This window comes from Falco biarmicus, chromosome 7 (assembly GCF_023638135.1).
Source record: "Falco biarmicus isolate bFalBia1 chromosome 7, bFalBia1.pri, whole genome shotgun sequence".
NCBI classification, from domain to species: domain Eukaryota; kingdom Metazoa; phylum Chordata; class Aves; order Falconiformes; family Falconidae; genus Falco; species Falco biarmicus.
Window position 1 is genome coordinate 49,611,971 of NC_079294.1, and position 243,263 is coordinate 49,855,233.

The following is a 243,263-nucleotide window of genomic DNA, read 5'->3' on the forward strand; positions in this document are numbered from 1 at the left end:
ATAAACGCACCGGGGGAAATTAGGGACCGTGCTACAGCCCTACACCATGGGGAACAGCCAAGAACACAGAATGGTATCAGTAATGTGCCAGGAGGTGCATTTCGGGAGGTCAGCCACACAGAAAGCTGGGAGGAAGAAAATCCTGCCAGGGATCATATCTATATTTCAAAAGTTAGATATAGATTAATCTGTACCTATCCTTCCTACCAAGTAAGTCTCTTCTTCAGGCAAGCAGCACAGCATAACAAGCTGTCACAGAACCACTTTACATGACTGTTTTTCACCACAACTACAGAAAGCTGAAAGTACGCACACATTCAGCGGACACTGCTGCCCCAAAATTCTAAGGCTTCTCCATCCATTTGGCAGCTTCCTACACAGCTCCCTCGACCAGTTCCCACCTGGCACACTCCAGCTTCCCAAAGCTTGACCACAAAGGCCTTCCTACCCGTCTTTAAGTCCTTCTGGTAACACAGAAATGGTTAAAAAAAAAAAAAAAAAAAAGATAAAAAGAAAATATGTGTTCTTAATGCAGGCTGACTAATCCAAGTTAGTTAACTCAGATTAAAGCAGGAGTGAAGACAAGGTAGCTTGCCCTGCAAGCTCAAGTAGAACACAACATAGTAATTCACATTTTAAGTCAGCTTGTCTTCTGTGATACTGAATCTGAGTGCAATGCCTTTAGCATGTGCAGGTAGACAGGTAGGTTCATACTGAGTATGTAAGGCAATAATAATGATACATAGGCAGACTAAATATCTAGATCTGATAGGAAAGCCTCCTGATCAACTGTACCTATCTAAAATACCCCTGCAGTTTCCTATGTCAGTTGATCTGACCATTAACTAAAGACGTAACTAGTTTCCATGGGTCACCTGTGGAGATGCTTCAGTTCAAGTTTCACTTTGCATACTAATGACTCTCAGCCTATGAACATGCTTTTGGGTGCTGCTTCCGTTATCATATACAAGCTCAGGTTGAACAAACCCTGCATAGCCTAGTTTATACAAGCAGGTGCACTGAAACTGAGCAAGAGAGAAAAATGTGTCAGCTGGAATACAGAGAGGAGCAGTGGAGAAAGGCATTAAAGAAACAACCACCACCTGCTTCACGCCCATAGTCTCCTACAGACACAAGAGCTGCAAGTTCTGTGAAAAGCTTCCGCAGTGATCAAGATGATAACTTCAAGGTCTGGTCTCCACTGGAATCCTTTATCCAGCTACAGAGAAGTTGTTTGGGATCCCATAGTTCTTCTAAGCCCATCTGTCCATCACCTGTTTGTATGCAGCCTCATTTACAGCTTTTCTTCATGCAGTAACAGCTCAGGATCTCAGAAAATTTACTACTTATAGCACTGATAGATAATAATAAAAACAATGTGGAAGAGCATTTGGGCTAGAAAGAAACCTCAGCTTTCTATATTCTTTTTCAGGATCATTTTAGTTTTGATCAGTCAGCTGTACTTGTGGAAGCCAGGAAAGAGGTGACTCAGTGAACACACTGAGTGGTAATTACACGCAATAATCTAATGATGGCAATGATAATTCTGCGGTAACTTGTGCACCACTGCTGAACATCATTGAAAAGACAGAAGAATAAGGAAGAGCCCTGTGATATGTTGCTGCGCTCCCTACCAGACCAGTAGAAATCCTGCTCTGTTGGAGGGCGGCAGAAAAGGGCAGGATAACTATAAGAGCACAGCTCTTTCAAAATGCTTTTCAGCTGAGTTCTCTAAGCTCTTTGCAAAGGTGAGTCAGACCATTATCCTTGTTTTGCACATCTCCATGTGATTTACCTGAAGCGACTTACCAAAAATGAGCCCATCATACCTCAAGATGTCCAGCCCATCTCTTTCCAATTCACAGCTTGTCCATTCATCAAGCTACAATAGATCCTCAAGAAGGCAGCAGGCCCTGACCACCGAAATGGCAGTGAGCAAACCCCAGGAAGAGCATGGGACCTGGAATGATTTTCCTGCTGCTGATTGTTACCTGAGTAAATTCTAGGAAGGCTATTCTCACAAACAGCTGTCCAGAAGCAAAAGCACAGAGCAGCCCACGTGTGTCAGCATCCCTGCTGGGACACGAAAGTAGTGGTGCTGCTGCAGGGCCAGAACATATCCACTGCACGGGTGGGCTGATCCCACTGCCAGCCACAGCAAAGAGACTAATTACACAGAAGTAACTCCTACAGGAGCAAGAAAATTATCTGTGCATTTGCTAGCAAGGCAGGTGAGGGTATTACAGAATCAGGTCAGCTAAAGGTATTGACCAAATTCAGTTACACTTAGATGCTGGGCTGGTGGGGAGCAAGGGAGAAGAGGTAGCCAGTGCGGCTGGATGGGAGCACAAGAGCAGGTGAAATAGATTTACAAGGAGATGTGAAGTAGTAACTCCTCAGAATAAGGCAGCAATTTCAATGAAATACACCAATGTATGGCAATCAATATGGATTGAAAATGTGTCAGTTTTACAAAACACCACCCCATTTCAAAGTAGGTCACTAAGAAACAAGCAAAAAGTGAAACGACTCACTGCAGTTGACACACTTCAAACAGAAGCTTTTTTATTTCTAGAGTTACATGACTTCATGTCTGAAATGAACAAATGGAAAAGAAAACAAATCATTCACCCAGTGCTGAATTCAGCACCACTGTTTTTCTCGGGGTGGCTGCTAAGGGTCGCTCTTGCTTAATATGGGCCACAGCAGAGATTTTTCTCCCTCAGTCATGATGTTGTGTCATCCAAATCCATCCCTTCCCCCACCTATGCTACCTAACCACCCCGCAGTACCCCAGAACACCAAACCACTAGGTAACACCTCACGTTACCTCCTCTCATCAGTCTCAAACCAAGTGGTTAATGCTGCAGCTTTCTGGGCTTTTATGTGCATGCAATCCCACACGCAACCTTTCCTGGGTAAACAAGAACACAGATGGAGCCACAGCAATGAACACTGTCCATGATCTGTCTGCACGGACATGACATCTGTACCTCCCTGAGACATAAGCACATGGCCAAACATGCCTCATTCTAGAGACAAACACACCGTTCCTTCTTGGAGGCTGCAAGCATCGGTGCAATATCAGATTTCATTGTATGGATTCTAGCTTCACATGTCTGGATGCACGGACTGCAAATGAGAATGCCAGTAGTTATAAAACATGAACTACAAGATACCAGTAGGTAATTATGGAGGGATGTGTCTGTGTGGCTCAGCTCCAAGATCAACAGAGGAAAGAGCTCTGCCTATTGAGTCATCAGCAGCATTTCCTTCCAGCCCTTGGGTTTTCCCAGCAGGTCTCCCCTGTGAGTTACTGCCCAGATCCACAGTGGCTGAGCTCATAAAAGCTGCTGAGCTCACACCCCCAGGGAACAGGGCTCCGGTCCCCCACAGCCAAGAGAAGTTTCCGGGCCACGACCCTGCTCCATAGACATGGTGCCTCACCAGCTTCTTTATTACAGCAACTGAACTGATTACTAGCAACATCCCACTCCCAGCCATATCACAGAAGCTTCAGAGACACCATGCCATAACAAAACAAGGGCTGAAGTCACACAAAAGTTTTATGTTACCCCATCCCTTTGGGCATCCATGAGTCCCAAAGTGTCCATAGCCTGAGTGCCCCCATGTAGGAATTAAGTCATCAGCTACTCTGCAGGACAAGAATTTGGCTAACAAGAGATTGCTAAATGACAGGAAAATGTTTCTTAATCAGAGACCAGATACCATCTAAAACCAGCAGAAGTATGCTAGACTCTAGCATTATCACAAGGTGAATGAATGAATACACAGCTGGGCATCTTCTATTGTGCCTCTTCAGTAGGGCAAGGCTATCTGCATTCGTCCATACTTATTTCATTTCTGCCATCTGCTATACAAAGAGACTGACTTTTCGTTTACTTAGCTGTTTGTCCTACTCCTCCCTTATTTCTGTTTTCCTTCTTTTTCTATTCCTTTCCCAGTCCCTTGCTCTGTTTCTACTACAGTCCCTGTCCCTTCCAACAAAGCTAAAGAGTGAACACATGCTGATCTGTTTATTCTGTATAATTCCCCACTATAATTTTCTCTCAACAGATTTGTTAGCCCCATAAAATAGTCACAAGGTGTCCAATGACAACCAGGGCTTGGGTCCCTGAAAACCACCTTACTGGATCAGGTGCCAGATCACATGAACAAGTTAAAGCATCTGGTTTGGTGGTGAACGGAGGGTATTTGCCAGTGCTCTGCAGTAAAGCATCTGCTCAGCTGGTCATAGGGATTTCTGTACTACTGCAGCAGCATCTTTAAATCCCTAAGAGAGCTAGAGCACCAGCACAGTAATTCCCCAGGTCTGCAGGAGATCTGAAGACATTTCTGAAGACCAGAAAAGAAGCTGAAAAGTTCAGCTTCAGAACTGCGTGTGTTTCTGGAACAATAAATGTTTTGAGTGATCAGCATTTCTAGGCAATGAAACAAATGAGTGTTTCCATTCCTGGGGGAAGTAGGAAGCAAGCAAGCTCCACTCCTCTATTCCGTAGCATACAGGAAATCTGAGTGATTGATAGCAGTAGAGCAGGGAAATGCATATGCAGTTTATATTTCCAATGTAAATTACTTTCCAGCTCACCCCTCTGCTTCCTCTTCCTTCACACACTCCTCACACTCAGGTTGATATTTGCAGTATGTGTGAATCAGGGAGGAAGAAAGGAAAAAGAACAATCTTAGTTAGACTGCCTCCCCCCATCCCAATTTCAATGAGCAAAGATAACGTGCAAAAATACAGGTCAAACACCTGTTCAGGACTGGGCTCTTTCTGCCCACAGACCCAGCATGGTGACAAAGAGATGGACTAAGGAATCCTGCAGCTCTGCTCCCAGACCCCGCTAAAAGCCTGTGTCAGGTGCGGAAGGCTAGCCCCTGCTCTTACAGAATTTAGCCTTCTATTACAGAGGTCAAAAAGTAAGCAAAGAGGCTTTTTAAAATGCTGCACACTGTTTGGGGGATCTGTCTGGTTCACAGGGACACCGAGACACAGCGATTGCCAAGGCAAGAGAACAAACCCAGAGGAACGCAAGGAACATCCGCTTGCAGCAGGCCGGCCCCTGCTCTTTCCCAGGCAGCTCAGTGAGAGGTGCTTATTTTTACAAAGCAGGCTCTGAGATCTTAAAGAACCAATGTTGTCGTGGTGCCCTAAACCAATAAGTATGTGACCTACTCGTTCCCAGTCTGTCCCCTGACCTTTTCCCATAGCATTCTCCAAAAGCATCACATGAAAAATAGCCCTTCTCAGCTCTCCTGAGGCTTTGGAGACAGCATCAAAGCTCTGTGCTTATAAACAGTTCCAGCTAGGCCAAAATGCCATTCCAGCATCAGGGGTCCCGGGATTTGTAAGCCTGTCACAAGGAGCTGGAGGGAGAGGGGGCAGGGGAGAGGCAGCATGTGTTGCCAAGGGAAGCGGGAAGCAAAGGCCAGGCAGCTGAGATGCGAGCTGAGCTCCGTGTAAACCCTGTAGGCTGAGACAGGGTGCACCCATACACCTCAGAGACTACACAGGATCTCTTTTTGCCTCTTTCCTTATTACAGAGCAAGTTGCTCCAAGTGTGAAAGTAATCTAATGCATTGATCCTTCAGCCTAATCCTCCTGTTCTCTTCCTCCTTCTCTCACCTTGCACATCCACTAACACACCAGCATCCATCCTGAAGGTGAATTTACAGTCCAGATGGAGGCAGGGAACTCAGACTGCAGAGGGACAGTCCTTGAGCCTTGGTTCTAGTTGTTGACCTTTCAGGATCTGAAGACAAAATAGCAGCTGACTAACAAATACCTACAGAAATCCCTGTCAGCTCCCTCTGGTGTCTCACACCATCCCTGCCACACTCCTGCCTTTTGCTAAAAGGCTGAGAAAGCTTCACCTGTTCCCATTTTTTATGTTTCCTCATCTCTCCAGATCTAGTTTCCCTTGGCAATGGCTGCACACACTCCTTGAACACCTACTAAAAAGCAAGCACTGCAGAAGGCACTCCACAACTGAGACTTTTCTGCAACCATCACTTTATTCCTCTGACTTCAACCCATTTTCATTGTTCCTGTTATTTGTTCCTTTGTCCTCCTGGCTCTGTTCTCCTATTCCTACCACAGGCTACAGGCAAGGCCTTCAGCTGGGCAACCCATAGCATAAGTTGTCTGAGGACTGATTACAGTTCAGGGATTATATTCCCTCATTTCAGTGTACTACTGTTACTATTAAAAGAGACACATGCAGAAAAAAGGAGGTAAGCCACATGCAACCATCTCCTAGCAATCTACTAGCACGCCACTGCATCCCCGCGACTGCATAGAGCTTCTCTGTAGCTCAGGTTGGTGCGCTGACCCTGCAGGCTGGAGACATCCCCAAGCCTGGTCTGACACTCCGCTCCAGCCAGCCCAGCGAGGCACTCACAAGTGCAATGGCCCATCCAAGTCCTTCACAGTCCCCTGTTCCCAAAGCTGTGCTGTGTCCCTCCTACCCTTATCTTTAGGGCATTGTCCTATCGTTCTTTCAGCACTGCATGCCTCCTGCCATCCCCACTCTCTGCCTGTTTCCTTTCACTGTGCTCCTTCTCTCTCCTTTTCCCAGCGTCGCCAAAGCATGCTGCCCCTCCAGCCACATCCAACCTTCCCTCCAGCTCCACCACTCTAGTCTGGGTCATGTACTTCATGGTAAAGCCCGGTAGCCAAGGAAAATAATTTTTATGTCTGAATATGTGGAATGGTGCTAGCTGCAGCCAGGCAGCTTTGTGTTTGGCTAGCTCTTAAGTGGTAATAGGGACATCGCACTCTTGCAGGGCAATAATTTCAGTCCCAACAAGGAAACTGGGTAATTACAGAGAAAAGTAGCAGGCGCTTCAATCATTCCTACTCTATGTCTGGTCTTTTAAAACATCATTGAAAAGAAGTGGTGGGATAATGAAGGCCTTGACTCACTTTCAAAGCACCTGACAGGACAGCCAAGAGGAAGCAACAAGGTTAGGAGGGCTACATTATCCTTCCTGGTTTCTGGGGACTGACCCTAGCAGCTGTGAGATCTGGGACAGGATGGCATGATTATAGGATGGCATAATATAGAAATATAGTCATGTGAATTCTTTTGCTGTAGATGTGTCCAATTTAAAAACAAACTTCCTGAATTTACCTTGGTTGATCTTGTTCACTTTGTATTTTACTTGGGGCTCTTCAACATTCTCTCTTTTATATAGCATCAGAAAAGCATTAAGTCATGACTTTGTTCCACTCCACTGACATAACTGCTTAAATATCCTTCCTGATGTCTTGACATGTATCACTTGGTCAAACACTTTAGAATTTGAAACCATGGAAGCTGGAGACATTTTTAAGAAGAAGAAAATACATGGATAATTTATGTTATTTTAACAATATGAAGACTCAATACTTCTGTAATTTAACCAGCAAATGCAGGAAAATATGTGCTTACACTGCACACATATAAAACTAAGCACACTGATTTTTAGACATAAAACACACTTTTACTACACACTGTGCACACAAGCCATAAACCCCACCCTCACAAGCACAGATATACAGCACTTGAGGCAGGCACAGGATCTTTTCAGTGCAAAGCACCTCTTGTTTCTATAGACAAGAGCATGTGTACTGAGGGAGTATACATACATCGAGCACGCAAAGAACACATCCATTCATTCTATGCAACAAAGATCTATGTCTACCAAATCAAGAATTGCACCTGTATATCCATTTAGAACAAATGTGATGTTAGCAAATGTACGATTGCCGTGGAAGAAAATAATGTATCCGATGCACTCAAAACCCACCCTTAATTGTTCAGTCCAGAAAACAGGAAAACAGATCAAATAAAATGACACACATATCCACTGTACGTGTACAAAATGTACACTGGCGAAAGCATAACACCATAAACCCCCACAGTATTCCCAAAAGACTTATCCATACATTAATGCAGTGCTTAAATGCACACAGGCAGATCCTTAACCATATGTTCACCTGCACAAATATGTATCAGAAGAACAAAAGCCCACTGCACATAAGGAGCCCAAAATGCACCCTTTAGAAATGAGAAACATACTAGGCAAATAACCAAATATACAACTCATGCATAAAAGTTTTATACGCACTCCATAGACAATAATTAATACAGCTTAAATTAAGGCCGCATTTTATAAGCCTAATGCACTGGGGGTTGCACGTTACCCTGTAGTTCAGAGCACACCACAGCACATAGAACAGAGAGTCTGAAGTTGTAGCTGGCCCCATGTAGGTTCAATACCTACAGTTCATAAACTATGAATATAATTTAATATTCTCCCAGAGTAAGCATCTGCATTGCTGGATGTAATTCCTTAGAGCTAGCCTGTAACTATATAAGCTCCCATGTCAGGACTGCCATGCTGCTGCACCAGCCAAGAGACCTTGGAGGTTCATCTGCAATTCTCCCGCTCTTTCCTCTGACTCAGGGACTGAGGATTTCAGCTTATGAGAGGATAAACTACTGCAACCTTCACACAGGCATCTTAATCACCCCTGTGCCCTCTAACCTTACTACCTAACAACTACAGTGGAGGGCATCAGTCACAAGTTCCGCTGTAGCTTGAGTCACAATCTGAGCAATGAAGCAATTGCAGGAAGTAGAGGATAAAGGCATTTTACTCCCCTGTACTGTCCAGATAAGGCCTCTGATAATTATACAGTCAGATGATAAAGCATCTAAACAGAAACAAATGCACCTAATGAAACCCATCAGTGGGCAATGCCAGACAGGCATAACTCCAATATTAATCAAAAGCATGAGGCAGAATACACTGCTGCATGCCTGGGCCCCATAGGGCCTAGAGACAGTCTTCCACTTCAGAAAAATTTGCATACAATTTTGCAAGGAAGCACCTTATTCATGTCACCCCTGCTCCATGGTTTCTGTCCGCTATGGGCAAACCACGAAATCCCAGATTCCAGCCTGTAGCTCTAGCACCAGACTCAGCTTCAACTGCTTCACGTTCCAGACCCACTTCAGCTATGCACATACGCTGGAATCCTGTGGCCGGTGACTGTCTCCATCTACAGCAGACTGCTTCAAAGTGCCTGACCTGAACTCATCACAGAGGCTTACAAACAGGGAAGCACAAGCTCCTGCTTCCAGAAACACACATTTATCTCTGCTGTGATGAAATTTAGACTTGCTTAGATAAAACTGTCCAAGTGACATGAAATGCCATCCAGATCTCTCCCTTGGTCCTTCATCATGGAAATGTGAATCAGCCCTGCTCCCTTCGCTCCACTCTGCCAGAAGCTACAGTATCTTTATGACAGGCTCTATAAATCTATAAACTTGCATGGTACCACATATGGAGAAGAACCTCTTCCTACTACGACAGCCCAGCCTAGTGGTAGAGCACAGGGGGAGACAGCACCCTGGTTCTGCCTTGTCTCCTCCCATGTGCTTCTGACCAAACAAAGACTGTGGAGATCCAGAAAAATGGGGAGCATCTCTTTTCCCCAGGTGCCCTACATGGTGAGCAGAGCTAACCAAAAGAAAAACCAAAACAAATCATGAGAGACTAAGGAATAAAAACAACAGACTCTCCACTTTTTTCCTTATAATTTCCCCACCCCAGACAGCTGTAATATGGAAAGTATTGAAATTTAAATCACACCTCAGCCTAACCTCAGCTGACAGGCTGCTGATGCAATAACCTCAGCCTGGCTATCTTCAATCAGGCAGAACAACAAAGCATCTAAAGGAAGGTGATACATTTTCAATTTTATTTTAAAATATGCCAAATGTGAGATTTTATTGGAGTCATAAATATGTCAAAAGCCATGTTGACTTATGATTGAAGATTGCCCCCACCAAGAGGAGCAGCTTGTTTAGAAGTGCCATCAGATTCTTAGTAAGAGGCTTCACTCAGACTGCAGAAAAAGTCTGTATATTAAACCAACTGAATTTCTGTTTACCAGACATCTTTTTCTCTCCTCCATCCCTGCACCACTACCCCACTCCCACCATTCCAGAACACAGAAGAAATGAGGGTATTGAGGCCAGACCTAAGAATCACCAGTTTAGGTTCCTGTTGTGTTATTGGAACATGACTCAAATTATTTGGTTTCTCATCAGTATTTGAAAACAGTTTCATGTCAGTCAATGAAGCTTCCTTTGATTACCTAGTATCTCAACCAGCAGATGTCAATTAAGTTCAGTCTCAGATTTAAACTAAATTAAATTCAAGCCCTTCAATCCTAGCCACAGGTCAACCTCAAATTCCAGAAATAGTGCTGGGCCTCAGTCCCAAAATTTCATGTGAGCTAAAGCCAGTTCTAAATCCCACCAGCCATTTCCAGAAATATAAGTTGCCTTTTGTAGCCTCTGCGCCTCTCCTTCCACCACTGGTGCTGTGACAGATGACAGCAGTCTGACAGGAAGAAGCCTGATATTTATGCCTTTTCATCATTTCAAAGGTTTTACAGACTGACTCTACCAACTATGTCTTTGAGCATGTTTCCAGCTTTCCACTTTATACAAGAAATTCTCATATTCTCATAGTATTAAATTCAAATAGATCAACTCTACCACCATTGATTCCCATCACCACAGAACCTGGCTCATTGCATCTTTGACACTGAAAATTGAATGCAGGGCAGGTGAAAAATAACACTAATTGTTATTTTATAGTTTTTTGTATAAATGCTTTGCAGATTTAATCATATTGCCACAAACCTGTAAAAAGTGTAACAGAATTGATTACAGATCCTATACATAACATTTTACATAATGATATTCTACAGTTATAGCCAATCTAACACAGTAACAGCACAGCAGAGGGGAAGGCAAGAAAGAGGCATAAAAACACAGTGACTTTGCATATATTAGAGGTCTACAGCCTTTTTAGACTATTTGTTCCTCACAGTCAAAGCAGTGCTAGATGCTATTCCAGCAATCTTTCTAACAGATTGATCATTTACTGTAGAAGACTTTTGAAAAACCTTTTGAACATAAAACACCATCAGATGCATTTATCACAAAGTATCAACCTCCTACCCACGGCCTCCAGTCCTGGACATGCTACTTACTGGTCATGGAGCAGCAGATGCACCAGGATAAGCCAAAGCTTTTAGCAGCTTTTTATTCTAAAGGAGCAGACTGAAATAGAAGAATCATACTCAACAGTCTTAAGCTTAAAATATTTTGATTTAATGTACTACAAAGTAAGGATGGCATTCCTTTGGCTTCTGTGGTGTGTTCAACGGTGACTTGAACAATTCATCGATTGATGCAAGGTCAAGGGAATCTGTCGAAGTACAAATAAGCTGGGAAAGAATTCAGCTCGCAGTAAAATGCATTTGACAAAACAGAAACCCAAGCTGCTGATATGAAAGAGGATGGTCTGGTTCTAATCTTCAACCCTCAGGAGAAGTCACTGAGAAAGCAGAGGTGGCCAGTTTGAAGCACATTTGAAATTATAATTTTGTAAAATTCTGTCCAACAAGCTTCAGCACTGATAATGCTGGAAGAATATGGACAAAGGTGAATTCAGGAACATTGCTGCCTCCACAGGTTAAAAGGTCTGCTAGGCCGTTTCCACCACAGAACTATTTTGGGCACTAATGTCTGTAAGGGTGCTACAATGGCCTGGTGCATTACAATACAGTAAATCCGTAAACCTCTCCAGGACAGGTTGCAGCTTACTGTATGTCTGTACAATAGCTAGCACAAGAGAGCTCCAGTTCTAACAGCAGCCTGCAAGTGTTATTGCACTACAACAGTGGGCAGTGATAACTTCATGAAAGTAACATGCACCAGGAATATCTATGGCATAATTACACAGCTTTTTCAGCAGCTTAACATAAACACAGAGGCAGATTCTTCTAGAATAAGAAGCAAGTTATGATCAGTGCAGGTATAATCGCCTTGGAAACTCCCCACATTTTCAGTCAGGTCAAGGACTGACTAGTAACATGTTCACAACATGTTCCGGCAAGCACGTGCTTCTCCTTATGAAAGATAAGCCCCAAACACTTGATCAAGAACAATCTGAAAACACAGGAATTCACGAGCACTGCATCTTTGATCCCAGGAGAAACTGACCTCAGGCAGCTTGGTAAGCTTCAGACTTATGCTAAGATGTCCTATGGCATTCTCCAGTTAATATGCTACACTAATAAAGTCTATTTAATTATCTGAATAAATCTTACTATTTAATAAATCACTTAAAGGAATGAACTCATTTAGGTATTGACAAGTTAACCTAGCTGGCAAACAAGTAATATCCAGGCAAGTAAGAGTGCTACTTCTCCATGTTCCTCAGTTCCCAACCCCTCCAGTACTGGGTAAACCTGCTGTCTCACGAGAAAGCTGTTTCATTACATCATTGCAGCACACATTAACTACAAAGGCCTCAGAAAGCTATACTATGTTCATATTTGGTAGCCATATGCCATCAGCCCACAGAGAAGACCCGACTATAACCTCAAGTGCCTATAATGCTGCCATCCAACATTACAGTATCCCATTCAGCACAGGATGACCTCCTTTCCAGCACACTACTGAACACTCCTCCAGTGCTGTCAGATGTCACGCACACTCACTTGTGCCTTTGGCATGTGTCTGCCAGGCTTCAGGAAAAATTCAAGCATCAATTCAGATGTAGAGCTGGAGACCCGAAACACACATCCACCTTTTCATGAATTAGCAGCACCAGGAACAATGCACGGGGGTGGGGAACCAGCAAAAAATGGTCTGCAACCAGGTGAGCTCCCGTAGTCCTGCTAGGACCCCTCCTTTTTGTTTCTCTGATCTTCTCTTCCCTCCCTGCACAAAGCCAGGACCCGGACACATGAGCAGAAACACACTTCCGTCTGATGCAGCAGCTACCTTATAAATCATACAGCAAATTAAAATTACTTTATCACAGTGATAACACCATCATCTGCAGTGTTTATGGGTTAAAAAATTGTGTCCATGAATGAATATGTACTGACTCATTAACTAAGCTGCAAGTGAGAGCTATTCATCTCTTCTGTAATTCCCTGGCAGAGGGGACACACTGGTTTTCAGGGTAATAATTTTCATTTTGCCTGCTTTGGAGAGGGGAGAAGGAGGAAATTATTTCCTCTTGCTCACTTCCTGCATTAGTAAAGCCCTAGAGGTAATTTAAATGGTAACTTCAAAGGAGATATAAGATCACTCTTTTTAGTGCTGTAGGAGTCTCATTTTACAGTCAGATTTAAAAGCCTCTCTGACTCAGAGGCAAACAGCATCACTTACAGACTTAGGAGCTTCACAGATACAGCCAGCTCAGGTGCAAGGGAACAGGAGGAAAGGGAGCGACAGAAAAAGGATTTTTTTTTTTTTTTTGTTAAACTACAGAATTTGGACAGGAAGGATTTTCAGGGATATAACTTATTGGGCTCTGTAGGGAGTGCAAGGGAATGGTGCCCCATGAACAGACAGTCTAAATGCTCCAAGCAGGGAGTAAGAGGCTAGTGTTTAGCAGTAAGGGAAAGTAACTACAAACCAGGCTGTTCTGAAGCACAGGGACAGTTATAAAGGGGAAAAAAGAAATAATCAGAGATTCTCATGTTTCAAGCCTCCTGCATGCTTATCCACCATGTCATTTCACCAAATCTTGAAGCTATTATGTATTAGCTGCAAATCATTCATTCAGTCCCCCTGTCTTCCTGGGGATGGCTGTGGGTCAGGCAATGAATTACCTTGGTAAGGCTTGTTAAGTAGATTGGCTAATACAGAATAAGTTTATTAAAAAAAAATGATCCTGGCACTTGGAGTGGAAGCTGCATTTGCGATGACTCTTTGTTCTCCTAAGCACTGATTTCTCAGTCTGACATTACAGGTGGATTTGGAAGGGAGATGACGTTTAGAGATAATTCCCATCACCACCACCACCAGATAGACCCAGCCAGTACAATGAGCAGTCCATGTCGCATCATGGCAGTACCGCTCTGTAACTACAGCCTAGATGCCTTCCCAACTGTTTTCATGGCTGCACCTAGCTTTGGTCACTGAGAACCTACCACATAAGTTAAATTTAATTGGTTAGTTTTGATAATAGTTTTTTATAGGTGTGGTATGGCTTTTTTCCTAGAAGCAGAGCTCTGCTAGGAAAAGCTCCCCTCCTCCATCTCTGCTTAGGCAACTAAGCACATGGAAGAAGCAGGCAAGATCAAAGAAACCATCTTCCTGGAGAACCTGAGGGCAGGAATTCTAAATGCAAGTGCCTCTGCAATTGGGCATGTGGACTTGCCCCTAAAACTCAAACAGGTCAAACCCAAGAATATGAATTTTCAACCAAATCTATGCATTTTTTTCCCATGGGCATAACTAAAATGGAATCTTCTGACAGAAAGCCATTTTGACAATTTGTCTGATACGTTATCCCTAATATATATACACTAATATGTACTCCCTAATACTGCCTACAGCAGGAAACAACAAGATTACATGGTAAAAATACCACCTTGTGGGAGAAATAAGCTCCAGGTAGTGCCAGCGCTTACATATGGTTGAATATAACTGCTCCAAGCATATTTCAACTTCTGTATCCATCAGGCTGGCAAATTATTGCATATATATTCATCTGATACAAATAAAGTGGGCTCTTTGAAGGTTTTTTTTTCCCCTCCTCTGAAGGAAAAAAAAAAAGGTTGCTTTAATTACAATCTACTAGCTGAAAGCCTTTTTTGGAGCAATTGCATCTATTCTGTTCCATTAGCCAACATATGAAGCTGGATTTGGAAAAAACTTGATACATGGCTGGAGAAGAAAGTAAATGAGAATGGTGTAACAAAACCCTCTGCCTAGAAACAATCAAGCAACCAAGAGTACTGTGAGGGAGGCTGTGGAGAATGCATACCCTTATTTATGTATTTCATTCTTTTCCAGATGACTGCAGTACATATGAAAGCAAAGGACTGACAGCAATAGCTACTGCTCTCAGAAGAGGTCAGGAACCATGGTGAGCACATTAGATAGAGAAGGCAGGTATCTCTGTAAGCTCTAGTGATAACCCTCCATCCTAAAGATATGGTCTTCCCTGTAGTTCCAAAGCATCCACTCCAGACGCCTAACACGCATGTGACAGATGTATTTGCTCTCTCCCAAGTTCATCAAGAACTCTCTGTATTGTAAACAGCTACCCAAATAACCTCAGCTTCTCAAGGCAAATACTGTATTATCAGTTCCACCTGCACCTCCACCACTGCAGTCAACACATTCAGGGGTGCACAGGAGATCAAAATTCTGATTAAGTCCTAGATTATTAGAGCTTGCATATGACAAAGGCTGGGTCTTCAAAGTGTTCTGAAAGAAACTAACTGCCGGGTACAGACATTATTAAACAACAACATACTGTTTTTGCAAAATCTTTCCATCAGAGAGTTCATTCAGACAGATGGAAAGGTGTGCTTTGTGTAAGGCTCTGTTCTAGAAGCTCAGAGATGAAAAACAAAATGGAAATCCAACCAGTGAATATTCATAAGATGGAAACTTCACAAGACTATTTTATATTTAGAAGCCTTTGCTTCAGAACATACCTCCCAAACCCAGACATTTAAACTAATGAACCATCCAGACTGACACTAGCTCTGAACCTGCTCATCACAGAAGCTCAAACATCTCTTGGGAGATGTGGAGCTGACACAAACCTTTCCCTCACACACAGCAACTGAACCAGCTCTAGATCTACCACTGAAGACCAAATCTGATCTGTTTTATCCTGTTGTCTCTTCTTCTCCCAACTTCAGACCCAGTTAATAAAACAAGATTTCTCACCTGTGACTTCCCCCTTGTGTGGAAAAGTGGGAAAAGGACATTTTGACCGACTAGTTTTATTCTGTACACAGCTTCATCCTCCCAGCATGAGGATGAGCTTCTAATCACAATGCAAGTTTCCTGGCAATGCCACTCTCTCCTTAGCTGAAACTACTCGGTATTCATCCCTCCTCAGTTAAAGCCCTTGTAGCAGCCTGTCATTTGCTCTGAATCTCCACAAAAAGCTGTGGAAAACATACTTCAACCTGATCTCAGTGAGGAGCAAGACTGAATTTCAGAAGACTTGAGTAGTCCAGTGAAGAGAAGATCTAGATTGTGGACTGTGGTGAATTTAGGATCTTAAGAAACAATTTTTTTGTAATGATACCATATACTATGCAGTCTCAATGTTAATAAACTCAGACAGGGCTCATTAGCACGCTAAAAATCAGTTTCTAAGCTGATACAATTAAATTACATAAGACTGTATGGAAATTGATTTAATATCGGATCATTTTATTAATACATCCATACCAAAATTAAGTATTTTAACATAAATATATGTCCAGGTAGACTACACCTTTAGACTTAAAGATGGTTAGAAACCACACTTTCAATTATATTGATAATTTCTGGCTAGGTGAACAATCCCAGACAGAAGGTTATTTCTGGCTCCCACAGTCATGTCATGTCATTCATTCTTTTTTATGCACTATACCTTCCTGATGCATCTTCTGACTACAGTGCTATGCAAACAAAAAAAACTGATTGTTTTCAGAAGACTACACAAGACCTTTGCCACCACCTTGCATAGATATCACTTCTGCTTGTGTTCTTAAAGGCCAGAGCCTGAGAAAGAATAATGAAGATAAGAATTAACTGCAATATTTGTACTATTTTAGGCAGAACATCTCAGAAAAAGAGGATATCACAACTCTACCTTAATAGAAAAGCCAACAAGAAATTACTATTTCCAATCCCTAATCCTCTTAACCATATCCAAAACTGTCACTGGAGGCAAATTATTTAAGAGAACAATGCCTACAGATTCCTATTGAGATCACAGTAATATTTCCTGGACACAGCTGACACATAGGCTAAGACACAGCCCCTTTTTCAGGCAACTCTCAGTCTGAATGGATGATGCTTACTCTTTTCATTTGCACAATGAAGAACTGAAGCAGAGAAAAACAAATGACCTGCTCAAGAGTTTGGTCTACATCTGTTCTTTTATCAACCTCATCACTGATGTGGTCCTTTCACTAGGATGTTGACCAGACCACAAGACTGAAATAGTATCTGTCACACAGAGAAAGTCTATCTTGGAGCCTGGAAACTGAACCTAGATTATCCAGACCCAGGCTCAGTCCTCCCACTTCATCCTGAGGACACCTTCCTCCCAACAGATATCCTGATGTGAAAAAGCACTGGGCTCTGGATAGGGAAATACTGGATTCAGGAAACTTACTACTAGAGAGCTTCAGAATTGAATTGAAATTTTCCATCATTAAAAAAAATAGCAGCAGTGATAGAAAACAACAGAAGTGTTCCTTTAAGTGACAGGACTGACATTTTTGTGATCTGAAATGCTCTCATTGCTAGGATTTTAAAGTTCTGGTGTTTTATACTCGAATTGGAACCCAGCTAGTAAGTATCAGTAATATGCGACAATCAGCAGAGAAACAATAATATGTGAAAAAGCATTGATATTTTAGCTAGAGAAACATATGCTTCTTTTCAGTCCTGTAATGCATTGTAGGAGTTCCTCTTTGATTCTTCTTCAAAGAAGCACTATGCAGATTTGTCTGTGAAGCTGTATTGCAGAATTGGAGATACTGGATGAATCTAGGAAAAGCTGCAGAGACTGTTTCAGCTTCCCTACAGATTGATAATCCATAACCACATGTATAATTGCTGAAGACTGCAGATGAAATCCTGGCTCCAGCAAATTCAGTGACTAAATTTTCATTAATTTCAAGGGGGCCAAAACTTTCCTCTGAAGCTTTGGCTCTACCAAACATTTGATCTAGTTGTTAAGTATCTACTACTAGATCAAAAACGTCAAAGCCATATGACAACTGAACTGAGACAAACCAACCCGATACTTCTTGATAGTTCAGGGAATAGATGTGCTCCAGAAGAGTTCCTGATGAAGTCAGTGCTGTCTGTCCTCTATAACCAACATAAACACCACATAACGTATTCAGGCTAGTTCAACAGAAGTGACTTTGTGTGTCTCATTCATATTAAACACATACTTCCTAGTAATTTAGCAATATCCAAATGATTTTTAATGTTCACAAAACTGTTGTCTGTGCTCTTACCATGAAATTGTAAGACCACCTACGTAAGAGGACTAAACAATTCAGCTTTGTGTCCTACTGCATGGATGCTGATCTACGCCATTCTCCCTTGCAGAACAGCTACATCCAAGAAAAGTCTTTATAAAAGTTTGTCACACTGCAGTCAGTCAACTTTAACTTGATTTTTGTTGTCTTTAATTTTTCCCCGTCTTTGTTTCACTGGTGCTTCAGCATTAGAGGAACCCATTTCTTTAACATTACCATTGTCTTGGGCTTGCAATTCACTGTAGGTTCTGCTACACCACCACTGAACTCAACTACCAAATAAACTTATCAGTAAAAACAGACTTCAGAATCCGCCATTACTCTTATGCTTGCCTGAACTACCAAGAATATTTCGTGCATCTTTTCTTGTTGTGTGGGACTGAATCAGGACAAAACATGATAGGAAAAACTGAGTGTGGTAAGTGTTGGTAGACAATAGCCTACCGCACAGTTTATTTAAAAACTGAATGCCTAGACAACTGTCCATGAAATACCATGTAACACTGACTATTGCTGGTTGGTACCAAAGCAAAATTGCATCTGTGTAACACTCGCTTCCTAAAGAGGATCTTGGAAATCCTTCTGCAGTCACTGATGTGAAAAAAGGAAGTTTATATAACATCAAAAGATTCAGAGAGATGGAAAAAGCACCAAATGAATGACTCCATACAAGCCAAAGAGCAAACTCCAGCAGTGAAGAGTTACACAGGAGGCCAGGACTGAAGGTGAGAAGGAACAAAGATTAAGTCAGAGTTGGGATATATTAAGAAAGATGTAGAGGGGAGAGAACCCTCAAACTCAAAGCAGGACTACCAGAAAAAGAGATGCAAAAAGTGTGATGAGAAAAATACATAGAATAAGGCAAGCATGTCCAGGCGTTGTTGCCAAGCTCAGCAGCTATGTAACAGAGTATACCTACACTTCATCTGGCTTCAAAGTGCTTCTTTTGCAGGCAATAAAATTACTGCACAAATCCCAGAGAATAAACTGGGTTAACACCCCATTAAATACAAAACACCCCATTAAATACAACAGACTTTCAATTCAAGTCAATGCCCAAATTAAGCTATCCCTGTACAAACTGGCCCATGGGTAACATACATCAGTTCTACTGACTTAGGGGAAAGGGAAGAGAAGAACCTGAGATGCTTGGCAGTGAATTCCACTAGGAGAAATTTCTACAAGGTAAGAAAGGATATGTTCTTTGAAGCATGCTTAAACAGCACAACATATTCTTCCATGAACATTCTTTCTACAGTTAAATGAACACATACCCCAAGGTAGAAAGCCAGGAATTTGCTATTTTGTGTATTTTCTTTTATCAGTAACATGATCTTGCCCCTTTTACCCCCCCACCCCTCAGTGAGGCACCCTTCATTTTATACCTTCAGTTTGTTTTGTCAGTATCTAGCTTGGAAACTGGTGCCAGAGGGAATGGCACTGTTGCTGTGTTGACTTGTTGCCCTCATTTCACAGAAGACAAGATAATTTAAAACACTTACTTCCATAGTTCTACCTTTCCTAAACACTTCAATTGCAGTAGTTGTGGGCCCCTTCCAAATTCACTACTCCCCCACAGTGAAATTTGTTGAGGAAAAAACTTTCTCTACAGGAAAAATCTGTGTTGGCAGAGGCACTCAGTCAACTGTAACTGCTTGTAAGCTGAAACAGCTTAGCACAAAGGAAGAGGGCAAGAGAAGGAAAGAAAACCAAGACAGGAAAACATACAGATAAGGGCAACAGCATGAAGTTTAGGAGTTGGATTTAGATTGTCATGTATTTACTGACAACTTTAAATGCAGAAAGGGGGATGACTCTCTATAGTCTGTTCCCACATCATTTCAGTGTATGGTTTCATGAAACAGTGAACCAGAATGCAACCAAGATACCTCCAGAAAGCAGTTCCTGCTCCTCCCTTCTCTCCTCTCTGATCCTCTGCTTACTTTGCATAAACCCTAGTCCTTGCCAGACCTCTACATGAGCTCAGCCAATTCACAAAATTCAGAAAACTTTGAGCAAGAAAAAAGCTGGGCGATTTCCTACTATTTTGATGAGTTAGTGAAGGCTCAGTTAGGCTGGGATGTGCTAGGCTGGAGTAAGATCATCGTGAAGCAGCTACCACCAGGCTGTATACACTCTAGCTCCAGACAGCTGGCAGTGCTGTTCAAGTGTGATGCTGTTGCAGGCTCCCAAAATAAAAACCAGCACTGCAGACACAGTACTATGCGAACTATGTAACTGTACCAACAAAGCTTCCATTACATGGATTTATGTATTCACAGCTCCCACTAGTTAGGAAGCTAGAAAAGAAGTCAGCTGTGCTGATTTTACATATCACCAACACACAGAATCAGCTTTAGCCAACTAGAAACCTTTATCACAGCCATTCCTTACTGTCAGAAGGACAACTTCAAAGACACATAAACTAAATTCATGTTTTCTTTGCTGTACAAGCATTTCCTTGTAATAAAAGAATGCTTGCTATACCACTTCCACCCTGACCAGCCCTCAAAGCATGGTAGGAAAAGGATGATGTATCTGCATGAAGCAAAGAAATAAAATAATTCTTAAAAAACCCAGAAAAAGCACAGAAATCCAAGAAATTACCATCTGCTTTGAACAAAACCAGGGAAATTGCTTACATTTCCACATGCAGAAGCACTACAGATCTGGTTCCCACTAACAAGCTTTTTCTCATTTTGAGATACCAAGATTTATCATTAGAGGGCATGGGTTCCCCCAGTAGAACATGGGTTCTCCTTATGTGGATAGACACTTCAGACACCTGGAAATGCACATTTACCACAAAACTGTGAAGTCCCAAAACCAGGGTGCAGCTGGAATTCCGTTTTCACATTTCTTATTCTTTCTGCTCAAAAGCACTTCAAGAATGTATGGAATCCACAGGTCTGAATCCAAGCTTACTAAGGCTAAAAACCATTTCTGCATTGGCAGCAGGTGATCATTTACCGCAAGAATAAACGCAAGTTGTATTCCTGTATCCTCCTATCCCTGCTGTCCTTATCCGACAAACCCCCCTAGTAGATTTTTAATAAGGTGAGGGTAAAAGGTAATTATTACTCACTTTTTTTCAGAAAATAACGGGTTGTAAACAGGATTTGCCTCTGTATATTTTATTTACATATGCCAGGGCCACTCATTACTAATGCTAGTAAGCAGAAGAAAAATGACACCCTTCTTTCCTGCAATCAGATTCGTAGCATGTGCTTGAAAGTCACAGGCTGGCATACAGTTATATTTCTTCTACATGAACAGATGCTCTCCTTCTGTAGAAGTGTTTAAGAGAACTGAAATCTTTTGAGGACAATATCAACACCCTCTATAATCTATACTTACAGACAAGGAAAACAGCATCTGTACTGCTGTTTCAGAGCATATACAACATTCATGCTATAAAAGCCACAGCCCTTTCTGGGAAAGCTGTTAGATTAACTTTCCCGAGCTTCTCACTCTCCTGACTTGGCCATGCTGCTGGCTTGCACTTCCGATAAATTTGCTGCATCTCCTCCTCCAGTCCAAGCAGTTTACCTCTCTTCCTCCAATATTAAAGAAACAAAAACAATTTGGGCAGGAATTTGAACTGTTATAGCGGAAAAGAAACTTCCTCTGAGATGAATTACAATACTAATACAGTTGTTAACATCCATTTTGAAGGGTGAGGGGTTGAAACAGTGTTTATAGGCCTAACCTTTCAGCTTGGGATTTCTCTGCAAGTGTCCTGGACTTAAGCAGTATTATTTTACATAAATTAGATAAGGGAATTCTCTCTTGACTAACACTGGAACAGGTTTAATAAAACTAAAACTGCCAATGTGAGACAAAGAGAAATCCCATGGTACTATTACTCCAGGATGAAAACTAGATCTCTTTTTGATTCCCAGACAGCCAGACAGGTATTCAGTTGCTGTGGGTATCAATTCTTCTATTCAATTCAGGGAAGCCTGATATCTAGCAACCAAGAATTTGGATAGCCAGAACTCTTTATACCGTGTATTTAGAATTAAATTTATAAACAAAAAGATCAGATGGACTTCAATGCACAGACACACTTTTAGTGAAAAGTGAGAATGCCTTTCACTTTCCAGAGCATGAATGACCAAAGCTACAAACCTGTAAATAGTAGTATTTAACAACTGTAGGACACGAACCATTTCATCAACAAGAAAAGAGAAACCACAGGATCTTAAAGTCCTCTTATATCTCAAAATAACTTCCATCAATTCAGTAACATAGACCCATTATGATGTAATATCAACAAGACCAGATTTTTAAACCATACTGAATTAGCATAAGCACAGGGGACAGCTATGGGGCCAGGGTAAAGCAGCACCAGAACCCTGTTCCAAGGCCTGAGCAGATATGCACACAAGAAATGAATTCTAACAAATTGCTTAAATATTTATGCTTACCATATTCAAGTCAAACATACATATGTTACTAAGTCTGGAAGAATATCCTGCTTATGTTATTCATAATACCCTTTAATTACTTTTTCTAAAGCTTATATTATATAGGCAGTAGCACTTGTGACTAGCTGAAATCTTTTCCACTTACCAGCAGAAGAATCAAAGTTTTCTTTTTATTAAAGCCAGAGAGCTTCTCAACTCTTTAATCAAAACTTTCCTTTCCACATGCCACAAGCAACTTGCCTAACATTAGCAAAATGTACTGATACCTACACTTTCTTGGAGAACCTTGTATTTCCACAGTCTCTAATGTAAAACAACTTTCCTTTTAGTATTGCAAAAATAATTTGTCCCATGTTACTATTATGAACTGCTGGAGCCCCCAACAGGCCCCTTCAGAATCCCACTGTACTATTTATCATGTTAAAAAGGCAGTATGTTCTCTTCCCCTAAAACATGCAAGCTAGGGCACAAGTTTTACTACATAAAACAGTTTCTGGTATCAGTGAATTACTTATATGTACTTACAGAGAAGGATGGAGGCTTGATTTCTTATGACCCAAACCTGGATATAAAGACACAGCATGAAGGCATTAAAGGAAAAAGAGCAATTCTAAATAGAACAATATACCTAGTCAGCAACATGCAATGGCCTCAAATCCCATAAACTGGTTATCCGGATACACTGTTTTCGGTACTTTTTAAAACGCATCCCCATTGAATAAGGATTTCTAGATATTTTTTTGGAATACATGCTTCCTCAGGGTTTTTGTTCTAAGATGTGCTTCATTATTTTTTCTTTCTGTTTCTGATCTACAGCACTGATGTGGCAAGTAATTTTGAGAGTTAATTTCTGTGAGTGTAAGTCTATTCAACTCAGTGGAACTATTCACCAGTAGAAAGTTGACCTCATGGTTAAGCACTTCAAGATCAGGACCTAAAACCTTGCTTAACTATTTTCACATGACTCAGTTCTCCACTCAACTCACCAAGCTTCTACATTGTTTCTCTACTTCTCCATCTCTGTGCAGGTCTTTTCAAGTATTACTTGAGCACTTCATGAATTATCAGAACTGATGAAATTTCAGTACTGATTTCCCTTATTAGAAGATGCATGCAAATAAAATCCGGATAGTTTAAAATAAACATTGATTTTTAAAGCTACAGAGCTGTCTGAACACTGTGTTGTAGCTACAAACGCACAAAACCACATTAAACATGTGTTGCCTTTGTCCTCATATGAGGGCAAAATGTAAGTCAAAGATGGAAAATGAAAGAATAGTAGTTCATCCATCCTATCACCCTCCTGACATAACTCTGAAATAGAGATCACACAGTAGCCATAGCTCAGTGCTATCTCCCACCAGCATCACATCTCTTTTCTTTACGGTTTTCTCTAAGTTATAACTAGATGTGTTTTCACATCTAATATCATTTGTATAGCCAGCTTTTCCTCTTGCTGCCCTCCAAAACTGTACTTGCAAATATTCTAGCTGCATTTGCTTGTCATTGCTTTGGTACAAATATTCAAAAACTTACATTGCACAGATGTCCACACACCAATAATACACTGAAGCGTCAAACCTTCATAAACTCCAATTTTTATATCTTCAGATAAACAAACCATCAGTGTCTACACATTAAATGATAAAACCCCAAACCCACAGCATGAAAATTACAGGTTTATTAATGTAACCCATACATCAATTCCTATAAATGCTATTCCTTCTGTTACATAATGGATGTGGATACTTGCGCACACACCAAAATGGTAAAATACATACAAAATCCATAGATTTCGCAATTAGAATGGCAAAACATGAAGTTTAAGTTTAAAAACCCTCAATACTTTCAGCAATGAAGAAGAAAGAAGCAATAAAACTATTCCCAGTTCACAAGCAGAAAAATTCTATGTAGGAGTAGAGGATAGACGAGTATATTCCTGACTCAAGGACAGAACTGAACTGAAGCAAAAAGATTAAAAAAGACCTGATTCCAGATTCCAAACACATTATCAACAGGAACGTGCCTGAGGAAAGAGGAAGTGATGTCTTCCTCTAAAAAGAGCCCAAAGCCCTCAAATCCCCCTAATTTCCCTTAAATGATTATTAATCATTGGTACAACTGACCATCAGCAGACTAAACAGGGGTAAAACAGGAAAAAACAGTGGAAATATTACACTATACTACATTGTCTTAAGCTGAGCATGATTGACTACCATCTGCTCCTGGTACAATGTACAGCACCACAGGCTGGAAAAGAACTAGATCTTTGTCTTGTAATGAACTCATTGCTGCTTTTGCTTATTTTTTTCCTCCAAGTGTACACCTGTTATAATATTACCTTCTCCAGCTCTGCACTAGCCAGTGTCACATGGCAGCTATTGTCCTATAAATTTCCCTATGTTCCTTGTATTTTTTAATATTTTCACAATTTCATAATTTGTGTTTTAAAAAAAAATCTCCAAAGCATTGTAAAATCTAAACATGCAGTCTGTTCCAGATAGCAGAGAGTATCTGAACCAAGCCTGTTGGCATACAGAAAGAGCAGGCATTAATTTGGCAATCCAAGTAACGATGTGACCACAAAGGTAACAAAGACATGGCTGCTTACAGCACTGTGACCTCAGAAAGAGCACCAGTGCAGGCAGAAGTCATCCAAACTCCTCCATAGAGGATTTACACCCAAAGTACAAATTTCATGAGGCTACAGTTTGGCTCCGTACTCAGCATGCATAAGAAAAGATACATAATAAAAATCTAGTGGGGGTAAAGGAAACTAAAGGGGGGGGGGGATAGCTATGATACACAAGGTTCTTATAGGAAGAGAAAATAAATGTGGCGGTGGGAGATTAGGGAAGACAAAGAAAGGCAAGGACGTCAAAAAAGGGCTGAGGGAGAGACTCATGACATTTTCATAGTTGAGTTGTGAAACAAAGATGACGGGAAGTGCACTGATAACAATTAGCTATAACCAAAGATCTCTGAAGTTTGAAGTTTTCATCACTATAAATAATAACTACTTCCTTTAGCTTATTCAGAAGGAGACAAACTTAGGATGGACAGGGGGAAGGGGCACATTATTTCCTTTCAAAGGTTAGTGTGGAGTTGCCAAAATCTCTCAGTCAAGACAGCAGTGCTAGTAATAGTTCTTTCATGAAAATGCACTTAAAATTGAATCAAAATGAATTCAATGTGGAATCATTTTAATGAAGCAAGTGTCAAACAAGCACATCAAATTCTTAAAAACAAAGGAACTTCAAAGTTTAATTACAAAAACATCGTACAGAAAACTTGGCATCTCAACAATTCCAAACACATCAATCCAGCACATGGCTTCTGTTTTCATATATTTCTCAACACTTCTTTAAGCAACAAAAGTATTCTATCTCGCTCTTCTTCTTGACACCCACTTATTTTTTACTTTTTTTTTTTATTCAACCAACACTGAAAAATGTAAACTGAAGTGACACTCTGAAAACAATGGAAAGACAAAAAACATTTTTACAGGGTTAATCAATGTAAATAAAACTTCTTACTGAGGCAAAACATTATCTGTCACATCATTAGCGGGCAAGAACTTAGTCTTCCCCCAGATGCTTTAAGACAGGTATACCATCTCCCTGCCTCCCTTGTTGGAAAAAGCAAAAGATTTGTCAGCTCTCAGCTAATAATATCACATTAAATTTCTTATCCCATAACACTGGCATGCTGCTCAACAGACTGATGTATTAGCAGTACGTCACAAACTGATAGCTCCACTGAATTTATGTAAGCAGGGGCAGCCTGCAGCCAGCCCCATACCTTATTTACATTATGTGTACGTCACAGCCTGGAACTGCATCCTTCCATTATATGACATAGCAATTTCTGGAGTCTTCATGGGATACAACTCCAGGGATTAGGTAAGATGCCAGAAACTAACTCTAGACTTCTATAAATCAACTTTTGGCTATGCAGTGCATTTTGGCCACTTCAATATAACTCAAATATCACTAGTTCTAAAAGACAAGATACACACAGGTGATGAAGTTATCGCTGCTTCTTCTGGAGACATTATTAACCTTTAGGAATCCTCCACCCCCCCAGCCCCAAGTAACTGTTATAGAATGTACTAAAAAAGTTCATGCCAACATCAGCTGGTCTCATCCATGATAAGGAAAACGAAGGTCAATGCAGCAAACTGAGATTCTTTTTTGTGAAGTCTTGAAAATGAGACCGAAGACAAGAGAAAGGAGTTTCCTCCCTGAAGGAAGACTTGCATTTACATGGAAATCCTTGCTGCTCAGCTACAGCAATAACCCCATGACTAAGTGGAGACCTGACATACAACATGTTGACCTCGAGATGGCTTCAGGCAAGAACAAAGTCCATGTGTATAGCGTGGGAAAAGAAGAAACTGCTTTTTAGTCTTCAAATACTTGTGTCACAGATACATTAAAGTGATGCTGACTGCAATGCACTCCAGTAATAAAAGCAATCTCCAATTCTTAACAGGGAAATTGTAAAGATTTCTTACGTAGGAGCAAGGAGATTGTCATGTGGAAGAGCATTTCAACCACTACCATAAAGCACAGAGATGTCCAACAAGTGCTCAACCAAAGTCTGAATTAACAGTTTGACAGGAACCAAAGGGCAGCAAATGATTTGCATAAGTTAGTGCAGTCAGTAGATGCCTTCACCTTTGATAGGAGGTGCAGTGTAGCTCAGCAAGATCAAAGTCTAGCGTGCAAAGTCCTACCTGATTAAGTGAAAGGCCATTTAGGTCACACTGGAACATAATACGCTGAATGCTATAGGCTCCACAAGCTGTACTTTAACTGTATAAAAGGTAAAAGCACTTACAGGCTGTAACGTAGAATTCTGTGGACTGCTATGTGGACCTAACTGCTAATAGCTTTCTCTGCTCTAATAATAATTCATGCAAAAATACATGTGCTGCTTCCAGGCATATTGGTTCCCAGCACTGTGATTTCAGGAGGGCAGACAAAAAAATGCAATCCCCCTGCCCGCTTCTGTTTTTATAGAGTAATGTTCTCACCATGAGATCATTCTCTTAAAAACAAGGCAGTACCATTAAATGAGACTGAGCAACATATCAGATGAAGGGGAAGCTCTGTGGTTTAAAAATGGAGATTCCTATTTTCCCTGCTGAGAATGACTAACATTTCTCTTTCTTTCTTTCTTACCATTAACTGTGTTCTAGTAAAATGCTCCACCAAACATTTTCAAGAGATAACAGGAGCCCTTCACAGAAGAGCAGGACACTATGTGCAAGAGAGGTGCTTGAAGAGACAGAGGAGAGAAGAAGTCTGTCTCGTAGCAGAATCAAGTCACAAAGCATCAACCACAGCCAGTCTCTAGCAGGGAGCAAACTCACATTGCTGAAGTTGCGGGCTAACACAAAAAAAACCAGGATTCTGCTTAAGAAAAGCTTATATAAACATAGCAGGGAGGGTAGGACAAGACAGTGCACCAACGAAGACTGCCTATTATAGCAGAGAACACAAGCACTGCTGTCCAGTACTGCAAGTATCAGATAACAAGATCAAAAGAAGAAAACTAAAGCAGAGGAAGGTAATCCCGCAAGATAAACATGAAAGCAAAATAAAAACCACTAGAAGACGTTAGGCAATATAACAGATCAAAATTATTACTACAACACACAGGCTGACCATTCATTTCACAAACTGCGAGATTTCATCTCCATAGTCAGCCAGTCCACAGAACATATGCACCCTCACACTCCGCAAAATTAATAAGAAACTGAAGATTGCACAAAAGTTGCATGCTTTTAAATGTTTACACAGAGGACAGTTCCAAATGTTTAGTGGGTGGTATCTGTGGCTTCTTAAGACCTTTTAATGCATCGATCTGTTTGTCTCACTGACAAACCACAAAGGCAGGGACCAGGACAAACCTGTGATTCTGCCTCCCACCCCTAGTCTTTCCCTCATGGCTTCTTATTCCACACTGGCCAAAAAAATTTTGTAAAGCATCCCTGGGTCACAAGACCTGCAGATGAAACAGAAAAATAAGTGTTAGTCCTGGAAGACTGTAATCGTCTAAATCGGCACCGCAACATTATTTTTTGCATGATTTATCTGAAAACATAATATTAGTAACTATAGCAAAGAAGCCTACAGAGACAGAACTGTAACTGAATTCCTGTTTTCATCCAAAGAACAGAGCGCTAAATAACAAAACCCTTCCTCTTCTCCCCCACATACTGCTTGCACAAAGAAGTTCTTTACCATGCAGTAAAAAAACACCAAAACACAAAACCCAGTAGAGTCAAATAGTCACTAAATACAATGTACTAAGCCACTAAAAAACCCCCTCAGTTCTATGAAATAGTGGCTTTCAAGAGCATCATAATAAATAGATTTTTCAATGAAATTATTTGTAATGTGGCTCAACCTCAAACAGACCATTTGTTTGATAAGAGATAACATTTAGGAGAATTAATATACTTCATACACATGTTAAAAAAGGGATAATGATGACAACAGTTCGCTGGTACAGTTTATTAGATGTCAGCTGAACCTTTTTATGCAAAGCTTCCCTCTTTTCTAGGGAAGCTCTACGTTTTTCAAGGTTTGCATCCAATAAAGTCCCACTTTATCCCTTCTAAGATTTTTCCACAAAATATAATCACTGCCAAGTGAATGTCAGTGTAATTAACAGCCCTATGAAATACCTGATTATATCTAGTTACATACATGTCTTTATATAATGAAACTAGGTGATCATTAATCACATTTTTAATTGTTTCACACTGTTTTGCTCCTGGAACGAGGGAAGATATTGGTGGGAGGGGAAAGAAAGGAATGAAGTCCTATTTTTGCACTGTAAAATAGAAGGAAGAATTCTAAAGGAAGAATTATTTTTTCCAAACCAATGACAGCTGAATCTAGTTTACCCAAGAAAAAGTTACCTGCATTTTTAGGAACATATAAATTGTTCATCACTTAGGAAATATGAATCCACCTGACATGAGAACTGAAGTCTAGATTTTAGCAGCCTTGATATAATGATTTTTCTGGCAAGGTCCTTAAAGGACAAATATCTGTTTCAGGGCCTTGCATATCCTTCTAATAAGTGATTGATGAGAAACTCTTTTCCTTCTTATGCATTCTGTGAAACCTCCATCCCCCAATTCTCTTTCTGAGCCTGAATGCCAACTGAAAACAGTACACAAAAATGAGGACGTTGATGAGCTACTGAAAAATCTGAGACCTGGATATACAAGCTGTTCCCTTCATAAATAGCAGCAGTAAAGGCACTTCTTCATTCTGCTCGGAGCTCACTAATCTCTTAGAACTATAGTCTGTTCCATCTGGCTACCCTCTAGAAGGACAATGATCTTTTAGCTTAAGCCACACTTTAATGGGGAACATGTAATTAACTGTTCTACACAGTATCATGAAAGGTCAGAATCAGAAAGGGTAAAAAGCCCTGTCTTCGTATTTGCAGACAGCAACAATCATAGCTTTACTTGCATTTCTAAACACTGTTCAAGACATATACATGATCTCTACATAATCAATGCCTAAAGAATGGAGGTATGCACACAGTACATCTTTGTTGATTTTTCTACTCAATTCCCCCATTACAGTTTTCTAAGCTGTTGAACAGAAGCAAAACCACAGAATCATTAGCTCAGTAATAATTTACGCATAAGCCATATGATCATTAGACTCTCAGCAAATGCTATATATAGTCTGAACCACACATCAGTACTTCATTTACATGTAAACCTTTGTAACCAGAACAGTTTTGCTACAGGTGCTACAGAGCAAGTAGCTGTAAGGTATTTTCAGTTTAACAGAGTTGAGTTCACCTGTAACCTCCTGAGACAAAAAAAATATCTCTGTGACCACTGGAATCTATAATTGATGCAGATTTTTCAGATTTACTTTACTCAGGAAAAAAGGAACCTTCTTCTAAATTAGTCACTCTGTATGTAAGGGTTTTGGTTTGTTTTTTGTTTGGTTGGGTTTTTTACACTATTCCATCAGTATTTTCATTCAACTTGCACACACACAATGAATAATAATAGGACAAACAGCTAATTATGTCTTTATACAAGAGATCTTGGGGCTAAAGTGAATTTCAGAATCCTTTAATGTTGTTGGATATTTTTAAGCCCCTTTGACTTTCATTAAGTCAAACTGCTCCTGTGGCTTTGAAGAATAAAACTTTTTGATTGTACAATACAATGATCAGCACAAGAATCAGTCAGAACAAGTGCCAGAGGTACAAAGTAGACACCAAACAAAAGCAGCCTAAGAGCAAACACTTACCCAGTCACTAGCGTTCAAGTCTGTTTACTACATCTCGGACTGTGGCTATGAGGTTCTCATTCTCCTGTGGGTTAGCCATAATAATACTGTGCAGCCTATTCATGTAGGAATCAATAGTTTCCATCGTGGGTGTTTCCCCGCTACCTATAGTTAACGTAGTAAAATGAGCACAGAATATTTAGACGACAGCAGCAATTACAAAAAGTTAAGACGATGCTAAAGGCAATTTGTGCGTACATGCAAACTGCTATAGGAGGTGATTTTGCCATGCACCACCTCTTGTGACAGATTCTGTAAAGTGATGTCCTCCTAACTCCACAAAGTGAGTAGTTCCAAGGATATCAGGACTAATGAAGCATGGTTCTCTTTGATTTGGGTCTCAGTTGATTATAACAACTGGGACTGCATTCATAGTATCTCAGTGGATTCCCTGGCATCTGACAATACAGATGCAGACTTTCTTTAAATCAAGGAACTTGCAAGTTCTGTCTTTTCTATTTAGTAACATTTTCACAAAACAAGTGAAGGAGAGCAAGGACTGAACATGTGTCTCACTTTATTAGGAAAAGTAAGAGTAGGAAGAAAATAAAAAGCCATGTTGAAATAAAGCACTGACACTAAACCTTTCTCTGCATGCATTTTAAGATTTCATTATCAAATACAAAAAAGCTCAGAAACAGCCAAGACCACAGAACTACAACAGTAGGACACGCCTTGTAAATACACAACATTTATATAAACATAAGAAGATAAACTTAACATATCAGACATCCATAAGGGGGGAAAAAAAAAAAAAAAAAGTCTCACCTGGTAGCGGGACTCCAGCAAAGCTGGTTGTGAGTGCTTGGCGTAAAGTCTCTAGATGCTGTTGCAGCACTGTGTTACGGCTCCGCTCTTGTATTACATCAACCTCCAATTTCTCCACTGCAGTCCGCATACTCTCAACATGTTTCTGCAGAGCAGCATTCCTCTCCTCAAACTCCATGTTGGATTTACGCAGCTGCCGCAGCTCAGCTTCACGTGCTGTGAATATCAACCCATCCCCATGTAGTCAAAAAACTATAAAAAACCATATCTATGATTGGTAGGCAATAAATCAGAATTTTCTAGAGTGCTCAACTGATTATTACAAATGGTGCATTTTTGGTTTATAGATGAAAATGCATCATGTCGTGGAGTGCCAACAGTAGTACTTAAATAGACTTGGGGGGCAGGGGGAGAGTAAAGAGAGAGAGAAATTAGAAGATATTCAAAGCATCAGAATGGAAGTGAATAGCAGAATTGATTAGGAAGGAATACTGCAAGACTGACTTCAAATGCATTCAGTATGACCTAGCTTAGCAGCAGTGGTAAGAGGCCTACAGAGAAGACACCCATTACAAAAATACATTTCTTTTCATCATCAGGAAAAGTATCTGAGTCTGAAGTCTGTTCAGTCAAGAAAGTGTACGGGAAATCTGGCAAAAAAATCCTAAACTCTTGGGACATGCAGCTACAAAACCCAAACAGAGTAACAGAAAAATCTATCAGTGTAATCTTCCAAATATCCAGAGGGAAAAAAATAAAATACTGTTATAAGTAGCCTCAATCATCATCATGGTACATCTTAGGTATTTCTTAATCCTACAGAACAGCAGATCCAACTTGGAATGGCTAGAATAACAGCAAGCGGAGTTTAACATTAGAAATATTCTCCAAAAAGAACAGTTTTGGAAGACAAAGCCAAGAAAAACTGCTGTTGCAGCCACTGTGTTCATACAGAGGTAAGGTAATAACAAACACTAATAACTCTATCCAAGATATTACCTGAGCTGCGATGGGACAGTACAAGGACTCTTCAGCTGGGCAGCATGTAGCAAAAACTTTGGAAAAGCAAAGAAGGGGCCCTCTAAAGTTTAATTTACCTTTACTATGATTCAGGAACTCTTCCGTGAAGATTGGAATATCAAAAACAGATCTCTCCTTTGTATCTGCTTCTTTCTACAAAAGAGAGTAATATATAGCTAAATACTGCTCGTTTTCAGGAATTCATGAAATTGTTTTGATCAAGAAAATGGAAAGAGAAGGGAGACCAAAAACTGAGACAGATGAAGAGCTGGGCGGACGGAAGACAATTCCAGCTACTACCAAGAAAGGCCAAAGGGTAGGTCTTAGCTTTTTAATATATAGGTTTAATAAAGGTCAAATACCATTATAAAGAAATACCATATAATGTACTAAAATACACACTTTCACCCTAATGACATTACACATCAGGATAATTTGGTTTTAAAACTATCAGAATTCATCTATATTTTCCACTGGAAAGCATTCCACCATCAGCCAACTGACACATCCTGAAATAGTCTATACAGGAATATCAACAGGAGATAAAGCGACCAAAATGCACCGGAAGTTTCCTGATTTTTTGTCTCGCGCTTCCAAAGCAAAAGAGAAAACAGCCAGGAAAATCAACAGCTAAAGGAAAAATAAGCAACTCTTCCACAGTGCACCAATTCCGCATGTCTGTTTCCCAACTGGAAGAGATGTGCATTTTGACTCTGAAAGAGATGGGAGCTGCACAGTGGTTCAAGCAAGCCACACCTTTTTTAAATGATGTTGATGGATGCTGCCACTATTGAGAAGGAAGTCTATAAACACGATTTGCAAGAGTCTATGGAGAAAATCTGCTTACAGAGTACGTAGTATCTTGGAAGGCTAAAGGTGAATATGTATAGGTATATTTTGCTCTTAGAAAGCAGTCGTTCACTGTGGCTATGGCAATAGCCAATGTATGGTTTGTGACTATAGTAGGCTTTTTTTCTTTCCTTTTTTTTTTTTTAAAAAAAACACTTTTAAATCAGGAAATGCTCTATAACTTAGTCCAAAAGCATAAAAACCTTTATTTCACTGAGGGAAAAAGCCTACCACAATATACCTTAGTCACCATTTCTGCATGTCAAAAATCAACAGGAATTAATGCTTGCTTTAAAATCTGCATCGGTATTGACAAAGCCAATGCAAATTTGGTTTGATAAACTGCAGCAACTACAATCAACCTGTTACTTAATACAGAAAACAAAGTAAAGCATAAGAGAATGCCTGTGGAGAACAAACGCTTTTCAAACCTCTCAAATGCCATAGTTGATAACACAACACAAACTGATCCTCCAAAATTATGCAGTGTCAAACATCATTTGGTGCCCAGAAGAAAACGTAGATGCTTAACAGCTGCTAAGGAAATTCTGGCACCCAGAATACCACATTTGTGTCTTGCCACAAAGGGCACTTTGGGTGATCTGGCAGTCACTTGGCAGTCAACCAAGGCAAGACCAGATGGAACTTCAGTACCTTGGTCTCTACCTCAGGAGACTGTCAATTGATTGGGGTTTTTTTAAGTAAAAGAGAAGGTGAATATTATTGTCTGGTATAATTACAGCTAGGAAACTCTGTATGTGCTGTGAGAATTTACAAGCTCACTTGGCTTTAATCAGCTGAAGATATGCTAGAAACAGGTGGGACTAGAGGGACGGGAAACAAACCTTCCCAGCTCTGTGAGATATAGTAGGGTGTTGCTAGAGGATCATGACCACACATTCTTCACTGAAGTTTTGATACTTGATAGGGAAAAAGTCTCAAGAGTATGTATTTAGAAATGAGAAGTCATGTACAGAAGTGTGCACAACACATTCATTTTGTCTGAACACTCCCTAGGTGGCTAGGGATTAATTTCACCCCATAATCTAGGATCTCAACATTAATGTGCACTAAGAAATGTTGGCAGTTATGAAGTTCAGTTAAAACACTAATGGGACATCCATCTTAGATATTCCAATTCACGCTTACTATTGCTACTTGCATGCAAAGAGGCACTGGCTCTAGTCATCACTGGCTCCTAGACAACAGATGGTGGAGAAGAGGGTACTGTGAAGAGGAGAGGTTATTCTGTTTACAGCTCTAGGATACAGGTTTTTCAGGTAAAACAAAAAAATTATTAAAGCAGTTAGATGAAACTGATCAGCTTCTGAAAGGCAACCAAGAAATTCAACTAAACAGAAGAGTAATAATGAATACCATCCGTGCTCTACCATTGCAGAATACATTACCCAGCACATAAAAGATACTCTTGAGAGCTCTGAAGCTTAAGGCATTCTGAGGTTCACTCAGCGTTAAAATCATAAGGTTTTGATCATCTCCTACTAAATAGGCCCAGTCTGTTCAGGTTACATACCATTTTGTCATCCCTCAAATCAAAATAGAAACAAAATTATTGTTTCTCCCATTTGCCTTAAATAAGATTGAGATGCTACCAGAGTGTCAACTATATAATACCATTCTCATCTGGTTATTAAAACTGATGCTGATCTTTGGAGGTTCTGGAACAAATCAGACTTGAAGTTCTTAGAGACATAGTAAAGTATGGTACAGAGAAAGCTGAGATGTTGGGTGGGGGCGTTTAGGCTCATCCTTCCTTGTATGGTCAGGTGCAGGCAACGTAAGGAACAGATATAATAAATATACTACTCCATGAAAAAAATGTTCTCAGAGTAGATTGTTTTCTTCTTGTGCACTTACACCATGGCAGCCATTTCCCTGTCTTCAAAGGCTGTACATACTAGCAGGCAATGCCTAATCTCCCTGACACGGTGTATAAATCTTTGAAATCTTGCCAGCAAGATGTTGTGTAATTGACTGCATGAAGCTAGACCTACTCTGATTCTAACAGTTTGAGGAAAGAAGCAATAACAGAACAATGGAGAACAATCAACAATGGTTTGGCCACTGATGATGACAATTACTAGTTCTAGTGTATATTGCAATATGTCATATTTATGAAGCTAGGATTTGGAGGAAGAAAAATGTTCTATTTTATGCCCACAGATGAGCTCATTAAGACAGCATCTCCATGTTTTTAATGGCTATATCCGCCTACTAAAAGTTTCCTCTCTCCTTCCCAAGATTCATCCTTTTTTTTGTTGGTTTTTTTTTTTTAATTATACTTAGTATTTGAACTGTACATTGCAATACTTTTTGGAATTCATCTCTATATACAATATTTAAAATTAGTTCAACGCTGATTCACTGAAACTAAATCATGAACACCTAAGTGGAGTGAGGGGAAAAGGAAAGGTTTCTTTGACCATATGTTCTTATATTCTCTCAATAAATAATTTAATTGGCTCATATCTGGTAATCACAAACACAATAATAATAGTCAATGTGGATAAGTGAAAGCAGCAAGACAACAAAAAGCTTTAGTCCTGCTTCCAGTACTAACCTGAGTGTATTATTTGTAAAAGCAATCTAAAACTTTTCTGCTTGTTCTTTGCCTGTACAGGATTATAATACTTCTCCCTTGCAGAGAAGATGTGAAAGCCTATCGGGGATAAGCATGTGGAATTTTACAATATAAAGGTGAAAAATGCTGAGCAAACATGCAGCCTTTCAGAACAGGATGCCTGCCTAATGTGTTGCTAGTTCAACTATGTAGTAACTACCTGATGAGGCTTAAAAACCCCACAGGGTATGGAGGATTCCTTTATAATGGCATTTATGACATCAGATTTCAGCAACCTGTAGTTTGCCACCTCTATAATTTAAAGGTTATGTAAACATGGCAATTAACCTAGAACTTGAAGCCTTCAGTATTCTGGTTTTTGTACAAATAAAGACAAACTTAGACTGAGTGATTAAAGAATAAGAAATTCTGGGGACCACATACTTCTTCAAATTAATCTCACTGCAAGTACTTCCTTTGAGAGTTAATAAAAAGGTGTATCAAAAACATGAAACCAAAGCATCTTCCTGGAAGTGAAATTTATTTTCCTTAGACAAGACCAGTAGCTGTCTCTCAGCAGTGCACAGCCTTGTCAGTTCATTAAATTTTCTGCTTTGAAAAATTTCAAAGTAAAAATTTTGCAAGTTGAACGTCTAACATACTAGATACAGCTCAATTATACTGACTTACATCCATTTATTTAACATTACAAAACAGATCTGTTTTAAGTATAACCTACACTCTCACTCTATCCTAGATCATTTGTGCCTGCCCAAGACTTAGTAAATTTAGTTTTCACCTTACTAGTGTGAGCCTAAGAGTACTCGGTTGTTCCTTTTGATCAGAAACTGCATAAGCAGAATTCATACTCTAAACCTCTAATTAGGGTCTTCAACTGGCATAAACTGGTTTTTATTGACTGCACTAGAAACTTTTGTCATCTGAAAATCTACCCACTGATGTAAAGGGTAGAATGAAGAGGTTTACCTCATGATCATGGGCTGGCTGTCTTGCTCCATCTGAAAAAGAAAAAACAAACAAGAGATTCCCCCAAACCCGTAAGACTTGAGAAAACAAAAACCAAATTAAAGCAGCTACACAAACATAATCACAGAACAGTTATAGACCAAAAACTTGTGCAGCTTTCCTAGTAAGTCACATAGAAGCTGTGTCTAACTTTGGTGCTTTTAATGCAAATCCTCCAATAAATTTATATAGTTAAATTTACATAAATTAATCACTTTACACACAGCTGATACAAATGCCATAGAAAGAGCAAATCCACTTTTTAACAAGCCTTTAAATCAAAGGCTTTAAATGAGTGTCAGTTTACACAACTAGTTGTGAATCTTCTGTTGTTCCAGGCACATATTTTTGTCCCATTCAATACCTTGTCTGTGTGATTTGCCTTTTTGTCTGTCCTGTGCTTTCCTGCTAAAGACTTTGTAGGCTTCAGTCTTCTGATACTGCTCCAGCTCCCGCATATAACGCTCCTTATCTCTATCTGCTTCATCAAGGTATCGCTGAAACAAAAAAGTCCAAGAGTTTCAGGGAGTTTCCTCCCCTTCAGGAGGAAGGGAAGAAAAACAACTTGTCAGATGAAGTGCTGATCCATTTCACCTATGCAAACAGGAAAGGAGTGAAGAAACAATGAGAATGTACGTGAGATGCAAAGATATAAGACTTCTGGATAATATTACTGCATTCTGGTGTCCTTTTTTTTTTTTTTTTTTTTTTTTGTAATTCAAGTCACTATTCTGTTCACTCTTTTTTGTTAGATCTAGAAGTAACCTGCTACTAAGCTACTCAATTGAACTGAATATCACCTACGTAGGGACTTCAGAATTGCCTTTCTGTGGCCAGGATTAAATGCTGCCAAGCAGGAATGCCTGAACAGATCAAGCTTTAACGTTCAGATCTGTCACAGCAGGGTTCCAATACGCCCTTGTTTTCATGCTCCACAGAAAAAAAGCACTACCACTCTACTACCACACACTTTGCCTGTCTAAGAAGCAAACAAAACATCATGGCTATTGGAAAGAATAGCATAAAGATAAAAGAGCCCAAGTGATATCAATTTAAGCTATCAATGATTAGGTTAAAAGAAAACTTCAGGCCAGAAAAAAAAAAAATAAAAAAATCACACGTGCATAACAGAATGAGCTTAACTGGAGAATTCTTCAGGGGAATCGATGAACTGAAAACAATTTAAGGAGTGGTCACAACACTTACTAAAGGGATTATTTCAAGAAAAAAGTAATTTCCCCAATTTTTCCCCGCAACAAGTTTAAAATTCAATGGAAATAAGTATTCAATCTGAGTGAACATTAGTCACTGGGTATGCCTTTTATTTTCATTAAGTCATCACACCAATACATGTAATAGTTATAAATTTCATGCATTTGCAAAACTCTTGTGACCCTGCTGCGGACACTGTTAACCTTCTGGACTGGGGTGCAAATTTAGTGATGCTGGGTTTGCGTTTCTTTTGGATATTGTATTCTTCCAGAAGACATTAATTCTTCTCTTCTATCTCCAGCAATATGCTGCTAAAAGAGTACAGTAACCGAGTCAAAAACAACACAAGTTTTTCCTGCTTAACTTGCGTTTTGGATGGATTTTCTTACAGAAAGATTTCTGATGCACTACCTGTAAGTAGACGTCCTAGGTTTTCTAGCACAAATCTATACAGTTCTTTAAATATTTCCCCATACAAGGGAACAAGAAGAAGAATGATTTTTAGGGTGTTTGCTCTATGACTATAGTAATGGTCTTTTTGGAGTGGAGACTCACTATTTGGTCCGTCCAGTCAGCTCAACGGTCCTTGTGCTCACCAAATAGCAAAGGAAATAGCAGGACTGCAGGGCTGGAACAGGGGAAACGCGAGACTTGCCCTTCAGCTGTTATATTGGACAACTAGTTTGCTGTTGCTGGAGCTCAGATGCAAGAGCAGGATTTCAGACACACTTTTCCCCTGGATTACAGGACACTATCCCACACACAGCAGTATATATACTATGACTCCACTGCTTGTTTCAGAACAACTTCATAGTTGTTAGCTAGCCAAAACCAACTTACTCAGCTTCAACAAGAAATTTTGGCTGTTGTATTAGAGATAGGGGTTCCCAAGCAGCAGTGGCCTTCACTGCCTTAGTAAAAAAGGGCAGGAGAAACTGAAGGGAAGGAAGTGCTCAGCAGCCTTTCCCTGACCTGCTATAGACTAGAAACTCACAGCTTTACTCAAAGTACAGATTCCCTGGGGCTTCAAAAAGCAGCACACAGAATAGAGATTTGAACTCAATCTCCTTCTTCCTAGTTTAAAAAAGGTAAAATAAAAATCTGTCTTGGATACGATAAGAATATGTTAAGGGCAAAGGGTAGAGGGGCAGAATGTCTTACTCTCTTCCCTCCCTCTCCCAGCAGACAGCAACATTATTCTCACTACAGATGGGTTACCAAATCAACTGCTTTACTGTTACACAAATTTTCCATTATGATTTACACAGTATGCCGATGCACCATTTTGTAATATCTCTGTATAACTTACATTCTACAAGCCTAGTAAAAAGTGACAAAAGGAACTCTTGTTTTTTGCTTCATCCAGCCAACATAAAAACTTAAGCGTTTTGTCCTTAAAGTATCTTCAAAAGCTTAAATGTCCTGATAAATTCATGTGATAACATCAAGTTGCACTGTGACTGAACTACTGCTTTCCTGTAATCTCCCATTGGCAATGAGGTGCAGATGGCCACACACCCATTAGCAATTACAAAGTGCTCTCTGGAAGGAGTTAAAAGAACCAGACCCGACACTGCCCTGGTCTTCATTCACCTATCAGACCCTGCAGAAGGCCACAGCAGTCCCAATTAGAAGACATCACGTTCTGACTGAAAGGTGGGAAAAACCCTTTTCCTGAGTTAATGTGTGTAGAAAATAGAATAAGTAACTCACTGTCCCATCCATCATACGGATCTCAACTTTGTTTCTAGGGCTAACAATACTTTAAAACATTGTCTAGAAGTTCATTCATGTTAACCATCTCCTTCAGTAACTTGTCCTTTCAGGTCTGCTTGTCTTAGATTAAGACACCAGATGTTTATATACATTGAGGAGTTTATAAAATAAACAGAACTGCAAAATCCTTCAAGGAGTTCTGAAATTCTGCTAAGTTCTCCTCAGCCACAGTGAATAAATGCCTGCCTCATCCTTCTAGTGACTTTGGCTTTGGAAACCAGTAGGTCTCAGCTGTAGAGGAGTTAGGTACAACAGAGTTACACCCAGATGAATCACACAAACCCTGCGATGTCTCAGCAGAGCAATCCCACCTGTTCTGCATATATCCTGGCACTGTCTAGAGGACACAGTTCTCCTCAAGTCACACCTGGATGAGATGCTACAGACCTACCGGCGTTCATTATTTGAACTCTGGAGGATCCGCACCCCTTATTTTGAAATATATTCCTAACCACAACTTTAATCAAAAGCCTATGTTAACTTCCTCACTAAACAGCAATATTCCCATTTAACAGTAATCATAATCCAACAAGGAAAAGGGAGTTTAATGGTACCCGTTTCTCCTCAGGAGGCAGTTTACTCCATTCATTGCCCAGCATCCTGGTGATCTCTGGGAAAGGGACTTCAGGCCTCTTCGCTCGAAGCTGCTCCCTACGCTCATTCATGAATCGCACATACCCTGTGAGGGGGGATTTGGGGGCATTGGTGTCCCTAAGGGGTTTCTTCCTCTTTCTCCCTTTGGCCCAGCCTCCTCGTTTAGTTCTTTGCTGCTGCAAAATGAAAATGGAAGAAAATTCAGATTGAAGGAAAAGAATTACCACCTCTGGAAGGAATAAATACTCATGTCTTAAGCATTTTAATCAGGAGTACACTGCTGCAATACATCTTTTTATGGACATAAGTTTCAAACCTTACTTTAGAGCAATCCCGACTTCAAGAAAAGCCAAAGAAGTCTCATTGTGAAAAGCTGTTTGCAGTATCTCCTGATCCACAGGGACAATAAAATAACATTTGCATCAACTACTGACTGTAAAACCACGAGGACTGATAACCCATGAAATTATCATCCTAGCTAATGCAACAGAATTTTTTTTTCTTAGTTGTTTAAACTTACTCTTACCCTCATATACCCTCCCCCCCAAGTCATTTGCCTCAGTATCATGTTTGGAGAGATTCTGTGTATTAGTTAACAATTGGTAACTAGCTACTTTGCCCCTTCCAAATCTTTCATCTTTGTGCATTATGTGCCCAAAATGTGGGTGAAAGGACAGGATACAGGCTTTTCTATTCTATTTTATAGGGGTTTTTTCCCACTAATCACCACCAATAGAGAGATGAACAAACTCCAAAGCAGGGAATATCTTGAGATTTGCCTGTGGCACACTGTGAGCTCACAGAAATAACATAATTACCACTCATCCTCTTGGCTTCATACTACTACTATAGCAATCTCTGGACAACACTGTTTTCTTATAGTACATACGCACAACTGTTCCACTACTTCTCATCTCTCCCCAGATCAACATGTCCCTGACATCAAGCTAGCTTCAGTTTCCCTTCTGGAATTTGACTACTAGTTCAATTAAAGAAGGACCTCACAGAAGAAGACAAACTACAAGGAGGAATGTTAAATGCATCTATCAAAAAAACCCTCAAGCCACTTTCTTGTCAAACTTCAGTACCTTCGTGTTTTAGTCACCAGGAATCAGTGCGGGATGGCACACAACATACAGTCTAAAGCAGCAAGCATAATGCTTTCAGAAACATCATTTACTCCTGAAAGAGTACAATGTCACCTTCCTGACTCACAAGAGAGAAAATAAATTGTGGCAGCTGAACATCCAGCCTTCAGAAAAAGACAGAATGCAGCACCAGCCTGTGGACGGGGCTGGCTCAGCTGGAGGGATGCATGCTGCTCTCTGTACACGAGGCCAGCCAGCTCTCCCCAGCCAGCTGCGTGCAGCTGTGCAACACAGGAGAAAACCAGAGAGAATCAAAAGATGAAAATGGCAAATGGATGAAAATTTGTGATCCTATCCAAAAAAATCTGAGTAGGTAAAGGCAAGCTATGACAAAACTCCATGCTTTTGCTTCATTGAGAATTCACTATTATTTCATCTCACCTCCTCCTCAGGCTTCTGCTCAGTGTTTTCAGCAGTATTAGAGGACTCATTCTGCAGCTGCTGAACCTGTGACAAATCCTCCACCAAATCTGGGTTATTCACTGACTGTGAAGCTCCACCACTGAATGAACTCTCAGAATGAGCTACTCTGAAAAAGCACATAATAGCAAAAGAAAACCCTTTAATCATCATATTGCTAAATAATTTCCTCCCTAAAACATGCAAAAATGTTGCAAATATATTCAGTTTTTATACTAGCCAGAAAAAAATATATATTTTAGAGTCATTTTTTATGAACTGGCTGTTCTATCCAAGGAACTGCTATAACTACCATAATTACTATGGACTTGCAAAGATAGTTTGATTTTCAAAGTGGTATTCTGTTTAATTTCTAGTGAAGCTTTTGATTATACAAACAACTGTCAAGCAAGTAAATGTCTGGATCAGAAATCAGAAAGCATGAACATACGCTTCTTCAAAAATACCGTAAGGATTTTGAAATTAATGGTTTCATCTTCAACCAATATACACCTTTCTGGATGCATTCACTGTATTTCTCCACAAATACGCTTAAAGGTTTGTGGTTGTGTACGATTTTGGATTGAACTCCATTCAACAATTTCCTGTTGATAAGCGTGGGTACTTAAAGCACCAACTTGACTGGGTCCTTACAGGCTCCTGAATGGCCACTAATTTTATTGCAAGAGCTGTATCAATCAACCTTACTTCAAGGGCAAGCTGTTTGGAGGTAAAACCAAAAAAAGCACGTACACAGAAATATTTCTGAAGGTAGGGAGACAAAGATAAGCACGTATTTTGGGGCAACAACCCCACAGTCATTGTCACGACTTTGTTCTGTTGTGACAAATTAATATAAAATTTTGGGACTCATATCAGATTCTAATCCCTTTTTGAACCAGGCTAAAGATTACTTGGCCTTGCCCAGTTACATTCATGAAAATTACTACAACAGCAGTGTATGCTTCAAATCTTTCTTAATTTACTCAGATCTACAGCTGCTTACATGCACACCAGATTTTAAATATTTAAAATAATTGTTCCTGTTAACGTAGAATACAGCTATATAAAAATCAGAATATATTAACAGAATTGTTAGCTGAATGCCTACGGAAAAAGTTGTCTTTAAATAGAGAGAACAGTTTATTTTTATTACTCACTAATCAGCTATTGTGACATAATTACTAGTAAAGATACAAGGGCTGGAGAGATCTGTTCCTGACTTTCAGATACCAGATTGAGTTCATATTACTAACAGTTAGAGAAGAACAAAAGGAACAAAGCATACACATTTCTGTAAGTTAATTATATTTGGTACGTGTCAAAAAGAAAAATGGAATAATACAGTTTCTTAGAATCACTGTTACAGTTCTGTCCTGAAAGACAACTTATTTCTCAATTGTGATTTTAAAAGAAGCCACTGTTTCAGTCTGTAAAAGCAGAGTCAGTCTGACAAAAATGACAGACATCAGTTTCTCAGCGATTTTCAGAAATCAGTGATGAACAGTGTATTTTTAATAGAAATAATTTATGTAGCATGGACGACTGTAACACCCTTACTCTCTGCCCCCATCACGCTGTCTGTCTTTAAAATCCCAGTGAAGCAAACTTAAAAAGATAAGAAACATTCAACAAAAGTTTGTGATCATTTCCATCAGTTCAGAAGAGTCCTGGTTTCTTCTAAATACAGTCCTGTGACGTTCTATCAAGGCCAAGGGAGTGTTGTAGGATTTATTTTTGTTGGGTTTGTTTGTTTGTTTTAAATCTCTTTAAATGCCCTCTTCCCACTGAAACAGTTTCCCTGGCAAGTCCAGAGATTGTATCTATCAGCTACAGGTTAAAAAGAAGTAGTTGCTTACCCAGTTACAGTAATTTCACTACCTTCCTTAGATCCATCTTCATCAGTAAAAAGTGGAGGAAGGTTGGAGCCAACCACCAAGTTCTCCATACCTCTGGTTTAAAAAAAAAATATGTTAATAATCTTATTGTTTCCCTTCAGCAGCACTTCAGTTTAAACATCACAACATTTTAAACCTATAAACGAATCAGCCTGTCATACCAGACTGGCCTGAGGACCAACCCTATAGGCAGCTGTGCTCAAGGTCAGAGAACAAAGATCATAAATGATGCTTCAGTTCAGAGTTTCCCTCTTAACTGAGCCCTATGCCAGTGCCACAGTGATGCTGGAAATCATGCTGTAGCATTCTATTTTATCCCTTGAGAGAGAAATTTTCATTCTCATACTCAGCACACAGGTACATAAATGCCACTCTTCCAATCCATGTTCCTGTTCATCCTTCACCATGCACCCTTCACCACAGAGGTTTCTTTGTTGATCCCAAAAGAAAATGGAAACTAAGTCTCAAATTAAGTTTCAAATTAAGATTGTATTTTATATTCCTTGTCCGTATTTTCACAATTTATCTATGTACATAGTTGAGTATTACAGCCAAGTACAGAAAACAGCAGTGTTAGATATTATTTTAAGCTTCAACTCACATACAACAGTTACAGAAGCAAGCAGTTTGAGGCACAACATACTTCTCATTCAATACGAACTGTTCCCAAGTTAGAATTGCTTTCTTTTGTATCCTTGTAGGCTGCCATAGGAATTTGATGTGAGATAAGAAATCCAAAGAAGAATTAAATTAATTCATCCCATTTCTTACTAAGATACTGGACTGTTTTGTTGTAGGGGAAAAAAATTTCCCCAAACAAAAAGAAACTCACCCTATGATTATGAGTTGCAGTTTCAGCCCATTTTGAAGGGCCATACCAGTTAATTTTCTATTCCTTCAGTTTAAAAGTCACCTTTGATGAGGTACCAGATATTCAACCTCAGTATTGCTATCCCTTGCAGCTAGTGTTTGGAGGGACTGATGTGAGTTATAAACTTGTGCTGCTTTCTCCTGGATTGGTATGCCTTCTGCTCAGCAGTGAAATCAAAATGATTCGAGACACAAAATCCTACTTCTTGTTTTTAACATCGTATGTGTTTTCCCACACCCCACCCCAGTTCCATAAGTAAAGGTTTTATACAAACAAAAGTAATAACACCATTTCTTGCATCTTATATCACCTGCAGATCCCTACTACAAGTACTACATCTGATACGATGTGAAACTTGTGCAAACAAACCAGTGAATACAGCAGACCACCCAAACAGGTGAGCACTCTGCTCCTACTCAAAGGACTTTGGGTGTGTGAGACATTTATCCCACAGCTGTATTTGGTTAGAACTGGTCAAAGGACTCAAAAGGCTATTCTCAGGAACCAAGAGTGTAATCTACCTGACATTCTGTTTTGAGATCATGAGCTCTGCTCTATTCATTTCGTGCCTCCCTTTGAAAACATAAGAATATCTACACCCTTTAGCAACAGCTCCATACCTTCATAAGGTGCTACAGATGTTAGCTGATAAATTAATCTCTGGCAAGTCTCCAATTTGTTCAGTTAATGCTCACAGCAGATCAGTTGAAGATCTCCATGAAACAGGCATTGTGTTGATCTAATTTCCACCACGATGTTACATTCAGTTTCCAAAGACGACTATCTTTCCTATACAGACAGGAAGTCCAAGAAAGTAGTTACCTTCTCTCACTTTTCAGATGACATTCACCCTTTTCTCTTATGCTTTTCCAGCTGTAGAGATACTTAGATCACCCTGAAGAATCATTCTGATTCCTTATCTAGAAAATAGAGCTAGGCAGACTGCTTCTAGGTGGTACAGACATTGACCTCTAGCAAACAGCCTTTATCATATATAGGAGAGTCTCAACCAGGAATGAAGAAATCTAATTCCTACTCTATCATTATAAACCACAAACTGAGTATAGTTTAGGGGGCTCAGCCTCAACAGAGATGTGGCAAAGCTGGAGACTGTCCAGCAAGGGCTGTCAAGATGGTCAGGGACCTAAAGCACCTGACCTGATAAAGAGATGTTGAGGAAACTGGGCTTGATCAGTCTGGCAAAGAAGGCTAAGGGCAAATCCAACAGGTGCCTCAAGCTACCTGATGGAAGTAGCAAAGATGACAGAACCAAACTCTCAGTAGTTATGTAGGCATTTGCACGTTCATATGGGACACCAAGAGGTTACCAGGGAAGTGGTGGTGGCGGCATCTATCCTTGCAGATCTTAAATGCTCAGTTACACAAAGCTGTAACTGACCTAACCTAGTGTTGGCAACAGTCCTCCTTTAAGTGGGAGTCTAGACTAAGATGACCTCCAAAGGTCACTTCCAAGCAACATCGGCAGTTCCCTGAACCGCAACTCTATGTTATGCTTTCTTTCAAATACTAGAATCTCTGACATAAAAAAGAAGAAAGCTCAAATAATACAATGCTTTTAGGAAAAGCAATGAGATAGTATGATGGAACATACAGGATTTTAACTCTTCAATAAGGAAGTGCGAACAATACACACAGAAAAGAATCTACATCAAGCTTGGGGCATCATGTATTACAAGGAAACATGAAAATTCAACTGATTTGAAGAACGTGCTCTTCAATGATGCCCAGAAAGCTGTTTAAGCACAGCTACTAAATATACAACAAATTGCTTCATGCAGTTGTCAGGTGAAAGAATAAGGAAGTTTGCTTTATGTTGCACAATCTTTTAGTTTTGTCAGTCAAAATCTTTAAATTAATATCTTCAAAAAAGGAAGCTTCAGCAATCAGACTAAACCCTTGCAAATTATTTATTTATTCATATATATGAAAAGCTTTATGCATGTCTGAAAAAATAAAATAGCTTGCTTTGTTATCCAGGCACCTCCAGCAGCCTTCCTGGGGTCAAGGACCTCTCCTCAGCCTCACCACACCAGTATACTTGCACTCAGCATTCCCACACATGCCTTAAAAGAATACATATCCTCTGCATCTGAACATACCATTACCAAGTCTGTCCCTCATGCCCACTGTGACCTTTTCACCAGGTCCCCATATGTCTGTTCACATCTGGACCTAGTCAGCAGCAACAGAGTCTAAGCTTACTTTCAAACTGTGGGGAGGCAGCCGGACATCAACCTTAACAACATACAAACAGAACACAAACACAGGAAGCTGGGAGAACACACACTTCATTCTTTAATTTTATTTTTTCTTATTTAACCCATATGCTTTAGATACTAACTCTTTCAGTTGATACTGAGCCACACCCTAAAGAAAATTTAACATCAATGAATTTATTATGCCTTCTAATCTATTCCAGAAAGCAAGAAAATAAGACAGTTCCCTCAAAAGCTCAATGAGTACAGATGGGAACCCACCCAAGTCTCAGTCACATTTCTCATGGATAACTGTCCCATGTCTTTGTTCTAAAGTTGCTATCTACTAGTTTCAACCCCACTGTGGAGCTACATGTTCATTTCAGGACCATAACAAAATGAACAAACCAAAAATCTGAGGAAGAGAACAGTAATGGGGAAGGAACAGAATTGCTGCTTTTCAAACTTGAGCCTTTACAGAATTCACAGGAATTGAAAAGGACAGTTGGCAAGTCCCATCCAGATTAATATTTGTGCAGTGTTGTCAATTTAAGCTCTGGCTAAAGCATTTAGTAAGACACATTTGATTAAATTCAAGGCACAAAAACCAATGTACACTTAGTTTTTCAATGGCTAACAGATATATCCTATTTTCATTTTTTAACTATTACTACCAAAATAAAAGTGAAAGTGCTGTTAAACTCTAAACCTTTACAAGCACTACAATGCAACGTAAGGAAGCATCATGTTCAAATAAAACCAATTCAAACTAAAGCAGCTCTGAGTTCACTGTACTACACAACTAGTTGTACTTGTTCAAGAAAGCAACCAGCTAAGCAGGTTTTTTTATTATCAGCAGCATTTGATAAAGTGCTTGAGGAACTGTGATTTACTTTGGGATAGATCAGTCCGGGAAGATCCTGCATGGACTCAATTATACTCCCTTTATAACTTCTGTAAGGTGAGGCAAAGATTACAGCCAAACCGAAGTGTAACGCTCAATCTTAACACCACTTCGAGTTTCCATAATGATTCTGCTTCAATTTTAAGCACAATACTGCTCCACCAGAAACACTGTTCTAAGAATGCCAGCAGCAGACATACACCTCTCACTACTAGAGACAAGCCAATACAGTCAGCAACACATTTTTCTGACTTAACCTTATTTGCAAATACTCCAGGCTTTCCTGTGCACTGCTTTTACTCCCAAGGGCAGACTCCACAGGAACTTGAGATTTAGGTTTGGGTTTTTTTTCCCTTGTATTTCCTACATCCAGCATAACAGTGGTCAGTTGTGGAACAGCAGTAACAACCTGATGTACAGAGGCTGGAACAGTTTTTGGATGTCTGGTTTGGGGTGCACTACCAACCAGTATTTAAAAAGGATAAACAAACAACAGCAAAAACCCCCAAGTATAAGGATCAAGGAGGACGAGTGCAAGCTGGAGCTTCAGAGAACAAAGCAGCATTATGTGTGCAAAAGTCCAAGGCCAAGAAAAACACCAGTGAAGAACATGTTTCCTACCGTTCCATGCTGTCAGTGTTTAAACATTGGTAAGATTTCCAAAGAGCCATTAGGCACATATACTAACATAACCTCTTCATGAGCCTAAAGAAGATTCTATATTACCCTAAGCCACCCAAAATTTGGCTTAATATATGCTTCTCTTTCTCTGCCTTCCCTCATCTCTCAGGGAAAACAAAAGCTTCATAGAGCAGGAAATCTACAACAGTATTCTGTAACTTTCAGTTTAAATCTTCTAGTTGGATGCTTCAGCTGCATTCATTGAGAAATCATACTTAATACTACAGAGTGTGCCAACACAGTTTTACAGTATGATTTGGGAAATGAAAAAAAAAACTTATACAGCATAAAGATCTAAGTACTACTACTACACACAAAGGGAAGAATCAAACAGTAATCAAATACCTTTCAAAACCAGGAGTATAGTTTAAATAAACTTTCTTAATTTCTTTTCAAATTAACTTTTGTGGGCAGTGCCATGCAATTGTAACATTATTCTAGTGGGAAAGATGAAGTAGCTGACTTGTATTTTGGGTAGGCTGAAAGACACCATGACCCAACTTCTAGTCACATCTGTACAGTAGAACGAAAAGGTTAAAAGAAGGTAGTTGTAAAACGAGGGTGAGAACAAACCCGTGATAGGAGCTAAACAGAACGACTGACTTTTCTGTAATATCATTCCTATGTTTGCAATGTTACTGCTGCTATTATAGGGCAGCAAGACCTATACACATGGGTGATGTGTAATTGAAAGCCCAAGTTTTAAGAGCCTTTTATGCATGTAATAGGTGGAGGGTAAAATTTGTCACAGTCAACCTTTTCTTCAAATAATCAGATAATTTACAATGTGCAATGACACAATTTCATCTAGCAGACCACCTCAATGTAGCACATTTGCATTGTTATTTTTCAGAGACTAGTAGAGTCAAGAGTAGAACATGTTCATGGCCAAACTGTTACAACAACGCAAGCTACAAACAGCAATTCTTCTCTTAACACTGTACACTGTTGTCTCATGGCTCACAGATCAAGAAAGAGCCTCTTCCAGACCCAAAGCAATTACTGGACATTCTCCAAAAAGTTCATTGTTTCCACAAAATGTAACTTGGTTTGCTTGTGTGAAGTGATTCACAACATATTGAAATGAGGCTGGACTCTACAGTGTCTGCACAGGTCTGGTCATGCAGGAAGTCACTGCTAAATGCAGACTGACTTCTTACTCATCCATCCCAAGGCCACATGAAATCTTAAGATGGGCCTGAACACTGAAAAAAAAGGTGAAAAGAGTCCTTAGCAACACTGCCTTTTCTATAACTACATCATATCAGATGATCTTAAGAAAAAAAAAATAATCAAGAACTACTAAACTATTTATCCATCCAATTAAAAGGTAAGGTTATAAATACATATCTATTACAGTTAAGCATATTTAAATATGAAGTCAGCATCAGAAATCTGACTTACAGCCTGACTATAAAACACCACAGGAATTTCAGCTGCCTCATTGCTAACTCTAGTTTCAGAAATGTTAGTGCTGAGTGGAAGATTTTTCTCCCATACTTCCTACTCCTGAAGTCTCTCATCCTTCTTTGCCAGAATAGCTCCAAACTTTACCATTCAGAGGTTAACAGATTAAAAATAAATGATCTTCTGCTACGTCACAGAAGAACCACAGTACTCCTTATCTAAGCACCAGAATCCAAGATCTTCATAGTGTAAGTAATTTAAACTCAGAAGACTTACTGAGAAAAAAACCCCATAGGATCATCATTTCCTCCGTCTGTCCACATGTAGCCAGAATATCAGAAAGATAACTGAAGCAAGAACATCTCCAATTAAAACCACAATGCTTTTGGAGCTGTCAGAAGTTCAGATTCTCTCCACAGCAGCATTTTCTTCCATCAAGCCAGAGGAGAAACATATGATTGAACAACATTGACTGCAAAAATCAGATTTTACTTTTTCCCTACAGGCAACTCATTAGACAAAGGTCTTTGTGACTATAAAAATTGAAAGCCAAACTTAATGGGATGAAGGTTTTTCTGTCAGACCAGTAAGTATATACCAGAGAACAGCCCAATGCTTTTGTTTTTACTTCTTGCCAGTAAAAACAAAGAAACACTAGTGACCAGATAAAAAGCTGCAAGAAAAAAATTCCAGAGTTCCACTGCATTTCCAAACAACTTAAGGAAAGAAGGGAAAGATGTAAAGCTTAGTTTTATGCTTAGTTTGTCTGGATCCTTGTGGCAAATGCCAACAAAGCTATTAATACTTAAACAACAGTAACAGCTGCCAAAAATCTGCAAAAAACCTATTTTTTAAAAACACAAGTGTTCAACCCTATATTCTACTCTTATTTATATAAATGCATTAGGATGGAGCACATACAAGATATCTCATGTATATAAAATCCTCCTGTTTTCTGAAATTTAAGCCCTTATTCACACAGGAAAGGTATACACTCAACTCTGCAGACAAGAGTAAGAATAGCTCCACAGTGAATTCCCTCTCCATTCAAATACATGAAAGAAAATTTTGCATCAGCAATAAACAAGCTTTTTAGCTCACTCAAAGGAAAACAAAAGCCCACAATGAGGTGACTGTACAATGAGTTGTGCTACCCACCTCCAAGTACTAAAATCAGTAACTGTGGTACAGGTACCCATAGAGAAGGCTTTGTTATCCAGCCCTTCATGGCAGTTATTAAGCATCTATGGATTAGGTTGGTTCATTTTATTCTAACTTTCTAAATGACAGTACCAGTTGCCATTTAAAATAATACCACTAACATACACAACTCTGCAAAATTAATTTAATCCTTGTGTTAACAGGTCTCACATGAGAAGATACAAACCATCCAGATGACAAAAATAAGTATTGCAATAAATCTTGAGAACTTTTTATTTTAATTATCACTCCACCTAATGTAAGCCCAGTGTTTGATTACCAGGGATGGCACTTGCTTTTGTAATTTGCCCATAAACCACCCCTCTGAATTTCCAGTTACTATAGGCAATTTAGTCTACCTCTTCAAGTGCTCTGTCATTTGAACATTTCTCTAGCATATGAAGACCTCATATTTCACAGGACAAAGTTTTCCAATAGCTACTTCTACACTAACAAGGCAAAAAGGACACCTCATTAAAAAAACAAAAACCATCAACTATGTAACAGACACAAACCATGCCTGGAGCACAGACACTTCTCTGAAACCACAGTAACCATGTATCATCCAAGACTTCACCAGATCCTGTTAGCTTCCCCATCAGGAAGTAAATGGTTACTTTCCTTCAAAATTGAAGTTCGGTTCCTCTGATCATTTATGTCATAAGACTTCACCATTTCACTCTTTGTGGAATGCAAAAATGAAAATGCCATAAGCAAAGCAGTTCATTAAATAATATAAATGAACAGAAGTTTTTTATTGTGTTTGCCCAGCTCTAACATTTACCAGCATCATGCAAATGAAATAAGAAACAGTAGTAATTAACACTTGAGGACTACTTTGATTTAAAATACCAAACAAGTATTCTGAACTAGACATAACTCAGTGTCAGGGAATCCTGATAGTGACTGGCCAGTGAAATGAGAAGTTACATATTTGAAGCAAATAGTTGAAAAGTAGATATACCTGCTGAGACCTAAAAGTTGTTTTAAAGCCATTTTAGCACTTTTGCTCTCTAAGCCTTGCTCATCACAAAAGTTGCCAGGAAAGCAGAGCATATACTCCTAGCTCACTTAACTCTGGGAGAGGAAACTAGCTGCTGCCACAGAAGAATAGAGACTGGAATTTCTCTTGCACACATCCAGTAAAACAAGTTATTACTATTTTACAGAATGAGGTTGAATGCTTTAGATGTGAGAATACACTGAAAAGGGCATCAAGTATATACTTGAAAGAATGACTCACCACAGGCTTCATGACCCAACACAAAAGCATCTACTTTGACCTCAAGAGCCACAAAGACAGCATGGAACTGGATATTTTACATGCACTGGTATGGGTACAGGGACAAAGGTTAAAGGAAATGAAGTGTGGGAAGCATCTCACACAAAACAGGCAACTAATTCTGCTTCTGCAAACTTCTGTTTGCAGAAAAGACCCATCTTTAGAAAAAATATGGCATGCCAGCTTCCATATATTTTTGGTCTCATTATCTTGCTGTTGCCTTGCACTATTCCAACACAAAACAAATGAGTTTGAGCAATCAAAAAATCTGGCATTTAAAAGAAATCACAATTTTTAGCTAGTCTTCATTGTGCAAAGTAACAGGTATATAAACAGTCACTCTGTTCTGCTATTTTTTTTCCCCTTTAAAGATCATCAGAACCGATACTAGCAAATACTTTCTAATAGCAAAAGTAGTGGTGATCTGAGTTGGACTGTTCGCTTCTAACTTGTTCTTAAAGCTCTCCAGTAATGGATTAATACCTATCAGAAATGAAAGTTTGGATGTATATTGGATGAAGTGCACCAAAACCCCTTTTCAGCCAAGGCTCTTCTAACAGTCTTTGATTTGGGATCATTTCACATGCATATCATTGGCATCAAAGGATAAAAATTGTATAGACCTCAGACTGATGGAAAAACAAATAAGGAAAACAAGCACAAAAGAACAGACATGAGGTTCAAGCAAGTATCACGGTATCAGTGAACACGGCCTACAAAACCTTGTCTGAATTCATGAAAAAAACCAGAAATGACAGCACAATCCTGCCAAAGCTCCTGGAACAGCAGACAGCTCCTCTGACCAGTGCTACCAAGATTTTAAAGTTGTCTGAGGCCACAGATGAAATGTGCCAAGATAAATGCTACAGGGAAAGACTATACCCAAAATACAAATGAAAAAATTTCGGGAAATTTGAAAAGACTGAAACTATATGCTCTTACTAGACACATACCAAGACTCCCCTCTCACCACCAAAAGGGAAAGCACACAGAAATTTTAAAATCATACAATAACCCAAATACTTCTACAGCTCCGTAGAAGAACTTATATCAGCATGAATGTAGACAAGCTAGAGCAAAGCTTTACCTATCCTCATTTTCAGCCACCAAAGGCAACAGGAAATTATACTATTTATAGCATCATGAATGGAAAACAAGGTAAAAAAAACCAGTGGCATAGCCTACTGCAGTGGCCTGACTGCTCCCCAATTTTAAGCACTAAGTCAGACATCCAGAGATGTGAGACATATGGGAAGGGGCAGGCAGAGAGCACATTTCTGGAACATCTGTGGCATATATTATGAAAATAATTTTTCAGCTGAAATAGGATTAAGAAGAAAGAACTCATGCCAGGAGCATGCCTAAACACCCTAGGCTGAGTGCTCAAAACAATACATAAACATTTGCAGTATCTCATCTGATCCCCACACCACTTGAACAAATTGCTGTTGAGGACAGTGGTTAACCTCTTCCCACCGTCTTCCTTACCGATGCTGCAATCTCTCCTTTGTGCCTATCCTGTCATATCATAGGGAAAAAGTCAAAAGAATCCAGGGGAAAATAGTGACTAGGAGTAAAGCATCATGCCTAGAGCTTGGAGCCAAACAGCAAACAAGAACCTGGGAAGAATGTGGCTAAGACCTATAATCCTGCTCCTCCAACTTCCCTCTTCCACAGCTGCTTCTCACATGCTGGAAACAAGGAACTGCAGATGGAAACGTGCACAAGCTCTGCAAAACAGAGGTGACCTACATACACAATAAATTTAGTCCTAAAGAGAATGTAAATCTTTTCAGATAGACTGAACACTGACCAGACACAAGGATCGAGGTCTTGCACATAACTCAAGCACCTACATATGAAATGATTCCTAATTCATGTTTAGTTATAAATGTTCTCAAAGACATTTGGCATTCAGGTTTGAGTATTTACCGTATTTAGCAAACATTTATACTGCTTTTACATTTCCTTTTGATTATTTCATTTAATATATATATTCATTAAGTAAATATGGTTGCTCTGAGCTAAAGCATAAATATTATCCCAACACCCCTATATATGGGTAAAGATGCATAGCTGCTTTAAAGAAGGTCATATAGGAAGTCACTAAGATTACAACCAAACTTTAGAAACAGTCTTTAAAATTCTACCAATCTTAACCCTTTTATTTTGGACAGCTCAACTAACTTAGTCATTGCTTGGTTTCTGACATCTAGAAGTCATCGCAAGAATCTGACTTGAATACACATTGCACAATTCTTACTGCAAAGAGAAGTAAGAGCTAAAGTCTTCATGATCCTTGACAACAGGTCAGTAACACTCTGGTTTACACAGCATTAAATAGTGGGAAAACACAAAAATATTTGTATTTTCAGAAGGGCTACAACACAGGTTTCACTTCAGTATAAACTCATAATCCAAAAGTAATTGCCTTGATCAGAAACAGACAAAGCAAACTGGTAGAAAACAAGAGTTTAGGCAATACTCTGCCTTTTTTCATTTGTGGAGCCTAAACATATTATAACAGAAGTGCAATCACAGTGCTGCAAATTCAGCATACTTGCTTTCCTTGGTTACCTTTTGCAGCCTGTTAGAGGTATGTGCATGGATTACTTTTACGTTTAATCCTAAAAGTTAAATCAGGGGCTTTTCAATCAAGACCACTGCCTTTTCAGTCATCAGCACTCCTTTTTATTTTAAAAAAGGTTCCTCTGAAAAAGCACTCAATCGGTATTTTGCTCCTCCCCACATCTCCCAGAACAAGGGCAAAAAAGTATGGACATTGCTTTTTAAACACTGCATTTTTAAAAGCATAAAGTATTCAGCTTTTATGAAAACTTTAACAATCATATTTGAGCATACAGACTTCCTGAGATAGAACATTTATTAGATCAATGAAAGGTTGGCTTTCCTGGTCTTCAACAGTTTCCCAAAACAGCTAATTCCCACCATGGAACTGTTTCCTGACCTCTAGGAAAGGGTCACCTATGTGTAACTGTAGGCAAAATACGCCCTTGGCATTCCAAAGCTCCATGGTAAACTCACTAAAAAGAATCCAGCAGGTCCAGTTCACACCTCAATTGAGTTTTGTTTGTATCGTGACAGAATACCCACTCCAGAAGAAACCCTTAAGTAAACCCTTACCTCACTGCCCTAAGTAACACACACTGATTCTTCAGCAATGCCTACAGTTTTCAAAACCAGCTAGTCACCTCCTATTGCTTCCTTTTGCAATGAGCAAACCTCGAAGAACAGGTTGCAACATGAAAATAGCCCTGAAAGACCAGAGCACTACTGCACCAGACGCTACTTATTATCACTAGCATTATATGCATAGCTCTTCAAGTTTAGCATGTAAAAGACAACTGAAAGAAGCAGCCTATTATATGAAACTATATCAATTAATCAAGCTGATTAAGAAAAACTGTTTGTAATTTCAGCTTGTAAAATTTGTATTTTTTAGACAACTGAGGTATGTTTCATTTACCACTAGTCATTAAATTAAGAAGCAGAAACATTCACCCACTTCACACTGAAATTTTCCTCTACTCAAATACCCATGTATTAATCGCCATGAATTTGTTTGTATTCCTATTTAAAATTACTTTCTCATAACATTTCCTAATGTCACCTGATAATCACACATTTTATATGTAAATATCTTCCAACCATATAAAACCACTACAGATTCCAACCAGTTTTGTGGGCTAAGATACACCCAGCAAAGCATTAATGAGAAAGGCACATGTCTAGTTACCACATTTTCTTCATTGGCTATTCCTGCCCAGTTGTGAAGAAAAAGAAGCCAACATGATGGAAGCCTGCATTTTCTTCTATACTGAATTAATCACACTTCCATAAATCAAGAAATACATCTCTTGTATCATTCACATTAATGACTCAAAGACCGATTTAGACTAGAAGGGACTGCTGGAGGTCATCTCATTCCAACACCTACTGAAAACCAAACTGAAGGTCACCTTTATGGCAGACACGACCACGGTAGACTATCTGGCTCAAAGCATCTGGTCAACGAAGAATTAAACCAGTAAACACCCTCACTGCTTTTTTTTGTTTTGTTTTTTGTTAGGAAGGCTACCAACAGCTGAAGAAATAAGCACTGTTTATTCTCAGGACAGAGACATGATGAATAGAAGGCAGGACATAAAAGCAGTTGAAAAAAATCCCTTAAAAAGGCCACAGGACGAGATGTGTATTTAGACGTCACCTCTCCCAGTCCTAACAAGGCTTGAGGAACAGAAGAATTAAAAGACAATTCTTTGCTTTACCACCAGAACAGGGATGGAGAGTTTTCACTTTTTTCATCTATTAACCAGAAAAAACTATTGAGAGCAACTTTAGCAAGGAATCCAGGATCTTCTCTCCAATTACTGAGGCTAGAAATGTACTTCCAGTATTACGCTGCCCCTACACAGATTCACTCTCAACTCTCAGTACAAGCAGTATTTACCCCAATTCAAACCACTTAAATAAACTCCGAAAAACAGCAGTTGTCATTTCAGAGAGGGCTTAATGTGTTACGCTCACTACACAGAACCCAACTTTCACTGATTTCAAGTAGGTTTAATTCAGTAGCAGTTTTAAGCAGGTTTTTTTCCTTTTTTTTTTCCAAATTAAAAGCTTAGCTTTGGGCTGCTGTGCTTGCCACTCCACTAACCAGTCCACTTGTTCAATATATTCTGTCCTTCAAGTAGAGGATACAGCAAAATGAACTGCATACACTTTCACAAGATTATAGGAACAGACAACTGAGGGACCAAGAAAATACTGTAACATTAAGCTCTTCATTGCATATAAGCAAAAGACAAGTTCTCATTTCTAGTCTCACAGAGGATATATTATTTGCACAACAACAGGGGTTTAAATTTGAAAAGAAATAGTTTCTCCACTATACCAAAAACTGAAGAGACATTCTGTGCCAAAGCTAGATTAAGGTTCATGAACTAACACTAACGCTGCTAGTATCATGCAACCATCTTCACAGTGACATGCAACTACCTGAATAACCAAGTACTTCCTCCTTACCACAGCAGTTCAGACTTAAGAGTGACTGTTGCCACAAGTGAGGTTGGGAGCCATTACGTTTGACGGTACCTCTATCTGCATGAGAGAATGGTCACAAATATCAGAGGCAGAGGCAAATGAAAAAGTTGCCAGCGAACTCACTGGAAGAAAGAACACAGGGAATATTCAGGTCTCTTTATTCCTTCAACAATCAGCTGCTTGACCATACTGTAACGTTAAAGTGGTCACGTAATTGTAAATTGAAGTCTAGAGGCATGTTAGCTTCAGCTAGTGATTATAGAGACATCACTTACAGAGACAAATTCAGTTTTACAATGCATACTGACACCTGATGCCTTAATTTCTCACTATGGCTTTAAAAATTAAATCTTAGCAAACTCTTCACATCCTCTCACTGATACAGTATCTTCCAACTCCATCATCTTCTTCCCACATGGCACCATGTCCTTACAAGTTTCAACAAGCTTCTCTTAAGTCTTTGAGTTTTTCAAAGGCAGTTACAAATCATGGTTTGTCACTGCAGGATTTAACACAATACACTTGCAACCCTTCCAATATGTTCAACATCCAAAAATCAATTGATTTGTCAACTATTTTACCTATATAATTTTTTCCCTATTCCTTCAAATAAACTGCCATTCTACTTCCTTGTCTGTTTTTGCTGATGTACTGCCTAGCTTCTTTGGGGTGATTACTTTGCATTTCATTTACCTTTTAAGCACTAAGTTATTTAGCAGTAGAAAGTCACAGCAAATGTCATGAAACTAGTTTCTCTGATCTGCAAAACCTCCAATCGCTCAAACGTCTGTATCTTTAATTACAGTGGTACACAAATACACTGCCGGCAGTGAGATGCTACCGAACAAGTTCAGAACCAGAGACACAAGTGTCAAAAGTAGAGGTATGATAGAAACATTGCCTATTGTAAACTCACAACTCATTTGAGTAAAATTTATCTGCATGTGACAGACTAGCGTACCTTTTTCATGGTAACTTTTGGTTAATGTATTACTGCAAGTCTGCATTATCATAATGCTGCCTCATCACTTGCCCAGTCTTCTGTTTGTTGGCCAGTCACTGATCCACATTCACACCAGCTTGAAGGAAAAACACCCAACCATGTAAGACAGCTACAGACCAGTAAGTTCCTACATTTATATAGCATTATTTAAATGTCTCCATAAAAAGTCAATTAAAGTAGACACTTACCTGACAAACATTACCGATCTCAGAACTAAGAATAAAGAATTGTGTATCAATAAAGAACAAAAGTTTTTCTAAACATAATTACCAGAAGTCTATAATACAGAGACACTGAGGTAAAAGCTAGATTTTATTTTTCTAAGCTTCTAGCCTTTACTATGCATTTGAAATCTGCTGTCTTCCCACTTTTCCTCACTATAAAAATTTAAACTCTTTGTGTGTGTGTGTGTGTGAATATTTACAACACTCTTCCACATAACAGCAATGCAGGATCATGCTGGAAATTTTCTTGATTTTTTTTTTTCATGTTTTGAAAACCTATCTGATAAACGTCTTTTCTGTAATTCCCTTGAGAAATACATTGTTTAAATGGCATTGGGACAGAATACATGTTTTTACAAGTTGAAATAAAATTATGCAAGTAATTTACCTAAAACAAACCCAAAACATTTAAAGCATTTTACTATAGAGAAAATGCAAGTAAGCCATCTATAATGGAATTCACATTTTTTCGTATTGTAATGAATTTTAAGTTTTTATAAGGTCAAGACGATATTAACAGAAAAGTTTTTTTTCAAGTAAGGAAAATATCTTTGATATTAGGATGATTTCCGTATCAGTACTCATTCAAAACAACTCATATAAAGTCTCCCAGTCTAAATTTAAAATGCAGTTATTAATTCTATAGATTTTTATATCCAAATGTAAACAGATGAACAATCAAATCTTATGTCAAAACAAGGACTGCTTTGGCTAATCCAATAAAAATACTTGCAAGATTTCTGTACTTTCTAAAGAAAGTTTCCTGGGCTAGAACTAAAAAAACTTCTCTGTAAAACCACTGTATACCCACATGCACAGGCTAGAGGGGATGACCGTGATCACCCAGACTGCCCCATTTTAGCATCAGCCAACTATCTTCTGTTAAAAAAAGAAACACAAAATGGAATTCAAAGCTATATAATGGTTACCCAGTCTTGTTTTAAAGACAGTAAGAGAAGTGTAACTGCATCAGCTGTCCCACATGGTAGTTACACACACAGTACATTTGTACAACTCTCTGTTGTTCAGTAGATTTTGTTATGCTTTTACAGACTAGACCCTATAAGCCTACATCGATGAACTCCAATCAAGTTATTTGATAAACATATCCCTTCAAGAAGTTAAAAAAAATGCAGCACCCACATTCATTTTTAGGACTGAAAAAAATGTTCTTAACTCATTTTCAGAGTCTGGTCTTTCTCCAGTGTGCTAGCAACCCTTTCCGAATTCCAAAAGTAGCTGTGGCAGTGCCAGCTGCAGAAGACATGCATTAGTACTTTGCCTGTTAGATTCTGTTCTTATACCTAAGTTTTAGCTGGCTCCGAGCTTCACTAAATGCTAATGTTCACAGCTGGATTATCCAGTCACCTCCAACCCCTCTTCATGTCAGTGCTTGCAAGGAGGCCTTTCCCAGCCTACACCTGTCCTGAGGTATACTAGTTTAAATGGGAACTTTAAAAACAAAAACATAAGCCAGGTTAGTAAACTACAACTATTGAAAAAGCAGTTGTCACATTACCTCTCCCTCAGTAATCAAAAATTTTTAAACTGATGCGATTCTGTTCAAAGACATCAAAGTTCAGAAAGCAGGATGAATCAGGCACTATTTGTGACTTTAAGTTGACGTTTAAAAAGCCAAGGATCAAACTAGTATGATTCAGAAGCTTTTTCTGCCTTTCTTTTTCCTATACCCTGAGTTTAAAAAAAAAAAATTACTTTCACTTCCACGTTCCAGTTAAGTGCCTGGTGCTAGTTAACAGTTTACAGAATCCTGATGTCACAAAATGATTTATGTGGTATTGTCAACTGATGAAGCAGAATGGGAAACTGGCAAAATACTGGTGGCTAAGTCAAGCATTAGATGAATGCAATTTTCAGGCCTCTCTCAAGCTCTGCATATTTTAATACTACCTAGATTTAAGGATAGGTTACAGAGTAGTAGCTTGCTGCCACAGAGAGGAGGTGGTCTTGGTCCCTTCACCTTTCTCCAGTTTACTGGATTTTTCACAGAGCTGCTCTAACACTCCCCTTAGGGAGAATGGCAGGGAAAAGGGGAAGCTGGGTAACTCACACCAGCTCAGATACATAATTGAAATTACTCGGAGGGCTCAAATAAATACCAGAGCTTATTAAAAAAGAATGCACATGGAAACTCCTGCTTCCACACATGGTAAATGGTTGTATTAAGCTATATGCGCCACTCGAAATCATAAAAGATAACTTTTTGGACTCATTCCACTATAATTTTAACATGACATCAAGAAAAGCATTCAGAAAGGTCATCGGCCCTCAAGAAGATAAACCAGGTGCTAGAAGGTGCAGACAATAGCTCTCCACTGCCTAAGGCTATAGTTTTATGGCAGTCTAAGCCTATTTAACTACTAACTACTCATACAGCATCATCTGCAGCCTGGCACTTCTGTTCACTGGACAAGTCATGTGTTTCAGCATGCTAAAGAAACAGAAGAGCTTTTGGTTCATTTATCAAATTAGTTTATGCCAGATTAAAGGGTGAAATGGCTCAGCAAACGATCCAGCAAACATTGCAGCTGGCAGAAGAAAAAGAGACACAAGCTGCACAGCCAACAGATAGCAACTTACATTCCTATAACCTGAGATTCAGCTCTCTCACTAAAATTCTAGTGGTGTCAGAAATTAAGAAGGTTTGAAACTCTTCCAGTAACTGAAGGCCCCAAAACAGTCATAAGTGGGATGAAATATGATTACCAGAAAAAAATTAGGATTCACTCATAAGCTGACTTGACATTTCGGGGCTTTTTTTCTTTCAAATCTAAAGCTAAACATTTTGCCTCCTGATAAAACCTGAGATTCTTTCCCATAAGTCTGGAAACAGAAATTGAATTCCACAAATTCCAATTCATTTGTTCTAACAAGGGATACTTATTACACTGGGTCATCCTATCTTATATGAATTGCAGCAAATACACATTCTTATCTTAACTCAGCAGAAGAGTAGTTGAAATCTATTCTGTCATGCTTCCCACATCCCGAAACAGTAAGGATTTAGTCAAATATTGGTTATCTCTATTTCATTTAAGTGTTAGCATGAGTCATGTGCAATACCAGCTAAAGCATACTGTGGTAAATGCATCCCAAGCCAGAAATCTGATCCTAAAGACTTGAGTATGGTTACCTGCAACAGTAATGGACTAGATGTCAGGTTTGAAAAAACCTGCTGTGTCATATTTTTTACATAACTACATCTTTTTTTCTGCGGTCATTATTTGATTTTGCATTGGCAAAGTTTAAACTCAAACAACAAATCTTCCAGTGTCACACTGCCTTCACTAAGTCTTCCAAATTTCTCCCAGTTCATCACTGTTTTGGTACTCTGTTTTGAATCATGAACCTCCAGCTCCTGCTTTAGAGCCCTCCTTTGTTGAGACAATCACAAACATCCAAATCCAAGCAGCAAGAACTAATGTAAAACCTGCTCATTAAGAAATACATTCTGAAGGAGAAACAAAAGCATATATATATATAATATATTTATATATGTATATATAAATATATATAAAATATTTTTATATACATATACATGTTTATATATATATAATGCCTATATAGTTCAGGACTTTTGGAGACTCATCTGCTCTAGAAATTGTATAGATTTTGTGATTCATGAGATATTCCAACAAGATGCTTGTGTATTTGAAGATAGAGTAGATTTACATGGAATACCTTTCTTCAGTGAGTCTTAAGTTTTTTATTCTTAGCTATCAGAAGATGTCTTTGTCTATGCACTGGGTAAGTGAAAACACAATCAAGGAAGATTATGCTTATTCTTTAAGTAAGCTGTGGAGTAGTGGGACATGAGAGGAGCACTATATGAAGGCAAAAGGTTTAGAATGTCAGTTTAAATAAAAAAATCCCAACAGAACAACTTAAAACTAAAACATACACCAAGCCTTCCCTTACCTTTGTCTGCTATTTATCCGGTACTGGAAACATCCCCCCTTGCCCCCCAGACTTCTTGGCTGAAACATGATGTTAGCAAACTCCAGTTAGAAGTGTGAAAGAAGATTCACAGTTTACTGTTTACAGTACTTGGCTTGGCATTGATCTGTTTTCCCTGTTGTACACTCTCACACTATTACCAGAACTTGTTTTGCCACAGCTCTGCACTGCTTTTCCAATTATGGAGACCGATGCTTTCTCTTTCTACATACCATCAGCGACAGCGTATTTTGAACACTAGCATGGGACACTAACCATATTACACCAGAAAAATCAACCTTTGATCAACATATAACTATGCCCCTGGAGTCATAAGGTTAAGATTATTACTTAGCCTATTCTTACACAAATGACAGACAGTCCTCTCCCCCCCCCCAAGTTCATTTGTATTACTGATGCTTTGTCAATTACTAGTTTTCAGCGAACTACTCCAAAGTTAGACATAGGATGGTGTGGTGTTGTCTAAGACTTTGGAACAACAGCCTAGGGAATTTCAGGAGAAACAAATTGCTTCTTTCTTAAGTAACAACAACAAATATTCACAGAAAGACCTAATTCATGTCATACCACTTACCTGAAATAAAAGGAACTATGGAACAGACACAGCTAAGTCAGATCTGCTTAACCATCATTTGGTTAAGACCGTCTGAGAACTCATCCAACCACAGCAAACAACCGTACTGCAGGCTTAGGTTCACATTTAGATCCCACAAAATAATAAAAAAATATTCCTTAGTCATCCATTAAGCCTACTTTTAAAAAAAAATCAACCATGTCTTTTCTCTCATTCCCTGCACTTGCTGGGAGATCCACCCCATCAAGAGGCCAAACAAGGCAGCAGTTGTGCCATCTGGGTAACTAGCTACCCAGTGCAGGTCAGCTGCACATCACAGCTAGTGGCACCAGGGGATTGCCCTATTCCTCCCACAAACCGCATGTCTGTTTCTCCTGAGCCAGAAGTGGTGCACACAAAAGCAGCAAGCTGGTTTAGTGGGCTAAAGTGGAACCAAAGCAATGCCCCTTCCTGACAGTAACATCCTCTCTCAACTGCTGCATAATCAGATAAGCATCAGGATGAAGAAAAGGAACAGAATTGGCCTTTCAGGAACTGTTTATCATTATCAGTGTGGATCCAGAGCACCTAAGGTTGGGTACCCCCTCGATATCTTACAGTTCTATGTTACAGTTAAACCATGGGCCTTACCACTTCCCCATCTTTGTCTTCTTGACAACCAGCCACACTCTCCTCCCCTACACATACACTAGCGTTCATGCAGACTGGTTTTCAACTTGTCAAAGTCCCTGAACTAATTTACCAGCTAGACAAAAGAGTTCTAATCTCATAAGCTCTTTGAAACAGTTTGCCAAAAACATGCATGAGTAGCTAGCATCAGCAGACAACAGCAGCAAAGATTCACTGGCTCAAGCTCCTTCAGAATTACGCCCCCAAGCAGAAAGCACAAATCATATACACTACCACTTCAGAGTCCTAGCAAGTTCTAGAAATGACATATTTTGAAAAGCAATTAAGAACACTGTTGAGAGTTTCTTTTGGCTGCAAACAATCCCTCAGACACCACTGTATAATTAAAGCTATGAATTTATCTTTTCATATTTGGACACAACAATAAAACAAAAGTAGACTTTCCCCTGGTATCCACTAAATTGCCAAGAAATCCTCTGTGTTCTGCACTATTTAGCAGAAGAAAAAAAATGAAGAAGCATTGAGAAATAAGATCTGTCGATCTTAAGTCTCTTGAACTCAATTAACAAATGACACTTTCACTATCCTCATTTTCTGATGTTCCTGATGATAAAACTGTGTGAAAGTTTATGCCACTCAAGTCTTTTGACTAAAACAACTCTTCCCATTTTCATGCTATCACAGCATTTTCTGAACTACAGGCTAAGGGTGTTGGCTGCTCAACTCATTACTTATCCCAGCCATAATGCCCAAAAGACATATTCCAAAGTCTTACAGATTCCTTTTTACCTGAAGAAATAGCACAAACAATACAAGTCCTAAGAATTTCAGAAACAGTGACGTGTAAGATAAATGTTATTCGTTGTATCCCATCTAGGAGGTATGGTCCAAAAGACTGAAATCAGTCAGCCCAAGTCAGATATTGCCCTAGTCTCCTGCAAAGGGGAATGGGATCATAATCATTAACAAGCCTTTTTGAAGACAACTTTGCACAGCTTCCATTTAACATATTTACGACTAAAAAAATAAATATATCTAGTCAGTAACGTTCTTAATGTAATTTCTGACAGGCAAGTTTTCTTTGAAGTGCATCAGCATTTGCAAGAGTATGGTCATGGAACAAGGAAGATATCCTAATAAATTTATACCTTAGAAGTATTCAGTTATTCCACTGTAATTGGTTTTGTTCTCCTGTAACACAGAATGGAGATTTCTCCCAGATAAACAGTGTCATTCAAAACCAGCTGTAGCTGCAATTCACCAAAAGCTGTCCTTATCAAACTGTTATTAAGCAGGCCTTCAGAAATAGAAGGTCAATCTCAGGTTTGTCCCTAATAGATAGGTATGAACAATGCAAGCTACTCCTTTAATAAGAACTAAACCTCTGTGGGTTTAACTTGCATACAAAAAACTTTAACAGACCTCCCAACAAGCCCATTATAGAAGAAATTATTACAAGACTCGTTTGTTTTCAATTGCTTATCACCTGACCTGTCCCACTGGGAGTAACACTGGCAGTGTATGTACAAACTCAAATCTAGAGTATTGAGGCAAAACAACTAGACTAGTATCAGACCACACCTAGCTCAGATGGCAGCCATTAGTTTTTACTAACACTGCACTACTGATGCCACTGGTGCAGGAACAAGCCAGTTGTGCAGTCAGACAACAATACAAGACAGTAAACATTGCAGATCTTGCAATGGAGGCTGACCTACATAAGTAATAAAGGTTTCAGTTACCACTTGCACCACGTATTTTAAATAGACAGCAACTAGCCTTAACTCCTCTCATGAACAAACCCACTGGGGAAAATAATAGTGGTTTCTGAAAACAGACTGTCCCTAGTAAATTCATACCTAGAACACTTACTGTCAAAGTGTTTTTATCTACCACTATTCACATCTTAGAAGAAACTGAAGTTTAACAGTTCCTGTGTACGGAAGAAATATTCCCTTCCTCTTTCTAAGGGAAATCATTTGAGTAAAAACATTTGAAAAGCTTAATGGAAAACAAGAAGCAACATAGTTTTGGCAAATTGCCAAAGGCAATCAAGTTATAGATAGAAAGGGCATTTTATTAGGGCACATGAACAACTAACAAATCAGAAGACAACTGTTCTTCATTCACCTGCTGTCCTCAAAACAGTACATGCATGTTCCCTTGAGTTACCCTTCTCCTCCACAGACCATCATCAGAACAGTATCCCCATTATAAGTGCAGGCTCTTGACCTGTGCTCTAATATCTAACAGTTTCTCACAGCACATGCCACAAGACTTAAAAAAAATCTCATCAAAGAACTGGCCCCCAAACAAATCCTATTTAATCAACGAGAAGCACTTCCCATGGAAAGCTGAGTTTGCTTTGGCATGTGAGAAGATACACCTAGCTAACTCGGCACACTTTGATACTGACCCTTTATTTAAATACAGTGAACAGATATGCATTCACAAAGAAAGCTTACAAAGTTAACTTGAACACACCAGTTTACAATTTTCCCAACTCCTGTGCTCTGATACCAAGTATAACTTCATGATGGGAGTACAAAGCAAAAATATAGTTCACAGTCACTGCTCTCATTAAGAAATCTAGCAGCGCCAGGGAGATCAGCACATCTTCTCAGTTCTCTGCACGGTCCCTGTCCAGCAGACACAGAAAGCCTGGGCTTGTCAAGGGAAGATGTACTACAAGAACAAACACTGGAAGACAGTAAGAATCTCTCTCCTCTTGATTTCTTTATGGCAAAGCAGAATTTGTTAGTCACCTCCTAACAGGTACATATAAAAGAGCTGAACCCTAACCTCAGGTGCTAAAGAAAACATTATTGTAAGAAACATGATTCTCTTCTCCCTTTTCCGAGCCATAAAGGTACCCTCCATGCCCCACCATGAGCAACCACAGGAAAAACACATTCAATTTACAATCAAGATGGTGGGGTCAGATCACATATCTTCAGGTTTTCTATTTTGAAAACTGCTAGTATCCTATACAAGAGCTAACTGAGAATTTCAAGACTAATCTGGATATTCTGCTTTAGCCATTTCTAAGTCTAGATCTCCTCAGAATTAGTAATCTCAACTTCTGTTTTGAGACATGCGCCAGATTTCTAAGGACAGAAAAAAATATTTTCTCAACTTCCTGGACTCTAAAGTTACAGTATTTACTAGCAACTGGTACAGTTTTAGAAATGCCAAGTACTTCATCACTTCTAACAAACATATAACATAGGTATGTAAGAAAACAAAAAAAGATAGAACATCATTTAACTAGTATCTTCAAATATCAGTTTGTGTCCCTACACATATGGCCTGGATTTTTTTAAAAAAACAACAAGCCACAAAAAACCCACAAACCCAACAGGTCACGAAAACAAATTCCCTGTTTTCAACAGCCAGTTATGTACATATTCTTATGAAATTAAGAATAATTCCTTCACCGTAATATACATAAACTTGTTAGAGTACGGTTCCCCCAAACTACTGTGCCCATCAGACACCAAGTGGCCTTACTCAAGCTTAGTCCACCTAGAGAACTTACTTTCCACAGAAAAGAACAACGCTTTCAAAAATCTAACAAGACTTTACCTGCTAAAAAAGGCAATAATTGTGAACCAATTAAAAAGTTTTCCTTTAAGCGGCACTGGCACCGACATAACTCCCAGCTTCTACTTGCTTAGAAGAGAGTAGTCCTGACAAATTATGAACCCTAAGTGCTCTGGAGCAGCAGCTGCTGAAGTGGGTCACACATGCAAGATAATCCACTGAGGTGTGGGAGGAAAATATTTTTCTTAACACTGATACATAATATTTTTAAATAATGCTTATTTCATCTTTTTCTGATCCCTTCTTAATTTCTGGGTTTGAGTATGTTGTATATTCAAAGTATGTTTTTGATCATATAACGTACGATACACAGTAGTACCTGTATATAACTGATAAATCAATAAACATACTGGGGATGCATGCTGAAAAGGTGTTCTTTTTGCAGATAGCCATATGCAGCCAAAAAAATTGGGAGGCCACAATTCCATAGCAGAAGCTCCCTTTCCCTGTTAACAGGACTTCCCTGTTTTTCTACAGGGAAAAAGAGGATTTATATTTGTCCTGCCTTCCCTCGTTTTCCTAGATTGCAGTAAATTAACAGAAAGGTACACGGATCTTTCCCACTCACACAATGATTTGGGGGTTCTTTTATTAGAACGCCTCCAACAGCCAGCTCGACGTCTAGTCCTACATCTCTTCAAAGGTCCAGCACCATAACTATACTAATCGGTTCCACTTTGCTTCTGGAAGGGAGGATGAGCTCAGTTTCACTCCAGTGTTGGGATTTCAGAGGGTCTGAATGAATGGCGCCTCAAAAGGCACATGGCTTCAGTGTCTCAATTGTAGGGCTAAGGCTTTTTTTTTTGCCACCTCAACCATACGAAACTTAAGGTTTCCTCAGGAACAGGCAACTTAATGTGAAAGCCTATTACTGGAAAGGTGTATCAGAAAACCATACAGCGATAAACGACCTGCTTGGCAAGGGAACATTAAGCGGACACGATAAAACAACAAATACACAGAATTAAAGACCATCAAATATCATTAACTCTTATCGCTTTGCGAGAACCGAGAGAAAAGATAAGGGTTACAAAGAAGAACATGGGAAGTCAAGTGCCTAGACCCTTACCCAGCTCTTCCCTCTCACCCAACACGAGCTCTGGTGGGCCTCCCCAGTCCCCCTCACCGGCGGGCTGCCAGCAAACAGGCAGCCGGCCGGCAAGCCCGGGGCGCAGGGAAGGCGGGAGGCCGGCAGCGAAGCTTGCCAGGCCTGGCCACCGAGGAAGGCCGGCGTCAGGCCGCCAGCAATGCCGCGAGGGGGACCGCTCCCCGTTGCCCACCGCGGCAGGAGCGAAACACCCACCAACCCCCTTTCCCCACCCCGGGCAAGAAGAAGGGGGAGAAAAGGGCCCGTCGCCCTCCCTACTGACCTGCCGAAGGCAGCTCTGCTGCAGGACCGAGGGTGGCCCGGCAGAGCCCGCTCCCCTCAGCCCGCGCAGCCACTGCCACCACCCTCACGCGTACGGCCGCCTTACCGCTCACCTAGCCCGCCCGGATCTCTCCGCTCACGCCTCAGCGCGGCCCTCTCACCTCTACCGGAGACACACGTCAGGAGAACGCCCAAGCCAGGCCAGAAACACTCTCCGCCGCGCCGCGCCACGCCACGCCACGCCCCCCCGCCTCCCCCTACCCAGCAGCCCAACACGGAACGGGAATTCAAACAACACACCGGGACTACTTTCTCTCTGCAGGCGGAAGCACACGGTCTGCGCGCGCTGCACCCCGAGACCATTTTAAAGCGCCGAGCGGCGCGCAGGTCAGGAGGCATGCTGGGAGTTGTAGTCTTCCCGTGTCAGCCTCGCTCGCCTGGCAGCGCCCCTGCGCTGCTCCCCAGCCAATAGGCGGCCTCGCCGCACAACCGGGCGGGAGGGGGCGCGGCCGGCGGCGGCCGGAGTTAGTTGTTGCGCGCGGGCGTGGCGGTCGCAGCCCCGTCCCGGGAGTCGGCCCCTCTCCGGGGCCCGCCGGTCGTGGGAGCCGCTCCTGACAAAGCCTCTTCGGCGCAGCCGCCGCCTGCCCGCGGGAGGCACCGCGGGGCTGGGGAGCCCCTGCCAGGTGAGGGGCCGGGGCGAGTCCGGGGACGAGAGGGGGGTGATGGCCCCTCTCGCTGTGAGGGGCGGCCGGGCGGCGGCTCGGGTTTCCTCAGGGCGGCCCCGGGTCGGGGCACTGAGAAGAGGGCCCGGCGGGGTGTGAGGGGAGCGGCCAGGCGCAGCTGCCGCCTGGCTGCTCGTCCCTCCTAAGAGGGTCCTGCCGGTGCCCTTCCTGCCCCGCCGCCCCGGCCTGCTGCGGCCCCGGTGCCGCCGAGCCCGGCCAGCGCTGGCAGCCGCTGCGGGGCCGCGCGACGCCCTGGCCCCCGGCTGCGGGCTGGGCCCCCGGGTCTCCGCCCCGACACCGCGGGGCCCGCGGCGGCCGGGACGTTCCGTGGCGTGGTCCTGCGCCCTGCGGGGGAGCGCTGCGCGACTCGGAGCTGACACCTTCTAGGAATTTCACGATGATAAAGCTGCTGTAGGTGTTGGGTGGATGCTGTCCCTATCGGGGCTCTGTCCTCACTCTGTTATTACCGCGGATTCCTGACTTAGAAGGCTTTGCCTGTCAGCGTATACGTGCGTAGCTACATTCCATGCTCCTTTCAGGCTTTCGGTGCTTCCTGTTTTGGACTCTCAGATGAGTCGTTTTGTTTGCCTGTTCTTATTGCGGGTGAAGTTGAGACTAGGCTGGAAAGGCTGGGATTTGAATCGGAGCAGCAAGTGGAACGGTGTAAATGCATTGCAGTGATTATTTGCTTATCGGGCAGCTGGTATGTAACACAGAATGGCCAGGCTGCTCTTAGGTGAGCACAAGGAGGAGGAGCATTGCCTGGTGGATCTCTGACCTCGAATTTAATAGGGGTCCCTTCTCAGGGAACATAACTTCTGTTGGCTTTAGGTCTCTGATGTTTTATTTCGCAGAGCTTGTTTTTCATTCTTCTTTAATCACTTCCTAAGAGGCTCCAAAGATTTTCCCCTTACTTGTGGCCCTAAGTCTGTCCGGTGTCTGCTAAAGCGCTTTATTCTCGGATATTCAGGGGGAAAATAATACACAAGTTATGTGGGCAGGAAGGAAAGAACACACTGTTGTTCTAGGGTCCAAGACTTTATGGGATTCCAATAATTAGGTTCTATACTTAGAAAGTTAAACTGGTACAAAATTGCCAGCTGAACAGCTACCTTTGCTAAGCTTTAGGTGCATTTAATTCTTTGTGACTTTTGACTTGCAACCTCATCTAGACAGTTTGATTACAGTGGTGTAGCAGAGCAGGAAATACTTGTAGATATTTTATGTTGTCATTTTGGCTAGTTAGAGCTCTTAATCTGGTTTCACACTGGATGAAAAGGTTTTGTCTGTAAAGTAGCTAAGATGATTTATCCAGACAAAGTATATTCCTGGAAGAGCTACTGTTCCAGTGTGGTTTCAGGGAAACCTCATTTCGTCCTCTAAAATGTGGAAGTATGCAAGAAGTGAATTACCAATTTTGCCATGAGTAACTTTCCATGGTTAATCTTATCTATTCATTTCATGATGGATTTACCTTTTATTAGCATATCTCACATAGATAACTTAATTTACAGATGCCCTAAATTACTTCCTTGGAGTGTTCCATTTGGCCTGAATGCCTCTTGCTCACCTGAACAGCAGTAGCAGGCAGGGCATGGTTCCCTAGCGGGGCAGGAGGTACCAGCTGCTGAGCAAGGAGCCAGCAGCCTTTCCTGTCTGGCCTTTCTGCTAGTAGGCACTTTCACCCAGCTGCACGCGTGTGGAAACAAGCAACTGATAAGAGAGCAAGCTTTACTCATGGATGCAATCTTTGTATTTCCTTCTATTTTAGAGCATACATTAACCATGTGAATAAATATCTAGTCATTTTGAAAAAACAGCATACCTGATGTATTGCTAAGTCTTATAGCTCCTTCAGTGAAAGGGAGAACAAAGAGGCAAAACACCATTTCAGCTTCTTTGGTAATTTGTGTTTCTGACTTTTCAGCTCTTTAGAAAATCTACTTGCAAACATATTTACCAAAATATGTGTTCTTTGCTATTTACTTTCTAAATAAAGGAATTGGTTGGAATCAATCATTTAAAGAAAAACAAGGGTGTGCGTGTACTGTTTGGCTAAATGGCTTCTAAATGTTTTCTTGCCTAAACAGGGTAATAAAACATTTAGATAACTATTATAAGTCATTGATTAGGCTCACAGACATTGCTAATCGCTGTTAACCTTCTGTATCATGCTAGGAAAAATATGAGAAAAGCTGCTATAAGTTAACGAGTTGCAACGTGTTTTTTCCTCTGCCTTGTTGCTGAATTTATGCTCCAGTGTCTCTGCTTCCCTTTTCCTTCTGCATGTTTAGTCTTTGCTCTTAGGTTTCCCCTTTTCCTAGAGCTGCCCCTTATTCCAGTATAGAATCAAGACTCTCCCATCCCTGCTAGTTGCCCATGTTTTCTTTCCCCTTTTCTCTGAAGGGATCCAACTGTTTTACTCCTTGGCACTGCTTTCCTTGTTCTAGTTGCTTTCTGATGAGATCAGATTTCAGGTGGTGGTAAGTAAATAATCCTTTCTCTTTATTATTTTTTTTAATGTATGGCTGTTAGACCCTCTTCTCCCCAGCCATTGAAAAGAGAGCACCAAAGGTCTAAATGGGTTTGCTACGTAGGGATCAGAGATGAGGTCTTTCTCCTGCCAGCTTCCACAGTGTTCCCACTTCCTGTGCGGCTGCAGCTCCCGAGAAATCCTGCCCAGCTGCTCCCTCCCGTGTAGTCGGTGTGTCATAGCTGACATTCAGGTATAGGCAGAACATGGAAATGTGAATGACATGGGTGTAATGAGGAGATAGCACTGCACTTGTGAAAACTGTGAACACTGTGTGATGTGAGAAGAGATCTTAAAGAAAACACCTGACATGGGGAAACATAAAATAAGTCTTATTTTCATATCTTTCTGGTATTAATATGTGATAACTCCAGATATTTTTAACCTACTTGCAATACAAAAATCAGAATCTGTAAAGCATGTTTTGGTTTATTAGTTGAAGCAGTTTTTAAAGAAACAATGTCAAGTTATTTGCAAGCCATATGTAGTGTTTACTGGCTGTTACTGCCAGCCAAAAATCACCAGTGAGGCAAAATCCACTCTATGTAACATGGATCTTGGAGATGCATGGCCTCGGTCTACACCCAAGGGAAAGAGGCTTCAGGTTCTCCATGCTAATACCAGAAAGGGTTGATGGAGCATGGTGCTGCTTTCTATGATTGCAATACTTGTGAGAGTCTCATACAGAGACCTTGTGTGTAGAGTTTTTGTTGGTATTACCAGTTCTCCCACTCTTCTGTGCTCCTGCACATAACCACTGTTTAAGGACTAAGCATTGCACTGGGGATTTATGTTGACCTAAGCCTGAAATGCTTTTGTTTCATTTGTATCAGCACAATAATGTGGACTTTCCATTACTGTAGAGTTTTAAATTTAGGGTGGAAAAATACAGACTGCAAACTGGAATAAAGCTTGCTAGTTAACTTTCCACTATTGTAAAGCAGGGTGAAGTGGAACAAGTAAGTGAACAGTATATACTGAGCTGAATGAGAGCTTTAGTATTTCAGCAGTGCCAGTGACAAGGATAAATGAGTTGGGTTTTACTTGGTAATAATTCTAATTAGTTGTCCAATATTTGAGCTGCAATTTCAATAAATAATGTGGTTTAGTATCTGTAGGCTCTGTTTCCTTTTGGGTTTTCCCAGTCATAAGCAGAAATTATGTGAGAAGAAATGTGACAAATTTTCAGCCTTCCTTTTTCCGTGGATAGATAAGTGGCTGAGTCACTAAAGCAGTTTCTTTCCTCCTATCTCTTTTAAGTGGACCAAGTTGATTTGAGATTGCCTGATCGTTGAAAATGTGAATGGAGGATAACTATGCAGTGAATGTAGCTGAGAGGTCACTTTATTTTTCATGTGGGACCCCATCAGCTATTACAAAAGATACCATGTTAACTTGCTGAGTTACAAAACAGCTTTACCACAGATGTATTTGGGTTTGTCTGTTCAGGTGACACCAAGAAGCATAGAATTTCACAACTCCACTGGAGCCTAGTTTACCATTTCTCTCCTCCCTGTAATCACATATTACTGTGAAGGTTGATTATAAAATCAGTTTCAAACCATACCACTTGGAGAAGTATTTTGTAATCAATCTGTAATTGATTTTTTCCTAGGTCTTTCATTCTGGGGAAAACTGTCACCCTGACTAGATTCCTTTATGTGTGAGTGGAAGAATCCCCAAATAGTAGGTCTGTTAGCAAGTTTGCTACCCATACCTGCTGTATATGGGCCTAGCTTTAACTGAACTGGCTTTTTCATGAAGTATTAGTAGCAGTAACTAAGATTAGTGATGTTTATTGAACATTTTTACTTTGATCATCAAATACTTATGTGTAAATATGGTGTGTAAAAAGTATTTAACAGCATAACTTGTTGTCTGTACCTCAAAATGCCTTCTGAATGCATGGTTCTTCTTGCTTAGGAGTGTTATTCTTAGTTGTCAGCTTTTAGAGCAGGTGATGCTTAATTTCCAGATAAAATTAAATGCTCAGCTTGGGGGGCGGAGGGTTATTTTATCCTTTTAAAGTGCAAAAAATAAATATTACCTTGGAAAGATTTAAAAATGTCTTTCCCTTTGTAAGCTTTATCTCACTTTTTACTTGAGTGATATTTCTGTTAAAAAAACCTCACATGCACTTAAACATCAGTGTTGAAAAATGCTCACATATCTTATTAATGCAGTCACTGTTGACTGCTGGAGGCATTCTTAGCAAACTTTTTAAATAATGGTAAACAAATAAATTTATTTTTATCAACAAATTAAGTATAAAAATAAAAACACTATCAATAAAATAAAATCAGGCTAAATATTGTGGGCTTCTAGAAATACTTGCTTTAGTAACATCTTGTCTGAGACACCAGTTCAGTGTGCTGCTAAAAAGTAAGATCACTGACTTAATAAAGTTAGTGCTATGTCAGAAAATATTGGCTACTAGCCCGTAATTTGCCACATACAGACTTACTGGTGTTTAAGCAGATTTGGATTATTTGATGTAGATTCTATAGGAGACTCTTTACTTGTACATTCACAGTTTGACCTTACATGTTTTGTTTTAAAACCATTAAATAAGTGCAGATCTCAATCCTCAAATGTTTTTTCTTGGATGCATCCTGTATTTATACAGGCCCCTCTACAAAGCTCACCAGAGGAGGAAGACTGTATAATACAAAAGATACAAATTCTGAATGGATATATTTATATCCAGTCTCCCAGCTCTGAGGCTCTGGCTGTCAGAAAAACCTTCATACACATTTAAAAGATGCTTAAATGTACACTATAAACATGAAAAAATATAGGCATCCTTCTACATCGACTTAATGTGTACGGTCTCCTACAGTAAGTCTCTGTACATATCACAGATGCTCTTGTTGTTTTCTCAGCTGTCAAATAGTGTCTTAGTGAATGTCATTGTTTTGTGTTCATACATGTTGGTGTCCTTTCTGTGGGCTTTTTATTAATAATGCAGCAAGAGGAAGGAAGAACAGTTTAGAAAATACATAATTTTCCCCAAAATTGGCTGGTAAATTCAGAAACATGCATGTCTGAAGGTGAGAGTCACTTAAAAATTGTATAGCTCTTGAACCAAAATGGTTTTTTGGTAACTATTAGTCTTTTAGCTCCTTCTTTCTTCAGAGTTTTTCATTTCTACCTTGTATTAGCTCCTAATAGTCTTCTGCAGAGTAACCCCTGGGCTTGTTTGTAATCACATAAAAATCACTGATGCTCTCTGTAAAGGCTCAGAATTACATCAATATTGCTTTAATAAACTTTGAAGTTTAATGAAAACATATACAAGCTCAGAGGAATAAATAATAGTATAGGAGTTTTCCATGGGGGAGTAAGTCATACTGTATAATTGTTTTCCCATTTGCTTTAAGCCTTGCTAATTATTGTGCTCAGCCTCCCCCATTTAGATGCGATAGTTTTGCTTAAAAACAGGTTGCATCATATTCTGCAATCTCAGGCTTCAAGTCTGTAACTATATGGTTAAGGAGTGTGACTCCTACTCTTTGGAATGATCTTTGGAGAAGATAGTTTACAGTGCAAAAGTCATTAAATAAACTGTAGACATTGTGAGTTTTTAGAAGCACGGAGATAGCTCATAGTAAAGATGTGGAGAATGTGGGGCACGTGAAAACTCTCAATGTGATCAGTTACATATGCTTTGATTGTCCAACAGTTTGTAGTTTCTTGTAGTCAGGGGAACAACTCACTGAACCTGGTGTTAAATTTGCATCGAGGGCATAAATATTTACTATTTTAGAACTTTATATCTGCAAAATTGAATTTTCATACTATGGTATGTTTTTTAAATTTTGTTTAAAGGAATGGAATATCAGATTATTAGCAAAACAGCCTCAAACCTGCTCTGCTACTAATGAAACTATCAGTAATGTATCTTTCGAGTGTAACAGCAAAATATTGAAAGTATTGTGGCAGGCCTGTTTAAAATGAGGCAGACTTATATTTAAAGGTTGCTGTCTCTATCTAGAAAAGATTGCTTGGGAAGTGCAGAAAACGAAGGTGTGTTAGGACAGAGCTTGCTGAAGCTTGAAGGGCTCCTGCGCCTATGAATTTTGCCTAGTAGGTATTTCTTGTACAGCAAAGGCAGTATCCCTGTTAGAAAATGTCAGTACAAGCAGAGTATAATGTACATTTCATTTACCCTGTAATCTATGTTGGTTCTGGCAGCGGTATCATAATTGTCATCTTGCTCCATGAACCTGTTGGCAGGTAGGGTGCTGGTTCATGGTTCCTTACAAGTTAACCCACTTACCATCTTCAAGTGGGAGCAAATCTCTTCCAAAGGTAGCTCTTTCAGGAGAGTTGTTCAGAAGGAATGATGCACTCTGGTATATAAAGTACCCGGTTTTAGCAGTAGAGAGAGATACTGTTAGTAACAGTTGCCATGAAAAACCTCCTGCAACAGCTTGCAGGTTTAAGGTGAGATTGCAAAGCAGTTAGACTGAGATTCCTCAGCTGCACTGAAGCTTTAGGCAGGGTGAGTTCTCCTGTGTTCTGTGTAATTACATCTCTTTCTGGTGGTTGGAATGTGAGAAGTGTTTTGCTTGCTTGTGTGGTTGCTTTCAAAGAGAGAAGCTGAAGCAGGTTGCTTTCTGATTGATATTGCCACTCAGCATCAGTATGATATTCAATAAATACAATGTTGCAAATCATACTAGGTTGCATAATAATGTAAATGGCAAGAAGTGGCGCATTAAAAAAGTGCCTAGTTTTCACACCCACACCCTCTTTTTTTTTTTACAAGGTTATATCTTTTTCTTTGTAGTGTGTAATGATGATAACATTGCAGGCTTTTTTCCTACTCTGCCTTTTGCAGATTGACTTCATTGCTTATGGTTGTGCATTATCGTTGTGTATCAGTGTAAATCAACAGTGCTATTCCTGAACAATGGAGATAACTGACAGACCTTTTGAAGCCATATCTGTAGACTGAGAGACAGTGCTGTGTATCAGCATGTTGAAAAAGATAACTGGCATGGGTTATCAGGGGGTTCTGCTCACCCCCCCTACAGAGGAGAGTATGGAAAAGGCTGTGTAATAATATTTTCTAAAACATTTATGTGCAGCTGCCAGGGCAGTTGATGGAAGGTTCATGCATACACTAATAATTCTTACAAGAAATAACAGTAAACAGGTGAAATCCCAAAGCAACAGCATTTAAATGTAACAGGGAATTAGATTTATTAAGATTTCAAATGTTACATAGTTGAGTCTGTCCGTCCCCCCTGACCGCCCCTCCAGAGTACCTGCAGTTCTTTGCATATTAAGTCATGGTATGTCTACATGGAAAGCTGTCTTTGGGTGCCTTCATATAAAAGTTAATAAACGTCCAAACAAAGTGAAATCTGTAGAAAGCAGAAGGGAATATTAATTCATATAATAAGTAATATTGTCTTCGGAGGCAAGACTGGTGAAAGGGGGTTGTAACTTCAGCTGGCAGTCCCTGAAATTCTTACATGGATAAGATGCTGAAATTGTTTTTATGTTGCGCTGGCTAAAAGTGTTGGTGCATTTTTTTCATCAAATAAGCCACAAAAAAAGGTTGAAAATATATTGGAAAAATAAGAAACTAGTATTGATTCATATAGTTGCAGTGATTGTGCTGCATGCAGATAGTTGAGTTGTGGATTAAAAAAATCATTGAACTAGTGAAATAACCGAAAATCAATATCGGCTTCTAAACAAGTGTACGCTGAAAGACATAGTATTGCTATGTTTTTAGTGTATACATTATAGAGGAGCATTCATCATCATAGTCTTGTATCGAAGTGAGTCTACAGCAGATGGTTGTGGCTTCTTGGATTTCTCTTGCTTGTTATGAGATGCTTGTCCATTCAAAATTGTATTTTAAGTGATGTGGCAACTATTTTGATTGTAATTTAAAACCTTTATTTCTTTCACATTCATAAAAGGGAGACAATAGAAGGTTTCTTGTTACTTTTATTTGACTTTCTCCTGCCAGTTTATGAAATGTAACTTAGGTATTTTAAAGATGTAGATCCCAGCTACTTTTAACTCGGTTGATGTTGCCACATGGTTCAAGGTTTCTTTTCCATCAGTTTTTCCATGAGCTCTCCCAGAAGTTTCAGGGGTAACTGTTCTGCAGGGAAGGTAATTGTGTATTGGATAGATGTGTGTTCATTGGATGATGCACTGTAAAAATCTGCCCTGCTTGTATAATCTGATTAAAGTTCTGAAAAATGATTTCCAGTGGACATTTAAAGGCCTGGGCAACTTCTGTATCCTAGCAGTAATCAGTGTGGGACTTGCTGTCTCATAGGTGCATTTGCAGTCATCAGTCTAACAGTTTTTCTTGAACATGCTTGAGTTTTTTTTTTTCTTGGCAGTGGGTTTACGATCTGGTTTAGAAGAGAGAGCTGTCACACTACAAAGAAGAAACTGTTACTTTGAGAGACGAACTAAAGCTGAATTTGTATTCTGACAGCTTAAAAAGTACAAGGAAGAATGGACGGACATTCATATCTTCACAAGATGCCTTTCTTGGGCTGATAAGGAACATGCTTTATACATTCCATTAACTGAACTTTTTTGAATCTTTTGGTGTATGTGACAGTGTCATTTAAGAATAGAAAATATGCAGAGAACAAAAGGGATAGAATTCTAGAAATTGAGCAGTGCCTGAAAAATCAGAAATCTAGCCTTTAGTATAAGGAAAAAAATTGAAATCTAACACTGCCACTTCTTTCCTGAGAGAAAAATGATGGTTTCTTATTATTAAGATAACTATTTTTCTAAATACTGCTTTGCTAATTGGGGCAACCCATATGCATCTGCACTGTTTTACAGGGTAACCTGTGATAAGCGTTCCCTTTTTGAAAAACTGTACACAATATGTAAATAGAGGGAACATAATCTCTTCTGCCACTTTAAGATCTGTTGGAATATATTTCTTTTGAAAGTTTTTTGCATGTTTTTCAGATGAGTGACTCTCTCGAGCTTTTTATTACGTAATGTTTATGTTTTTAAAGTTTTGAGCATGACCTCAGGTTTTTATTTGGGTTTTAGTAAAGTATTTGCTGCTTGTAGCCCTGTAAAACCTGAGAGATTTTCCTGTCTTCTAGCTCTGAGACCTATAGTCTCCCACAGTTCATATGGGAGGCTTAAACATGCAGTCTTTTGAGTAGAAAATATTCTCTTTAGTACTTTTATAATTCAAAATCATTGGAATTTGCTCTGTATAAAATTATAACTTCCTGAGAAGATACTGGCACACAGTGTGGAAGCTGTTGAGTAATTTAAACAAAAGTTCCAAAAACTGTTTTCTATGCTTTATTTCTTCTGTCACCTCATAGTTAGAGGCTAGTGGACAAACCAGATTTGGGGCTGAAGGGCCTGCTTTGCATCTGGCAAAAAGGCAATGACTTAGAAAAAAGAATGTCTTTTGCGGGGAGAATCAAAAATCATTCTTGAACTGAAGAAACAATTTTTGGAGTCTTATTTTGTTGTTTGGCTCTGCAAGCTAGTCAATTCTGGCACTTTAATATACCAACTTCTAATTCATATCTTCTGATATATTTGTAATGTTATAGAAAACTGTTATTAACAGATTCATTCAGTATTTGTAAAAGTTAAGGTATATAATTTCTCTTTGTTGTTGAAGAGGACTCTGATTGTAAGTATCTTTGGACACGTGATCATTCTACACTACATTGTTCTGAATCCACTGGTTAAGAAAATATTTCTATCCCAAAAACAACTTAGTGTTATTGTGAAGAAATATATTTTGCAAACTTTCATTTAAAGAGACTATTTTTAGTGTTTTCAGACTGAGAACTGTGTGTCAGAGTTCAAAGTTTTCTGGATATGTATATATACATCTTACAGGCATTTTTGATGAAGCGGCTATTAATGCTGTTTTAGGAAGTAATGTTAAATTTCTGTTTACATTCATATTTCAGGAAGAGTTCATTTCTATGGGCATAGTGCAGTAGAAGGTAATGGTGATTTAAAACCTCCTTATAGCAGTTTCACTGTCTTGGGGGTGTGACTAAAGTTCCTATTTCTTTCCAGAAGTTTAGTCTGGCTTTGGTTCACTAAAATTTTTTTTCTTTAAAGTGCTGGTGGAGGAAACATTTAATGAGCATCCTAGCTGTCTGTGCATGGGAAGCAGATAGGCAGTAGTGTGAAATGGCTTTTTTAATCATCTCCAATCAAAATCCAATACTCCATAATACACTGATTTAACAAATAAGAGAACTAAAAGCTTGCCTGAAGTTTGTTATTCAAGTGTTAACAAAAGAACCCAGAACACTGTCATAGTTCTACTCACTTTGCTAACTCAGCCTTTTGAAAACAGCTATGGTAAATATTTTAGTTGCCATAATACAGTATGGGTATGTCTTTTGACCTCAGCAGTTAGGCTGGGTTAGGCTTCTGTTTCTAAAAGCTTCTAAGTCTTTAGCTCAAATGGTAAAGATTTATGGCTGTATATCACAAAGTGTATTTCTAGAGGCTTATCCTGGCACTGCTATGTTTTGATTTTGTAACTGTTGTATTGTCATCTTTCTTGTGTAACTTGATGTCCAAGCACATGCTAGGTCATGTGTTATTGTCTGTTCAGAGCAGCCATATGTTTTGCTAGTTAAATATTCCTCTCTGTGAGTTGGAACAGCCACACTGCATATCAGAAGCTTGCAGTCAAACCTGCCGAGGAGTGTTTACTTTTCTCATGACTGAATACTTAAAGTTACCATGTTATTTGGGAGTAAGCTTTGGAATTAATTTGTGTTGTTCAGCAACAGAAGAAACTTGGAAACTGGGATGATGTTTGGTTTGTTGCTTAGTTTTCAGAGTGTTCTAGTTAGAAATTTCAATTTTAACGCAGAAGAGCTTTTGCTGCTTCTAGAGCATGGAAGAGCCTGCCTTTAAACTCCCAAGTCAGAGACTTTAAGGAAGCCTCTTTTTTTTTTTTTTCTTACAGGTTTCATCATTGACCATAAGATCACTTTTTCCATTATTTGTGACAAGGGATCAGTTTGTCTGCAAAACAGTAAAATGCATTCAGGTCTTTCGGTATTTTCAGGTCATGACTAAAGCTTGATGGGAATGATTGGCAGAATGACATGTGCCCATAATTTTTTTAAATGCTCCTTAATATATACTGAAATCTAAAATAGGGCATAGTGTTCACAACAGAATGCTGATGTGACAGAAATTGACAATGCAAACATTCTCACTTGTGGAGCTGAATTAGCTGGAACCAGCAACCAAAAAGGCAAAGTGGAAATACTGTTGTCTGCAACATTTGGTAGCAATGATCTGCATTAAAGTAACTTGGTGAAATTAATTGAAGCTGTTTGTAATTTCTTTTGCATAGCAGTTTTCATGTTTGCATGGCAGTCTTATTTTGCAGCAAGAAAATTAGGCTTTTTCTGCACTGAGGTTTTGAAGCAGGCTGATCAGGCTAATACTTTATTGCAGAGATTTATTTCTTCATCTGCGTTGGAGATTTTAAGCATATTTTTATGCTTAAATAATAATGTTTTTAGCAGGCTGATTTGTTTTGTTTGATTTGAGAATATACAGAGTAGGACTGTTGTTAGAGCTTGATGGTAGCTTTTGGCAAGTCCTGAATTATTTGTGCAGGAGTATTATACTGAGAGAACACAATGCACTTTGAAGGAGGAGAAATCGGAACAGTGTGCTGATTTGCTTGTGTGGGCTAAAAGGACTCATTTAAAATGAACTCTTAAAATTATATATATATATATTTAGGAAAGGCTGACGGGCAAACCTTGGGTTTCAAATAAATTTAAATGGTCTAGCAAGCTGGAAGTCTCTCTTGAGTCCACAAGGCCCTAGCAATTCTCTGTGGTTTTGGGTCAGCAGTTTACAAACACTGCCTGAACCAGTGATCTGTGAAATCAGTCTTTGAGTCTTCCTGATGCTGCCTTTGAACAGTTTCATGGATGGCAAAGTAGAAATGACTGTCAGGCCTCAGGACTGGATTACAAAAATTGTAAAACTTAAAACATGTAGAAGACAATGTTTGTTAAAAATGCTTGGAAAGTTTCTCTACTCTTTGAGTGAGGAAACTTTGGTCCTAACATTTTCCTGTTCAGTATCTTCCAACATACCTCCAGAATGTTTTGGTAATGTGATGATATTGCATAAATGTATTTTAAGACACTTTGCCCATCTTAGAAATTGAAACTACTTACATGAACCAGTCTGCTGGCTGGCTAGTTACATGTTAAAACTAACATTTTGTAGATTCAGAAATACTTAACTGCTTTTATTCTGTGAATGCAAAAGATGGATCAATTGATATACAATGCTTGGTTGTATATAGTGAGGAGTGGGTGGTTTTAAAGTTTTAAGTCCCATGAAAGTGGTGGTAATACCTGCCACGTGCTCTGCTCCTCTTCTTTAAAACATGTTTTTTAGAGCTGAACTGTGCTGTTTTCCTCATCCAGTTTCTTACTTAGGTTAGTAAAATGTGCTTTCTGTTGTTGCTTCCAGCATCTGTGATGGCTGGGTTATTGTTCCCATCCTGTGACAGGTTGTTTTATATTATGTTTTTTTAAAAAAACAGTTTAGGGAGTAATTTCTTGCATACTGACTCCAGCTAGCATGCTTTAGTCTGGCAGTGTATTTGGATATCTCTGTGAAGGGTTCATATCTTTCTGGTTAATCTACCATCTTTTGCCTGTATATTTTCTTTCAACACAGCATTGCATGCTCTAAAATATCTATTAAAATAGTGTGTGTTCTGGATTGTAGAATTCACCTTGTTGTAGTGAAACATTGCTGTGTTGTGGAAATATTGGTTCTGCCAATGTGTACTGAAAAAATGATTGAACTCTGTATAAAACTTGATAGTGTTGGCTTTTACTAATGACAAATCAACTAGGAGAAATACCTGATACTTTCAGGTCAAGGAAGGCATATGGGGTGCCTCGCTTAAATTTTAAGCTGTATGTAAGAATAAGAACAGCTGTTTGAAATGTCACAGCAGTCTGGGAACTGATCATACAAGGAGCCACTCTTCTTACAAAGATAGGTCTGATTCATGTGTTGCATATGTGTTAAAGTTCATGGAGCTCTTTGTCTATAAGTTAGCTGTGTGTGTTTAATCTTTGAGGTGTTTGAAAGCTTCTCTGGGTATTATTGGAATGGTAGAAAGGAAGTGGAATAGAGGGAAAACAGACTTGCTGAATATTTCAGCAGTTGTTTGCCAAATCACATTTTGGGATTCATTTCTATTTTAAATACTACAGTGGCTGCCAAAGCTGGCAAACTGTGATCCCCTTTGGAAAGGGGAGGGAGAGTTCATTACTTCTCTGCGGAGGAGGGACATCACTTCATTTTCCCGTTGCTTTGTTTTTCCTGTTGTCGTGAAGAAAGACATTCTGGGGAAGAAAAGTAAAAAAAAAAAAGCCATTTTTCAGAGCTTTTACAGAAATTTTACCAAACGATGTGTTTGATTTACACTTTAAATAGTCTTCTCTCACATCACTTGCATACCTTTAAAAGTAGTTTGGTTTAACTTTTTTTATAGGAATGTCCTTTCCTTAGCTGGTCAGGGTATTGTTTCCTTAATTATTTCCAATTGCATATAAGCAAGAATCTATCAGATTTAATCACCAAACAATTAGCCAGATTTGCAAAAAGGAAGGCTAATTTGAATCACCAAAACCCCAGGCTGTACATAGAATAATATCTGTGCTTAAATAACTAAAGCCTACAACTTAGAAAGATATGATGGCTGAACAGGAAAAAAATCAAAACACACACACACACACACCCCCCAAAAAAAAAAAAGCCAAAAGACTGGAAGCCAAAAAATATCTGGGTTTTCTTCCTGCCTTTGTCATACCTCACTTGTAGCCTTGGAAACTGAGACAAAGAGGTTAAACTTGCTCGTTCATAAAATGGAGATAAGATACAATGTACAGCTTACTTTAGTCTTGCTTATTCCTCTAAAGCACTAACTGAAGTGTGTTGGGGTATTTTTTAATAGTATAGTCTGTATGATGAAAGTGTTTATTTAGGACTTGAGACAATGGACCCCAATTTCGTTGTGTTACTGTGCATAGCTGTTAGACTGATCTTCTGTTTTAATCTGTTAGTTTTTCCGGGTTATTTCATCATCTCTTCTGTCAGGATGGTGTTGCGGTGTTTTGGTCAAACTAGACAAATACTGAGCTTTCAGCCAGATGCAAAGTATCTCCAGTACATAATCACACTGACAAGTGAGGGTACAGAGGAGACTGTTGGCTGTATGCTTTTCAAACAAGTGTTCATTTTTCCTCAAGGATTATAAACCAGGAATCCGAGATTTTGGGATCAAAATGCTGGAAGGTGTTTTTGGCAAACTGATCAACTGTGAAATAGTTACAAGCTCTTGTTTTTTAAATCTGAAGGTGACACTTCTTAAAGTTCTGTATTGAGGGCTTTTGTTTTATAGGCGCTCTGGCTGTTAGTGTGCTGCTGATATTAATGCAGCTCATTTGTAGGCAATGCAGACACTTTCAGAAACTGTAAAACTGTGGAGATATTTAATGGCTAAAGATCAATTGCACAGCTGTGGACACTGTACTTTTTCTGTAAAGAAAAGAGCCTGTACCATGAAATAGGCATAGCTCAATGTTGAGTTATTTTTAACATTTTTTTCATCTTGGTGAGGACTAGTGAGCTCTTAGTTCTATGGGTTAAAAAGTGTTAGCATGCCCATATCCTAAGAAAAAGATCATGCATTACTCATTAAGAAAATAAGAAGAGAATGCTGTATATTTAAAAAAGGAGAGAGAAGGTAGATGAGCTGAAATGTTTAAAAAAAATGTTAGTAAGGAATTCTGGAAATCCTGCATAAGATTGCTGGGCTGAGAGGAGTAGTTCCTGAATATGCAAAGGGAAACTCTAAGAGTCAAATATGATCCAACATAGCCAGGACTTGATAGAAGATGAAGTGAACAGTAACTGATGCAATGAGTTAATTTACAGGTTAAGCATCTGAAACTTATGCAAAATGTGCATCCCTTCCAGAAAAAAAATAATTCCAAGCTCACAAATTTTTGTAGACGTGATTTAGAGTGACTTCCAACTTCATAATAATTTTTTCCTTATATATTTTAGAATTTCAATAATTAGATCTCAACCAAAGGACTTGGAAAGGGAGCAAGTTGTTTGTTCTTTGTAGATGTGTTAATGATGGGAATCTTTTAGAAGTCAACTTAAAAGGACAAAAGGACAAACACAATTATAGAATGTGTAAAGTGGAAATTGGGCACTGAGACAGAAATGAAATTGCTTCAAAGATGAGAGGCTAGGATAAATTAAGAGCTACCAGATACCATCTTTGAAATACTGGCATCTAGTATCTTTGACAATTACTTTTTTCGAAACCGTAGGAAATTGTAGACACTATATAGTTGTGTCCCTAGTTTCTGTACCTTGCATGTTGATTGTGGATAATGTCAAATTGACCCCCTACTTTATATCTGAAAAATTCCACAGCATTGCTTTGTTATTTAAAGTACCTCTGAATGCTTCTGCATTCTCTAGAGATTTAGTTACAACATGGTAGCTCTCTTTTCTCCCTTAAAGCTCTAAAATCCACAAGCTTGTTCCATCTCAGATTGCTGTCTTTTATGGGAACCAAGGGATAGGTTTAGTGGGTGAATTATGAAGTAATTTGATCAAGTGCTCAGAAGATACGATCTTTCCTTTTCTTCCCTTGTAATGTCAACACTGTGGTTTTTAAAAAATACTAATTTGCACATATGCTTTGAAAGTCCAACTTTTGGCTCTGATTTGTCTTAAGCTGTTACCACTTTGGGTTGATCTGATATGGAGCTCTTGTCCATCTAAAACTAATTTCCAAATTATGTATTACAAAAGTTTGATCAAAAGATAAAGCTTGAACTAATAAGTTGAATAACTTACATCAAAGAGAAAATGGTATGGGGAAAAGCTGAGAGCCTGGAGCACTGATGTGTTCCAGAAATCTTTCTTGTGGATGGCTGTTGCTGACTGTTGTGGGTGTCTCATTAGCACTAGTATTTCTAAAAATGAGGCTGTTCGCTACCAAAAAATGTGGTTAATAAAGAATTTTTTTCAGAATATTTAATACATTTATACTTTTCATTCAGAAATTTATGAAGTCATTGCACCTGCCAGCCACATTCCCTGAACTTAGGTTCTGCTCTGTGTTGGTACAGACTGATAAATTCTTTCTACATCAAGTTGGAGCCCATGGAGGGGATATTGTGCCTTACTTTTCAGTCATCCCTCAACTACAGGTTACTGCCCCTGCATCCCAAGTACAGAATGGAGCTGCAATACCACTTAGTTGTTCTCACTACAGAGTGAAGCAGATTAGTTTACATCACTGTTAGGGATTTAAAAGTCTTAAACATAACTTGTTTTACTTTGCACTGAAATGAGCTTGCAAAGTCATTCAGCATATTTTCACCGAGACAGTAAGTAGCTTGGTAAATCAATCACTCCATCTGATAAGAGCAAGTTTTTACTTCTTGACTGATACCTTCAGCCCACTCCTGAATGATGTAATTTTTTCCATTCTTCAGATCACTGGTAATGTGAGAAAACAATATGTGGATGCAGCAGGAAAATCTGTCAACCTGCTGCTTTAAGACAAAAGTTGTTAGGTGGCAGAGTGAACAAGCACTGGCTATGCCTCCTCTGTTTGACAGTATACCTCTGCTGCAAAAACCCACAAATGTACTTCTGTGGTAGGTTTCTACAGTTCTTTGGTTTGAGAAGAATTGCTTCAGTATCTTGCCATCATTTGGGTGTGACTTTTAAAGAAATACTTCTTTTGAACACTTGGATGGCTTTATATGTGTATGTCTCTCATTGCATATTTAGCTTTTTCAGTTCTGTGCATGTTAGTCTAAGAATGTGTGTTCAAGGGGATCATGGAAGATTGCTGGCTGCCTCAGCAGCCTGATGGGGCCCTGCTATGGAAAACTTGCATCCTCTAGATTCTTTTTAAATTGCACAGTGTTAAGTGATTTGTGATTCCAGGCTGAAAAAGTCTGCCACTACCTTAGACTTCTTGAAAGTGAGACAAACTAATATTTTTCTTACTGCTGCTGTGTTGGAGAGCCACTGTATGAAATGTGCTGCGAATTTAGCTCATGACTTCACAGCAACAGCTACTTAAGCTTCACTGTCCTTCAGAAACACAAAGGCAACTGCATCATGTCTCACTACAGTAGCAGTTTGCTTTTGCTTCCTGGGATGATAAGAGAGATAAGATTCATAAAACCACTTAAAGAACAATTAGCTTGTACTGTGCCATTTATTACACAAATTATTAGTATTACCCTGGTGACTATGTACAAATACATCAATACAATAATCGAGCTGTAGTTGGGAGGTTCTCTGTTAACACATTGCAGTCTTGGCAGCTTTGGTATGCTGTAACTTTTGAAGATAAACTCAAGTTTATCTTCAAACTGTTCTGAAGCAGTAAGTGTGAATATTTGTTTCAGAATTCTGTGTTTATACAGGTTATTTTTTTATCGAATGTTCCTCACTTTCTGAAAAGACTGCAATATGAAGTGTACAACTGCTAAAAGCCTGCACCTAAGTGACAGAATTTAATAAGACTTGGACCTTAGTAGCAAAGGAAAGAATACCACCTCATATTGTACTGGTTTCCCAACAATAATGAAATTTTGTGTGAGGTAGCACTAGTTAAATGCAGACTTCAATGTTTCAAATGCAACAATAGTGTGGGCAGTCAGGCTTTTACATTCCAAAAAAACTCTTTATCAGAGGAACGAAAGATTTAACAGATCACTTTGTATAGCCTTGGCTTGTAATAATAACTGAACAATCTCAGTGAAGACAAAATAATTTGAATAGATGCAGCAGGGGAAAGAAGCTCTTCATAAGAGTATTTCATAAGTCTTTGTATTAAATTAAGGAAAATGGAGATATAGTTCTAAAGAGGTTTTTCAATAGGAATTTTAAAGGAATTTGAATTAAAGAATATACTAGTAATAAAAAATGGTAATTACATATCTATGATACTGTAAAATCATACTTTCCATGTGCTTACATAAAGCCAAGCATGTTTTTTGTGTTCCTCTTGTGTATTTCTATTCTGATCTTTGGGGTCAGGGTAAATGAATGAATCTCATGTGCATCCAGGCTCTTAAGCCTTATTTTGCCTTCTTCCTGTTGTGCAATCCGTTTTCCCAGGAGTTTGTCAGTCACAGTGGAGTAATACGCATTTATTCCCTGAACCTGGGTTAACCAGAACTTTTGGGGTATTTAATGATTCCCTTCTGGAAAGTGCTTGTAGTGTGATCATGTGTAGTCAATCAGTATTCTCTGGTATCTTTTGTCCAAGTCAGAAGGCATTGCAAGAATCATTTTGAAGAACACATCTTGTGGAGAAAACATACTTTTATCTGGAAGGATAGTGTAGGAGTATAATACCATCTCAGTGTGATGACTCTTGTAAGGAAAAATAAAGCTGCACATCTGAAGGAACAAGATCTATACTTTTATTAAAATAATATTTGGCTTTAAGCAGCCAGACTGGCTAAGTCTAGATTGGGAGCCAAGCTCTTCACCCTTGTTAATCCTAATGTACTGGTGCTTGTTAATCCTAATGTACTGGTGTTCTGTGATATCAGTAGTGGTTTTTACCCGAGAATGAAAACTCTATCAGAAATCTAACTAGCTTTTTAACCTGTGTTTAAAAGGAGTAAATGTTAGGAGTTATTAACAGATTAAGAAGAGCTTGAGTGTGTTATAGCCTGAAGAATCCTGCAGCAATGAAAATCAGTGTTGCAAGATGGCAGTAAAACTTTTTGCCTTGATGCTGAGCTCCTACAAGCAGACATGAAAACAAAAAGAATGAGGAGGACTTTTTTTAGGACACACAACTGTTGCCAATGAGATTGTTTGCCATCAGAAAGGTAACTCAATGGCTATGATAAGCTACAAGTTCAGGCATACAAAAATACTGCATACTGTGAAGTCCTGCCCACCTCTCATGTTTTATCCCAAATAGCTGTTTAGCTACCCAAAGCATTAGAAGCAAGAAAATGGGTCCTTTCAAGGTTATAGCATGTCATGCTTGGGTAATACAATTCAGAGGAGCCTAAATGCAGCAAATGGTGCATGGCTTCATGCTTCTGTGATTTTTCAAAAAGTACATATAGATTTCCATGCTTCCATTCCAAAGAGCCCTTGAAGTATGTCAAGTATTTATGGCTTTGGATATCTCACTTGTACAAGCAGGAGTTAATGACTCACACCTTTTCCAAACAATTGAAGCTACTTCCTGAATAGTAGAGAAAACATTCTTTCCTCTGATCAAGTACAGATTCACATTCTGATTCAGGTTTGTTTGTTGTCATGTGGCAGACACCATTTGGCATGTTTACTCCTAAGTCTTAATTACCCTGCAGCAGTACTTTTCTCTTTATAGATCTTATTTCCTTTCCTTCTCTCAGCTGTAGCATGAAACAGCACCTAAATTAATCCAAAAATAAGAGCCTTGTTCTTCCTTCCATCTACCCTCCTCTCCACAGCTGCATACTTCTGTTTCTTTCTGGCACAAGCACCTGTGGGCCCTCCACTGAACTTGATTAAACTTGTTAATGCAACAGAAGATTAATTCAGTGAAGAAATGACAGTTTTAGCTATAGGTTTGCAATTCAGATTGGCTCCATGAGGAGGCTCATAACATCAGAACCAGCAGAAAGGAGGGAGTCAGACTGGCACCAAGAGCATGGTAATGGGGGAGAGACCTATGCAGTATCCCTGTATTGAATATAATGAAATAACAGTAAACTGTTAACTCTGCTCAATCATAACTTTTGTTAAAGATTTATGTTGTGTTTTGTCCCTGAAGGCGCTCATCTGAATCAGGTGAAAGTAGGACTGAAGTGTGTAAGAACATGCTCCAGGGCCAGAAGAGAAGGCAGTGGCACTATCAGTTCTGCCTGTCTACCCATGTAATCCTTTAATTGTTACCTGAATCTGCACCCTCGGTCTCTGCGTAGTGTTTTGCCAGACACATTGCATAAGCTGTCTTGAAGAGTTGTCTTACTCCTTCTGCCCCCTTGTCTCTTGGGTTTGTGCTACGTTAGTGCATAGCACATGTACAGCTGTGTCAAGAATGGATCCTAGAAAAACTGGGAATGAGATATGATGCTTATTTAGCTGAGTTACTGTTTACCCAAATCAATTCTACCTGTGGCCATGCAGAAGGTTGTTAGCATCACTGGACATGAGTTATATTATACATCTTTTTAAATTTTTTTTCTCTTTAGCCATATTGGCATTCCCATCTGCTTATCACAAATTTGTTGCCCCCTCATTTGTGTTGAAAACAGATTCATAGGTCTACACTGGAAAGCAGGCTGTAGAAATGTTGTGGGCTTAGTACCTGGGATGGGTCTTGCATTAGTGGACCCAAGGGAGCAGTAAATCTGCAGAAAGATGGCAGCAACATTTTGGAGAGCTGAGTGGGGAGATGACAATGTTCCAAGTTGAGTTTGTCACAAAAGAAAATGTTATTTGCCCATACTCTCAGATTATTTGTGTGCATTTCCGGTACTTTTATTTGAATTAAAAGAAAAAGGTTGAGACATAGCCAGTAATTTGTTGTTTAAAAACGCAATGAAACATAGGCTCAACATAGCATTTTTTATGAGACCTAGGATGTGGTTAAAATGGTTATTTTCAGGACTTGGGCTTAGTGCAACAGCATGCTTTGAATTTTAAGTCCTGTGTACTATTGTAAATGTTATCTGCCTTTTGCCAAAGAATTTGTAGCAGGCTAGATCAGATCTCTCCAAGATGGTCCACTTTGCATGAGTTTTGTTACCCAAGCAGTCTTCATTCTCTTCATTCCTCTGCCTTTTATTTATGCATTTTCCTGTTTTTCCTCCTCCTTCCCTATATACTAGAATGCAGTCTATTTCCCTAAATGTAGCTCTTCTATTTAAATGTACCAATGGTACATACTTACTATTCTTCCACACCCAAACAATGCAGATTCATTTCCCTGTTTGATAATTTTTGCTCTTGACAGATTACACGGATGTCTTCTGCTTCACGAATTCCACAAGTTAAATATTGTAACAGGCAATCAATACTATAGTCAGTTTTGCAAAACAATCTAGCAAATCACTAGTAGGAAACTAGCAATCATCCTCTGCCCAAAATAAACTAATATACAAACCCAAAATTTCCCCACCACATCCTGCACAAATGTCTGTCTTCACACACTAATAAAAATATTTGAAATACTATGAGATTCCTGTGGGTTCTTTGAATCAAGTGACCTTCTCTTGCCATCCCAGGTTTAAAAAAAAATAATAATTCAAAACCTGAAATGCTTGCCCTGAGTGAGCCGAACTAGACCACACAGGTTGCGCTATGCATATAAGGACAGTGAAGGGTTGTGCTTTAATAGAGTTTATTAGAGAAATCTGGAGCAAAGCCATCTATAGACTAGACAGATTAGGAGCATAACAAATGGAAGCTGTTTCTTTCTGTCATGCCTCTACAGCATTTGAAAAAGAAATTGAACTAATATCCCTCATACCTCAAAGTTGTGCCTTAAGGGAGCCATTATGTTCACTCCTCTCTGCACAGAGGCTAAATGTATTTTATAATGAAGTGGTGTTAATGCAAGAAAAAACATCTGCCTTTTAATGCTGGAAAACATAACTAGAATTTGTCTTCTGAGTATATTGCAAGTGGTGTTGCAGTTCTGGAAAAATCATTTTTGTTTAGCTTTTTGGGGTTAAAATAATGCTCCCCGCTACTCAAAATTAAGTTTTTTTCATGGAATTAGGAATAAAACAAAATATAGTTTATTTTTTATGAACTGGGAAAATTGCTTGTTGGAGTACCTTCTCACTTGTATTCGTCCTATAAACTACCTATAAACAAGTGGAACTTGTTGAACTGTAATACCTATCTTCAAAACTGGTCTTTCTGATAGGCTGCATTGTCCTTCAGATAATTTTGGTCATCTTGATAGTATTTTAAATGGGTTTTCGCAAGTAGGTGTGTAACTTGTTGCAGTTGATGATTAGTCTTGCTGGTTTTGCATTATTAATGAAAGTCGGAATAGAAAGCCTGCTTGCTTAGAGGATCTCACATGAGTTGTCTCAAAAAACATTTTGACAGGATTATTTAGCTATTTCATTCTGATGGGCCAAATATATTCACTACATATTAACAAATTTGTCTAAGAGTAAATATCTGTTGACATAACGCATTGCAGCAGTTGTATTTTGCTAACTTTCAATTCTTTTTCTTTCCTTCTTGGGTTGTTATGATGCATAAAATAAAAATCCGTTGTCCTATATCCATATATTGGTAACTAAAGTTACCACCTTCCTCCAGATGCTAAATTAGGTGTAATTTTTCATTCTCAAAAGTGCAACTTAGCTAATATGTGAATTTGTTACCCTATTGACTCAGTCCAAATTCAGAACCATATAAAAAATTGCCAACCTGAAATTTTCTCTTACAGTAACTGCATCCTTTTTGTGAAAGTCTAAGTAAAAGGGCACAGTGTTTTTCCTAAGCAGAAAATAATTTATTTAGGAACTAGCTGCTGATTTTTGGATTTTATTCAGAGAACTACTCAAATCTGGTCTTCAAAACTGAAAGCCAACTATTTATGTGTATTCAAGAGACAAACTGTTGCCAGGGTAAGAAAATTACTTCTGTTTTTCTATTTAAGATGAAAAGGCACAAAGCAAAACTCAAGTGACCAATTTAAGACAGGATGAGCAGTCTGTTTACTCTCCCTTACTTGAAGAGGAGGCAGGAGATAATGAGGTGATTCTGTGAAAGTGCATGGAATATGTGATCTGTAAACTAAACAATTAGACTTCTACAGAGTTACTATATTATAAATTAACTGAGATGATTCAAAACATACCCCAACTTCTTGTGAAAGCTTGGAATAAGTTTTGCAGGAAAAGTGTCCTTGGACCAAACTGCCTAATGAACTTGATGGTATTTGATACCCACATGCCAAATGTAAATACATATTTTACAGTTATGGATCAGTTATCCAATAGATTATACAGCAATGGAGCTGGTATCTGTTGAGATGTAGCTTATATGATATTGATTATCCTTTTGGGACTTTAAAGGAAATAAATTTAAGTGCTTGAGTTCACTGGAAAAATCTTAAGTGTTAGGGTGGAAAGATAAGACTTGGAGTGGAAATACAAGTCTATTTGTTCGTTTGGAAAAGGTATATAGATGCTTTTGCAGGGAAAAATGTCAGTTTTATTACCAAAACAATTCACAAAAGTGCAGTGATTTTTTCATGAGCTACTTAACACATTTTTGGTGTTTTGTGGGATTTTCGTTTGGTTTTTTTTCCCCCCAAAGAGTTGAAATACATTTTGTTGTTAACTTTGAATTGTTTAGCGTGGTGGTATTGCTTGGCATAAGCACAAAACTGAAAAATGCTGTGGAACATCTAATTTCTTTGAAAAGAAGTTTTTACTCTTGTCAGTTTGGGACAAAAAACCAAGTTCTTGGAAAACTGGATTGATTTATTTATTTTTTAACTGTCGCTGCAAGTAGAGAGCTTACTTTCCAATATACTTGTCTTTTTTTCCCCCCCATATTTCCCCATTCTTGTCTGTTCCCACTGCTACCATCCCCTTCTGTCAGATCCATTGCATCCTGCCATGGCCTTCTGTCAACTCTACCAAGGATGAGACAGCAGGGTTGTGGCTAGGCTGGAGCCATACATCTAAGACTGGTTTGGCTGGCCAGTTCAGTAATCAACTGTCAAGTCTTCCTCAGCAGTGCACTAGCTTGTACTTTTTGTAAAATTTGAAGATTTTAAGATGCATCTGTCGTCGTAACTCTCCTTTTGTTTGGTTGGCAGTTGTTAAGGAAGGACACACAGCAACAAACTTCATTTTCTTAGAATACCAATATGGATATGTGATTTACAGGAAATGAGTACAAATGGAGTAAGTCTTAGACTTTACCAGGAATATGCTGTTATACCATGCCCAATTCAAGTTTTTACCTAAGAATTATTGTAATTCTCTAGATGTGTTTCAACATTCAGAAATAACTTGCAAAAAAGATGAAATGACATGCTAGGAAATTAGAGTTGCCTCTCTGTATAATCTTGAAGTGGAGTAATAATAAAAGCATGAAGCTGTTTACAAGTGAAGATCCCAGAGGTACTTAACTGTGGTTCAGCAGATGCAGTTTCTTGATTGTGTTAAGCTGATTTTGGGCAGTACAGCCAAAGAAGGGGGGTCTTGGCTGTATTAGCACTTGTGCAGATGTGGTCAGCTGAATCAAGTTCCTAATCTGGCTGGAAGTTTTCTTGTGTGGGGGATTTGTTTCCAGCCAGAGTAGGAACTACATCTATCTAGCTGATTACACAACCCACAAGCACTTTCATCAGCTACAGCTGGGAACACATGGCCAAAGAAGCTGGATAGTTTCTTCGACCAAATTTAGCTTTTTTTATCATCTTACACAAATCTTAAATCTGCACCTTAAGAAATGTTTTGTTAACATGCTGATTGGCTCAGAAAGGCTCAGCTGCTTGTGTACTGTTTAAAGAGAAAAACAACAATCTACAAGCTTGATGGTTTAAACATATTTGAGTATGCAGTAATAGATAATTTTTAAAGTAAATTTATTACTGAATAAATTCAGGTGTTTTAGGGCAGAAAAACCTGTGAACTTTTGTACCTTCACAAATTAAAAAAGGCTTTGTCTTTCATAATGTTTTGTACACTGCTGTATTAATACTACATAAATTTCACCCAATCTTTAGCTTCAGATTATAAGTTTGATGCACATGTCAAGACTTCCAAGACACTATAGATTGGAAATGCCAGTATAACACAGTAAACTGAAGTATGGTGGATTAAACTAAGTTTGCTTTCAGGCTTTCTTTTCTTTGTTGTTAGGTAGTTCTACGTTAAGATCCAATCTGTCATTCTAGATTCTTCACTTCCATTTCAGTTGACTTTTCAGGCTCATCTTAGAGGATTTATCTTACAGAGGGCATGGGAAGGGAGATGACAAGATGCTGATCATAGTGGCACCACTCCAAGAACTATAAGACTGTTTCCCAGTTCGTATATTTTCAAGATCACTTTTTTAAAATTGTATTGGTTTCTGTCCCTCATTCCTTAGGAAAGTGCTGCTTAGGCTGGATTGGCACAGTATGGTTTTGGCACAGCCGTTTCCACTACTTGTCATTTCATCTTGCCATGGTGTACTTGGGTCTCAGCATTCACTTGTTGTGCTAAATAATTGAGATTATAAAGGTATGAGTACTTGCTCAGTCAAGCATGTAATAAGTTTTGGGGCTGACCAGTATGCATATTGCTGAGTGGCTGATTAAAAAAAATGTTTACATTGCCACCAAGGTAGACTAGGGACATGGAAAGATGGTATCCTTTTGTTTAAGTCACTACTTATTGTTCCTTGTGCAATGAACTTTTATAGTTTTGGTGTGCAAAACTCTGGCTTGTCCTCTTGAATGTCATTCAGTGTTTTTCACTGGGGATTACTAAAGACATTTTTAAAATGTTAAACCTGCAACAGGTAATTTTTTCTTAGTAATACTGTTTTTATTCTCCAGCTTCTTTGAGAAACGCTATCTCATGGGTCTTGAGTAGATGATAACGCTGCGATAGTGAATAGTTTGCTTTAATGAACTTAATTGTGAAATAGATTTTTGCTGTCTGAAGTCCATACTTTTTTCCCCAATAGTCGTTGCTCCTCAAGATGATTGATTTTTTCCTTGCTTATAATACGCTTTCAGTCAAAAGTCTTTTCTGGATCGTGTCCTTTTACAATCTTCATTGCCATCAACTGCTGTTGTCCTCATCCTGTAAGTCACACTTCAGGTAGCACATTTTAGGTTAATAGTTAACACACAGAAACTCCAGCATGTGTTCAGTTAGGAGCTTGAACACGGTAGTTAACAGATTTGCTTTTAGCCTCTAGTGAGGATTTTCACTAGGAATACCAGTAATGAAAGGAACTACCTAGCAGGCAGCTCAAAACTGAGCATCTTTGTAGATCAAATACTTTTTTACTTTTCACATTTTACTGGAATAACCACTTGTGTTATGGTTTGAACACTTGGGAAAGGTATGTGGTTTCGTGCTGTACAGAAAGATGGAGGATGCCAGCAGTGTGCTTTGTCTTCCTTTAAAAATACCAGTACAGGATTTCCCTGTGAGCTTGCCCAAATATGTTACTACAGAGAAATAAATGGCTGCTGTATGGAATGATGAGAATTTAAACAAAACATTGGTAATTTATTAAAAACCTCTGGAGAGGGTAGTAGTTTTGTGTTTCAGCAAGACCTTCAGCTTGTTGATTGCTGCAGTGCTTGTGATACTTACTCTGGAAGTGCTAAAAGGACACTGAATTGTGATGGTCTACCCCAGTTTTAAAAGGATGTCCTGCTTAAGGAAATATTCATAAAGCTTAATAAAGTATTCAGCTTTAAGGTTTATTTGTTGAGATTTTAATTCAGGAAATGGCATGGTTATGCAAGAGCTGGAGCAGCTAAAAGAAAAAGATTAATATACTAAGACTTGGAAGAGGAAGCTGGCGTTGGAGGATTTTGTTAGCTCAGGCACTGTTTTTCAAATTTAAGGAAACTTTGTAAAACTTTTTTCTATTTTTTTTTTCTTCTTTGGAGTAGAGTAGGGATTCAGGATAAAAAAGATGTTATTGATCTATATAAACTGAAGAGGTTTCTAATCTTTCTGCAGAAATTTTCCCACTTATTCGGGAGATCTGGGTGTGCTTCATTCACTCTAGGCGTTTCTTTCTAGGGATTCATTAAAATGAATCTACAAGTAGCATCAGATCATTTTTACTCAGCTACATTATTAACAAAAGAGAAGGTTGGAGTTATCAAGCCATGAAACTATAACTGTCTCAGGAACATCTCAACAATTGTGCCTCTGTTTCCTATTTGATTTCAATGCTTTCTGCACAGAGGAGAGAGGTAGTGGTACAAAGCTGAGCTTGTATGTGTCTACACATAGAAAGGTTCTGGCATTTACAGAAGAGTTTACATAACGTGTTATGTTTAAAATAGAGAACTTAACATCAGAATTTTTTTCATAAAGCTGGTACACATTTAATTTTATTGCTGTATATAGTAACTGCAAATAAAAAATAGAAAGTGTCAAAGTTCAGTAAGATTGTGCCATATCACAAAATACCATACAAAATTGCGGTACAAATGATCCGGTATCTCAGATATCACTTCCTCTTACAACTGAGAACAGTGTAGCGTTACAACTTTGATGTTAGGTTCGTTTTTCACGAGGGGGGGGGGAAATCTTTTTGAACAGAGAAATGAGATGAAAAGGAGTGAAAGAGAAAATTAATCTATAGAGATGATGTAACTTAAGAACCTTGGGGAGTTTGGACCTTCTGTTAAAAAAAAGCCCCAAACAACAAACCCCTAAAACCAAACAAACAAAAATTGCAACACCTTCTCATAGTTTTGGAAAGAAAAATGAAGATTGTCAATAACCTAATGAAGGAAATAACTAAGGAAATGTTAGTGTTTAAAGATACTGGCCTAAAAGCCAGTGAAAAGGTGATTTGTACCTGTTAACTTCTCACCTGTCTACAAGAAAGCATGAAATTCTTCCAGGGCAGCTTACATTCTGTGTTCTGTATGCACCTTGTAAGTTAGTATCACTGTGCTGTAACTTTCAAGACAGCAAATGTGCATACTGAACCCGATTTTCCACCGCAGCTGAACTGAAAGAGGGGCTTTCTGGCATTCTTGGCTTCTCAGTTCCTAGAGGGCAGCTGAAAGCACCGTGACCTTTGTGATTTATACAGCAGTATCTTAGTAGCCTTTGGAATACCAGAGCTATAAAACTGCTTTTTGTGTGTGGTCTGTAGTCAAAATGTTCTGACCTGTTATGAATGAGAAAGTTGTTCCAAAACTGCTAGTGTCTGAGATGAGGAGTTGATGTGAAAAAATAAGGTTTGTGACTGCACAAATCCCAATAGCACAAATCAATAAGGTTTGTGACTGCACAAATCCCAATAGTACAAATCAGTAATACACAGGCTGGGAAGGTGAAATGTCAGATACTCTAGTGTATACTTACACTGCGTTCCATGTAAGTATATTTGGTATGTGTATTGCTTGACTGCATATAGACAAAACAGCTGGGGTACATGGCCCATTAGTGTGTTAGGAAGTGACTGACAGGACTGTGTTGTCTTCAATATTTTAAATCGAAAGTTTTATAACGGGATGTGCAAATAAAAATTACTGAAGACTGAGACTTCAAGGTAAAAAACACCAAAACTTCAGGAAATACTGATTTAGAAAATTCAGGATAGCATTCACATGCACAAAAAAGAATCTTTGAAGTGTTAACGCAGATCGTTTCTAACTTGCAGATAGCAGATCTTGAAATGTAACAATCTGTGGAAAAAACAAATGGATAAAGGCAGCTCATCTTAGTAGCCCAATGAAAAAGGAGCATTTCTAGGCTAAACCTTTGATAATTGTAATTCCAAGGAAAGAAACAATATTTTTTGCTTATTCAAACTTCGTTGACATTAAATAATACTTCTCAGTTTTCTACTGTTCCTCCTTTAGAAGCATGTGTTTCTTTTGGCAGGTAAGTATGCTAGAAAGCTGAGGATAGTTGGGTTATTTTGGAGGAGCTGGAGCTGTTTGAGAAGATAAGAATTCGTTTAGAACAGAAAACTGATCCTAATAGTCTCTTAGGAGACAAAATGGTCTTTCAAAAATACTTCTACTTCTCGATATTAGAAAAGCACTGTTCTACTTGTGGAAAAAGGTTTGTATGTTGAAACTGAAATATGGTGTGAGCTGAGTATGTGTCCAGATAAATTCCACTAATTACTGTTTTCAGTGTACTGCTTTAGATTAAAAGTAACCTTAAAGATTTCTTAGTCTTCACAAAACCAAGGTTTGTTAATCTGGCAATGCTTGCTTTTGTTACAGTATTTATACTTCATCCACTGTACACTCTAATTTTGTATGTTCCTCTGTCTATGAGGAGTAACAGGGTGACTACCCCAGGTAACCAGTAGGGAGTACTGTTAGGAGACTGGTTTCCATTTACTGTGTCTCACGCATTTGAAATCATCCAGAGCTATGGGGGGGGTGGGGGGTGGTGGTGTCGCGCTTCAGCGACATTTTGGATGCAAATTGAAGTGTAGCTGCTAGTTTAAAGACAATGAGGAATGAAGGTCAGTGACTTTTTTTAAAATAGGAGTAATGCTTTATTAGAATTTTGTGGGTCAGGGAGTGGTATGTATAGGCTGAGACATTCAGTTGCGTTGGACTGACTAATGTATACAAATTTTTGCTTTGAAGCATTGACGTTTTTATACATAATAAACTTGGTATCACCTCATAAAAGCTAAGGGAACAATTGTATTTCTTAACAGGACATCTTTTTATTTTCCTTCTGTGAACATATGCTGCTAATAGTTGATCTTAAACGTGTCCCACATGAAATACTAATTTTGTCCCATCAGATCACCTGCCTGGAATTTGTTGGACTGAGTTTAGAGTGGATACACTGTAGTTGCAAAAGAGAATTTGTAAAGATACTAACTATTCATTAGCCTTTGTGTCTGGTTTCAAAAGAATACGCAATACAAAACTTCAGTAAAAACTGTCTGTTTACAGGAAGATAGCCATTATTCTTTTGAAAAAATGTTTCAGTACTCACTGTTTTAAAGAATTTCTAATATTCCATTTTTTCTTTTATTTCATGGTGGTTGTTTTATAACTGAGAGGATTTTTTTTCTCCTTGTAGTCCCAAAATGTTATCAAGTAGCCTGATCAGCTGAACGCTTCTTGTGTTAAGACATGCTGTTTAAAAGCCTTAAGTGGAAGCTAAATGTTAGTGAGGTAAAAGAGAAATGCAAGAAAGAACTAGTATCATACACATTTAGCTCTTAAAAGGCAGTGTAGTGCTGTGGTTTGCTGCTTTTAATATGATGTGAGTAAAGGAGTATTTTATAAAAAGGACATTGCAATTAAGGAAATAGCATGTTCCTTAATTACTGCCATTTTAGAATGATCTACAATAAAATGGTGTTCTATGTCCTGCTTTTTGTAGGAATGTAACAGGCATAGGCTCTGAGGCACATCTGGGTTTTAAGCATTTCTATCCTGTATCCTATAGTAATTCTGCCCATTGATTTTGTAGGTGGAAGGGATACTTTGCTAATTAAGTAGCTAAGGAAGGGAAGTTACAATAGTTCATATACAAGGCCTGGAAAAGCATCCCTATCTAAGACTTATGGAATTAGGAGCGTATGATTAATCTAAATGGAGTGAGAAATGAGACGGAGCACCTAAAGCTCCCTAGCTGCTGTCCCAACACCTGCTTGACAGAGCCAGTGGAAGAACACAGGACCTCCTTCCTTTTTCAGAGCATGACTGGATGTTCCAGCCAGCTCCTCCAGCATTTAGATTATTTCATTTAGGAGGCCTTCAAAACAAAAGAAAGAATATCGTAAACCAGTATGGGATCAGATACAAGTTGATGTCTTACCTAGGTAACTTTTCTCTGTAGGCAAACACTCTATTACTAGTGAGTGTTTGTGCAGAGCAAAAAGCAGTTTTATAGAAGTAAAGTGTGTATCTGTAGCAGGAGCCACCAAGAAAAAATAAGCAATTTGTATTAAGGTTGGTTCTGTTTGTAGATGTACACTGCAGTTCTGGCCGTAACAAGTAGACCTAGTTATCGCATAGTAATAATTCGTTTCCAGATACTCCTAGCAATCATTGTGTTGCTCTTCATAACTAATACCTGGTGCAAATACAGATCATCTGAATGGCAAAGTACAGAACTTGAGTGTTTTCTCCCAGGATGAGTCTATAGGCTATTTTTTCCCCTTTCCTGGTTGTCTATATTGTACTGCCAAAGTGAGTATTTGCTGTTGAATGTGAATTCTGTTTCTGGAGATCTCTAGTAATCTTCCATACTAAATAATTTTCAAAGCTTTTTGATCTGATTTTCAACAGTGCAAGTTTCTTAAGGTTCCTGACTTTCTGTCTCTAATAATATGGCCGTTTTAAGATGGATAATTCCTTAGCTGCTGAGTTATTCCACAGAAGAATATTAATTTATTCGCTGATAGGTCCTAATGGCTTCTGAAATGCTGTACCTTGACTCAGCTTGGAAAACAGAATTTGATATTACTCGGATTGTTTGTCTTTTGGGATGAAGTTGACTCTTGTAAATAATTAAGTTTGGAAGATGACGGCAAAGTCCTTGATTTCTCTGAACAGGCACTGTATGCTAAAAGCTACTCATTAGTAGGTGAATTGATGGCTGAATGTATTTATTATTGATGACTTGGTGGGAATTTCCCTGTCTGAGAAAGGGTGGTAGGCTGATAAAGAAACTTCACATGGAAAGGTGGTGATAAAAGATTTGTCATTTTGTGCATTTATTTCTGAAGATGTGTTTGTTTGCCCTCGCGCCCTGAGGTACCCAGCATGAAAAATTATCACTGGGAAGTAGGTTGAATTTTGTCTTGCACCACTCTTGCTGTTCTTACAGACCCATGGTATTTTTATTATAACTTTGATATAATCTGAAGTGTATTCCTGTAAATTACTTTACTCATCAATATATAGTAATTTGTATCACTGTTTTACCACACAAAAATGGCCTGCTAAGCATAGCTAAAGCAATGAAATAGAAGAGAGTCGTAGATTTCAGCATGGCTACTGTAGTATCCTAGATATTCTCAAAAGCAGTTTCAAAGCATTATTGCCAGCCATAAGGCAGAGAAAGCAGGCATTATTCTGACTGAACTCATAATCCTTGAAGTTTGAATCTGCTTTTAAAGATCTGTTGAGACAAAATTTCATTACTGTGTATCCCATTAAAAAATAGACTACTAGTATATGTAGGATAACTTTTCTGCTAATGTGGAAATTTGAAATACTTTATGAAAATAAATCCATACCTTAAAATAAAACCCAAACCTCAGAATGCCCATTTACTTTAAGACATAGCTCATTCAGGATGGTTAATGATTCTTGGTGGCATATCTCCAGTTAAAGCCTATTGAATTCTGGATTGCCACGACATTGTGTGACACGCCCTGTATTACTCCCTCTCCACCACTATGTGCCCTCTCCCTCTGGATCCTCATGGTTGCACTTAGGAGGTTTCCAGCTTGATCAGCTAGCTCCCTGAACGGGCTCACTGTGGGATCACACAGGTATCTGTATACATAGGCAGGAAGGGGCAGAAACTTAGAAGCCAGTGGCAAGGGTAGGGATGTGCCAGCCCAAAGTTAGATTGGTTTAAGATCTTGTAGATACATCTTGTAGATATGCCCTTTTGAAATGTCATTCACTTGGAACATATTATCTTCAAGTTTCTGCTGAGCCTGGAAGTTTCTAGTTGAAATGGATTTTAGATTAAGCAGAGAATTTGCAAAACAATAGGAGAGGGAAAAATTGTAGGATGAGTCATAAGCATGAGACCTTCCACCACTGTATGCTTAGAACTGCTGAAATCCTGTGGATTAGTTAACAGAATAACTGTAGTTTCTGGCATGTGATCAGCTACTATGTCCACTGTACTTTGTTGGAATAAAAGAACCAGTTTAGTCATCAAAACTTAGTGTAGTATAAAACTGTCACTTATGACCACTTTTTTTTGAATAACAACATAGTTTAGATGTGCTAAATTAAATGCTGATGTTTGTTAAATGTTTGGGGTTTTATATGTTGTTGTTTACTTCTCATAACTTCTGTGACATGCTAGGCAGATCACAAAACAGAAAAGTGTATATTACTTCGGAAGTTCACCGTATAATGACTGATACAGGAAAGGAAGGAGGATAAAATCTATCAAGGCATTTGTATTAAATACAAAATAAAAAGTGAAGTAATCATAGTAAAACATTTGCTGGTGTACAGGATTTGCAGTCGACCTGCATTGGCTAGAGGAATCTGCCAGGTTAAAAGAGTGGATTGTAAATGGTCTGTTCAGAGGTCGCTGAAATTGCAGATGGTTTAACTGAGTGCATAATAGTAATAAAAAAAACCCTGTATATGGAATCAGTCATAACTGACATAGTTACAATAAAATCAGAATCTGGAGAGGCAAATTGCTTTTTAGCTAACAGTTGAAATGTATTTCTACCTTTTTATTGGTTTGAAACATGAGCTTTCTAGTTACTGTAGCACAATAATACTGTAAAATGGAGTTAAATCTTCATTTTTGCAATTGCTTCTCTTGACTGCTTTGACATTTATTGACAGAATCATAGGAAAACGAGTACTGCTTAGAGGCAGCAAAGTGGCAGTAAGTTTCTAATAGATGTGGGGCATTTTGGTTGGTCTTTCTCTGGTTTTCCTTGTCAATCTTATTCATAATTGAGAAGCTCAGAAGTCTTCTGCAAATCTTCTACAAGATTTTGATGATGTCAGAATGTCTCATTGGAGTCATTTTGACATTTAACTTCAGAGAAGACTCTGTAAGATTTCTGCCTGGGTTTATTGCTAGATCATTTCCTAAGCCTCCAGTAATTTGTATCTGTTAGCTATCTGCATACAAAGCTCTGTGGCAGGTGCCCACATATTTTCTCAGAAGCAGGTATCTATGGAAATGCTAGCCTTCCAAGCCAACCTGACCCTCAGAACTGTCTTTTGAGGACTAGGAAGGTTTTCTTACAGCTTGGTTTCCAGGCCCCTCTCAGCTTGCCTGGTGGACTGCAGCAGTCATTGGAAACTTGAAAAACTTCCCATTTGTGAGTCTCGCTACCTGCTGGTGTGTAATGGCATCAGATGGCAAGTTCGTTGCTTGCTGTAACAACTGCCAGGGCGTTGCTTAGCTCTTCTGTAACTCACCAAGCAGGCAGTTTGGCATCCTTGAGAACATACCTGCAAACACCAAAGCATCTTGTAGTCGGAACACTCAAAACATGAGCAGGTTTAATTAAAAGTAATTGCCATTTTAGTGCATATTCTTGTATTTGTTTCAAATCCTTGTATAGATTTAGCCCAGATCAGTTTCTTACTAAGTTGAATTAAGTCAAAATATTCTTGAGTAAATAAAGTGTACCCCTGTGAGAGTGATGCTGATGAGGCTTATGGAAGCTGCTTGATTGCTGAGGTTAACTGCAGCAAGGTTTTTGGGTGCAATTTCTATAAGCCAGTAGGCTTGCAGGTCGCAGCCTCTTGCAGGAACACTGTAGAAGTTGATACTTGAAATGCAGGTGTGTCGGTCACTTGCCGAACTTTATGAATCCCATGTGTACTGGGATCAGCCAGCTGAACCATACTAGCAGGTTTTCAATGTTCACGTTTATGAGCATGAGTCACTTCATTGACTCAGCTTTAGGTCTGTGAGGGCAAATGAGAAGGATTCCTTATGGATCAAGTATTCACTATCATCTTTTCCACTTTTCATTTTTCCCTAATGCAACTACATAGTTGTCTGTGTATATGTACTACTGTATGGCTGGCAGATAGTAATGCTAGAGTTAAAACAGCTACAGCAATTTGGGAAGTATTCTCAAAGTAAAGTTATCTGTAAGAATGTAATCGGGTTTAGAAGCCTGCTACTGCAAAGGAAGTTCCTGAGCCTCAGCCCTTCCTCTTCCTCCCCACCGACATTGGTGCTACTGCCTCAGATCTTTGCCAGCTAATTTAACTCACTAACCCGGCAGAATGTGAACCTGGCAAAAGTAGATGTTCTGCTGTGTTAGTGAGTTGGTGGGCACAGAAGTGGAAGCAGAACTGCATTCCTGACAGCAACATCAGGGAAAGGAGCAAGAGCAATGTCAGGGAAAGGAGCAAATCCTCAGTCTTCCATCTTTAATGACAGTGTTGTGTAACTTCACTCTTAATGATACAGGTATGCAGATAAGGAGCATTGCTTATATCATTAATACTGTGTGTGCGCAAGGTATCTTAACTATAGGTGTTTTGTGGCAAAGGCTGTCTTCTGTGCTGCTTCACCTCTGATACTGAAACAAAGCTAAGATTCTGTTAGCAATCCTAAAGTTACTGGAATTAAGTGATTTCATGTGATAATGGTAAGAATTAGGAAAAAGTTATTAGAGAGTATATTACACTAAGGAGGAACCCAATTAAGTTTGCGGTCAGCTTTCCTGAAGTAAGAAAGCAAGCCAAGATGCATACTGTTACGTTGCCAAACTCTTTGAAGTCCAGATAACCAGTGAAACCCAAACCACTGATGTTTAATTTGAGGTTTTGTTGAATAACAGGATAGAGGAAGAAGTGGTTATTACAGAGTACTTTTTACCTTCATTCTGCATGGCTGATAATTCACTGTTCAGTGGGCTGCTTTAGCATGAGAGAGGAAGAAGTCTTCTCATAGGTACTGTCATCTGTGAAGGGGAAGCGAGACAACTTCTGGGTTACAGGTCAGTTCGCTGGAAGGGGGGAGGTCAGAGCGTGCCCACTCTGTTCTGGTGCCGGGGGCTGTTTGGTGTGCAGCTTTTTACAGATACTGTTGGTTTTAATAACCTGTGCTCAAACAGCTGTATGGCAGGTGGTACTCTGGCTGGGTGGAAAAGCAGATCAAGAAACTGGTTCAGGTTTAAAATCTTTTTAAAATAGCTGAGAGAATATTCATGACAGCTTTCTCCATGGTTTGGAATCTTTTACTATTCTGTGCTGCAGGTTTGAAATTATCAGAATATAATTCCAATTCGTGTAGTCTTCCCCCTGCTTTTCCGCTGTCTGTTTTTAGCTAAGCAGTACATAGCCAAGCTGAAACACAACTGTAAACTAGTAATTAATTCGTGATGAGCAATGAATTATAGACACCTGACACTTGGTTAGGTAGCTTTGTCATTGTGCTTCTAAAGTTGTATTATTCCAGGTAGCATGTTGTGATAGCCTTAGCTATCGTGGCTTCTGTCTTTTGCCTTTCTTCTGTAACACATAGATGTAAGCTGTATTATACTTTTATTACTTGCCCTGTTACAGCCAACAATTTTCCATTGTTTTTTGTTCTGTTGGTTTCCTGCAAGAGAGGTTCTCAAACTGTAGTCAGCAAAAATACATTAAACAACTTTTTTTAAATGCTAAGTTTGAGTATATGCTACAGTCTGTGTGAACTAGTCGGTCTGCATGAAACCAAGTGACCTGATAGATCATTTTAAAAACAAAGTTTAGGAAACAATCCCATCCAGGTCAAGTTTTCTTTCACCCCTCTGGCTTGGAGGAAACTGCTGACAAGTGTGATGTTTTTATTTAGAATTTTCCTGTACGAGATAGCAAAGTTCGGTTCAATATGCATACACAGGTTTTTAACTCTTAAGTAATTTCTTCCTCAAAGACGAGGGAATAATCAGTTTGCTTCCTTTACATAAAGAAAATCGCCTCCAAATTTGTTAAATGGAAAAGGAAAGAGGATTTATGCTTATCTTGGTATACATCTCTAAATATTCTATACTTGTTAAGTAGCTATTTTCGCAATGGTGCATGCTTTCCTGTCTATGTAACTTTTGTGTAATGCCCAAAATTCTTAATGAAAACAGATCAGAGCCTAAAAGGAAATAGTCTAAGTCACTCTTTCAGCCATACATCTCAGCACCCAGCAAGCTAATGCGTGTATCTGAAAAAGATAATGTGATGGAAGGCTCCATTAAACCCATTGGAGCTGTAAAGCTGCAGAAATAACGAAACTGTTGGTATTTTAAATGAATGGTTACAATAAATTCCTGTTGGTTAGTGCTGGGCTATTTGAAGTTCCCCAATGTTTAAAAGGAAAAAGGAGCAGGGATTTTAACCAGCTCAATTCATTAAAAAATGACCTGTAGATGGGGTTTGAGAGGATAATAGGCAGCAGATTGCAGTGGGAAAATCGTGGCAGAGCAGCAGCTCAGAGTTAAATACATTTATGCAGAGTGGGCAGCAGAGAGATGTAAAGAATTCTCTAGTGCAAATGTTGCAGAGCACCAGCATAATACACTTGTTTTGTTTCCACTGACAATGTACTGTAGCTGTTTGTGGCAATATTTACATTTATGAAGTCATACGCTGAAAAGCTTTAAAATATTGGGAGTGTTACATAATATGCAAATGTCAGTGGGTTTTCTCCCATTTATGTCCATATTTTCAAGTACAGTCATATGTGGAAAACCTAGTGTTTCTTCCAGTCTGGTCCTGCTTTGTTCTAGAGCAAACATTCCTTCCCTAGCTCCCAGTGTTTTGAAATCTATTTAGAAAATACTGGCTTTTATCAACACTTCATGTAGTCTACTGAAAATGCAAGAATGGATTATATTTTTTCCCAAACCTTCATAACTCTTCCAAATTAGATGTTTTTTTATGAAGACAACAAAAATTTTACAGCCAGCAGAATTTAATTAGAAAGGGAACTCCTGAGCAGGAAAGCTTGGTTGTGATACAGTAGCACTGGAAAATCTTTTTCTTCTCCTCTGTCTTACTCCTGGGAAAATCTGAAATATCCTTGCTGCATGTTAACAACAAAAAAATTAAAGATTGCTTTGACAGACTACAAAACTTAAAATATTCTCATGGATGACACCTGCAGATTTTCTTTTTACTATTAAATAATGGAAACCAACATTTTAATGCAACTTAAAGCATTTCAGAGCACATTTCTGATCTGAGGAGATACACTCTAAAATTCCTGTGTGGGTTTCTGCAGTCCAGGGATGCAATAACATGGAATATGTTTTGTGTGTATCCCATGGGATTTTTCTTTTTTAATTTTTTTTTAATTTTAATTTAATAATATTCTTTGCTGTTTGAGATATTGGAGGTTAGAAGTTGGCAGTTTCTCAAAAATGTTAATAGAATGCATTTTGTAGCCACAAATGAGAACAGTATCAATCACAAGAACAACCAAGACTCTTGCACTCACATTTGACCTTGTGTAGAAGCTTACGAAAGAGAGGAAAACTTGGTGTTGGTGTGTCGGTGCAGAGCCTGCCATGGGTATATTTTGAAGCATTTTCTTAATACAAGATGTTTACCCCAGGGGGACTGTACTTGTAGTGACCTTACCTTACCTTTTAGCAAAGAACATTTGCAACAAGCTGTTTCCTACTGTACCACTGGTGTACAATCAGGTAGTAGTAGTAAGCTGAGAAAGCAACTTTGCTTGTCACAGGTTACTCCATAGAGTTTTGGTGTGGGCAATAATGACCTGAGGGCATCCCAGGTCAGAGGGGTGTGTTTTTTTTCCAAGACTGGCCAGTGTGCTAGATGAAAATGCGTTCTCCAATGTTTGGGAATAGTTTGTGCTTTTGGAAGTGAATAATAAAGGTTCCCAGTTGTCTTTTAATACTGGGAAATAAAAGTTCCAGGTATTAGACTTACAACTTTGAAAGTATTAGATGACTAGTAATCATTCTTCAACCTCCTTTACCACAACAGACTGTCCATTTATTTGAAATCTGTTTCACTGCCCTTATGTCTTTTCTTTCCTTGCTAAATATAAAAACAATTAGAACACAAAGTCTCATTAGTGTACTGCCTCTAGCATGGCTGTCTCTTTATTGATGGGTTACAGAGTTACAAAATGTGGTGAAGTGCTCACTTGAGGGGAAAACAGTGCACATGGAAATTATTTCAGCTTTGTAAAGCATGAAGGCACAGAAAAATAATCAGATTTCTACTACAAATCTTAAAGGTATTTCCCCCTATTTAAAGTCTTGTAACAATGCTTGAACAGTTCAGTTGCTTGCAGATAGGTAGCATCACAGTGAACCTTTATTGATTTTCTATGTTTTTTCCTTTAGAATTTTTCTCTACTTTTAAACACATCTCTCTGTTCTCAGTACTCTAGAATTCTTTCACACTTTTCTCAAAAGCGTCTGAATATGACATGCAGTCTAGCTTGAAAAGAATCCAAAAGAGGAATGCAGAGCGGAGAGCGTGAGGTATGGAGCAGCACCTACTCAGAACAAATACATCAGGGCACTTCACACGGGCAGTATGGGTTGAGGGAGGCCTGTAAAAGAAGTCAAAAATCATAATGACATAGGAAGAAGAATATAGAGGTAATACAAAGGAACAAGTTTCTTATCTGGTATCCCTGTCTGTGGTCTGCCAACTGTCCGTGTGTGTTGTGTTGGTGTCTGTCCTGTCCTGTTCCTCTGCACCACCCCACGCCCCCCGCACCCCCCAAGAACCTGGCAATTCAGAACAAACACCCAAAGGTACTTCAGACAAAGCTGTTAAGTGTGGAATATCGTTCCACAGGATGCTACGCATACAAAGTTGTAAATGCTTTCAAAAGGTAATTGGATAAAATTATGAAGGAAAATTCCATGCAAGACAATCAAAGATGCCATTTCTTTTACAGGAAGTCTCTAAGCTGTAAATTGCTGGAGATTGGGAGAGTATTTGGAGAAAGTGTTGCTGTTGATGCCTTTATGCTCTGGGCCTCTGCCAGAAGCAGACTAATGGGCGAGCTGGACTTTTGGTCTGATCTGCTAGGCTACTGTCATCTTGTAAACCATTTTTGTCCTCTGGGGCTTTCCTTGGGGTATGTATGATCCTTCTGATCTTTTCAACATCTTTGGTACTTGGCAACTTTGCTTAATCTGCAGTTTATCTCTGTTACCTTAAATGTCATCTGCTGAATCTCATAATCCTTTCTTAGATCAGTTAATACTATAAGTTAATAATTTATTCTGCACAGATGGAGCACTCTTACTTTTCTGTGACAGTTGATTTCTCTGTCCCTAAATTTGTGTTTAGGAGTAAAATGCTTGAAAAAGTAACTTTTACTTCAATTTTTCAAATTTGAAAAGTTTTATTCTGAACTAACATATAATAAAATCATTTTCTAGAGGAATATTTAATGGATGTCTCTGTAGCTCTTCTAATTGTTTTATTGAAGTATAAAATTCATTGACATCATTTCACCCTGGATAGTTTCTTTAGCTAATTGAGCCATGTTACTTTGGTCCTGTGGTCTGCACCAACCTGATAGATTGCTCCTGTCCAGAAGCAGTTTTTAGTTTTGATCCAGGATTCCTCCTTTGCTGCTGTTAGGTATTTCCCTCTTTCTGTGTATGCATAGTGAACTGTTTCTCAGGCATGGGTTTTCAGCCATGCATATTATCAAGTGACTCAGTTTGCATTACTGTTTTGATAGTTCTTTGCTACCCTGTTTTAACTTTGTCTCATTTTTCTTTGAGTGAAGGTTTCAAATAAACATTCTTTAATGGTGAGAGAGTTTAGAATTAAAGCTTTTCAGGTTCACCCTTTTCATATGAGTTCCTATACCAATACAAATGTGGAACTCTTAACATTAGGCTTGATACTAAACTTCAGTATCCTCCTTTTAATACCTTTTTTGAGAAAATGTTTTGCTCTGTTCAGAAGCATGAAGTGATGCTGCAGCTGAGCTGTATTGTTAGTCTGATGACAAGCCAGAGCTAGAGTGATACTTGCTGTGCATTGTCTGCTGTCCTTGCCTATTTCTGTATTGCATAGTACCAATTGTTTTCAGTTTGCAGCTGTTTTATACAGCTCAATCTGTGTAGCTGCCAGAACCACTTAATGCCCAACCTGTCTCTAGTAAGAGAGAGTTTAGAGAAATTATCTTCCTTTTCTTCAGTGGTTTGAAAGATGGAGATGCTTCAGATTATGATGCAGAATTCCCTGGTGTGTTCGGTTCATGTGCTATAATGAAGTGGTTTTAAACAGTGTAATGCTATGCTGCGCATGCTGAAGGAACAACATGACAGGACAATGCAGGTTACAGACAAGAGAATTTCAGATAACTTTAGGGAGGGGGAAAAACCTGAACCATTGAACACTTGCTGAATTTTGTCATTTAAATGCCTGCTATGTATCTTAATATTTCAGAAACATTAAGAGCTATTTGCAGTTCCTATTACAACTCTGGTTTATTTCAATCAGTATTTTTAAACTGCAGTCAGCACAAGACAAAGTGCCTTAAAATACCTGAGGGGAGAGAAATAGCATAATGAGAAATAGCAAATTTCTCTTTTTAATGCCCTTGGGTCTTTGCTGCAGGGTATTATTCTCGCTCAGAGTGCTCTTTGCCTTAAGGTGGCTTTTCAGCAAATACTACCAATTTCCTTAGATTTGTCAGTGTTCAATTAGATTTTATATTCAGAGCACTGTAAATTTTGACTTGTCTTCAAGCTGTCTTACACTGTCCACTGACCCTACTAGTTATGGTCATTTTAACTGAGCTGGTGTTTGTTTTCTGATATTATCTCACTAATTCAATGCCAGGAGCATTTGTTGCCTTTCTTTGTCTTCTGGCTATTCCAACCGGTTCAGTTTGCTTTCTGCTGTAGTTTCTTGCTTTAGATTTACATCCTGTATTCGTGCCTTACTCGTTGCAAGGTCAATTGGTACGTCATTGAGGAGTCAAAAAGTGTGGATTGGCTCTTGTCAGAAATGGAATGTAGCCATCGTTTATGTTCTTGGAAGTACTCAATTTTTGATCCATACAACTTCTGTTAACACATGCTTTCAAGTAAAACTTTGACAAATGATAGCATTACATGGAAGATACTTTAGCATAGCCTTCTGGAAATACTTTTCCTAGAGATCACTGTGAATTTTTGTCCAGACCAGACTTAAAATAATAGTGTTATGAAATGTCAAAGCTGATAAAACTACTTAAAAGAAAAGGAATTTTGTCTAATGGCCTGTGTATATGGCTTAACATTTAAGTAAAGATTGCATTTCTGACTTCAGTAATTAGAAAAATTCAGCTAAAGCATTTCTCTATAGCTTTCTGCTGAATTGAATTTTCTTTGTCTGGCCATAGCTGTGGGAAAAGCTCAGTGCAACACATCTCTGGAATTTTCCAGCTTTGTCTGGGATGCTGTTCATAGTCTGCTTGCAACCACGAGCCCTCTCTCCTGGGGCATGTTGCTTTCTGGGCTCAAGTGATGTTTTGTGTTAAAGCTGAATCAGTTTTCTGGGCTAAATACTTCTGTGGCAACCCACATTGAGAAGGGTAGTTTCAGTGTAACTGAATTTGGAAATTGTGTTTGACAAGCTGAGGAAATGGCAGGATTGAAAACTCAAGATTCCATTCTGACAGAGCCATCAAGGTCATCCCAAAAAGTACATAATTCAGAATTGTTCAATAAATCATTTACTATTTTCAATCCCATATCAATCTCTATTTTTTTTCACTTTCAGTTTTTCCCACCGTGTGAATTGTTACTGATTTATTATTTTTTATTACTATCCATCAAATATACAGGAATTTTGTAATTAACTAGCGAAGGCTCTGATAAAGTCTATGCAAAAGGTCAGTCAAAATGTATACTAGTTTCGTGCCGCATTACTTCACGTCCTAAATGCTAGTGGTGTATTTGCCTGTCTGTAATTTAGTTCAAGGGAGACACGGGATCAACAGAAATGAGTTCTCTGTCTTAATGAAAGAAAAGGACAAACTGCGTAATGAATTGATGGTACATATACTTACAGCATAACTGACAGTCAGTCCCTACAAGTTAAGTGGGTTGCAGATTGCTGCGTTAACCTGCTGTCCTTCTGAAAGTGATCTTCCCAAGAAGGGGGTGTTAGGATTCATCTTGTGTTCATTTTGGTACTCAAATTGCAGCTGTACAAAAGTTCTTTCAAGTGCACTGATGTTGGGAACTGTTTTTTTGCTGTTGTATGTGTTATTAACCTATTCAGCAGGCTTAAACCAGGCTCTTTTCATCTTCTCTCAGGGAACTAACTCATTTTATACGAACAGATTTCATAAGGAGAATGCCATGCATGCATTCAATCTGCCAATTTCTCTTCATATCACAATGCAGTAAGATTTTCTGATAACCTATGTCATATATCCGTGAGCGTTTGTTCCTTTGGGGAGGGTATTTGAAGCGGGCAGCCGCAGTCTAAGGCAGTGTGTTGATGGCAGGCTTGTTGGAAATGCAGCCCAGGAGTTGTATCAGGAAATACGCTGCCATTTTACAACTTTCTGTTGAACTGAAACCGGGAATCAACATTATGTATTCAAGAGCAAGAAAAATGGCACTTTCAGCAGGGCATAACTTTATTTTTATGCTCCTAAGCATTCTTTGGTTTGCAGTTTTGGCTTAATATGCTCATGATATCTTCAAAGAGGGGTATGGGGGCGTGGTTATGTGGTTAAACTGCTTTTTGTTGTTGTTGTTTCTAGCTTATATAAACGTGTATATTTTGTAGACACCAAAGAGAGTTTGTAATAGATTATTTAACCAAATTATGTTTTTTCAACTGCAAACATGGGGGGGGGGGGGGGCGATGACGGCGGGAGAGAAGAGGAATTTAGGTTTTTTCTGCAGACTTTGGTTTTGTTAGAAGTTCTTGTTTTCACAAGAGATCTCAATTTTACCAGAATTGCTAATAAGCCAATGGAGTGCTAACAAAAGTAATGTTACGTATTTTAATAAAAATCTCTCCTCCTAGTTGATCGCACACACACTTTGCGGTTATTTTGGTAATTCTCCTGAGAGATTCCAGGATGCTTTTCAAGAGGAGATCTACTTTTTTGTACCATTCTTCAAAAAAATATATGGATTTTCTTTTAATGGGATTTTTTTCAGGTGTACTTTATTTTTAATTTTTTATTTGCATATAAAACTTATAAAGTTATATTATGACAGTACTGTTTCTAGTGCTTCTGAAACCACCTTTAAAGTCTCCCTTGCATGATCTGTCAACTCAAATTATTACATTTGTATCTTTTTTGTAGAGTCTGTGCAATTAAAATATCTGTAATTTGTTTAGTTTTTATGGTAAAGTTCAAGGGAGAAAGCAAGCCAGTTTGTCATGACAGTTTTGAAATACCGCTTAATACGTTTATTTAAAACCAAAGAAACTCTATAATGAATGAAAGGAAAGCCTAAGAAGAAAACGGTGTTATAAACGATAACAATTAAACAATTTTATTTTGGGATCAATCAATTTAGGTTGAGAAACAATAAGCAAAACCAGCGCTGGGTGCGCGGAGAACTCAGTTAGTTCCACCACAGGCACCCCTGAGTCCTAACAGCAGCGTCTTTTATGCCCGGATCTCGACCAATCTCCTCTCGCCAGCTGTTCGTCCCGCTCTTTCCCCACTGGGCTGTTAGGGTACACCTTCTCCTCCTACTGGCTCTCCTTTGGCGCGCTTTTTCAAATCTCAAAGTCTTTGTCTCCTTCGTCGGGCCTTCTCTGGCGTGGTTCGCTTTCCTTATCTCCTTCGGCCGGCGGGCTTTGCCAAGCAGCGATTGCCTCAGGGGAAGGGGAAGCCATCACATCGTCTCAAAGGAGAACCACACGCGCCCACTCACCACAACTGCGATACAGGTCCCAGATTTACACAGGGTGCAACAATTACACTTATCACACTACATTCTATTTTTGACATGAATCATGACTGTGTTTATCACAACGGTAAATCCCATTTATGAAGCTGTAGAAATCTTGAGTAACTAAATGATCTTGTTTTTTTCAACAAGGAATTAAGAATTTGCTCAGGGAAGATGCAGACTTTACGTTGTATAAAATGGAATCAGAAAGGTCATGAGAGATGACAACAAGGCACATGTCTTGGATATGATTTATGGAGTTAAATGCAATGCATATGTGGAAAAAGTTATTTCCAGTGTTTAGGGAACTCTGGGGAAATTTTTAAAAGTCCAGTTAATTGTTCAGATCCTTCAAATGTACACACCTACAAACATTATTTGATAGCAGTTTAATGTTGTCTGTACTTGCCTGTTACCTTTTAAATAGCAACAACACAGGAAAAGCAAGTATTTATTTGCAGGGGGAAAAGGACGAAAATGTTCAGAATATTATAAATCAAAAAGTAGAAGTAGTGTTCCTCAAGTATTAAAGCCTTCAGAACTTTGTGTTCATACATTAAGTGCATTTTCCTTTTTACAAAGCTTTATGAGGTGATTTGGTGAAATCTGGAAGAAAAGTCTGTCTCTGTTAATCCCCCCCCAAAATTAAGGTTGTGCCATTCTTATGCAAGTAGGCAAATGCTTCTGCAGAAACACTTTGGAGGAGAGAAATACCAAAACAAATTGAAGCCACAAGGATTTTTGCCATTTTTCAACAGTGATGATGTGCTGCATCATATGCTACAGGCAGAAAGTTATTCCGGCATGAAGTGCGTGGTGATAATATGTATATCTGTACATATAAGTGAACGAATATGTTTTAGGAGGGTTATATAGAAAGATTCAATATTAAGCAGCAGCAGGTGCAGGCTAATAAAGCTAAAGAGGATCGCAAAGCGTGTTGTACTTTTTTTTTTTTTTAGCTGATGAATGGATCTTGCCTGGCGTGACTGGTGTGTGTACAAACAATACTGCTTTATTAACCCACTTTTAAAACATGTAGTAGAAAGAAGGAATTTCATATGTGTATAGAAATACACGTAATATTCAGATTTTATATCAAGGTGAGTACTGGATATCGCAGTGACAATTATATTCTGAGGTACTCCTATTAAAAAGAAACTCTAGAGCCTGTGACTTGTATTCAAAAACTTGTAATAACTGCATCATGTATAAAGAAAATCACTCAAACTCTTGCTACTATACTTCAACATTTTCTTAGCACTTCCCTTGCTTATTTTTTGCCAACAAGATGCTGTAAGGAAATACTCTGTGTTTCTTTGGCTTCTGTCAATCTATGATAATAATGATCTTGAAATTACTTGCAGTGGCAACTTGAAGTATTTTGGTAAATTGTGGCTTTTGTCAGTTAAACTGCATTGGTAAAAATTTTCTTTCTCCCTAAAACCTTCTTTTATCTTTGCATTAAAAATACGTGTGTTCTCCAACTTCCATTGTTCCCCTTTAATCTGTAAAGCACAGCATATGATGTGGCTTCTTTGTTGATTTTAAAGATAATTTTTAGCCTGTCAAAGACCTTCTGTCTCAACAACTTTGAAACAAAGATTATATTATTTTTTTTAAATAGATGATAAAGTGCAGCTGCCAGATTAACAGACATAAACTGGAAGGGGAGAATCTCACAGATGGTTCTAATAAAACTCAGTGAACAGCAAAGGAGTGTGGTGGTGGGCGGGGGAGTGGATTGAAATTCAAACAGTAATCCCAGTGCAAGTTTTGGGTTTAGTTTGTGGAAGAAAGTTGCATAAATGGCCATTTGAGGTTTTGAGGTTGGGTGGGGTTTTTATTGTTGCTTTCAATTTTTCCTGTTGCTATAGTACTGCTGATTTTTCCTTCTTCCTGTATTGCTATGTCCATATTGCTACCTGAGGCTTGTATTGCTGTGCCAAGAATCTTCCTCTAGGAAGCCACATTCAGATATTCATAACATTTTTGTGGATGTGAAATATCAGTAAAAGCCTAGATTTTCAATAGCTGTTGAGATAAAAATCTTACTTGTTGCTACAGCAAAGAACAGTAAAAATGATGCAGTAGACTTGTGTTGCTTTATTAACAGGTACTGCTCTTGTTTCTGTCTTCTGCCCCATAGCCTCCCTTGCAGGACTGTACAGCTCTTTGTGTTTTTTGTAAGTTCCTTTTGGCTTAAGTTGAAACTCTCTTCCAACCTTTAATAAACCATGTGTTTTATAAGAAGTTTGTACTACACTATTCATTCATAAGGATGGATGACTAGTAGTACCTTCTGTCTTTCTGCTGACTTTCTCCTCTTCTTAGATGTTAGGGTATGGATAGGCCCCAGTAGTCTCAGAATTCATCACTAGTTCTTCTTGACATGACTTTTTGGGGTTCTTTGGGAGGATGAGGATAGTTGTGTTTTTGATTTCATTGTTTCAATTCAGATGTGCCGTGTTTAATATCTTGAGCTTGATTTTTCATTATGGTAGTGCATGGCAAAGTATTTTATTTGGTAAAGGAAAATATGTTCCCAGTTAATAATACCCAAGATGATGTCATTTCCAGGTACAATTTGTGTTCTAGAAAGTCACTTTGGTTACAGTGAATTGTTTCCAACTTTTTAGGATGGCTACTACAGCTATAAGATGTATTACTTTTCTGTTTGGGGTCAGCTGGATGTGGTCACAGAATGGAGGGTGGCTGTATATTCAGAGTTCAGTTGTAACCTGTGCTTGGATGGTCTGACTACAGGAAAGATACCTGGAGCTTCTTTTGGGCAAAGAATGTTATTTTTGCCTCACTTACAGGACCAAAGCAATTAATGCCTTTTTTTTGTCGTCTTGCTAACTTTTTCTTTCAATTAAAGGAATAGTATTGGAGAGCACAGAGGCTTTTAACCTATATGGTAGCCCTTTGAGATGTGTATTCATCTTAGGGTGTCAAAATCTTTTCAAATCAGTAGTTCAGGAGTTGCAAGTCCTTCAATAGCATGAATAACAGATACTTGTTTAAGAGTCCTTAAGCATGAGCAAGTCATTGAGCACTTCCTTTCTCTCCGTGAATCAGTTCTATTTTAAGCAGTATTTTCATGTTATGTTCAATATTTTTAAGTTAAAAATGTTCTTATTTTTAAGCTCCTCTTTTTCCTGTTTCATCTCCTGTACATCTATGAATTTGTATTAAAAACATAAGTATATGTGGAAAGGAAGGCACATTTCCTATACTGATTTGTTCTCTTTGTCTCCTTTAGGAGTGGATATAATCTGTCTTACAGCATTTCATATCCCGAGGAGACAATTTTGAAGTGAAGAAGTTACTATTTTATCCCTCTGTTACCTGGTCAGTGGTTAGGTAATACCACTTTGAAATGCCATCAGCCGAGCAGTCTATCTACATGTACAGTAATAACAGCAATATCTCCTTGCACCTCAGAGAGATCTCTGGAAAATCTTCTCTTCAGATCAGCATTTTCTGTGCCATGTGATTCTTGCAGCCTCTTTGGCAAGGCTGTCATTCAGGAGGCCTGTGCAATTCCATTGAAGGAAAATCCCATAGTTTAATGAAATGCTTTAGTTGTTGATACTGACCCTGTGATATTGTGTTATATTGCGATATTTGCTGATACAATCAACTTGGAAATGATCTGTTTCTTTTGTCTTTGCTGTATTGTGAAAAAAAAAAAACCAACCTAACATGCACATTTATAATTACTTATTTTTACAGGTTTTTGTGTCCAAGATATCAGCATGCTGATACATTAAACAGCATAAATGTTTCCGGACTCCTCCTAGCTTGGCAAATCTGATAGCTATCTGAAAGTGAAGAGTAGTTCTTTTGATTAGCATTCTGTAAGTTGCCTGATTTTTAAGTATTGCCAGTCATTCACAGCTGTGAAGAGTTCACTTCAAGTCAACATCAACAGGAAAAATATGTCCCAAATAATGGCTTTACTTTCTTGTGGATTTGCTGCAGTTTTTGCCTCCTTACATAGTCAGCAATCATAACTTTTATGGTGGTTTTTGAAATGTTGACTTCCTGTTACTAATCTTGTAATTAGATGCCCCTTTATTCATGGGCTGTCACTCAGATTGACAGGACAGATAGCTCCCAGCGTTGGCAGTTGCTAGAAAGTTGGGGATGTTTTGCAGAAATGGCTTGTGATTCATTTGTTTAGCATTCCTCTTGCTCTTTGTTATGTGAGGACAGCTTGTATGGGACTGAGTCACATGGCAGCTCTTTTCATACCGAGTTTCAACTGCCTGCAGCTTCTACAGAAAGCCAAGGCAGATGATGAAGAGGGGCATTTATCTATACCTTCATTTACTCCATCTATGTTAATTGTCTAGTAAGAGCAGCAGCTAAAAGGAGGATTTTCATGTTGTCTTTATCAATTTTACTGAAGATGTCATAAATTATAGGTACTGAGCACTGAAGCATAAGTAAATATAGAGTGGTCAGGGTTTGTGCCAGGGTTTAATTCTTTTCTTTTTGAGTGGTAAATTATGTTTTTTAAATCAGTGTGCTGTTTGCGACCACAATAACAACTTTTATGTGAGATCTCCATACCGCTTGTTGACTTAGCTAGCTTTTAATATGCTGTATGCTTACGTTGGAGATAAAACTTTTACTGTGGCACCTATAAAATATAATGTAATGGCAGCTTTAAAAAAATGTCTAAATGTTCCTAAAGAGCCAAAAGAACACCTGATTTATATAAAGCTGTGGTAGTGAATCTGTGCCGTCTCCAGCTGTGCCAGAGCTGTTGGGTTACAGTTCTGCAAGGAAAGGCAAATGGCAAGCAAACCCCTTTGCTGCTGCTGTTCAAAGTCTGCAGAATTTTAGGATGGAAGTAAAAATGCCTGCATGCAACTGAAATTAGAAAATGGATGTAAATGTTGGTATTTTATTACAGTATTCTGGCGTATTTATATTTAAAGAAGTGGCACAGTTAGAAATGTAACCACATTTGGTTTCGTTAAGAATTTTATGTTTGGGTTTACTTGTTAAGTTCCTGGGATAACAGTCCTGGGAACCATGAGGATGTTATGTACATTATTTGCTAGCCCTTGGTGAATTTTAGTATTGCCATACATTAAGTACTATTTCTACTGTTATGCTGTCTTTTTTTAAAGTTAGACACAGTTACGACTATGACAGTGTTTTCCTGTCATGGTGTTTCCTATAGAGATGTGTCCAGAGGTGCCTACAGTTTGAGAACACATGCTGCTGTCTGGTGGAACTTGGCCACCTCAAGCACTAAAGGAGAAATCCAGCCCCCTCCCCTAGCCAGCTTCTTTAAATTGAGCATGCTGCCTAAATTCACAAACTTCCTAGTCCCTTGCTTTTCTAGCCAGAAAAAAAATATTCTGAAAGGAGTTAAAATTTTACACACACACATTGCCTTATTGAGAGACTTTGAATACATGTTCAGTGCAACCATTCTGTGCCATGAAGCATTTCCCAATTTCTCTGTTCTTCAGGGCTCTTTTTCTTAAAGAATTCTCTAATATAAAAAAAAAAATTTGCTGCTGAGGACTAAGAATCGTGGTGCGCTCTCACCACTTTTTCTGGAGGATTTGCCAGGTTCTGTGCAGGGCTCTGTTCTCCTTTCTGTTCTTGTCCTATATGGTATTTCTGGCTAATCCCATCTACAAGAGCGTATTGGTTGGTGACTCTCAGGTTGGGAAGAGAGCATTAAATATTCTCCATCCAGAGTAAGCTCTTGACTTATCTCTAATATTGCCATTTAGATGATGAGCCACAAGTTTGAGTTTAAGACTGAATTAGTGGCTATTCCTTTGTCTTCGGGGGTGGTGGTATGTGTGTTTAGTCACCCTTCTCATTAATTTTTAAGCACATAATGTGTCTTTTCTGTTATGATGGTTCTTACTCATCTCACCTGTTACTGCTCATCTGCGAAGCTATTTCAGTACCTTCCTTTCAAATGTCCTAAAAAAATGTTTTTGTTTTGATAACTGTTGTCAAAGCATTTCACTGATGCCATTCAGCAGTCAATGGTTTTGCTTGTCATGCTTGTCAATGCTGCCTTGCTATCACATAGTCTGTGTGTGCTCACCAAACTGTAATTTCTTTTCTCAGAAGTTATAAAGTGCTTTGTTTCGTGTTATTTGTAGCTTTCATAATACAATTAAATTTCTTTGGGCATTTGCCTACTTCCCCCCAACTTTGTCATCCACGAATGTGTTCAGTGAAGTTACAGAAGCCAAACACTGGGGCAGGGGAGAAGTTGGGGGAAGGAGAAAAAAACCAACCAAAAAACAAAACCCAAAAATAATTAGGTAGTACTGTCATCTTGAGTAACTTGGGAGACCCGTGAGTTAGAGGCACAGCCTTGACACTGTCAGAAAAACAACAAATACTTCTCTGCTCCTGTATTAGAAGCTGAGCTTTCCTCTAAGTGTCTGTGGCTGTTCAGTTTTGCTGGATTAAGGTTAAGGTTAACCACCATGAACTGCTAATATGCAAGTATAAGTAACATAAACCTGTGTGCTTTTTTGTATTATGTTTAATGTACATTAAAACATGTAATATATGTAGATAGTTTTGTTATTTTTTTCTAATTCATTCTTTATATTTTGTTTGGAAACTGTAATTAAAAATAAGAAAATTGCTAGGATTACCTGTTCCTTTTCCTAGGAAAAGTTCTTAATTATACCAGCTAGCTTCTACAAGCCATTCCTCAGCATTTGCACTCCAGCCTGTGCTTTTATTTCAAAGCTAGTAGTGTGGCTATATAGCAGATAAAATTAAAAGAAGACTTGTAGCAGTATGCTCCTGCGGTCCAGAAAAGAAATTTGAATGCTAGGGAAGAGGATAGAAGTCTGGTGTGCCAGCTATGCAGCCAGAATTCTGATAAGAACCCAAGTATCTTAGGTGGCTCTTTAAGCATTTAAGAGATCAGAAGGTTACTAAAGAAGGGAAATTAACAGTAAATCACATCTGAAATTTGTTTGAGATAACATCATTGTCTTTCTTTCACAGAAAATGTTGCTGTCCTCACCAGTAGTCATTGAAGAGAAGGGTGTGAAGGGAATTTGTCTGGAGAAGTAAGAAGCTCTGAAATTTTCAGCAGGATTTATTGCCAGTAACTGCAGAAGGTTTTGCAAAGCCAACTGTTGACATTGGAATGGATGAAATGCCTTAAACTTAAGCGGTAACTGATTTTTCTGATATCTTTTTATTAATGCAGTATGATAAGGTAATTTGTACGGATTATAGAGGATATTGTTTTACTACTACCAGAGTTTAAGTAATGTGACCTTTCAAAAGCCAAACATTAGACAAGTCTGTAATTTTGTGAGTTTCGTGTATTAGCAAGAAGTTGGAATTTTAGTATCTGATGGTGTACTGGGTAGTTAAAATGCCATCTTTAGGTTCGTCCCATCTCTTTTATCATTGAAAAACAAAAATAATTTTGCTATTACTCTGTTAGTAGCTGTTTTACTACCAAACGCCTAGCAAAACTGAAATTCAGAACACGTTGTAGAAGCATCTCTGTAGCTGTTTTTAGCTAATGGTAAGTCATTTGTGTGACTTCTGAAACGCACAAAAAGACACATTAATATGAAGGTTGCTCAGTTCTAACATTTTCTCCAAAATCTTTTTTCTTTCATTTTCTTTTCTTTGCTGTTACTTGCTTATCCTGTTCTCTGCTCTCATCCACTCATAACTGGGCATGAAAGATCTAAAATATTTTTATACTTGAGACTTGTGCCATGTCTACACCAGGTCAATATACTAGTCGGGAATACAAAAATGTTAAAAGTGGGAGTAGAAAGACCCTAGCTTCTCCTAGCTATCCAGTTCTATCCAATTGTAGGTTCTATCTTTTTGTAAAAGTGACTGAAGTGTAAGCAATTACTAAAAACAGAAGGGAGAGCAGAATTACCACACATTTAGTAGACCAAGACTATGTTTCTGGTATTTGAGAGAACAGAGTAAAAGGTCTTTGTGCTCTTCTCAAAGTCTCGCTGAACCTGTGTACAATAGATTTTTTTTCTTCAGTTTGGTTACACAGATGGAAAACAGTAATATAACTGCATATATTAAAAATTGCATATCTCCACATTTCTTCCATTTGGCATGAATTAAAAAAAAGACATCTGTGTGTGTTGTGGTTTTGTTTGCTACAATTTCAAAAATGTGAAGAATTCAGATTTTCAGACTTTTATTATGGTCCCTTATTATACTACCCTCTGTTCTTGAGAGGGAAAGGGAATAGGTCTGACAGTAGTTTTACATGACTTTTGGCAGAAAAAATAGTACAGCATTTCTGAACTTTACAAGTACAGCTGGTCTCTCTTACCAGTCCAGGTAAGGTATTTATTCCACCCATGTATCATAGGATGTGTTAAAACTTTTAACAGCAGAATGGTTAGTGCCCTAGAATAATTGAGTTCTAATTTCTGTGACAGTTAAAGGCAGGATTTTAGAAAATGTTCATCATTAATGTAACATTTCCTATCTGTGAAGTCCACATTAAGGGTCCTTAGGCATCTTGTGAGGAAGCAGTCAGGACAGCACTTAAGTCTCCCAACCAAAAACTTACAGCCTTGTGAAGGCAACGGTTGGTCAATAGGCTGCTGGGGTTTTTCACGAATTGAGTTCCCATCTTTACGAATTGTCTGTTTTGTTGCCAGAGTTGCTTGTACGTTGTATTTATTTCTCCTACTGTGTAGGCAAGAAGGGAGGGCTTGCAGATTCCATTCATCTGCAATGGTGACAAATGAAGATCAAAAAGGACTTAGAAAAAAAATAATTCAAGTTTTCAAATTTACCATGCTCTTTTTAATGTTTGTTCTTCTTCTTTCCTCTGTGGTCCTTTCTCTTTGAATGTATGCACATATACTTACAGATCTCTAACTCATCGCTGTGTCTAATGAGAATGTGAGAAAAAGACAGTTCTGGTTCTCATGTCTTTATTTTGCAAAAGCTGTGGAGCTGGAGCCTTTAGTGTGTTTTCAGATTTCTGTAAGATGCTTCAGAGCCCAGAAATATAAGCAACACAAGTTAAAAACCAATACTAATCACAAATTCTTCCTCATTCTTACTAAGAAAGATGTGCCACCTTAGCATGTCTTTATTCAGCAGGTTAGAAGAAGACACAAATAGTTTACAGCTGTCATAATTTTAGAGGAAATTCTTATAAAACCGGAAGGTGTTTTGTTTGTTATGCTGCCTGGCAGAGCAACTTCTTTATGTATCTAGCCTTTGTCAAAAAAGCACTGGCTGTAAATCTGTCAGGGATAATGGCTTCAGCTGAGGAAATAGGTTCCCATAATTGTTGCTGTATTCAAATTACTGTTATTTAGCTGATAAAAGTGACAGTGGCCCTGGAACAGGAACAGCAGCGAGATGTAACAGTTTCTCTGCTGGCACAGGAAGACCTTAACAGGCTGAACATCAAGAGGTTTGTGTAACTCAGGGAAGCACTGGGTGAGCCAAGCCAGAGGATAACTGGGAAGAGCCAGGGATTGCTTTTTTGGGCAGTTCTCCCTGCTGGTGATGCTCTGGAGTGGCCTAGGTGGGAACTGATCGACAATGCCACATGAACAGATTCTTTCTGTCTCTGAGAACAGCTGGAGGATGTTGCATGGGCGGTGCTCTTGGCTCAGGGATTTAAATGGGAGGGTTTTCTCTCAGCTTGAGAACACATTTTTTCCGCTTGACTCAGAGTGAAATCTAAATGAGTGATAAAATTCTAAAAGTATTGTTGAATTGGTTATAATAATAAAAAGTGTGTTTATCATCAGGAAGGAAGAGCAAAATAAGGGGAAAGTATCAATGCAGAGGAAGTCGCCACCTTCTCAGTAACAATGGAAGGTTGTAGGCAGCTGAACACACCTCTGTTCAACAGCCAGCCTAGTTCTCCAGCCACACAGTACTTTACCATTGGGAGAGATTTTTTCTGAAACTATTATCAACTTCTTCTCCCACATGCAGTACCCACACACATGTATTTAGGGACACTTTCCATTGAAAAGACTTTACATTATGAATGTGTTTCCGTAAGTTAACTCATCTTATAGAATGCAAGCCTACATATCGCATGAAAGGAAACTGCCCACTAATTCCTGCAGAACCCATTTTTTTCCAGGAACACCACCAGCCTTTGTTTCTTCTCTTTGGCTTAGCACATGGAACAAGGAAGGAACATAAAATAGTGGCACTGAAGTGGTCTGGTGTGATTGCATACTGTAGATAAAGCTAGGTAACTGCAGAAGATGGGGAGGGGCTATTGGCCTAAATGTATTTTTAAGATAACCATTAAAATGTTCTTTTAAGGATTTTACATTTCTATACTGCATTCCCTTTGTACATTCCTGAACAGTTTGCCAAACTTCAACTGCTGTATCAACTGCTGTATCAATTACTTTGAACTCGCAGTTTGAAAAAGCGTTGGGAGCAGAGGCACAGAGTTTTGTGTGCTTCTCCTCTAGAAGAGGTGCCTTCTGCACCGGTATTGCAGGAATCACAGAATTGTATCACTAACCAGGGAAGAGACAGGGTAACATTTTAACTTCAGTTACATAAGAACAAGAGAGAATATCAAACCCCAGGATTTCTAGCTTTCTCTCAGAAGTAGCTAAATTTACTAAATTCGAGATGTGTTCAGGTTGGGAGGGGAGGATTTAAGAAAAAAAGTCTTTGTTCTTCCCCTGAGACCTAGCTTGCTAGTTTTTCAGGTCTAACCAGGCTTTTTCAGCTGAGGTTTAAGTGACTGAATATGGTGATTCAAACTGGAAACATTGACAGACTAAGCAACAGTAGCATAAAAATATTTATTAAATGTCCCTATATGCAGTTCTTTCCAAAGGACCGTTCTGATTTTTCAGTAGCTTGCATTAGGTTCCATTTTCACTTCTGCCTATCTATGATATCTGTCCCATTACAAGTATGTGAAAACGTACTGCCTTTGTCAGTGCATCTGAGAAAAGGAGGCTGATGTTTGTTAAATTCATGCTTGTGTGATGGCTGTCCCTGGAAACTTCAAATAAGCAGGACAGGCAAAATGGAAAAATAATCTCATAAATTTGTAAAGCTCCAGACCAATGCTGTTTTTCATTTTGAACAGGCTCCTGTATTTTACATCAAAACAACTCTTCTGCTAGGTATCGGATCTTCTAGCTCTTTTTGTGATGGGATAGTAGATTGCTTACTGTGGGAGCAGTAAATTGTCAGCCACAGGGAGGTAAGAGTCCTTGCTTATAGTGAGGTCTCCAGTTTTCATTAGTTCAATATTCATAACAAATTTACCCTCCCTTAATTTCCATCGTATGAAACTTATGTATTTTACTTTGTCATTTCATTTATCGGCTTTCCAGGTGGTGATAATTAGATTGTATTTTTCATGCTGGGTCCTTAAATTGTTCTGTAGCCTGTTATGATGTGATGTGGTCTTGGCAAGAAACACATTCCCATTCTGTAGAAAAACCCAAACAAACAAACAAACAAAAAAACCAAACAAAAAAACCCAACCAAAAAAGCCCAACCACCCAACCACAGAACACATCTCAGATTCTGCTAATTAAGAAATCTATCAACTTATAGGGCTGAAAAAGATAATCAACATACTTGAACCTGCTGCAAGCATGAATCATTTTCTATGAATAAGAATACCTTTCTTGTTGAGCTGGAAAAGATTATGTATGTAGTTGCCATAAAAAAGATAACTTCTAAGTGCTGTCTAGATACACAAGAGTTATAGCCTCCAGTATTGGTGCTATTTTTTTGCTACAACCTGTAAATCAGAGTTGTTACATTAGCTCCATACTCTCTCCATTAGGAAATGGCATATAGGATGTATATGGATATATAAATATCATACTTCTGGCCTGTCAGTGTCAAGAGCAGAGTGAGGGATTGAGAGAACAGACAGCAGCCACATCTAAAAATATACCTGAGAAACAGAACTAAGATAGCAGTGCTGCACACTGTGTTAAGAGAGGATGTCTTCACTTCTTACAGCACAGCCGTTTCCTTAATGCATCACCTAGGTATGTATGCATCTGCGGGCTGGAAGCTGCTAGTGTTGCAGGGAGTGCAGGTAGTCCCACTGCCTCCAGGTTCTGGGCAGAGTCATTCCCCCTGAACACCACAGCATCCAGCTCATACAGTGGGTTGCTTCATCAACATCTCTTATCTCACCTTTTAATACAAAATAATAGGAATATTGGAGATTTCTCAGATTCCAAAGGGTTTCTTAGCAATTTATCCAAAATGCCGATTTTCCTTTCAAACATGAATTTCCTTAACTCTCTTCAGTATAACTGCATAGATGCTTTCAGAAACAATTGCTGATGATGCATAGTCTTTCTTCTGTTGTTTTTTAAAGCTGGATTATATTTTTTACAGCTCAGTCATCACTATCTTAAATATGAACATTAACATATGTATATTTTAAGCAAAAATGCTTCATAGGTGAGTAGGTAGGGGGTTTGATAGACTTCAAAATAATTCCAAAAATACCTGGCTTGCTTTTTTTCCGCTGTCTCCTTTCTCATTCTTTATATGAGTTAGCCAATTTTTTTGCTAAGCTTTTTTTTTATTCTATTGCTTTCCGTTTACAGTAATAAAAATTCTGTGTATTCTCCAGAGAAAAACTGCAGGTTTTACTAAACTTGTACTGTTGTGGTGATATTCTGTGATTGGCATTATGGTGGGATTCCGAAGTTATTTAACAAAAATCAGGCTTTTCTTCCTGAAGGAGCGTGTTAGGCAGTGTGCAAATATAATTGGGATTGTTTGTTTTTCAACATGAGATAAGAAGTTGTGAGGACAAATAAAATATAAAATAAAAAGAAGCTGTGTCAGATTCTTTAGATTCTTGCCTCCCCACCCAGATTTAAGAATGCTTCAAGTATGCTACTGAGATGTGTGGTTTTCTTCTTTATAGCCTTATCCAAAAGCTAATAGTTACAGATCAGTTTTATGTTTCTCATTGCACTATGTCTTTACCAACAACTTCTGTGGTGTATTGCTGTTTTTACAAACATCTTCACCAGGTTAAAATATTTCAAACTTTTCACAGTAGGTTTCTTGAATTAGTAACTAGAAATAAAATTTGCGGGAGCCACCACTTTGTGAAAAGTAGTGGCAAAATGTGTGCAGGACTATCCTAATCAGTGCAGTACTAACTAGCTGCATAAGCAGTTGGAGGGATTGAATCTCTCAAAAAAAATCATATATTCAGGGAAAGGGCTGCTGAAAATAGAATTGGGGAAGATAACTTTCTCTTGTTCTTACTGACTTCCTCTTTCAGACTTCTTTCTTTTTTTTTTTTTCTGCAAATACAATTCAGGTACTAAACAATTTAAAAATGTATATCATTACAAGCAGAAGAAGGGGTGTGTTAGCAGTTTTGCCTTCCAAACATTTCAGACTTGCTGAGCTCTATCTTCACCATCCTTTTCTGTAATATTTCCAGACTGTGTGCATTGGCAGTCAAATCAGTATATTTGACTTTTGGCATAGTACTGTTTGGTTTCAACATCCATATAAAGCTTGCTTAGGAAGAAACACAAACACACAAAGTTAAAGATGGCATACTGTGAGAAATAAATGTGTATTTCTACAATAATGCCTATCAGAACATTTTTGGTTTTATTACTTCAGTGTTGTGGCTTTGGTGTGTTGAAGTTCAGGGCTTAAACTTAGAGAATTTTACAGGTATTAAATTAATGAAAATTAAGGGAGTTTGCCTTTTTAATGAAAAAGACATTTCTTCTGCAGCTAAAGAAAGATAGCACCAAGCTCATTGAAAGGAAAAATAATCCTTGCCTAACTGTATGACTGTGTGTAACTGATTTTCAAGACTTTAGCTGATAACATCCATTAAGTTACATTTCAGTGATGGATACAAAAATTAACTTTGAATTTCTGATTGGTAGTGACATACTTGAATCTTGAATCAGTCAGTAGTTGGTTAATTATCTAAGTATTGCTGCAAAGAGAGCAGACTCCAGCTGGCTGTAATTAGTGTTGAATAGTTCTGTGCCTTCAAGACAAATTTTACATTCATGGGATCTGCAGCTTTCTGTTGTCCTCATTTCCTGTAACATAAAAGTACTTGTATCTCAAAGAATTGTGGGGAGAGGGGGGGCAAATAGTGAGAGAGGCTGTGCAGATAGATCTTACTAACATCCTGAGTGGTCTGACTGAGAAATATGCATTGCAAGTTTAAAAAAAAAAAAAGGGGGTAGAGGTGGGGGGGAGTAACCACCAGGAGTCATAGCCAACAGGTGTTGTTTTGGTTGATTAGAAGAAAAGGTGGATCTTGAGGAAGCTCAGTGGGTTCTAGAAAATCTGAAATCTATGCTCTGTAAATCTTGGTCTTAATGAGAGACCACCAGCCTGTGTAAGAAGAAACTTGGATAGCAAGTTAGGAGTGCATGTGGCATAAAACAGTCAATGAAGATTCAGTAATTCAGTAGCCATGGGATACAACACTAAATGTGTGAGATATCACATGGAATTTGTTGAAGTCAGTCTCCCTTTTTGTGCTTATGCCGCTGAATTACCAGTGCTGCAGTACTGGCATTCACTTTAAGGACATCCTAGCTTAGGAAACATTCCTCATCTTGCTTTCTCTTCAGTACTTGGGTCATCACGAGCTGTGCTCTATGCAGCTTCTATTAACAGGCTTTATTTCAACTCACAATCAAGACTAGCACATTTTCAATTTATTACTTTTATTGGGGAAGAAATAGCCTTTTGTTTAGTTTGCATGTGAAATTATGTATTGGTATTTCAGTGGTACCCAATGTGGAAGGTGTATGCCAGGAACTGGGGGGGGGGGGGGGCGGGGCGGAAAGGGGGGTGGGAGGTGGGGCACAATTAACATGATTCTTTCAAGAGCATCTGTAAATAGGTAATACCAGTCCATAGCCCCACCAGGCTGTATCTTGAGAACACATAAAACAAGGTCATGTCTTTTGTGATTTACCTGAGTCACAGTTCTCAAGGAAAATATTTGGCCTGAGGGCATCCGTTGGACATAAGAATGGTGCTGATGTGGCTGGTGCAGCAGTCCTTGTGACAGATTGCTCCAGCAATTTCAAATAACTGAAGTATTCTTTTGAGAGGTATACTTGAGCAGAATGGGGTGTTTTGATGCAACACAGTTAACCAGTCAATGTGAGCCCAAGAGCTTCAGAATAATATCTGTCTGGGCTGTGGTGCTGGTGTAAAACTTGCTGTTCCTCATCTGCCAAAATCTCTACTGGCCACTGGTTTTTGGAGTGCAGAGAGTAATAGTGCTACAGCAGCTACAACCCTGCTGCTCCTTGCCATGCAGTGTTGTCCCCTCTGTGGCTGAATGTTTGGAGCTTGCTTATCTTCATGAGCCCATCCAACTTGCCGACCAGACAGAAAATGACCCTTCCTCCCCATCTACAGGTTGATTTGCTGCAGTTTGAAAGCTGAGTCTGTTCAGAGGTGTCGGGAGAACAGCAGAGCCAGTAGAAGAGAAGTGGTGAGGGTATGTGAAGGTGAGCATCTTCAACTAATTGTAGTTCACAAATGTCTTATAAGCATAAGGGCCTAAAGGAAGTTGACAAAAACAATAGTTGATGGAGAAAGATGTGCAAGTTAAATTCCTTCTTTATTAAATGCAATTTAAATATTCTCATAGGTAATAATAGTTGCATGTGTCTTTTACAGATTACCTTCATATCTGTGTATTTTCTTTTCAGGTTTAGAACTATTCAGACAGGCATCTCCAGGAGTGGTTGTTCAGATATCTCTAAGCTGCATTTAGAAAATGCTTTTACACTGTGGTGATAAAACTGTTATTGCTCAACTTTCTTCATGTGAGCAATGCATAGGTAATCAGTGCGTAAGAGCACTATTGTATTGTAAGTCTGAAGTATAGAATATACACACAAGAAAATGGTTTTTGTTTTGTGAGCTGAAACTTTTTCAGGTTTTTTGTGTACTTGATTACATTATTAATAGAGAATTAATATATTTCCTATTTAGACAAGAATGCTTTACTTAATGAACTGCTGCTGTGAAAATTTATATTCTCTAAGCATAGAATTTAGAATCATAGATTCTGTTTATTTACTGAAAGTCTCCTAATCCTCAGGATCTAGGTAATTTCCTTCAAAATTTACTATGATGACCATGGAAGAACAGCTGAACAGATAAGTAATTGATAGCCAAATCTGTATGTACATAACTGTTTCAGCTCTAGCCACATACTAGTAAATCACTTACACATGGTTTGATGTTAGTTAAGACAGTCTAGTAACTAGCTGCAAGCAGAGGGAATTGATGAATTGTTCTCCCCCCATTATAGAATAGTTTAGTTTGGAAAAGACCTTTAAGATCATGAAGTGCAACTGTTGATCTAGCACTGGCAAGTCCACCACTGATCTGTGCCCCTACATGCCATGCCTACGCATCTCTTAAATACCTCCGGGACAGTGACTCTACCGAGTCCCTGGGCAGCCTGTTCCAATGCTTGACAACCTTTTCAGGGAGGAAATTTCTCCTCATATCCAATCTAAACCTCCCCTGGCACGGCTTGAGGCCGTTTCTTCTTGTCCTGTTGCTTGTTACCTGGGAGAGGAGACCAGCAGCCACCCCACTCCAGCCTCCTCTCAGGTAGTTGTAGAGAGCAAGGAGGTCGTCCCTGAGCCTCCTTTTCTCCAGGCTGAACTCTCCCAGTTCCCTAGCTGCTCCCCATCAGACGTGCTCCAGCCCCTTCCCCAGCCCCATTGCCCGTCTCTGGACACGGTCCAGCACCTCAATGTCTGTCCTGTAGTGAGGGGCTGGAAACTGCACTGAGGATTTGAGGTGCTGCCTCACCAGTGCCACCAAGTACAGGGGAACGATTGCTGCCCTGCTCCTGCTGGCCCCACCGTTTCTGGTACAAGCCAGGATGCTGTTGGCCTTTGTGACCGCCTGAGCACACGGCTGGCTCATGTTCAGCTGGCTGTCAACCAGCACCCCCAGGCCCTTTTCTCCCAGGCAGCTTCCCAGCCACTGTTCCCCAAGCCCATAGTGCTGCATGGGGTGGCTGTGACCCAAGGGCACCGAGCCTTGTGGGACCTCGTACAACTGGCCTTGGCCCATCAGTCCAGCCTGCTCAGATCCCTCTGTGGAGTCTCCTGCCCCCCAGCTTGGGGTCATCTATGAACTTTACTGAGGGTGCACTCAGTCCATGTGTCCGGTCATGCCCACAGGCCAACCCTTCTCCCTCCCTTTAGCCTGGTCTAGCACTTAGCCAAGGGAGGGGAGTAATTTAATTCCTTTCCTCCCACCGTAAGTTCCTGTTCTTCAGTTTTGGTTTACAGCAGAGGAATTTGTGGTAGGGTCCTGTACACACCAATATTGGAGGCACAGCTGTGCGCTGAGTTATAACATTAAACACAAACTCTGGGACTCTTGACAGGTTTTACTGTCCTTATAGACCACATGGGCACAATCTCTATTTTGCATATTTATTTCAGTGGTTTTCAGCTATCTGAAGCTTACATGTTTTCCAAGCACATTAAAAAGGGAATTCAATTACCATGACAAAATCTTAAAGGTACAACTTGCAATAAAATCCAGCAGCTCTTCAAAACTTTCTCAACTCTACATTGTGGGTCCAGTGACCCTGCATCCCCAACTGGCTCATGCAGAAGTTTAAGCATGTATCTTGGGGTTCCTGTTACAAAGAGCTATGTGACTTCCAGCATGAGGGATAATGTTTTATAATTCTTCAATGTTAACATTGACTGTAACAACTGCTAACCTTGTTCTGCAGTGGTGTACCACAGCAGAAAAGGCTTTCCTTTTGAAACATGATTGGAGTGCACTGTAATGTTGCAACTGTACTCTCAAAAAGCCTAGTATCTTGGTATGTTATTACCTCAGACTCTGCAGTTGTTGTTTCTTATTTAAATGTCCTATCTCACTTGAGATTTAATGTAATTGAAACCAGCTTGTGGAAAAATCTTTTTCTGTTATGTCTTAGATATTGTTCTAGTCTTATCTGGTAAAGCAAATCAAATGGGATATAATGAAAATAATAAAACCATTTGTAAGAGGTAGTTTTTCTGCAGGAAGTAAAAGGCAGCACCACTTTTAATTTTGCTTTGTATTTCTAAACACAGTATGTACTTGGAATAAGTTCACTGAGATTTATCCAATACACATGAGAGCAGAGTCAGGTACATCTGACAGCAATGTGACTTCACTGATACCAGAGGGAACCAGAAGTACTGTAGCAATAAGCCTCTTCCACTAGCGATGTTGCTTAGCCATCCTGTTCAGCCAGCAGTAGGTCGATGTGGCAACGAAGGTATGTGTGAAGGAGTTGGGTCTATGTTCAGCATCTCCTTAGATTTAGTTGGGGGGTTTTCCCCCCTCTAGCTACAGCATCTTTAATGGTGAGGTGTGTCCAGAATGTAGTATCTAAAAAGATACTGCAAAGATAGTCATAACCAAAGCTATAGTGTAATGTGTTTCTCAGACAAGAAGTAATGTGCCTGGTACAAAAGGGCAGGTAAACAAATTCAAAGGCAGAGGAGTCAGTTATCTCAGTCTGGCTTGGAGACAGGATCACAGCAATGCAGGAGGTCTGAGCTGGTCCCTCACTGCTGTCTCTGCTTGTGTGATTTCTGAGGAGTTTGGATGTTATTACTCTACATCTTTTAGCTTCTGTTGATAATTCTGTGTCAAAGATGTTTTGCAGTATTTTTTCTCTTTGTGCCTGAGCCACTTGTAAACAGGCTTTTGTATTGTCAGCATGTATTACAGTAATCTTTTTGTAATGCACAGTAGTACTGATAAACTTTAAGTCAGAGATGCTTAATGGAGAGGCTGCATGCCACAGAATATAGTTAGAAATGTAGTGCTTTCAAGGAGTGATGGCAGGATTTTCAGTCTTGCTATTTTAGCTCACAACAGCTGTGGATCGGTGGATCAAGTTTCCAAGTAGCACAGCGCCTCACCATTGCAAAGCAGCCTTCTTTATCTGGTGCTGTGACATTAGGTTTATCTTTGACAATGGGATTTCGAAAATGCAGAGTACAGCCAACTAAATCCATATTCATACAAATGTCAGAAGGAACAGTCCAATCTTGTTTTTCAAAAGCTAATGACACAGAAATTCAAATGATGAAAATTCAATTTTAAGTAATTCAAATGATCAAAAAATCATTAGTTTAGTGCCTGCAAACTATTTTAAGACTTCAGATGAAACCTTAAAAACCAAAAAAATGTACCTGAAAACATTCTCTTGTTTCTGGGTTTGGTGCTAATTTATAGAGCATTTGTGCACAAGTTTGTCTTGAACTCTTAGGAACTGAGGAAACAGTAATTTCTTTTTCTCCCCTTCCCCCCATTCCTTTTTTTGTAAAGAAATGATTAAATGCTTAGAGTACAAATGCTGCACATGAATATTTATAAGAACTTTTCTAACATTTAGCAATGTTTCACGGCTGTCTCTTTCTGAATGCACATAATAAAGTACCCATCATTTCTTTGAAGCTGCACTTGCTCTTTATTAACTTGATCACAGACTGATAGGAACTGTAGGCTCCTCGGGGCTGTGGGACTGCAGCTGGTGATGACAAAACAAAACTCATTGCTGTGTTCCCTTGTTTTGTGTTAAAACACTTGTGTTTAACATTTAATAAGATTTTTTTTTTATGCATCATCTACATTTATGTATGCAGAAAACTGCTAGGTAGAAATATTGTTACCTGTATTTATACTTTAGTCCTGGAAGAGAGTTAAATGTCTTCTGCTTGAAATACTAACGCTGTGGAACAACGGAATGTACCTGGAGCACACCCTGCAAACCACATGGAGGATCCTCCTGTTAATCAAAAAAATGTTTTTGTCTCCACTTCTTCCTCTGTGTCTCTCAGTAATAGTGCATACTGTGAATACCCAGCAGTGTATGTAATGCCTCAAAGTGTAGTGCACCCATTTCTAAAAAGCAAATGGAAACTAGTAGCTGTTCATAGCAATATTTATCCCCTTGACATCCTTAAAGAATTTTGATCAGATTAAGCATGTGAGCAGTCTAAGGAAAGGAGAAAGAAAGACTTTATAAGTAGCCAAAAGGGAAGTGGAAGTGGGGATAGTTTTTGTTCACTTGTCAAAGCTGAAGATAATTTTAGAACTGGGTTTGGAAGTTCTGTGCTCTCATAACATTACGTAGTAGAACCTCTCCCCTCCTCCTCTTTAAAATAAATTGCTATAAATTGCACGTGCTCCTGTCCACAAAGTTACTACATTAATTGAAGATTTACAATGCTTGTTTAAAAGGTGGATGGTATTTTCTCTATTGGAAGTTATGTATTGAAACTTTGTAAATAACATGTAGGTCTGCATGAATGCATTTACTACACAAAAAAGAACCTCCTTCAGCCACCCGTACCAGCTGAAGTGCTACAGCAAGCAGCCATCACTGCTTGCCTTCACCATGGGGTAAAATTTTGCTTTGAACATTTCAAATGGTGTGGCAATGGCGTGTTCCCTGTGTTAGTGTTGGTAGAGCAGACCCACTGCAAAGGCAGCAGCGAGAAAATCATTCCTAAAACTGTTGCTGTGGGCAAATCTCACATGGAGTCAGCTACAATAGGTATTAAATCTCTCACTGGGCTTTAGTAGATCATTGCTGGCTAGGTTCTGATAGACTGGTTTCTGTAGAGAGATGTTTTAAATGCTCAGTAGGTTTACATCTTTCACTGGGGTAAGATGGCTGTCTAAATTTTTCCTGGGATTCATTACTAGTACAGTTCTTTGTGGTTTTTTTTATCATACCGTCTGAGCTTTAAGTCCTCTTTCTAGTCACACTTAGTTTTCTGTGTGTGATGCGTTGTCTTAGGTAGATGTCCATCTGAAGATCTCTGAAATATACTAATGTATTTCATACTTTTGAATTTCTTATACTATATATACATGTAATATATAAAATGTAAAAGTTAATTTCTTCCTTTTTTGTGTGTGTTTATGTGTAAATGTACTTCTTTGCTACTACAGTATACAAACTATACAGGTGTATCTTTTAAAGAAGGCACTATTTATGTTTCTTTAACCTCTAAACTACCAATAACTAACTTTCAGATAGTGATTTCAGTCTTTCCCAAGTGTTTCGAGCACAGCAATTTTTGGAATCACTTTCATGATTAGAAAAGGAGAGCTGAAAGAACAGTACTGAGAATCAGTTTACTTTTCAATTAAAGCTGTATACTTGCAGTACTAAATTTATCCCCATGTATTACAATCATCATATTGAAGGAAAATAATACTCTCAGTTGTGCTTTATTTGCGCAAAACTTAAGACAGCCACCTAATGCATAACCTTTGAACATGTAAGATTCACAACGTGGTTACCACTGTAAGAAAAGTATGTGCTTACCTGAGATCTGTTTGAGTATGTTTAAGCAGTAGTAGCAATGCTGGATCTTGTTGTAACAATCCAGTGCTTACATCTACAAGAAAGCAAAGGTACTGTCCATGCTGTTGTGGAATAACTTACCAAATCTGTCTGAACAGCTTAAAAAAATTACAATCTCTGGACAATAACTACCAGTTTTTGAGTCACGTTCTTCATAGGGAGAACTGAAATTGGACATCAAAAAAATGAGTTTGGCAGCTTTTCCTAATTTATTTCTTTATGCTTTATTTTTAGAGTGTAAAAGTAAAGCGTGCACCAGGAAAGGAATATGAGTACCAAGCAGTAAGATTCAAGGGACCTTCTCAGTCTTTAATTTGTCTATAGATCCTGGCATATTAAAAGTTCACAGATTTGAGGCAGAATGTGTTTTATTACTTTTACATAGCCTCAAACTAGTTGCTCCATCACACCCTACAGAATAAACCCTCTCACTCAAGTACTGAACTTGTGGCTAGACCTTCATCTTTGTTAAAGCTGGTTACAACAGAATGCTCCATTGTTAAAGAGAAGACTCTGGGCAGTATGAGGACTCTGCTTTTTTTCTTCTTTAGTTCAGCATTGCAGACATTAAATATGGTGTTGCCCAATTTCAGCAAGCAGCCCTCTCATTATCTCTGTGAAGTCTCTCTTCTGCTCTTTTCCTTTCCAGTTCTTATTTTTCCAAGTTTTAGCATGTAATTAAAAGAGTACAGTGGCTGAAGAGTGAAAACTGAATTTTTCCAAATGCTGTTACTTGTAATACATCGCCCACACCTCCCAAGGCAGTGATTGAAGATCCCATCTAATTTGTCTTACTTGAGATCTAAGTGAAATCATCTGCTGTTTCAGACTATCTGTGCACATTACAATTCATCCAGGCTTCTCTGAAAAGAAAAATGTGAAAATAAGACATGGTTAATGTACCAGTCTTTTTTGTCTAGAGAACAAATTTAACATAGGACATTAGAGATATAGGCCTACAGTCTGTCTTCTAACTACACAATGTTAATTAGCATTATGAAACCATCCTTTTGTTAATCATGTTGAATTATGTCAGGCTTGGAAGAATTCTCTGCTGGAACAGAAGTACAGTATGTTGGTACTGAATTGCATTTGGCAAAGTGCAGCGGGGTTGGCAGCAGAATAGCAGTCAACTGGAGCAAAGCAGAAGCACCACTAAAATGGTGCGAGTGTCACTGGTTGTGCACCTGCTTCCTGCCACCAGCCGAGCGGGAGACCTGGAGGGTTACAGCAAGGCAGGTCGGCTCGATCGCAGCGGTGCCTGCTCAACACTGCCTTGTTCTATAAAGCAATGTCTTGCTTTGCAGAACTAGAGGTGAACGTAAATGACGGGTTATATGAAGCTGCTCTTTATGAGAAATGCTGTTAGCTTTTATGTGTCGTTCCACTGTTTAGTATTCCTGTTCCTCCAATGCCAAATGAAAGTAAGGATGTTATTTTCTTCTTTACAGAAGAATGGAGACAAACAGCAAATCTTTTTGTATTAATATGTATTTTGAGAACCCGCACAGTGCGGAGCAAATCTGCTTCAGTTTCTCAGCATATGTGTATGAAGCAATGCAGGGCCAATTCCTACAACTGCATACAGACCTGATAAGCAGCTGATTAAAAAAAATATATTTTTTTTGCATGCTGTGTTTTGGCATCCAGACCTGGTTCTGATGCCTTTATAGAGTTTGACATACTGCAATTCCTATCAAAAATTAAGGCTTTGGGTTCATTGTTAGATTACTTTGTTTCAACAAAAGGCTTTTTAAAACAGCTGCCTTAAGAAAGCTGACACTTTTATAAGTGATTGTTACAGGAGAAATTGAGTAGAAGTTATTTAAAACAGCCATAGAAGGTAAAGTTAATAGTAATTAATTTTAAATATAGAATGTTTTAATTTCACATTTTGCAATCTTGTTAGTAAGAGACAAAAATGTAGTATATATTATGTGGATTAGGCCTGGCTACAGGTGATAGGGCTGAAATGGATTGTAAGTAGGAGGTTGTTACTGAGTTGGCATAGGATGCTATGTGTTAATCTGTCCTAAAGTAAGTCGGGGGGGTGGGGGGTAGGGGGGTGGGTTATGAGTAGTCTGAAAGAAAAAGTAAAGAGGAAGAGCAGGAAATTCGAAAGCTGAGGTACTCACTGATTACGTTGAAAAAAGGCTTGAACAAATAATTTCTATTTATTATGTGCAGTTGTAAACTGGGAATAAAGAGCTTAGGCTGGGGCTTGCTTGACTCTGCTGAGAGAAGTGGAGGTCCTCAAAAGCTTGTGAAAGTCATGATCACCCCATTGTTATGAGTTCTGGATAACAGTTTGGACTTAAAAGAACACATGCAGAGTCCAAACACTGGAGTCACGCATTTCAAGGGTAGGAAGGGTTTGTTTGCATTGTGTTTGTCACTGGTATAAAGCTAGCTCCAGGAATGCTATGTTGTTATTTTGGAGAGCAAAAGGCCAAGGGTGCTAATAGCAATTCGCAAAAGTCATTAGTGATTAAAGGTTTGAGCCGCTTGTTTTGCAGGGGAGACTTGAGAGCTCAACTTGCTCTTTTTTAATAAAAAAAATGCAACAGTAGAACTAATAGTAATTCCTAAGTATGGGGGCAAAAGAAATTGGTAATACTGTGCTGCGTAGCTGTTACAATTACCATTGCAATTCACCATTTGACTAGCAGTTGGGGGTCCCATATAATGTTTATATAACCATAACATATGCTGCCATGTGTTATTAAGCCAAGTTTGAGCCCATAATCTTGAAATCTGCTGTACAGATATTTTTTTCTGTATAAATTACAAGATTAAGTACTACAGAGTGTGTAGTGTCTTCTATGGACCATACTTGGGAGACCTGGCATACACATTACCTTCCTGCACGTAGTGTGGATGGAGCAGTATTGGGGACGCACAATTTAGGTTCCTGAGCAATTTTCCTCATCCACTGGAGTATTAATGTTGTCCCCTGATCTGTTGATAGAGACTGAGTCCAAGACCTCAACAGGGAGCAGCGGGAAAAGGATTGCTACTGCCTTGCAGCTTGATGCTGCTTATGTGGACAGGGGAGTAAGTCTTGGTCTCTGTTTCTCTTAGAACTTCTCTTAGAATTTTTTTCTTAAAATTGTTAACTATTTAGTTCTAAATGGCATAGTGTTGCATATGGCAGCAATAAAACCTCCCTCGGGACCCTCCAAGAGGGCACGTAACAGTAGCCTTTCATATTTTACTTGGGTTGCCAGTGAGAGAATGTAATTGCCCTGGCCTTAGTCTGGTCTCTGTGAAATTCATTCCTGCACAATGGTGAACTCGTAGCGGTCCTGTGTGCCAGTAAGGTAAACTGTCATAAAAACCTTGTCTGAAAGGTAAAGAATTCAGATGAGTTTGATTCTGCTTTTACCTTCCAATACCTGTACATTAGTACTGAGTCATCTTGCCAGTACAAGGCTAGAAAATACACGTTGTGGTTTTTCTCTATAGAAAAAGCTTTGCATTTTTAGGATTCTGTCAAGCACAAGTAGCAAAATTTGTTTGGCAATCAACTCCTCTAGGAAAACATATCTGTGAAGAACTAAGGAAAAAGGGTTGAAGAGTGCCATTTCTGCAACCTAACGTTTGTGTTGATTTTCTTTCTCTTTCCTTTGCTAGAGCTTGTTTACAGTGCTTCAGTTTTGTTGGTTGATACTGTGTCCTGACCCATCTTTCAAGCTTGTAATTTTCAAGTATGATCAACAGCCTTTTAGTATCGGCGCACTCTGACAGCATGGCTGTTCATAGATGGAAGGAACAGTTTTGCAGGCACCCTGGGCTCACCGGAGCGCTGGGAGCAGAAGGGGCTGTGGGAGCAGTGGGGGTGTGCCAGCCTTGGCCCTGAATGCTGTTGCTCTCTGTGAATAAGCCACCTCTGATTTTGAAGTGGCTGGTGCTCCGGCTGCCCATGAAGCACATCACTTCTTAGGGTAGGTTTTGTCTGCATGAAGTCAGCCTTCTCAGAACCAGCGAGCTCATTTCTTCTTTCCCTTTGCTCGTCTTAAAGCGTTGAATAAAAATTATAGTGGTTTATATACTTGATAAGTTTAAACATCTGTCTTTGAAAATGAAGGCTGTTTCTTTTCTTACAAAGGAAATTGAACAAATTCCCGAGCTGCAAAACAGTCACTGAAAGTCAAGATAAAAGTTAATATGGAGTTTCTATTACATTTTCTTTCTGATTCTGTTCTTGATTATATTTAATGTCTTCACTGCATAGCTCTTCCACATATGGATTGTTTTTACGTATGGAATCAGATTTTCTGGACTAAAATGAATTAATGAGGTTTTGTATTTGGTTCCCCTGCCCCTCTCCACCCTATATCATGTCTGTTTTGGTAGCCTAAAAAGATGATTACTGACCATTCGGTGCCCTGTGTTTGGCTATTAGTCTTTTCTTGTCAGTGTGGAGGGATACAGCTCCTTCCAAGGTGCCTGTGAAACTGGTGTCTGGTGCACGTGAAGATTTTCCAGGGGCTGTGATATTGCTAACTTGATAATCAGGCTAAAGAGCATGAAAACTACTGGTTTCTTCTCAGTGGTCCACAACACAGTGTTTTAAATGAAGTAAGGTATTGATTTTCTTGGCTTTTGGGTCTGTTGCCACACTGCTGTTACAAGCATACTAGGATTTTATGCTTGGTGAATAATTTATAATATAGGTAGTTGTATTTGATACCACTATGGTAAATCCAGTTTGGTACCACATGGTAAAAAGAAGCAGGAGGCTCTATATTAGCAAAAGCTTTGCTTTGCCCATACAACAGAGTTCTGTGTGAGAACCTGTGCACGCACAGTTCTGCTATAGCATCTTTTCCTACCCCTGATTGGTATGGCTTTGCAAGCAGCATTGTGTAGTGGAGATCTGTTTAGGGTAGCGCGTAGAGAAACTACAGAGAACACAGTCATGGTGTTTGGATATGTGTTATGCTAAAAGATGGTCAGACACAACAGTTTAATCATCAGAATAAGTAAAAAAATTATTCTTGTTTATGCTTAAAGCATACAATTTCAGTATGTGCTAATTCCTTTTCTGAATTTCACCAGTGATGGTGCTTTTTATCCCTGATAGTATTCTCACCAGTGGCAGCTTCCTATTATATGGGGATGGATTCTAAGCAAAGCATAAGGAGTACCTAAGAATGTTTGTTGTGAAGTAGCATTGTTGGGTTTTTTTTAACGTGCTAGGAAACAATAGTATCTTTAACCTTTTTATTTACAGCTCATCACTCATTTAATTGCTGTGGCTTATGACTGCAGATTAAAATTTCTAGGATTCAACATGCCTGATAAAGCAGCTTACTGGGATGAATAAATGACATTCTAATTAGAAGAGCAGCCTGAGTGAGAATAAGCTGCTTGAACTAGCTTTGATGACCGAAAAAAATACCTGTAGCTAGTTTCTCAAGATTATCAAAGAGGTCCTCAAATTAGAATGTCTGTCTTTGATCATAGGTGCAAGGAACAAGGCAAAAAAACCTGCACCAAGTGGAAGGCAGTGGGAGGAGATGGTTGCTGTGGAATGGGAAACTATGGGGAGTTTGTACATTCAAGCCCTTTCCAGGCACTTGCTCCACCAAGTAGTGAATGAGGTATCAGTATGTGGCTTATTTATGTTTTCCACCATAAACTAGTAATGCATGTGTCTTCAAAAGTTAAATTGTTTAGGTTAGTTGTAGAGAAAAACCCATTTTCTGTCATTCCTTTGTCATCTTATCCTGATTTTTTCTATCTTGCAGTATGACAACATTCAAACAGTACTAATCTTTTGTAAGACTTCCATCTGGCTTTCTTAGCTTTGTAATTACCACCATCTCACTTACGCACTGCTATGGATTTGTATGGATCATTGCAAGACGTGTGCCAGTATAACACACAGTCACTTAGCCCAAATAGTTTGTAGCCAGAGCTTCCAGTTGCCCGGCATCAAACAGGATTCTGTAGTATTAAAAAGTAGAAATGAATACAAAGAATGTTTCCAGGGCTGAGGTATAAGCCTGGCACAGGAGTGACAAAACAACATGGGAGGAGAAAACTAAGGACTTACCACTGGGAGGTAGTGGGATACTAGTATTGTTGCACAGTTTCGTTATTTTGCTGTACTGAACTTAACACTTCCAAGAGTAGGATCTGATAACTTGATTCGTTTTTTTTCCTTTTTGTTATCATAGAGATTAATTTTGAGAAGGGCCTTGCCAAAGGAAGGCTTACTTAGATAAAATCCTAAACAAAAGGGATGTGCCATACAGAGGTGGAAGGGATATGTAGTGCAGGTTGGATGGAAGATTATAGACCAGGAACCTTTAAGACAACATCTTGTATTCTGTGGTTCTTTGGTGCATCAGATCTGGCGAAGTGGGACAATGGAATCTGTGAGTGTGAGGAGAGTGCCAGCTGGGGCATGATTTCACGAGACGGGTACCTTGCACGCAGCATAGCACCAGGGGCGTGGGACAGTGAAACGGTGCTGCCTGTGGTCTGGCACCTGGGCTCCAGCAGTGGCCCTGTCCTTCAGGCTGCCCAAACTTCCTAAATGGACAGTGAAGGAATAATCCACTAACCAGCAAATTTTTCTCTGATCTCAAATAGTTCATGCTTTGTTTAAGCACTGAAATTGGAAGCTTTGGGTTTACGCACCTAATACAACTGTCAGTGTCTCATCCCATGTATAAACATCTGCCCATTTTTTCTGAATCTAACTGACCTCTTGACCTCAGTGCCACCTTGTTTCGGGAAGCATTTTATATGGAATAATTTTCTTTTTACTGATTTAAAAATGCTGCTTTGGGTTTGCTGCTCTTTTTGAGATAGACTGGGTGTTCCCATTTAGTATCTATCTTCTTTATGTGATGGACCATTTAATAGAACAATATTTTATTTGTCTCAATTCTAAACTAAACTATCCTAATCTTTTTGATTCACTTAATATGGAAAGCTTTTCATCCCTTAAAATATTTTTGTAGTTGTCTTATGCTGGATTTCTTCCTGAGATGTCATGAATAGACCTGAACACAATATTCAGTAAATAATGTCGTTGATTTTCTTGCACTGGAAGCATATAAATCTGCCAGTTGCCTTGCATATTCTGTTGCACCACTTGCATGTTAGTAATTTGTGATAACTTCTTAAAAACTTAAAATAAAAATGTGCCATTTCTCTTTTGCCCATTATTTCATAGGAAGAAGAGCAAGTGTCCTTCACAGAAGTCATGATAAAAAAAGGCGTCCCATTCATACTGTGCTTAGCTGCTTGCTGTACTGAGTTCTGAGAAGGGTCCACAGAATTTTAGGTGTAGCTCAGCCACCTGGTTCTCAAGTTCCTCCATGGTTCTTGGCTTTACGCAGTCTAGCCCTACTGTGCTGTTGCTCTTAATTTATCAGGTTTTTTGATCTTATTTTCTTATAATGGCTGATGATGTTTGATTTTCAAACTTACTTCTCTCAGGTCTTTAACTCATAACATTCTTGTGGAGATTGAGGCTGGTGAAGAATACTCATCTGGCTTCTCTGCAATGTGTTTCATCTTCTATATTGTAGCTGACCTCTTACACTGGCTGCAATCCTAAATCTTGTATTACCTGCTCCTGGTGTTTTGTTTGTCTTTGGGTACTTTTTAGGAAGATCCTCCATATCCTTTCTAATACTATTTTGTATTTTGCTATCCCCAGGTTACTATGCTAAACTGAAATTAATATATTTTTGGCAATTTTGGTTTTTGCTGCATCAAGGGTTCAGCGTAAAGATCTTTGGAGCCAGAGGTTGCAGTAGTCCAAGGGAGAGAGTTGTAAGTAAAATGAAGTTGCAGAGTTGATGGATTCACTAATACAGTGATGATACAGTTTTCATTCTCAAGCTGGGCTCAGCAGAAGGATAACTACAACCATTACTGGGTTTTGTAACTATAGAAGCAGTATGTTTTTCAGGTATTTCTTTTTTGTTTGTTGTGAATACATTCTGGAGAGGTTTAGTAAAGGTTTGGTAAAGTTTATTCCTCTAGATGTTTTCATGTGCTTAAACAATGGTCAAAAAAGATCACAGGGCAGGATTTCAAGTGGGCCCTGGGAAAGATAAATCAAAGGTAATTAGATTAGTCAAGGTATGGTCATACCGGTCCATTTTTTTAGTATGCTGTGAAGGCCTCAATTCTCGTAATTTTGCTTAAATAGAGCTGGGACAAACTTGAATGCGCTGAAATTGAGGATTATTTTTTCACATGTTTTTCAAATTTTCAAATGATCATGCTTGTTCCTGTCAGCTGATGTGCTTACTCTTAATTGCTGCTAGATCTTGGAATGTTGTACACAGCCCTTCTTAGGAAGCAAGGTAAACAAACTATTTATGAGTCTGGTTTATCTTACAGGTTTTTCTTTTACAGAAGTAAAAAATTAGAAATAAATTTATGTGTAATTAAAAGTATCCCTAATGAATATGCTGTACAGTGTTGTCTGAATGATCATTATAATATATATGATCATATATATATGTCTGAATTGTTGTTATAAATTTAAGTTTTATTAATGGTAAATGATGATATATATTTTTTCCAGAAAGAGAGAAAAAATACTTTTTAATAGTTTTGTCTAGTTAAGAATCTCTTTTTATTAGTGGAACTCAGAAGAGTTCATATCCAAATACATGCCTTGGCTGGTCTATTGGGCCTCAATACCAGATGTGAGAGGTTGTCCTTATTATTGTTTTGTGTGTTCTCAATGTGATGATGCAGAATCTAATCAGATTGTGAGCAGATCCTGAGGATATTTCTTGCCTTTTCCTTGCTCTGTGGCATTATCTATTTGGGTTAAGCAAAATGTAAAGAATGCTTGTTTTCTTTTGAAGCATTACACATTTGTCTAGCCCTAGGCAAGTTTTTCCTCCAGTTTGTTGGTCATTTCTATTATGTTTTATTCTTACAAGTTTTGGGTAGAAAAAACATATTCAAGGGTTTCCTTCACTTAGTTTTATGAAATATTTATGTAATTTAAATCTTTTATAAAGGAGAGAAAATAAAGTGTGAGAGGTTAAAACCAGAAATAGTTCAAAGTTAGTTTCCTGATCTGTTTCATTCTGTCTTGCAGTAAGTTTACAGCTAGGGTTTTTTCCCCCAGTACTTGGAGTAGAAGTGATTTTTGTTGTTCTCTCCATCCTTCATACCCCTTATACCTCAGTAGCATGGTACCATGGCACTGAAGGGTGGTTCTTAAGTAAGTTGGCAACTTTTTAGTTTAGGTCATTGCCTCCTCAATATCCACTGCGGATTCATTGCATTTTCTGCAGAACTGTCATTTTATGGCCTTGGACAGTTACCAGGGCACTCAGTTCAGAACTGGAAGGGAAAAAACACTGAGAAAACTATGTACAACAAGATAGAACTTTTCCTTTTTTGACATAAATTATAATGCCTACTAGCATTTATGGAAATTTCCATCTGTGCTATCTGCATAGTCACAGTTCAGTGGTCTGATATTTAGTGAATATTAGTCCACATTGGGAAGAAAATCGTGGCAGTCTGTAACGCTGTTTGCCATTATGTAGTTTCACATTTTGTGTTGTCATATGTTGTGTGAAGTAAGTGTCATGACTGAACTAGGCAGCACACTTAAGAGTCAGGGTCTATTTCTTGGTCTTTCACCACATTGTGAGTCACTATTCCTCTCTACAAAGATCTATATTGTAAAATGTTCATTCACCTTTGTGAAGTGCAGTGAGATCTGTGAGCTTGCTATTCACAGTTTTTAATATTGATACTTTAGCTTTTATTTCCACACTCTGCTGTGGTATGTGGTACTGTTATCTGTTTTTTCTTTTCCTAGGCTATTTTGCTTGATTTCGTACATTAATAAGCACTGCAAGATTCTTCACAGTGCTTCCGGGTACTGAATGTAAACAAGTGTGTTTCTCAGTGTGCCTTCAGACTGGGACCCTGACTTACCTGGCTGTCAAGCTCTTCTGTCTGGGTTGTATTTCATAACAGATGTTGCAGTTAGCTTCACTTGGGGTTTTGCTTGCCTCTGAAGTTGAACAAATGATGTAAAATTTAAGAAAAAAAAAATTTTGTTGCATGAAGGACAAAAAACTACTAATTAGAAAGTCACATTCGTTTGTGGTCCCAGTTTTCTGGGCTAGATGGTTCAGTGGCCCTGAGTCAGTAAGTCTTGATGCTCTCTGGGAGATGGAGCGTTTCTATAGCCTGTTGCCACCCAAGCAGGACTGTATGTGTGAAGTTGGAGGATTTCAGTTTTTCCAAAAGATCTCTTAAAATGTTCACAATTATATTAAAGTTTACAAGAACAGGGATCAGATACTGGCAAAGAATAATCATCACTTTAGTCGTGTTATGTTAGATTTATGCTACTGTCTATGATGATCAGTGACCAGATCCCCATAAGTGGCTAGACAAAACCACAAATCCATAGTGGTTTTATGGTGTTTGGTCACTCGTATATAGGAAACCTAGGCTGAATTTCCATTGCTGTTTTTTTTCAGTCTTGAGGACATGGCCTGTCAATGATGAGAGGTTTGTGGGTTGATCAGTAACAATTTATTGGACTGCTGTCTGATAAGAAGGCTGATCAATGTAATTTATTCAGCAGCGTAAAAATTGTAGGTCCATTTCCATGGGTAGCAATGCTAAAGCTGAACACCTTTTCCCTGGAGGAGGACAAACAAAAGGAAATCTGTACCAAGTATCTAGTGATCTAAAAAGAGATCAAGAGTGATAGGGTTACTAATACAAATGATGAAATGCACACTTCTGCATATTGCTCAGTAATACAGCAGGCGTTCATTTAAGGGGAGTTTTTTTGAAGCATACAGCATTGAAAACATATATAATAGGTGCATTCATTTTAATATGCTCATTCATTGAGCAGGCCTGATTAATTAGTGCATGTCACCATCTGGTACTTACTGAGATTATTCATTTTTAAAGGTGTAATTTTAGGGAATGTTGCACATCAATTAAGTTCCTTTTAATTGAATTATGTTAGTATAAGGTATTACTGAAGAGGGCCTTCATTGTGATTCAGCCAGCATGCATCTAAAGGAGACCTGCCAGCCTGAAATTACTCAGAACAAAGGGGAAATGCCTGAAATGCATGTTTATTGCTATCGTTGTGCACTCCACAAAGACGATGTCAACAAATAAGAGCTGCAAAAACAGTTATGCATTTCTATGCAAGGTTCAGTTTCCTGGCATAAGGATATCTCGGCTGATTACTTTTTAATCTCTGAATCTGTCGTCTTCTCCCTCTGACCTGGAAAGTGAAATACACTTCTGCATTTCTGTTTGTTTGATACCAACTTAACAGTGCTAGGCTGAGCCCTCCTGTGTGCAGTTGTGTGACTTCTGAGATGAGGAGCTTTATTCTTATTTACACAATGAGTGATTTGGCCTTTAAAGCTGATAAACTATCTGTGCTGACTCAGCCATTCAGTGAATAAAGTAGCACAATCTGCTGGGTGCAGCACCACCATTAGGAGCAGAACTTGTCTGTCTGTACTTGTTCCTGTCACTGACTCGATGAATTTTAGTTACATAGCGTCAATGCACTGCAGTGTTTCCATGTATAAATTGTGAATAGTTATGCTTATCAACTTACATAAAGGACTTCGTGCATTTCATCCCTGTATCCCAATGTTGATATTACATATTTACTGTACGTTAAAGAAATGCTTTCTTTAAAAGCCTAGTCCTCTTTTGTATTTAACATCTGAGGTTGTTACTGCCTGGATTGACTATCAATTACCACAACTGACTATCTTCAGTAAATTCTGTCATCTGAACTACTCATTTCAGAAGAGCCCTGAGCTCTGTAGAGTGTGCATTCCTGTTCCTTGGCAGTTACATGGGCTGTTATGGAAGCAGGGAAATTACAGAAGAGATGACACCTGATCGCTACCAGCTTATGAGATCTGATGTGTGATTGCCTGGACCTTCTTTGGTTTGGAGAGTAGTGATAAGAATCTAGGAATTAACAATGTCAGGATATTTTTTCTTGTTATATTTGTGTTTTTATTCCCTTCAGTGGACTTTGCTGCCCTCTACCAAATTACAGCTGCTGTTAAAGCAAGGGAAGCAATAGCCTGAACATGTCAAATGTTCTATTTTGTTGGGGTTTTTTAATACTGAAAGATTTAATTTCTGTCGTCACTTATAATCACTCTCACTGTAATTAGCACTCATAATAGAGAATCTGTAGTTGAAACAGTAAATGTATTTTCTTTAAAGGGAGAGGAAAACATCAGAAAAATAGCTTTTTGTTGTGCAGCAATGAAGAAACTGCTTGAATCTTTTTTAGAATGCAAATACTTGTTTAGACATGTACAAGTCTAAAGAATGTAATTTTTAATAGCATAGGAGTGCTTCTGATATCAAGGTATGAAAGTAGCACAGATGTTTGAATTCTTATAAGATACACACCTTCAGACAAGAGGAAATATATTTCCTCTTTGTCACAGCGTCAAAGCATTCTACAGGAATTGCTCATTCTGCATGTCCAAAGCCAGTTGGAAATCCGAGAAGCCAGTGGCTCTTGTCTATGTCACAGACTGTGTCAAAAGTCATGTTAGAGGGTGTGGCTGTATTGAATAGTAAAAGATCTAAAATACCTGTGCATGTCATGTTTCCTGTGTACGAGTTGCATATCTGCATTTACCCAGACACGTCAACATGTATTTTGTTTTTAAGCTAAATTGCTGCAGGTGGTACTCCGGGGACATGCAGTGTATGTTTGCACAGAGGTATGACCTTGCTTTAGGTCTCACTCTGACTGGAGTGTTGTGTTATGGTTCTACTAAGTTTCCTGCAGTTCACATTCATATGTTGAGCATAGCACCTACTCAGGATAGAGGCAAAGTGATCAGTATCAATGTATCTGAGCAAATGAGAGGTACAACATTTGTACATGCCAGTGGTACGACATAAAAATGTACTCATACAGAGGTGTACAATAGAGTGCTTTCTTATTTCTACCCCAAAATTATTAGCAGTAAATGTTTGACCTGGAAGGCCGTAGAGCTGTCTAGTCTGTGATAAGATTCTAGAGCAAGTGCAGTTTATGCAGTTTTGGAGAAATAGTATCAGTCAGCTAAATCTTAAAAGCAACACCTGCATGTGCTAACCCTTTAAAATTGTTCAGAGGTTTTATGTAATGGAAAAATATAATTTGCAAGAAAACATTCTTGCAGATTCCTCATTAGTGTAACTTTACTCCTTTTATTTGTTAAATACATGAAAAAAGGAGCTAACTGGAGTATAAAATTATAGTATGTGCATGCATGCACTGACTCTCTCTGTCTCTGATTTTAGGGGAATTATTTCTTAATGTAGTTTTTTTGCTTACAATATATGGGCTTGCAGAGTGTTGAAGCAACAGATTTTGGCAGAGATTAAAGAAAACAATATAAAGGTATTTTACTCTGTATATACAAAACAGGCTGAGAGTTTGGGCAGATTTCTATCTGGCAGATTCTCTATCTCTTAGGTCACGTAGAGAAAGCTTTTGGCACTGACTTTTTGGCAAAAAGCTTTGTCTGGAAACATGTAGTCAGCATATGAAATCTGATAGCCTTGGTACCAGGAATGTGTCTGAAGATACTTTTAACGGAGTTAGGCTTCAGCCCCATCTGGTGTTGGAACAGGTTTGCTATATTGGTGTTTCCCAGCATAGGGCAGCCCCTTCTCGAAACACACAGTATGTAAGGAGACTGACAAATTCATACAAGTGTCAGCTGTACTAATAGTTTCTATTGTTTGCTACACTGATGAAAACCAGCTGTGCCCGTGTTCAATTCCAGCATAGCTATCCTGCTGCTGAGTTACGAACCACAGGCTCTAGAGAGAGCTGCATCTTTAAGCAAATGGGTTCAGTAATACTCTTTCAGTATACCTGTGTAGTCAGCGTGTCTGTTTTCACCCAAAACCTGTAAGAACAGAAAATGATTGATTCTCAATGCCTGTGTTTAGAGAAGCAGCAGCGGACGTACAGATTCTTTCACCTCAGTAAAATGTCTCCAATAATTTGAGTTACACAACAGTGATGAAGAGACCAGACTTGTGGATTTGGCTTAGCAGGCTTAAAATCTTCAGGCATTAATTCATGGAATTCTCAAATCCTGGATACTTTAATGACTATAAAGCACAGCACATTCATCTTTGGTCTTTACTTAAGGCTGATCGTTTCAGGAACTAAAAAAGTTCACTTTGAAAGGTATTTTCAGTTATTTTTGAGTTGTTACTGCTGGAGGGGCTAGGTAGAAAAGCTATGTGTGAAACAAATCGGGAACTAAAAATCCACAGCTGTGTTTTGAGGTTATAGGAATGGTGTATTGCCACTGTTGTAAGCTAAAGGAGGAAGAAACAGTGACTTTCTGGAAAGGTTTCCCCAGCATTCTTATCTGACTTTTCTAGCATAGCAGTCCAGCCTGTCCCTTCAACCCACTATCTGTCCAGTTATAATTTGACTCTGACGGAGGAAGTGCTAAAATGGCAGAGTTTGGAATTGCTTGAACATACTTTGTCACTTAAGATGAGCTCATACACATTCAAAGCTAGAACAAATGATCTCAATTGCTTTTGGGAGAGTAAACATATTTTCCTGTCTCATGTTCAAGTAGTTGCGTTGAAAGCAACGTGCACTAATCTTCGGTTTTATATCCTTCTCCTAGCGTTTGTTTTATTGGACAAAATTAAAGGTCAGTGGTCCTGAACTAGTCAAGAGAATTATTCTAAATTCTCAGTCATTGCCATTGCTCTCTCTTCTCTGCTTCAGTAATACAGGACTTAGCTGCCAAAGTTTTAATTCTCTATGTATGAGAAGAATATCTGCAACTTTTTTTGCATTTCAATTACATAGTTTTGTAAATTTAGGTAAAAAGAGCCAAGATGTCAGTAAAAGGCTACTTGCTTAATCCAAGTTGTTCACAGTGTAGAAAATCTAAATATAATGATCAACCTGTTTTTTTTCCCCTGTTCTTACCCTTTTTCTCTTTTGTGTTTCAGAATGATCACTGCTCAAAACAGTAGCCATTCTAAGCGAACAGAGTGGAACCATATCAATTAAGTCCTTGCCATGCACTGAACAAGCACAGCATAAAGCGCAGAGCTCTGGGAAAATGTCTGCTTGCAACACTTTCACTGAACACGTCTGGAAACCTGGTGAATGTAAGAACTGCTTCAAGCCCAAAAGCTTGCATCAGTTACCCCCAGTATCTGAAAAAAAAAATCTCACGCATGGAAATCTGAAATCCAATGCAAACCAAAGTAACAGCCATCGTGGGAGAAATACAGGAAATTTCCGACCACCTGTGGCAAAGAAACCCACTATAGCTGTGAAACCCACCATGATGGTAGTAGATGGACAGGGTGTATGTGGTGAAATCAGCACACCGGACCATTGTGAGAATAAATCAGTGCCTGCAGGGTGGAACCGAAACAAAGCTGTCTTGAACAAAAAACCACTGAACAATAATAATGAAGATGAAATTGAAGGTTATAGCCATGTTCACAGGCCTTATGGCAACAACGATGATGTAGGTAAGATACCAAGTAACAATAACAATGGACTGACAGAAGTTTTGAAGGAGATTGCGGGTTTGGATACCACACCTCAGCTAACTGGAAATGAAATGAACTCAAGAGAAACTTTCTTAGGAAGAATAAATAATTGTTATAAAAGATCATTAGAAAGAAAGATCCCTCCAAGCTGCATGATGGGTGGTATGAAGGATTCACACAGTAAGCACGTTATTCTGAGTGGAAGCACTGAAGTAATAAGTAATGAAGGTGGACGTTTCTGTTATCCAGAGTTCTCTAGTGGAGATGAGAGTGAGGATGACACATTTTTTGGCAGCATGCAAGAAGACCATGAGAGCTGGGATGAAAGTGATGAAGAGTTGCTAGCAATGGAAATTCGTATGAGGGGCCAACCTCGCTTTGCTAATTTTAGAGCTAACACCCTATCTCCTGTTCAGTTCTGTGTTGACAAAAAATGGAATACTGTGCCCCTTAGAAACAAGTCTCTCCAGCGGATCTGTGCAGTAGATTATGACGACAGTTACGATGAAATTTTAAATGGTTATGGGGAAGAAACTGTGATTCTCTATGGGCAAGAGAGCATGCAGAGCGTGGTGTCTTCTGATTCTACATCTCCTGATTCTTCTTTGACAGAAGAGTCTCATTCTGGAACAGCAAGCAGTTCTTCACAGAAGCTCAGTAACAGAGGGTTGTCTCCTAGTACTCCTCAGGACCTCAAATTGATTGAATCAGAATATGAAAGTCTTTGTGATAATCAGCAAGTGAAAGATGTGTCAAAAGCTCCCAGAAATGGTCCAAAAAGTCTAGAAACTCACAAGACAGTCCTTGCACTCCGACTGGAAGAGAAGGATGGCAAAATTGCTGTGCAGACTGATAAGCAAGAGAATAAAAATTCTTCAGATGTTTCTGGTCAAGCTGTAACTATAAATTTGGTGCCTGTGGAAGAACAAGCAAAACCTTACAGGGTGGTGAATATGGAACAACCAGTTTGCAAGCCATATACCGTAGTAGATGTATCAGCGGCCATGACCAATGAATGTAAGGAGAATCAGCCTGAAACCTCAGAAACCAAAAATACGTCATCGAACCCAAGCTCACCAGTAACTCCAGGTACGCCTGTTACATCCTCTGCAGCATCACCTATACGAGTAAATACTAACCTGAAAAAATCCAGTGCAATTAGATATCAAGAAGTGTGGACTTCTAGTACTAGTCCGAGACAAAAGATACCTAAGGTGGAGTTAATGGCTAACAGCTCAGGACCTTCTGTTCCTCCCAGGAAGACAAGCCACAAGTCAGCTCCTACTTCACCGACAGCTACAAATATTTCCTCAAAAACTATCCCGGTTAAGTCTCCGAATTTATCTGAGATAAAGTTCAACAGCTACAATAATGCTGGCATGCCACCTTTTCCTATTATCATTCACGATGAACCCACTTACGCTAAGAGTTCCAAAAATGCTATTAAAGTTCCTATTGTAATCAATCCAAATGCGTATGATAACCTGGCTATCTATAAAAGTTTTCTAGGGACCAGTGGAGAGCTATCCATCAAAGATAAAACTACTAGTGTAATAAGCCACACATATGAAGAAATAGAAACAGAAAGCAAAATGACAGAAGCCATAGAAGGTAAACCCACTGAATTTTCCCAGGCAAAGGGGGTGACTAATAGCTCTGAATGCAGGCTGGGTTCTGTGGCTCAGAAGGTCCAAGAGTTTAATAGCTGTCTCAGTAAAAATCAGATGTCCCCACAGAGAAGTCATTCTGACCACAGCTCCCCAGCAAGAGCGCAAAAGGCAGCACCGGAGCCTGCAGCAAAACCTAATGTAACACCAGAGGCTTCTGTTGGCAGCAGCAGCAGTAGAGAGAATGCAAGCACAGTGCTTTCACAGATTGTGGCTTCTATCCAGCCTCCGCAGTCTCCTCCAGAAACCCCTCGGTCCGGACCCAAGTCCTGTAGCATCGAAGAACTGTACTCCTTGCCCCCTGATGCAGATGCCACTAAAAACACCCTGGTACGACCCAAATCGCTGTTTACATCACAGTCTGAAACAGAGTCAGCTAAGACCGTGGAAAACACTGCCATTAAAATGCAGAAAGACTCACTTTCACAACCAGTTGCCACTCGCTCTCCAACACCAGTGAGAGCCACCCCAAATACCACAAGTCCCAAAACAGAGCAAGCACCACCATTTCCTCCTCCAAGGTCCACTTCTTCACCCTATCATGCAAGTAACTTGTTGCAAAGACATTTCAGCAATTGGACCAAACCAAACAGTCCCACCAGGTCAACAGAGGCTGAGTCAATCCTTCATTCTGAAGGTCGGCGAGCTGCTGATGCGAAACCCAAACGCTGGATATCATTTAAGAGCTTCTTCCGCCGCAGGAAAGCTGATGATGATGAGGATAAAGAGAAAGAAAGGGAGAAAGGAAAACTGGTGGGTCTTGATGGAACTGTTATACATATGCTCCCCCCTCCTCCAGTTCAACGTCATCACTGGTTCAGTGAGGCAAAGTCAGACTCCAGTGAGAAGCCGTCGATTGTTTTCATGTATAGATGTGAACCGGCACAAGGTGAACCAAAGGTTGATCATCCAAACAAGAGTGGAGTGGAGTCTGCTATTGCAGATGTGCTAGCAGAAGACAAAGAAGAAATGCAAGAAAAGTCTCCAGAGGCTTCTGAACAGAAAATAACAAGCCATCCGTCCCCACCTCAGATTCCCAAGAAATTCCCCAGGTACTCTGCTCATCTGTTTTAGTCACTTAGTCAGTTGTGAATGTTCTGTATATGCAGCTGAAAGTTGAAGAAATTAAGCAGTTCTGTTAATTTAAGTGCAATTTTTTTCAAAGTATATTTATTTTAGGTAACTTAAGGCATAATTTTTAAATCTTTGCGTTCAGAAAAGAAAACAAATAATTACTAGAAACAGTACCTGATATTTGGAGTTTGTATTGCAGGTTCACTAATACGTCACAGTAGCCATGTTACATTGAATCAGATAAATTTTTATGACTTCCTAGTTTAAGAAAATCATCTTATGTTATAGGAATCTAAAGAATGTCTCTGCAGAAATAGAAGGCAACTATTGAAAAGTACAATAGAAATTAAATTATCAGTGACTCATAAAAGGCGGTGTGCTAACTTTGTCTCACACACCCAATACAAGAGATGCTAATTAACTTGATGCTACACTGCAACATCACTGCAGCAGTCCCAAAATAAATCACGTGAAAAAGTAACAATAGAATTAGATTATCTATAAAATAATCTATCTCCATTTTGTAAGGCCTTTAGCAATGAATATACTTTGTCCCCTAACAGTATTGGATTCAGTAGAGCTTCATTTCTGCCTGACCATTTTGTTCAGCCATTTAATTTTTAAATTTTTTTACATCGGCATTTACTAAAATGAATCATTGTTCTAATTCCTGTGAAAATACTTGGCCAGTAGATACTTATCTTACTCCTCTAAGTTCATGGTAGTTGGATGGTTTAGGTCTGTCTGTTGGTTTAAAGGTCTGCTTATTCCCTTTTCCAAGGGTACACGTGCTTTCTTCGTTGTCTCAGAACACGAAGAACTGTACTACTTTCCATGTGCACATCGTGTTCAACATACCACTGCGTTCCTACAGCTCATGATAGTGCATAATCTAAGAGGACTGGAGACATTTGTTGCAGTCAGTCACGTGGGCATAGTATGCATTTCACTGAGTACAGACCGCGGCTGTGGACGTATTGGAATAAGTCTTCCATATTATTACATACACCAGTTCCAAAATAGCTTTAAACTGGCATTATTTAATTCATTATAATAACCTAGTGGTAGGAAACAAAAAATTTTGTAAAGTGTGAGCCTCAGAAAACGTATCATGGCAGTGTTCTTTGGGGTTTTTTCTCTATTGTCTATACCAGAAAGTTACAGTGATTTTTAGTTAAAATGGCTTTAAAGTTGACTTAAACTAATAGAAATCTCTCTGTGAGCATAGTTTGAGTTTACCATAAACTGATTGCTGCTTCTCTTAAAGTAAAGTAACAATATCTTAAACTAACCAAGAGTGACCATCTGCACTGAGTGTAATTAAATCACTTTTTAATCACATCTTGGGAACACTGACACAGCATTCTCATGAAGATTAGCTTTTCAGACTGTTTGCCTTTAATCAGACATGTACAGCTTTGGGTTTTGTAATGTAAGGTTTATCATAGTATGATGTACAGCTGGTTTCTGTAGATTTATATTTGAAGTAATTGCCCCAAATACAAGACAGGATAGTTTCCAGAACCTTAGCATATTGTCAGTTTCTGCAGACTTACATGAACTGTAGTCTCAGGCCCAAAAATTTTTATTTAAAGAAAAAAAAAAAAAGTGAAAATAAATAGTGTTTAAAAAAAAAAATCCCAGTACAAATTTTGGATGTGAGTTTCAGAAACATTAAGTGCTTTCACAAGCTATTAAAGTCAGTAGGAGCTGTAAGCATTCAGCATCCCTGCAAGATGTACACCACAACAGAGGGGTGTGGGCACTGACCAAAGGGAGAGTCCCTGTATTTACAGTGCATGTTACAGTTTAAGGTTGAAAACAGTGGGGAATGTGCCCGGGGCTAGAATAACCCTTGATGGGAGTGTAGTCTCTCTCAACCTACCCTAAATTAAATGGGGGGAAGTAGGCAGCTTTTAAGAGCAAGTTAAAGAATCGGAGAAGTTTGGCTCTCAACCCCTGTTGAGAGGAACCCATGTTTTCTGTTGTCTTCAGGGGAACCTAGAGAAAAGGAGATTGTCTCCAGCTCGGGTTTTAGCAGCATTACCGAATACATTGCCATCAGGAGATTCACTTGCTCCCACCTTAGTGCCTTGCTCTTGTGCTGGCAAGACTGTTGATGTGGTCACCTGTGGTGAACCAGACTGGGGAGGTGATCCAAGAGAAAAATAACTTTGCAGCTATTTTTCAGCCAGATCAATTCCCTGATCAGACAGGGGGACCAGCCAGGAAGGAGCAGCTGCTTGTCTCAGTGGTAAGAGGGCAGTAACAGGCTAATGGCTGCGGTCACAGTTGGCATTTGTTCTTAGACTACCCTAGAGATGGTGCTCTTACAATTTGTGTTTTATATTTTTTGCACTATTACTGGAATACCTTCAGCCCGTACTGTTGAAGGCAGTTGGTCATTCTGTTGTGGCTCATTCATTTATTCCAAAAAGTATATTTACTCTTATTTTTCTGCAAGTTGTGATGATGCTGACTAAAACCGTATCTCACAACTTTCCCTGGTGAAAATTGGAATTTTCCAAATGCTAGAATTGCAGTTTCTTCTTTCTAACAGTACTGTGCTATGGTTTCTACAAATTTCAAAGAAAATACACTGAGATGCTGAGAAACACACTGTGGGACCATGGGACAGTGATTATCTTTATCCTTCTGTATTATATTCAGTTACCTTGATGCAATTTGATGCCTTAAGTTATTTGGGTTTTTTACTTAATTTTTAATACTGTTCAACAGGCCAAATGAAACCTTACAGTGCCAAAAAATGAAGTTAGGTTGTTTGGTTGGTTGCTTGGTTGTTTGTTTGTTTTTTGGGGGGGTGTGGGTGGTAAAGGGTTTCGGCTTTTGTTTTTAATATCCTAGTAGGTGAGTATTGGATTGTCAGCTCCCTTTTTTGCACAAACGGGAGACATAACAGATGAGAGGCTGTGGTTATTTTGTGTTGACTCTTCAGGTATTAGTAAGAGGATGGTGATAATTCAGGCTAAAGTATGTGCATGGAGATGATGTTTAAAATCTCCAGTTAAGCTTGCAGAGGCTCAGAGGAAAACAAAAGACGTGAAGATACCTATCAATGAATGTGACACTTTTCTAACTCAGAGTGCCAGCGACAGTAAACTCACTTAAAAACCAAACCAATGACCTGGAAAATAAGATAAGCTTTAAAAATGTCAGATTATGAGGAAGTGGGTGTGTCTTGAAAGCATATTAAATGAAGATACAGCATTTCCTTACTTTGCAGTGGATTACGAAGCTGCTAAAGATTGATAACATAAATACCTTCAGCCCTGTTTTGTGGTTAAAGTTGTCACTTGAAAGGTCAGTTTTTCCCTTTCAACAGTACTTGCAAAATACTTTGTTCTTTGGAAAGCTGAAAACTGTCTCTCTTTTACACAAAAGAACTCGGTTTTGTTTTATCCATGTGATTGTTTCCTTCTCTTTGATGCCAGGATGCACATATGGTGGTACAAAATGAGCTAGCAAATGCTAATGTATTAAATTTACTAAAAATTTATAGATTAATTTTTGCTAAGAATCAGCAGTCACATCAGCTTTATCATTTTGGAATGAAAATAGGTGTTCTTCGAACACTTGTTCATGATGCAGCAGTTGTTCTCAGGGAAAAACTAAAAATGACCTTTAAAAAGAAAACATGGTGATACTTCTGGCCTAAGTCACTGTAATTGATGAAGGTGGTATAGCACATAGATTTAAAACAAAGATTCTTAAAAAGGCTTTATCTAGTGTATCAGACACTCCAATAGCAACATATTGGAGTTTCACAGGATAAAGATTTCTCCTACGTTGAGAGATCACTGCTTACACCCAGTAGCAGCTTTTTGGATTGAGACATTTCCTAAAAGAGAACTGCAGCACAGTCTTCCGATGCTTCCTTTCCTATCTTCATAAACCGCATCAGAGCTGAACTAAAACTTCATTCAGCAACGTTTTTGACGGCAGTGCCTTTGTCAGTCAAGGTACAACTGATTTGTGCACAGCCAACCATAACTTCCCTTTATAGGATCTTTGGGCCAGTCTTGGATGAACTAAAGATAAAACTGTATGTTTACTGAAATACTTCCTTCAGGTAGTGAGATCTGTATATCCATCCCATTCTGGTTTACCTAAGTGTTACCGAAATCTCGGAATGAAGAACTTATCGACACCAATGTGATGTAGATAAGCAGACACTTCTTTATTGACGGCTGGGTGCGTGAGTCTTCTCACGATCAACGCACACCAAGCTTCAAAATCATACACCATATATAGAACTTATTCATGCATATTCATTAAGTATTCATGCATAATCATAGTATTTCCCCAAAGTCATTAACATACTCTCCTCCCATATCCGATTCTGCGCAGTAAAGGTTAGAAAGGTCCAGAAATGGGTCTGGGGTACGATTTGGGTAGGTGGTATGTGAGTCGGTGGTCGCGATCTCCCCCTGCCAGAATTACCTTTTACTAAAGTTCACGGTTTCTTGGCAGGTAACTACAAGCTGTTCCAGTCGACTCTCCCCAGTTCCCATTAATTCTGTATTCTGACATTTCAATACACTTTCTACATACAGAAGACTAGTCAAATACAAAGAAATCTGTAAAATCCCAAATTTGTTACCTAAGTTTTAAACAGTGATTCTAGCCCATTCTTCTGGCCTTGGTACAGGACTGTACAAAGGATTTCATAGCAGCTTTTACTGTGCAACTACAGGTTTCATTAAAATATATTTCTTATTCTAAATGATTTTATAAAATCAAATAAAGTTAATTAATTCTAACTTATTAGCAGATCTGTAGCATAAGTACACATTTCTCCCTAGCTAGTTGGGATTGCCAACCTAATTCCTAAAATTGTTAACTTTGTCAAAAGGATTTGAGTTCATAATCGATAGGTAGGAGTTCTGTTGTTCTGTAGCTACAGAACAGCACTGTCCTGTTGTAACTTCTGAAAGGAGTGAAATGCTTATGCATTTTTTAAAAATTCTGGTTTGAATATTTTTCTTAAAAAGCATGCTTCTCCATTGCGGTTACATACTACATCAGCAATTTTCATTCTTTTAAGGCTATTTTCTCTTAAAATAGCCCCTGGGCATTTCAGGGTACAGTTTAATGGGCTCTATACTTACCAGAGGACATATATAACAGAGCTTTTGGAGATGTCATGTTGCCCATTAAATCTTACCCCAGTGCCACAGCCATAGTACAAATGGTTCACCTTGAGTAACTTCCATCCAGATTGCTGCCCCTGAATTTAATATAAATGTCAGTGACGGATGAGGATCTTTTAGAGAACTGGCCATAAACTTCCACAGTTCTTACCTGCCATGGAAACATTTTGTTAGTGTAAGTCAGGGGTCCTCAAACTTTTTAACCAGGGGCCGGCGTGCAGATGAAGCGGCAGGCAGTCATCTGCGGCTGCTTGGTTCCCCCCCAACCCCCGGCGGGGGGGGGTCTGTAAATACTGGAGGCCGGATTGAGGACCCTGGGGGGCGGTATCCAGCCCACGGGCTGTAGTTTGAAGACCCCTGGTGTAAGTGATCCTCAAATGCTTTTTGTTGTGCTGCTTGCCTTGAGTTTGCTGACAACTGTTTACACTATTTGCTTTAAATTACAGTAAACCAAATGTGATTTCAAGAATCTGAGTTAGGAGTTAGGGACTGAATTTCCACGTACAGGCAATGGAGAAAGACAATTTTGATGCAGTGATTTAGAGCATCAAGACTTAAAAGGCCCCAAATGGGCTGTCTGTTCAGTGGGTTTTTTAGTAATTCTGTTATGCCATGAACTGTTATTTAAGGAAAATAAATAGAGATGATTGGGGCTGGGGATGTGCCACAGTGCACATCTTCTGTGGCCTGGACCTTGAGAAGCTGAACACCATAGGGAATGGAGCTCTACATGTAGGCTCTCTTAATGCAGTGGGACAGGAGCCATGAAATTACCCTGGGTGCTCTGTATATCTAGCGGAATATGCATGTTATAACGGATTACTCAGTAAAATCAACTGGAATAATTGTTTTTCAAAAATGGGGTCATATATTATTATCAGGATCACATCCAGAGACAAGCAGGAACAACCACCATTGCCACATTCCACTTTCTCATTGTCATTGATCCAATCCTGCAGATTCCACAGCTGCTTCAGAAACTATTTGAGAACAAAATCTCTTAAATCACTGTAAGGCTCTATTTAAAACAAAGTCCTTCCCAGTTTAGAGGTCCTCTTGTATAAGTCTTGAGGGTAAGGTTCTCACCTGAATCCAAAACCTTTTAAGTGTAGCTTGCATAAATTGGTGAGGAGAATTCAAGGATGTTACAGCTGAAAAGAAAATTCTTGCTTGAGTGAGTCTACTGAAATGGCAGAAATTCTCACCTGAAAAGTTCAGGTGAAACTATTAACTCCCCCTTCTTTGCAAATCTATTTTGATTTGCCTTTTTCTAGGTATCAGCAAGGTTTATTTACCCTACTCAGCAGTGCTCAACAGTGTTTTTAAAAGCATTAACCATCTACCTTACCCTGTTTCATCAATGAAAAACTTTTGCAAGGTTTTTCTCTGGAACATGTCTGTGCTAACAGAATTGGAAATTGTGCACATTCATTAAGCAAAAGGTTTGGTAACATGTTACATGAAAAATTGTAAACACTGAGGACTGTTAAAGAACAAAGTAGAAGGGATTTTACCATTTATTATTTTATAAAATTAGATTAAGAAGTGGTAAATCATGCATTATTGTTCTTAACTCCTCTAATACAGTCTGTAAAACGGAAAGACTGAGAACTTAAAGTGGTTAAAGAAAAATGTATTTTTTTGTATTGCACAGTTAATCTGTGAAACTCATTGCCATTAAGTTTCACTGACACCAAAGAGCTTAGCAAGATGTCTTTACTGGATTATCAAATGTATTCCCTTTATCCATGCAAACATGGCCTTATACAAGATTTAAAATATATATATGTCCTCATGCTTCAGGACTAAGCAGACTTCTAAATATAAAAATTAGAAATAAACTTTACGGCTTGGTTATTTCAGACTGTCAGTTGAGAAGTTTCTTTAACTTTCCTCTTAAGTGACTATTTCTGGCCGATGGTGGTGATAAGGAACTGAACTGCATCAGCCACTGGAATGGGTTTTTTGTACCCATAATGTACTCTGGTTGAAACCTGGGCACCAATCATCTTCACTCAGTTTTTGCAGAAATAAAGTGGTCTGTGTTCTAAGTAGAAGTTCCTGTGTAAGGTGGCCTTTGGCAGCCATTAACCTCTCTGCATTTTCCCTTGAACGTTATTCACTCGATTTAGGTTTTAAATTGGCTTTGTTAGCTTAAAAGTGTAGGGCTCAGGGTTCTCAAAGGGATCTCTTTGAAACTAAATATATCTACAAAATACACAGATAATTTTTTTTTTTTTCATAAAACTAAGTCATCTTCCTCATTGAGTGCTCTCGTAGGACTACCATTGATTACTGGTTTGCTGATGTCCACTCAGGGAGGAGATCAGTGTCTCAGCTGGGTTGAAGGCCACATCAGCTTTTCTCTGTGTTTCTGTCAATAATTTCTGCCACTTGGATTTGTATGCTGTCCTGCACAGAACTGCACTCCGTCAGCTTGACCTCTAGATCTGATCCTAATTCAGGAATGCACTCTCGGAATCTCTCCTTATAAGTGCCCCACTTTATCTCCCTCATATTCACTGTTGGTTTATTACTTATTGAGAAAGTGTCTTCTGAATAGAGGAAAATACAGGTCATGGAATAGCTGTAATTCCACCATCCTTACAAAAAAATAATGCACTATGCAGGCTGCTTTCTGGATACTTATTATTCTCAGAAGACCCAGGCAAGTTAGACCACATCATCTTTTGGCTATCCTCCAAAAACTGTGAAGGAGAGCCTGAAGGAAGGAATTAAGGGCATTTGTAGCTTTTAAAAAAATGGTGAGCTTGTGCACATGTGAATGACAAGTATGTGAATTCAGTGGGATGTTATCTGAAGGACAGTCATCTTTATGGCAAGTTTTTTGTGCTGCACATAATCTCAGCTTCTCAGGAAAATAAACGTGTTCTCTGTATGCAGAAGGCTGATCTCTCCATTAACTGATTAGTTGTTGAGTTTCAGCCACAGGTGCCCAGGGAGCAGAGTTCTCTAAGGTAATTTGTGTCCTGTGAAGTTTGTTTTTGAAATAAAAACGGGAAAAGAAAAAGGCTTGGACAGAGAAGGCTACACCCACGATGGTAAAAGCTAAATATGTGCTCTTATGCAAGGCATCAAAGAATCCATCCTGGCAAATTATCTGTAAATACCCCAAATAAGGAGTTAGCTTTAAAGTATCACTTGCTGTCAACAAGCAGATACAAAGTTACACAAAATCGGGCTGTAATGGTTCTAATCTCGGGGCTGCTCTACTTCCCTCCGAAACTAGTGGGTTTTACTGTTTAATTAATGAAGCAAAAGCAATTGGGATTTTGCCTCTGGTAGCTTTACTGAGTGAGGATGTTTTCCCTGTTTGTTCCTTCTGTGTTCTCTGAGCGCTGATAACGGGTTGGCATTGTGCCCGCTGAGGCACTGCGCTGCCATACCCACGCTTGAGCTCTCAGTCTTCACTGCTACAGTATGGGGAAGTGTTTCCCCACAGATTTCATGGCCTGACATCTAATTGCTGTGATTTAAAACATATTAGATTCAGACACTAAATATTCACTTAAATCTAACAGTAAAGTTAGTCTACATTCTTAAAATTTCTCTTGAAATTTGAACCTGCTTTCCCCCTAATTAAGATGACTAAGACCATAGCTGTCTACCAAAACAGCGATGTAGTAGACTGAACCATTTTCATCTGCGAAGGCAGTGAAAGAGTTAAGCGGGCAGGGCTGTAACTAACTGGTTTCCTGGGGCCTTTGGCAAGTCCCTGGGACCAGCCCCCGAAGGTAAACATTAAGGTGCAGTAGGTGAATCACTCTGTGCAGAGTTCAGCCCTGTTGCTTACAGCTTGCACAACTTGTAGCACCTCAGAACACTGTGGAATCAATGGCTCGCCAGAGTTTCAAGACATGATTAAAAGACTCAAGAAGGCACTGAAAGAATTTCCTTTAATGGGGAATTGTGTGAGTGAGTACAGTGGGTGAGTTGTATTTTTTTCTTTCTTCCTTTTTAGCTGTTGGTTTACTTTGGCAAATGCTTCTCAGCTTAGGTTTAGTGTATGTGCTTGCATGTGTCTGGTTTGGAGAACGGGTGTGTTCTGTACCTCACCAATCAATACTAAAAAATTACTTTGAGATAGCATAATTCCTGGTTTGTGGCAATGATAGAACTGTAAAGCTACTAGAAAGCTATTTCTGCTTAAAGAAAACATTCTTACTGAGGAATGCAGGTATGTATGTGATTTACAGCAGCTACAAGTCCTTAGTTGAATTTCTCATCATCTTGTTACTGCTTTGATTTTGTGTATGCTTTACTCTGGAATTATATTAGGTTAACTCTTTAATGTGGATATATTTACGGCACATGGAATGTTCTTCACACCATTCTTATGCATGGTACTAAAAACGAACAAAAAATTTTATGCTGACTAAAGATTACATCTTGAACTTATGCCATTTTTTCTCTTTTACTAACAAGTTCTAATAAGTTTTGTTTGTATCAGCGTGCAGTTAAAATTCTTGAGTCTTGAGCAGAAACAGCATGTGCGCGCTGCACCGTACATGGGGTCTTGTGTTATGCAAAGTATTGGCATGTTTTAATCTCTGTAGTCTGGGATTGCTAGAAGATTGTGTATCATGATTTTCAGTATTTTGGCTTTGGCGCAGAGACACATATGCCTATAGTTCATGTTAACTCTTTGAGGAAGTTTTAAATCTTTACCACAAAAATTAAATATCTGTAGACATAACTGATGTGGTGATCATCTTTTGAAGGAGGAGTTTTAGTCCTATCCTTTGTGGAAGTCACAAGTACTTAGAATTCTTGCTGTTCTATTTGATCAGTCTGTAGTAATGAGAACTACTGAACAGGATATATGCCCTTGAGATGTGGCCTATAACGAGTATTTGTTTCTGTGAGTGAGAGAGCATAAAGGCACAGAAATATTATTGCTCTGACTTTTTTTTTTGTGGCATATTACTGATAATTGCCACTATGTTTTCAATAGGATTAGGGGGGTTGTAATAAACCTGAATATGCGTGTGTGTGTGTGGATATATATATGTAACACACATAATTTTAAAATCATACTGCAATAAATACATCCATGGAAACGGACTGAATCCATGATTTTCACAGTTTTGTGCTGTAAGTCATCACTGTTTGATTAAAACTTCATAGCTAAGAGCAAGCACAGAGGAATATAGTCATGGCCTTTTGCAGTTGGCCTAATGCAGTTAGATTTTAATCCTGGAAAATTTTATATAGGGAATAGATTATTGGCTTAGATGAGCTACTGGTCTGTTTCCCAAAGTCTCAGTTCCCTAAATCCTACTGGTATATGAATGTATCATTAAAGTTTTATACATTTATGGAGACTTAACAGCCCCCTTGCTTTACCTTGGTATCTTTGATTAAAGCAGAATTTTCCTGCTTGATAAAAAGTACATTCAACTCTGCTGCTGTCCTATGAGTCCTACATGTTTTATGCAGAATCATGCCTGCCTATATATATGCATACGTGTTGAGTGTAGTTAGCTATAAAACATTTTATTACCCCTTTTGTCTGAAAGGCATGAACTACTGCATGTTACTATTTCAGTCAAAAGTTGTTTCTTCTTAATAAGGAAACTAAATATTGTAGGAAGTTGTCCTTAAAAAAAGGAGGGTGAAAGGAGCTTATTTCTTCATCAGTTCATTCCCTTTCCTGAAGGTATTTAATGCCTAATCTGGTGTTTTGCCAGTAGTATCTAGTACCCAGCTGTGGTCTCCAGGTGATTTTATTTTGTTTGTTTCAGTCAAGTGCCCGATGATACGACACTAGAGGATTTGTCCCCTCGTGTTCCTAGAGCCGTGTTTGTGAAGCAGGACAATGGTGGCAGTGCCTCGGTCATACCAGTATCATCTATCCATGTCCCACAAGGGGAGGAAGAAAAGGAAGAAACTTCAAATTCTCCTGACTTAAATCCTTGCAGTGCTACATACAGCAATTTAGGTAAGCACATTCTTGTGGAAGAAAATGTCAATCAGATCAGACTGTGGATTACCTTTCCAGGCTGTGAAGAATCTTGTCTTGTGAACAGCTCGATACCCTTTCATAAGGTTAGTTTGTAAAGACAAACGCTTTAATATTAATTTACAGAAAATAAAATTGTGTTGTCTCATCCTGAGACAGACAACCAAGAAATTGAAGATTCAACAAACTCCAAAGGTTTTTTTTCTGTATGATTTTAAAATCTATCTTTTAATTGCTCTTCATATCAAACATCTCACATTCTTTTATCTATTTGGAGGAATTTTTGTCAGACAGGTTTAAAATACAAAGTAAATTACCTAATTTTTTTTAGAAACAGTAAGTAGATTTCAGTATTTTTCCAAACTTCCACAAAAGATAGGACTTTTTACTTTAGAGCATTAATAACTGCTAAAATATTTGTAGTAGTTTTATCTGTTGACTAAAGCCTTTCTTATCCTAGTCTGAGAGCTTACTTTTGCTCCTTCAGAAAAGTTTGATATGAATGTCCTGAAGGTTCTGCACAGTCTATTCAACTATCACTGAATTCCTGACATTAAATTTAATATTAAAAAGACATGTGTATGCAGGGCTTATCTGGAGGGAAGATAAGCAAACAAGTCAAAGAAGCATCTCATGATACACGGTATCAAGATTGCCAGCCTATTTTTGATTTGAGGTACTGCAAATTTAGGAATACAGACAGCAAGATTTCTAAAGAAACCAAAAAACATTGTTAATGTTTGACAGTATCTGAATACTGTTTTTCAGTAATGCTCCTGTGCTGCAAGCATACCAACTTACTGAACATTTGGACAAGAGCAGACAGTGTTGAGATGGCTCACAAATGCAGGGGTTTAGCGTGTCCACATAGGTGTGAAGGATCAAAGACTAAATATTAAACCCTCAAGTGTCTTTTTTATTAATTATTTTTGTTGGTTTATATTATATTAATATAATAATAGATATAAAGTATATTTATTTTATATTATGAAATAAATATATTTTATAAAAATATGAAATAAGACATTAATAAAAAAATTAAACCCTCAATTCCTTAAACATTTAGCGATACTGTTGCATTTCTTTGCTTCAGTGTGAATTAGTGGGGAACTTATTAGTGTGTTCTGATAATAAAACATTAATTAAGCATTGTGTGTAAAGCATAGAGGAAAAATACCCTGCCCAGGATAAGAAATTGTATCTTTACAGAGGAAAACTAAAATCTATAATTTTTATGGTAAATTACTCAAAGATCTAATGAAATATTTTCAACTTACTGAGAGATACATACATATCTGCATCAATGTATTTAGAACATAGCTACATTACAGATAGAATCCATGCAGTAGATCTAGCTACATCAAAACTATATATAGCCTTGTTGGCCCATGTTGCTAACCAGACTGACATAATAAACGAATCAAGCTAAAGTGTCACTTCATGTATGAATTATCACTTATTCCTCATGGTGGGATTGCTATTTTTTAGCCAGAGTGCTAATACAGTCCAGGGATTACTTGCATTGCATAGCCAAAGTAATGATATTGTGAACCTTCTGTTAAAATCTTCACTCAATTTAGCTCAATTTTCTTATGTGCTATGTTGCACATCACAAACTGAAAGTAGTAAACTCATGGGAAATGCAACAAAATACCATTATACACTGGAACAGGTTGCCCAGAGAAATTGTGGAGCCTGCGTCTGTGGAGATAAACAAAACCCAACTGGACGTGGTCATAGACAACCTGCTCCAGCTGACTCTGCATGAGCAGGGAAGATTGAACTTGACCATCTCAAGAGGTCCCTTCCAACCAAAACACTTCTATGATTCTGTGATGACTTCCCTCAGTCTTCATTTCTGTCAGTGTCGTTCCTGTGTGTGAATGAATGCTCCTTTGTAAAACCATATAAACCTGAAGCCCCTAGCATTTTATTCAGAATCTTCCCCTCATCCTTGGGTCACTTGCAGATTTGTTGTCACCAAAGTAAATTTTAGGTATGAAAGAGTTAAATTAACTTTTAGGCTTGATTTGGTCTGCCTTTGGCAGCTTGCTGCCTGTTGTTAAGAGCAATGCTACCCTAAATGGCACTGAGTTCTCTAGCTGCCGTTCAAACTTTTTCCTGGTTTATTCTAGCAGCTTCACTTTCTAATTCACATAGTTATCAAGAGATTAGTAGGTAGGGATATAAAATAATTCCTACTTGTTTTCATATCCTACGTCACCTAAGCAGCAAAATCATATATTTCATAGAATTAGCAGATAGTGTTGTGTGTTACCTGAAATAAAGGATAATACAAAAATTTACATCACGTTTGACTCTTGCTTCAGCTGCAGTTGTTTCTACAGTTACCTTTTTATGGCTCCATACTACAGTTTGTAAAATGTATCATGTGAACAACATTTCAGTTTGCAGCATAATGCACAATATTAACTTTTAAAATACATATTTGATGGGGTTTATTGAAAAGCAGGTAATATTATGTCATGACTTTGATAAATGTCTAATCTTCAGTTGTGACATGTCACATGAAATTTTATGAGCAGAAATAACAACAAGCTTTGGAAAATTTTTATCTGCAGTCAGGTAGTAATTTATATTGGGTACTGCCCTCAAGGACGTTTGGTTTGGCTTTCTCCTGCTCCCACAGGATTTGTCCCATCATCACTTTACAGACACGCCCACAAAAAGCGCAAATGTGCCAGCAGTTACTTGTCAGGAAATAAACTGTATATGCAAAATTTGAGAATAGCTTGTGTAATGAAACATGGGCTATATTTGTTATTTCATCAAACATGTAAAGTCATACATCTGGGAACTTTAAATAAATAAATGCAGGCAAGGCTTCCAAGATAGAGGATTCTCCTGGGAATCAGATAAAACATGAAAGACTTGGGGCTTTTAGGAAACATGATGTCCCACCATGATGATAAGATGAAAGAGCCCAATGTGTTCCTGGGTGTATGAAGAGGATGAAAATTCAATAGCAGTAGAGAGGTTATATATATTTCATTTTTACCCTGCAATTGTCATGGCCACAGTCAAGTCCTGGTGCCCACAGTTCAGGGAATGTTTAAAAAAACTTTGTACAGACTCTGTCAAGGAAAGCTTTGAAAATGCATAGCATTGTGGCAAGCACTTAATAGGGACTAATTCAAGAAGCCGAATCAGTTTAGCTGATCAAAGAAACAAGTGTCTGACTTGATCAGGGCGTGGATGCTCATGTAGCGAGCAGAACTGTGACAAGGGGTGCCTCTGGTATCGTATCAGTAATCAACAGATTTAACAAAAACCAGTGGCTGCCAGTTGAATTTAGATGCAAAAACAAATGTTCAAATGTGTAAGGTAGAGTCTGGCTGTTTCTTTTTCAAGGCATACCCTTATAACAGAAGTTAATTCAGGCAAACCCTGTAGCTTATGATAAGAAGGACATTAAACTAGATGATTAAAGTCTTTTCCTTTACAAATCTGTAATTTTTTCTGTCTTTGTCTGAATTTGTTGGGGAAATTGTCTTGATTGAATTTATATTGCTCTAAGTAGATTAACATATTCTCAATATACTCAGGATAGTACTCCTATCATTTAAAAAAGAAGAGATTATTTATTATTAGCTATTTTTCTCCATATACCTGTAGAAAAGTTGAAAAAAGGAGGCAAAGTGTCTAGGGTTTATGATTGCTGACATTGGAAAAAATCCCAAATCACAGCATCTGCCATGGAGTATTGCCTCAGTAAGTTAGACCATGGCAGTGTGCTTTAGGCAGGCTATAAGGTAATGAAATCATGTTGACTAAAACTGACAGTTCAGTGACAGACAGTAATTATAGTATCAGTCTGATGCATTTTGTATAATATATAATTAGTACAGGTAATATCTTTAACATGGCATAATGGAGGGCAGGTAGCAAGACCTGACAAGTCACCAAGGCAGACAAGCTGTTGCATCTGAAGTTTTTATTTATCTAGTCCTGCAGCTCATCTTACTGCAGTTCTGTGCACAGTTTCAAATTATTGATGAGAAACTGGAGGTGTATCACAAATATTACCTAACAAATCTTAGCTTTCCTTTGTTATGTACGTGTATATATAATCACTCTGTTAAGATTTTTATCTATTAAAATAAAATATCAGTGTAAAGAACTGAGTATAGTATAGGATTTCATGTTTGTGTAAATCTGTGTACTGAATACTTTTACAGAATAGTGTTGTACATGTTGAGCCTTTGGAACAGGAGCTGTGAAGTTTGCTGGGTGGTTTTGCAGTGGTTGGAAGATACTTTATATATTTGTGGGTTTTTTTCATGGTTTGCTTATTTTTATCAGTCAGGTAAGAGTTTATTAAGGAGTGATGTATTTTGTACTGATACTAAAGATCAGTATAATTGATCTGCTATTGATACAGACAAATATTCTCCAGGCTCTGTATTATAACAAAAATGCAGATTGCAAAGGATGATCAATATCTAAGTACAGGGCCAGGGGGAAGTACTAGGACAAGGCTAGCAAGGAGGAATTTGTACAGCTCGTGGATTTTACTTAGTGAATTTTTTAATCAGCCTTTATAATTGGACTTTGTAACATGAAATGGGGATGTACTGACATGAAAATTAGTGGGACATCTGACTCCATTCCTGGCTGTGGGGAGAAACAGGTCAACAGAGGCTGCCAAAGCCAACGATGTTGGACCACTCCAAAATCCAGCTATGTGGTCAGCCCAGCCCGGTCTTACGGGGGTTTCCTTCAGACACAGAAGAGCCACTCAAAATTCCTGTTTCTCATAGGTCTCCACTGTAAAGAGTCTACAGTTTGATTTTAGCTCTGTTGGGGTTTTGATAGATGTGGTCTTGGAAGATTGGTTACACATTGTACATGCATGATTATTCATTTTTGGTGTTCTTGGCAATGCAAAACATGCAGCATTTTTCAGACTGATGTGTTAAGTTGGAGAATGGCAGAGCTGAGAGTCATTTTGGCAATTTTAACTCTCTGGGTCCTGTTCATTCACATAAATCCCTACACCAGGGGATTAGGGATTAAGGAGTACTGTAATGGTCACTAAAGCTGAGAACAGAGTTAGTAATCATGGTAATGGCCTAGTCACTACTGTGAATACTGGAGTATTGTTCTCAGCTCTGTTTTCTAATTCACATCTTCCCACAAGGGACGTTATCCTTGGATGAGAGATGGTAATGGCTTGTAATCAGAAAAAGACTTTCAAGAATAAAGCGGAACGCAGGATAGATTGCCATGTCAAGAGCAAAATGAGTTTGGGGAAAGTATAGAAGCAGCTTACTGTCATTGGTGTATTGGACTAACATACAGTATGTATTGTAGAGCAATGTAAGTGGCATTCATAGTTCTATTCAGGAAGGATGGAAGCATGCAGTGTATCACCCACTTGCCTTATCTAATTCACCATTAGTTGTTTTCCCAGTTAAAGAAGCATTTTCTTTCACAGTTCTGAAATTTCTTGACAATGTATGCTGCCTATCTGGTCTAAGCAAAAAAGAAAGTTATGTGGACTATCAAGAAATAGAAACGGTAATTATGCATGTCATCGCTCTAAGAAAAACGTGTTTATGGAATATCAGTTTGAAATAAACCTGAGCTCAGGGTGTCAGATTTGATGGTTTCATGAGCTAACATAAAGCAGTAGTAATGCAAAGTCTGATGATAAATCAGTTACCCATCAAAATAGAATTTCACTGCTTTTGTTAGGGCTGATTTACAGTTTCAGACCTCTGCATGGTGTCTGGATACTGAGGTATTAATCTTTAGTGAGATTCTATAATGGAAGATGTTACTGAACTGCAGAATTACTCAATAGTCTCTAAAAAGCCGCTGTCTATAAAGACTTAAATTTGTTCTGTCTTTGAGCAGTCTGGAAGCCACTTCAAAGATCCCTGTGATAGCCTAATATTGTGCCTGTTCCTCCTTTTCATTTGCCTCCCAAGAGTGCAGCTCAGGATGAACCTTGTAATGTCAGAGAGTCTGTGCAGTAGGCAAGGAAATTACAGGTTTTAAGCATGCAAGGGGAGAAGGAAATGATAGGCAAGAAAAAGAAGCAAGTGCTCTGCCAGTATTTGTATGCAAAAGAACATTCTTGTGCCTTTGACAGGGGCAAAATTTAAGACAACCTTTTTCTTGCCAGACAATGAATTTATAAAACTGTGGGACAGGTACACCATTCCTGAGCTGGAAAAACTGGCCTAATGGACACGAAGGAAATGTACGGCATTAAGAGCTTGGCATAAAACCAGTCCAGATACGAAGCTTTTCAAAAACTTAATACAGATGGATAGATCTCAGTATGGAAAATTTGTTTTTGTGGGGAGAACGCATACTGTGACATGTTATACAAACTCATTTTCCTTGACTGAGAACACTTGAAAGAGTATCTGCATAATGACTTTTACATGCAGTTCTCTGGATCCTGCCACCCCCACCAGACATCTGCAAAGACAACTTCTGGTTATGAAAACTTTCTTCAATTATATTTTGATGTCACAGTTCCAATAGCCATGCAAAAGCAACAACTAGTGAAAGTCACTGGATGCAGTGGCAACGCTTCTGTGTGAATGGCTTTTGGAGGACAGGGCTATTAAAGCAGACAGAAAATAAGAGAAGAAACACTGTTATAAATCTTACCTTTCTTGGAGAGAGCTTCTGCCAGTACTGCTTGAGGTGTCAGTCATGCTCTAACTTGTTTTCTTGCTCTTTCCCTCTAGCATCTGTGCAGTCCTTGGATTAGCAAGGCACATAAGCAATGCATATTAAGAAACTGCTTCCTGAAATAGTAGCCTTTCTCAAAACCCCAGCAGTTAGGCTGTTTTAGCATAGTGGGGAAGAGGGTAAGAATGAGAAAATAGGCAAGTGATCTTTAACACAGAATGTTGCCAGGGGAGAAGTACATAGGTCACAGATTTTGTAAGAGTAAGCAATTGTGGAAGATGACACATGTTTGGATGAGTAAGAGCGTTGGATACAATGTAGAAATGAACTTGTCTCAGGATTAAGCAAAAGACTCTGGCATCTGGATGAGTGTCTGGCATGCAGACATCAGTTCTGCATTTGACTCTGAATCACGCCACTCTTTGTCTCTGCAAAAGGTACCTTTCTGATAGAGTTCCTGTACTGCTCAGCTGACACCAGTGTCACATGCTGCAGCATATCAAATGGTGAGAGGAACAGCTGCTTGTAAAGGATGCTCACCACAATGCCAAGATCAGAAAGGAGCAGTAGAGGATCCCCTGAATGTTAAATTTTAAGCAACCTTGACAATTGAGAGAGATATGCAGGGATTCTCCCATATTTCTAGCCTTTGAACACTTCTATTTTGTGGGAGCTAAAAAGTGATGACCCAGGGGAGTAGTCCTATGCAGTTTTCACTGATCAGGCATGTACAAAGCTAATAGCATTGCCTACTCAGAATTCACTTTTTTAGAATATTACAATAGCCAGCTGTGGTGTACGAGGCATGGACTTTGCAAGGATTGTGAAGCAAAGACAGTATTAGTTAGTTACAGCTTTTATAAGTTCATACTCTGTATGCGCGCTGCTAAAAACTTTATTATTGGTCAAACTCTACTGTCCCTGGGATACCTCGCCTGAGTCACGGCATCAGCATAATTATTTTCCCCAGCCAACTGCTCATAGTTAACAGCAATTCTCCAATTAAGGTTTTCAATCAAGGCCACTACACATAGCTCACAAAAATCAGGTAACCACATCATACACTGCGTCGGAGTTGGTACCATGCGAAGCAATGACCGCCAATCATGCGGTGCAAGTGTATAGGACTCTGCCATCACTTCAAGAAGGGACATAGTGAATGTGCTGTGAATCCCCCCTTCCTGCACTGCTTTGCTTAACTCTTTAACAGCCTCATATTGCGCAGGCTGCCACTCCTGGAGGCTGATGTAGCTAGTACAACACTGAACACGCCATCGTGACTCCCAAATCACCTCGCTTAAGTGCTTCTTGCTTGCATTCCCACCACTGATCCCCCAGACCCCCTTTCACCCTCCCCAAAAATACAGTCAACATGTCAGGGGGGGGAGGAAAAAGGTCTGGTTCCTTTTCTGGACTTATAGGACCTGGATCAAAAGGTTTCTCAGTGTCAATGGAATCATTGTCTGAGTTGTCCTGTTCCTGCACTTGGTCCTGTGCTGTGAGGGTTGTTGCAATCAGTGACGGGAGCTTTGGGGGCAGAGGAGGTGTGGGTGGAGTTGCCATCGTTGACAGTGTGTTGAGTCGTGCTGTCGGTGGAATTTACAGCCTCCCCTGGTTTAGCACCATTAGTAGAATTAGTTGACACTTGGCAAAGAGTAGCCAGAATTTGCCACCAAGGTTCTAAATGCATTCCCGCTGTGGAGTTCCCCTCTGCGGCAGCATCATACAGTCGTCTGCCAACTGCTTGCCAGGCAGGGATTTGCAAAGTGCCATCAGGTGGAAAGGCTGGCACCTTGTCAGGGATCCATTCTAGCAGAGTCAGTAGTTGTGGACCCACCACAGCTTGTTGCTGAGTTGCAAGCAGCCGGCGCAATGCAGCCAGGCTGCGCTGTTGATCTCAGGATTATTTTCCTCCCGTCGTTCCCAACTGCTTACCTGTGTTGTAGGTGATGGGTGCACAAAATTTTCCACAGATCCTGGTTCAGTTGGGCTACGGCACCAGTTTGGGCTCCGTGAGCCTCCCTCCTGAAAAAAACCCACTGTGGGGCACCTTTTGTGGTGTACGAGACATGACTTCATAAGGATTGCGAAGCAAAGACGTTTACTGTTAGTTACAACTTTTATAATTTCATACTCTGTATGTGTGCTGCTAAAAGCTTTATTATTGCTCAAACTCTACTGTCCACGAGCCCAGCCACTGTTCACTATAGGCTACTCTCTGCTGTTCACACTGTTGCCTTATCTTCTGGAGGTGAGATCACATTCCTCCTTTGTTTCTATCTCATCCAGGTTTCTTCTCACACTCCCTCAAAGTTATTTACCTCTTTGCTGCAGGCTCACAGCTGCACATCGTCAAAGCAAGGCCACAGCTGCATATTATCAACGTCAAAACCTCCTACATCCAGCCTTACCACAAAATCCATAAGGCTTTTCTGAGGGTTCCTTGAGCTTAAACAGAAGATAGAGATAAAACTTGTATTTGTGATGGTGTCTCTTTGGAATGATTGAAAAGAGAATGATTGTTAAGAATTCAAGAGCCAAGGCTATTCTGTTTGTGGATACATATAAAAGTACAGTCCTCTCTCATTATCGGAAATTGGGAAGTCCTTTTCAGTTTTCTAACCCAGCATTCCAGGTTTTTTTGCGTCCTGGCTAAGAGGATCTTAGTTTGATGTATTTGTAAAAACTGTAACAACATATTTTCAAGTGTAAAGGAAGCTATCTTTTTTCTTTTCATAGACTCCAAAGTCATTTATTATTAATTATGGACCAAAGAGATGTAATTCAAATCTGAATCTGAGATCCCCCCAGTTTGGTTCAGCATTCCAGTTCAGTCTTCTCTTTACAAGGATTTGGTCAACTTGGTGGTGTTAGGTTAGTGGACTTTGAAGTTAACAGTTGGACTCAATGATCTTAAAGGTCTTTTCCAACCTAAACAATTCTGTGATTCAACATAATTATAAATACTCAAATAGTTGTAGTGCTCTTCTACTTCTTGTTCCCTTATTAGAAAAGATGCTCAGCTGCAATAATACAGAGCATCCTTTTCATGTATGCTGTGTTGCAACTGTAAAAATTGGCTTCCTGCCTTACTGGGAGAGTCAATGAACCTCACAGGAGTAGCAGAAAACTTGTAAAATAATCTCTCTGAAAATAGCAGTTGATTATTAAGAGTGGAAAAATCTCATCTTGATATAAGTAACAACTGTTTGACTGTCCCAGAGCAGCAAGTTGGTCACTTGTATTGGGGGATTTTTATCTATATTATTTTATTGTCTTTTATTTATTCTTCATTTCCAAGGACTGTGGCAGTTGTAAAACATAACTGTTCTCTCTCAAAGCTATCCAAAACACATGACAGGAAGTTTATCTTCCCTAGAAACACACAAATGTTTGAAAGTAGTCTGTCAGTGGAAATATTCCATGCTTTCATGATGTAGCCTGCCATTTGGAATCTCTTGAATGAATCTCTGTCAAGTTATCTATGAACATAATATTGCCACCAAAGGCACCCATGGAAGTGAAAAAGGGAAATGTATTAGAGAAAGTTACGGTTAGCAGGGAGGGGGTGTGAGTTTTAAATTGTAGGGTAAAAAATACTTCTGGGTTTGTAATCTCAGAATATGATCCTACTCTCATTGAAAGCAGTGGCAATACACTTTCAACCTGAGTGAAAGTAGGCTTAACTTCCCTGTTTTCACCTCATCAATCTGCTAGGGCAATTCTGACTTTCTGATGTGACCACCTAGGTATCTAAATTACATTGTGTCTGAAGTTTTCTGGTTTCCACTCTGAAGTAATGCTTACAGCCTCTTTAGCACATTTCCAATCCAAGCGATACCAGGTGAGGTTATATAAAAAAAATCACCTTACCTGCCAGAGGAATGTACCTATCAAAGAAATAGTGCAAAACCTCTTAGCAGCATCCACCTATAATTTTAGCAGAATTGAATAGGAAGTAAGGAATAATACTATAGTTGATAGACTGCAGAATGAATTATGTGAGGCTGGGTATAATTACTGAAACTGGAATTTGACCAGGGTGCCAAAACTGACGTTTGGTTTTTGCATGCAGTTTTTTGTCATTAATCCCATGGGATGTAAAAAGGCAACATTGCTAGCACTGAAACCGATGTTAATATGTAGGCCAAGGTCAAATAAAGACTGCCTGTATGTAGTGATGCAGATTTAATGATTTTGGTTTCTAATTAGTTCATCTTTTCAGATATATGTTTAGGTTTTCTTCAACTATGGGAGGTGGGTGGGGTGGGGGTGTCCTAGTTACCTGCACTTTTTTTGCCTTAAACTTGTTTTCAGAGTGCAGATATGAACAGCACATGCAACGTATCTTCTGTTACTATTGTCATCTTATTACAGGACAGTCCAGAGCAGCCATGATACCTCCAAAACAGCCAAGGCAACCGAAGGGAGCTTTGGATGATGCCATTGCCTTTGGAGGACTAGTAGACCAGGAGACAATGAACAACTTACAACCAACACCACCTCCACTGCCAAAGAAAACAATTTTGAGAGCTAACACAGAGCCAACTCCCAGAGATCTCCAGAAGCAGGCTCTGGAGAACAACCTGTGCATTGTGGCCAATCCCACCTATGATATCGACACCAACTGGGAAGCAAGCAGTGCCTGCTCTTCGGTCAGCCTGGAGCTCAAGGTACTGGACAATGAGTCTGGAGATTCCTTGGACAGGCCTACAGAAAAACTAAGGGCAACCACCTCAGCAACTAACAGTGTTTCCAGCCTAACCACTATCAGTATTAAGGACCGGTGTTCCAATAGCATGGAGTCTCTAACAGGGAGGCGCTTCTCACAGACTAAGCAGGGCAAAGGTGTCCAGAAGCCACAAAGGCAAGCACTTTATCGAGGAATTGAAAATTGGGAAGAGGTGGTAGGTAAAATCCGAAGCCTTCACACAGATTCACTCAAGAAGCTGGCACTTAAATGTGAAGACTTGTTCATGGCTGGACAGAAAGACCAGTTGCGATTCGGGGTGGACAGCTGGTCGGATTTCAGGCTAACCAGTGACAAGCCATGCTGCGAGGCAGGCGATGCAGTTTACTACCCAGCTTCATATGCAAAAGATCCTCTCAACAATTACGCAGTCAAGGTAAGAGGGGCTTGAAAAAGGGTAACCTAGAGAGCAATGAAAACATGTAACAACAATAACCATAATCTGCAACACATGCAGTAGTGATAGGTCCTACAAATATAAGTGCGTGCTGCTTGCAAAGCAGCAGCACTCTGAAAATGAACATTCCCAAGACACAGGTGCTTCCTTCTATAAAGAACCGTGTGTGGCCTTGGTATCTGCTGTTTCATCCGTTTTTCTTGCAGCACCAAAATTACTGAAACAAATCAGCACAACTCAGTCTTTACCATAGTCATTGTTTAATGAACTATTGAAGAAAAAGCTGTATTATTTTAACACATGACAGCATTTTTTTGGAAACCTGCGGTAACAAAATCCTTTGATTCATCTGCAAGCAGATGATGCTAAATTATTCCTTGTAGATAGGGAAGATTTCAAAATTCTCTGTTTTCAGAGCCATGTAATTTTAAAGGTAAAGTTATCTTTCCATTCCCATACAAGGTCTTATAGTTTCACCAGTGTGCATTACCAGCCTTTCAAAAGCTCTGCCTAGCCATCAGTGTTGCCATATAAGCTACACTAAGAAAAGAGTGAAACTTGTCAGTGTTAAGTTTTGTGGTCTTTTACTAAACAAACAGTTGATTTGTGTCTAGTTTATTCTTCAGCTAACACATAAGTAAGATTTACTAGATTTGCTCCTAATATATTAATAAATAGTTGGCAGGTATCTCACTAGATATTGTTACTTTATGGACTTTTATATAGGTAGTTCTTCCTGAGCGGCTTATTCTACAGCGTTCAATGCTTATCTGGTAGGGTGATAGTGAGAAAGACAGCAGAGACTCACAGCTTCCTGTGTGACCTTGAGTAAATCGTTGAACTCCTGACTCCTTCCTCTTGGAACTGAGATAAAACGTTTATTGCCAAACACAGGTGTGAGGCCTAATTGATTATTCCTAATAGAGCTTTTTGACATTCCCAGAAGGGTGATGCTTTACAGGAAGAAAATGTTGTTACCACTCCTGCATGGTCATGTACAGGAAAGGGATAAAAAACTGAAAGATAAGATTGGTGCAAGTGATAGGTTCTTCTGAAACTTGAAAAGGCATCTTTTTAAGGCAGATTTGTGGGCATAACCATTCATGTTTCTTCACTTATGAAAGGACCTCTTTCTGACAAGATGTGAAAGGAAATATGGATGTCTTGTAGATGCCACATCCAGTGGCATCTTGGCAAATCAGCCAAGAACCAGACCATGAGTATATCTGGCAATCGACTCTGGTTGCAGAATCAACAGTCTGGCATTGCTCAGTTTGGGTTTTTTTGGGTTTATTGCAATGACACAAAAATGGTTGCTTGTAGGACCCAAAGTGGTATTTTTCTATGTAAGCAGGTTTGGGTTATCGCTCACGTGATTCCTTTTTGCACAGTATGGACCTGCTCTTAAAGTATTCTCTGACAGGCAAGACCTATGTACTTGTTTTCTTATCTACTGTCCTCTTAAATATGCTTCTTTTGTAGAAAGCCAGTGAGAAGAATGAGCAGCAACATAGCATGGTCAAATACGATTTTTTTTCTCTCTTAATTCACATGCCTTAAAAATTGTTCTCAGACTAACACAATTAATTGCAGGTGTGATGGTCTTGAGAGTGAGTGAAATATCCACAAATGTCCTTGGGCAGGAGGTCACCATGTGCTGTTACAATGAGAGGAAAAGTTACTCTTAAAAATACCCTCCCTAGCACTTCATGTGATACTCTCACTACACATGTTCTCTGGTTTCTTTAAAAGCCAAGCAGGACCAGCATACAGGATTACTACTGTCTTTCCATTTTCTCTTTCACATATCTTAAACATTATACATTCAGCTGAGTTAGGTTCTCTTCAGTTGTGTGTTTCTTCAGCACATATTTTCATTACTGCTTTCTCTATGCTAATAGTTTAATTATATAGCATTGTTTAAACTGTGGTTACTGGATATTTTTTTCCCCTATAATCAGTTATACTAGATTTCAACTTTGTCTTAATATTTGCCCCAAGTTGATCTTTGACTTACAAGCCATCGGTCCAGGATCACATTTGTACAAAATCTCATGTCAGATTGCCATTACATTATGCAGAGATTTGGGGAATTTAGCTTTAACAAATCTATTTTGAGTACTTTTTGTGTGAGCTGAATTACATAATAATGTCTCTCCAACAAATAAGCTGTGTGTTCCTGCCATCTTAAATCCCTTGTCCCCAAAACAGGATGTCAAAAGTAGTGACATTAAAATTACTGGTGTGCCTATTGAATCCAAACTGTAGTTGTCCTGTTATTTTTTATCAAGCCTTAGAAATACACTTTCAAAGTGTAAATGGAACCACATCTTTGGACAGTGGACATTTATGTAGTTCTTTTGAGTTTTGTAGAACTACCTAAGCAACACTGGGTAACAATTCAGACACTTTTTAAGTTCTATGATTTTAATATTAGATTTGAGAAAAAAAATGTGATCATGGGATTTTATAATTATTATTTTCTTTGTAGAAAACAAGAGATTCATCCCAAGCAGTGTCAAGAGACTTAATGCATAAGTAAAAAAAATAAATTACATTTTCATATTTTATCTCCAAAAGTAGAAATTACAGAAGCACTACCAAACATTAAGCTTTAACCATTTGACTACTGCTGAATTAAATTTAAAAGAATGAACCTTTTGTGCAGTATGAATGATGTACCATTGATGGATGTACCAGTGCACCTTTATATTCTGGTGGAATCACCAGCAAAAGCTGCTCTGATAAATCTGGCGAACAAGCACAACTTGTTCTGTTGTTGTGGATAATCAGAAGTATTGTTTGTAGGGGTGTGTTGTTTCAAAGCATTGTATTAGGCTTTTTGCTTCACTGTCACCTGATCTAGTAAATATCCTGTGCAAAAAAGTTGCAGCCATGTAGAAATCATTTTGACTGAAACATTATAAATAAAACCAGTAAATAATTCATGATCAGAAAACTACTTTTCCAAGAAATTCCCTTACAGGAAAGGTTTCCGTAAAAATCCAGTCCCTCAGGTATTTTTCCTTCACTAAGTGCAGTACCACCTTCTAAGTAGTTGATAGATCCAGGACAATACGGATAAACATTCCTCTTAAACCACAGTCTTATCAGTAATTCCAAATATGTAGTGGAAAAGTTAACACTAAAGTAAAAGCAGCAGTAAGCACTAGTGTTTTGTACAAAGTGGATTGGATGAGTTTACGTCTTAGTATCCCTAAGGCAGTGATACAGCAGGGATTGTTTTTATTAAAAAAACCAACAAACTCAATAATAGTTAGACAAGATAATTACTGTCAGTGAGGTAAACTACTTCCACTTCCAGTTTAAAATTCTTAAGGAAATTACTGTACAATATCATAGACAGACACACAGAAATCATGATTCAGAGTCCACACAGAACAATACAGATCTGAAAAAAAACCAGCAGGGTTATGGCCTGCAGCATGTGTGTGTTCTGGCCACAGCCACGTGTTGCAATGCAGCTCAGGCAGGATAACAGGAACTGCAAAGGTGCAGACAGCTCAAAAGGAGCAATTAAAATTTATTGCTTTGATTGCCACAGGGCAGCAGAAGTTCTAGCAGTAAAACCTTAGGATTTCTGCGATGGTTCCAGTCCCAAGTATAAAATAAGGCAGTGCAGAAGTAAATAGTATTGGGCTGAATTTGGCTGACAGTTTCCTAGAGGCAGCAGGCAATTATTTTCTAGTTATGTTTAGTTTGTCACAGTGTGCTAGCATGTTTTTTTGGTATTCAGTTTCCTAGTGGAGCTTCTTGGCAGTAAAGGCCATCCCAGAACTTCATGCTTCAGATCAAAATAAAACTACATATGTTAAAATTTTAGCCCATTCCAAGTTCAGTCACAGCAGAGTAGCATTCTGAATTTTGGCACATCATTAAAAAGTCAAAGCCAGATCAAGAAAATGAGGTCAATCAGAGATCAAACTGACCTTCTTGGAAAACAAGGCTATGCCAAGAACAAGCTATCAGTTTGGGATTAGCAAGCTTTCATTCTGCACAGAATTTCATTTGCAGTTGTCCCTCTGTGCAACACAACAAAGTAGCACAGATGGTACAGTCTTTGTGATCTTCTGTGTTTCTCACTTGTAAATTAATTTACCACAATATTCATCGTACTTTTAAGTTCATGAACGCCCTGTAAAATGCATAGGACAGAGTGGAAATGAGATTCCCTACTGGTAAGGTGTAAGTCAGCTGATGGCACAGTAGGCTACTGGACTCATAAAGGAAAAATAAAAGCTAAGGCAGAACAGTTTTTAGAAGCTCTGAAACATTAAAATCTTGCTTCTTAGGGATGGAGGCAGGAAAAAATTGAAATGGCAGGATAAAGAGAAACCTGTCCTGTCCCTATAAACATAATGGAAGTTTAGTTCATATGGATGCATTACAGAAAAGACACGTGATGACAGTGCATTCCTGTGGGTGTGTGATCGTTTGATCATATGCTCAAATATTGTGTGCATGGTTCTTTGTATCTCCTATTTCTGTGGATTATTTTTATCTTGTTCAAGCTTCACACAAAGCTGAGAGAACAACACAGCATAAAACTGTTACATGCATTAAGATAGTCTGCCAAAGGTCAGTTCAGTAAAAAAATTTTCAGCGCTTCTGTTTAGGGCTAGACTGTGGATACCCATCAACAAAGTACATATTAAAAAAAAAACAACCATAGAATTTGCAAATGTATGAGTTACTGTTATGTCTCTTCTGTCTATTTTCTTCCCCCAGATTTGTAAAAGCAAAGCTAAAGAGTCCCAGCAGTATTATCACAGCCTATCTATCCGGCAGAGTCTGGCTATCAACTTCAACATCCAACAGGACTGTGGCCATTTCCTTGCTGAAGTGCCAGTTCGTCTCCTTCCATGGGAGGATGCCGAAGCACCAGAGGTGGAAGAAGAGGAGCAGGAAGAAGAGGAGAAAGAGCCTGAGCAAAAGAACAGAGACGCTCCTTCCAATACAAAGGCTTCACAGAAAGACAGCTCAAGCAACCAGGGGACCACCGGCAAGCCACGCAGCCGTGTTGTGGTCATCACAAGGGAGGTCCCATACTTAACGGTGGCTGACTTTGTGCGAGAATCTGCACCCCGCCATGCAAAAAGCCCAGATTTATATGAGAGGCAGGTCTGTCTACTCCTGTTACAGCTGTGTTTGGGCCTGGAGCACCTGAAACCCTATCACATCACACACTGTGATCTGCGGTTAGAGAACCTGCTGCTGGTTCATTCCAGACCAGGAGGCAGCCCTCTGACCTCTGAGTCTGTGGAACCCAGTACCAACACTGCTTGCCCAGCCAGATTAATAGTAAGCAATTTTTCCCAGGCCAAGCAGAAAAGTCACATGGTGGATCCTGAGATCCTACGGGATCAGTCCCGCTTGGCTCCAGAAATCATCACTGCAACACAGTACAAAAAGTGTGATGAGTTCCAGACTGGCATCCTCATCTACGAAATGCTGCACTTGCCCAATCCCTTTGATGAGAATCCAGAGCTGAAGGAGAAGGAGTATACTCGTGCTGATCTCCCCAAGATTCCTTGCCGTTCCCTCTACTCTCAAGGGCTTCAACAACTTGCCAGCTTCCTGCTGAATCCCAACCCTTCAGAGAGGATCCTGATATCAGAAGCCAAGGGAATCCTTCAGTGTTTGCTTTGGGGTCCACGTGAGGACTTGTTCCATGCTCTAAGTACATCTTCTAACCCCTCGCGGAGAGATGCCGTACTTCAGAACTGGCTGGATATAAAAAGGACGCTGCTGATGATCAAGTTTGCAGAGAAGTCCTTGGACAGGGACTGTGGAGTTATTCTGGAAGACTGGCTTTGTTGTCAGTATCTGGCTTTTGCCACTATAGACTCACTTCATCGCATTGTGAGAATCATGCAGCAGCACTAGTTTGTAGAGCCTGTTGCTTTTCATGAAGCACCCCCCACCTCCACCCCAGCCCTCACCCCAGCCTGCCCTAGGGCTCACACTTTGTACAAGTGTGATTAAATAGAAATATTAAAAAATAGCCCAGGTATCAAAGCCAGCAACTCTGAGCAAATAGGTTCTAATTGGAGAAACTGCATCATGTACCCAATGTGACAGAAACTTTACTGTTTTTCCAGGCCTGTTAGGGATTGATTATATATACACACGACTGCATTTGGATCAGACAGTATGTAACATGATTAGTATCTAGCTGAAAAGGAGCGCAAACTTTGATACCACTATTTCTACCACTGCAGTAAACAAATTGCCCTCCTCTTCTGGATAGTTTCTGCCATTTCTGTGTAGCATTGGTTAGTGAATAGCAGTAACCATAAGCAGAGATGAATTAGTTGTAAATGTGAAATGAATGATCCACTCATTTGCTTCCATTCCACATACCATGCAAAATTTTCTCTTAGCTTAGTCAGCCCTCCACAAGCGGGCTGGACTCCTCTTTCCTTTGGTCTCAACCAAACAGATCCTGATCTTTCTTTTACATGTTACACCTTCCTTTTTGTCTTTCCAGATGTGGTTATCCTGCTGACTGCAGCAAGTGTCAGTGGGCAGTAAGCATTGGTGTTCAGTCTTCTTCCCTCCTTCGCTGCCTCTGACTCACTGCCTACCTATATCCTTTCTAACCACGGATCCGTGATTTCAACAGTGCTGCCTTAATCAGACTGTTGCCCCTTAGCTTAAGACCTCTGCATTAAAAAGCAGAGTATGCACACTTCATCTATCCCATTTCCTACATGACATTCACCAGCCTGGACTGTTGATGTACTGTAGCTGTTACTACATTTATACAAGAACAATACAACACATGGTGGGCAATTGACATTCCCCTTCCACTGCAAAAGGCGCTAAAGCCTGACTCGAAATGGATAGGATGTACATAACCTTTCTGACAATCACTGCTATGGACTGGGGATCAAAATAACAGCCACCTCTTGTGTTTTATTTTGGTCTCTCTTGTCACTTGTGCCATATTGTGAAGTGGGACTGAAATTGGCTCTGTTGGTATGCTGGCAGGAGATAGAAATGTTTAGAGCTTGTCTGTGTGTAGCTAACAGGCCACATGGAGACACTTCTACTGCAGACACAGTTCTCTGAAGGGTAGAAACAAGGGGGCAGAAACACTGTTGTCTAATTATTGAGGGAGCTGATGAGTTTGGCAGCCACAGCCAACAGTATCGTGATCCATTTTTCCCACAGCAGTGTTTGGCTGCATCTCTCTTTTTGTTTTAACTAGCGTTTTCTAATGTTGCTATAGACAACACCCTAATAATGGAATGTTGTCAGAATAGCTTAAAGAGCATTGCAGAGTTTTGGACTAGAGCAGGAATTAGTGAGGATTCGAGACAGAATTTTTAAAAACTTAACCTGAAGGAGCTTTTCACTTTCAGAGGCCGCTGTTGACTTCCTTCCCTGACCTAATGGCTGTTTCCTATGGAACCTCTGCAGTTGTAACGATGGTGTCTTTGCTCAGTATTGCTAGGCTCTGAATTGTTTCCTGAATTGCTTTGAAGAATTGATCTGGATGCAGGGGGAAAAGTGATACTGAATGTTCTGACCCAGGTGATGGAAAGCAGACAGCCCTAGTTATGAGCCTGTGCTTCTCTCCTATGGATCTATGTGCAATTCTTGTATGTATTTTTTAAAGCTGTACATTACAGTGTTCACTTTACACACCAGCCTTTACCTGATGCTAGATCTGCAGCCCCTTCCTTTACTTTACTGGCACATAAATGCACAGATATCCATGTGTTCTTTTTATGGATTGATGTTTCATTTTAATTGTTAAAACTGTGAGGAATCAATTCACTTCAGCCTTGAAACAAATAGCCACTTTATACAGCATATGCATGCTTGGACCAGATGCATGGAAACTGAACAAACAGTCCTGCAGGCTTAAAAGTCAGCAAAACTAGCTCTGGATCCACACCGTACATTTGGAGGAGTTGAAATGTCTGTATCTCTGGCATCTATCAGAGCTAAGCTGAATTCTGTGTGGAAGCCTACATCGATTGTGCTGTAGTATAGACTGTCTTTGTGACCTTTCTAAATATTTTTTTGAAACTTCTGATTATTATTCTTCTGTTTGATTCACCTGTATCAGTGAAGGATCAGGCAAGGATAAGGATAATATATTTTAATGTGATATATATTTTTTTCTTCCCCTTTTCAGCAAAAAGGTTAGGGATGACGGCATTGATGCAGAAAAAGAGGACAGTGCATTAAAAGCCCAAGTGCAATGTATGTGGTTGAGGTAATCCCACTACATCAGGAAAGCAAGTTTCTACACTACTGCTGAGCAGCTCACAGAAGAACCTTCACAGAGACTCACACACACGTTCAGTGCAGCCCTCCTTTATCTGGACACAGGAGGGCAATGCTCTCATAGATTAACTACACTGAGCATGACAAGTCACTCACATACTATCTATTAGCTATTAGTTACAATGTGTTGAGCTATGAGTAGAGCTTCTTGTTCTCTGTGGTCTGGTTTTGTGTTTGTTTCGTAGTGCATGTGTGCACATAACTTCTTGCCTAACTCCTACAGGCTGTACGAGCAATTCTTGGACCACTGCCATCGCAGTGGGCTGATTTCCTTGAAGCTGGTAGGTGTCTCTGGATGCATGTTCTCAGTGCCACTTTCATGTCAACACGTACATGCAAAGTTGAATTGTGAATGTTTTACAACCATACGCATTTAATGCAGGTGGTCCGAAGCCTTTGTATCTCTAGCTATCTAATTTCAGTTTGTAACTTTTGTGATGAACCAATACTCATTTTAGCTCTGCAGCATAATCAAGCATGGATAGATGTTCACTACCAATCTCTTTCTTGTGCAGCACTGGGTAAACTTTAGCTATTTGTAATGTCGTGTGTTTTTTTTCTTTAAAAAAGAAAGAATGGTCAAAGTAGTCAAACACAATCGGTCCCAAGCTATTCCTTGAAGAGCTTGAGGCTGACTTTGCAGATTTGCCCATAGCTGATGATTGTAACTGTGTTTGTGGTGGCCCTTCATACTAGCAACAGATTGTGCCACATAAATATATGAGAATGTATGTATTAAACTGATTGTAAACAAATCCTAAGAATGCTACAGCATAATTGCTAGGCAAAAGGAAAAAAACCCGCTCTGTTTGTAACTGGGATCCTGTGTATGACAGGAACAAAACCCCTGGCTGTGCATGTTATATCTTACTTGAATATGTGCACAGATCTTGAAATTTTTTTTAGCAATGTTGCACTTTCAGTTGAGTTCAAGAAGTAGGAAGAGCTGCAAATCTAAGATAACAGTATTGACTGTAAATATATATTTTTCTATTAATAAAAGTTGTCATTCAAATATTTTTAACATGAACTCTAAAGATTTTTCCAGTGGAAACTAATCTCTGGAAAAATCAAATGCTTGTTTTGGAGAATTACGATGAGTGGTTTCTGATCATATTAGAGCCATTAAAAACCTCTCTAATGTTACAGAGAGAGTACAGTGATTGGATTCACAATGTTTAGTGCCTTGTCAAAAACTAAAATGTAGCTGGTCAGTGGTGGAGATCTTACTCTTTTCATAATAGCCCTAGAAATAATACTGCCCACATTAAGATGCAAAAGTCTTTACAAAATTAAATGCTGTACTTTGTATGGTACTGGGTTGATCTATTCAGTGAGATTTGGTTCTGGAGTTTATGTGAACGAGTTCTTTTTAAGTTGCTTGTAGTGTAGCATAAACCTGAAGTAACAAAGCTGTGGGCTTTCAAATTTCGGATCTGCACAGGGAGAATAACAGTGGATAACAAGTCAATTGGTCTAGACTGACCACAGCATCAAAAGAGGTGTATTGCTTTGACAATCTACGGCAGACACTCAGCTTCCAGGAGCTGAGGAATCTGATTAGTCTGGAAGAAGCAGTGAAGGTCAGATGGGCTGCTCCTGCTGTAGGTAGTGGATGTGCTGCACACCATACTCTGTGGTGTGAAATGCAAATCTCTGTTAAAACAATTGTAAAAAATTACTCCTGAGATGTTATGGAAAATGGTTATGTTTTGTATTTCTTAAATGGGGATTACTTACTCACTAATCTCTCAAACCTCAGATCTGATCCAGTCAATACCTGGTGAATATAAAGAGAATCTACTGGTAACGTCCCTACAGATTTTCAGGAATGAGGGAATCCAGAATTTTATTCTGGAGCCCCTGGAACGTCCAAATATAGAAGTCTGGTCTTACTTCAATATTCAGATATGATGAAATCAGTAACTCAAGCTAGGATGTCATGTTGCTGGCCCACAGACAAGAAAGCCTGCAGCATTTACAGAGATGTTTCACCTTCCATCTTTTATGCTACGCACATCCCGGCAGCGCCCACAAGGTATGAATCGATCATCTTGACATTTTAACACAGGGGAATTTCCACATATTAGAGAGAGAAATACATTATTTAAATAAATCACATCTGTTAGGGTTCACCTACTTGGAGAATTTATTCAGCAGCTTCACACTGTAGGTCCTTAACTTTAACATGTAAAAATAGTATTTGCTGCTGAAATGAAATGTATCTGTTTCTCAATTCTTGTGCTGAGATCCCCCACCTAAATTAATTTCTTTTTTTTGTAATAGCAATTAAACTAATATGTAAATATAAATTTAATAGTCCTGTGTTCATTTAAATAAATTTTAACTTTTCTGAGGGATACAATGGAAACAGAATCAGACTTTTTAATGCACTTTCCCCAAATAGGAATTAAGCTGTTTCTCTGTAGAAACAGTACATGACCATTATTCCCTGCGTGACTAAGCCATCTATTTTACTCTGATTTTGCAGAGGTAGGGTTGGTTCTGCTAAAACTCCTTAAAACCTAGAGAACAGAGCCCTTCAGTCCATGTAGAGAGAGATGTGTTGATGATTTAGTTATGCAGTAAGATAACATCAAAGATGTGCAGAATAGAATTTTAAATACCTCTATATAAATACACCTGTGGAAATATTCTGTAAACAATTAATCTGGATTCCAAACACTTCAAGAGAGGAATACACAAAAAATATTTCTCAGAAGAAATACTGGGGATAAATTTCTTCAGAAGAAGGAGCAAGTATTTCCCACTGTTGTGTTGCAGAGAATTTCTAGTAGACGTTTGTATGGATTTTATTATTCATCTGGATGCAGTATTAGAAGGATGGTGATTTTGAATAGGTGTAGAATGTAATTTAAATAATTTCCTGTAACTCTTGCATTGGTGTTCCACTTGACATTTAGTTGGAAACCACAGAATGCTTTCAGATCAAGCAGAGTTGCCAGTAAGACATGAAATACTCGACTTTACCTGTACATAAGCATTTTACCACTCTACAGATTTTGAGAATTTGGTTTGTACTTCAGACTATGAAGAGTTTATTTTTTTTCTCCATAAATTAAAGGGTAAGATTTCAGGGATTTAGAAGAGGTTGGAACTTTTTTTACATGGATGAAATATTTGTTCATATATATATATACACATACATACATATATATATATGAGTGCCTGTGGGCATATTTTAATATATATATGTATGTATATGAATTTTTGTATCCCAAAAGTATTCTTGGTCCCTTTTTGCCTGAAAATATATATATTATATATTGTATATATAATATATATTTAAGAGTATGTAAATTTGAATATAGTCCCTTCATAAATAACACCTCTTAAAAAATGACTCAAAACTTCTGTTTCTTTGTCCTTTGGCTTGTTGGTATTAGAAGGTTTTGCAATTGAAATCCTTGGGTTTTTTTCTTTTAAAACTTAATTATGCTGAGCATTTAAGAATATGCTCTTGTTTTTAATAAAAGAGGGAAATTTATTTTTAAATTAGGGATTCCAAAATCAGTGGACTTTTATAAATGGGATTTCTTTAAATCCCTTGAAGAAGGGATTTTATTTTTTTTTTCAGATCCATTCTTGTGGGTAATTTGTATTTGGAATTCCTGGTTGCATTGCTTTATCTGGTGCTTCATATTGATATTTACACATTTTTATATAAATAAGTATATAAACTTCAAGCCTTCCTTTGTGATTGGGGCAGTTACACTCTGGTTTGCTGTGGTACTTTGCTGTGTACTCTGTGGCATTCATGTTACTGTGTAAATAAACTAGTTTTATTACACTCAAAATCAAACTTGCAGTTGTCTGATTTTTTCTCTCGTCCTAGGTAATTAGACAAAAATGTGTATTTCTGAGGAAGATGCATGTGGCAAGTCCAGCAGAAGATTTTACTACAAGAATAGCTGGCTGCTTTGCAGCTGCAGCTAGTGTGCAAGTGTGGCAGATACAGACTTCAGTTGATGACACTGATGCTCAGCACCTCCAGCCATGCCATCACGGTGGCCGGGCATCCCAGCTGCATGAATTGCCAGTGCTTGAGACATTGTGCCACCTCCCATATCTGGTGTTTTCCCCAGAAGTCTCACCATGGCAGGCAATACTTTGGCTCCATCTGGACATGTGGCCCCGGTAGCCCAAAAACAATCCGGCCCCCAGCAGCTGCTGTTGATCGAACCAGCATCTTTTAAGGCCGCCTCGGAGGGAAGTGACTTGACACATAAGTGAAAATGGGGACAGCCACATGTCCACACTGGGGCAACCATTATCCACTGAAGGACTGGAGCCAAAGTTAGCAGTTCCCCTAATGTGGACAGGGCTTAAATGACCTGCTGTGAAGGAATAATATGACCTTAAGTCACATTTTTGTATGCTGTGACAAAGCAGGATGTCTCTAAGGCAGTCATCTGCCGTGGAGTTCATTTTGTGTCTGATCTGTTCATTACCTTGACGCATACATCCTGATGGAGGGTCTGTGAAAAACAGCTGGGATAATACGCATCTTCGATGATCATGCAGACACGCTTCAGTGAGAGTGAGATCAAACAGCTCAGTTTTGTACCCAGATTGGACAGGCAGCAATGGTGGCTGCAAATTCTAATTTATTAGCATAGAACAGGTGACACCATACACATTGGAGCAATTTTGTGCTTCTGCATGACAATCACACTGCTCACAAATACTCTTTAAAAAAAACAAGCACCTCCAAAAAAGCACCCTGAGGGCTCTGTTCTTCCCACAGTTGCAGTGGCTTTGCACAGGTATGTCATCAATTTCAATGTGATCAGAATTAGTCTAGAGTGTACCTACTACAGGCCTTTCACATTTATTCCTTAAGACAGTTGTTTCAAAGCCTTTCAAAACCAGTTTAAGCTATTATCCTCATCCTTTTTAAAAATACAAACTAACTGACTCCAGAGGTGTCAGTAAATATGCAACATGTGTAACAGCCTGACAGATCCTTTGGCTTTGCCAGAGTAATCCCTGTTCACTTCAACAAAGCGCCATGGACTTAGCAAAACAGAGTTAAATTATGCCATTTGTCAGTGGCAATCGCCGCTCTGGAGGGAAAATAGGCAAAAATAGACTGAAACCTTGTCAAGATGTAATAATTATACTAGTTTAACTAAAATCTGTTTGAAATTAATTCAGTTATGTCAATGCAATCTCTCTTGTGGGTGTCCTTAAGCAGTAGCAGTTTGGCATTCTCATTTCAGCTTGTGCCAGACCTGAATGCAAGCGGAGCCAACAGATGCCTAGTTTTGGCTGACGTAAGAATGTCTCTGTCAGGTTTCTTACCAACTCAGAAATTCACCTTATAGTAGACAGGCCCTAAAGATCTATGTTCCTCTACAAGAGAAACATTTTTCTAGAAACCCTCCACACATCACTTAAGCTGTGCAGGCTGCTGCTTTTGCCCAGGTTAGTGAGCTTCTATGCTGCCGTATATGTACGACACCATCCTCCTTACCCAGCAGTGTTTTTTACCAGAATCAGAAGCAGCTAGCTCACAAGGCAAAATGTTCAAGTTAAATATTTGCCACAATCTATCCTGCGGGGAGGCTGTCGTTTCTTTTCAGTTGTGAGCTAAGACTCATACCTCTGTGGAGAAAGATACACATCAAAACACCATGTTGGGCCTTCAAATCTACTGCACTTAGTGCTGCTGCCGCTGCTGTCTGGGCAGGCAACGCTTCCTTACTTATGTGCTTACACTTACAACTGGGGTGCTTAGCCCATTCACTTGGAAAATGGAGGCAGGCTATCCGTTCAACACTTCCAAATGAGCACAAAAGTCATCATCTGGCAAGCAGACACTGGGGGAGGCACTGGGAGGGCGTCTTTGCCTGTATCAAATGAGAGAACTCAAAATTATAGCTATTGAACAGCATTTTCTATTAGCATCTCCTGCTCTTACCCATTTGTTTTACTGTCATTAAGGCATTATTTTTGTCATGTTGCAGCTGGCAGAGTCAGGACATGCATGGAAATGCACAGTGGAAGTAACTGACAGACATTTAAGGTAAAGCCACAACACTCTTTACTGTCTTATACTCCAGAAAGGGAAGGAATGGAAATGGGGAGGCTTATTGCAAATTGGTACCAGCCGGTAGCCGCTGTTCAACAAACACATAGAAAGCTGCTTTCTCAGGCTGTTGCATGGCATTTTACAGGTGCTGAGACGTGCCGTGTCACTGGTACCACCCAAAGTACCTGGCTTGGCTCCCGGGGGGGGGGGGGGGGGGGGGGGGGGGGGAGAGGCCATACTCCCCTGCACAGCACCATGCTGCCATTTAGAGACAGAACAACCCCAGGGCCAGCACCTGTGTGCAGTGGGGCATGATGCAGTTACAGATCTAATGTCAGGTGCTAGGTTTTGCCTGATTTCATTGCAGTCTTAATGGTCCAGATTAACTGCAGTGAACAACAGATTAGCCTTAAAAACCAGGAAATCCCCACCGTTTATCTGTAAGAAGCAAGCTATTAACTTTGCACCTGTCCAAGGTGCAAAATGACATAGATGTTCTTATAAAGAAAACAAAGAATTACATCTAGATAATGAAATTCTCCTGGTTCCCACATGGACACTAAATTTAAATCAAGTTACTGTTGGAAATGGGTCAGTAGTCTGCCCATGTACAACCACTATGACAACCATCAAAGGAAAGGAACACCCCATAACCTGCAAGCCAATCATGCAGCTGCTCTTGTCACGGGAGAAAGTTTCCTTCTTTCCTTTCATTTACATTATTAGAAAAAAGGTTTATGCTCTGTCATATTAATACTCCATCTTAGGTATTTGTGCTTGTATGGGAGTTATTGCTAAAGCTGCGATCAGAGGACATGAGGGTGTGCTTTAGCTTCAAACAAGAAGGAGCAACAGTGTGTCAGATGATGTTGTGGGATGCCACATGACAATTTTTTTAATGGCATTATTTATAAATGTTTTAATACCACCCACTGCTCCATAAAACCCTGAGCCAGAGCTTCACCATCACTGACCCTTTTGCAGCAGTGACCCAGTCAAATCATTTCCCTGTGGCATGAAGCATTTCTCCCTGTGTGTTTCTTGAAGGCTTCAATGTCTCCTTCCATAGAAACTTCAGCACACAGTCCTACTGTCTTCATTGCCGTGAGCGAGATATTTTTTGTTTGTATGTTTTTGAGGTGATATGGCTCAAACTGAGGGACTAGGAGTAAGGGCATCAGTATTCTGTTGGAATGTCAGAACATATTTCATCTCCAGCCCATCAGCACCCTGTTTTCTTGTCCTGGGCAGATATCTCCATGCCTAGAAGCCTTGACTTTTAAAAATTCTGGACATTCACATTAGACTACTTAGTTTATTTTTTTTATTAGGAATTAGTCTGTGCTCATCCAACTCAAATATCCTTTGCTGGTTTTGTGTGCTTTTTTAAATAATTCAAATTCATCTGGAGCTTTTACAAACTTCTGCAATTTACACTAACCTTGAACGGGTTTCACTTTGTGATGAATCACTTCTTCCTCCAGATCAGCAACTGGAAACACTGACCTAAGACACAGTTGCCTGTCTTCTCTAAGCAGTTTGTACTTGTTACAGAATGTTTGTTCTCAATCCACAATCAAAAGTGTTTTCTTTTCCTCCACTCACCAAAAGTAAAATAAAAATACAATGTGAGTTTTGTGCTGATCCTAAAGCACTTTACAAGGAGGGCGTAATTCCTGTGTCACAGATTCAGGAACGGATGCACAGCATGGCAAAGGAATGTGTTCAAGGACACAGCAAGCCATTTGAGGGGAAAAGAATGCATGAATCCAGGACCCATTCAACTAAACTATCTCCTACAGTATTTCTACTTGCATGCTATCTGCCACTGACTCACAACTGTCCACTGTGATTTGAGAGCCTCCATTAATTACATCTGTCACAGAATTATTTTTATAGAATTATAAATTCATTTGGTCAATTTTAATAACAGTTGCTTGAACAAGAAAGTAACAAGATTACTCAGCCTCTAAAAAAAAAAAAGGAATTCAAAGCTATACCACTGGAGTAGCAGATCAAGCTGCTCTGACATGCGTTTCAGCTTGAGCATCCATCTAGATTGAGACTAGCGTCCTCTGCCACTTCACTACCCTCTTCCATCTCTCAGTGCAGTCTCAATACCTCTGTTTTGCAGGAGACAACTCTGCCTTGAAGCACCTCTCCCACTTGGACCAGCCCTGTTCCTCAGGATTGCTGAGCAGCCTTTCTTAAAAGGAGATGATGGGGAATGAGCCTTATGAACATGAACTGCCTTGACACACCTTCAGAAAGGTGTGGATCAGTCTGTGGGTTTGTTGAGTCCCAAATCTGCTATATTATTATGCCGATGACTTCAAACAGTCTCTACTGAAAGCTTCAAAGGCCTTTGTGTGATTAGCACATACAGTTCATATTAGTCTCCAGAGAAGTATGGTTCCTTCTGAGATGATGTATGATACCTTTCATCACCTTATCAGTGTAAAATACACTGAATGGAGCGTCAATGAGCATGCTGGAAACTTGGGCAAAGAGTAATTGAAACACATCAGGACACTGTGTAAACCTTCTGTTTGCTGTGGGGTAACTTGGAAAACAGCAACATTGCAAGGCTCTTCTGCTTTAGTCAAAAGGCAGACTCTTTAACAGCTTGGGATCCCTCGTACTGTGCTGTGTATCATTCCAATACTGATGTACTGGAAAAATGCCATCTGCTGAGCAGCAGACCATGGGCTCCGTTCAGCCTGATCACTCACTCAGGCATTGGGAGCAGTCACAGGGGAGGCAGGTGGAAAATAACCAGTCCAAATCTCCTCTGGAGCTACCAGCTGACCAGAAGGTATTGCAAATTTGCTGAGAAAAGATAGTGGGTAATAAACTGCCTACTTCAAGATGCATTCCCAAGATGGCGTTCGTAAGAAAATGAGATGCAGCACAGTCCTCTCAAAGTAAGTCCCTGTCAGCCTCTGTCAAGTACTGCCAGATCTGGCAGCCCCACAGCTGGCAGCTCACATTCCCCAGAAAACTGGGGACCTTGTGACATAAGTCAGCTGGGGACAATTAAGAGAACTGGTGAGTGAGCCTGACTGGTGATTTCCCAATGAGCTGGTATGAAGCAATTGCAGAGCTGCTCCACACTGTTCCATGTATGACCTGGATTTAGCTGCACATCAGAAGTTTCCTCGCCAGCCCTGACTCCTGCCCTGGCTCAGGACCCTGCCAGGTAGTACATCCTTCCCAGACAACACACTGGACAACAAGGAGGGTGGCTTTCCCATAAAAAGGCTACTGGACAGGCAAATGGTGTCTATCTACATTCAGAAAGAGAAAGTTGCAAATGATGTAGCCAGAGTTCGGCGGAGCTATGCTAGCTTATACAGCTAAGCATCTGACACAGAAATCCCATCAGTAAGTTTAAATAACTCTAAGAGGAAATGATGTTAGGTTTACCATAGACCATTTTGGAGTTCTGTCAGTACTCTCCCTACTGGGCTAAGCCTGTCACCCATGGCTTACGTCACTGGCTGTGCATCTTAGAAGTTTGTACCAATAACAGTCACTGGCAAAAATAACTTTTCCATAATGTTTTCTTTAATGTTGTGTGTCTTTGTAGGGCTCCCCCTTTTTTCCCCTCTTTCTCTTTTTATTTTTTCTCCTTTGATTCTTTTCCAAATTTTCCCTGTTAGTTATTAACTAAATGCCGAATCACTGTGTATTTTGTAATTGGATTATCTGCTAATACTTGCCTAAAGCATTCAACGTTGATTAAAAGAAAGGGTGGCCATTATGTTATTTTTAATACAAATTATTTAGGTCCTAAGGCTGAGATTGAATTAAAAAAGGGATCAAATTAATGAGAGATTGAATTAAATTAGAAACATCTGATTGCAATATTTCCTACATCTCCAAACTGCCAAAAGACAACAGTGGTATGGCTATGAATTTCTGTTATCCCATGAAAAGGTACAAAGAACAGCTTGTTTTAACTGCATCTGAGAAGTCGGCCTTATCATGGATATAATTAGATAAGCGCTCAAAATCTGCAGCAATTTTGAAAGGGGTTATAATGTAACAGCAAAAGATTCTATCTGAATACCAGCCACAAGGTCACTGCTAATTTCTTATTTCACACAATGTAGGCTAGATTTCCAAACCGCTATCTGTTCACCTTCTCACATACGCGTGTGTATACATACACTCACTATGACAAAGAACTGGAGACATGGGTTCACACAATCCCTGAAAGCAAAGCTGTACACCACATCTTCGATGCATGCAAATTTAACACAGTCATGCAGTTATTAATAATAATAAAAAATGAAAGGTTTTAATAATTTTATTTTTCCACACTTCCTGAAGTGTGAGGGGTATGATGTGAAAACACTAGTTGCTAATCTGGATGCATTTATTAGTTCTAAACAGCACAGAGAATTAAGATTTCAAGCTTGCTCTCTACAGGGAGCAATCAATGGGCCTAAGACATTATCATGACTGAACTGAGCTCCTCAGGTTTAAAAGCGGTCTTTCTAATCCTACTTTTTAATCCTACTAATCATCAACAATCCCATTGCTATTCCCGCCCTGAATCTGACTTCATCACAGAAGTGCTTTTGTTGCACTGCATTTCAGTCATTTCAGTGAGATTCTAAACTGCTTTTGAGAAAAGCTTTAACTGACTTTGATCGTTTATTATCTCCCAATCATAAATGCTAATTACACAGCTGAGAAGACTGATTCCTCTCTATTGCCATACTTTCACATAGAAATGCAGACAATTAATTTTTTTATTACTTTAATGAATTTCCTTTGTACTTTGGTCCAGTAAGTGCAGAGAAAAGATTATTCCTTCCAGTGTGGTTAAATGTGAGAGCCTGCTTTACAAAAGCAATAAGCAAATCAAGAGAAAAATCTTGGCATCCTGAAGTCATGACATAATCCTTCTTCCTCTCTCCAAAGCATCATAAGTTCAAAATAGCTGTCCTTATACAGAACAGTTCTTCTCTCTGCTCAAATAGGTCACTTAAAGAATAAAGACCATAACTGCACATAACCCTCTGAAAGACAAAACAGAGATAGTGCTTACCCGAGCAGCGCATGGCTGGGCTCTGGAATGCTTGACATCTCTGGAGAAGGCCTTCCTTGTGGTAAATGCAGCTGTGTTTTACATCAAAGACAGCATGACTTTTTCCTGTTGATTTGAAAAATCAATTGCAATTACAATCAGGAAAAATGACCAAATTCAGTGTGCAACTCACTGGACTCCAGACTCAGAGAATCCCCCTGCATATGGCAGATCTCTGGCTTGGCAGGAGTTCACCTGCACAAGAAGGCTCCATTTTGGATGGAGGGTTACGAAGGTGCATCTTTTGTCTGCGGAGGTCTGAACGTAAATTAAGACAGCTCCACAAAGCTATGTTGATTCGAAACAGCTCAGAGCCCAACTAATGGCATGCAGATGAAAGATACAAAAGGAGCAGCTGTAACTTATTCTTACATGCTGGGTGTGTCAGATGGCAAAACAGCATGCCCATTAGCCTAGGAAGCCCCAGACAGTTAAATTTAAACTATAAAACCTCAGAAGTTAGAAGCTCTTAATAAAAAGGCAGCAGATTCCTAGCAAAGCTATCCTGTGGTGGGACCCATGGTTGGAGGTACCAAGGTTTAGTGGCTGGCCATCCTGCAACCATTTGCCTCAGCAGCTATACCACATAAAGTGAGGTGAGCAAATCATCTGGATGCTTGCTGGGAACAGAAAGCTTCACGTGTCCCACATCACTATTGCCTTATCCCAATGTTTTGGTTGTTCAGAACAGGAAAGGGTAAGAAATGCAACCTGACCAGGCTGGGCTGGCACTGTGTTCCTCACAGGATCAGTAAACTGCATCTGTCCCCAAAACCGACATGCCACTTTGCATTAGGTGTGGGTAAAAGGAGATGCTTGTTACACCCAATAAAAGAACAACAGGGTTCCTGTTCCTTTGTACCACTCAGGTTATTAGGAGCATTTGTACTCCAACTGTCAACAAGAGAAAAAAAGAACAAAGGTTTATCAGAAAAATCCAGCATGGACTGGTCAGGCCTTGTAAGTGTATTTCAAAGGGACAGTGTTATTACAGTTAGAAATTTTTTAATTCAATCCTTTGCCTCTGCTTTCACCAGGTTTGTTGCCTTTTTTTAGGCCAACATTAATCAGTAACAGTAGTATAGCACGTTCTCCCTATCACTTTATAGATAAACATATTTTAAAAGCCTACACTTAATAGATGCTATGTCTCTCACTATAGAGAAGTTCCCAAGGGATTAAACCAACAACAAAAGATGAATATATGAGTTTTCAAATGATTAAACAGATTTCCTCAATGGTTTACAGAGTTACTGGCTTCTGTATTTACAATGGGGTTTACCCCGCTTATCAAACTAAATCTCAGTATAGAACTATATTTTAACACTTAGTCAGTTCTCTATCCTTGCAAAACAGCCTCACAGCCATGCAAGTTGATGTATATGTCATGCCAGGCTGCTTCATCAGAAAGCAAAGGACTTTGGACAGGATGGGAGGGAGATCTTATACAATGCAGTATCATTGGCAAATGTGTGACCTCTGATCCTCATCCTTCCCTTACTGCTAAAGTAGATACACCTGTCGGCTTCAGCAGAACAGGTCATCAGATAAATTGCTGGCACTTTACTATCTCACCTACAATACTGATTGATTTTATAATGAGCTCAGTTCACTATGCCAAATTATAAGAAAATGTTCTCTAATTAATTAAAAAGCTGCTACATGAAAAAAATTAAATGAGCCTTAGAAACAGCATTTCATCCCTGCAACATTTGTGTGATTGCTGCTGGAGGAAGAACTTCATATGCTGTAGCTAGATAAAGATACATGATGTTTTTTTCTGAGTCCATGGGCTACTGAAACAAAGATATATTTTCTTCAGTGGTAAGGAAACTCATGTAAGTGATTCAGAGATCCACAGCCGCTGAGGTGGTTGCCTGAGATGTCTGGGATATAGAGGATTTATGGGTTAAAAACACGATATTCCAGCCAATTGGGTTTAAGATGAACTAGAACAGTACTGAAATCAATGGTACTATGGTATAATGCATTGAAGAATTAAGCTTTGAATCTTTTACCTGCTCTTTGCTTACAGGAAACCTAAAACCTCTTGGGAGTCTAACTGTTTCTGTGACAAGACTGCTTAAAATCCATGTATCAACAAATAGTTAAGGCACCCAAGGATGATGCTTACAAATGGGGCATCCAGTTCATTGGTTTTGTGGCAGTAAACCCCAACAACCACCACCCTACACCACCCACGCCCTACAGCAAAGTGGTGATCTAGACAGATTTCTCCTGTATTTGCTCTGTAGCAAAGTGAATGCAATATTATACAGGACAGCTGCAAAAGAAGAGGACAGACTGGAACAGTGGGCAGCAGAAGTGAAAGGCACAGACTGAACTGCTGTCTCAGCTAGGCAGGAAGACAGGCAGCCAGGAAAGGCTAGGTGCCAGATAATGACATATGTGCTTGCTGACTACTACCAGGACTGGGGCTGTAAACAGTGAGCTTTGTCTCTGGAGCCCTTCCTGGATAAAAGGAAAGCATGTCTGTATAGTAAGGAGGAGGAGACCACAAGCACCAGCAAGTTCTCCTGCTCCTCTGCAAATGACAACAGCCAAAACCTGGAAATAGGAATGGAAGTATATTTCTGTGCTTGTGAGGAAGTTGTATCTGGCAGTGAGAGCACAAGGAGCAGGTCTGCCAGTGGGTGTCAACTGACTCGTCTAAGATGGGGCAAGGTACATAAATCCCTGCTTCTGCTGTGCAGAAGTCACCAGATGGTGCTGTACATACAGACTTGAAAGTTCTTTATCTTCATGTGGGAACATGTAATGTCTTTGAGGAAATAGGTTGTTCTTGTTATTGAAGAACAGGGTTGTTCTTGTTATGTGAAGGCTTTCCTTTAAAGTTCAACTTGCATCTTGCTCTTTCCAGGTCAAATCACGTTTTGGTTACGCTGTTTATTCAGAACAGTCTTGGTGTTGGGATTTTTGAAAAGGAATTTAGAAGCATGATATTTGCAGCCAGGTCTGTAGGAAGTATGGAAAATACGGGAGAAATGCATAAGCTGCGCTAAGAAAATATTTATTAATGTAATGTTTATGCCACTTATTTTTTCTGCAATGGAAAATACATATGCAAAGCCTGAAAATCTTCCACCTCACAGTGGATATGTGACATCAGTCCATAAAACCGGTACCACGTCATAAATCTTCTGAGGATGTGGTCAGGATTAAATAACACTAGTAAGGCAGTAGGCTTTTCAGATTAAAATAACTACAGCATATCACAGCATTCTTATCAATTATTTATATAATGCCAGTTGTATCCATCTCCTACTCATCTTCCTTCTGAAATGCTATAACCAACCTGCTTCAATTAAAGAATTTTAAGGCAATCAGCAGAAATATTCAGAATATGGATTCCTCATTTTCTCCTTCATCACCCTTTAAAAAGGCTTCATCTCGTTAAAATAGATACTAGAAGTCACATGCACCACGACTTTGAACACCAGGCCGGCAGAACTACTGGAGCAGCGGTTTGTCCGGCTCCCGGCAGTTTCGAGCAACGCCTCGTGGGTGGCCCCACAGAGCGCCCCGAGGGAGCAGCCCCTCACGGCGCAGCCTGCGAGCTGCTGAAACACGCCCGCTGCCTGCAGCGACGTGAGGTTTCTCTTCTACCCGTTACAAACTGAAATAATTTATTTCGCTCTTTGCAGAGAGAAAAAAGCCACATGAGACTTCCGCAATGTTGCACTCAACCGGTGTGTAACATGGTAAAAATAAAGTAGCATTTTGAAGTAACTTGTAATTTTCATAAAATTTATAATTATGGGAGTCATTTATCTCCCCAAACGGAGGCTATCGCTATAGGTCCCTTTGCATAAATCAAGAAGGCCATTAACAATAGTTTCAGAAGGAGAGCAATTTTTTACGAAATGAAGGTCAATCTCATTAGATCACTGTAGCAGGTATCCTAATAACATCCTAGCAGAAATGAGGTATCTCATTACAGAAGTTGTATTTTTTTTAAAAATATTAGGTCACCATTAAGTGAGCACTAAAATACACATAATATTGGACAACATAAATTACTCCCCTGAAAAACTGGCCTATACAGAGGTGCTAAAACAATAATGAGGGTACCACAGAAAGCTGAGCCTTTCCTATTCTTTCCTAGTTGGATTCACCAATTTGATACCAGTTTGTTTTGTTGCTGCTTCAGTGTGGCTGGACACTGAGCCACAGTTGGCTTGCTAGAATTATAGAGAGCGCTGAGTTCAGACTGCAACTCAGCGAACTACAACTGCTAAGGAAGATGTTTAATTTTCCATGTTAACCGTTGAGGAGGACCAAGTATCTGCCAACTGGAAAATGCCAACATTTAGAAGGGAAAAGAGTCATTTACAGAATGCAGAAGTAAACATTGCTTTTATAAATACAAGAGAAGCAGTTACTTTCCCTTTAATCATCCTTACCCATTTGGCAAGTACCAAGTGGTTTTTTCCAGACCTTTCACTATACTGGAACCGCAGCTGAACATATGGATATGTTTACACCTCTCTGGAGCTATGTCACGGCACTAAACACCTGGCAGGATTATGCTGAGCATCTGCTCCAAGCCAGACAATAGTAACCATAAAGGTATCACCCTGATCATTCCTAACGGGATAGGCAGCATATCCACGGGAGGGAGCTTAACAGTTACAGAAGTCCTGCTTTCCAGAAGTTCCAGACGTCCTAGGTATCGACTAAAGACTCATAATAAACCTCAGAGTATACCCTCTTTCAGTATAATGGGGTTAACCATTAGTAAACTGCAAAGATCATTGTTAAAAGGTGCGTGTTCAAACACAGATGCAAGATCTGGGAGCAGCTCATAGCAGCTACAGATGGTACCAAGAGAGTTTGGTAGTGCTGTTTTGCAGAAGCAAAGGCAGCCCTGCTAACCGGTTTGTGACTATAGCTTGGTTTTTTAGGGACTTTGGTTGGTTTTTTTTTTAAAGATTTATCGATTTCACAAACATAGAGAAATACCAGTTACAAGAATTAAATATTTTAATTATTATTTTCTTCAAAACCCCTCAACTGCAGATTATGTAATGAACCCTGAAAATGGTACTTGGTGTCTGAGGTAGGGAGGCCCCACAACACCTTACAGAGACTTCCCAAGTCCCTGTGTCCCCCAAGCCATGCCCTCACATAACCAAATGAAGTTGTAACCATCATGTAATTGGGACACAGGGACATGCATGTTGGATGATGTGCCTATGCAGTGTTTATACAAGCCAAAGCGTAAGGAAGCCTGTTTGATTTGTCTTTCTACCTGTCACTGACTTACTGTCTTATCTTTACATCAGTTTTAAAATGTTCCGTTTTCTTTGCAAAACACTTTCTTAGTAGGTAAAACACAAACTTAAATTGCTAGGCATTGAGAGACTTGGGAATCGGCTTGAAGTAGATGCTGTAGAAGGGAAAAGGCAATGCAGACATACAGAATATGCACAAGGAACAGGCATTGCGCAGTACAAAGAGCACAAAGGCTTAAAGAGGATGACCTTAACAGCTGAATTTTTAACAAAAAAAAACCCAAACAGCAAGTGATGACGGTTTATACAGTATCTGTTTACAGCATGTTAAATTCATACTAGTGGCAATGGTTTGAAAGACTGCATGACTTTCATCATTCTTGAGACATGTGGCTTTAGTTAATAGTAGTAACTGCACTGGAAATTTGTAAGAAATCATGCACACCTTTGGCTGAGAGCTGCAGGGAACAGTAACAGTTTAGATTCAGGAGAGCTCATCTGGCCAAACACTGAAACTGCTCATTTAGGGTCCTCTGTGTTTAATGGATTGAGAGGTGTCCCTCCAGGATGTGATTCATTACATCATAAACACCTTCTGTAGGAAGGGGTGAACCATCCTTTCACTTCCCATTGATTACAGAAGAAACCTGGGAAGGTAGCTTACATGGCCACTCAAGACTAAACAGAAACTGGTGAACATCAGGTTAGGTGAAACACATTCCAGGTTCTTGGAGGGTGAAGTCTGAGATGCATTTCTGACGAAGACAAATAAACAAGCCACACTTGCCCACTGTTCGTTTCTGCCTATGCATGGTGCTGAAGGGTGGGTTGGTGAACATTCTCTTGGGGACCATTCAGTGAACCAACTGGGGAAAAATCCAGGTTAAAAATACAACTTTTTTTCCCCTGAGTTATTTTTTACCATAAACTGCTCCCTCTTCTTGGTCTCCATGGTTACACAAATACTGGTAGCTTTGTTACTACCACGTGAAGAAGGGTTATGCAGAATAAAGAAGGCAGCTGAAGGCTGCTGAAGTCAACACTGGTGCAGAAAGGGAAATCTTATCAAACTATGCTCTGAGATTTCACAAACCTTTCCTTTACAGCAGGTCTGATTTAAGAAGTTCCCATCCCCCAGTCACTTCTTCAGCAGTGCCCAGCTGTTTCTGAATAAAAAACCATTACCCTCTTCAAATAGTTGCACTGGCCTAGCTGGAAAGGGAGTGGGACAGTGCAGGGACAGGAGTGTATGCCTGCAGGTGTGGAGAGAGAAAGGTTTTGTTAGCCAGCTCTGCTGCCAAAGGAAAAGTAATGCTGCACTGAAGCCATTTTCCAGGATATAGATCCTGAAAAATGAGCCAACTGGAGCTGGCAGAGGGCTCATGCAGAAAATGTAATGATGTGGGAGTGAGAAGGGAGAAGATGCTATTTGTAGTTTGGTCTAAAAGACTTCGAAGAACAGAATGGACACTGCCACGATTTCTCCCTTTCTCTCACAGCATGAAACGGATGAACTATGCAGATTCCATTGCTCTCCAGCATCAGAGTGGACTTAGAGGCCAACCTACACCTATTTCTCAACAAAAACAACGTTAATGTACTTCTGGGAAAGCTGCCAATAGCAGTGACACATTTCTAAACAGATTTTTTTTATATCTTGATTTTTGAACCATCGTATCAGTCCTTTGGATCTGTATGCAGAATTGTTCCAGATTCTAACTAACATCAGGCTTTCAGCTTCAAACTTTTTCTGCAGTGCTTCTCAGTTCTGAAGGGTCTCCCTCCAGCATGCTAACACTTACCACAATAGCACAATGACTGGTATCAAATGTGTTTTAGACTAAATCAGAGTTAGAGCACACAAACATCCTGCAGGCCATCCAGTATATTTGAAAAAGAATATATTTTACATAATTAGTTTATTAAAATCAAATACTTAAAATTTAAAATTTAAAATTAATTATTTGAAAAAGAATATATTATTACATAATTAGTTCATTAAACACAGTGTATATCTGTGTGTATAAATGTCTTCATTATGGCAAATTGTATCGATAGAGAGATGATACAAAGGAAATAACATAAAACTAATCTCAAACTTTTTTCCCCCCTCCCTCAGTCATCAACGGTGTTCCTGGTTCCTTCTGCATTCCTTCTGTGGCAATCAGATGGACCTTGCTTGCAACATTTGATCGTTACCTGAATGCTCACCATGTACAGGTTGATCAAAAAGTGAACAATGATTCCTGAGATCATTTACTACAGTGAAGGGTAGTTAATGGATTCCAAGTCATGACTGGCATTCCTGGAAGCTACAAAATCAGATGGGTGGGAATCAAAGTGGGAAACGATCTTTCCTGCTCCAGAACACATGGAAGGCTGAACTTCACCATTGCTGCCCTCCCTACTTAGCACTGACAGTCCCAGTTCCCACCTCTATTTACTAGTTTATAATATTCTAATAAAAAGATGCACTTGTTTGCTAACTGTAATTCTAACTGATGAATGAAAAGATTTATCAGGAAATTGTTTCTCAGGTAATCTGTCATTTTTACTATGCATTGTTCAATGTTTATGGACCCTTCCAGGCTATTATACACTTAAAAGTATCAAAGAAGCTTATGATTACCTCCCCAGGAGCTGGTGAAAAGCGTGAGATTCTTCTTTACTAACTAATTCATTCAAATGGAGTTAACTCATTTCTATTACACTTACTACATTGTTTGTCCCAAAAGCAAGAATACAGTTGTACTTTTCCAATGCATGGCTGAAAATGGAAGTTATCACTGTTGTGGCATTGTCTACAGGTCTGTCTAGATCAGTGTTTTATTCCAGTTTAGACTCAACTGCATTAATGCAAAGTGCACTGTGCCCACAGAAGTTAATTCCCAGTGTTTATATAAAAAAAATTGAGAGTTGAATCAGGCATAACAAAACTGAAGGACCAAGTACATCAATTTTTTATTTGCTTGGACACTTGTCTCTGCACTTACAAGCCTGCAAAACTACTTTTCAAGCTACTTACCTTAACCAGCCATTCAGCCAACCTGTGCAGTCTTTGCCCATGATGGCACCTTAGATTAAAGGCTAGAGACTGAGCCTCTGTGGGTTCACAAATTACATAGTGAATATCTTGCTTGCACACTTGGATTCTGTGTTTGAGAACTTTGGGCCACTCCTGCCCTACACCTGTCCTTACTCTTTGATCCTCTCACTTTCTCAAAAGATGTGAGACATCCTTGTATACATCTCTGGTACGTATTTCTGAAAATATTGCTATGATAGTCACAAGGTAGGTTGTGAAATGCTGAATAAACATTCTTTGAAGAATTTCAGAGAGGCTTAAACTGTGTTGAAGACAAAAGCACATCTCAGCAGCCAAGCTACCTGTCCACATCAAGAAAGATGGAAAAAATCTAAGCAGGAAAGCTGTGCTGGAGACAGTTCAGTGCAATTCAGTCAAGCCAGCTATTGAAATGGCAGCCGGTTTTCAAACTACTTGTTACAACCTGCTTCCAGCACGCCTTGCTCCCCTCTCTCCTGGGAACTGCACTGCCTATCCTCAGTTCAGCACGCCGTCCCTCCTCCTCTGCCTGCACAGGCAGTGAGCTAGAATTTCCTGCCTATGTTCCCATGTAGTGAGGAGGGGCAGTTTCTGATGGCAACTTACTACTCATCCTATCTTTCCCCTAAATATCACTTGACTGGCATGTCATGCTTGATATGAGATGCCAGCACAGGCCAAACCCTTATTGCAGAGAGAGTGTGGATTTGAAGTTGCAGAGACTGGTGATACCCATAAGATTCGCATGGGTGTTCCAAAGAACCAAGAGTTATTTCACTGCACAAGTCCGACAAAAACCCTGACAAAGACAACACGCTGGCACCAACTATCAGCCAGCCTTCTACGCATGACAGCAGTGAGACAGCACTGCAAAGAAGAATGCCAGGCACTGTTATCTTTACTTTTCTTCGGGAGCCATGCTTAGACGAACACGGCATCTTTTTCCTGGTGCTTGATGTTGCCATCTCGGGCAATGTGAGTCCAGCCCACACAACTCCTCTGCCAATTCAAAAGACTGACTGCAGTCCCTCTATTCCTCCTCTCTCCCTGGTGCCCCCTGCCATCGTCCCCATGAGCCCCTTTAGTTCCCTGCATGTATAAAGCTGCAACCCTATCACAGGCCCTCGCGCAGCAGCACATCTCCTCTCCAAGCATGAAGTCCTGGCCTTTTCTCGCATCCTTTTCATCATTCTCAGTTATCAAAGCTAGATGCAAAAAAGAAACTGAAGAGTGTTTACTGAACATGTTCCTATGAATCTGTAACAAAATATGTATTGTTGTGAAAGTAGAGAAAATACAGAACATGTTTGTTAAATTCAATATTGAAACTGCAGAACAGCATTATTGTACTAAAATCTTTGTAAAAAGTTTTTAAACATCATTAATCCTTTTTCTATCAACCTCTTAGAAAGCCTTTTTTCTATCAACTCTTAATGGCATTTTTGATACTATAATCTATATATACTTTTAAAAATACCATATGTCACACATTTGTAATGCCTAAAGCACAAACAGCACATTAAAAAGCAGAAATTACAAGATACTATCACACCCTAAATGCCATAAATTCAATGCAAAATACATTAATAATGCAACCAACTTTGAGCATATCTTCTGGATATATAAACTGATGTTCAGTGACAGAAAATGGTCTGATAACACTTGCAAGATTGGGAAGTTTCATCCAAGAGCATATAAGGACTTGAAAGCTGAAAAAAGACTTATTATCTCCGTGGTATTCAGGAACTGGTTCTGGATACAACTTCCCAAAATTGTAGGAGGAAAAAACCCATAACTTTGCTACCATGGAAACAGAACAGTGCAATATATAACTGATTGTTACTCGTCTGCCTTTACAAGACTGATCCCTAAAATGTTAAGGCCCTCAATAACATGGTTAGTTTTGTTCCCACCTTAGAAGTAAACCTGGCAGAAAAGGCAAAGACAAGCGATTGGGCGAACTCACCAAGCAGGGGAGCACAGCTCAGGAACGACATTTATTTCTAGGAAAAGGGGAGGATTAGAGAGGAGAAAAAGATAAAGATCAAGAAGGAAGAAGGAAGATACCACGATGCCAGAAGGGGGGAGGGGTTTGGTTTGACTAGCGAGGTGGCAAACAAGGCCCTCACAAAGGAGGGCTGGATCCTGCAAAAGAGAACTTTACCAATAAATATGGCAGCAAATACTGGATGGGTGTTACCTTGCCCTCACTGCCAGAGCTCACGCGCAGTCTCAGTAAAAGCACAGCTTGTGGAAACCATGCACATCTTCTCATAACTTCTTAAGTTACTTTTCCTTCGCTCTTCACTGGCACATCCCACCCTCTTTGGATACATCCAGAATATTCGGACAATTATTACACTTGTACTTTCCTCACAGTTTGTTGGGTTGTGCAACAAGAGCATGTTCTTTTACTTCACTGGAAGCATCACTTCTTCCCACTAGACAAATGTCCTGATTGCAAAATGCATGGTGTTCCCCTCATTAAACATTTGCTCTCCCTGCCTGCCATTCCTGGTGCACAGGTAACGTGGTCACTGGGACCCAGGTTCCATCTCTCTTTTAAAATCCACCAGCACACCCGGAGATCTCACAGCCCAACACCTTGCAGCTTTATGCCCTTTGCTGGTGGCAGGTTACCAAGGCAACCCAGCCAGCGCGGTCCTCATTGCTGTTATTTTGGAAGAGATATCTCACGGGCAGCTGCTCCTTTGTGGGTTCACCTCAGCTCTTGCCCCCTGCCCAACACCTCCTGAAGGCACAGAGTCCTGCCACCAGCCGCCCTCAGACAGCAACTGAGCAGGGTCTCTTTTTCCCTCATGCTCTAAACGCCTACTAAGAGATGTCACTGGCTGTGCTATGGGGGAATCTCTGAGGGCAGGAGGAGTGCTGACCGCTCCAGCCTAAGCTGCCATTGAAGCTTACGAACAGCGTCCCTCTCCTGAGGGAGGGGAAGGAAAATCGCTCGCACCATTTCACAACCGCCCCTCTGTGCCGCATGCGGCGGTTCCTTTAAGGGGGAGCGGTTCGCCATCTTAGGTTCCTCCGCCCCCTCCCGCCACGTGACGCAGGCGGCCGCCATCTTAGGCTTCCCGCGCCGCCGCCTTGGCTCCTTGGGGTCACGTGTGGCGGGGCCGGTGGCGGAGCAGGGCTGAGGGGAGCGGAGGGAGCCGAGCGGAGCCGCGCGGCCGGAGGCTGAGGGGCGGCTGCAGCAGGCGCGATGGGGCAGTGCGGCATCACCTCCTCCAAAACCGTCCTGGTCTTCCTTAACCTTATCTTCTGGGTGAGCCTGGGGGCGGCTGGGGAGGGTCACGGTCTCCGGGCGCGGGGCTGCTCTGGCGTGAGGCCCGGTCCTGAGAGCGCTGCGGGCCGGGGCCGGGCCGCCTCGCCGCTCTCTGGTCCTCGCTCGCGTACGGCAGCAGCTGCGAGTCCCCCCGCGCCGCCTCGCTGCCTCAGTTCGTATTTACATGCTTTCGGTTTAACAGGCGTATTGTGTTCCTTCGCGGGGATCCCTGTTCTAGCGGTGGGCGCAGTCCTTTCCATCCCAGCTCACACACACACACACACCCCGCCACGTTCCCCCCAAAAATTCTGAGGTGAGTGAAGCTGAATCTGTTGCCTCAGTAACCTGGCAATGAAGCCTTAACGAGCATTAGAGATCTTGAGGTAGAGACGCTTGTGTAAATAAATTCAGCTTGAGATGCATTATTGAGATTTTCAGGTCCTAGTGAGTTTAAATTTTGTGGAGCTTTTATGGCCATCTAGGCTTTGGCCTGAGACTTTAAGGACGTCTGTCCCAGATACTTCGTGGTAGGTATGGAGCACCATTTTCTTCCATGTATTTTTAACACAAAATTGGGAGATAGATAGATACAGAACTTAACAGTCAAAAAGCCAGTTTTATGTTTCGCTTTTTCCAGTAACCACACTTGCATCTTAGTGTTTATGTGTTGCTTAAACCTCCCATAACTACAGTTATGCTGACGGTCATACCGGGGTTGGTAGAACAGTAGGTTGCTTCCTATAAATGACCTTTCTCAGGATGGGCATACAGGCTGTAGCTTGGCATTATATTCACTGTAATAAGTGGCCTGTCAGAACAGCATGACTCTTAAGTAAATGAAATAAAATTAAAGATTATCTGTACACTTTTAAGAATTCCTTTTCTGCATTTAGCTACTGCATTTCTCATCCTCTAATCCCAGCTCCAGGAACAGAAGATCTGTTGTCCCAGCTGTTCAGAGATTTCAGCTTTGAAAAAGTAATAGTGGGTAACAAGATATTAAAACCTTCAATTGTAGCTATATATAACTACATCATTTAATATTGAAAGCCACGTGAAATCTATAAAGTGTTAAAGGATAAATGTTCTTGTCTGAGGTTTTACGAAGGAATGCCTCTCATGGGTGCCTAAAAATGAATCGTGGTCAGGGTAAATGCGTATCTGTTCAGTCTCATCAGCATTTCTCTATACAGCTGTTCGGAGAGATGAGCAGTAAATGTTGAGGCATAGTAGGAGTCTGCCATTTTGACTGAGGTGTATAGGCTCCATTCTTTGTCTTTGAAGTATGTAGTAGTTACATGAACCTTTTAGTACAGCCATTTGTTTAGAATGTTCTTTGTTGGGTGTGGCGTTTTGTTACATGCATAGTTGCAAGTGGTATTTAAAAAGCTATTTAATAGCAGCTATGTCATAAAGTTTTTGACTGAACACAGTTGTTGAGTTGCGTTCCTGATGGCATCTTGAAGTACATTTTTATTTAGTTGCTGATATGAATTATGTGCTGTTTTGAATAAATGAACACAAATTCTGTGTGCAATTTCTTCCCCGCCATAAAAACTTAGTGGTAGTTTTCTTATTGTGTATCTTTGAAAGATATTGTTCGTAATTTGCTGTGTTTAGTAATGTAATTGCAGGTTGAAGTTTGCAGTTATTAGCTCAAACAGTGGGGGTACAAAGTTATTTTGTCTAATGCTGAATCTACTGCTTTACAACTTTTAATGACATTTTGAGACAAACTTGACTTAATTTAGAATGGACAGATTGATTGTATTTAGATAGGATGTAGTTCATGTCAAATTGAAATGTCACCAATCTTGTATTCTGTAAACCACCTCCAGCCTAAGAAGTCAAACTTGTGCTGATAGCTTGTCAAAGGAGGTAAAAGAATTCCAACACTTTATCTAGGATATTTCATTTGTTGACTGGGCTGACTGTGTGTTAACATTTGGTGCCCATCTAGTTGATAATGTAATTGCTTTTGTGATGTTACAGAAGTCTTTTGCTTGTCATTCATATGTAATTCTAATTTTGGTAATGAGATTATCCAGATCTCCACTGAGACTTGACAATAGGTAACCTCTTACAGTTGGTCGAGTAACTGTGAAACCTGCTTTAATTGCTTTTATAAATTTAGTGTGTCTCTAGGCTATAATCTATAAATCTTAGTATTATTATTGTATTATGGTCATCATCTTCATGGTCGTTTGTAGTAATAGAGTTGCTTCTGCATAGTTTGCTACTGGAAGTTCTGCAAAAGTAGCTGATCAAAGTGAATTATAACTTACTTCCCTGACACCTGGCCCCCTGCCTTGCCAGGGGTTTCATGTTTGTGGGAGGGTGTGAATGTTCAGGGTGCTTTGGTAGCTGTCCTATGAATGCAAGATGTTCAGAATATTATCACTTGCCCTGCTGAAGAAAAAGCAGGCGTGTTTTTGTTACACTGTATAGTCTAGGATGTAACTTTTTTTCCCTTTCAAGCCTTCTGAAAAAGGCAGATCAGGCTCGCTGACAGGTCAGAGCCATACCCACTTACTCATCATCTAATAACCCAAACTCCATCCAGTTTGACAGTGATTCTACAAGTTCATCTTCTCTTGAATTCTTGTGCTACTTATTTTCCAGCTACTAAATTTCCCAGTTGACACTAAAAAAGTCATCTTGTTTTTTGTATGGTCTTGTGAAAATGTTTTTCATATCCTGTTAAATTCTTATATTAACATGTTAATAATTACTACAGGATTTTTATATTTAAAAAAACCCAATGGGGTATAGAAACTACATCACCTCACAATATGACAGGTGCTAGTTTATTATATAGAAAGCTGGATGTGCTTTACACACCTTTCCAAGTTTTTGGTATGATACTTTGACAGTTTAGCTGAGTTGGTTTGCAGACATGTCAAACATTGAGTACATCTACTGTAGACATACAATTGACCTTAAAACGGAGTACTGCAGGAAAAGTCATGAGTAGTAGTAAGAGCAGCATGATATAGATCTTGCATGAAGTGCTTGTTTTGAATTTTTGATAATTTGGCAAAGAGTGCTTAAGCTCAAAGGCACTGTACAAAGAAAATCATTGATAAGAAGCATCAGTTAAAAGTTGCCTTAGAAAGATCAGAGGAATACAGATCAGGTTAATATGTTTCTCGGTGTTTTGTTGTTATGATTTAGTATTGGAGTAAATATGATAAATGGCAAAGGAAAAGCAATCCTTCAGTTGACCTTTATCTTGTCTTAAGTTTGCACAACATCTATTTGGTCAACTAGTGACTTCATTTTTATTTAGGTGATGGCTAAGTTGTTTTTTTATTTTAAGGAAAGGTATTGCATAGGAAGTAATTGTGAATAATATAACTTAGAAATTAAAAAAAATGTAACTTCTAGTACAGAATTCTAAGGAATAGTTTTGGTAGAGTGGAAATCCTAATGATCAGTCTGAAGATTTGGGATGTGTATTTTTTTCAGTGGGGAAGGATCAGAATGACTGGTGTGACAGGAGGACGTTAATCTGTAGTCTTAAAAATTTTCAACACTAGTTGATAATTAGAAATACTTGTTTTTTTTTCTTGATGGTGAGATGTTGAGTATGACTGATCACAAATAAAAGATGATGATAAAGTATTTGAGAATAGGATGTTTTAAAAAAAATAAATAATCCCCAAAACTTTTGGTAAAGTATAAGTCTGCACTGATTTGAAAGAGGAAGAAATAAATTTACCTGAAAGAAATATCTAAAGACTCCTGTCAAATGTGTTTATTTTGTGAACTCTTAATTTAGGGCTTCATTGGGTGGGTGACTTGCATAATTCAGTTGAAAACACTTTGAAGAAATGAGATGAAGACAGAAATGCTAGGGAAATGTTTTCAGGCATACGTTTATTTAGTATATAGGATAGAAGGATAAATATTCAGAGATGCTTGTAGTCTTGCTTAGAAAAGTGAGTCTGTCTAGTTTATATTCCCAAAGAATGTATGTGGTTTGACAGCCTGCTCTGCTAAAACAGTACTTAATACCCTGTGCTTGCTTCGAGGCTTTCTTCACCTGTGTCGTCCTCCTTGAGAAAAGGAACGAGCCCTGCTTCTCTGATACTTTGAATTCAGTATTTATGAACTAACTTTTTAAGTTGCTTTTGCAATTATTTAACTGACTTGAAATCATTAATTTTATAATTAATTTGACTAAGCTATTATAGAACATTCTTTGGTATGATTGTCTGGAGAGGTCTCAGGGCTTCAGTTCTGTACAACAAGAATGCTTCTTACAGTTCTGTGCTCACTTTACAACTTACGCACACTTACAACAGTACAGCAACCACGGCATTAGAAATTAACTTAGAGAAACTGTCTGTGCTATCCTTATAAAAAGCAGTAGCTATCAATGTTTATGTAGAGTATTTTGGGTTTCTGGTAGAGGAGAAGAAAATGCAGCAATGGGAAAATTCATTGAAATTTAGCAGTAGAAAGAAAAGGTAGAAAAGTAGAGCTGGCTTCCTCCTACATGCAGGAATAAGCAAAGTTATTTTTCTGTTTTATTGGGAGCTTGAGAATTGCTTCTGAACTGGACTTTAGAAGCTTGGGTAATGAAGAAACTTCTTGAAGTTTTTTTTGTGATCAAAGACTATAATTGACAGGTGATCCCAAAGGATACCTATCAGGGATTACTTGACTGAAACCTTTTTTATCTTAAGGGCAGTCACTGCTGGGTATGAAAGTTGAATGTTTTGTGCTTCTGCTGCTACGATAGTGAAGAGTGTGTTTGCAGGGTTGTGTAATGGTTTGGAATTGTGCATTAAAGAATTTTTTTTTTTAAAAAAAAGGATTTAAAACTATCATGCCTCTGATATTTTTTTCTTTTCTTACAATGTTTGCATATGAATTTTCAGGTAGCAAACATGGGCCAGGCCCTGATTTTTGGTAAGGCTTCAATTTGGTGGTATCACTTACGTTTCTTTACAGGGTGAGTTTCAAGTCTTTGCCTGAGATTTTTTTCAGGACCTTTGCATCTGGTCTTGTGCTTAAAAGTAGAGCTAATACTTAACAGAAGCAAAAACGACTTGCAAAGCTAAATGTGGTGTCTCTGAGTAATATGTGGAATTTGAAATACCACTTTACTTTGTAGAATGGAGTAATCATCCTTGTTCTTGTGTGGGGAAAGTAATCTGGACACAGTGGACCACCAGGTCAAGTTAAAAGCCTGATGACTAGGTGTAAAAGAATGACTATATTGTTAAAATCTTTTCTAGTTGAAAAAAATAACCAACCCTCAGTCTGCTGATGCACTGCCTCTTGCAGTTAGTGATGTTTAAAGTATGTAATGACAAATGCAAAAGCATCCTAGCTCAGCCTTTTGCTTTAACTGCAAAAGCATTTGAATTTGGTTTTTTTTTTAATGCATAGTGTTATGGAATTGGATTTGGCTACTATAGACAAAGCAGTCTGGCATACTTGAATTTTACATGGCTTTGTTTTATAAGCCTTTAAAGTATTTCTACCTGTGTTACAAAGTTGAATGGAATTGCTAGCTTTCTTGTCCCAAAGGATTTTGGAAGACAGTTAAAGCTCAGTGTTCCAGTTGAATTATTATTGATGAGAATGAGAACAAAGTGTCAGGAAACAATATATTGAGTTCTGAGGTAGATGGGCACCAATTCAGGCAAGTAGAGAAAAATAATGTAGGGCATGTGGAGAGGGAGATGAGTAGCAAAGTGCTGAAAAGAATGTGAGAAGTAAACAGCAGAGATATCCTATAGGGCCTTTGAAGTTAAAACTGAGGAACTAGATTTTGAAGGACAGAAAGCTTAAAAAAAAACCCTTAAAGCAGCAGCAGATCAGGAAGACACTTTCTCTGACAGTAATCAGGCTATGAGTAGTGTTGGAGAGAGCCAAAAATGTTCGTGGAATACAGCATAATTCAAATAATGGAGAAGTAGTGTGGAAAAAAACGCTTGAAGATACTATTCTAAGAAGCCCAGAAACTGGGTAGCAAACCATAATATCAGCATCCTTACACAGGGGCAAGAAATGTTCAGGTATTGGTAGGCATGGAGAAAAGTGACTGTTGTGAAGAATGAAACTGATTACAACTGTAGACCCTCAAAAAACTCTCCTGAAGTGTACAGTTTTTGTTTGGTGGTTTGGTTGTGTTTGGTTGTTTGTTGTTTTATTTTTTTTAAAAAAAAAAAGCATGTTTGTGTCAGACTAGAAAGGCAGGCAGGACAAAGATGCACTGAAGTTTAACATGAGAGCAGTGCACAGGTTGGGAGAGTGGTCCTAGGACAGGATTCAGGCAGAAAAGGTGAGGGACTGTTAGTGTAGAAGATTTTTTTTCTGGGTTTTTCTTCTGCTTTTTATCAAAGTCTATGCAGGCAGTCTGTGTGAATATACCATAGGTATGTCTTGAAAGATGCTTTATTAGTGGAATGAACAGTAATTGGTTTTAGAGTGGTGTCTGTATTACTACCAAAATTTACCGATCAGCAATGGTCAAGTTGGCAGTAGTAGGAGTTTATAAGTAGGTGTTCTTTCCAAAACGGTGAAATATTCCTCTTATTTAATTGGACATAAGGTGTGTTTTCTCCTAACATGATACTTTGCTGCTACCTTACTTTTCTTGTTCACAGACTTTGTGTTTTTCAGAAAACTGTGACTAAATGCAGATTCTAAAGGGACAAATACTATTCTTTGGCCGAGTTAAGTGAAAGAGTACCAAAACCAATTCAAAATCTCTTTTTTTGTAGGTTCTGTTGTTGTCCCAAAGTGAAGAAAATTCAATAGCAAGGTAAACGGCAAAAGTAATGTGAAGGACAGTGCTTTGTGAAGCTTTAAAATATTTGGATTAAAATCAGATCTGTTTGGGAGCAACATTAGTAGGGTAGTATAAGGAAGCATTAGTTTGTAAATTGAGCTGCAATGTCCAGGGTTGATAAATAAATGATCAACAGAACAAGTAGTGTGAACAACCTACTGTTTGTCTTAGCTAGACAGAATTTTAGCTTTCAGGCTGCTGCAATGTATGAGCATTACTGAAAACATGAAAACAGTTCTTGGTGTGTGTTTGCAGCCTACTTAGAGAAACAAACAAAACCCCCCAACCTTCAAACAAACAAAACCCCAATGTTGAAATTGTTCCAGGGTGCGTCTACACAGTCTGTAGCCTTATATACCTCAGTGCATGTGAAAGGTGAAAGCTGACTTTGTGAAATAGGCGTGGGCTTAATTAAAAGGATGTATTATACCAGCACAAAGATAGGGAAAAGTTTACTTGCTGTAAGTACCCTGATTTTTAATATGCTTTCCTATAATGTTTTGAGTGATGTTTATCATGGCACGTATCATTGTGTCATTAGATCTTCCAGTTTTCCCTCCATTTTTTTGCATGCTTGTTTGGCTTTTAATAACTCCTTAGAGGCCCACGCCAAAGCAATAATATCCAGCTTTTTCTGAGCCATAGGAGGTCTATATATTTTTTTACCTTTTCCTCTGATGAAAAGGATGTCTTATTGCTCAAGCCTTTTGCAACAAACTGTTTTCATTGACTGTACTTTCTTGTCACCCTTCTTGAAGGTTAATTGTAAAATAAGTGTGCCACTTCAGGTTCAGTCCTACAAGTTAGATGCAAACAACTCTAAAAGGATGTGAATGCTGAATAACCAGTCATCTCCATAGAGCATGCATGTGACCTGGCACAGATTCAGGAGCTGCTGCCATCTCTATTCAGAGCCTTGAGCAGATTAAGTTCAAGAATGCTTCCTTCAGGCTCTGTTTATCAAAGACTTACTTAACTGTGCACAGTTCATATATTTGGCTTCCATTTAATGATAGGAAATGCATGATTCTAAGTGTGGTAGCCTTTTAGTTTGACTCGAGTGAGACTTCTGCAGACTTACTGTTCACTCTGCAGGATAATAATCATTGAGATTTGAATTATTATTTAATTGTCCTTATGTTTTGTGATACAGATTTCAGTTTCTCTAGATGATTCCCATATCAAGAAAGAAATTATTTAAGTGCATGCTACTGTTCTGGGGGTTTGGCTTTGCCTTTTTTTCTTTCAACTTTATTCTTGGGTTGCAACAGGGAATAAATGTGCATTTAACTGGTGCAGCGCTGATCAAGGTAGATTGCATACTTTGTATAGGTAAAAGTAGCTCTTTGTCTTTATCTCTTGTCACAGTATTGGTGACTCAAATCAACACAGGACATGGTACTGTGGAGTCGGAACACAACCCAATTGTGCTGGGACTGGGTGTTGAAATTACTGAGTTGTGGGGAGGGAGGAAGTACCTAAGGCTAGTCTGGTCCTATCAACTGAACCACCTGTTGGCAGTTAGCACAGTAAATGCACCCATTTTCTGGTTTGGTTTCATACAAAGTGAGTCCTGTTATACACTGCTAAGAGTATTCAGTGCTGCAAACCAGAATGTAGTATGAGAAAATATTCAAAATGAGCAAAAAGGATTGCTACAAAATCACTTTCCTAATCTCAGCTATAATGCTGTTTTTGAGACCTCCCCCTTCCTGATTTAGGCCTTTGAGCAGGTTGAAGAAAACACTAAGCATCCCGTGGTTGTGATGTGAAATGAAAGAGGATGACATTTGAAGCTTTTTTCCTGTAAACTAACTGGGTAGTGTTGCAGTGTGATAGACTAGGTATGGTACCTCTTAAAAAATAGTGTTAAACAGTTACACAGGACAGGAGTTTTGGTCTTTGTAAATTTTAACCTGTGAAAGATGCAGCAGGCACTCTTTCCCCCCCACCCTGATTACTAACTGAAGAGATTTTGAGGAAGAGAGCGCAGTAATTTGTAAGGGTATGGTCACCTCAAGTAGAGTCAATGTCTTTATATTCAGCTTCCTCATGATTCTAGTGCAATGTTCGTAGATATGAATGCATGCTTCTGTACTCAAAATTCTGTAGCCTCTTTCACAGAAACACTGGTTCTACAACATTCTTTAGAAGCAAAACCTAAGGCTAAATGCTGCTGTGGCTGATTAGTCATTGAAGTACCACGTGTGGAAAGGATTTAGTAAAGTGAAGACTTCTTCAGATCAGGCTGCTTTAATAAGTCTAAAGAAAAATCTGCCTTTCCAATAGTAATTACAAAATATTAGGGTTTTTAACAAGGACGGAGTGTGACTTTGCTTTGAGACAGTGTTTAACCTCTGTACTTGTCAGACTCATCTGGCATAATGCTGGAAGGGTGAAGTGTCTTAAAACTGTATGCTTCTTGAAGCAGGGAAGGAAAGCTAACACCTGTAGACAGTTTGTTGGGGCTTTTTAAAGTTCAACTTTTTTTGTGTCAAATACATTCTTTAAATAAATATGCTCATGCAGTTTAGGAACCAGATTTTTCTTAGAAAAGAAGGAAGCCACTTAAATCTCATACAACAGAGGACAAATGGCTCTGATTTCAGTTTTGTGCTGTTTTCTGTGCCTGGTGCTGGTCACAGCTGTGCGTTTTCACCTGCCACCTTGCAATATACCGTATTTCTAACAAACATTTTAGTTCTTAGAAATTGGAGATTACCTCACCGGCCTGTCATTCGCAGGCTTCATTGCTAGGCAACAGTTAATGTAATTCCATTGTTCAGTGACAGTACTTTGAATCTTTGCTTTATATATAGAAATTGTATGTCCTATATCCACATTTTGCCATGTTGTACCTAACCTGGCAGGATTTGTATAATTGGATTAGCATTTCAACATCTTCTGTGCAAAGGGGTGATTTTGTAATAGGTTGTTCAGTTCAGATCATCTTGTCTGGGAAAGATGTCTTGCTGTTGGTCTTTGACTGTTACTGAATTTTCAGTTTTGCTACCACCGTATCTGTGTAGCACCTTTTAGTGGATGAATGTGAGCCTCCTCTATACTTCTAAGATTCCTGCGGAGTACACACTTACAAAGAGGCAGAGAGGTGAAATATATTGCTCATATCCACAGAGAACTACTGATACTTCAGAGCTGGTTCTCGATACCTTTTTCTTTGACATAGTGTTTCTGTAACAGAGGTGCTGTAGGGGATATGCTGTGTGTAGAGTAGTATTCTAGTAGTGTTTATGCAGTATTGTTTTATAAGAAGTAGTTGCAGTAATATTGCAGTACATCTAGTACATAGTAGCAAACAGTGCTGAAATACTAGGTACCAGTCCTCTTACGTCTTGTTCTCTGCCACGCTGAACAGGTTGCCCAGGGAGGCTGTGGAATCACCATCCTTAGATTTTCAAGACCTTGGACAAAGCCTTGAGCAACCTGGTCTGAATTTGTTGTTGACTCTGCTTTCAGCAGGAAATTGGACTAAATGATCTCCTGAGGTCCTTCCTGGCCTGAATTATTGGTTCTTTGATTCTACAATAGCATGACCCAGTCTTGTAGTAGTATAGCTACTAGCTATATGTGTGTCTGTCTGCCTTCACTGTCACAGCACCACTGGGTGGGAAGGGAGGGCGGGAGGCAGCTTCCAACATTTTTTCCTCAAATCCGAGCTGAAGTGTGTAATACTACAGTTAAGTGAACTCTTGTGTCTGGGGTATGCATTGGATTGTGATGGGGATAACTACTGGTTACAGTGAAGTTCTTCAGATCATAGCTTAGCTTTGCATCCTCTGAGCAGCTTGTTTTAGCTTAGCCTTGCATTGGGACGCCATAAATGTCATGAAATATTCAAATTTTGTCCATCATTGCAAGTCAGTTGAACATAAATGCTTCATGTTAATATATAGCAGAACTTTTTCATTCTGCAGGTGAAGACAGTTATTAAAGATGTTTATAAAGCAAAAATTGGTAAGGTCCTTTTGTTTTGAAATAAATGTATGTTAGCTGGCTTGTCAAGCAACAATTGTCCTTCACTAGGTCTGCTCAGCTTAATGAAAGGTATTGATGTGTTGAGATTTCTGTAACTGTAAGGGAGGTAAGATATCAGATTGATGCAAGTGCTTTGTCTGAAGTGTTTTAAATGTAGATAGTGGCAGATCCATCCTATAGGTCTTATTTGTGGTAACTTTAAATGATTGTTTAATCAAGACCAGTTTGTACAATGATCCTTCTGAGAATGTCTTTTAAAAGTTTTGTGTTATGTGTCTTTAGGTATTTGCTTCTGTCTTCTAATAATTAGTGGTTTGTATTTGTTCCTGCCTGATCTGTTGGTTAGAATCACATTTTCCAGTGCTGTGAACACTTCAGAAAGGTTGTTTCTAGCAGTTCATTTTTCCCTAGCAGAAGTTAGTTTGCAATGTGTGCATGTATTCTGTTCTAACATTAAATCGTCGGTGGTAATCAGCAAAATGGAAGAATAAGTAGAGGGTAACAATGGCAGATAAAAGAACTGCGTACATGCTCTGAAAAGCTGTTGAGTAACAAATCATTTGCTGTTCAGATGGGCTGCAATCCTGTTCTCAAAAGTATGAGACACTGTGTGAATATCAGACTATGCAGAAGGTTTAGTTCACAGCATGGGAAGGAATTATTTGAGAACAGGGAGTGAGATTTTGTTGTCATAGCATGGTTACCCTCATTTCTTGATGATGTGCCTCAGAAGGCTTCCGTAGTGTAGTCAAAACTAAATCTGCCTAGATTAAGTGTAGTTAAAAACTACTGGCTAGCCCCACTTGAGATGTTCCTAATAAATATATGCTATAGTCTAATAAAGATGTTAAAATTTAAATAAAATCTAACGTCTGAGGAAGACTATGGTGTTTGATAAAATAATTGTTGCAAAGTACCCTTGCTGAAAGGAGGGTTTGGGGTTCAAAGAAACTTACCATGCTAATGTGTCTATTGTAGGCAGCAGCAGGCATACTGTGCTACGTGGGAGCCTATGTGTTCATCACATATGATGACTATGATCATTTCTTCGAAGACGTCTACACACTAATTCCAGCAGTTATTATTATAGCTGTGGGAACACTTCTTTTTATTATTGGACTTATTGGGTGCTGTGCCACAATTAGAGAAAGTCGCTGTGGACTTGCTACGGTAAGTTGCAGAGTTCTTATGTCATAGTGTTTGGCTGTTGTATATTTGGCTACCTTCCCTTTTAATAGACTTCTAAAGTATTTTAAATTTGTTCTCATCTTATTTTATGGCTTGATATGTTTTCCCCTTCTATTTTGTTATTAACATCTCATGTCAATTTTCTGTTCCAAATAATGCTGTTAAATTAGCCATTTCTGGCAGCAGAGGGCTCCTCAGTTTTACCTTTTTGAGAGCTGTGGTCATCTCATTTAAAAGATGTAAAACCATATGATTAAGTCATAACGATTTTTAAATCTCACTTTGTTCTGGTTGAAAGGCTGAAATAGGACAGAGGGAAAGGTGATCCAGGAGCCTCCTTGGTTTTAAGTATCTTGCACTGAGGCTAGCTGAGGGTGGTTTCAATGCCTAAATATTTTTCTTCATGGCTTAATTTGGACATTTTGCTTGCAGTATTTTATGCCATGTATTTCCAAGTATTTTAACTGTAATTTCACCTTGAGAATTAGGTAAGAGAGAAGACAGACCAGTATTTAAACTGTCCCCATTGGGCTTTTCTTGGTGGGTTTTTTGTTTCGTTTTGTTTGTGTGGTTTTTTTTTTTTTGTTGGATGATGTGTAGACTTTTAACAGTTAATTTTAAAAGTGCTCTTAAATATAGCAAGACATACACATAGCTTGCTGTTTCTGTCAGTTGTTATAGAGCCTAATGTGAAGAAACATTACCTTAGTGTATCTGCTACTCTTTAATAACAGCCTGGGTAGCTTCTTTGATGTGACATTCCTATTCATCTAACAGAAGATTGAAAGAAACAGTTAAAGCACTCCAGTACGGTATTGGCAGTCCTAATGATCAGCCCTTGCTTGGCTGGGCAGCTTCTTATTAATTGGTGAAGCTATGAACACTAAAGTTTCTTGAATGAAGTTAATTCTGGGCTCATTTGGTCAACTTAATTGCCTGCTTTAAGTTACCTTGCCTGAAAAATTGTTCCAAATAGCTGACTCTATTTGGAGACTTTCAGAAAGTAAATGGGTAAAACTGTTTGCACACTCTTGATTGTATTTTACAGTTTGTGATCATCCTGCTCTTGGTTTTCATCACCGAAGTGGTGGTGGTGGTTCTTGGATACATTTACAGAGCAAAGGTAATAACTTCTTAATTTCAGTAAATGTTTTGTTGTGAACTGTGACAAAAATACAGTGGTGTAATTATTAGTGTATTTGATTCTGTAGAACTGTTAATGGATATTTGTTAAGGAAATAAAACCAAACATCAAAGTGGATTAATTCTAGATGTCAGTATCTTAGAATACTGATGTTCTATATTTTAAATAAAGTGGAAAGTCTTGTCTAGAAATATCATTAACAGTTGAACAGCAGAGAGGAGTCTCATGGTATTTGGTACCTTTCAGTTTTCCAGATGGTAGTCTAATTTATTTATGCTTTGACTTTGTGAAGGGTTTAGGTTACACAGTATTTGAACCTAGAGCATATTGTTTTGATGTGCAGTAACTTAAATCTTGTCTTGTGTTTTGGTATACAAACTAGCTGCATAACAATAAAATTAAAAAGATCGAATGTGTTTATGTGTATGGTCTAGCTTTTTGCAGGTGGTTGACAGGTTTTATGGCTAAAGAAATTATGACTTCTCACACTGTTTAGTGGAAGTTAAGAAAGAGGACCAGAAAAATGACATCAGTTGTGTTTCTACCAGCATAATATGCAGTAGAAATGTATCACATGGTATTAGTGATACCAAAATGCAGCTTGAAGGAAAGAAATTCCTAACTTGCAGGTCACTGCCTTTTGTTATGTCCACATCTAAATTTTGCCAAGAAATTAGCAGAAGAGGCATTTTTAGCTGTGACGTGTAATATGATTGCAGCATGTATAGAACACTCCAGTGATGTCTTAATAGCAAGCTGAACTACAACACCATTTACCTTTCTTGGGACTTCTATGTTTACATAAACAGCACAGGTTTTAGAATTCAGTATTATCTCCCTGCTTTTTCCCGCTATCCCGGAAGATGCGGTGACACAACCGTTAAGTAAAAAATCTAGTTTTTGCTATGTGTACAAAGGAAGACTGCCTTGAGTAAGCAGCTGGCAAGAGGACCCTGAACTATGAATTATAAATCTGACTTAATAACAGAATAGGTTGCTTCAACAAATATGCTCTATCAATGATGCTTCAATTCAGGATATATTTCTGTCATGGTCTACACTTGATTTCTGATATCTTGGCAGCATGCTAAGATTACTTGAGACTCTGAAGCTTGTAGTCTTAAGTAGACCTTGGAAGCAACTGAGGAAAGCAGTACAGTTCCTGGAGAATGGGAGATGTTGAGTTCTTACTTGTTAACTTGAATGGTTGCCTTCTGCTCCAAGACTTGCAGAGGCATAGTGTGCTATAGTTATGCAGGGACTACTGTGGATCTGATCAGGACTAAGCTGTGGTCATCTTACTCTTTTGTGTTCCAGTCTTAAAGTGGGTTGCTCTTCTTTCAGTGAACAGCATTCAGAGCAGATAAAAGCAGATGCATACATCTTTCTTCCCTAGCCCATCTGAAATTACACACTTGAAACACTTGAAAATTGGATTGGTCCCAGCTGTGGTTCCTGTTGCCTCTCATTTTTGTCTTGCTACTATACAATTTCACAGCTATAGGTAATGCAGAGTCAGAGCTTGGGAAAGAGGGAAGGTGGTCTCTTTTTGGTCTTATGTTAAGGCATTTGTGGGAGTTAATATTTGAAATTTAAATCTTAAATCTTTTGAAATGACAAGACAATTTTCTCCTACCCTGCAATACTTAGTATCTTAAACTGTTGTTTTCAAGGTGCAACAAGAGTGTCAGAAGCAACTTAAACTATTACCAGTGAACTAGGAGGTGAAATCTGCTTAGGCTTCTGATTACATTTGCCTGGATAAATAAGACTGCTCTGTGCTTTGTCTTTTGTTCTGTTTCTGACATGGCATGTATTGATCTGTGGGATTTTTTTGTGTTGGTTCGGGGGGGGGTTTGTTTGTTTTTTTAAAGGCACCAGAGTCATGTTGGAACTACTTTGACTGTACAGACTTCCAAAACTTTACAGACAAAAGGCAAGATTGAAGTCATGGCAGTTGTTCATCAAAACTGTTGGTACCAAATGAGACTTAGTATGTCTCAAGAAAGTGGCATTGTTATAAGCTAACTTATAAGTTAAGCGATTTGAAGATCAGCCATTGTATCTTGATTTTCAAATGTGTCTCTGAAAACCTGTGTGTGTAGATCCAATTCACACTCTTACTCCTTCAATACAATGTGAAGCATGCCTGGATCGCACTGTGATAGACTGGTCTGCTGCAGAATCTGCTGACATTGGTCCTTACCATAAAGTAAGGCTTTTTGTAAGCAGCAGTAGGGATTAAACGGGCTGTCAGTTGGTTGAGTTCTTACTGGCATTTTTTGCTTTTGGTAGAGTAGTTCACTCTTCATTTTTCGTAAAACCTGCCAGTTAGCTAGAGCTAGTGATTTCTCTTTGCACTGTATGCAATTTTGCATGGCTTTCATATGAAATGTTGCCCTGATTGAACCGTAAGCCAAATGATGCACAGGCAAGCACTGAAGTAAATGATTTTAAAAACTGTATGACAAATTGAACAGCTGTTTTGTTATATGAATCAGAGGTGTAAATCACATGGGTGAAATCATCAGTTGATTTTAAGCTGGTCTGAAACAAGATGCCTGTGCATGGTAAATTGACTTTTATTCGTAACTATCTTGATACAGATTTAGTTGTAAAGATAACCAGTATTTTTGGGGTGTGTGTGTGGTGATGAAGCTTGTGCTATTGCTGCAGAAATTCTTCTGTTAAAGCATTTCAGGGAATGATGTGTTGACAAGACCTTGCAAATCTGAAGAATATGCAGGCTTAGTTAATTCTCAGCCCTGAGATTACAATCCTTGGACATAATTCTTGTTGCATGTGATAGAAAAATTTCAATTCAGAGTTAGTCGTATTACTGAACAAATCTTTAGCTACACAAAACTTTCTGTGCATTGAAGTAACAGTTTACAAGAAAACATATTATTTAAAAGGTTCTAGTAAGACTTTCTCCAAAACAGGTATTATAAGACCCTTTTTGGGGGGAACAAGTGATGATTCTTGGGCGACATCCATTTCTAACACATCTTGACAGCATCTTTAGCAGCTTGACTCATCTGCAGTAGCTTTAGGAGCTATTCTAGTAACTGTTGCTATGTGCAATATAGTGCCATCAGTTTCTCAGGAAATGTGGGGGGACTGAACAGAGAGCTTGGTCACTGTAGGGTAGAATGGTCAGCCAAAAGACCTCATTTTTGAGAACTTACCTGTGTTCCAGTCAGAATGGGAAGAACAGGTAGTATGACTTGCTCATATCCTTGTGGTCCCAAAGGGAGCAAGTTAGCCCAGGTAGTTATACTGATTTTGGTTTGGAACTTTGAAGGAGGAGTAGAAAGTGGAAAGGTGAATGTATGCTCTTACTAGAGCCCTTAACTTCATGGGGTGTCTGCCACAATGTCATAATAAAAGCAATTTCTTTTGAGATGCAGTGTAAAACTACGTTGTCTAAACCCTTACGGAAGATAGCTGCTTGTGTTTTTCTTGTCCATTAGCTGCAAACTAGCAACATCTTTGCAAAAATCGTTAGAATTTTGAGAAGCTGTACCATTGAAGTATGCTGATGTCAAATGATAGGCAGTTACCTTAGTTTCCTGAATTGCTATAATTAGAAGTGAAATAATTTTACCTAAACCTGTATTACTTCTGTTGGTGTGCTAATGCAGATACTTTCCTCATACTTCACAGGTAGAGGATGAAGTTGATCACAGCATTCAGAAAGTATACAATGGATACAACGGCACAAATCCTGATGCAGCCAGTCGTGCTATTGACTATGTACAGAGGCAGGTGAGGCAGCAAGGCACATGGGAACTTTTCAGTCCTCTCTGTCTTTAAAACGGATGACGTGTTGCTCTGCTACTTGTGTAGCATTATCTTCCTTCATTCTAAGAAAACTAGGATAAACGGCTGATTTGGTCAATAAATAGCTTAACTCTGTTAAAATTAGTAGAATTAATGACACTGATGGGGATATGCATTTTGCGTAGTTGTAATCTATGAATCAGTGTTTGGATTCTAGTATTTGGTACTACTTATGCAGTAGAACATAATCTTACTGTACTGTGTTCTTGGTATTGCAGTTAAATTTCTGTCTTGTCCCACTTCTTGACTGATACACTTTGGCTCTTTACCTGTGACTTTTCAGTTGCGCTGCTGTGGGATCCATAACTATTCAGACTGGGAGAATACTGTCTGGTTCAAACAAACTAAAAATAACAGTGTGCCACTTAGCTGTTGCAAAGCAGCCCTCAGCAATTGTACTGGCAGTTTGACCCGCCCGATGGACCTTTATTCTGAGGTAAGACAGCTGAAGTATGAACCATGTGCTTTTGCTGATCATCATTTAATTTTCTCTTTGGTGGGAGTGTGGAGTCTTGGATGTATTTACTTTAAAAGGAAATAAACATAGATTGTAGAGGGAAGAAAACTGGCTTTTTTAAAAATCTGTGATGGACTAAGTAATGGCTTTTTCTAGTGTTTGGATTATCTTTCTGTGTTTGCTTTTGAGTTTTTTTTGGTGTATGTCTAAATGTGGTTGTCGGATGGATATACTAGAAGTCTACTTGTTTCAGGGGTGTGAGGCTCTGGTTGTAAAGAAGCTTCAGGAGATCATGATGTATGTCATCTGGGCAGCGCTAGCATTTGCTGCTATTCAGGTAAGAGAATATTCTTTTCTCAAATCAAATTCTAAACTGGTGTCCAGGTTATTACAGGTACAAACAGGGTGATGACAGCTTTAGTCCCTACTTGTATTGGGGGATAAATGAACATCTGTCAAAAGGATCTAAACATTTTAACACAACTTTTCAACTGTGCGTTGTGAGTGCATATTCTTTTAGATTTGAAGATAGCTGAACAGTCAATGCTATGTGCGGTTACATACTAGAATGTAAATGGTAAATTTTTTTCTTGCAAACTAAGTATGAAGTATCATGAATGTTCTTTGGCATTCAACACTTGAAAAATTGGCATAATTTCCAACTTTGAAAGAGATAGCTCATTTTAGAGGTACATCAGCTTAACTGTGCTTCATGGCGTACAAATGATGTCAGGACCACCTAGGAGATACACCAGGGTTTTTAATAGCATACTCTGCTGTTGTTCAACTGAGATTTCCATTGTGTGTTGAAGATTTCTTGGTTTCTGGCCTTCAGCCAAAAAAAAAAATTCTGAACAGGAAACCCTGCATACTTAAAATTGAGTACAGGCTGTCTACCATATGAACCTTAATTGTTAGTTATTTTGGTCATAAAAATGTAACTAGATAAATAGACAAATGTGTATCAGTATTTATTCAGATTTTTTTTTGAAAAAGCCACCCACAAACCGAAAAACCTCAAAACAATGAACAAACAAAAAAGCCTAAACCAACTAGGACAGTCTTCTAAACATATCTGTAAAATTGGCATTTTGAATGCTCATTGATTTGGTAGACTTGGTACACTAATCACATTTTCAGCTGTGCCAATGTTATGGCTGCTGAGAAATGTAGTATATGTGCTAAACCCCAAGAGACTTAAACTAATTTCATTGTTCCGTTTGTACCCTTAATAGTATTTGAATTCAGAAAACATTGTACTTGTGAGTCAGGTGGTAGAGGCACTGTTGTTTTCAAAATCAGCTTTGGAGCTGGATTGTATGTTTGAAGGTAAATAATGTTTTGCAGGCAGTCTTGAGAAAATATGGTTAAATTTCTATTGCAATGCTGCAAGAACATGTATACGGTAATATTGTTGAACTGTTCAGAATCAATTACTTCAGCTCTGGAACTTCCTTCTGAAATAAGAATGACAAAAAACCACCTTACAACTTTTAACTGTTAAAGCAGTATTTAGTCTGCTTGAACACAAGTATATTTGTGTAATGTAAATGAATGTATTTGCCATAACATGGTTACTGTGGCAGATCTGTTATGTGGGGAAGAAAACTTAAGAGTCTGGGTGAGCTGAATCCCAAGAAGAGACATTATTCCTAGTTTTGGAGTTTGCAGGTTGATTAATGTGTCTGCCCCAAAATGCAACATGGTTAAATCCTCTGTGGAATTGGGCCAGAATTTCTGATACATGCTTGCAATGGAAATGTGGCTGCTTGCATCCCTCTGTTATTCCTGGCTCATCAGATCTAAGCACAAATATGTTAGTTATATCTCTTCTGCAGTGGGTGCTTTTTGATTTGTCTCCACGTGTCAGTAATCAAGCTATTGGCAGAAAGTACATACTGTCGAAATAGTTTGTCAAGAAAATAGGAACATCAGATAAATTTCCTTCAAAATGCTATACTATAGCACTAGCAAATCTTTTTGCTTGAAGTTAAAACAAGCTACGTGATGCCTGTTTAGAAAAATAATAAAGACTAAAAATAATAAAAAAATAGAATAAAGAATAAAAATATAAAAATAAAAATGGAATACAGGGGTTTTGGGAATACCCTTGAAACTTCTGTGTGCTAATATTCCCGAAGTAGATTTAAATGTGATTACTATCGGTGGTGATATTCTTGTACCTTTGTTCCACAGTTCAAGTGGCTGTAAATTCATGTTTTAAAATTATACTAGTTTCAGTCAAATTGTTAGTAAACAGTATTCAAACTGGTTTATTTATGTCCTGAAACATAAGATGCAAGCTGTGACATCCTCTTACTTGTAATCCAGAATTCAAATATGTACTTAGCCTGATTCTTGGCAAAATAGTCTGTGGGGTAATTGAAATGGAGGTAAGAATGTAAACTTCAGCAGATAGCCTGTAACGTAGGTCATGTCCTGTGAACTTAGAGGAGTAATTGGGTGTTTTTACCTTTTTGTGACTATACTCACTGCAGAGTCCATTCTGAACTGGACATTGATCTGTTAGGCAGCAAGGCTGTCTGAAGGTCATTACCTCTAATAGCTGTCAGTCAACAAATTTAGTCTTCAGTACTTTCTTTAAAATGAAAAGATGGGAGAATTTTTGCAAGGCTTGGAATTTGAGGAAACTTAGTCTTTTCTGCATAGAAGTAATTTTTGGTATTCTCATTTTTGAGTTACTGTTGGGATCTTTCAGTGTGCAATAATTTCCTGTCTCAACCAGTGACAGCATGGAGCTAATAAATAGGAGGCAAACTAAAGGGAGCAAAGGCATTGCAGTGCAGTAGAAGTGCTGCTTGATTAGCTGCAGAGTTCATTCTTAAAGCTAGCTTTTGTAGTTAGGGATAACTTACAGGATGCTAAGCTTGGCACATGTATGTACAGTCAGTGGACTTTTTTGTATAAAAAAAGCAAACTGGTTTGATGAAGGATTGGATGTAGTTAACGCTAATAGGCAAATTTTAAAAAACTAATAAAACCCCAAACTAAACAAACCTGACTGGGAGATGCCTAAACTTTCCTGAAAGTTGAGGAGGGGTTTGCATGGCTACTTCTTCACCACAGGCTTCTAAAATATACTTTTTTCACATTATTAAGTAGCAACTGAAGAGAAATGGAATTAAATGCCTTAGAAAAGGGTTTAGAGGTGCTAGCATATTTTTTTAATGACATAAATATTCTGCAGAGAAAGATAATATACGTGAGTGAGTTGTGTTTACGGTGAATTCTAGGAGTATGCTTAGTGGCCTCAAAAAGGATATAAATGGTTTAAATAGTAACTCAAAAGATTACATGAGGTTTTATTATAGTACCTGATTGTTTAAGATTTTATACAACTATATAAATCAAATGTCTTGAGTCATTGAACAAGATTATTTTCATGTGAATAACGAAATGCAATGGGAACTAATTTTTGACATACATAGCTAGAATGAATTGGAACAAAAAACCTAAAGGAGATGTTTATCTAAAGAATGCTCTTGAATGGGGGATAAAGTTGAAGGTTTTGTTGTTGCAGGCTGTGTGCCTTCTTCAGAGTTTTGTAGCCACTGGCACCTATTATAAACTCTCCATCTCACAAGTCCAACTTCAGGAGTTTTTTAATACCTCCTCAGAAGGACTGTGTCCATGAAGAGTCATTCTCTCTTGTAACTGTTGGGGTTTTTTTTCATTCTGACATGAATATGACAACCTGAGTCACCTGATCTAGTTGAAGATTGCGCATTGCAGGAAGGTTTGACTGGATGACCTTTAAAAGGTCCCTTCCAACACAAACTGTTCTATGATAACATATATTGGGAGTTAGTCTATGAACTGGAACCACCCAGGTACCAATGGAAAATAAAGAAAGGTGCAGTTTTTACCAACAGGCTGGAGTGCTGTAGTCTAGGTTACTCTCAATCTCCATGTTTTGGAGGTTTTTTTTTTGAGCCTGAGCTGGTTGCTGCTGTAGATCTAAACCAGATAATGTGCTCCAGACAAAAAATATTACTAATCTTTACAGCTTGTTCCTTTCCGGGAAATTAAAAGCTCATAGTAGAATTTTATCATGCCTCTTCAATCATTGCTTATTTAGACTTGAGATTTTTAAAACATTGTCATCAGTCTTTCTGATGTACTGATGTACTATGTCACAGGTACCATCATTTAGGTTTAAAACTTTACATCTGATGTTTGCATCAGACTTTAAATAAAGAAGTGAGTAATTCTGCTGTTGTCCCAGTACTGTGTTTTCCCTGGGTTTTTACTGTATGAATGAAGAGGCTTTAAAATTGGTTGTTGTCTGACCCATTTTATTTTGTTCGCTTTCTGTTCAAGGGTTTTTTGGGGTTTTGGGAGTTTTTGGGTTTTAATGAAACTAACTTAACATCTGGGTGATGCTTTATAATCCAGAGCTGTGACAGGAGCCTCTTGACATATTTCCGTCTGTGAATAAACTTCTGTGCATATGACCAAATCAATACAATGTCTTACTTTACTAGAAGCTATTGCTAATTACTGTAGACCACAGAACACAACACTGTACCTGACTTTTTTTAGTAGGTAGTCTTATTCTACCCTCAATAAATGTGCAACTTGTGTAAAATAGTGTCCTACATCCTTGATTACGTTAATCTGATCTAAGTCTTGTGAATGTGTATATACAGGGTGATCATACCCTAAATTCCTGGCAGACTTGCCAGCACAGTCATGGTATCGTGAATATAACAGCAGAAAAATGTCTAAAAGTGAATAATTCACATTGGACTTAAGCTTTCTTTTATGACATGTTAACAAGAGATTGAGCATTTGAAAAATATTTCGGGGGTGAAAAAGTTTCATAACTCTTAAAGTTTTGCTCCTCATTATTTGCATAATGCATTTATAACGTATTTGAATTTCACTTTGATCTTTTTGCACCAGATACGGTATCTAAAGTTCTGTACCTTTCATTTAAAAAGAGTAATTTCTTCTATCTGAATTACCGAGCCAGAAGACAAGTGACTGACCAAAAAAATGTCCAAGACAACTTTGCAAGAAAATAAGGCTAGAGTTTGCTGTCCTTGCTGTTTGTGGCAGGAAATGAAGGTTTTTCAAGGACAGCGCATTTGTTGCTGTTTACCTTATGGGCATTTAGTCTTGCAAAGCATGCTGACAGTTTCTGTGCTGAGGTTAAATCTCTTGAAGTACCTTCTTTGTACTCAGCTTGTTTTCTTTTTTTTTTTTTTTCTCCATAGCTTCTTGGCATGTTGTGTGCCTGTATAGTACTATGTAGGAGGAGTCGGGATCCTGCCTACGAACTTCTCATCACTGGCGGAACCTATGCCTAGAAGAGAATGCAAACACGCGGTTCAATCTTAACTCACTTAAGTGGAAGATGAATGGGCCAGGTCTACTGCAATAGTTCTCTTGCCCTAGGCTTAGTCAAAGCACATCTTCCACAGTCAAAGACAGCCGTACTGTACACTGGTGATGGGCAAAACAACTCGGCTTTACACACACCCATATGTGTGACTTTCACTGTGTTAGCCAGCTATTCATGTATCTAAATGTTTTAGTATACTAGTAAACCTTCCAATTTCAGAGCCATTTGCAAGTGTAATTTGGTTGATCTGAAAGTCAAAGGATTTGTGCCTACTTTGGTAGATTACCTCTAAACATTAACTGACTGATGCTTGCATATAGAGAGAGGATGTCTTAAACCTTCGCTACGTGGAACTTTTTGGCCAAAGTTGTACAGAGGAAGCCAGCTGTGTTTAATTTGAGGGGAAAAAAAACTTCAATCTTGCCCCTCACCAGTGTCACTTTTTTAAAGTCCAGTACGCTTTATATATATAGAATTGTAAAAAAAAAAAAAACCAACCAAACAACCCACAACTAATCAAAATTTTAGCATCATGTGACTGCAGTTTTGACCTTGAGAGATCAAATCTTTCAAACAGTAGTTTAAAATACAAGCTGGCTTTTCAGGAGTATGATGTATGCACTACTGTTCTATATTGAAATATTTCATTTTTCTATGAAGAGCGGTTTTGTGTTGAGTGAACTGTTAGACTGTAGATCTTAAATTGGCTTGGAAACAATGTAGCCATGTAGAGTAGCCAAGTAGTATGTGAAAATGATCTCAACTGTAAATAGTAAACCTGATTAAATAAATCTCTGTATATCCTCCCTATAAACATGTCTTGTTTTCTGTTTAAGATTCCAGTGTTCAAATGAAGTCCTGTTGTGTTAGAAGCATAAGATTTAGTATGAAAGCACCAGTTTTAAGTGGCTTTGCTTAAAGAGATCTGTATTCAAGGTTTGCTGGAGGCTTAGTTGTGTTATTCATTCTTATTTGAAACAATACTAGAGAAACACAGCACAACAGATTTGGTTGAACTTGGTGGAAAGTTAACATCTTGTGAATACAATTGAGGAAGAATCTAATGCCTCTCAGCAGTGGGGGATGAATAGCCATACTTTAACTGCTGTATGTTAATTATGCATTAATGTGTCTTAGGTTATTCAGATGCTTAGTCTGCTCTTTTTTTGAACCCACCACTGCTACTTTTGGTGGCTTCAGTTGCCTGGCTCTTTGTAGTAGCCAGGAATGTTCAGAATTTCTACCAGTTAAGTGCTTTATCATGCAAAATAGACATGCTCAGCCAAACTGACATCAACATAATATTCTCAAATACCCCAAAACCCACAAACTACAATTATCTTTTCCCGAGTTATGTAGTCTGTTGAGAGCCGTATCTTGTGGGGTTTTAGGTTTCTTAGAGGAGTTACACTGCTGTAGAAATATACTTTTGGAATTCTGTGTTAATTTCTAAGGATGGGTGTCAGATGATAGGCCCTTAGGGCTAAGACTTTCATTCTTAGTATGGTATGTGGTTTAACCTGAGTGGCCTCCTGGGATTCTGGTGTTAAATTTCCCAGATGCAGTAGCAAGCCTGCTAACAGAATCTACTGTCAGAACTGTTGGTGAATTTAAGGATTATCTGCATCGTTTTGTATTGCATATTGTAGGTATGTTTAGTAAGATCCCAGACTAATAAGAAAAAATGACCCTGGCTTGTAAGAATCGGGCCAGAGAGGTTTTAAAACAGACACCTGTATTGCACAAAATGGAGCTAAGGATGCTTCAGAAAGTCGTCAGCTCTTACTAGCTGCAAGGCAGAAAGAAGCTCCACAGTCAAGAGCCTGAACATACCTCTTTGAAGTGAGGATAGTTATGGAGAGATTACAGTGCATGTCCTTGTTAAGATTGCTGGAAGACATGAAATTAGAGATAACTTGATAGTATAGCACCAAGTACTGCCTTGTAGATCAGGGAAGTCCACTTGCTTTTGAAAATGCAGAGAATTAATGCTGGACTGCGGAAACTTTTCCTGAATCCGCTCAATAAATATCTTACAGCTTTTTTTTGACATAAAACACAACCTAAACAAAGCCAAACCAAACTTTTAACTGTTGTGAACTAGTTGTTGAACCTGGCCTTCTTGCATTGCATCATTTGTCACTAGCTCTTGGATATGTGGATGAGAGTTATGGTGGTGCAGTCTTCCCCCCTCCCCCCCCCCCCCAAAAAAAAAATGAGAACCCCACAGACTTGCAAGGGTATAATGCATTGCATTTTGTATAGCTCACTGAAGTTGGGAACAAGTAGTATTTCCTTAGTCAGATATGAATATAGCTGTAGTATGAGCTGACTGGTTTTACTTCTTACTATCTTTGAATGACCATGTATTGTAAATGCGCTTGTGTTTCTCTGTGCTAATTTGTGCAGACGGTGGGATTCATACTCAAATAAGGAGGCATACACAAGTTCTTATGTAGGAATTGAGATAATACTGATTTCTGCCACCACACCTTCTGTCATCACTTCCAGTTACGTGGACTTCCTGAATTCTGAAGGTGATCAGAAGCCAGACAGCTTAAATACTTCCTACTGGTTCAGCATCGTTTAGCTTTGTTAATGTTATGATATGTTAATATTGTTAATAATTATAATTATTGTTAATAATTATGTTAATAATGTTAATATTATGATAGCACTTAAAAACTTGGGATTGGCTGTAAATCCATTTTGCTTTCATCCAACTGCAAACGGATTCAGTAGGATTCTGAATTCCAGTCTTGGGTCCTCAGTGTAAGTCTAGAGGAGATATTCTTAATCTCCAATCTTGTAGGAAAGGAAACAGTTTGATATTAAAGGCAGATGACAAATGTGTGGTTTATCTAAGCAAAACATCTGCTTGTTAAGGGGATGCTGTTACTGTGCAATATAGATTGTAAAAATGTAGGTGTAGTTTGTTGACCCATTCGTGGAAGCGTTGTTCAGTGTATCTATTTCAATAGAAATTCAATAGAAATTTTGCATTTAACTTTGCCTGTAGTAGAACAGCACTGTATTTGGGTAAATATACAGAGAACATACTCCACAGTAAATACATTAAAATGTGTCTTGATATGCTGAGCTTTGCACCTTCCATGTGAGGAATATTTCTTGCTTTTAGCCAAAGACCCTTGATTTCTCCTACATCTGAAGTATATGCATTTCCAAAAGCTTGTTTTGTATCTGAGAAGAGCTTCTTGGTTGTCTTCTGGCTGAATTCCTACGTATGCTGGATCCAGGCTGCCTGCTGCTGTTAATAAAACTCTGCTTTTAGCAAGCTATTCTTACACTAAGAAAAATGACAGTAGAAGACTAGATTTCTGTCCTGTGGGTGAAAGAGAGTACTATTGCCAACTGTTTCGCTTAGTGAGCTGGTAAAGCCATATGCCTTCATGCTTCACTCATTGCCAAACAGTCTAAGCAAGGTTTCCATCCCAGCTTTTATTCTATATCTGAGTCAGAAGATTTGCATTGCAATAAGAATTTGTTCAACTTTAAAGTGTTTTTTGCTGTTGAGCAAGGAACCATGTTAGTATTAAAGAATAGTTGGAAAGTTTAGACAGCATGGACCTGTCTCTTACAAGCGGTTTTTCTGTTTTCAAGTTACCTTCATTGGGACTTCTTCCTCTTTAAATGAAGTTACAGCATAATGAAAGTCTGACTCATGTGAACATTCTAAGCAATATTTTCCAGTGTGGACTTCATTGTCGTAATGAGCGACATGAGGTTTTTTTTCTGTATATTTAAATTTTTTGAATATACGATATGTCAGATATTCCTGTCCCCCTACTTAACTGATGCAGCTCATCTGTAGTACAAGGTCTACCCAAATTCAAGTCTGATACAGTAAGATCTTACAGAGCAGAGAAAATACAGAAGCAATAAATAATTTTTGATACCCTGTTGATAGGCTTGATAGAAGCTCTGATTAATTACACTGCAGTACACCAGTTAGATTTTCATGTTTTACTAAGCTGAGAGATGCTGATAATGCTGTGTCTGAAGCCTAGCCACTTCCTTTCAGTAGTCACTACTTCCACTCTTCCTTCAGTCAGTGAAGCTGTTAATGCTAGCAACAGTGGGTGATGTGGGAGGGGAGAGAGGTTTGTGTTTTTCTTTAAGGAGGTGGTTGAATCTGTTCTGTGTGTTGCTTGACAGTACTTCAAACAGCTAGCAGTATGTTTACTTGTACCTAGCTGCGATGCTGAAGCGGCTGCTCATCCAAACCACCTGGGTCTGGTGCCTTCTGTTGAAGAGGTAATGAGGCCTTGATGCAGACAGCACAGGTAGTTAAAGCATGATTGAACGTGTGTATGCTATGTGAAGCATACAAGCATGTAGCTTTTCGGCAGCAGTAAGCCTGACCTGATTCAGAGCTTTTTAATGTAAGAGGGTTTTCTAAATTGAGCTTTGTTTCTTTTTGTTGCCATTAAAATGACTTAAGTACACTGCAGTGCAAGTCCAGTGCTTTACAGCCTTTCATCAACCTAATACGAGGCTCATGAGAATGCAAGAATCTCATTGAGTATAGCCTAGTAAGCATGATGAGGTATGTGTTTGTCTTATTAAACAAGGGAAAAAGTGGTCTAACAAGCTCAATTTAACAAAGTAAAAAAAAAAAATCTGTTGATAGCAAGAAGAGGACAGCTCATGAGATTTTTCAGTACGGTACTTAGAGTTTCAGAATAGATTTAAGTACTAGTGGAGGCTGCTGCTACTACTGTTATCACGATGTGGAGTTAGTAGATCTTGTAACTGACATAATCTTAGGCCAGAGATAAATCCCATGAAATCCGATAGAAATCTTTTAAGTGCAATGGATCTTAGGTTTTCCTGTGCACTCTATCCTGTAGTATAAGAACACACTTGGATGAATGCAGTGTTTAGCAGACTGCCGTGTGAACCTCTAAATTGTCTTTTTCAATTTTTGTTCTTCATTGCCACCCTCACTGATTGGAACAGCTTCCCTTTCCACATATAATAGGTCTACTTCTACATCCTTTTCCAAAACTCATCTTGCTGATCTCTGCACCTTCTCATAGCTGATGTGTTTCCTCTGGAGCTGTATTGAGTAGATTGAGAGGTCTTTTGGGGGCAGCATCTTTTAAAATGTGATGTGTGCTTGGGATGTTGCTAAAAGGCAAGAGAGCAAACTGGTATCTGTACTGCATGTAAACTGGTGCTAGCACAAAGCTTCCCATGCCAGACTGCTAAAGATGCAGCGACCTATAAAAGTGGCAGCAGTATTTGCTGGTTGCTATAGGCTGTGCATGGTTGTCGGGTGCAAAGAAACTGGCGCTCATTTCCCACTGCCTCATATATTCTCTTATTTCTAGACTGCTTCAGCACTGATCTTTCACTTCTACTGTAGGACTGTCTTTCTTGGATTTGCTGTTTCAACATCTCCGTTTTGGTGATACTATTCAGTATCGGATTAGGAGAGAGAAGAATCAGTGGCAGATGCCAGAATGATGCTGCTGCCTTGTTGGAAGTCTAGGTATGATCTGATTTTGATGGGGCAGTGTCATAGTTTGCCTGTACACCATGTATTGGTAGGTGTAAATATTGTCCTTCTTTCCTACTGCCAGGTGAAAGGAATATTTGCAAAAAATACCAAGGTAGTCCTGCAAAAAGTGCAGGTGCTGGAGTCAGCATATCCAAAGAAGCACAACAAAGCTGGTGAAGGGTCTAGAAGTCTTATGAGGATCAACTGAGGGAACTGGGGTGGTTTAGTCTAGAGAAAAGGAGGCTCAGAGGAGACCTTATTGCTCTTTACACCTACATGAAAGGAGGTTGTAGACAGGTGGGGGTAAGCCTCTTCTCCCAGGTAACAAGTGACAAGACAAGAGGAAATGCCCTCAAGTTGCACCAGGGAGGTTTAGGTTGGATATGAAGAGAAAATTCTTCATCAAAAGGGTAGCCGAGCATTGGAACAGGCTGCCCAGGGATGTGGTGGAGTCACCATCCCTGGAAGTTCTCAAAAAACATGTAGATGTGGTGCTTGGAGGCATGGTTTACTGGTAGACTTAGCAGTCCTGGGTTAATGGTTGGACTTGATCTTAAAGGTCTTCTCCAGCCCAAATGAGTCTGTGATTCTGTTTCCCTCTGTGTAGCATATCACAAGGATTAGCCCTCAAAAGTAAGGCTAAATAGTAGGTGACTTGTTAATAGATGGAGGAGAGGGAAAGCTGTACAGCTGCTCCTTGGCTATGTGTTGCAGGCTTAACGGCCTGGCAGCTGGCTGGGGTAGCAGAGGTAAATACGAGGTGTAGATTTTGCCCACTTGTTTCTTTACTTCCTCACAATGGCAGTTACCTTCATGATACAGGTTTTGTTTTCATGATATTTAGTCCAGGCATATACCTTTCTCCTCGTTGTGACTGCAGTGATCTCTGCTGGATCTGTGCCTGGTGGCTGCTGTTGCTACCCTCCATGTCTAGACTCCAGCATAGCTGTTCAGCTTTATCTTGTGTGATATATTTACACTGCAGATGAAAATGAAGTACAGTTTACCCGTAACTTGAAAGCATGGCCAAGTTGCGTAGACCAAATGTGGACAGGAATTTTAGCTATGCAAATGAGAAATTAGTAGAGCTCGGTTCTGGTGACGCGAGACTCGGTGATCCTGCTGGAGCAAGCAAAGAAGCACTTAGCACTAAAAAGTTGAAACCTTGCAGTGCAGTGGATAGCACTTTTTCTTTTTGCTCTCACTTACTTCTCTTGACCCTGAATGGTCATGCTTCACAGCAAAGCTTTCGAGTTGAAACCTCTTCTCTCTTTGCCAGAGGGAAGCCTGCAAACATGGGTTATTATTGGTAACTGGTGAAGCACAGCAATGTGGGACTACAAAGCTACTCCAGGTGACACCAGAGAATGGACAGCTGTGCTTTCATCTTGGATATGTGGTGCTTCGGGCGGCAGCCCCTTTCACCAAATGGACTCCTGCCACATTTCAAAGAATAACTTCAGCTTTTTCCAGGATAACTGTGGTGTCAAATCTTTGCTAGCATCAGGCTGTGACTGAAGAACTGGAATGCATTTCTTCATGCAAATAAACTGCTTAAGCAAACCACTGATGTTTGGGGAGCTTGGGAGCATCTAGGATGTCTTGCGTGCAAAAGCTGTTTTGTAGATCAGAGTAGGAATCTGTCTAGAAACTGCTTTTGAACTGCTTCTGAAATTTTTCTTCCCACCTGGACAAATGAAGTGGTAAGATATGGAATTAAGTCATGCCTGCTACTGAATGAGGCTGCCAGCAAATCAAGTTAACGGGGCGGTATTCACAGGCTCTCAACTAGGAGTAAGGGAAAAATAAGTCATCTTTGGCAAAGATTGCATTGTGTAGTCCTGTGCCAGGCCTCTGCCAAACACCTCGCAGACGATGGGCAAGACTTCGCTTCCCAGTTCATAATGTAGAAGAACTAGGCACCGCTGGCACTTCCAGGACTTGGAGAATGCCTCATCCTTGGGAAGCGTGCTTGTTACTAATAGTCCAGCAATTTAAAACGTACTCTTGCACTTTGAATACAATACCCATTTTCAAAGCTTAAACCCACCATTTTAATCTGGCAGTGTTAATACACCTGGGTGGGAAACAAAGATGTCAACACTGAGAAATAGTGCATTGAGGATATACTACTTGGACTGAGCAAACTGAAGTTAAATTTGGGGCCTGTGCTGATAAGAACTGTGGTTAAAAGAGCTGGCACAGCACCCTGCCGGAGCAGGGAGGGTGCATTTCTCCAGATCACTTCTATCCCTAAAATAAGGGCTTCTCTTTGGTTTTGAATCCCCCTGTGGCTGCTGAATTGAGCACTGACCTTAGTAAAACCTTTAGCTGCCACTTAGCAGAACAAAGTCACTGTCACTCATGTCTCCCTTCCTCACAAGGGGTTCAGACACAAGAAGGGCTGTGCAGCCCTTCTCTAGACACAAAAAATTTCTCACGTCTATCAGTGCATTGAAAGCTTTCCCATTCACTCTTATGTTAACATTCTTATCCTGGGAAGGTTAAAGTTCACCAGTTTCCCAAGAAGTTCCTTCACGGACTGTTTTCAGCTTAAAATTTCAGAACAATTCTTCCATAGATGCAGCTGTTGAGCATTTGTGCCCTTGCAAAGAGGAAGGGAATGTACTGAACTCCCCCACACGCTCCCTGTATTGAGTGCAAGTGTTATGTCTGCAACCCCTTCCCAAGAGCCACCCAGTCATACTACAAAACAATCAATGGCACTGTGTACACAATATAATTTGTCCTGTTGTACAAGATTTTTCCATTGCAAATATTGATCTGACCACCACCCAATGCTAGCAGACTGAGTCTGGGATTGAACAATCCCAAAAATATTTAGTGTGCCAGAAGGATTTTCATCTCATGACATCCAAGTTCTTTACAGGCTCCCCATGATGAATGAGGAAACTGAGGTATGACTTCGGAGATGTCATACCTTTGCTTCACAAAGTCAGTAACTTTTTATGATTGAAGGTCTGGGCTCCTTGAACAATCCATACGTGTCATCCCACGCTCAGGAAATTCCATTCAACTTTAGGCTAGAATTTTCTTTAGCTCTGTGTGTGTGTTTACCCTGAGGCAGGGTCTGCAGCAAATTCCAGAATTTCGGCCAAAGAGAATTTAAGTCAAAGTACCACTGAAGCGGTCAGTTCATTCAGTATTGCACCGGTTACCATGCTAGTTACTTCTCTGTATGTCTGCCCTTGATTTGGTGGTTTAGTTGAACTATGGTAAGGGCAGCAAATCTGGGATTATATGTGCTATTTTATGTTTTTGAATCTGTACAACTCTGGCTTTTTTAGATCTGATAAGTAAAATTTATTCTGATTATAAAGAACATCTTTAGGATGTCTGTTCCCTCTTCACCCCACCCCCAGTTGTTTTTCTACCCTCTTTGTCCTCAAGATGTTATGTGGAAATCCATGGCACTAAACTGGTAGTTATGTTCTGAGCTCGGTTCTGTTCACCCAGTAGCTTTGGAGGATTTTGTCTGTCGTCTTAGAAATTTCAAGGATGTCAAGTCTGACTTCTCCTGATTTTGCTAGGAGGTCTCAATGATTTCTCTTAAAATTTTATACCCAAAAGCAGTATCTAGCCTGTGCTTTCCGTCAGCGTACAGCACTGCTGTACATCTGCCTTTTGGGCCCATGTGTCAGACAAATGCCACAGCCACGTAGCACACAGCAGTGACAGGCTGTAAATGTGCTCTTAATGTTGCAGCAAGCGGTTTTGTGCCAGATCAGGTGTCAGCTGCCCTTTAAGAGCTGGTGGAAGGACAGGATGAGAACTGTACCATGTGCACTGGCTAATTTGATGGAAATGCGATTATTGGGCCATTCTAGAAACAGATCAAATTTGCACTGTGTGTGATCCAGGAGTGCAGAAATCTGGAGATAACTGTGGCTCTGAGCTTCCCCCATCCAAAATGTAAGCTGGCCACTGAAATTAGGTAATTGCTAACAAAGAATAGATAATGGCTAACAGTTTGACTAGAAGTTCTTTGCCCTCTTCGCTTTCTCTCAGTAGATGGGGTGTTGTCATTTTGTTAACAACCTGGTCACAGGCAGGGCACTAATTCCTGTTCCAAAATCTAGTTACTCTGCACAAGTATCCTTTCCCCTACAAACAAACAGTCCAGCAGCCCCAGCAGGGCCCTAGCAGTCATTTACTGTCCAGAAGCCCGGTGTAACTTAGCATCACCACTGTATCTCCTTCCTGGGGAGCAAACCCCCAGCTATTCCCTCTCCGTTAGCCTCAGCTACAGTGAGCATGCCCAACACATCACAGCTGCACTATAAAAACGCCTGTAATGGGTACTGTTGTTAATTTAGGAAGCTGGTGGTGAATGGTACTGACTGACCCTGGTGCTGGTTTTAGTTTTGTAACAGCCAGCTCTTTTACTTCAGGGGCTTGGCTGCTTGGTCCTGCCTGTAACCCCATGGCAGCAAGGAGATACGGATCTCAGGGTAAAGGCGTCTCTAAGGGCATCTTCCTGCTCTCCTTGCTCACTAGCAATGAGTGTAGTTTCTATTTGAGGACACATGAAGTATTGGTAGCTATATAGCTGATAACTGCCCTTGCCCTCAGTGCCTCAGCCCTGCAAGGTGGAAAAACATGAAAGCAGGGAAAAGAGATGGCACTGATCAGCAGAGGCTGCTTTTCAGACCTTTACAGTTTGTCCTGTACCGTGCAGAGTTGTTGCCAGTCTACGCTGAAGGTTAACGGTGACCTTTCTCTGCAGCGTGTGTTTGTATGGTACTAGAGTCGCCTGGGTTCTCTGAGCCTGCAGTTAAGCCAGCTAGCAAATGATACACCCAGGAGGTTACACAAGACCAGAAAAGAAAGTGTAGTAGTTATCCACCAGTGTTTAGATATTTCTTAATGCCCAACCGGGCTCCTGTTAGACACCACCTGATGCCTGGCTTGCAAGGGGTCTCTTCCTGGCATCTGTGTGCTTCTAGTCAAACTGCATTCCGTAATCAGTGAGGTCTGAGCTGCAGTTTTGCCTAGAAAATTACTTCTGGAAAGGTGACTTGGACCTCAAGTACGCCTCTTGAAGAAGCAAGATGAGAAGGGATCCAAGGTAAGAGTTGCTACTGTATGTATTATGTACATGATCTGCCAGCACACTGGCTAAGTGTGCCGGGGTTATTTGTAATGCAGAGCTCAAGCCAGGGTCCTCAGGGAGGTGGCGAACACCTCAAATGTGGACCAGCCGCTGACTGCTCAGCTGTGAGCTGGCCAGGAGGCCCCTTGTTTGTGATTGAGCACTGGCTGTGTTGGCTGTTCCAGAGCTGGGCCTCCTGGATCTCTCTGTTTCTAGTCTGACACTACTTTGTTTCACCAAGTTTTACTACTGGCTTGTGGGCTTTTCGTGCCATATGCAGCAGCTGAAATCTGTTCTGTGCAGAGGTGGGCCTTGCATTGCACTTCATGTATGGTTGTGATGGGTTAAATGTTAATTTTAAACAGATTTTCCTGTTCTTCTCCTTAATTAATATGGTAGAAGAGAATAATATGCATATCTGAGTCCAGTTTAAGGGTACTGATGGCTGGATTACCTACTTTCAACCTTTGAATTCTTGTTGTGGTTAAAGGAATAATGGAACAGATTACTGCTACAGTTTTTCTCAATCTCATGGCCATGGTCCTCAAATGCAAAATCCATCTAGAAGAGCAGCAGGTGTCAGCCTCGGTCCCTTTCTGTTCTGTTCCGGCTTATCAGGGAAGTGACTCCTGGTCTTTCTTGCTGCTCTCATTTAATGGACAGATGATGCCTGTTTCCTATGGCCTAGTCAAGATTTCTAGAGTTAAGTTAGAGGTCTGAAAATTTTTAGCACAAGATATTTGTTGTCTGTCATGCAAACTGAAGTCCTGCGGTGCTAAGTCAAAACCAGCTCAGTTACTTTATTGTAACTTCTCTTAATTTGTTTGTGTATACATACTAGCCACAAGCTAGGTAATTAGTTCCCCCTCCTTTGCAGAGCAGCTGGCAAAAGTGTGTTTCTTGCTCTCTGGCAATGTCAGTGAAGAGTTAGTCTGCTTATTGTCAGTGCACTATGAAATAGGAGTTAACTTGACAAATACACAACTTTGCCACTCTTGTGTCCCTTCATATTGCTTGGTGCCTCCTTGCAAAGAAACGGTAGCCAAAATGGAAGTGGAGGCTTATCAGAAGTGTTTGTCCAAAAGAATTTGAACCAAATCTCTTGAAGTTTAGTTTAGGAATGCCTCCCATTGGAAAGAACCCATCTTGGTTTCCCATCTTACATGAAAATTAAATGGTCACTTGAATGTGTCAGTTTTGTTGCCCAAGTGTTACCCAGCTGGAGAGGGAACAA

General features: G+C 39.2%; 3 protein-coding genes across 14 annotated transcripts; 2 read left to right on the plus strand and 1 right to left on the minus strand.

Moving 5' to 3' along the window:
* Nucleotides 1-25,736: 25,736 nt before the first annotated feature.
* HMG20A (high mobility group 20A) lies at nt 25,737-69,494 on the minus strand. 8 transcript variants are annotated; one of them, XM_056346136.1, is made up of 11 exons: nt 69,474-69,489; nt 45,659-45,827; nt 44,129-44,221; nt 42,252-42,399; nt 40,683-40,898; nt 37,505-37,637; nt 37,102-37,133; nt 32,762-32,837; nt 31,665-31,880; nt 30,858-31,001; nt 25,737-28,566 (listed from the first exon to the last, which is right to left on the minus strand). In XM_056346136.1, the coding sequence occupies exons 3-10, from the start codon at nt 44,215-44,217 to the stop codon at nt 30,865-30,867; spliced, it is 1,047 nt and encodes a 348-aa protein (XP_056202111.1). In that variant the 5' UTR covers nt 44,218-44,221; nt 45,659-45,827; nt 69,474-69,489; the 3' UTR covers nt 25,737-28,566; nt 30,858-30,864. The 8 variants fall into 8 exon arrangements, with proteins under 8 accessions (XP_056202111.1, XP_056202110.1, XP_056202109.1 ...); XM_056346135.1 differs by lacking the exon at nt 69,474-69,489 and adding an exon at nt 69,335-69,353; XM_056346134.1 differs by lacking the exon at nt 69,474-69,489 and adding an exon at nt 69,287-69,302.
* A 187-nt stretch (nt 69,495-69,681) lies between these two features.
* Nucleotides 69,682-189,651, plus strand: PEAK1 (pseudopodium enriched atypical kinase 1). 5 transcript variants are annotated; one of them, XM_056345552.1, is made up of 9 exons: nt 69,683-69,856; nt 121,809-121,980; nt 130,224-130,315; nt 141,700-141,836; nt 151,243-154,516; nt 163,542-163,658; nt 165,475-165,671; nt 176,742-177,490; nt 182,261-189,651. In XM_056345552.1, exons 5-9 carry the CDS (start codon nt 151,356-151,358, stop codon nt 183,416-183,418), a joined length of 5,382 nt encoding a protein of 1,793 aa, XP_056201527.1. In that variant the 5' UTR covers nt 69,683-69,856; nt 121,809-121,980; nt 130,224-130,315; nt 141,700-141,836; nt 151,243-151,355; the 3' UTR covers nt 183,419-189,651. The 5 variants fall into 5 exon arrangements, with proteins under 5 accessions (XP_056201531.1, XP_056201527.1, XP_056201526.1 ...); XM_056345551.1 differs by lacking the exon at nt 141,700-141,836; XM_056345554.1 differs by lacking the exons at nt 141,700-141,836; nt 163,542-163,658.
* Nucleotides 189,652-208,406: 18,755 nt separating this feature from the next.
* TSPAN3 (tetraspanin 3) lies at nt 208,407-232,206 on the plus strand. The gene is made up of 7 exons (XM_056346492.1): nt 208,407-208,588; nt 220,371-220,562; nt 221,629-221,703; nt 225,391-225,492; nt 225,851-226,003; nt 226,278-226,361; nt 231,265-232,206. Exons 1-7 carry the CDS (start codon nt 208,526-208,528, stop codon nt 231,355-231,357), a joined length of 762 nt encoding a protein of 253 aa, XP_056202467.1. The 5' UTR covers nt 208,407-208,525; the 3' UTR covers nt 231,358-232,206.
* Nucleotides 232,207-243,263: the final 11,057 nt, after the last annotated feature.

What these genes read in the sequence shown, in the direction of transcription:
- HMG20A (XM_056346138.1), bottom strand. Translation starts at nt 44,217, where the DNA reads ATGGAGAACTTGGTGGTTGGCTCCAACCTTCCTCCACTTTTTACTGAT. An exon ending in TGCCTCCTGAGGAGAAACGG is followed by an intron (nt 37,638 to 40,682) that starts GTACCATTAAAC and finishes TTTTTGTTTCAG; the next exon opens with CGATACCTTGATGAAGCAGA. An exon ending in TGCTGGAGTCCCGCTACCAG is followed by an intron (nt 31,002 to 31,664) that starts GTGAGACTTTTT and finishes CGTTAACTATAG; the next exon opens with GTAGCGGGGAAACACCCACG.
- PEAK1 (XM_056345552.1), top strand. Translation starts at nt 151,356, where the DNA reads ATGTCTGCTTGCAACACTTTCACTGAACACGTCTGGAAACCTGGTGAA. An exon ending in ATTCCCAAGAAATTCCCCAG is followed by an intron (nt 154,517 to 163,541) that starts GTACTCTGCTCA and finishes CACAACTTGTAG; the next exon opens with CACCTCAGAACACTGTGGAA. An exon ending in TGCTACATACAGCAATTTAG is followed by an intron (nt 165,672 to 176,741) that starts GTAAGCACATTC and finishes ATCTTATTACAG; the next exon opens with GACAGTCCAGAGCAGCCATG.
- TSPAN3 (XM_056346492.1), top strand. Translation starts at nt 208,526, where the DNA reads ATGGGGCAGTGCGGCATCACCTCCTCCAAAACCGTCCTGGTCTTCCTT. An exon ending in TCCTTAACCTTATCTTCTGG is followed by an intron (nt 208,589 to 220,370) that starts GTGAGCCTGGGG and finishes TGTCTATTGTAG; the next exon opens with GCAGCAGCAGGCATACTGTG. An exon ending in TTGACTATGTACAGAGGCAG is followed by an intron (nt 225,493 to 225,850) that starts GTGAGGCAGCAA and finishes GTGACTTTTCAG; the next exon opens with TTGCGCTGCTGTGGGATCCA.